Here is a 210,540-nt window from a genome sequence, read left to right on the forward strand (position 1 = left end):
ATCTGATCACGCGGAAGAAAATAGAACGGAAAATACAATTTTGTAAATCCCATTTATTTTCAGCTAAAAGCTGTCTAATAGAGAGATAAATTGTAAATTATTTCATTTTCTCGAAATTTATATATTTGTGTATATTTGCCTGTAAGAAATCTTTCTCTTTCTCTCCCTCCCCCACCCTCCCTCCCCCCTCCTCTCCAGGAATTAAAAATCTTGAAAAATAAAAAATTCACAAAACAAAATGTAGTAGGTACGTCTCCATAAAGAATTGCAATCGTAAGACCACTCATCTAGTACAAAATTAAAACGTTTCTAGTGCGATAAAAGTTCCAAAAACAATGCAATTTTTAAGCGTATTAAAATTTTAATTGTAATCAGACTTCTTAAAAGTAAAACTATCCGTTATTTCTCCATCCTATCGAGAAAGATTCGAGGAAGACTTACCTCGACTCCGGTTACTCCTAAAGCCGTTTTGATATTTGGCGTCATGCGGAACGGCACTTTTTCCGGGACGCGCAAAGTTTTTCCTTTCTCGAAACAGACGTTGTAATCGATGTGCACAACTTCGCCGGTGTTGAGGTCGACGAGAACATTGTCCAAGTGCCTGTCGCCTAAACCTATGATGTAGCCAATAATGGACATTACCGCAACGGAATACGAGTAGTTCTTGGTAGCTTGCCACCAGCTGCCGGCATTGATACTGTTGCACCAGATCTCTCTGCAAAGTACATTGGAAAAGGTGAGAGAGAGAGAGAGAGAGAGAGAGAGAGAGAGAGAGAGAGAGAGAGAGAGAGAGAGAGAGAGAGAGAGAGAGAGAGAGAGAGAGAGAGAGAGAGAGAGAGAGAGAGAGAGAGAGAGAGAGAGAGAGAGAGAGAGAGAGAGAGAGAGAGAGGGGGGGGGGATGGATCTCGGAAGATTCATTAGTCCGATTGAAAAGTACGGTAATGACCGTTTTCGATAATAATTATTTGGCAACTAACTTGGCCAGCAGATCCTTCGGAGTCTCCCTCATTAGTTCCTCCAATACTTTTTTCAGCACGTGGATAGGCCATTCCTTTCGGTTCTCCAAGCCGATCCCGCACTCTTTCAGCAAAGGCGTCAGTTTGTTGTAAAACAACTCCGAGGGTCGCATAATCGCCGAATTGCCGCCACCAGCCTTGCTGTTCACGGAGCACTCGCGCTGCTGCCATCGCTTGTAGAGTATAAACAGTGGCGTCACGCCGTCGACCCACTGAATAAGTCCAGATCTAGGACCCAACGGGATCACCGAGTAATGCCGTGCTCTGTAGACCTTGGTATCGCTGTTCTTCGACATCATGGTGTTACATATGCTTAGGAATTGCATTATCCTCTCGTCCAGATGCAAGTCCTCTAGTCCCTTGAATAGGTACGTGTATACGTGACCGTCGGACCCGTGGAACATAAGCTTCTTAGGTTTCGTCTTCGTCGGCAGAATCTGAACGTTATTGTCCACCGACATGATGGTGACGATCCTGTTATCGATGGCAGCGACGCCCGGCATGGCGATGCAGGTATCCTTCAGATTGGCCAAGATAGGACTAATGTCAGTCATTGACAGAGAATAAGCGGCACGTCGGTGCACGCGTTGCGCCAACTTGGTCTCCAAGTGTTTCAAGGCCAAACTGGCCACTTGGGGCTTGGCCGGATTCTTGGGATTGTTTAGTCGATTTATCACCTCCTCGATCGAAGCACCAAACTTCTCCTGAAAGGTCTTCTCGTGCGGCGTCTCGGCTGGTACGGACGTCATAGATAGCAGATTCTCCAGTATAAACGTGATCGGTTTCAAAATGATCCTGTGCTTCTCCGCGATCAACTTATCTTTCTCTTCGGGCGCGAGCCAGACATTGTCCTGTACCCGTTGAATCTCGATCTCCAGCTGCTCGAATCGTTTGGTAATCTCTGTGTGATGTTGGCACAACGTCGCCAACCACAGTTCGTCCCACAGCAACGTGATTCGTCTCAGCTCCTTGACTAGCACCTTCACTTGAACCACCGAATCCTGGATGCGATTCGAGAGACAATCGACCAACTGCGAGAAATAGGAATCCATGAAGCTCTCATGCTCGTCGTTGTACACGATTGCTTCCGCTGCCGTCTCCTCTTCGTCCTCCTCGTCCTCCCCTCCTTCCTCCTCCTCCGCCTCCTCGTCTTCCTCGTCCTCCTCCTCGTCCTCCTCCTCGTCCTCCTCCTCGTCCTCCTCTTCCTCCTCCTCCTCTTCTTCCTTTCCCCGTTCTTCCGCGGCAGCGCTCAAGCCTATAACGTTCTGCGAGTCGTTATCGTTGTCGGGCTTCTCGTAAACGACCTTGTCGTAAATCTTTTTCTGTCCGGATACCGCGCCCACCACGGCTGGGAACGTGATCAAATGCGGCGAATTCTCCGCCACTCGGCACAACAGCTCGGACACCTGGGTCCTCACATATGCCTCGGGATGGCTGAGCCTCGAGAACAACTGCGGTATAATCTCCTTCCATGGCGCGGTCGGGGTCGTCGAGAGGCCGGCTTCGAGCACGTTCTGCAACTCCAGAGCGTGCTTCACCACGAGTCGCAGCAGTCTCAACGTCGCCGTGATGGTGTCGCACTCGTTGCTGTCGCTGTTCGCCAATTGCAAGTATTTGAAGTATGCGTTCGCCGAAAGCTCGTAATACGAGTAGATCCTCTTCTGCGCCTGTCGCCATATGTCGACCAGCATGCCGAGATGTTCGTTGCTGGCGTGGCTCAGGACCGACACGTTCCTCAGCTGATTCTCTATCATGTCGGATGTGTTTATGTCGTTCGTGTCGATATCGCCCTCGTCCTCGGGTATGGTCTTGTTCTGGCTCAGTATAGAGAAAATGGTGTTGAGATCAGCCTCGGCAATGTCCATCGGCAGTAAGGACTGTATGTTTATCCGGTCGGTATCCGTCAATTGGCCAGAGTTTGAGTTGTCCACGATCTTCCGGCCCCACTTGTAGCACCAAGCGGCGAAGCTGGACCAGGCGCGCGGCAGGTCCGGACACTGATTCACGCCAAGCTGCATCAGTTTACCGATTATCATGTCCGACGTAGGAATCAGATCGATCGTCTCGCCAAACAGCTTGTCCATCAGGCCGTCGTTGTGCACAGCCTCGAATCTGAGCAACTCCTCCAGCTGAGGATTCTCGTTCACGTACGTGTCCTGCTGTATCCATTTACTCAGGGTAAGTAAGAGCTTGGTTCCCATCTCGCGTAAATCGGCGGACTGCTCACCGCTGACGATCGCTCGCGAGATTCCCAACGTGGTCGCGCAGCACATCCTCAAAGCCTCTCTCGTGTCCTCCATGTCGTACAGTAACTTGGACAATTCCCTGAACGCGCGCATACTATTCTTGGTCCATTTCACGTCAACAGGCCCGTTCAGCATGTCGCTCGTAATCTCGGGAAAGGTGCGAGCGCTCGGATCTTTGAGTCGGATCAGGTCTTGCTCCGACTTCAAGTACTTGACCATCTCCCGTTTCGCTAAATTAAAGTTGCCTTCCTTCCTGGCTGTTCTGACGACGTGTAACCGTAGACTGTCGACCTCCATGGAGTCGTTGTCGCACGCTTGATCCAGGTACTCGGACCACCACAAGACCTGCGTTAAAATGTTCGAGTTAACATTATTGACTTTATCAACCTTGTACAATTCGAAAACGTTCTTGTCCTTTTTGCCGCGCGCGAAATTCTTCAGCCCCGTCGCGGAATACTGGAGCAGTATTGCGTCACTGAGATACTCCGATGGCACATTTCGCAATCCGTCCTGCATCATCTTGGCCGCGACTTTCTGGCACCTCTCGACAACACTGTCGCACATCGAGTCGTCGAACGATTCGTCGGATTCGTTGAGGTGAATCCTCAGGGCAACGTTCGTCAAACTGTTGCTGCACGCGACCAGCGTTTTCGCGCAACTCCAATTACTTTTCCTTTCCTCGTCCAGGAGGTTCCAATTCGTCAACTCGTTCAAGGAGATCAATTCACCCTCCTCGAACTTTTTCAGACAATCCGCCTGCTGCGGAACGATATTCTCCGCGAGTTGCCTCCTCAGGACGGCGTAATTGTCTTGCGCCAGTATCTCGGTCTCCCGCGATTTCCATTCCACTAATCCGGACCAGTCGCTGACCGCTTTATAACAGTTGGAAAGTCTTTGCATGCAGAAACCCAGAACTTGATTGTCACTCTCGAGTCTCGCGGCGGCTCTGCCACTTTCGTCGTCGTTCGCTTTAACGCGAGCGTGCTCGTCGATGATGAGCCTGTAGGCATCCGCCGCTGACTCGTAACGTCCGGCGGCTTCCTCCATCGTCGCTTTCAGCCACGGGAATTGCCTGTCCTTGCCCTTGGTGTACACGTAGAGCCCCTGCAACGCTTCCGCTTCGCCGAGCGCGACCATCGCCTGTGCCGTCCACAACGTCGCCCTTTCGAACTCGATGCCCTGCGTGTTATCAGCACTGCTCAAGTCCTCTAGTAACCTCTGGCCGTTGCGCAGCGCACTCGTCGCCAGGCCCGAGTGCAACGAGACCACGCACAAGGCCAATCGTATGCGATTCAGCCATTCCTTGCACGTCGACTTGTTCGTATGAAAGAAGGTTCTGACTGGTTTTGACAGCGGCAAGAGTGCCATCGCGCAACCGTCGGCCGCGTTGTGTATCACCCTCTCCAAATGTTCCAGGAATTCGACGAAGAGCCGCACTCGCGTGTGCTCGTGCAAGATGCGATCTAATCCCTGCCTCTCTCTCCTCATCACCTCTGCGTTGGAGCACGAGATCTCGCGAGCCAGAATCTTCAGGGCACTCTCGATCGACGTAAACGTTTCCTGCGGCTTCCCCAAAGAGGTGCGAAGCTTATTGAGGACGCAGTGTTGCGCTGCTTCAAAACCGCTCCAGAAAAACAGGAACGAACAGTTTGCCAGCGCTAAATCGTACATCCTCGCCGTAGTTCCGTTCTCCGGTCTGCAGACACAGAAATAATTTTATCACCGTACATTATTTCGAGAGAAGAAATGATCTCTGATAAACGGTAAAGATAAAGAGCACTTACACGGCTGGCCAGCACAAAGTAAATATCTCCGACAACCCGGATGCGTCAAGATAATGTTCCTGCAGTAGAAATGCCATGTACGTTTTGAAATGTTGCGCCAGCAATTCCCCATTGTTGTTACCTCGCATGTGCAGTCTTTGAGCGAGTATCAACGATTCTGTCGAATAGGTCACGATCTCCCGTGCCTTCTGTGGTACAACATGGTTGACACGACAGTTGAACATGAAATGAGAGAAAGAAAGAAAAAGAAAGAAAGAAAGAAAGAAAGAGAGAGAGAGAGAGAGAGAGAGAGAGAGAAGAGAGAGAGAGAGAGAGAGAGAGAGAGAGAGAGAGAGAGAGAGAGAGAGAGAGAGAGAGAGAGAGAGAGAGAGAGAGAGAGAGAGAGAGAGAGAGAGAGAGAGAGAGAGAGAGAGAGAGAGAGAGAGAGAGAGAGAGAGAGAGAGAGAGAGAGAGAGAGAGAGAGAGAGAGAGAGAGAGAGAGAGAGAGAGAGAGAGAGAGAGAGAGAGAGAGAGAGAGAGAGAGAGAGAGAGAGAGAGAGAGAGAGAGAGAGAGAGAGAGAGAGAGAGAGAAAGAGATCATCATATTATATCCGTACTCGACAAGTTTCGCGTACAATGCTCCAATCAAGAAAAGATGGCACTTACCTTAGTGTCTGAGAATAAATACTGTTTGTTTAATTTTGGTATAACAATGTTAATGGGCATACACATTAGCAGCGCGCCGTACTTTTCGCGGATCGTTCTGTTGCACGAGGTCAAATGCAACGTCGCTAGATCGACGATACTTGAATAGGTCTCTTGCTTCCACACCACATTCTTCGCGGTCATTAACATTTCGAAGAGATTGCACGCCGCGCTCGCGATATCGTCATTGGTCGTGGCGCCGCAGCTAATTAAACTCGCAATGATACTCTGGCACTCTTGAGTTACGCTCAAGATCCCGATGTATTTCTCAGACTGTACGCAAATCTCTTGCAACCAGGTGGACAAAAGGAGCAAGGTGCACGCGGGCGTATTCTTGTTGTATGTCTTTGCTATCAAATTGAGAATTATAGACAAATGACCGCTGGCTGGTACATCCAAGGTCGCGGGAAACATATCCATCGGGCGGCGAGCGGTGGTGCCCGTTATCAAGCTGGATCTTGGAACAAAGTGATTGTACCTGTCAACACAGTGCACACACATGCACAAAAGTTAAACGTTGAAATTTCACGTTTGTTCGTCACGTCGACACGAACGCTCCAACTCGAAAGAGGATTAAGATTTCATTTTGCTGGATCTTACCTGGAACAGTGCGCATAAAGCAAGTACAGAATATTGTATTGCAAAAACGGGCTCGCCGTAGACAGGGCGGTGTCGTATGGCTTTAACTTGACTGCGAGAAGTTCCAAGATGCTGGGCTTCAAAGCCCACATTCCGATAATCGAATTATTAGCGTTTGCTAAAACGATATAAGAGCGTAAGATTAATCGCGCTTGTTTTCAATCGTAAACTGATTACATCGGCAACGTGTGAAGCTTGCTCTCTCTTACCTATGTCCGAAAGCGCACGTAGGATAAACGTAACTACAATCTCAACGTCGCTCTTGGTGTATCTCAAATCGTTCAACGGATTGTCCACAACCAAGACATCCATGTCGGGTAGTATGAGTCTGTAAGCGATCTCCAAATCCGCTAGTATATAGCGATAAGATTCCTGCAATAACGGGATATTCTTCAGGCTTAGCAAGCTGTGATATATCCCCAGGCTCGCATTTTGAATGGGAATAGAATTTCGGAATCTTAATTTTAGCAGCGTCGAATTCTTGCCGAGTAACGTGTGCACCAATTCCAATGGCAAGTTTGCGGATACCTCCTTAATTATTTTCGATATGACGGTCAACATTGAAATAATAGTATCGTCCCAAAAGATGTTGACTCTCTGTAATTGAAGGTCGACAAATTTATAGAGAAGTTCGTGATTCTTTGCGACACGGCTTTGAAGATAACCGAGGAGCAAGAAGGCGCATTCATTCGCGACTACGATCAACTCTTCCTTTTCTTCCGACAAATTTTCACTCAGTTTGACTTTGGGTTCCATCGACCGCAGGACGCTCATTAACAACTGTCCTTTCTCCCTGGACAGAGCATTCCCTTTGTCAGAAGGCACCTTGGAATTCTTCTTATCATTTTTCTTATTTATAACCAACGACTTCGTCATCTTAATGAGATTTTCCTCGGTAACCTCGTCTTTACTGAAATATTTGGAAAGCGTCTCGACATGTTTCTGCGACGAGCTCATGTTTCTTATATGTTGAATCAAGTTTTCCGTGTTATTGGATATTTCGGGCCAAGTGTCAGTCCCTTCTTCCAATTCGATCGCTTTGACAACGGTCTTGAGCATCTTGGACAGACAATTCGTTAGGAATGACCACTGTACGTTGGGAGATGCGAGATCTGGATTTAAATGCTCGGCTATGCTCTTCGTTACCGTGTTAAATACAGATATTAACGACGTGATTCGCAGAATACATTCCCTCGGTGTCGGGGACCCGTCGTCGCCAGGCGAAGTACGACCAGATTCGGGCGAATTCAATTCCTCGTCGTAGCTCTCCATATCCTCCAAGAATTGGCCTAGTAAGGTCAAAGTAAACTGCAGATCCGCTATCCAGAACGAGTGCAACTTTTGCAAACATCGACTTGCGTAAACGACAACTGACTTTTGTTGCGTGGAGTCGATGTGCCAACCCACAAGTATGTCTACGGTATCGCGGAAGTGGTTCGTGAACGTCTCTGGATAGGAATCTATGATGAGTAGTATAGCGTCCACAGTCGCCACCAGTAAATCTGCTCTATCGACATTTTCTAATATTGATTGTAATTGGGACATCATTGGCTATAATGCGAACACGTTATGATTAATATTCATCGTTACGCTGTGTGACAAAAGCAAAAGTTAAAAGTTATTATTTTTCAAAACTAAATGTTATTATTTACCACGGAGAATTCCTTTAATTTAGATATCTTAGAATCCATCTTGAGCGTCTCGATAAGTGACTTCATTAATAGACATTTTACATCATCTTTATGTTCCAATGAGTATTTGCTGAAGATCCAGTCTATATATCTAGAAACGTATACAAGTTTTGTGATTTTTCGTATCGTTAAATCACAAACACGTGCAAGGATACAGAACATATGTATGTGTAAATATAAACGTGTGTGTGTGTGTGTGTGTGGGGGTGTGTGTACTTCACACTACATTCATATCACTTGACTATGCGTACCTTTTAAAATCTTGGTCTACTACATATCCAATTCGACCCAAACATTTTGCAATCTGTTGCTTTGCCTCTTGACCAGGACCAGAGTGCAAAAAATCCAACAGACTTTCACAGATAGTCTCCAAGTTCCGTCGTATGTATCGTTGATTTTCAGGTGCGACGATACCTTCCTGCACTTGCTTGCAAAGCACCATGAGATGATCGTAATCATCTTCGCGGCACAATCGTCGCAGCAACTTGGAAATTCTCGAGTCCTCTGAAACACAAGTGGGTTTTAGATGAAGAGCAAAATTCACATAGAACAGAAAAAAGATACAAACGTATAAACACCACTCGCAATATACTCGCGATATTATTACCATTTATTCTTTTATCGTCATAGTATTTGCCCTGCGCATTCTCATGATTTTTCAACGATTCTTGAAACTTGGGTCTAGATGTAGGGTGATAGCTAGGCTCTGAATTTGGTTCGCGATCATTGGGAGTCTTTTTAAAAGCCCTCCCACGTGTTCCACCCCTGGCACGATCTGCGGAACTGCCACCGCGCGCCATTCGAAATTCATTTCTCGGAACACCGCTGAGCCTGCCGCGCATATATTTTATCGCAAATTATTATTCTCAATTTACCAGAGATATGTATGATAAAGATAGATCAAGAATATAATCGGGACAAAGAAGAAAATGAAAGATACCTTGGCTTAAATCTAGCAAAGCCGTGATCCGATGAGTAGTTGGAGTTTCGATGGCAAATGACCAGGGTGCTGCGTGGTACATTAAGATCATTTACACTGTAACCACTTATCACGCCACTGCCTTCTTTCTCTATTTCCCCTCCTTGGTTTATAGACTCGTCCTGAGTCTCGGCGCACTTGGAACCACGTAGCCTCGTGCTGGTATTAGAGTTCCCACAGCTATTCATTACATTACTCTGCAAGTGGTCTGCATGACCCACACTTAACGAATGTATAACCTGTGGTTATCTAGGGTTAAAATAAAAATTACAGATTAAAAGATCAGTGCGGAAAAACGGAAAAAAATTGTATAATTTTGCTTTTCCGAAGCACAATTCTTTCAGAGAAATGTTCTCGTTACATACATGTACATGTACGATGAGCGTACATTAAAGAGAATATTTTATGTACTTAAGAGAAAATTAATAAAATATATACACACACACACACACACATATGTGTTTCTTTTTGATCAAGAATCTTTTTCCTATGGCATTTATCAGTATCCCATAAGTATCATAAATATATATACACGTATATATATTTATGGCACGTACGAGACAGTTATATATCAAGTAAACTGCAAAGTTAGGTGAGATCCAAGTATTCTCAACCAAGTATACATATAAAGTCTATTATCTGATGGTTAAGTTATCAAAAAGACAATACTGTTGTCCAAATGTTGTATATTTCTTAGGCTAGAATCTAGATGCCATTACACAGCTTTTACCACAAAATCTAACGAGTATTTTTCAAGAGTTAAAACTATATGAGAGAAGATTGTAGCATGGTGAGCAGCATGTTGTCGTGTCATTAATTTCAATTTCTCACGTAGCGCGATTGAGATTACGCGTGCTCGCGGTATATCGTTATCAGCGCCTAACGTTAAATTTTCTAAAAATCGTGACTCCTATGTCGTGAAACATATCCACGTGGGACACATAGGCATCCGTTACAATCCGTTAGCCGCTAGCCCGAGTCGAGCGATGGAGAACTTAAAAGGGCATTGATCGTTGATTGCGTTCTCGATCTCGACTACACGCATGTTGACGCATCTTTCACGCAAGCAGCATCTGTTGCCGATAACGTTACCCTCCTTCTCCTCGCTCCTCTAAAACTCTTGGCAAAACACTAATTTAGGTTTACGAAAAATCACTTCTCACCGATCTCGGGCAAATCTCGTGTAAATGAACGTTCAGCTGTGCAGAATCCGAGGATGGCTAGCAAACTTATCGCTTCGTATCGTCTCGCCAAGATACAAGGGCGAAAATCCGGATTTAGAGGTTATGAGAGGACACATTCAGTGTTCACTGCTTTGGATTTTTGTCCTTCTAGTCTAGTTCTAGATCGTCGGTGTCGCTGTGCACGCCAACCGCCAACGCCATCATGCATGATCATACATGCACGTTGCATACATACATACATACACACACACACACACACACACACGCTTCTTCTAGAGAGTTTTCGTTTCCATTCGACACTCGACAGCTAAAAAAGTCGAAGATTATACTCTTCCAATCACCGCGATTCACCGCGTTTTCTTGTCTCTTATCATCGATGATATCTCGCCCGATATTTCGTTTCTCGTGTCGCAATTTCAATCACAATGAATTGAACGTATTTCAAGCAGTCGCGTGTATTCCACAAACGAGGAAACGAGCAAGCGCAATTGGACGTTAACTCGGAGAATTATGTAGGAATTTTCTCTTTCTTACTAACGTAAAGATTTATTCAGACGGAATCATTTGCTAGGGAATAACACGTGATTCACCCGATGACCAATCGATATATCTCGCATTCTTTCAGAAACAATAATGGCTAATAATAAAACGAGAGCTGAGTGGCTGCAGAGTGCCGCGTGCTGCGCAGACACGTGCCAATGCCAAGCGTCAAGTTCTTAAACGAATTGCGATTGCGATTTGCGAAGGATGCTTTATCCGTATGAAGAAAATTTAAATTCGATAGGTTTACAGATGTATAATTTTCTAAACTTGACACGTAACTATATGGACTATCGACTTAATATGCTAATTTTACTCTAAACTTAAAGACTCCATCCTTCTTTGGCTTTATTATAAATACATCTATTCTTCTCATGCTAATAATTACTAATTGACCTAATTGTAAGATATGCGCAAGCTGTGGTACAAAAGGATATAACATGTATCTCTCTCTATCTCTCTCTCTGGATGGATGGATTTACTTTGAATACATATGACAGAAACAAAGGACAATATCTTTCTCCGATTCGGGGCACGCAGTCCAGACTCCAAACTCCAGAATCGTACGCTAGAAGTAAATTACGACTACGCTTCGTATTCTGAACGCATTACAAAGTATTAATGATGCGAAGGTCGTCCTTTTTCGTTTTCCGGCTGTACTTCGGGGGTGTGCGGCCAAACCGTTGGTTTATCAGGATTTATAGCATGTTCCGGATAACAATCTCGGAAATCTTCCATGGTCATCTCGGAGAATGGCAAGAGACTCTTTACTCTATCGATTTCCTCGGTGGCAGTGGCGATGCGTCGATTCGATTCTTTGATAAAATCCTCAATTTTAATGAGCTACAACATCGCCTTGATTTAGAAACGAGGTTAAACGTAAGGTTAAACGTGACATTTTATAATTATAACGTAACGATGCCATACTATTTCCTTTTCTTGAGCCTCAACTTCAGAGGTGTATTTATCCGCTGGATATGGCACTTTGAAGGATTCATATTCCTTTTGAAACTTGTCGACCAATCCAGGAATCGGGATACTTTTCTTGTAGTACGCCCAATCGAGTTTTGGGGGGGCTTCTGGATTCGCGTTCATTCTATATGATGACAGAGAAATAGAAAAGCTATAATAAAAGCAATAATCCCTATTTGTATTGCGATACTAACCCTAACGTATATCGTAAATCGTGACACAGGCCGTAACGTAATACACGTTATTTTTACATTCTACTAAAGACGTTACTTACAATTAGGCGCGGACGAAATAATTCCACGAATATTTGATAAAAGAGAAAAGATAACAGAATGAGGTTTATGCAAGACAACCTACGACAGAGCTTATGCATAGCAAGTTTCTGCTATCATTCTCGGCAAATTAAAGCGGATCTTTCATCCGAACGAACTCGTTTTCTTCCGCAGCATCTATTTAATAGCAGAAATATCTAATTTTTTTTATCAAAAGAAAACGAAGAACCGTATATTATATAATGGCCTGAGTGCGAATGTCAAAAGAGAGACGATATTCACTGACCGTCGCAGGTGCTGATCAGATTTAGCTTTGAAAGCGGTGAATGCAGCTCTTTCCGTCTCTGGAATTTTTTCGGCGAGCGCCGACCAATTAATCGCCTTGATCGCCCTACGTGACATTCTCTCCGTGCGTTTACGACTCGCGTTAACCAGTCAACCCAACGACCCAACAGTCTACACTTGCCACTGTCCGCACTGTCGATCGTACAGAGAGTCAGAGACCAGTACACAGACCGTACTCTCTCGTGGCTCTCGTGACTCGCAGTGACTCGTGAGAACTGAGAACAGTGAGAACTGTGAGAAATAAATGCGCGCAGGCAGCAGGGAATGCAGGCCATGCAGGGATACCAAAATGGCAAAATAAAAATATATCGATCGCACGTAATCGCAACAACGATCTATTTGCAAGTCAATTGAAACAATAGTTGTTTGCGAATAGAATGGAATAGTAAATATATACATATACGCTATATATGTACTGCGTATATGTATGTGAATCTTGAGCGTGAGCACTCTCTCTCTCTCTCTCTCTCTTTCTTACCATTTACCATCGCGATCAAAATCAAACGCGATCGCGCTTGAATCGATATATCGAAAGGAGCAGCAATTTGGTATAAGGGGTACGGCACGGCCGATCGGGCCGATACGTCGTCGTCGCGTCGGTCATAAAAGTCGGTGACGGGTGACGGCCAGTGACGGCCAGTGACGGCGAGGCCCGAGGGCGGTCGGCGGTCGGCGGTCGGCGTCGAATCTCGGATACAGTGCAGTGGATACACGGACACACGGATGGCGTATGGCGTGCCGCGTGGCGGGATTGGCGGGGGGAGCGTTGCGCGTTGCATCTCGCCGTCTCGCGAGTCGCGGCTCGCGGCCATCGGATCGATAAAATAGAATGGCCGGCCCGGAAGGAGAAACGGAGAGAGAGAGAGCGGGTACGAGGAAGATGACAGGTTGGCGCGGGGTACGCGGGGTAGGCCGGGTACGGGTAGGACCGTGGGTGGGTGGAGTGGGCGGCAGTGGCGGCGGTGGCGGTGGCGGTGGTGACGGTGACGGTGGTGGCGGTGGCAGGCGGCGGTGAGCATAAAGAGGATAGGATAATATCGGTGCGCGTCCTCCCGCGGAAGTGTCCTTTCGCGGGGCCTCGTATTCGAACTCGTTTCGTATCGATATAGCCTTTCATAGCAGCGATCTAGGACGATGTAGTTATGCCGAAGAGGAGCACGCGGCATGTGAGGGAGTTGGGGAACGCGACGAGTACTCAGCAGCAGCACCAACAGCACCAACAGCGGCAACAGAGGCAACAGAGGCAGCGGCAACGGCAACGGTCGTCGTCGCCGCCCGCGCCGTCGTCCGGTGCGGCGACGGCGACGACCGTCTCGAAAGTGGCGGAAGCAGCGAGACACTTTTGCAGCGTACATATCGGCGTAACCAACAGCGAGCGCTGGCTGTCGTTGAAGAAACGCTTGAGCCTGACGACCGACGAGGATGTCGCGGTGTACTTGCTGGACCTCGCCGAGTCCGCCGTCGCCACTAGGTACGTTTCGTTAGCATTTCGGGAGCATCCCTCTTGTCGCCGTCGCGTCGTCGTCGCGTCGTCGTCGCGACCGTGCCCGACGATGACTTCAATGTCAACGTCAACGGACGCGCAGTGTCGCGTCGCGTCGCGTCGCGTCGCGTTGCATCGCATGATCGCATCTGTCGACGTCGCGCACGGGCCACCCGCGCAGTCACCCAACAAAGCAGCCTAGCTGTCAAGCTGTCACACCGCACGCGTTTGGCGGCTTCGGCAGCTTCGGCGGCTCCGGCGGCTCCGGCGTTCGGTCGCGGCCGTCGGTCGGCGTCCGGTTCTCTCCCTCTCCTCCCTCACCGCCCTCCTACTCTCCTCACTCCTCGAACACGTTTCGTCGAATCGCCATCTTGCGGAGACGACGCGACGCGACGCGACGCGACGCGACGCGACGCGACGCGAAATCGATCGATATCGCCGTTGCGGAAGGCGCACGGTTTGAAAATCGCGGATAAAAACCGGCGTTTGCTTTTTTTCACGCAGAAACGAGTAGCTAGAATTCCCGGAATTAGGTTTTTCCAAATTTTCTTCCCTCAAGTTTCCCTTGGACTATTTCTCGAGTAATGCTTTAGATTTAGAGTTTAGAGAATAAAATTCCGACCTTGGATAAACCTTTGCTCGTCCAATTTTTCATTCCCGTCATTCCCGATTTATTCGTAATATCAGATTGACAGATTTGATGCGACCCCCTGTGTAACGACTCTGACAGCATTTATTATACGAATGAGAATGTGAGAAATATATTCAAAGAGATGCAGACTCTAATATATCTAATTGTAAAACTCTAAATCTTCTTATGCGCGCACATAGGCAACGGGGTAAATGCAATGGGGCAGAGAACTGGAAGGCGAATCAGGACCGCAGCGTTCGAGACGAGGAAGCTATCAGGACTGAAAGTTCGAACAAGGAAGATGACGAGGAGGAGGAGGAGAAGGAGCCCGAGCCCGAACCCGAACCCGTTCGCAAAAGTTCGAGGAAACGAGAGCCCGCGAGACCGGACATTATCGAGATGCGGGATTCCGCCCGTGCGATAAGCGAGAGCGTGCCGGAGGTGATGGACGATGCGATCAAGTTGCACGTGCGACGTAGTTCGAGGTCGAAGCATCACAGGAACAAGACGAAGCATCGAAGCAAGGACAAGCGGAAGAAGCGGCGGCACTCGAAGAACGGTCAAGCCGAAGATAGCGGCTGCATTGGACTAGATAGATTCGAATGTGCCAGCGAGAATGCCCCAGACGCGCGAAACGGTTCGATGGAGAGCAGAGATTTGAGTAATCGCGAGACGACCGTAATCAGTGTTATATTTCGAAACGATGTAAATAGTATGGCGAATAGCGACCCCAGGTGCGAGGTGAAAGCGATCCGTGTACCTGGCGGTTCGACGAGGGATACCTTAGAGGATAATAGAATCACCGAGTTGGATTTTCACGATCCAGCAGCGTCGTCTCTTCCGCAACACGCGCGCAACACCGAGGATTTAAGCAAGGACGTCGAATATCTATTGAATCCCACTCCCAATGTCGACGGCACGGCCCGTCCCGATGCGGAGGCAGAGGCGGAGGCGGAGGCGGAGGCGGAGGCGGAGGCGGAGGCGGCACCTCCGAAGGAAAACGAGGCCAGGTTGACGCGCCGCGCGGAATCGCACGAGTACAAAGACGCAACGTTCTGCGATGCGTCCAAGAACCTTGGCGAATCCACGGCGAAGGACACGGAGAATCGCAAGCTGAAAAGGAGACGGAAACGTCCACGTCGCGATGCGTTTTTCGAGGACAATTCCGCGAGAGATCTCTCCGAGACTAACGCTTTAGACGAGGCTTCGACGGTGTTGAAACATCGGCGAAAGAAGCACAAGCATGCGAGCGAGCACAAAAGCAAAAAACATCACGACGTACGAAAAGCGCCGCAGGACGGCATCGTTGTTCAAGAGGAAGCGCGAAGCGCGTGTCCGCCGGAGGCCGAGCTGCTATCTTCGACGGCAGGATCCGACGAAAGGAGCGCCGAGAGCACCCACGGCGCCCAGGATGGCCCCTGTCCGGATGACCCCGACGACGTCACCGACGACGTCACGTCAGAGCCACAGAGACTCGCGATCAAGATCAAGCTCTGCCAGGAATGCAACAGCCGTCATTTGCAGGACGCGTGTCCTTTGACGACGTCGCAGTACACGATAGCCGACGCCATCTCCTACGACAAGTGGCTGAGCCGGCACAAGGAGCACGCCGAGATAATGAGAGCCATCACGTCGGAAGATCCAATGTCGGAGGGCTACGGCAGATTAGCGTACGACGGCTTCGAGTCGGACGACGAATCGTCCACGTCAACGTCCAGCGAACAGTGCAAGGCCAAGCCGAAGGTGCAGAGGGAGGAGAAGCAGCTGGTGGTTGAGATGGATCGGCCGCTGTACGCGAGGGATTCTCTCCCGGATTGTCTTGAATTGAAGATCACAAACACCGATCACGGTCTCGGCATCTACGCCACGAACCCGATTCCGATATACGCCAAGTTTGGCCCGCTTGTCGGCATACCGGTTAGAGAAATGGACATTCCCGATGATTTCTCCATGCGCCACATCTGGGAGGTACTATCGTCATTTTGGTTCATTGCCATTCTGTATGATAATCTTACCCGTTACCCCTTACTTGCTTATACTTGCTTACGCATCGACACACATTCGTATTGCGGAAGCAATTTTTATCGAGGGAATTAATTTTTATCTTTTTCTTTCCAGATAGATAATAATGGGAAGAGTACTACGTATATCAGTACTACAGATCCACTGAAGAGCAATTGGATTCGATACATCAGACCAGCGGAGACCAAGGAGAAGAGAAGCATCGCGGTGATCGCTAAGCACGGCCAACTTTATTTTGTCACGACTCAGAATATCGTATCGGGGATGGAGCTCACTTATTGGGTAGAGTCGCAATCTTCCACGTGGACGAGAAAAAATAAAATCAATAAAACGAGTACGTGTGTACAATTTCTGTCAAACTATAATAATTTACTAATAATTATCTCTCTAACGGAATGTTTGCACCATCATTTGCATCGCATTTGCTTCCAGATTGTGGGGGATGCAACCTTATTTTCACACACTCGATATATTATCGATTGCATTGCTGCATCTTTCACGACATGAATTATAGTTTAACGATAAGAAAATATCATTGCAAGGTATTTTATATTCTTGACTACTGTCGTATTATACAATATTTAAATGAAGAATTGACTGCTCTTTGACTTGAATGAATTATCTCGTTTCTTAGGTTTGCGGCGCCACAGTGCTCGGCAAGGATAATATCATGAAACACGCAGCGGAGTTGCACGAGGGGCGCGGCGCGTATCAGTGTCAATATTGTAAAAAGTTTTTCTTAAGGCTAAATTACTTAGAAATGCATCGAACCTATGGATGCTCACAGAATCCGCATCGGGCCCGACCGTTGTGCGATTTTTGTGGCCGCAAATTCTGTCAGCCGCAAAAACTGAAAGTACACATCAAAAGGATGCACAGCGGTAATAGCGCACAGTGTCGATTCGTATGCGTCCATCTTTCTTTTTATTATTATATTTACATGCAATATGTGTTTGTGTGCAGATATGGCCGAGGTGCTTAGGGAATTTCAATGTAAATTATGTTTGAAACTCTTGGGTTCTCGCGCGGCTCTACAGCGACATATGAAGGAGGTTCATCACAAGGACGTTATTGCCGCGGCTACGTGCGATCGATGTGGGAAAATGTTTCAGAACAAAAGCAATTTGAAGATACATATGCTGACTCATAGTGGGGTGAAACCATTTAGGTAAGGTTTCTTATTCATATCACTGATATGTTATTTTTCTTGTAATGAGTATACATATAGTTCTCTCTTTTGTTCACCAGGTGCAAAGAGCACGGCTGTAAGGCAGCTTTCACCACGAAACAGTGTCTACAGTTTCATTACAAGAAGGTGCACGGCCTTACAGAGGAGATGATGCCCAAGATCGAGAGGTCCGTTGCATACACCTTCGACGCGTACAGCGGTGGCCGCCTCATTGAGGATGTGCCTTGTGGAAGGATTATTCACTCCGGCAGAAGAAATTCACAGGTGAGCTATCGTTAATATATAAGCTTATTAACATATAACATTAAGTAAAATTTCTCTTCTCATCACTTGTACAGCAGGACAATAGCAACAGTTTACCATCTCTGGACGACTGTAGCTCGGAGAGCAGCTTGAAAGCAGTCGAAGCATCGACCCCAGTATCGGTACCAGTACCGGTACCGGCACCGGCACCGGCACCGGCACCGATACCAGCGTCGACTTCGGCATCGGTATCAACGTCAACACTGACACTGACACCGACATCGACTTCGACATCTACATCTACATCTACATCTACATCTACATCGATATCGGAGTCAGCAACGGCATCGGCACCAATAGCGATATCGATATCGGTATCGGTATTAGCATCGGCGCCAACGGCAGCAGCGACGGCAAATTCTGCTCACAATGTCATCGTGGAATCGTTGCAAAGTGAGGCAAGTTCTACGGTGAAATATAAGGAACAACAAGAGCCTCACATTCCGACTCCGTCTACGCAAACCACGTCCTTGTCTGGTGGGCTTGACGCGACGACGATAGAAAATGGGCAGACGGAAGTCGATCTATATGACACATCGAGGACGTTGAGCAAGGGCAGCAAAAAGTGGCTGACCGAATTTAATCCGCCACCTACGTCCGACATCGCTGTTCATTTACCGGCGGTCTCGGTACCGTCCTCCGATATTTATGATTTTGAAGATGGCAGAAAGGATGATGGTAGCGAGAAAATGGTCTCGCGTAATAACGCGACGACGCCGAATCTGATAGAGAGCGATAAATTGCGATTGAACGTATATCGGAGTAGGACGGAGAGCGCGAACGCGAGTTTGCTGGTTGAGGCGGCTCTGGATGCCGCTGAGAGGGATATAGGAACAGTGTCCAGCCCGATTTTGGAGGACAACGATCGCGAGGCCAATCTCTACTCCATCTCGAGCCAGCTGCAGTCACCGATACCGCAGTCGCGGTCACCGAATCATCTGGACTCGTACATCGTACATCAAGAAGAGGAATTGATTTCGCCCGCACCGACTCCGGACGACAGGCATACTCCACCTAGCCACTTACACATGGATTATCATCTGCATCGACCGGTCGATTACATCAATACCTCGCGGACGCACAATATCGAACAGTATCTGCATCACGAGGAGCTGCCGCGCGTCTCTTCACCGAATTACATACACATGCAACAAGAAGACTTAGTGTCGCCATCAGCAACGCCGAATCACCGCTACCAGGATATGCATCATCATCAGGTGCCGACGGATAATTTGTCGAGCGACGAGGGTGACTCGGTGGCGCAGAATCTTAGCCTGTCCGTGAAGGAGAAGACGTTGCAACTAGATCTGTCGACGTCCTACAAGTACGACTCGCTCGAGCAGGATTTCACCCGGGAGAGATCCAACTTTGAGCCATTGGTGCTCAACAGTGGCGAACTTCAGGGTTTAGACATGTCGGCTCGGAGTTTTCACCACAGTTTTGGCGCCCAGATGCAAAACACTCGCTATCATCATCATCATCTGTACGACATTGGCGAGCGACAAAGCGTGGATCTCAGCAGAACGGGCAATTACTCTATGTCGCCACCCCCGCCGCCACCACCTTATCCGCACAACGAGGTTGTGCGAGTGGTCAGCTTGGACCTCACCCCTGGCAGACACAGTGTCGATTTAAGTCTTTCCAGATCGCACCATCTGCACGGATCTGGTACTCGTGTCATCACCAGCCCGCAATCAGTCGGCTCGACTACGACGCACGTGGTACCTGACGCTAGTGAAGGTCGAATGCTGTCTCCACCTCCGCCTCCCTTATCTGGATACAATCCCAGTTATCCCGTCAGTCCGGCTCCGTATCATCCTCCGAGATCTGGTTACCATCATTATCCCGGTTATTATTGATCGTCATTGGCTAATGTCATAGCGTTTTGTAGTCAACATCTTCTTGGCGACTTTTATTTTAGATATCTTCGAATCCCGATCCTTTTATTTTTAGTAACTTTTATCTCTAGACGAATGGTTTTTTTTTTTAGTTTTTCGTTATTTATTTAAATATGTATTGTTTTTTGCATCGCGATACGCTCGCATCGCAAGCGGAAACTGCCATTTTCATACGTTACAAATTCTTTATTCTCGCGACAAAGTTAGCGACAAAAAAAAAAGAACAAAGCTTTTAGACTTGAGTAGACAATGGAGAAATCAATGATATCTTAGACAGAGACGGTCGTAACGCCGTCTTTTAACGCGATAAATGCACAAACATGTACACGGTACATCCACGACGTTCAGAACAGATGTTATTTTTTTAAAAAAATCAAGTAGCACGAGATTTTATGAAGAAAGATATATTCCAGAATGATCGGGGGTAAGTGTCGATAGAGGAAAATTTATTTATCCGTAATTATATAGCTGTTAAATTATTTATCGTTTGTCCTTTTTCGATAAGCTATATATGCAGAACGTGTATGATGCGTGATTAGTATGTAGAAGAGTACATGAGTTTATAGAATGATCGTTGAAGAGGGGAGGGAGGAAAGCAGAATTACGTCGTGATCCAGTGCCACGTCCGTGATAATTAAGATTATTAAGAAGTTGTTACTTACCTCTTAGCTTACATATATTCTTCTATTTCGGACCTATACTCCACCGAGAAATACTCCATTTAACGTATGGCTTTGGTGATAACAGCAGCATCCCAGAGCAGCATAATTCTTGCAAAAATTATGCGTTAAAAACTTGGAAGTTAAATTAAATTAGAAAGATGGCTGTTGGCAATATTTTAACAAATCGCGAAAATTCTATTGTATTTAAACGCGTAAATTCTTTTAATCGCGTTTAACAATAAAATTGTCTCAAAATATGTATCGTTTCTACAAATGGTTTGTAAAGTATGCGTGCTCTGTGTTCTACCTGGGATGCTCTAATATGTATTTGTGAAATTGTCAAGATGCCTAATGCGGTAGCTATAAGTATATCTCTGCATGGTGATAACAGATTGTAACGTTTGTTTTTATTCTAGTCATTATACTATGAATTGGCAAAGGCGATTCTAAGTATAAGTTACAAACATTTCAGCGATCGCGCGAATAGTTTGTCCAAATACATGTATTTTATTGCGAATGCCAATTCAAGAGAATTTGTACGAATTTTGTTTAAAAGAATCTTACGTTTTCTCGCCGATCAATTTCGCGAGGAAGATTAGTGATATCAACGTATTCCATTATCGAAATAAAGCTCTACGTTGCAAGCTTTATTTTATAAAGCTTGACTCAATAATATGTATTACGTTTCATTAAACATTAGACATTATTTACGCTTAAAAAACATGCATGCGCGAGCGACTGTTTCTTTCTCTCCAAAAAAGGGGGATGCGCGTGAGCGTACGTGTACACGCACACGCACACGCACACGCATACGCATACATATCGACGTGTTTCACGCAAATATGCGCATGAACGCAATTTATCAGCTCGCATGTAAGTACGTTAATTTTCGTGTCGCTTCCAGGTTTCTGGATTTACTCTCTCTAGCCATTTATCGAAACCAAAGATCTAAAAATATTGTAACTCTTGTGCCAAATCGAAAGGCGCTCATTGTTATATATTATATTGTATACACACAACTTTTAGCAGAACGTAGCGATTAAAGATGGGGGCAACGTTGTCTCTGTCACTTTTGCCATACTTGGTTGATTATTATTTAACTACGCTTCACTCATACATATGCGCGGAAAGTTTTACGATTATTCTAAGGATATTTTGTTATAATCTCTTTTATGTAGTTTTTTTCCACTATTTCTGCCATTAAAGATAGTTACCATCTTATCTTCGCTTTCATCACGTCGATTTTTATTTAAATATAAATTTATTCGCGCTGCGTTTTTATTTCTTTTTTCCATCGTAGTTTGTACATTGTGCATAATAAGTAAGGGCAACAAACGAGATACATCTATTAAGATATAAATATATATATATATATACATATATATATATATATATATATTTGCGTGTACATGACAAAAAGAAAAATTCAAAAGAAATGTTTACGAGTACAAAATGTGGCACAGACTATATTTGTATCAGGTTTATCGACATTAATATTGTAAGTTATATTAATATATAGAACATGGCAATGATTAATCAGAGAGATGTATTTTCTTTTAATCAAAGTTATCCTTTTTACTGATGAGGAGAGGGGAGGGGCGGGGATTAATTTAACAGGAATAAAAGATGCATTGATGCAATTTCTTTTCTCGACAATTTCGTCTCCGACTGAAATGATTCTCTGTATAAAACAAATCGTTTTATGCTACGATAAATATAATAAATGTAAGTGCGCATGCGTGCGTAAATAACAAGTATATATTTTAGAAAAAAGAATTCTTAATCGTTTTACGAAACTTGATCAAAAATTACTGCGGAATTAGGATACGTAAGTATAGAATAGAGGAGAGAAAATAGACAAATAAAAAATCGTGATGAAATATTATATTTACAATTTACAATATAAAGAATAAACAAGTGTGGACTGTATGGGAGCGAAAGTAGAGGAGATATTGTATGTCGATAACGCATCAGTTTCTTCAATTAAATTAGAGCTTAGAGCTTAACAGATTCATCGGACAGAGGTCAGTTTGGTTTAGTTTCCAGCTCCTTTTCGAGATTCAGGATTCAGCATCAGTAATTGAGCCCAGCCGATTCAGCGTCAATAGCGTGTCATTCTGGTCATTCAGCCTTCAGCCTTCGGTCTTCAGCCTTCAGCCTTGAGCCTTGAGCAGTTCAGCGCAGTTCAGCGTCTTCCGGCGATGATAGGGGCGGAATACGCGGTCGCCGGGAGAGCGGAATAAGCGGAATAAGCGGGATAAGCGGAATAAGCGGGATAAGCGGAATAAGTCAATGGTGCAGCCGCTACGTATGGGGCGGCTATGGCATGATTGATGGCGTGTGCGTTGTAACTCGTGGCGTAGGTTCCGACTGTCAGAGCCGCGGGCACCGCCGCTGGAATCGCCGGAATCGCTGGAACCACTCCGGCGGAGCAGACCGAGCAAACGGCCACGAGAGCGCCAACAAGAACCTTCAACATATGAATTGCGGATATGTTCCGGTTGTATTATATTATATTATACATATAGAAACTAGAAACTAGAAACCTCCTCTATTATTTCATTAACGCCATATTAAATACGGGTATAGGTATACAAGTAATTAATTGCGGAGAAACTTTCAAAGTTACTTTTACTTTATGTAAAAAAATTATGCATCTGGAAGATTTTATATGCATACCTTTAAATTTAAACTGAAAGATGCGTGTATGTGTATATATATATATATATATATATATATATATATATATATATCTGAGATATTTTCTTATATATTCAATATTAGTAAAAGACAAATATAAATATATTCCTTGACAAGTTTATCAAGAACACTTACGTGTTTATTACATCGAAAGATTAATTTCTCTTTTATTTATTGATGTTATTGAATTATTGAGTATTATTTAATAGGGCAACACAAAAAAGATATTACTTTAATTATGTTTATAGCGCGAAAACATATATCAAATTATATATTGAGTAACAAAATAACTTACAAAGATTTTGGTCATCATTTTAACTGCGGTGCGTAAGTGATTGTCTCGCTGCGAAAACTGCGATGCCTATTCTCGATTACTTGGGTCTCTTTTATATACATCGTGCCTTCCCTTACGAGAACAAAGAATCTCCCACCGTGAGCACAATTTGTTGTACAACTCACTTGCGGGGGCACATCCGGAATAATTTACTATGACCGGTCTCCCCGTGAGTCCGTGATCGTGCCGCATTTTCATTATCACTCAAGTCCTCCCTGATACGGATCTTGTCTCATTGTCTGAGATATACATATATATCACATATGACACGCTCTTTAATAATGATGATAATAATAATGATATTTGTATACACATACATAAACTCAAACACGTAAAATCGATAATTAATTATTCTGCTCACAAATGGATGGACGAGTCGACATCACGTACATGTATGAGTCGATAATGCAAGTCTAATCCATCTGTCGTAATTGTGTTACCGTCATTGATCGCTTTCCTTGCGCAAAACCTGAATGCGTAATCTAAATCTCACTTTCAAAAAATTTGCAGAATTTGCAGAATTCTATCGTGTTTTATTTTATAATTTATACTAATTGTAAGTAAGTAAGTAAGTATATTGAACGGAAATGCAAAAGTGCAATCTCGCGGAGTAATGTATATATCTTCTTTACAATTCTTTTGCTTTTAAAATTGTGGAAAACATTATTTATGCTCAATTATTATTTTCTTGACCTAATATTATACCTAATTGTCTCATATTTTTGTTCCCTTCAGAGAAGGGAACAAGAGATGTAACATTTGTTTATGTTTGTCGCATTTCTATTTTATTTCCTATCAGAGATAGAAGAATCATTATACACCCGCGTGCGCGCGCAATGTGTGATTCCGTGATTTAATTGTAAGATTTCAAGAGAGAATATAAGAGAGGTATTATGTATATACAATATTTCATTCTTTTAAAGAGTTAGTTTTACATATAATATGTATATGTATATGTATATACGTCCTTGGCCGGATCTTTTTTCCGATCGGCACGCTTCTTTGTGAAGAGATATCAAAGGGATAGAACGAAAGCCCGGGATCAACGATCGAGCCTTCGTGCCCTCGAACGGATGCTTTACTTTACTTTATGCAAACGATCGCTGGGATTTGTTTTTGCCGTGTCATCGTCCATCGTCGTCGTGACGCGCGATCAGAAGCAGGATATAGGTATCTTCCAAGGTTGCGAGATTGCGATGTGGTTCGGCGAGATTCGAGTTTCCAACTCGTGCAGCCGCCGCGCCGCCGCCGCCGCCGCCGCCGCCGCCGCCGCCGTTCGCTCAAATAATCAGGCTGAAGGCTTTCGATGCACGCATCTCTTTCTTGTCCCGTTCGTACAGGTTGATCGTCGCAGGTTGCAGCTTGCGCAAGAACGCGAGAACCTGGTCCTGGTACTCGAGAATCCGGAGAATCCAACGCGAGGCGAGGCGAGGCGAGGCGAGGCGATTCCTCCTATCTAACGATATTTCTTCGACATTCGATCGTTCGATGACAATCACTTTCGTTTCGGTGTTCGATGTCGACCGCCTCGCGGTCATGTCTTAATTCTGACGCACTTTCCTCGGGTACGTGATCCACTTGCCGAAGAAGCGTTACGTTACGTAAATCGTCAGGTATCTAGAATTCTAGATTATCGGTGTGTGCGACCCAGAATGTCACGCTAAAATCGCGACCAGTATTGCGATGACGATTTTGGGCTTTGGGCGCGAATCGGGAATATTTCGGGATTATAATTAACTCACCCCCGGCCCCCGAAACCCCCGTAATCGAACTAACTAATTTATTAGATTTAAACGCGCGTATTTAAGTTTAATTAAAGATAATGAAATAAAAAATGCTTATTTTCTCCAAGATGTACGAGTACAATATTAGATTGGATGTAAGTAAAAAAATATAAGTTATATAAAGGGGGAGGGAAGGGAACAAACATAATCATTATCATATACATATACGTATTATATAGGACGATATGACGATAACATTGTAATATAGGAGATGTAACGTACCGGCAAATTTCTCAAGATAAAAAATGAATTTGATAATATATCTTCAAGTGAGGTGGCGAAAAGACAAAAAGAGGACCGTCTTTTCTATCCAAATCCGAAAACCATGTATACGCGACAGCCTTGATAGAACGATAGGCTGAATCCCACAAGTCGCTTGTCTCTGTGTCCGAGATATCTACTCAATCGGAATTATGTAAACGAGAATGGCGCGGGTCGCGTTACGTAAATCTCTCCCTGCTGCCTATGTACGTGGTCGAATACAATGTATGGCAAGGTTGCGCGACAGGGAAAATGATTACGTGGAACGCGTCCAGATCGGCTTACGGCTGATGGCTAACGATTAGCGAATAGCTCTATTCGTATAATACGTTAGATGAAATTAGCAGTCGTCGAGCGTACAAGTCCCATAGATCCTTGGATTCGTACATGTTATTCCGTTCTGTCGCGTCGCCGTCGCGTCGATCCGCTTGAATCTTGCGATCTTGCGATCTTGCGATCTTGCCCTCTCGCGTGAGTCCTCGGTCCTCGGCGCGCAAGACCTCGCGTTAGACGTTAGATGGTCAACTCCGAATCCTTGGAGGCCTCGGAGCCTTTCTCAATTCCCGGGTATGATCGAGAGACCGAATATAGTTTCAACTTCAACTCGCGCGTCTTTGGGCGGGTACAAGTAGGGAAAGATGGAACGCTCAAGAGAAAAATGACAGATGTAAAGCTATCGCGATTATCGTGAGTCGCGAGTCGCGAGATGCATGAGGCCCGTAAAAGGAAGAAAGGAAGGAAGGTAAGAAAGATGGAATGAATGACATTGCGTGTTTTTTTTTTTAGAAATTAAGGCATTTGCGGACAATGCTAGTCAATGCTAGTGGATATCACATTGCAATTATCACACTCGTCACTGTTTCGCTGGCTATTAATCCAAGGTCGTTGAATTGTTGCGAATCTGCAGTTGAATTGTTGTGACGAAAACATCGGCGCGCGGCATCGAAAGGAAAGCCACTTGACGATGCTCGTCGTGCTCGTCGAGAGATAGTCGTGCCAAGCAGAGAGAAGAAGAGAAAGAGGCGCGGTTGAGACGCGGTTGAGACACGGTGCTCGTTAACCAGGAGGTGGAGGTACCGATGGCCTTGACGAAGTGCCAGATGGGGGTCGAACAAAGCGCTATAAAGGCTTTTGCTTTTTCACTCGAAAAGCAGAACCCTTTCTTTCCTCGGTTCGAGTAGCACTCTCGATACTAAACCGTTCAACATGTTCAAGCTGGTAAGTTTCTACCAAGGAACTAAACGCTTCTACGCGCCAAGCGCCTTAAAAATTATTTCATTTCTCCGTTCAGTATAATATAGTTTTTAATAAGAATATTATTCATTCTTAATCGTGATCAATTATCATTTATCATCGTTTCACATTCTTTACAAAAGGTAAGGCGCGCACATATATATGTAAAATCTGTTAGAAGCGCGCGACTGTTTTCTGCTTCTTACAAGTACTGTTTTTATTCAAATCGTTTTATTTCTCAAAAAGATTTTATTTATTTATTTATTTATTTTAGTAAAATGTAATTAAAAAGATATATATATATATATATATATATATATATGTATATATGTAAAACAACCATCTCTTTGTACGCGTGCTACTGATAAACGCGTGTAAACATATTAATGCGTTTCTCTCTTTCTTCTTTTCTCTATGAACAATATCGCGTCGTGATATTCGATATTCGCTAATAAACGTTCGATTGAATAATTGATAATGATTCGATTTGTGATTGTTGCATTTTCTAGTGTATTCTCTCCGTTCTTTTGACTATCGTTTGCGCTGCACCCGCACCTACGCCGGGAGCAGTTTTGGCGGCACCGGCGGCAATCGCGGCAGTGCCAGCTCTGTCAGCACTGCCAGCGCCGATCGTGACAGCCAGTAGCAGCCAAGTGGTCGCCAGGAATTACAACACGCTTGCCGCGGCTCCGCTCGCCGCGGCTCCGATCAGTCCGATCGCCTACGCTCACTACGCTGCGACGCCCCTGGCAGCTTACGGCACTCATGCCATTGCACCTGCTGCGTACGCTGCCTATTCCGCACCTGTCCTACTGTAATTGTAAATTGTAATTTGTAATTTGTAATACATTGAAAACCGAACTCGACTTTATTTCGATTCTGCAATTGGATTCGAACTTAATCTCAAGCGATGTCAAGCTTTTGTAATATATCCTGGTTTCAATAAATCCAATTTTTCCATCTCAACTTTTATGGTATATTCTTATCCTCATAATCTGCATCTACTTTGTTGATTTACGATTTACATCTTTCTGAAAAGATTTCCTCTCTTCTCGCTACTCTCGCTACGGTCAGATAAAGCTTTCTTATTTAATCGTAAGAATAAACTTTATTTTTAATTCAGTCGTTGTGATATTTTAACATTATCATTAGCTTTTATCATATATTTAAATATTATTATATAATAATATTTATACAAGCACGTCGGACGTTTTTGGTGAAAACACACACAAACGTGAACGGCGAACGCGTATCTTAATATATATATATCTCTCTCTAGAAATCTGCTTCCTCCGCTTAGTTTTAGAGTCTTGATTTGACTTGAAGTAAAATGAAGGAAAGCGAGCACTCGAATAATATACGTGATACGAGTTTAATTCGCTTAACAGAAGAGAGTGCCCTAGGCGGTTTATGTCAAGCAGGTAATCAAGGAAATAAAAGCAAATGAGAGAGAGAGAGAGAGAGAGAGAGAGAGAGAGAGAGAGAGAGAGAGAGAGAGAGAGAGAGAGAGAGAGAGAGAGAGAGAGAGAGAGAGAGAGAGAGAGAGAGAGAGAGAGAGGAGGGAGGGAGAGCGAAACTCGTTCGCCCGAGATCGTCGCGTGGCCTCTGCTAGTATAATTTTCTCAATACGGTCAGTCCTGTTTTGGTACTTAGTCTCCCTTCTTCTCGCTTAGTCAACCGGATCTCATCAACCAACGGAGAGAACTTCAAGGTGACGCCCGCATATTTTTTCTCAAGTTCAAGTTCGTCGAGTCCCCTGTCGGTCTGTCCGCGCGAGGAACGCCGCGCCGCACGCCGCGCCACACCGCGGCACCGCCTTAATCGGCGCTACGCTTGTCCGCTCGAAATTATATATGGACCGATCTCTCTCTCTCTCTCTCTCTCTCTCTCTCTCTCTCTCTCTCTCTCTCTCTCTCTCTCTCTCTCTCTCTCTCTCTCTCGATACCATCAATAACAATCTGTTAAACAGCGCGCTGTTTTCGGTTAGCCTGATTAGATCCCAATTAAAAATAACATGTCAACAATATGAAGAAACAAATACGATCTTTTCCACCTGGTTGTCGCTTTTAATTGATCCTCATCTCTTTGATTTGAAACCTTTAATGGCAATTGGTTGCTTTATATACAAATTAATCCGACATACGATAGTGCTAATGACAGCATTGTAAAAATATTAATTTTTTATAATAAATTACTCTATACGCGTTATATTTACTTTATTAATACTTTGTGTTAATTTGGATGCAATTACGAGTTCGCTTTTCGCTTTCTTTGGCTTGCTTCTCGGATATTCATCATGGAAAACGAAAAGGTGAACGAAAATATAAACAAAAACGAAAAAGAAACGCGCGAAACATCAGATATGTTTTTTTCTGTATGCATCTCTACGTGCGTTAACGTAATGGAAGGAAGCCGTTTAACTCTCGCTAGAGGAAATCGAAACGTGGAAACAAAAATCTCGTTTTGCTCGTTTTGCTAGGCAACCCCATGCGAGCATAAAACGGGCCGATGAAACTTCTTTAGTCGAAAGTAAATCGACACCTACTCGTGATATTAAAAGACTCACAATGAGGGTAAACGGTCATTTCGATTCTTTTTCCCTCGACTCTCGACTCGCGAGAAATGCGACAGTTCCATTCTTATTTGTGTCATTATGCAAGGATGCAAAGTACATCTGTCAATTGGACAACGCGCCTTCACTTGTAATGTAATCTTGCATTTCACGCATTGACAACGCGTGCTATGATTGACAGCGCACTGGTCGCGGCAAAAATGGCAGGATCGAAGAATAAATAACAGAGCGCAAGTACAGCACATAATTAATCTGTGAGATGTTACAGTTGGTGAAGAGGTGTTACAGGTTACAGAGAGGTGAATGTGCAGTTGTTAATTATATTAGTTTATCCACACCGTGGATAAACTAATATAAAGCGGAAACTATTCCATTATTTTGCCTTCCTATTGTATTATTTTATTTTAGAAATTGTGTGTCATTATCAAACTCGCAATCGACGTCACACATGAGTTGACGTGATCGTTGACGGAAAAAGAAACATCTTTATTTCACCTCTGAAATCTCGACAAGGATGTTTTACTTACCCTAATCCCTAAAATGTGTTGCGTCCTGCGGTCCTGCATCGAGCACGAGAGAGGGGAGAGGGAAAGAAAGGAAGAGACGCGCGGAGACGCAGAGACGTGATTGACTCTCAATAAATTTCAAGTTTATATAGGTAAATGTTCCCCGAATATAATTGCGAATATAATTGCGGGGAATGTTGCCGAAAGTTCAAAAAGCAAGCGAGGCTGCTTCTTTTCTAAACTGATCAAATCGACATGTAGGCGTGAGTGTATAAATACGTCAAATGTCCTCCCGTGACCGTGACCTCTTCTATAATCAAGTAATTCAATCGCAAAATAATTTTCAAAGTCCCTTCCAGGGATACCGATAAACGAATAATTAAATAATGTACTACATATGTGTATGTACCTGCGGCGTTGTACGTGTTAAAGATACTCGGTGCGTAAAGGTAAGGTAACGTAAAGGGGGCTATATCTCTCTTAACGGCTATCTTAATAAAAAATCGTCGAAATGTAAGTCGTAAATGTATGCACTATGCAGATAATATCCTTCGAATTTTTCAGTTAACGCATCATGATAAAAGCTAAATGCAGTTAATTAATATCAGCGTTACTTGAGAAATATTTTTCAAGTATCGATATCTCGACAAGCTTGTTAGATATAAATCATGATCGGTCAATGCTACTGATAATAATAATTAATCATCGATCGTCTGCGATAATCCGTTATTTGCAAATTTTTCGCAACGAGTTATTAAACAAATGTTTATAAACATTTATTGAAATAAATACGTAGAATTAGGCATACATCAAAACAAGGCATTACGTGATGATTTCCCATCGTAAGATTCGAAACTTCTGTACGTGATATTTGTCACAATAGAGTCTTTAAAACTGCTTTACATGAACAATCAGGAAAAATCTTTATTAGTAGATTATTAAACTTTTATTACAAGTAAATTACTAATCCGTAATTCTTGCAATAGAGAGAGAGAGAGAGAGAGAGAGAGAGAGAGAGAGAGAGAGAGAGAGAGAGAGAGAGAGAGAGAGAGAGAGAGAGAGAGAGAGAGAGAGAGAGAGAGAGAATGTAATATTATAAAATTAAAAATTTATTCGCAAAATTGATATTTAGATGAGTTAGATAGCATTTTGCGATATATACATAACAGGTTTATTTTATTTGTCGAGAAGCTCTTGTGGAGTACATACATATATGTACATATACTCCTATTGGCATCCAATCCCAGAGGCAGAAAAGGAGAGTAGTCTGACCATGCCTGGCCGTCATAGGCCGTTATGGGTAACCTTGAAGAATCATCACGCCCGCCTCTACCCCATATTAATGTACGATCGCGCAACAAAGCTCCATTGGTTGGCAGCAACCGCCAACTACTAAAGAAAGAAATGGAAAAAGAGGAAATCGCGCGGCTTAGCGCACGTTCGTTTTCCGCTTGAGACAAGGCGACGCCTTCTTCGAAGGTGCGCTAAGAAAGGCCGGAAAGAAAAGAGAGGCCGGAGCTGGAGCTGGAGCCGGAGCCGGAGTCGGAGCCGAAGCCGGAGAACTGAGAAGGGAGGTAGAGGTAGAAGTAGAGGTAAGGAGATTCACGGTCGAGGGAATGAGGGATTTCTTGCTCCTATATAAGAGGTCGGACGTCGTATTTTGGAGTATTATCGTACTGACTGCTAGCCAGACATATACGAGCTCCAAGATGTTCAAACTGGTAAGTTAATTGAGATTTATCCTTTTATATTTTTCACCGTGTCTATTTCTCTATCGAGGAGATCAAGCTCGGTGACGTCTATTTTTCTCGCATATATGTAATATGTATATCACGTATATATTATATACGTATAATTTAGTTCCGCGCGTACTGTATAATATCGACTCGTATAATATTTCCGCGTTCGTGTCTCGTCATTCGTCATGTCCTTTTCGATCCATCGCTGGATCAAAAAGCGTACGCGAGTCTCTTTACGGGTAATTCTGCATACACTCGCCAGTTTCGCAAAACTATTGCAGATTCATTTCCGTCGCTCATTGTCAGAGAGAGAGAGAGAGAGAGAGAGAGAGAGAGAGAGTTAGAGGAGAGACGCATCGCGCGAAAGGACTCTACGTATCGTTGAGAGATATGCGCCATTCTAAAGCATGTCAGTTATCAGTCATAAATGCCCGATGGAACACCTAATTTATTCCCAAGTTAATAAATTTAAAACAATTCTGAGATAAGATGTATATTAAAAGTTGGATAACAAGGGTAAGGTGTATCTCTCGCCATCTCATCGTTAGATTGCAGTCATTTCCGCTGTAAAACGATATCGAGTTGTTATATACGCGACCGTGTCGCGTAACACACAGAATTTGGCTCTATCACTATATACGACTATAATATTAGATATAAATTATCATTTGCAATATCGTATATATACTATCATCTGCAACAATATAATGATAACAGTATAATATTACTACGTTAAATAAATATCTCATTGACTCATTGTTACAGTTGTGCTTGTTGGCTGTTTTGGCATTTGCCGCGGCTGCGCCCGCCCCAGAGCCCGCACCCGCCCCAGCACCAGGACCAGCACCAGCACCAGCACCCGGCGCGATCATCGGCGCCCCGCTTGTGACATCCTACAGTGCTCCCATCGTTTCCGCGCCGTTAGCTTACAGCGCGTACAGCCTACCGACTTACAGCGCGTATTCAGCAATCCCGGCCTTACCGTACGCGTATAAGAGTTATGCAGCCTACGTGGCCTAATCGTCTAAATATCCACCAGGAGGACCAGGCATCGGAGATTAAGGACCAATTTCCATGGACACACACATGCCATGGATCCACAAATTGACCGATCAACACCCACGAAATCTTTTCCAAAAGATTTTTTCAACCGCGGATTTGTTTCTCCGCGGTTCGTTCTCTTTATCCCCTTAACTCATTCGTTCGAATAACTCTGCCCTCGCATTCCATTAGATCCAGAATCAATAAAGCCGCTTAAAAGCAATTGTGTATGAGTGTTTCTTACTCGATTCCAACGCCACCCCTCACATTCCACTCCTTATTCCCCCTTGTACGATTTACTTATACATGGCATATATACCTTACATACTTAACATATAAGAAAGATCGTTTTGTCACGATAAATCGAAAATCGAAATCTACATTGAACTCGAGGAAAGAATTTTTAAATTTATACATACGCGTGTACACGCCGTTTTATATAGGCTGTCTCAGAAACACCCGAAATTATTTAAAGAATACTTTAAAGGCGAAAAAATATATTTCTTCGATAACGCCTAACAATAAATAAAATAAAATTTTATTTCTAATCTAATTGTAAGACTCGATGAGCGAAATATTATAAAATTACAACGGCCTATTCTTTTGTGTGTTCGATATCATACGCCTGCAGGATATAGAGCACGGAAAGTATGTGGGTTGACGCAATGTTCTTAAATATACACGTACAATGCATACGTATCTCGAAGGTATCATCGATGACGTGCAAACGAACGCGTTGTTCCACGTTAAAGGCACGTACATCAATGTGTATTATTTTAAAAAATCCTTTGATATGGCTCCCACGTAAGATGGAGTTAGACAGATCCGAATAAATCTATCGAGTATTCCGTGTAACTTGTATAAAATTGCATAAATTAAGTCGCGATAAATCAATAAATCAGATTAAAAATTACATTTAATATTTTAAAAGATGCGTAATTAACTAGTAGATACATCAAGAAATGGCAATGCGTTAAAAAGTAAAAACTTTATTCTTTTTGTAATAACTCGTCTAAATATTACATTACCGCCTATAAAATCATGCGATTTATATATGGTACAAGATTTTTTTTACCCGCATATATGTAATATTATATATAATATTATATTTAATGTTACTGTAGATTTTGGAGAATGACGTACTTATATTTTAAGTAAGATTTACGCTTTCTTTCTTGTGTACGTTGTCGCGGGTGACAACTCGAGCACTGCATACGCCATACGCAATGACAATTATATTAAAATTTCGTTACATAAAAGGACACATCTTGTAAATTTGTAATCTCACATGACGTACGTATGCATGAACCGATTTTTTGTCCTTAATCTCGAAATGTGCAAGCAATTCTCGCGTTGAAAATAAAATTTTCCAGAACTTCAGAACCATTTATCGCACCGAAATTTTAAATTGATAATCGTAAGACCAAGAGAAAGTTAAATTAGTTGCTACAAAATGAAGTAATATAAATGAATAATATTACTGGGGATAATTTTCCACCAAAGTAAAGAAAAATCTTGGTATCGTCCGACCTCGAGTAAATTAATCAATATAGAGAAATGATTGCGTTAGTGGTAATCTGTTGCAAAAAGGCTATTATGTGTTATGTTATCACGTTATGAATCTGATTATGTAAGGATCGGGTGTAGGAAGAGGAAGAGAAAGAGAGAGAGAGAGAGAGAGAGAGAGAGAGAGAGAGAGAGAGAGAGAGAGTAGCCACAACTCGAATAATTACTTCATTCATGCTGTTCAATGAACGTTTCTCAAGACTAATTGGCATATGCGGCACACAATGCTAATTGGAGATTGGTTGAAAATTACGCGTCTTATAGACCTACGCCGAATCCTTCAGCCAAATCCTCGGTTTTCTCTGATGTGATAACGAATTTAATGTAAAAAGCGTTACAAAAGTAGTGCTCTCGTAGCTGTCTGGACTGACTCTAAACCAAAAGTGGACAGAATTCGTGAATACTCTTTTAAGATATAAAATGAATAAAATGTAAGTAAAATGTTATGTATATACCTATATAAAACATCACACAAATATGCATGTACGTGTAAAATTTAATTTAGATGTTACGTTGTGATGTGTATTATATACATATAATAAATAAACTTTTAGAAGAATTAAAATAAGCTTAAAAAATTACTAATTTAAGACATTTTTCTCATGAACGTCACGTATGTTAGTTGTTATTTTGTTAATGTAAAAGAAAGAAAACACTCGTTTACGCTAAGTTGAGACCTCCGAGACTTTTGTTACGTGCTAATATATATATATATATATATATATATATATATATATATATATATCTATATATGTATATAATATACACATATATATATATAATATACATATAACAGATAGTAAAACCAATGTCACACGCATCGGCAGGGAGATATACTGAGCGTTACGTAACAAAGCGGCGTGTTTTAATAACTGGCTTTTATAATAAAGCAACGACCCGAGTATCCAATTAACGACAAAGCATTGTTTCGTTATTGCGACTTAGAGCCGTGCAGAAGAGAACTTTGATGGCGGCCGATGAAATCTATTAACGAGACTTTGCATGCAAACATAAAAGTTTTACGTTAAAAGTGCAATATTATGCAATAGGACGGATTTTATGTAAGTCACAAAAATATGTGAATGCTCGGTTAACTTATACATATCATTATATAACAATAAAATTCATGAGAAGTATTAGAACGATAAATACATCATAAACATATTTCTAATAAATTATTAATATATTATTAAATATTATTTAATACACCAATTGTTATGAATTATTTTAAAACAAAACGCATAACTTAAGTATATAATATGTTTATCTCATTCTTATAATTATAAATAGGTAAATTATATAAATACATGGCCGGTTCTATTATGTTTGCGTTTTGTTACGTGTTGTTTTAATTAATCCATATTACGCATAATTGTGCAGGTAACACATGCTATTTCTGAAACATAAACACGTGCCTTTATGTAATTTCACGTCATCGCTATTGAAAGCTCTCGAATCAAGAAGATTTGAGACGTATATAAACAATACGTACATAACGTTATCATACTATTACATCGACATAACGTATAATAGCCACAAGATAAATTTGGCTATTCGTCATTTGTGAAAATCGTGAAATACGTTTTATGCATATCGATGTAATAATTTTCCAATTTTCAAAATAATTGCCGACAATTAGAGCGCTGCAACAACTGTAAATTATTGCATATTTATATTAACAAGTCTTTTGAGATTACTTTTGCTTGAGGCACAGTGAGATAAATGATAAATCATAGTAAGGTAAAGTCATCATAGTAACACCTCACATAAAGGATAAAGATGGCGAGAAATTTTATAGGCGTATAGACGTTTGTTTTTCTATTTATTGTCAGTCATCATACGTAATCATATGTAATATAATTTTTTAAATCACTATAACATTATACCAGTATTTTATGTTTATAATTGTAGTTTTGTTATTTAAAATTAAGTAATAAATTTCTATAAATAAAATTTTAAAATAATTTCTAAATTGTTTCCAAATAATTCTAAAATTGGAAAAAATTTCTGTTAAAAACAATTACCACCGACAAGAAATCAGATCTATTTCAATTGTTGCTTTTTGCGATTTCTCGTAGCTAATTACTGTACGTAAGCTACAATTATCAATATTATAAATATAATTAATAAAAAAAAGTACATTATATATTATATCGTTTTGATTTGCCATCTAGATGGTTAATTAATTAACGGCAGGATAAGGAGAGAATAGCCTTAGAATCAATCGCTATTTTTCGAGAGAGATAAAGCAACGGACCGGCTGAGAAAGAAAGTGACAGTCGAGCTTTATGCCGTAAGCCGTAAAGCCCATTTACACATTCGCAATTGGCATTGTTATACAGCGTTGCGTAATCAGTTGAGTTTTTGTCATTGCGCCCTATGCGCAGTTATGCAAGTTGCCAACAATAATATTGGTTTTTGCTACGTGAATGCCAGCAGACGTCATCGTCAAGCATAATCACATACCTTCTCGTATAACTCGTATACTTATGCGGGATAGTGACAGTGAGAGATGACTTGCGAGAGATACCGGCGGGAGATGAGTAATCGTGATCGTACAATTTACAAAACATGCACGCGCAATCGACAAGACATCGCGTCGTTTTATTATTTCCATCACTTTTTCTGTTCCGTGCCATTGGAACACAAATATTTAAATTATATAGATCGAAATGTGACATGTGAATTTGCGGCAAGCTCCTTTATTAATTTTAATAATATTTAATAATTTATCCTGTAAAATTCTACGACGTATTTTTTCATACAACTATTATTGTGAACGTCATATATTAAACAATTGTAATTCTCGAAATAACATTTGTGGAATAGATTTAAAAGTAATTCATCACGATATATAGCTGTAATATATAGATGTAAACGTATAATATAGAGTATGTGTGAATACACATTTGATTAATGTACGTTATAAACAAATGTCCTTTTCCTCATTTATAAATTTGTATCGAACATTAACAATTGCATTAACTTTTGCATCATGATATAACGAATTTACCAGGGGGGGGGGAGGGGTTTATGGAGAATTAAAATATAAATCTATAAATTTTAGTCACGTTGCATTCGCATGCTATACATATAAACTGCAATATCCAGAGATCATATAATTTTGTGACAATAAATTATTTTAGATTAAATTTGATAAATTTTAAATTTTTTTTCAGAAAATTACTACTATACTTCTTCAATACTTATTGACGTTTTAAATATTTAGATTATCTACTTTATGTTGAAAAATAAAAGAAAAATACCGTATAAAATATCAAATTAAAAAAAGATACACACACACACGCGCGCGCGCTCAGCATACGTAGAGAGAGGGAGGGGGAGGGGGAATTCTTACCGCGATACTTTTTTTATGCTATATTTGCATTATGTATTATATATTTATATGTATATTAGTATATATTTTTATCGTCAAACATTTCCTTTTTACTATTCTAGTAGTGTATTATTAATAGAGCTATACATATAATAGTGGACAAACGTGCTTTGTCGCGTTATCGAATCTATCGTAAAGGCGATGGTAGCGGGAGCGGGAAGAAAGTGTTGATTTGCAATTGGTTTATATATACCGCGCCTCACGTTTCTGTCCACGTGAATTAAATTTGTTCAGTGTCGGAATATCAGTCAGTTGACTAATTGGTAAGCGCAATTTAGCTTATGAGATTCTCGGCAGGGGGGAGGGTAATATTATATCTTGCAGAGTATTATAGCTGTACGTCTTTTCGTCGAGATAACGTTAAAATTATCTGTTTATTCCGATTTCTACGCGTACAATTATAGTAATTTTTGTGATACAAATAGATCAGAATATAATCAAAACTTCTTGTTGATCCATTTAATTATACGCATACATATGCTTAGATACATATATTATACATAGAGAGAACGTATAATCAATGCGGGTGTTTTTGGTTGGGAATCAAATAATCGGCATTGCACGTATTGATTTTCAAAATTACTTCTCTCGCAGGTACATCCACCCCTTGACATCGATCGGTAGGTTCGATGAACGCAGTATAATTAGTTTCCAAAATCTATATTATAGATGGAGAGAGAGAGAGAGAGAGAGAGAGAGAGAGGGGGGGAGGGGAGGAGGGAGGAGGGAGGAGGGAGGAAGAGAGGGAGAGTTGAGCAGGGACAGAATGAGAGGGAGAGAATGCAGCTCTCCCAAAATACTAAATTAAAATTATATTCTTGAATATCGGTTACGGGACCACCGTTATCTGATCGCTACGATTGTATCCGCGTGTATAATCGGAATCATCTAGCGATGAAATATTAAAAACTGCAATGCGCGACCGCATGGCATGAGATGTAATTATAGTAAATAATCGATAATATTACCAGAAGAGAATCGATCGACGACTTACGAGGCACATAGCGAAAAGAGATAGTTTATGTTTAATTAATATAATACAATCAAGATAGAGAATATTAAATATTGCGCTCTCCTTAATTTGTTAAAAAATATATAATATCTAAATAAAAGATATTTTGTTCAGACAAAAATATTTAAATTAATTTAAAAGAAAACGTCACACGCATGTATCTCTCTCGTGTAAATTTGCTAAAATCGAATATGAATATGTCAGATTTATTTGTCAAAATCAAGTTGATTTCCACTGACAATGTATTTTATATATTGACAAGTTTAAATGTAATCGCGAAAGATCGGACATATATATCTCGATCACTACGATGTCACGTGTTAATTATCGCTAATCGCTACCGTCCTTTTTTAAATTGTCGACGCAGAGTCTTCGGTTCGAAGACTAAACCAAGAGTTTTATCGGTGGCGGTGTCTCGTTTCCATTACCGCTGTGCAGCTCGATGCACAGCTTCCTACAACCCCCTCGCGATATCCTCGGACGCACACGTACTTTCACGTGGACGGCGGGGCATGCGCGTGTTCCCGCGTTCAGCTGCGAGGGTATAAAAGATCGCGTGTCGAGCGCATCGGGCTCAGTTTAATCTCGTGAGAGCAAAACGTAAATTGAGAGCAAATCGTCCTGACGAGGAGAAGAAACGATCGAGCGATCGATCGATCGGACGAAAAAGATAAATACAGCGGAGTAATAAATATAGTCTGGGGTTGTCAAAAGACCCAAAAGTATCGAGTAACAGGTGTCCATTTCCGTATATGAAAGTTGGACAGAGACAACTGGGATCCACTTTCGGTCCACGCGCGGCAAGTACGCGCGCGGCGCGGCGCAACGGTAGCACCCGACATAAATCCGCGTGGATATATACATCTAGAATCTACATACATCCACAAAATCCGAAAGGACAAATCTATGCAACGATTCACGTAATAGACACGTAATAGTGTTACCCGGTCGCCACGGTATATCTATATCTTCGTCCTTTCGATATCTCGTTGCGTTACCGTTGTAGAACCGTGTGATTTCAAGTGTCGCACGAGTCAAATGTCAAATGATATGGAGGAGTCCACGCAGCTGACCGTGGATGATTTGAACAATCACCGACAGCATCATCATCGATATCATCATCATCATCATCATCAGCAGCAGCATCACCATCATCATCATCATCGAGGTAGAACGCCGGTGATGGGTGAGATCGGTGACGACGAGTGCAGCACTGACAGTGGCTGCAGCAGCGGTGGCAGTACCGGAAGCGGAGAACATCTGTCGCGGCGTGGTAGCGGTGAACGATTGTGCAGATCCAGCAGGTCTTCGAGAACACATTGCTATCCGGAGCGGCTGCGAGGACGACCGACGCGATCGCAAGAGCGGCTTAGCACTAGCGTGCAAAGATCGTCGGAGCGCACCTGGAGCCCTCCCAAGGACGTCAGGAGTCTACCTCGTGGTGGTGTTTCGCCCTTGTCGTACTCCTCCAGTCCTTCGGATGCGCATAGCAGCAGCGATAGCGACTCTCTCAAGAGGTCCTCCACCGCGGAAACTCTACGACGGGCCTTTCAGAATCTCAAGATCACCTCATCCAAGTGGGATAGCAACAAGGAGAAGAAGCACGCGAAGAAGAGCCCGAAGAGGATCTTGCGTAGCCCGGTGCCCTACATATATGTCCGAGGACCATCCGGTCTACCCACTCAAAGGATTCCCCGAAATTCCGCTTTTCAGCAGCAAATGATACAACCCTCCTCCTGCCAGGATCCGATCGATCTCTATCGATATAGATATCTACACGACACGTCGTAAATGAGCGAATTTGATGGCGGAGTGAGTTTTATCACCAATTTCGATCGCTGCGCAGGACCAAGATACTAGGACTGAAGAAACTAAAAAGTTAAGGATAAAATCGAAAAGGCATGCACGATCGAACGTCGTCCTTTGATCGTCGTGCTCGCGATATAACTATAACGAACATAACTCGTTACGTCCCGTCACGTCGTCGTTGTTGTGACGTTGTCATTGCCAGATAAAAATTACGAATTCCAAAGGAAATCACGCGATATCCGTAATTTCGGGCTCTTCCTGGATTCCTTCCCCCCTTCTCTCACGTTCCTCCGTTGTCTCGTCGTTCATTCGACCGCGATTACATTTCACGTGCGACTTACTCACTACCGTAATATACCGGCGTAACTTCTCGAGTCGAAGCAGGCGAATGCCTACTTCCCTTTCGAGTAGTATAAGTCAAGCGTATAACGCTGACTCAACGCGAGTTAATCGCTCGGCGATGAGCTCAGCGAGACGAGCGATGAGGAAGGAAATGAAAAAACAATTAACATAAAGAGAGATTACGTTAAACTGCCGTATCTCTTGATATACGCCACGATCGTATTGGTTGCATACGATCTTCGATACTGGATAATATGCAAAAATTATTTGCATATTATTGAATTACGGAAGTGAACGACAAAAGGACGTACGGTCGATCTTGTTGATTATTTTCTGAATTATTAATCTTGAATTGAGATATGCAATGTATATCAAGAGAATAAGATAAACTTTCGTGTATTCAGGATCGTCTGCACAATAGTTTCTAATACTTTTGCAACACCTTTTTATTAAAGACTTTGCCGCAGAGTGTTTAAAGCCAAAAAACTCTCTCTCTCTCTCTCTCTCTCTCTCCCTTTCTCTCTCTCCCTCTCGTCACGATATGTGTTGTGTACCTACATGTAGAACTATAATACAGCCACTCAACTCTCAATTAGATATTTTTCTCTGACTATCTGACTAATGTTCTCTGATTAAGCGTACGCGAGATGTTTAGAATGTACGAACGTGCAGACTGATAAATTTAATGTACAATATTAATATGTATTATAATTCATATTGTCACTCATCAGTAAACTTATATGCAAGATTTTATTAAACACATGATTATCTCTATATTGTAATTTCCACTAGCAAGAATTTAATTATTTAATAGAAATTACTCTCTTTAATGAGAGACGAGAAATTACGATGTAATAATAATAATAATAACAATAACAATAATAATGTCGCAAAAAGGTTAAATTAAACTACTCGATACGCTGGAAAATGCAATTTTTGAATGCATTTAAACGACGCATATATGCCTCCAAGGTATCAAAGTAACGTTATAGCGAGGGCTATACGAATACATCTGAGAAAAAAAGTCGAACAAACGATAAATTAATATAATTATTTCTCGTTTATACTTATGCTTCCTTCATTCATCATTGTCGATCATAATGAGAATGATATACTTTTATCATACTTTTCATCGGCACTATAAAGAGTCGCGATTTCTTAATCGCGCGATAAAAGTCAATTACGTATATCTATATCGGCGCGTAAAATTTATAGTATATCTCAAAATTATTTTAGATGCAAAATAAGGATATTGTCCTTAATAATTTGTACTATGATAATTGTACTATTATAATTGTGAATTATTATGTATAAGAAAAGCAAATCACTCGTGTAAGAATATTGTTTATACCAGCGAACCATCTCAGTTGCGCGAAAGAAAAAGTCTTTTATTTGTATATATAGTATTAAAAATCAAGTATTCAGAAATCAGTATTATTTAAGTACAAGATATGTAGATACATTATAAGAATTGGGATCGACGGATATTGTTGAAAAATGATAAGCGATACATATCACTATTGATGTTTTCCAAACACTCGTAGCTTTTAAGATATTAATGAGCAAGATTGACTTGAGTCAAAATAAAAAAGAACAAAGTGCGCGTTTAGGTTTTTTGAGAAGATCCGAAATATTATTAAATCTATTAAAAAATTCTTATCGCTTATCTCTTAAATAATTATATCCATTTTTTTTATATTTTTGTATAATATTACCATACTTTATTCACATAAGTTTACAATTTATTATTTAGATTACTTTAATCTCAGGTCTAACTAAAGTTATATGACCCTAGATCTATTTGCTTTTAAATCTATCAAAAACTTATATCAAAGTTACAATTTAAAACAAGTGACTGATTAATACCAGTTACGATTGTTTCTTTCCGCGTTGATCGTTACGTAAACGGCGAAAAGCTTAATCAGGTTAATTGGCAGTACGTAATCGCACGACATGTAATTATTATTGTTTATGGAAGAAAAAACGTACAACAAGTGTACGTTGAGGGAATCCTTCACAACTGACAAAGACTGATTAATCACAAAAAGTCGAAAAATGTAATATAAAATATGGGGGAAAGAAACGAACTGAAATGTGATTAGCAAAAATGTATGACTCATGAAATACAAAAGCGATTGGGACAAAAACACACACACACACACATACACGCACACACACACACACACGCACACACATATCTGTAGAAACCTTCCGCAAACTCATCTATAAAGAATGTTTGTGCGATTCATCTCTAGTGCCTTGTAGGTACTCCCAAGCGTGTCTGCACGATTAGATGTTATCAATAAGCGAAAATGCGAGAGAACAAAATCATATGCGCCACGGTCGCGGGTCATCGTTAAATATACATGCGTAAATATGATGATGTAATCGCGCGGAATAATCGTCGTGTTGCAACAAGAAAGATGCCATGGGATAAAGATCCGTTACACTCAGGACTGAATGTTTTGTATTGTTTTGTCTATATCGACCTTTACGTTTCAAATAAACGTTTTTCATTCTAAAATCTTTTTTCCCTTTCTTCTACCCTCTACCAAATCGTAACGTAACGTAACCATAAAAAATGTACAAACAATTATATCATTAGAAATAAATTGGCAGAATAGTAGTAGCAAAAATAATAATTCAAATGACAAATTTCGCAAGCCAAACGGTACAGTTTTTATACTTGGAGAAACGATGCTTGGAATCATACATTTTGTTCACGTTATTTATACTATATTTTATAATAGCATAAAGCTTCGTAGAATCCAAGAAAATCTAAATACATGAACATTATTTCTCGCACGATTTCGATATCATTTTGACAGATCAGAATAATTCGCGACCGGTTCTTTATTCGTATCCTAGACAGAGGATTGTCTTAAGAACACGTGGTGCACGTTAAAAGCAGAAGTCAACCGAAGCTTGCCAAGCACGCCTGGTCAATTTCTGAAAGTTGCGGTATAAGTAAAGCCGAATTCAGACTAACAATAAGCAAACGAGCGCGAACAAATACTCGTTTCAACGAGTACGAACGGCGAGACGCCGCGCCGCGCCGCGTCGCGCGTCGCGCGTCGCGTCGCGTCGCGTCGCGAATATACATATGTAGGTATATTGTATTATAGCTTATACTGCTTATACATACATATATAAGTATATAGCAACGTATTTATTCGTATCTGTTGGCGCGCTCGTTCCTTTAGTCTCTGTATCCAACGCGTATCTTAACGCGCTACACACACATTGGGCAACGAAATATCTTTCGCGGAGGAGAGAAAGAGGATAGGTAGGTAGGTAGGTAGGTAGGTATAGGTACGTACGCGCATTGCAGTCGCGGTAAGTATGTGTTTTTATCCATGGCCATGACAGAACTAAAGCCTGACCTAGTTGCAGGAGCTTGCACTCCTGTGTGACGTCAGGATGCGCAGGAGCCCCATTCACGAGTCTTGGACAAAGTAGATCGGTAGGTATCCACCTCCGTGAAATGTCATAGTTCATTCAATGATCCGCTAGCTTATTCTCTTCCTCTCGTTCATTTCTCTCTCTCTCTCTCTCTCTCTCTCTCTCTCTCTCTCTCTCTCTCTCTCTCTCTCTCTCTCTCTCTCTCTCTCTCTCTCTCTCTCTTTTCTCTTTGCCATTTATAAAAATAGCTCTTTTCTTTAACGTTAAACATCCTTCCATCAATTTTGAATTATTCCGATTATCATTTATTCCAAAAAGGATTAATCCCTCACGTTTAGTTAAATAGCCACTTTCCGCTCTCTGCAATGCCTCGATATCTTTACTGCTTTCATATATATTATAAAATGTTTACCGTTGACATCTTATAACGTCGACATAAATTTCTTTTTAAAAGATCGATTTTTAAATAAAATAAATTTCACTTTAGAGAGGATTATAATAATCCGCTCCCTTTTTTCTACCGTCTCATGAAGATTATAGGACTGATAGATTTAATTTGAAATCGATTAAACGTGTTATTACCGTTATTATTCTACAATTCTACAAATGCGCTGAGAAAATGCTGAGCGAAAAAATTCAACTCCAATAGTAAATTATGCCACGGTATACTACGAAAATTTAAAATTCTCTCAAAAGTATCTCAAACTATATATGGAGAATTGAGATATTCCAAATTCGTGGAAACCTTCTACCACCCCTTCGAAGCTGACGAGTACTTATTGTTAGTTGGTCTCTCGCGGAGGATGGTGAAACGGTCACACGAAACGAAACGCAAATAAGTAGTTTTATCTCGAGATAGACGCAGCTTCCAACGTGGACTCTACGCTCTATGTTGGACTGTCCGTGATCCTTCGCTTTCTCTACCCCATCCCCCTACGCTCTACGCTCTACGCCCTACGCCCTGCGTCCTATGCCCTACGCAATGTCTTTGGCCCAGTTTTCTCATCGACGCGCGGCGCGGCGCGGCGCGGCGCGGCGCGGCGTAGTGACGTCATTCACGTCATTGAGAAGGCCACTGACAATACGTCCCAGTTTCCAGTTTCCAGTTCCTGCCGCCGCGCAATGCGGAACAAACTCGGTCGGGGCTTAATCCTGTAGCCTTCGATTCTTTGTCGCGGTCAATTTTGGATCTCACTCCTCGTACGTATGTACATATACGTACGTACGTACGCGTGTACCACACTAGGCGTCACGCGATGACCTGTTCTCGTCGCGTTCTCCATTCCGCGTGAATATCGCGATCGCGACGCGCATCATCACGCGCCTCGAGGCTCGAGGCTCAAACAACAGTTACAGTTGACCACTTTCGAATTAACGAGTTATGAAATGTAGTCTAGAAAAGTTTATATAAAATATACAGATATTGGCTAAAAAAGGCAATTATTAAGGGAATGTCGGACATCGGATAATTTTGACTTGGCAAAGTTGAAATCAAGATGGTCAAGCTGAAATAAACTTAAAATTATCGGATATTATAGGATTATTTATATAACCATAGATTATTATGCGTGATGCCTTTCTCTCCCTTTCTCTTCTCATTTTCCTATATTTATATAATTCTAGATTATATAAAAATATGTAAGATTTAATTCATATGCATTAAGAAAAATAAAACTCAGCTTAATATATTTTAAAAATGGTATATGATTATACATATTACTTTTGTAACTGGAAACGTAGATTATTTTCAAAATTATAAATTTTTCCAAATTTTTTCAAACTAATTTTCTTGAAAACGGGATCTCGGATATAAAACTGGCAACAAAAGAAAGATTAGTTCTAAAACAAATTATTTTATAGACTTATTGTCTCGACGGTGATTACGGCCGCTATTTACCTGCAATTACGCCCAATTATCCGACGTGAAAATTTCAGTCGTGTCTAGTAAATGGTACGTTAAACGAGATTTACGGTACCATTACGGTCGCTAATGCATACGGGTTGATGCATACGGCAAGGACATCGAGCTCAATACAAGTCGAATCGATGGTATCGAAAACAATGGGGGGGGGGGGGGAGGGAGTCGCGTCTCGCGTCCCCCATTCACTTGATTCACCCGATTCACCCCGTCTCGTCCGTGCCTCTGCCTAGCGCCCAGCCTGCAGGGGCTACAGGCCAGTACAGGCTGCAAGCTGCAGCGCCTGCAGCCATCTAGCCAGCCAACCAGTCGCGTACGTCTCGCGTCTGGTCGCTCGTGGTCGGAACGAACGCTGCGTGGTTGAAGCTGGGAGCTGGGAGTTCATTGACCTTCCGTTCCATCCCGATGTCCCGATGTCCCGATGTCCCGATGTCCCGATGTCCCGATGTCCCGCGATGATGACGCGATCGTTACGTCACGTCGTCATAACGACGAGCCAGTCCTCTCTCGACCACGCACGCCCGACGGGAAACTGGAACTTTGACCTGCAATCGGGTCGACAAACGGATTACCCTGTGGATGACCCTATGGCACCCCTTCTCTTCCGCTCTTCTCCTTCCGCCTCGCGCCTCGGAAAAACGTAAAATTACCTCACCCTTTTTCGTGCGCTCTATCGTATTATATTTTGAATGCAGGGAAAATTTCTTAATGTTCGGATTCGTATATCAATCTCTCTGATCCCCAGATTCTACGTATCGATGCACTATACATCGAAGTACATATGTATGGTAGCGTGTCAATCTGCTCTCTCGTGTTAATTTTCCGATGAAATGTCATGCGTGACGTGTCCTTCCACCCCTTAAGCGTTCTCTACATAATTAAGATAGACAAATTTCTTATGAAAATCCAAATAGATATATAGATTTCAAACACAATTTTTGAGAAACATTTTTTTCAACAACGTCTTGTAACAATCAATGGTAAGTATGCATTTTTGCAATAAATTTGACAATGAACAATTTTAATATGCCATTGAATAATACATTTACGAGGCAAACGGCTTGTAGATATGCATGTATATCTACTGATACGTAACGTTATAACTTATAACATTTTACGATTCTCGAGAAATTATCTTCAATTTAATATTTTTAATAATGCTATTAAAACTTAGCTTGCATTTCTGCACAGGATTTAAAGGTAAAAAGTTATGAAATATTATTGCATAATAAAGATTCCAAGCAGGAAAGTGTGGTTTCGTATACATGTATAGTATATACATATAAGTATGTGCGATACTAGACAATTTTCGAAAAATATCTTTAATTTATCAACGTTATACGTTTGCTAATGGATGATACATGTTTTTGAAAGGGATTCAACGATAAAAAATTATGGCAATAAAATGTTATTGCATAACGCAAGTCGACAAGACTCTGCAGTAAGCGAAACTCCGCTTACTGAAGCCATTGGACGTACATATGTCGAGAAATATTTTTCTGCTAAGAATATTATGTATCTATTAATATATGTATATGTATATATTATTTCGTAGTTTCAGTCATTAATTTAATAAACAATACATATTAGTATTAAATTATTATTAAGTAATAGTGAGAAATGCATTATGCATTCGTTGACACGCTTGAAAGATCATAAAAATTATGAAAAGAATTTTAAGTTGTGAGAAAAGCGAGAATCTCGAGTTTGGAGTCGTCTGTAATTCCTGAGAAATCGCTCCTGTTACGCGGGAAGCATGATGAGCAAGGAGGTTGCAGTAGGTATTCTCCAGCAGAGAGCGGCACGCCTACCCCTACTTATTACCCATCGTCATCGAAACGGCGCGCGGTTGGCGCGGTGCGGATGCCCAGCCGACCACAACGGCCAATCAGAGCGCTGGCGGGTATGCACAGAAGGGGCAGTAGGCTCCCGCGCTCTGACCAATAGCAGCGTGACTAAGCGGAGGCAATGTGGGGAGGCAACACCCTCGTTTAGAATACCTCCGTCGACCTCCTTGCCCAACATGCTAACCTGATACTTTTGCTGATTTAAAACGGAGTTTTCGACACCGAGAATCGCCATTTTCGCCTAGCATATCTCATCCTAATACGTACTTTCAACCATTTTTATGATCCGTTGTGCATCTCCACGATACGTGATCAAATTCTTCTAATTGTTTAATTTTAACCTAATACTAAAATATAAAATTTCGTTTATTATTATTATATTTTTAAATTATATTTGTTTAATTGTTAAATTACAATTAAGGAGGGTGCAGGTTGCTCAAATCAATTTGATAAGAATAAGTTCAAATTTATGGAAGATATTCGTCTATGGGAATCTGTCGTCCATGATGCCAAAGTTGAAGATAATTGTCTGCATGGTTGTCGAGTAATTAATTATTGAAGTTATATTCTTGTCTCTCTCTTATACACGGGCGACACAGCAAAAATGTTACCTAACCTGTAATGTAACTCTCGAAAGCATATATTAAAAATGATAAGAATTTAATGAAAATAGGTGCAAATAATTCTTTACATATTTAGGAAGAACTTTCTCAAAGACTGAAATGATTCGTCTTTATAGTTATCAAGAAATTGTAAAAATAAAACAGGACCACATTTATTATTTCCACATTTCAACGTGGATAATAACGTATTTGGGTTTCAATTGTAGAAACAACTCTTTTTAAACCTTAAGAAACAGCAATTGAATGCATTCCACTACATATTTATTTGCTAAAATTCGTTTATTTCACGCGACGAAAATCTAATCTACATGCTTTCCCCCTGCCGCGCCGCTTGCCCAACAGCGGGACGCAATAACCAACCTCCTTAATTGACGCATATGCGACACGCAAAACGCTTCAACTCATTTCCCACGTTGATCATGACACCGGCACCGTAGGAACAGCAAGATGTAACTTACTTTACTTTGCTAAAAAATTTCTAATTATTTAATAGAGATTAATAAACTCGTGAAACAATTAGCGTTGTGTCAACGTATATTTTCTGAGACTCGTTTAGAGCTGCGTATACAGGGCGACGGCATTCGTACCTCCTTTCTCTCGTTGTCTAGCTTTATGCAACAATATTCTGAAACTTTTTATCGTTCAATCTTGTTCGAGAGAGCATGCCTCACATTAAAGAACACATAACAATGATAAGATGAACGTATTTCTTGAGATTAGTCGTGTCGGTTGTCATATTTTGGACCGTCTGTCTCTACCTATAATTCCCGCCGAGCGCGAGCGACGGCATCCGTAGCTTTTTTTTTTTCGTTGGCTAGCATTATGCAAAGGCATTTTATAACTCTTTATCGTTTATTCTTGTTCGAGAGAGCATGCCTCACATTAAAGGACAGATAATAATGATAAAATTAACGTATTTCTCGAAAATCCGCCTTTGTCGTTTGTCATACATATATATCATAGAGCTTCTATCTTCCCGAGCGCTGCCCGACGGCACTCTCCGCTATCTTTTTCTCGTTGCCTAGCATTATGCAACAATATTCTGAAACTTTTTATCGTTTAATGTTGTTCGAGAAAGCATACTTCGCATTAAAGGACACATAATAATGATAAGATAAATGTATTTCTCGAGATTTCTTTAGTGTCGTTTGTCGCATTTTCGACACACCGACTTTCTCGTTGAGCGAACTACAAGCTCCTTTCTCTCGTTGGCTAGCATTATGCAACAACATTCTAAAACCTTTTATCGTTTAATCTTGTTCCAGAAAGCATGCCTTAACAATATGTTAACAAAACCTCATTTTTTAAGAATTCGTTAAAATTCGTATGCTGATGGTGCTTTCCATTTACTGACAAGTCGACACAAGTGTTGTGTCCTTTAATGCGAAGTATGTTCTCTCGAACAACGATTAAACGATAAAAAGTTTCAGAATATTGTTGCATAATGCTAGCCAACGAGAAAAAGGAGCTACGAATGCCGTTGCTGTTCGCTCGGCGAGAAAATTGGAGCGTCGAAATGTGACAAATGACACCTAAACAAATACTCGATAAATACATTCACCTTATATCATTGCTATGTATCCTTTAATGCGAAGTATGCTCTCTCGAACAAGATCGAACGATAAAGAGTTATAAAATGCCTTTGCATAATGCTAGGCAACGAAAAAAGGAAACTATGTCTCGTCGCTCGTGCTCGGCAGGAAGACGGTCCGAAATGTGATGACAAAAGACATCTAAACAAATCTCGATAAATACATTCATCTTATCAATGCTATGTATCCTTTAACGCAAAGTATGCTCTCTCGAACAACATTAAACGATAAAAAGATTCAGAATATCGTTGCATAATGTTATAGGCAACGAGAGAAAGGAGCTATACGAATGCCCGATACACTAAACGAGTCTCTTATCATTGTTATGTGTCCTTTAATGTGAGGCATGCTCTCTCGAACAAGATTGAACGATAAAATGTTATAAAATGCCTCTGCATAATGCTAGACAACGAAAAAAAGGAAGATACGATTCGAATGCCGTCGCTCGCGCTCGGCGCGGGCGGGAAGACGCCGCGGTCCGAAATGCGACGGACGACACGAAACTAAATCCCAAGAAATACGTTCATCTTATCATTGTTATGTGTCCTTTGATGTGAGGCATGGTCCCTCGAACAAGATTAAACGATAAAAAGTTTCAGAATATTGTTGCATAAAGCTAGACAACGAGAGAAAGGAGGTACGAATGCCGTCGCCCTGTATACAGCTCTAAACGAGTCTTAGAAAATATACGTTGACACAACGCTAATTGTTTCGCAAGCTTGTTAATCTCTATTAAATAATTGGGAATTTCTTAGCAAAGTAATGTAAGTTATATCTTGCTGTTCCGAGAAAAACACATGCCTTACGGGTTTTCTCAATTTACTGCGGTGCCGGTGTCATGATCAACGTGGGAAATGAGTTGAAGCGTTTTGCGGGCCGCATAAGGGTCAATTAATTGTAATTTAAACAAATATAATTAATAAATATACTAATAATAAGATTGGTTGCCGAGATATAAGCGTTTAATGAAAATAAAAATTCGCTTGGCGCTCGATTTCTACGGCACGCGCGCGCTTTATCATGTTAAATAAACAGAAGGACGTAATTGTTAGTAACAAAATCGAGATATTCCAATAGCGCAGAGCATAAACTAAACTACAGTTCTTTTTGAATCATCTCTATATCTTCGGTGGTTGCCCAGATATTTGCGATAAACGATAGAGAAGACTTTCTCGCGCCAAGCCAGCGACACATGGCCTTGACCTACTTGAGCGGCGGGCGGCGCGGGCGGGACACTTGTCACGAGTTTGACATTGACCTACTTTCTAAATTGACCTTGACTTATTGATCGCCGAGTCCGGGAATGCCGGCGCGCACCGCGGCGTGCACGGAAACGTCTATCGTAAATATTTTGATGTTTTCGCTAACTGATTTTTAAAGATTTATTTTAAGTATAATAGCGAGTGATCTGCTTCCAAAGCAGGCGTCGTTTACGCTGTCACAGCTTCCTCCCTAATGTGAGATGTAGATATTATTAATGATATTGCAATCACATTAGCGCTAATTACAATATTTTATGTCGTTTTTGAATGATGTTTATATCTGCGGTGGTTGCTGAGATATATAAGAATTTATTAATCGTCAACTATATACATAATGCAAAAGCATTTTATAACTTTCTATCGTTCAATCTTGTTCGAGAGAGCATGCCTCACATTAAAGGACACATAACAATGATAAGATGAACGTATTTCTTGAGATTAGTCCCGACTCCCGTGTCGTACGTCGCATTTCGGACTCAATAAATCAGCCTACGAATTTTAACAAATTCTTTAAAAATGAGGTTATATTAACATTGTTATGTGCCTTTTAATGTAAGGCATGCTATCTCGAACAGAATTGAACGATAAAAAGTTTTAGAATATTGTTGCATAATGCTAAGCAACGAGAAAAATGAGCTACGAATGCCGTCGCTCGTGCTCGGCAGGAAGCAGGAAGACGGTCCGAAATGCGACGAACGACACGGGACTAATCTCAAGAAATACGTTCATCTTATCATTGTTATGTGTCCTTTAATGTGAGGCATGCTCTCTCGAACAAGATTGAACGATAGAAAGTTATAAAATGCTTTTGCATTATGTATATAGTTAACGATTAATAAATTCTTATATATCTCAGCAACCACCGCAGATATAAATAACATCATTCAAAAACGACATAAAATATTGTAATTAACGCTAATGTGATTGCAATATCATTAAATAATATCTACATCTCACATTAGGGAGGAAGCTGTGGCAGCGTAAATGACGCTGCTTTGGAAGCAGGTCACTCGCTATTATACTTAAAATAAATCTTTAAAAATCAGTTAGCGAAAACATCAAAATATTTACGATAGACGTTGCCGTGCACGCCGCGGCGCGCGCCGGCATTCCCGGACTCGGCGATCAATAAGTCAAGGTCAATTTAGAAAGTAGGTCAATGTATAGCTCGTGACAAGTGTCCCGCCCGCGCGCCCGCCGCTCAAGTAGGTCAAGGCCATGTGTTGCTGGCTTGGCACGGTCTTTCCTATAGTTTATCGCAAATATCTGGGCAACCACCGAAGATATAGAGATGATTCAAAAAGAACTATTTAGTTTATACCCTGCGCTATTGGAATATCTCGATTTTGTTACTGACAATTACGTCCTTCTGTTTATTTAACATGATAAAGCGCGCGGGTGCCGTAGAAATCGAGCGCCAAGCGAATTTTTATTTCCATTAAACGCTTATATCTCGGCAACCGTAAATGATAGAAAGATGATTAAAAAAAGACTTTGTACTTCGTACTTTGCCCTATTGGTATTACTCAATTGTATTACTCGCAATTATGTACTTTCGTTTATTAAAGCAATAAAGTGCGAGCTGGCCAAAAGAATCGCGCGCCTCGCCGCATTCAACATTTTCATTAACTCTACTCTATTAGAATTGCTCACTTTTATTATTGGTTATTGGCAATTATTTATTGCCGTTTATTAAGGCGGGAAAACGTGCAAAATTTTAAGGATTCGGGCGCCAAGCGATGTTTTATTTTCATTAAACGCTTATACATATATTTCTCGAGATGATTCTTGTCGTTCATCACATTTCAGAGCCTCTACCCTTCCGCTGAACGGCGCCCGCGGCCCGAAGCCCGATGGCACTCGTCGCTTCTGTCTTCTCGTTGACTAGCAGCGTAATAATATATGTATATAATTATAATACATTGAGATCATATTTTTGTCTTTTGTGTAAAAGCGATATGTACGTTAATTTATCTTATTAGTTAATTAGTTAAATTAGTTGAAGGGAATAAAATATATGTTCCATATACATTTCAGCTTGAGATCTCTCGAATTTCTAACCGTCTGTGCCAATATATGTGTGCTATTCCTTTCTCGTTGTTCTAAATTATAGCATTATTCTAATATTGTTTGTTGCCGACTAGTTTGTTAAAATGCATAAGAATTAATATCACGTAATAAAGAGTCACTAAAAGATTATCGATCACTATAGATATTGCTAAAATGTTGCGACTTTTTAAGTTAATAGAATTTACTTTTTTGTGTAGTATGTAATAATATTCCAGCGTTGTCGAATGTTTTGTGAAAATGCACAAAATAATAAGACATTTTTTTCGCCAAGTTGCAGCTTGCTCGGTCAAAAATTTTGTTTTTGTTGCTTATTATTTCATATTATTCTAATATAGTTTAATTATTGTCAGATTTCATGTAATAGAGGCATTAATAAATGCAAAATAATTTACTTACAATTAGATCGGCGAGTTGTACCGTCGCGTCGGCGTCATCTGTTTAATACGATTTATTATCGCGACTTTTGAAGCGATCGTATCATTCGTATCGATTCGATTTCAATATATAGCGAGGCGAAAACGTGACCGATTGCTGCGCGTGATGAAAAACGCCACGTGTTATATATTTTGCTGCGTTATATCGCAAACTTGACACCTCGGCGATCAAAGGAGAAGAGTAAATTTGAAAGAAAAATTCATAAATATATAACTGTATACATACCTATAACAAGCACGTGTCAGCGGCAATGCGATATGCGATTTTCTAAAGAAAATCTAAAATTTACGTATAACCGATGTTCGATATAGCTTTAATAGAATAGCCAAGAGTAATATGTATGTGTATATATATATAGTTAATAAAATATAAATAATAAGATATAAAACTACCGATTTCAAGCAAATATTCGATATAAAACAACGCCTCTGTCGAATCGTTATAAAGGCATTTCAGTTGTTTCAAGGTATTTCAAAGCATTCTCACAAAACACGAAGCACGTAATATTAATTTTATTCTGACCGTAGCATCCAAAGTCGATTATTGAAAGAGTTATTTTAATCCTGCTTGAACTGAGTTTCAAAGGAGTCGAGTAAAACAAATGGAAAAGGATTGAATAGAGAGATGTAACGTTATAGAATCACAATATATTACTTTCTGTAACATTAAATTATACAATTATCGTCTTATCGTCATCCATTGTAATTTATTAATAGTAACATTATATATATATATATATATATATATATATATAATTATAATTGTATTATTATTATTATTATTATAAATCGGCAATGCATAATAATCAACATCGTCATAATTTCTTTACATCATGTTAAACCAGATCCGGATCGAGTGGACGAGCACGAACAAACATGAATGAGCAACGTATACTTTGACGGAGATAAACAGTGCGGCGCAGCGATATTGACCATTCGCTCACCTCATATTAAAGTCGCTCATTTGTGTTTGTCCATTCACGATCCTCGCTTCCTCGGTTCGTCTAAAATTCTAAATCCAGCTTTATACACATGAACAGATGGATACGATCGATGTTGGATTGAAAATCAGAAGCTTTTGCGGAACAAATGGAAATATCGTCCATAAATAGATTTTCTATTGTGTTTCTGAAAAGAGTGTATAACATTATTATTATTATGATTATACAACAACATCATTATAGGCACAATCGTTGTCGCTAATATATATTTCAGCGTCAACGCTTTATAATTATTTCGTTATTTGAGTAATTACGATAACGCGCGCGACTCATGGTTTTTGGGTGGTAAACAAACGATAGGGAAAAGGATAGGAAAAGAGATGTGCGTATTGCCGAGCGCGAACGAGGAAGAAGTTTATCCATCGTTACATATAATTATCTTAACGATTTAATTGCTTTGCAATGTGTCATGTCATTGTACTTTCAATTATGCACGCGCAACTGCGCGATGCTTCTAAACAATACGATTATTCGTGCAAAAATTGACAATTGGTGTCATTTTATCAAGTTTAAACGCTCTAGTAATTATCAGTTGATTGTAGCCGGTGAGTGGTGACTGTAAATCTCTAATCGTCTAATCTATGGCTGACAAATCCACAGGGAGAAAAAGAAAGGCGAGCCTTGATAGAGAGGGACATACGTGATTTATACGTGAGACTACACTTGAAATATGTGTGTGCGTATAATTATTTCTTTCTAATTTTACTATGTTCTTGATATAGTAAAGTAATTGAAATTTCTCCCATTTATGGTGACGAATATTGAAGATATATATTATATACCTATATAAAAATACTTGTTCTTTATCAATTATTTTATCTGTCTCTTTCTCTCTCGTATTGTGGCATATTAAATTAATAAAATAAAAATGTCATGTGTTAAATAATTATGTGTTATATTAGATATATCTTCAATATTAATTCTCCGAAAAATATTTTAATAAATGTAGATGTGTATAGAGTTACTTAACTCTCTGTACCTCTCCCATTCTAAACTCAAAAAGTTGAACTCGCCCGTGGATACAACTCGCGCGTGAAACGGGGTGTCTCGTCATCATAAATCTGCTTACAGTATATTTCACAGCCTGTATATGTATATACAGGAAAAATTGAATTCGAATTCGATTCGATTTATATAATATGATTATTTTATGCGTATTTTTCGATGTATGTACCTATATATTGTATGCGTATGCGTATTGGAGATCAACAAATTAACGATCGACGCGATATGATCGCATTTGTATAATTACTGCTTTCTATTTAGCACCATTCAGATTACACAGAACATTGTCAGTGAAATTGCGACGCTGCGTGTACATTGTTTAGAATGTAAATACAAAAATACAATAAGGGAAATAATTCATGTGTGCTTTCATCGTTAAACTTTTTGCCAAAAATTAGTTTCTAACAATAAGATCACATTTCTATGTGTAAATACATCGCTATATAATATATGTATATCGATATATCGTTAAAGTGCTTAAGCTTCACGTTGATTTAATTCTGTTTGCATTTTGATTGCATTTTGTACTCCGACGATGTTCGTTATAGAGAGATATATAAATCTAAGCATATAACTCATCATAGTAATTTAATGTTTTTCTGATGCGTCTTACGTAATTTTTTTCTCTTAATTTGTATATAAGTAATAGAAAATTGTTGAGACTCTAAAGATTTATATAATATGGATTTACCATATATTTTTCGCGTCCAATTACCCAGGTTTCCTCACATTTCGCAATTATATTAATAATTTTAAAAAATGCACTAAAATGGAAAGAATTTGAATATTATTTACAATAGATTGCAAATAATGTGTTATTAATAATCGAGTATATCTTGATATATTCATAACATATTTTAAAAAAGTTGGATAGCTTTATCTTTTCTTATATGAATAAATGTGTAAGAAATATATATCGTTGTTATACCGTAAGCTGGTGTCGGATATATTTCTTGGAAAGAAAAATTTCTAACACCACTCGTTAAATTACACCATAGACGCTTACTTATGTATTCAAATATGTACTTGGATCGGCAATGTATTCGCATTTATCTACGTATGTACATTCGATAGAATTTTTATTAAGATGACTTGATTTTCATCGTCGCGTGAACGCGGTAATCCAAAATAAGACAGCCTCGTCGTTTTCTGATAATGCGTAAATCGCGTAAACACGCGTTTTTGCATTAAGGCAAAATTATACAGATACGGATGAAAAATGTTTGTGCTAAATATAAGTGAAAGTTAAACAAATGTGGAAGAGTTAACACCTGAGTAATAACCTGATGCATTTTTGCCATTTTTCGCTATACCGTTTCCGCTACCGTTTTTACGACTAATATTATTCTCATAGTTATTACTATCATAAGGATTGTTATCGTGATTATTTTTTTACTGTTTATCATTAATATCGTTATTTTATTAATTATTTTACGCAGTCATTGGTAAATTTTACACGCCACATACCGCCGCATGACGCGCATCCTGCAAACAATAGAGTTTCAATTCATCCATTGTTTGCAGAATACACTTCCATATATGCACAAATGTATACACATTTCCGTTGTAAATCGCATGATTTTTACACTTGTTGCTCTTATATAATTTCACATACTCTTTTAGTATATCTTATCCAAGTATTTATACTGTACTTTATCGCGTTTTTGGCTATTTTAATAACATCTTTTCCCGGACGAAATTAGATGCTGCTCAATGATCAATGATGAAGTGCGAGCTTACGTCACTATCATTGTTGGGACAAGGCAGCAAAGAAAAAGATTATATATATATATATATATATATATATATATATAGAGAGAGAGAGAGAGAGAGAGAGAGAGAGGGGGGGGGGAGAAAGAGAGAGAGATGACGGAGGTGTTTCGTAAGTTCAAAATCTGATTTCGAGATCGGCTTCATTACTATTACGTATAGAAGACGTGTCGATCAATGCAAAAGATCACTGAATTAAAGCACAGTAAAAATGGTAATTAATTCTGCAAAATTTGACTCTTTTACTCTAAAGATATAAGAGAATTTTAATTTTGCAGAATAAATACTTATCTTCTCTTAACGTTTGTAATTTACTTACTTTTTACAAGATAATAATTTGTAGGACATGTCCTAATTAAATTAAGTTCAATTCAAACTTTCTTTGCATTAAGATCTAATTCCGTTCGTGTGAATGTAAACGTTCCATCTTTTTGTATAAAACAACTGATGTATTTGCAGAATATTGACGTTGCAGAATATACGTAGCTTAAATTATCTCCTCGTCTCGGAAATGGAAGAACTAAAATGTGAAAGGCATGAAACTTTTAGAAATGGATTACAATCATCGTTGTCTTATTTTGTCTATGTTAAAAAATAAGTCGCATGTCCAAAATGTAATCGCGCGTGTAACACACGTGTCCGCGAACACAGTTATCGCGAACACAGAAGCATAGAAGGCTTTCGTTCGAGTGGCGGAATCTTGACGCACATCCTAAAAATCATAAATATTAATGGGTAAGATTGCCCTTCGAATTCTGAATCAGATAAGGAAAGTAGACATAATTAATTATACTAATATATACGTATATACTACATATATACAATGCATTCATCGTGCTTCATCGACAATAACGTCTTCAAAAAGGTACTTTTCAATTAATCTCGGTAATATGCGACTAGAATATGCAAATCGAAAAACCCGGCTAAAGGATAGGAACAAGCAGAGAATTATGGATTTTCACAAGCAGATTATTGAACACGTGAGATGTATCGGTCAATCTATTGGGGGCAGGCACTTCCTCATGCGCGATACTATTAGCAAAAATGCACTCATTTCTAAACTCTGAGAGTCTTACCTATCCTATTCGCTCAGTACTGGCAGTAAGGACCTTACGCGAGAAAAGTTGTATTAGGGCATGTTTCGTAAGATTAAATAATAAATATGACCATGTTCGTAATAACGAGCTTGAAAATCTTTTGATATTTTAATTGAAAATATAATGAGACTCTACAGTTTTCATTAGAACTTGGGAATATTTAGCTTAATATTTAAATTTTAAATCGATATTGTTAAGGTATTGTTTAGGATACTCACAACTCGATGCTTTGGATAGTGGATGTGGGGCACGTCGTGTCGACTTTCACATGACAATGTTTGTGACACTTCATCTGACAGTCTCTGCATTCGTAGCCTTGCTTACCGAGCCTTCGTGCGAGGGTTCTTTTACACACCTCGCAAACTGTTCCTCTAAAAACAAAGTAAATCGGGCAATTGTATTTCGTATTCGTATATCGATCATTATCGATATTATATTACTCTGTCGGAAAATATTTAAACGCACTATTGTAAAGTTTATTATTGATCAATGATAACCACATTGCCAATGATCATATTGATAATATTGTCTTATCGGCAAGATAATAATGTATATACATATAAAACTCACCCCGCCATGTGTTTGGCGATAAACGTATGATCGTTAAATATGTGCAACTTTGTCCCCTTTTTCCTCCATTTACTTTTCTGCGCGAGGGAAAGTGGTACGAGGTAGTGTCTAAAATTATAGCAAGAGGAACGACATAACATAAAATGGTGTGTAAAGATATCACGTCTCCTTCTAAAAATACAAAAAGAAAGAGAAGAGGGAGTGACTTACTTCTTAATACCGTTCTCCAGAGTCTCAAGAACGAGCGTGGAAGCTTCGTTGACGTACGTTCTCGTGGATGTTCCGCTTATACCCGAGGCTTCGCTCAAACTCGATCGTCTCGATTGTTCTGGTACCGATAAATGAGCTAAAAGGAGAAACAATTCGTATTAAATATATGCTAACGTTTTCTAACGTAGATAATAGAACGAAAAAGTAACTTGAAGCGCAAGAATGAATAAATTATATACTAATAAAAAATATATTCGACTCTACTACTAACAATAAGTTAAGCACAACTGATACAAAAAAAAAACCTATATTACCGTATCGTAAGTACATATACATATATTTTATCGTAGTTAAGTACAAAACGTCTGTAACGAATTGTGACGAATTGTAACGATCAATTGTTGAGAAGATAAATAATCGGATTTTTTCGAGTTTAAATTATTATAATTAATTTTACTGAATCCGTAAATTGAGATCTAGAAATAACGCAATTTTCTTTCAAATTTATTAACGCTCATCGTTTATATTATCGACTTTGCCTATTTAAAAACAAAGTTTCCGCACTACGTTCTTTCTTGCTAACAATAAGATACTTACCAAAGTCGAGTACCGTGAAAGTTACACACATGTGAGCAAGACAGAGTGTGCATATAAATGAGTACATACAATACAATACGATACAATCGAGAAATGACTAAAATCTTAAAGTTAGTGTGATAAACTAGTAATCTGATCAATAGATCTCTTGTATACGGATTTATGTCAATTGCAATCAAGCAAATTGCATTTCTTAAGTACACATGCAATAGATATGAAACACGCGATCATTAAAAACTATATGTCGCTACAGACGTGACACAATTAATTTAATTTACGAAATAGAACGCTGAAGAGTACTGAAATGGTACTGAAACCTTACCAGAGCCAGGATCGCGAGCTCTGTCGGCGGATATGGATCTCGAATGAGCATCTTCATGATTGATCTCTCCTTCAGGACCCACTGATCTACTTCTCGTCTTGGATCGACTCAGTCGCTTCTTTATGGTACCAAAGAAATCGCGTCGTTTTCTTCGTGTTCTTCCTCTCTCTGTGTAAAATAAATGTTGTTTATTACATTTCATAAATTATAGCAAGAATAAATGATGAATATACGTGATATGGATACAATATTATAAGCGGAGATGAAATTGTCTAATTTTAAAATTATAATTTATAATTTTAGTTTAATTTTTCTGGGTTGGGATTTCAACGCTACAAAAGTCTTACCTTCTGAATTGGAGGAATTAGGCGTGCTTTCTGGTCCCGAAATAGCATTGACATCTTTTGCTCCGTGCTGCAAAGAGATCGTATTAAAAAATTATACAAGGTGCAAGATTGATTTCTTGTTGTACCCTCTCCCCCCCCCCTCCCCGCCTCCCCCATCATGAAATTTCGTTTATCAAGACGAGAACGGTATTACAAATTCACTTGCCTCCGGGGATATCTCTTGCCAGTTTCCATTCTCCATCAGAGTGACCTGTTACACATTAGTAAATACACAGCACTCAACCACGTTAATACTTTCATGAAACAGAAAAAATATACTTGATGTTAAAATAAATTGAAATGCAATTCTGAATAACAACACTTTGAACGAATGACAAACGCTTCAAATTTGCTCCTCAATCTTTGCTTCAGCGTACCAGATGTCTGTCTTAAGTTGCATCACGTTGAAAGAACTATCCCTGAGGTTTATTTATTTTTTCGTATTATGGGCGAAAAACGATTATTCCGATCACACAAAATGCAAACAATCAACATGTGCTTCTTACCTTTACAATCTGTCGCTCCGGTTGCTGCAAGAAAAATCAAATAAAAATCATGCTTTAGTATAAATCACAATAATCGTAAAGATTATATTTGTCAGGGATGAACAGTAATTTTATTAAAGCAAATAATTTTTGAAAAATTAAAAAATTTTTTATTTTATGTACATATATATATATATGCAAATTATTCTGCGGAATCTCAGTCAGAAACTTTAAACTTCTACTCGTTTTCATACAAATTCACCTCTAACTTTTTTAGTTATTCGTAACTTTATTTCACGCAAGTGTTACATTAATATTCGTGCAATAAAAAGTACTTTTAATTGTTTCACAAGCTTACCCTTTGCTGACTGTGTACGATCAACGTCCCCTTGTTACCATTTGTTTGCCCGCTTTTATATGGTGAATCCACAACGTTGCCATTCGTTAAGTAGTCTGCAAAAATATTTTTCTAATCAAATTTCGTGAAAAACGTAATCTATTTGATAAAATTTACGACTCCCTCTCTCTCTCTCTCTCTCTCCCTATAAAAGCGTTGATCATTTTAAATGCCAAAACATTATTATCTATTTATCTAACTTATACAGAATGTTCCATATTCCAGATTCCTATCTGGAGAAATTTGAGGGAATGTTTGGGTTTTTATTAACTTTTCTCAATAAAAATGACATATCATTAGTCGTGGAAATATAAACGACTTAAAGCTTAGAAAATAATAGAGGCAGACTAAAACATGTATAGTATGTATATAAAACTTTGGACACTCTGTATATTTAATCTGTATATTTAATTAATTCTTGCTCAAATAAATAATTTTTGGTTGCATTCGGGTGACGCTTGAGGGCTTTATCCACGATACTGTGAATGAGAAATGAGAATTTAATTGTTCTCATGCCAACTATATCCGGAGCGAATCGGAGAAACGGTTTCGACGTGCGATGAACGATGCATAATTTAAACAAATGCGTTACATACTAAGGGGTTCAAACCGGTTCTAATGATGAGAAACAGAGGTTGCCTTTATACAAAAGGACAGGTCAAGAAGTCACTAATATACTAATGAAAGAAAAAGTCAATCGGATGTAGACACACTTCAACGCCTGATAAGTAATCGGTAATTACCCCCTTCCGACTGTGCGGCAGAGTCGTACAAGATAAGTGTACTGTTACCGTTGTTGTAGTTCAGACTATTGCTGCTGATGACATTTGTTTGGCTGTAGGAACGGGTCGGCGAGACTGGCTTTATCGTCTCCTTGACTTTATAAGGCTTGGTCCCAATTTGTGGCACCTCCGCACCCTCGATGAACAGAAACTGAAACATATAAACGACTTAACAGCACGAAACTAACAAATCAACACATACTATAGACAATAAACTATTATATATTAAAAGTATAATTTATTTGTTAAGACATTTCGAATATCTGAAGTAATTCGTGAAAATTTGATAGATGTATTAAACATTTAATAGAAGAAAAATGATCTTTTCAGTTTTCACATTTATTGAAAAATATCTCAATTGTTTCCTTGAAAATATTTTATTAGAGAAATATTTTATTCAGGGAATACCGTGTTTGAGATATCAAGTAGATAAAAAATTAATAAGAACGAGATTACCTCCACCGTGAGAGTGCCTGTAATGTCATCTTCCTCGTATGGTCGTGCCTGAAGAGGTATGATCTGCCGCTGGCTCGGATTCGCGAGGAGTTCCTCGACACCTACGATTCCTAGCCCCAAGAATCGTTGACTTTTGTTGACACGATCAAACACCTCTAATAACACCTCGCTCGTATTGTGGCTTATGTCGCTGCAAATATATATTGAAGCTTATATATAGCCGCTTCTAAAATCTTCCGTAAAAATAAAATAATTAAGTACATAACAATAGTTAATAATAATAATGATAATAAAACGATACGAGATGAATCGCGCAACCACATAAATTTTCCATTTGGACAATTACAATAAAAACGCTTCATCCCATAGCGGATTTTTGGTATCTCTCTTTATAGAGGTTTGATTCTTTTGCGGGGGTTCATCCAACTCCACGACGCAGTAAGGCTGCACGGCTCCTTGCTGACCGCCGAGGTCGATAGCCCTCACAACCTTCACGAGCAAACGTCTCTCGCCAGGCATATATTGTATTGGTGCTGACGAGGGTGCGGTATGTCCTTGAAGGCGTTGATGCGGTGGTTGCGGAACCATCGAATTCGAGGCGTTCTGCGAGCAAAGTCGTCATAGTGAGAGCGCGCGTGTGATGATAATAGCACGTGATAATTTTCAAATGAAGCGTTATACTCTCAACAATAATCCTATTTCTGAGAAAGGTAAATTATATATTTTCAAAACTCTACTATAAATCTTGTAGCGCAATATAAATCTTGTTGAAGAAAGTAGCGAGAAAATTTTACACACACATTGCACACACTTACAAATAAATAAATACTTGCAATTAGTTATTTAATCTCATCGACAATATCAATCGCTTTAATATGTCAATAACTTACTACACCGTCGTAATATATAGGATATGAGAAGCCTGGCTGAGGAGGCGGCTCTCTCCATAATCGAGGACACGTGGGATATTGAGAAAGATTGAGGTGAACGTTGGTGCCTCGCAAGGCACCCACCACAATTTCCGACACCACTTCTTGCAACTGGCTTTCATCCAAGTCTTTCTTTATTGTGCCCACCGCTGCCAGAGAGATCTTCACCTATGATACGGGGAGAATAGTAGATAATATTGTTTCATTAAATGTGTTTCAATTTCTCTACCCCCATCATCTGATTTTCCCCTATCGCAACTATTTACTTTTCGTCAGATAAAATGCTACAAAATTGATAAAAAATATTTGTCGTTCTTCTTCTCTATGTCTATTGGTCTATCGCGAAATATATCTACAAGACGACGAAAACTTGGACTATATACGCGACGTATATGTATATAAATACGATGTATTGTCGTGATCCAGAACGAGTAGCAAATAGCTGTGATTGCACAATGACAGGACCGGGACGGAAGTTTCCGCGTGTTGCATCACAGCATCACAGCACCACAGGAAATCCGCCGCGATAACAATGTTGCAATTGTTGCACGCACAGCACGCACCTCTGGCCAGCCGTCGCATTTCAAATCGATCAGCAGCTTCTCGGTGATGCAGACGACGTTGAGGCGAGCGCGGAAACGATTGACATTGACCCGATAGTGATTAACCTCCACCTTATCCCCTCGTTGCCGAAATGCTTTCACTTGCAAAGCTGGAGTAGCCTCGCAGTCGCATGTGATAGTCTAAACATACGTGATACGAGAGAAGAAGTTATTTCTTAACCTTTAGGGCCGGTTGTTCCAACCTATTATCCTTCCACCATGTGTCTATCCTTCTTTAATTTGAAAGAAAAACAAAGACACATAACCGGCCCTTAGTGATTAATCGCTAATTACCTATAATCTAAAATATCTAAATATTTAATAATTGATCTAAAACACTGATGAAGCTTCAGAAAACAAAAATAGTTGTATACGACATATAAGATTCTTTATATTATGGCTTTTGTTCAATAAAAACGTTGATCCTGTCAAACTTAAAAGTTGAGAGAGAGAGAGAGAGAGAGAGAGAGAGAGAGAGAGAGAGAGAGAGAGAGAGAGAGAGAGAGAGAGAGAGAAAGTGATAAAATTAAAAGAAAATTGGTATCTGGACGAAATTCCAAGTACGAAAGGCTAGTGAGAGATTAGAACGGGACGTCTACGTACCACATCGTCCTTCGAATCGCATTCGCAGAAAATATTTGACAAGGTTGGCGGATAAGTCTCTGGAAGTACGCGAACAAATTCGACGCCGACTCCGTGCTGAAACATATAAATGTCTAATTGCGACGTACCATACACTGCCATACAGTGCCATACGCACCGGAAAAACATCTGCGTCACGCTCTTTATAATTATCTCGTTGCCGTCTTATTTGGTCTTTTTTATCCGCGGGACGACCGGGACGCAATCGTAATCGTACGTCGTACGATATATCACTTAATTGTTTGCATATTCAGAATAAGAACTAGGAATAATATCCGTCCGTTGGCGTTGTATTAATTGTTAAATTTATACATACATAACGCTATATACTATATTATACCCGTTTATTCTGGATCAAATAAGCTATCTTTTAGACATATAATCGTACGTCGTACGTAATATTAATCAATTATAATTATTACACATCATATTTAGTTATTAATTAAATTGCATATATTTCACCCATTTCACCCTCGTTGACTCCAGAAGATTCATCCAGGAAGATTAATTCAATTAATTCAATTTCACCATAATAACGTCATCATAATATATCGATCGTCTCTCTCGTCTTTGTCAAAATTATATTATCCGTTACCCTAGCTTTTGTCATTCAACTATTTTAATTCTTTCTTCTTAAATGATATAATTTCTTTTATCAAAATCTATCGATTATTACGTACATTGTGTGCATTATGTTATATATCTTAAAAAATTCCAAGTTATGTCGTTATGTATGTACGTACGATGAACGTTAATTAAGCCAAGCTGGAACTGGTTTTGACGCTCAAAGAAATTAAAGTTATTCCAGCGAAGTGATATGCCATCGCCGTGGCGCCGCGCCGCGCCGCGCCGCGGCCGCCAGCTCATCAGGCTACAATCACGCTACACGTGGCAAGTGGCAAGTGGCAACTGGCAACTGGCAAGGACAGCGCCGAACCGTAACGCTTTTTTATATACTATATTACTTACTACTGACCTTTGACGTAACATGTAACGTGTACCTTGATCCATGTAAATGACAACGCGAGCCATTCGGTATCGCGACTATCGCGACTATCGCGTCTCCGTAAGAAAGGGAAAGAATCACGCGCGACCGGTTACTGGTTATCTAACGCAAGATACGAGTATATTAATTATGATACTTTGCCGTAATTTATAGAGACCAATTATGCCAAGATCAATTGTTAGAACATGGAATTTTAGCATTTGGCACTCGTGTAATGGTATACTTAACGACAGCTTTTAACTACTTTTAGTTTATTTATATACATTTAATTCGTTAATTTACTTATCGATAGTAAGCGTTAATGTCGAAAAAACGACTGATCTTGAAGTAAAGATAACGGAAGTTCATAATGTTCATAATGTTTAATCGTAATTATTCGCAAAGCGAATAGATGCGAATAGGTAATAGCTGTGACTCAATTAATGTGAATGAAATAATTGAGAATACGCCAAATTTTTGCGATTCAATAACGCTTACAATTTCTTATCGAATATCTTGAGATAGTAGCAAAATCTAGAAAAGCACCCGGCCCATACCTAATTTAACAGAGCAGAAAGCACATATATTAGATAGTCTAATTCTAATTGATTGATCGATTGTCAAACGCGGAAGAATTGAATACGATCAATTTTGTCAAGATGTCGCATGTCGCATGTCGCACGTCGCATGTACTATTATAATTGAAAGGAGAATGAAAACGGTAAAACTTTCAACTTTGTTGCAACTTGGCGTCATATACATATGTATACCTAATAATAAGATGAGACATCAGACATATCTTGTGCTCCGCATATATGCACTGATATGCACGCAGACACCAGTTTGCGTATATCGACACTCGACAGTCGAATCCCCTTTTCTCTTTTCGTGTATTTCGCCTTATCGCGAGAATGACGAATCGTGCAAAGTTCCATGTTCCATGTGAATTTCATGGAACACGTCGCGTCGCGGTCGTGTGTAAATGTTTGCATTATGAAAGTTGAATATATTCTATAGAATTGGAAACGAGCATAATCGTCGCAATTATTAATTAAAAAAAATTACCAGCTTCCGCTCTTTGTGATTCAAGATTTAACATCTTAAAACTCGTTAGTTTTGGAATTAAATTTTAGAAAATTTGTGCCGTATTACACTTTATGGCGGCGCGGCGGTGTGACGAATGAAAGAGTTTAAATCGCTTAAAACGATGAGAATCTGCAACGTTCTCCGCGCGTCCTCCCTTTCTCTTTCTCACCTCGTCGGTGGAGCCAGCGGTGAAATCGTTGAGAGAAACCACCCAAGTGGCCAAGAGCTCGTTGAGGATGACGAGGTCGTGATGAAGCCACACGATCAGTTCGTTGACCCAACGCACGGCCTCGGCATTCGCGCCAGTCGCGGTTGGGAGATGCAGAGCTCGGGAACTTCGAGACGGGCTGATGAGGGCACCGGAGGTCTTCCGGGTCAGACGTTTCCTGATCGGCGGCGTAGGCGGCACGTAGCCTCCCGGTGATGGTGATCTCGCACCAGCTACCATACCGGCACTGGGACCGGCACCACCACCACCACCACCACCACCACCACCACCACCACCACCACTAGTAGCGCTAACGGCACCGCCGCCGCCGCCGCCGCCACCACCACCACCGACACTAACGGTGCCACCGCCGCCACCTGCACCACCGGTACCAGCCCTCGCGAGCGATGACGAGGACGGTGACACCGATTTCGACTTGTCGAACAGTTTTCCAACGATGGTACCAGCGGCACCCGTCGTCACGACACTCTCGTCGTAACGGGCATGACCATCCTTGCCAAGCTGCAGCGGCGACGACGACGACGACGATGACGACAATGATGATGAGGCGACGGCGGCAGCGGCGGCGGCGGCGGCAGCAGTGGTGGCAGTGAGCTCGTTTAGCACAAAACGATTGTACACGTATTTGCCAACGCACAACACCACCAGACCGAACAACATCCAGCCGAATATCAGCATCGACAGGGTATCCATGGTCGTTTCACCAGTCGAGTCGAAACTGCATATCAGATCGTCCACCCGCTCGGCCAAGTCGGCCATATTGCCCCATCGTTCTGCCAACCAAGTCCAATTGGATTCCAAAAACATTCTTTTCTATTTTCACCCGCGAGCAACCGCGGCCCCACCACTGCTCTATACTTGGCTATTAATACGCCGTACATATACCCTGGGTTCTCCCAGCTACGCTACACGGCACTGGCAGCCGTAAACCGTAAGCCGTAAGCCGTAATGTTCCTCCACGTCGCCGTCGTCGCCGGTCGGTCGTCGTCTACTCGTCTACTCGTCTACTCGTCTACTCGCGTGTCTACCTAGCGTGCGCTGCGTCCGTCCGTCTCCGCTTCCAAGATCCGCAACCTTCTATCCAATTCTATCAGGCCTACTCGGCCATCGGTCTCGAGGTCACGCGCTTTCTTCATCACCTCTTTCCATTGCAACGTTTGGCTGGTCCAGCCATTTGCACCATAAGCATTGGGGTTGTCGGCCTCGCGGAGTTGGCCTCGGAGTCCGAGGAAACCTCCAACTATTCGATCGAGATCAAAGTTGAGAGCTTTCGAGCGACACTTCGAGCGCTCTTTTCAAGGTCTCTCGCCATCGAGAGAGCTTGGTAACAATTTCTTTATTGACATACCACTAATAAAGTCGTAGTATTTCCTACGTATGCTAGTTGCTACCTGTCTGTGTCTATAAAGAGTATAAAGCAGTCTCTCGTTCCGAGAGATCAGAAGCTAGGCGCATACCCTAGTTAGGATGCGTCTAGCTTCTGATCTCTGGCGCGATGCACCATGTCTTTGAGATAGCGGAGGAGATTTCAAGTTAAATCTTTATTGCACTGAGACAATGAGACAATGAGACAATGAGATTAATTAAAATAATACGTTTTGTGTGTAATAAGAGTAATAAGAGTTACGTACATTTTTTTTTCTTTTATTCTTTGTCGAGATATAAGATTAAGCTGCAAGAAGAACATTCGATAGATTAAATCTCGCAATCAGTGACAGGTGCCATGACTCATGACAGGATACGGTAGCTGCAAAATAGAAAACTCGATTCAACATCGACTGATAACATGTCTATGGATAATGTCTAATGTCACGCAAGTTATCGCATTGGCGAATTCGCACAAGTTTCATCTGTGCATGGAGGCGCGGAGAGCTTTGCTTCTGAAATCGAGTAATTGAGTAATCGAGTAATCGAGTTTGCTTTCACAGATTGAAGATTATTCTTCATTCCTTACCTATATATTATTAATATTTTAATTCTCTCTCATTTTTTTCTTATCTTTATCTATATATCTTATTAATATTTAATCCTATGAATATTTTAATTATCTGGTTCTGAAAAAGAGAATGAATGGATCGTTGTTTGGTCTTTCTAAATCTAATGCTTGAGTGAAAAGTTGAAAAGAACAAAAACAAAAGTCTCGTTACAATTGTATTATGTTCCACAGCGTGATTCATGACAAACATTTTTAGCCGGCTATCGGGCTACCGTTGTATCGTTCGTTGGTGATTAAGCGATAACAGGTAATGGACAAATGGACGCAACAACGAGAATTGTTCGCCAGCAACCTTGGCGATGTCTTATCACTTGACTGTCATAATTTTCCCTCACTCGAGAAATAGATTGGGGATATATAAGGAATGCGCGCATCGCGTAAACAGCAAAAGATTATCGATCATACATACGAGAAGAAGGAATCCTCGCTGTTGCTCGTCGCTGGAGAGAGAAAGATTTAAATTCAGTCTCGAGCCGTCGATCAATAGATTCAATAGTCGAGATCGACGGGATCAATGGGACACGGGTCAGCCATGAAGAGGGCAATGACTAATGAGAGTTCAATCGGAGCCGCCAAAAGCGAACAAGTAAAAAACAAAATGACGAAAAGATTTAGAGAAACGAAAATCTTTCGTAAAACCGTCTTTATATTTTATACGTCGTTCCGTATAAATATAAATATAAATGTATCAAAAAGCTAAATAAAGGAGATAAGACAAGACAAGATATAAAAAATAAGAGAAGGAACTATTTTAGTATTTATCTTCATATATAAGACACATAAAAGCAGGGCATATAGGTATTTAAGATTTATTATTGTAAGATCAAAGTTATTTAATTTGGAAATGGATATTGAAAGCGATTGACAGTCCTTCAGCCGGTCAGCCCCCCTATCTCCACCTCTTCTAATCCTTATCGTTAGATTTCTTAGTGTCTAATGCATAGTGCTGTTTAGTGACGTTTAAAAGACGATTTTGTTAATTCTTTCTTACTAACAATAAGTCGAATGACGACTTACGAATGACGTGACCCATCACATTCACTGTTCGATAAACGACCTTAAAAGCGGCGCGATCGCTTGAAACTTGAAACCTGATGAATGTATGCCTTACTCCAAGTGCCGTTAGCCGTTACACTTTCGCTTAACCGCGCCTACCGGGCTCCGGGCTTACAGCTGCAGCATGTAGAAAGTGTGCGCGTTCGATTTCTGTCGCGGTCATCGCGCGACGCGCACTCATTTCGTCAGGTTTCGGCAATCGGCATTCGCTCTATTTTGACTATTTTCTTATCTACGTTACTTTGGATTCGTCAGCTTGGTAATATCAACTTTACATTACTATATCTGCATGCGGTAACTCATTTTACGATACGTTGAGGAATCTTAATAACAAATTTGTCGCACGCGTGACGCGTGACGCGTGACGCGTGACGCGTGACGCGTGACGCGTGACGCGTGAGTCGATCAAGATATCTCGATCATCTCGATCAGAGAAAATGTCAACGCTCCGAAAAGTGACGTATGTACATATACGAATACATACGTATATACATGACTCGTATTACTTTTTATGCATGATGAAAGAAGACGCGGATTAACGTATATATACGTTACATGCCCACACATAGTCCACGTTAACTCAAAATGATTTTCACTGGAAATAAGCAAAATTTAAAATTAATATAAATAAAATAAAAAATTTATCATAGTAAATTTTATAATATCTAAATGAAAACTGTTGCATCGTAGTCATCAAGTTCGTTTACTTTCTAAAAATCCTGGAAGAATAAATCACAATCAGAGAGAGAGAGAGAGAGAGAGAGAGATTTATTTCCTAATTTTTATTTATAAAATATCCAGCTTTCCGAAATTAATTATTATATTTTAATTTATTTACTTTTATTATCGTGGAAAAAAACTATCTTCGTTATTTTGGTAAATCTAGATTTTCGAAAGGAGGTTTATTGATTTAATCGCGCGACCCGATTACGCGACGATTGATCAATTTCAAGAACAAGTCTAAAGATTTGGGCACCAAAACGATTTCCACGTTTATTTAATAATTAATTGGTAACCGCAACCGCAAGCAATTAGCAATCGCAAGTGGTTCGAGTCGTATATGCAATGCGTATAGTATCCTCGCGTCGCGTCGCGTCGCGTCGCGTCGCGCACATTTCCACATTTTTCATAACAACTCCAAATATGATACTAGCAATGGGTATTGATTAATCTGATTGTGAGCATAGACGACTTTGGTTACGCGAACCAACGGAGATTGGGATTCCTTCGATTCCTTGTGCGTTCCTCTGATGACGTTATGTTAATTATCGTCAATTGCTTTAGACGATAATTGAATAATTGGATCGTGGAAAGATTAATTGACGCGAAAGCGTCAAAGCATGCAGCATCGCTCTTGAAATGCGTTTGAACCCGTAGCCGCAGCAGTGTCACGCTGCTGTCACGCTGTCACGCTGTCACGCTGTCACGCTGTCACGGCGCATTGCGTCTTGTGGATTTTGCAACGGTCTAAAGTCTAAATAAATTAGATCCTCGAACAGCAAGCAATTTGGAAAACGAAAGAGAAGTTAACGCGGTACAACCATTTTATTTTATTTGGTATGATAATGTCTCTCACTGTACCTTAATCAAATCTATCGCGGTGTCAGATAATTTCAAGACTCACTCACTCACTCGCTTATTAATCGAATTCAAGGTAGATCAATATAATCGTGTAATTATATTAACAATCAATTACGCACTATCGATCGCACAGATTCGCGACGTACGCTCGAACGCGGCGTGTCTTATTCACATTTCGCACTTTATTCCGCACTCGAGAACGATAACGACAACAATGACGAGTGTGATAACAACGATGACGCCTACGGCCTACCTCCTCGCGGAAAATGGACGCTTCGCGCTTCGCTCAACGCCGGCGTCGCATAGCGGCCCGGCTCGACGCGACGGCTCGTCTCGACGGTCCGCGGCAGTCTGACTACTTTGCTTTGACTGTCGGAGTACTCGGAGTGTCGGACTTTCGATTAATCGGCCGGCACCGACACACCGACCGACCGACCGACCGACCGACCGACCGACCGACCCGCTCGACCCGCTCGGTCGACTCGGAGGGGCAATCCCCCGCCAGAATCCGACGGCGACGTCTACCACGTCTACGTTGGGTTTCGAGCATCCCTACGACCTACGACCCCACCGAGTCCATCACCACCAGCGGACCAGCCACCTCTCGCGCTTTTCCTCCCCTTTCCGCATTTCCCATACCCTGCCGGACAAGATTAGGGGCTCTTGGCGGGCTCTTGGGGGTGAAAAAAATATCATTTACTAGCTGCACTCTATATCTTCAAGTATAAGGTATATTATATCAATATTACGTCGTAACACCTATAGGTATTCTTTACTTTTACTCAACTATATTCTTTAACTTTCAAACTCGACTCTCGAATCGACCATTTTTCTTAACGAAACAGTCTTTTGAATATGTTTTAGAAATCTTTCAGATTTCCACCTTTTTTCCGCCGCGAGTCAAGTTTCGCATTAAAAATGGGTCGACTTGTTTATGGACATAGAGTATATTTAGAATTGTTATCATACACTTACAATTAGTGGAATATATATGAGCTTTAAATACAAACTGAAAATTTTCGTTCCAATTGTGGATTGAAATTTTATCTTGTGTACTCAGAAGTACTTAGATGTTCGCACAAACGACGCCGACGCCGACGCCGACGCGACGTGCATCCTCATGGCAAATGGCAAGCCTTGATTTTGTATAAGATAATTCAAAATTCAATATACAAATCAAATGTCTCTCAGAATTAGAAATCTGAACCGATCATAAGCCTAATCGCTTAATGCATCTTTGGAAATGTAAATCCAATTATGGTTTATTTCTTTTTTCATCCTGAAAGTGTTCCTGACACACTCCTGACAGTTTTCTACATCTTTAGTCTAAAAAATCCAAAGTGTCCAAGTTTCTGATTCGCCCTATATGTCGAGCGGCGAGCCAGTTGTGGTCCCCCGTCCCATATCGATCCGCTGCGCAGCGCGCACCACCTCACCCGGCCTCACCGTCCTCACCACTTCACCACCGACATCGACACCACCTCACCAGCCTCACCTCGCCACTCTGCACTCGCCACTTCATCACCGCCTCACCCAGCGACCTCGCGACGAGTCATCCGCCGCTACCTTGACAATTAACATATATGTAGAATAAGATCCATTCTTTTAATTTAAGCTACATCGTTTCGTTATATTATTACACGCGTTTAGCGTTTCAAACAAAATAATAAAGATATCCTCGGACTAGATGTTTTTTATACTTATAGTTAGAGGCAAAAGAAGGAAAAAGAATTGAAATATTTTCTGCAAAAGAATGTAGAGATTACAGAGAGAAAGAAATAGTTTCACTTAGAAGCGTGTAATGCCAAAATATATTTAAAAAATTGAAATTTTTAAGACATTACCTTCGTTGTTTATTAAATTTTATTAATTTTGTTCTTTGTTTGTAGATTTAGGTCTTGAGATGGTTGTGTGTGAATACTGAATTAGAATCTGATCATAAGTTGCATGCATGGTCTTTAAATATTGACTATCACATATATATGTCACGATATAAATTACGATAAATTACATCAATGTAAATAATCATGTAATCGAAAAAGATATGTATATGTATGTACGTGGACTACGTGCCGAAGATTGAGTCAGCACGTGCCGATGATGCAATAAAGGATCCATCATCGTCGTAAATAGTTGCGATGCTACAATCATATATCGTACGTAAGATATTGAACTTGGATTTGGTAACCTCGGATGACACAAGCGAGCCCCAATAATTGTGATTATATATATATAGTGAAAAGAAAATCGATCGTTGAATAAAGCAAAAGCACCGTGCCGGGACAATTTGATCGAATTGAGCCGGATAATTGACGTGTGCATTGTGCATTGTCTTGCAATATGCCGTAAGCTTTTGTACCATCTTTTTCACCAGACTCAAATATGATTTTTTTAAATTTTATGATTAAAACTTGTACCAACTATGTTTTATCTCTGTCTCTTTCGTTTATATATTCCCGTTTTATTACACATTATATAATATTATTCTTTTACCGAATCACATCGAATACTTACTCAAGTACTTACGGTTATCGTACTTTTATTTGAAATTTTCAATTGAAATTTGATATTAGAAGTATCCTTCTTAATATCCAATCAATAATTTTCTTCAGATCGTATGAGAAACAACGTGGCGATCGCTTTCGTTTCAGCTGTAGATAGCGCATAAACGCGATGACGCTCATCTAAAAATAGCTTCGAGAAATATTTCATTCGCGCGATATACCTACGTATATTGCGTGCGTAAAAACACGCAAATTTGAAATCTATCAACTTTTGATTTTAAAAAGAGAAAAAGTTATACTTATATTCCCGCGAGTTGTTGCAACATTTTATTTCTGCTATAGTGTAAAGAGGTGCTATTTGAGTCAATCAAAGAAAAAATTGGATAACAAATTTTCGAGAGAGAGAGAGAGAGAGAGAGAGAGATATATATATATATATATATATATATATATATAAGCTTTTTAATGTTCAGCTTTTGAAAATTTCAAGTCTTGAACATTTTTTATGCGATTTTTTCTTTAACTGACTCAAATAGCCTTTCCTTACTCTAATCTCTCTCACACACACACACACACACACACACACACACACACACACACACACACACACACACACACACACACACACACACACACACACACACACACACACACACACACACGATGACTCATCGTTACATGATAAAAATTTAATTACATTACGTAAAAAGGACAGGTTTGTACAGCGTATACTCTTTTTATTGTTTTGTCATTCATTTACATACAAATATTTTCAAGATACGTCTTACGAAACGAAGTAGTAGCCATATTCGGTGCTCGCTGTAGTTTGCGCTTTCGCTACAATTAAAAGAACGTATCTTTCGATACAAAGTAGTTTTGTCGCTCTTTATCTCATTCACTTAAAATATTATTACATTAACTTCGCGGCATCCTTGAGCTCGTCTCGTTCACTTTCAGAAAAGTAAACCGTTCGCGACTCCTTCGGTGCTTACGCGTCATCACAGCTCATGATTTAGCATTTAGCTCTTGTGTTTGTGCGAAAAATGAATTATTTGCAAAAAAGGATTAGGAAAGGGTAAAAGAATTAACGAGTGTTTAGGTCTAATCTCGGAGAAATGATCAAAGTAAATGTGCGTTATAAAATTGAAAGAGTACTACCGTCATATTCCTCAGCACCGAATAAGATCGAGATGTGGTCGTCATATTTAATGATGATCAACAACGGTTAACAAGTACAAGTCGTACTTGTACAAGTACTTGTAGATTCTCCCCACCTCGCATGAAAAGAATTTAAAAAAGTCAATTGTTTGTGAAAAAGGCGCTAATTACAGGATTACACGATATACTGGTAAACGACAAGCTGCTCTTTGTCTCTCTCTCTGTCTCTCTCTCTCTCTCTCTCTCTCTCTCTCTTTCTCTCTTTCTCGCCTGTAAGCTCCGAACGCTAAAACGCACGCTGCGAGGAATCTATGAGAGAAATCTCGAGGGTTTGGCAGTCGATGGCTGTTGACGGACGCTGTTTGATTCACACGCGATCATTCAGCACAACATATCACAATTCGAGGTAAAGTTCGGCATGCCAACAACGAATGCGACTTATGATTCGCATCGCATGTATCCTCGCACGCGCTCCTTTCGGCTCCTTTCGGCAACAACAATTTCATCGAGTTCAACGTGTGTTCGATGCTGCAAAAATGTACTTTACGTACTCATATACAGATCGTTCTTTCCATGCCAAGGACAACATGGAGATGCCTTTTCACACGCGATCCTATCTCTATCATCCAGAAATCCAAACTTAATTATATATCGATTTCAAACAGTTCCCTTCTCTCTTACTCGTAAAAGCTAAACAGTTTCGACGCCTTCATTCGCGCCTCGTGATTACGCTTTGTGCATTATCGGGTAATTATCGGCGTATTTTATCTTACATGACAAAAGTCACTTTTCCTCGCTTTTCGCCTTGCGCGAATTTTATACGTAATTGAAATATCGACGATTCAGAAATTTTATCTGAATATGCATTTGATCGTTAAACTAGAAAACCACATGTTATACGGTATCGTATCGCGTGCAGGTCGCTCGTCCCAATTCGTGGTCTCTAATGTTACGCGATAAATACGCGATTCTTTCACATATCACTTATATCGTTATATCGAAGGCAGGACGAAGCGACAAGTTTAAAAGTGAAGGATACCATGGAAGGTACGAGTCTTCGTGGTATCGTGATGCTTACGACACAACTTAATATTAATTAATGTTTACACATGTCAACCCGCAGTCATTCCGCACACACGTTTCTAAGCATAGCTTAAACACCAACATTTTCACTCGCACGAGTGAAGCCGGCAACGGTTGATTAATTAATTAATTAATTAATTAATTGTTGTTAATAATAAATTAATGAATGTTGCACAAATATATATCATGGAAAATACGTGCAGATTTTTTTTTGTAAAATTACATTGTCACTTGTCATTACATTGCCAATTGTGAATACATTAGGCTTGTATTATAATGAAATTAATTAATTCTCATTGCACGTTAAACTTCAAAAGTGCCCGAGATCGTGTTTACTCGTCAATTTTCTATAACTTGTACATTTATCGCTTAGAAAGTAATAAATAATAATTCTTAATAGAAACGTAAGAAAACACACAACACACACACACACACACACACACAGCGCGAAATCTGAAACACTGTATTCATGCGATGAAATATATATACATATACATATATATTATAGAATTTTAGAATCGCTTGTTGAAAATTGGGAAGAAATGGATGAGAGGACGCGAATTAAATCATTAAAGATCTTCGTCGCTGATTTCACTCGTTTTAAATATGTCGAATTTAGAGTCGTTTATGCATTCGATCGTTGACATTTTAACTTGGCGATACACAGTGCTTATTAACGGCCTTGATCGCGACAATTCTTTTTATCACCGTTCTCCTCATTATTAGCCAAGCCTTTTCGGCTCGCTCTCCTTAAATAACTTTTTTAATCTTAACACAAAAACACTCTTAATACTCGCGTTAAGACTATGATATGAAAATTATAGTTCCACTATAATATAAGCATATACTTAATATACTGTATCTAAGTGCAAAAAAAAGTATGCGCGGCTAATATGCATATCGCAACTTTGATAATGCGTAGTCTAAACATCATCTATAGACTCTAATGACGCGATAGAAATGAGAAATGCGTTGCTTTAACGAGAACGGCAGACAGCCGCGTGTAAAGAAAGAAAAGAAGCAAATATTACCTATTAACGCGCAGTTATACGTGCGTAATATACACGTAAATATACACGATGCTTTACAACGATTGTGCTTAATTTTAACAACAGATTCTATGAGCAAAATTTGGAGTAGATTCTTCCTCAATTAAAACTATCGATATGCCAATATGCTTCTCGAGTTATGAACGATTAAGTAATAAAAAACTTTTTTCTTCTGAATTTTAAGCTTTAGAGAGAAACGTATAATAAATATAACATAAATATAATAGTATATATATATATATATATATATATATATATATATACTATTAGTATTCTGTATATATATGTATATATATACATATATATACATACACACACATACATACATACACACACATATATATCTTTATAAAATATTCCTCTATTATATATGTATATAGTTTATTTTTAATTATTATATAATACATATTTCTCTCTTTCTCTCTCTTTCGTCTTTCTCTTTAATTTTAGATTTAATTTATGTAAATAAAATTAACTCGAGACTTTTTAATTATCATAATATTTAACATTAAATATTAAAAAAGTGACAAACAATGATCTTTTTTCTTTGAAATTGAGAAAGAATCGTTTCGAAATTCGGCAGATTCTGTCATTATGATACAGGGCGAATTACGTAAAACATTCTTTATATCGGGAGGAAGAAAGGGAAGAAGGAAGACAGGAAAGTAGGAAAGTAAAAGGACAGAGATGAAAGGAAAAGCGCAGGACATAAGCGACGATAATAAGAGAACGAGTCGTCTGAAGTCGTGGCTAGAGGGACATTCGAAAAAGATCTTGCCCTTCGAGAGACTTTTTGTCAATATTTTCGCATTTTCTCCCTCTCTCATGCACTGACAGCTCAATTTAAGAAAAAAAATGAAAGAAAGAACAAGAAAGAGAAAAGATGAATAAAATAAATACACATTATAATGGAAGATCCACGCGTAGATAAATTTATATGTACAAAGGTAATGGAGTATAAAATATGTAGTAAAAAGAAGCGGAAAGGAATGCCTCGAGAAATGAAAAAGGTGAAAGGAAAGAAGTGTGTATACTATATAAAAAGATAATTGCGCGCACTCGTGCATTTGTGTCTCTCAATTATCAAAACGATCAAAACGATCAAAACATTCGATGCATCCCGGGGATGATAGATGCGCCTTGGAAGGCAAAAATCATTATCTCGCGCAGGGGTACGGGAAGGAAATAAATGTTAAACGCGCGTATCGAATACACTAGGTAAAATTATAACCAATATTTAAGTGAAAGATAAAAAAAAGATAATCGATAAGTGATAAATGCGATATTTTGGTGATTTAAAAATATAAGCTTTATCGACGCTTGCTGTCAAAATTTTATATCTTTCCTTGCGACATTATATCTCTCACTCCGATGATTCGACTAGAAATTGTCTTTCATCTAATTCCTTCGGAATGATTATCAAGAGTTCTTATGATTACGCTTATCGTAAGCTAGCGTGTCAATGTAATAAAACCGTACGTAATAAAGTGCAGTAAAGCATTGCGTAATAAAAAAAACCGTGTAAAATTCAGCCTTCGAAGTTACGAGAATTGGTAGCGACTACCAAGGCAAAATTCACGTACAAAATGGGTTTTATCCATTTGGAAGATAAAAAATGGGTAGATATACATGCTATTCCACCATATTATTCGTGGTCAACGTTTTATCGGACATTAATGAAACACACTTGTACAAAAATTGACCGATTGGTGTCAGATAAAAAGGCAATTTATATGTAATGCGATCTTTCGCACATAATATGTAACTTGACTCATTGTCAATGATAAATGTCGGATTATGTTACAAAAGATTGTTCTTTTCTTCTATCTAACAATGAATATTAATTTGTATAAGAGACAAATATCTGTTATTAAATAATATTTCATATATATACATATATGTATATCTAATTATATTTAAAAAAAATTTTTAAATTACCGATTAAATTATTTTTCATTAGGAGCGTGATTTTCCATAGATGTTTGCCAGTGGTATACCTAGAGACCCCCTATAATCAGAGACTGGCCATCGGGCGATTTCTTTAAAATCCTGCGAAAGAGAGAGATATAAGAGAGAAAGAGAAAGCGATATACATTCATATTGCTTTCTCTTTCTCTCTTATAATATCCTCTTTCTCTTTCTTTCTCTTGTTTTTGAAGAAAAATGGCAGACCAATCAAAAGTAGCCCCCTTATGGCCAGTCTCTGATTAGAGGGTCTCTATAATTATACCTTATGCCGTTGTTTTGACGTAGAAAATTTCGCCATAATAATGAATGAATCAAGCATAATTATTGTATATCGCATTTTGACTAATAAATTAATAAAAGTCGGAATTTTTCGCGTAAAACTTTGGTTACGATGACATTCGGATGTATTGAGAATATAAAATAAAGTAAATAGAGCCTCGAGAAGGATAATATAAAAAGTAAATTATTTATCGTACGGATGTTCAGCAACTCATTCGTGCGCGCGAATGTGCAAACCAAATCTAAATAAAAGTGCTAAATTCCGTGTCTAAATAAAAGTGCTCGTTGAAAGCAAGTTAGGTAAAAGTTGTTACTAATCATAGAAAAAGCTATAAAGTTATAATTATAAATGCCGGATTTCAAGAAAATTTTCAATCAACCGGAAAGTATCTTTAATGTGTAGCAGTATCTTCAATGTACGACAGTAGTTTTCCTGAAGAACAACTCGTCATATTAAACGTATGAAAAATGTGAATCGCAATTTAGATATTCGATATCTAAGAATGAACTAACACGGAGATTTCTTAACTATAGATATATATCATTTAAGCGCAATGTTCTCGAGAATTTCACAATCAACGATCGTGGCATCCGTCTATCGTCTTTATTGCTATATACAACGTTCAACATGTCTAATACGGGGTCTACAATGCGAGTCATAAGTCATAAGTCGTAAGAAATTGACCAATTACAGTCGAATTTGAGAAGAATAATCAAATGTGATTGGTCAGTTTTTTACGACTTATGACTTACGACTCGCATTGTAGACCCCGCATAAGAGATTAGCGCATCGGGGAACGAGGTGTGTTTCTTGGAATGTATTCATCTGTTGTATTTTCAAAATTCATTCAAATCATCATGACAAAAATCGATAACGCAACGGGCTTTGCATAAATTAAGATGGTAGCGTACGACATCGCCTCGATAAAATAAAAAACAAAAATAAAAATGCGAAGAAAACACATGCCACGTCATTGGTGAAAGAATTCTACATAGAATGTTCTATGATGAGATCGTCCTTATGTAAAAGAATGTTTCAACATACGAGAAACTCTGTCTAATCATATGCAATAAAAAATATACGATGCGTAACTTAAACGTTGAAATAATTGAGTTTTTTTCTGGAAATTTTGATGATAAAATTTCTCATTTGATCGGCCTTGACTATAAACTTGTCGAGAAAAAAAGCAGGAGAAGAGATGGGGAAAAACAGAAGAGGGGAAAGGAGGGGGAGGGAGGGAGATAGGGGGGGGGGAGAAAGAGAGAGAGAGAAATGAAAATATTATAATAGATATTTATGTATAGAAATCGATATATCTCTCTCATTTATGTTATAAATAATACACCATTTTTTGGTCTTTATCGATATCCTTTTATACTACGAAGCGATATAATAGTATTTCATTGTGCATGTACTTATTTTATATTTTCATTGAAGTATTTCTCTCGCTCAGAATCTGTAAAGATTTCTCGTAACTCTTTATGCATGTAAACAAATCAATTAGTTTGTAAACTGAATAAATTGAAACTCAATTGATTCAACGTTTTGTTACAATATTTATGTAGTAAATAACGAAAAAATTACGGTCACTTAAGACACTAAGATTAATTTACTTACACATAAATGTTCGATATACATGAATGTAATCACATTACATTCTCGTAAATATGTTGTAAAAACCTGTATGTGGTTCTCAATGACACCACTTTGATATCGAGCAATCTAGTCGTATAACTCTCCTTAACTTTTTTCTGTTTCGTCTCCTTCCTTCACTTTCGAGAGCTTGATTTTATATCTTTTATTTCCTCTTTATCATCTTCTTTATCTCTTATTCAGTTCTGTTCTTACAGCTGGAAATATAAAATATTTCACATAAAGCAAACATTTTTGTATTTACATCCAGTAAGTCATTAAATTTATTTAATTTTGCACAGTTGTAGCAATATACATATATGTCCATACCATCGATTATTTCTTGCTTCATTTTCTGGAATTCTTTCCGCACTTCTTTAATTATCTCCACCTTGAAGGCCTCCATCTCTTGCGCGGTGAGCGAAGTTCCATCGTTAACACCGTTTACTTTGAGGAGAGTGTCCTCCGAAGCCGAACCGAACCTCTTGCGTACCGATTTCGGCGACTCGGCGCCATTGGGGAACTTATTATTCGACGCATTGTTCTTATCCCAAGACTTCTTATCTGGTGAACTTTCCGGTTCCTGTAAAAGAAATTGTTCGATTAGTGCTTTCTTCTCCCTCCCCCCCTCTCTCTCTCTCTCTCTCTCTCTCTCTCTCTCTCTCTCCTCCTCCCTTCTCTCCTTTTCTTGCCGATCTTTCAACTCCAATGCTTTTGTCATCCAAGTTACTCCGAATATCCAAGTTACATGATAAATGTTTACGTACCGGTGGTTGCTCGGGTTGTTTCTTCTCGGCGGCAGCCCGTCGGCGTGCTAGAGTCTTAGCCATTTCGTCCATCATGGAAGCCATCCCGCCACCTCCACCTCTCCCTAAGGTGCCATAATTGCCGCCTCCTCCACCGCTTCCACTACCGCTACTACTAGTGCTCGAGCCACTGTTCTCCACTGGTTGTGACTGTTGCTATTGATACAAAAAAAGGTTCGTTATTATTCTATTTATGTGTTTTCTATTTTCTATTTTAATATATATATAAAACATGTTAATATAACATAACATCAAATCTCGTTTCTGCAAACAAGTGATAATTCTGTCTAATTAAAAGATTAAAATAAAAAAAAAGAACCTGTTTTTTCTTAAGACGTGCTTGAAGGGCAGCGGCTAATGAGTTGGTGTCAGGCGGAGGATCATTCGAGGAACTGACGGATGAACCGGAACCGACAGCGGCGGTGGAATTGTTAGCGTTAGGAACCGGCGGCGGTGGCGGCGGAGGTGGTGCCGCAGGCCCAGCCAGCGATACCATCGGAGGCGGTGGCGGACCGCCACTAGCAATAGGAGCATAAGCGTTAGCGCTGACTGTATGGTGTCCGCTGGTAGCATATTGATTCACCGAATTTGATGGTGTCCCATATGGATTCGTGGTACCCGCTGTGGCAGCCGCTTGTACCTGACCGGTACCACCATACTGTGCTTGCGCCTGGGACACGATATTGGAGCCGTACGATTGACCAGGTTGCGCGACCGCGTATTGACTTATCGGACCAGGTGGCGGACCGGTAGCATACTGATTTATCGAACTATTACTTCCAAACTGATTACTACCGCTGCTACCATATTGCGCGGCTTGACTACCAATCGACTGACTATATTGGCCTGTATTAACCGGTCCACCAGTAGTGTAATTGCTCGTCTGACTGTTAGTACCGTAGAAATTGTTCTGACTGCCGGACGGCGGAAATTGGTTCGGGCTTTGGCCCACGACAGAGGCCGTACCGCTTCCGGTACTGCTGCTACTGCTAGGAACAGTGGCACTCGCGTATTGATTGCTCGCAGGCGCGGCACCATACTGATTTGCTTGATTAGTAACGTAAATAGACTGGCATTGGGACTGTTGATTCGCAAGGTTTGACTGAGACGACGGCGATTGTGCGTACTGATTCATCATCATCGGTGGCGCCGGCGCCGCAGACGAGCTAAAGTTCATCATCGTTGGCGGACATGGTGGAGCGGGGGGTGCAATCGGCGGCTGAGGCGGTGGTATCGGGGGACCGACTCCCGGTCCAGCTGACATTTGCGGAACGGCTGGAACCATATTGGCGACACCCTGTAAGGCTGGTTGTTGCTGTTGAGGCGGTTGTGGTGCCGGCGGCGCCGACGAAGTTCGATGATGACCGGATTGTTGTTGTTGTTGTTGTTGTTGCTGCTGCTGCTGCTGTTGCGGCTGTTGCTGTGCAGCAGATGGACAGCTCGGTGATATGGGATTGGGACTTCCAGTTGCTACAAAGAAATTGACTGAATATATATATACACATACACACACATCATGTAGATATTTGTAAATTATATACAATTTTGACACCTCTTCTAGGATAACATCTTTGCAATTCAAATACCTTTGCAATCTCCACACGTGCATGTGTGTCCGTTATAAAATTATATCTTATGTAGGGGGAGTCCGGAAGACTTAACCATAGAGGAGAGTTAAACCACTTCAAATATCTCGTTCAAATTTTGAACAAAGAGCTCAATCCGAGCACGTGACAACATGACGCTTGGTAGTGCGTTTCGACTGTGAGTGAGACAAACGTGTTTTAACGTGCTCGGATTGAGCTCTTTGTTCAAAATTTGAACGAGATATTTGAAGTGGTTCAACTCTCCTCTATGGTCAAGTCTCCCGGACTCCCCCTATAATATTCGCTATACATATATGCGTGTATGTATGTGTGTGTATAATATTTATTGTGTTATGCTAAAAACATAAATACAATACCTTGACTTTGCTGAGACATTCTGCGTTCCTGAATTATTGCCACGTCCTCTCTAGTCATGGTTCTGCACAGATATAGAAATTGAAGTTAGTTACAAAATGCACATGTTCTCATTAATGCACAATGCATTATTAATGTAAAGCGTAATAGGGCCAGCCAACTAATATAATGGACATAATAGATCACTTATACATAATCCTATACATAGATTGTACTAAAAATTCACTTTAACTGGCTTGATAAATATTTTCCAACACTGACACAAAGAGAAAAAATTATATAAACGCACGGGTAAATTTAATTGTGTCGCACGTTAACATGCTAAATAATACTGCTCTACAAAGATTATTTCCTATTTCGCTATAAATATATTTCAGCGATAATAGAATACTCTTACTCTACGTCATAGGCTATTGTTAATAGGCGTTTAAAACATTGATATCAATTTATACGAACCAAGGAAGTAAAGTGGATAATAATCCGTTATATTTTCATCATGTGGCGCAAGGTATTTTCCATGTAGAGCAAGCTAACATAGCTGCGCATCGCTTGTTTTCTTATTCCTGGCAAGTTTGTATATTTAGGCCGATCCTTATCTGACAATCGTTTTGAATATCGAATTTATCGAGTATCCTGAATTTTGTGAGAAGCATCCGCGAAAAGCCGAAGAAAAAATGTCGAGCTCGGTCGCGCAATGTATTCGAGTTATTTTGAGAGGCGCGGAGTGCAACAGACGGAGCGAATTCTCCCGCTTAGTCTCCGCGGATTTTATTTTCGACATCGCGTAAATATCTTTTCGCCGATCCTCGTTTTCACAGTAAGTCTTTCACTGGAGTCTCGCGTGTAAATTTACTGTATGGAAGAGAGAAGAAAAAAAAAGAGGAGAACGAAGTCGGAAGTTGATTAAAACCGCTAAATTGCAACAACGTTCTTCGGGAACGTTCGCTACGTGAAAGGGGAAGGGAAAAGATGCAAGGAGAAAACGTGGATAGAAAACGGTTCTTCTAACGTGGGTAATGCCCGCGATCTTTACTACAGGGAATCAGGAGTCCTAGATAGATCTGCATGACCTTTAACCCATATTAACCTAATGCTATTGTGTCACATGACACAACAATACTAAATCAATAACTTTCCGGCATGTTTTAGAAAAATCTTTATAAAACGTATTTTTCAATATATTTGTAGACATTGCTTCCCGGTAGACATTCATACAGATACACACTTTTCTATATTATATGATGTGCATTACATGTTGAGTAAAAGAGATTTTGATAGCAGTTAATTAAGAAATTCAGGTTATTACGGGTTAAAAGGACGGGAAGATCACCTCGAGTGTCCATCGCCCGGTGAGCCACGCGCACAGCCCATTTGAATAACGGTGCCAACAGCACCACTAACGGTCACGTGGTGCTCGGGGGTTGTGGTGGCGGAGCCCACGGGCAGGGCCGTCTGGCCTCCTGTAGGCAGATGGCTCAGGGACAAGGAGATCCGCGCGTTACGACCTTGACTGCAACCAGTCAGGACAGATGTGTGATTCGCTTCAGGTAAACGATGGGGAAATTGAAATGGGCCTATGTCCGTAAAGTAAGTTGTCACCCTATGAACTTTTCGCGCTTTTACAATATATAAACGACCACATCATGTATACCAAAACTATCTCGTGAATCTCGTGATGATGTCTCCACACTGATTTGTTGTATTTAAAGAAAACATTTCAAATAGAGAGAAACAAGGTTGCCTGCATTTCGAAAACGTGACGTGAATCGATTGGACGTTGTGTGACATATGATATCTCTTGACAGATAATAATTGCTGTAATAAGGTAACAGTCACGCTGCAAATCGTTTGAAAGCGAGAAAGAAAATGAACGAGACGTACCTATATCCCATGTCCTCCTCATATTGAGCGGTTGCTTGGCTCTGCTGTTGCTGCTGTTGCTGCTGCTGTTGCTGCTGCTGCTGCTGCTGTTGTTGATAGGCGGTTTGCTGTTGAGTAGTCGTGGTGGTTGCCGGAGCGAGACTTCTTGATATGTTGCTACCATTGCTCAGCACCTACGCAACATCGCAACGAGACGCGATGTGCAATTAGAAGCTAATTAACAATGATATATCCAATTACGACAACGCCTAGCCAAATTGGCAATTATAATTGCCGTAACTGAAATCGATATCCCACGATAACGAGTGAACGTTCGTTTTTTATCCTTAAGTTTGTTTTTTTGTTTCTGGTTAATCCGTTTAGTGTTTGTCAGAAAGTTTTGCTTCTCCTAATGGAAGTTATCACCCCCGCCCCCCCCCCCACACACACACACACACACACACACACACGAGTTACGATCTTAAACCGCCATAATAACTTAAAACAATATGTTAAAAATGCCAAAACTACAAATAAAATCCAAAATTGGATAGTAAAACCCGTAGTAAGCCGGGATTAATTCTAATAAAACTGTAAGATAAAAAAAATGTTATGAATTACATCGAGTGCCTGGAGCATCGCCCGAGCAAAAGCATCAGCGTCGTCCTTACTGGAGAAGTTTAGCCCGTAGACTTGCTTGTTATCCCGCCACTGGTGAAACGTGACCGTGGCTTGATTGTACTTGAGTCCCTTGAGAATCGCGCAGTTGATAACAATCTCGTGGTCCTGCAGCTTCCTGCCGACCACGCGGAACGTATTGTTCACCTGATGGTGATAGAGCTGGACCTTGGACAGGCCGGACGAGCTGCCACTCGGTATCCATTTCTTGTTCACGTCGTCATACACCATCACCGACGCGCGGGCGGATGATATGCTCACTTCGCTGTAATGTAAATGACAAAACATTGATTTTCTTTTTGCGTTTTAGTCAATTAATTCCTTCGGTCATTCGCATATATTCTCTTTTGTGTACTTTGTTACGTTATCTCGAGTGATCTCGAGTGATCTCGAGGGCGAGACGGGACGAGAATCGTTCCATGCATGCAATTAAAAAGTGGCAAGTTATCGGTGATTTTTCAATCAATTTAATTATTGATGTTAGAGTAAAAGAAATTAAAAATTAGATTATATATACGTAAAGTAAAGAGAATAGATTTGCATGAATCAAAGTAGTTTCTTTCTTATTTAAAGAGCTAACGAAATAAAGTAAGTAAGATAACGGGGACATGTGGGAATGTTGCACCGTGCACCGGGCTGAATCGTGGGCGGTACATGCGGCACACGTATCGCACCGTTATCACTTTTTGCTTTTGCTCATGCGAGAAAGTCGCATAATGGTAATCCGAGTAGGCCGAGTGACAACGCGAACGGCAAATGGACGAAACATAGATTGTACAGTTTGTTCGATTTATTATCGATATTTACCATTTACAATTTCTCTGCATTTCTGACAATCGCTTCATAATCATTCTAACGAATGCAAAGCTTTCTCTGCGAGGGGGGGGGGAGGGGGGTGGGAGGGGACATGAAATCGGATAACATAAATAAAATAAACGTATAGAATATCGACGAATATCTGAAAAATGTTATCTCCAGATATCCTTTAGAGTTTAGATTGTCGCGTCGCGGTCGTTTATGAAGAAACAAACTTGTTTGTCTTTGTGAATATCGCGATAGCGTAAGAAGGCGAAGGACGAAGGAGAAAATTGACGTGCGCGTCGTGTACCACGAACGGCTATCCTGTTGCCAAGAAGATCGTTGCTGGCGATAGCTCGTACGCTGTTGCACATTCACACGCTGCTGCGACGCAGGCTCTTGTTGCATCGTTACGGAAGGACTCATCCTGGCGAACGTGTCTTGACTCTGTGCCTGATTCTCGGACGAATAAGCCTCGTAGGACCATCTCGTCCTGCCGATTTTGGAGAAGAAATTTTCGCGGGAGTCCCACATAATCGCCAAGAGCTTCTTCTCGCTAATAAGTCATCATTTTTACCGCACCGATCATCGCACCACTATTATCAGGGACCGCGTACCTATTATCAGGAATCGGTACGACGACGCCGACGCGACGGACCAAAAACGGAGTAAGATAAACGGACAGCTTGCGCACGGGTTAATTAAAAATCTGCGATCCGCGATCCGCGATCCGCGATCCGCGATATCCGCGGGGCCCGCGGAGGAGTTCGCGCGCTCGCTCGCTGTCGCTTTCACTGGACCGAGTCGCCGACGCGCGACGCCGCGACGCCGAGAGGCAGTCTGCACTCCCTCCGTTGGCAAAACGGGAACAGGACGAGGTAGGATGTGGCGAGATACCGCCACTTCCTCGACTATCCCCTGCCGTCGTCTCTCGCCGCTGCTGCTATATACTGCTGCTATACTGCTGCTACTATGCTGCTATTGCTGCGTGTGTATGTGTATACACGGTCAAGCAAAGTATGATAACAGTCGGCCCGCAACATCCGTCGCGATCCACGTTTCGAGGACGTTTGCGTTAATTGCGTTGCACGATGAACAAATAATGTGTGGATAAACAGATAAAAAAACGCTACCCGTCATTTTCGCGAATCAATGACGAGATGATCGCGGATAGATTGATCGGATTGTGGAAAAGCCTTGTGTTATGGAAGAAAAGATATATATATATATATATATATATATATATATATACGTAAAACATCTCGCGATCAATTTCTCTCGAAATAATTTCAGTGTCGCAAACTTCCTTATTAACATCGAATCAAAGGCTGCAATTTTTTCGTCGATGGATATCAAGAGGCATTCGGCGATCTTGCCAATCAGCTCCGCGCGCGGCATGTACTAACAATAAGTACTTGTACTTATGTGGGTCAGAGACCGGCCTTGCATACGACAATTACCGGTCTAAGCGCGCGCGTGATGCAGTCCGAGTTAAATATCGTTGTGATACGCGTGATTAGAGCGAATGTCGATTCGCAAATCGCAAATAGAATACGAATCGAGCTTCATTTCGGCAACGCTAGCGAGCGCAAACAACCGCGATCCTTTCACGGAGCAAGTTTCATTTTTAGCTGCAATCTTTGGAATATTATTGATGACAATCTGAAAATATACGTCCACTATTTTCCTTCTATTTATGTGGTATCATCGTTTTATTTTTTACATACTTTTTATACTTTTCTCAGAGTTTTTCGAGAGATGCAAAGTGTTGGCTTATGAACGATGCGTAATAATGCACTTTCTTATACATTTCTTCCGGAGTTGCGGATTCGTCACGTTTCCTGATCGCGTGCGGATTTATTATGTTCTGCGCGGATGTCGAACTTTTAGAGCATAAAGCACGAACGGCATTGTATCAGCGGTCGGAAGTAATGTCGAGATTCTCTCTCTCTCTCTCTCTCTCTCTCTCTCTCTCTCTCTCTCTCTCTCTCTCTCTCTCTCTCTCTCTCTCTCTCTCTCTCTCTCTCTCTCTCTCTCTCTCTCTCTCTCGTCTGTCAGCCGCGGTAGGAGCCATCAGACTGTTTGAGAGCGCCATGTACCTACTACGTAAAAGTGGAACAAATGCGTTTCGGAGGGCATTGCCTTAGCTGCTTTTCGCATGGCGTAAAGTGTAAAACAACCGTAAATCTCAATCGCGACTACGTAGCCTACAGCAAACAAAGCTTATCGCACGCGAAATTGCATGCGCTTTATTTCCAGTAATGCTCAGGGAAGCGTTAATATACCTTTCACCAAACACCGAATGAAATAATCGCCACTGTTCCGTATATAATTGTATCTCGTTGTCGACCATCCCCGGAAAATATCGCGATTGGACTCTCGACGAACGGTGACAGACTCCCAAGTCCCAAAGAACGAAATGCATTACATCACAACATCGCGCGAATGTACCTAGCGAATAGCGATATAAAATACCTACCTTACAATAAGAAAGTCCAACAATAAGAAAAAGAAATACGTAACGCTGCGGATCATCTCTCCAGAATCGTCCAGAGTCGAAACTTTCATCTTGATAAAAATCTTAAATCTTGTTTAAATTTTTGACTTGATAAATCTGAACAAATAAAATTTATAAGAAAAACAAATCTCATTTTTATTCACATCTTATTCAAATCGTAAATAATAATTCATATATGCTTGTAAATTACAATTTAAATAGACTGTGTCGTCTGGAGAGAAATGTCGTTTGCATACGTATTTAATAGTAATTCTGGTTGTCGCGGTTTTCGTTGCGTTTTTATTATCTCGTTGCATTGTATCGCGGCAAGGAGAGAACAAAAGTATTCTGCGCGAGAGGAAGCAGTGACGAATCAAGTGACGATACTGACGATACACGCGACACGCGCGACATTGGATATCGAATTTATTCTACGCCGCGCCGCGCCGCGCCGCAGAAGCAAGCACGTGCATTACATTTCTCTTTCATACAGCTGGTTGGTTTATACGTTTATAGGTTTATACCATCGACATAGTCTCATCGACAGTGACGAGTCCAATCGTGACGACTCTATTAATTCTCGGCTCGGCGGACTTCCGCGATCGATGTGCTATCTCTTATCGAAAGAAAACGTTTAGACGGAACTCGTTGAGCACTGACGCGTTTTCAGCGACATGTGGTTTATCAGAACAATTTGGCGACGACACGTCAGACCGATAACGGGGAAATTGATATAGGCTCCTATCTTACAATTACTGTTTACTGCAAATTATTTTACGCCTTCAAATTTCTTTCGTTGCTGCAGCGAAATATCACTTGCAATAATCACTTACAATTAATCATAAAATATATGCCGTGTATTTCATCTCTGCGAAATATTTCGGGCTTAAAAATGATTCGATCCCTCTCAAGTATTTCGACCTCTGTCCTCCGAGAGGACTATCATTCTACGCACTGTACTACACATTTACTACACGGTAAGAGTTTATTTCAGTTTATTTAAAGTCACTTGGAAATTTATTGTAATTTTTTGGAATAAAGCGATACTTTCAATGCCCAAAGAAACGTATGGCTTCATGGTTTCACCTTGATGAAACGAATACGATTACCGAAAGTAGCATATGGCAAGTAGGTAGCCATACCATGCGTCAACATTAATTGGATAGGTAAGTCAAGCCTCGCGACACTCGAGTAGTCTTTTCTCACTCTCGTAACACGAGCTCTAAATCTTAAGGACCCTGACTTCCGAGCCGTCTCGTACAATCCGGAATGCAATTCTTTTCGATTTTAACAATGGAATGACTAATACACAGAGCTTTGTCTGACAGATTCTAAATTTTATATATTATAGAATTTTCCACGACTCGACGCCGACGCGACGTCCCGACGATGCGCGATGCTACCGATGTATTTTATTTAAGAACAAATTCTCCGACAATGCGCAAACGATCATGCAAACGATTTTGAGGTCAGCGAGTAACGAAGTCGTTGGTCAGCGTATGTGTGAAGCTGGCGTAACATTTCCTATTTCCTTAATCATTTTGTGGAAACTCATTAAGTATTGAGAGGTCTGGCTTCATTTTTAATAAAGTTCTATAGTTTTCTATAGGTTAGACCTGTTAGACAAATAGTTTTCTAGTCATTAAAGCACAAAAAATGTGCCTCAGGACAGACTGACTGAGACGTCAAGTTCACGCAGCGTCTCACTTTGTCCCACGGGCGTTCTCTTGATATTGATTACTAGATTTCAAAAGATTTATAGTTGTGCATAAGTTCTAGAAAGAGTTTTAGCAATAAACATTGTCTTTTTAATTTCTAAATAATTTTTATCCCCCGATAAAGGAGCCTTTATCAGAGTAAATAGGTGAATAGACGCTGCGGGTCGATTTTTGACAGTTCTGTTGATTGTAAAACAATTCTCCTTTCCACAAAATGATGAACACCAGCTTCACACACACACACACACACACACACACACACCGCTGGTCAGCAACTTTACTGAATAAAGTAAAGACGGAATAATGTTCATCAAATCAATCAAAGACGAGTGGAAGTATCTATGAATCAAGAATAAAGTTGAATGTACGATGAAAAATACAGGCAACAGAAATAGGGAATAACACAGGCAACAATAACACAGATTTTTAACCTATCGGAAGCCGTGCATTAATGTTACACACCAGCTTTATTCCTGATTTCTTATTTCTAATTGCTAATATCTGTTCCTTGTCCCTTATATTTTTCATTGTGCGGGGGTCTTAAGTATTTTTATGTTACATTTCAAGAATAAAACCGAAATTGAATCGAATTGGTCATATTTTTTCCGTTTGCATAGTAATATCGCACGCGTAAAGAGAACGCACTCGTATGTAAAGAAGCGCGTTTCTCTGTGCAAGAGTGCGTTAAGAAAGTGGACATGGAAAAATCTTTCCCGACCGGCGCGGCGCAAGGTGCAATATGGGCATAATGAGCGCAACAATGGAAATTTAACAAAAGAGCGTGCAACCTTCGGGTTATATGTACCTGTTAGGACGCTAGGTATCAAGTCACCATGTTGCATATCCTGTGTATAAGTGTATACTAATGGATATTCACTTGGGGAATAAGCAAAACTTGAAATATATATTATTTTGCCTTATTATTAATTAACGTCTATTTTGCTTTTATTAATTTATCGTGTATTGAAATTGATTGTTCTATTGAACTTTCGAATAATATCTTGCATCTACGCATTATTGCGATTTTTGCAATATATGCGATAAAATAGGTCAAAGCTCCCTTTGCGAATCCAAGCGATGATTAAGCGAGGGTAAAAGTAGGTTACTCGAGCAATCTGCACCATATCGCAGCATTAAAATTAATTAAGCTCGGTTATTGAAGGTGAAATTGAAAGCCATTACGCAGCTTTACCCACGGTTTAGCAAATGACAGTGGGATACGATACGACGGTTTGTTCTCTCCTCGGTAGGAGATAAGGAGAGATATACCCTAGTGTGTGTACGGGGCCGAGGGGTTGTCGCGTGTATACTGTATACGCGTACGTATCGCGCATCACACACGTCGAAAACGTAATCCGCCCATGCCGGATCATCGTACTCGCTAATGCACAAAACGTAACATTTCCGGCAGGTATATAGGGTGTTCCATCGCTAACCGATCTGAGCCATATATCTAACAATAAGTTATAATGACCTAGCGATCGAGCTCGCCTTAGCAAAAATTTTATGAAAGCCCCTCCAGTGTTAATTTTTAATTCCCAACATTAAACATCCTGACATAACAGTCTTAATAATAGGTAACAGTACTAAAGTTCCGACTGGTGTTAATTGTAAGGAAAAATAAAGGTGAAATTGATGAATAAAATATTGATTGGACAAAAACGTTAACAGTTAACACCTATAATAGAATGTCGTTGCTATTTGTAAATAAATAAATAATTTCGCGGAAGAATTTTTTTTATTAGTGCGAAAATTATCACGACGCTTTTGCGCGATTCGGGAAGGTTGACCTAGTCATGAGTCGCGACTGTCGCGAGTCGCAAAGTCGTTAGGAGGCTGGATACTCGCACGTCCACATACACGACGTGAATATAGGATACGTTATTCGGACAAACGTTCGCGTACGTGGGTCGTTCCCCAGATGTGGTCATTAACTCTGCTCGACTCGGTGGAAAAATCGCCTGAAATCATCATGAGAGACCTATGCGTATATACGTATCTATCGGCCGCCTATCGGGAGGATCGAAACGCGGACGATATACATATAAAGATGACGAGAAAAGAAGATTCGGCTACGCCTCCATCGCCTCCACCGCCTCCGCGTAAGCAAGACGGAATGACGCGGAATTGAGCGGAAGTCGTTCGCGGCCTTCGCCACGCTGACTTTTCGTCTCACACGCTCGATACCCAGTGACTAAAAAGAAACTCTGAGATTATGATCTCGACGAGTTGTTTGTTTGTTTTTTTTTTTTCTTTAGACGGGACGCCTAAAAGTAATACGTATTTTTACTTGGAAACGTTGGTCACTTTGGAAATGCGACATTTGGGGAGAAGAGGATACGATACCTTCACTTGTATATCAAAATTGAATCGTTAATTGAAAATTTATCTGAGAAAATTTCGATCATCCTAATTAAATTATCTTTAGTTTAATTAACGATTGCAAAATTCGATGCACAATAAACTGACGCAGAAAACTCAATCAAAACTTTCTCAGAAAACTAGAAAGAATTAAATCCAAATTTTCTTCTTAACAATTAAAAATCAATTTTATACTTAATTTTACTTTTTTTCTTTAGCAAATAGCAGAATTGAGTAGGAGAAGCCTAATTATTAAGTACTATAATACAGAGAATGAAAAAGTGATTATAGATAGTAAGATTTTATCTCTCGTTTGATTTCAAGACAATAAGAGATTGTATCGTCAATTGTCAATTCTCAATTGTCAAGACATTTAAAATCGAGGACACATCGCAAGTAATAATTTCCTTAGAAATTTTTTATACAAGATGTATGTACTACAAATTCCTCGGAAAGATTCGAAAATAATCAATGGGACAACCCGGGTATCGGAAGAAAAGAATTATCGGGAATGAAGTCACATCGCATCGTGCGTTTTCGCCGAAAAGCGTTCGATTCGTATCTTCCCTTGATATGGGGCGCATTGCACGACAAAATTAGAATTCTGAATCAGAATTCCATCCGTTTCGCTGATATTGTTGTTAACATTGTTTAACGCGCGCTCTCTTATTTTCATACACGATTATGTAATGTTATTACTATTACTAGACAAATACTGACATGAGATTATTAGACCAATTTTATAATCACACGCGATTTTTTATCGTGTTTATCGTGCTATTTTTCAAAGACAAGATACAAGAATTTTTTCGCTGACGAGTTGAGCTATGATATATATAATACTGGCTGAACATGGTGTAATTATGAATTCACGCTAGTCATGGCGTACAATAGGCGAGGTTACAAAATCTACGCAATGTCGGTTTGTTCGTTATTAAATATTAATATTGATCGTATGTTATTCGAAGCATTAATTGTTGAACGCAATGAAACTTTTTGTTTTTGTCTACTGTTGTCATACATTTATTTAAATGTTTAAACTGTTTGAAACGCGCGAATAGGGGCGCACATGGAAAATACGCACGTATCTTATTTTGTAATACATATATTCATAACACGTGCAAAAGTAATTAAGATCTATAAGGGGACAATTCCGGCTGTTTCCTCGTTAACTTTAATAAGCGGTCCGCTTATTTATCCGAGGTACACGGTACACGGCCGATTAAAACCAATATTTGTAAATTTGTGCTGCTGGATTATGAACGTTATCTGAAATATATAAAAAGTATAGATACAAAAGGGCAAATGTTGGCTTCCCGGACACTTTCGCATTTTAGATATTTCTGCGGAAATCGAAATCGCAATTCAGTTGCACGCTACTTAGAAGCCGTTGCGCTATATCTTCAACCTTGGCATTTTTGAAGCGTCACGCCGCGCGCCGCGAGTACCGCGAGTGCCGCGATCGCTTCGCGACAGCGGTACACATCGATGCAATCTGATACGAACGAGCGGAATTGAAGCGAAACGTTGAGATTGCCTAGCTTCAAACGTAGCTTTTCAGCTTTTCAAATTTTGTTTCTACAAAGAGGTAGAAAGTAGCAAAGAGTAGTAGAGAATCGAACAAAGCTCAGGTGAAAAAATTTTCCGACGAGCTTGTCAAATACTCGGCAAATTTTGCGAAACGAAACGTCTGAAACGTTTACAGCAGAGAAACAAAAGTATCGCGAGTCAGCGGCTTTGAAAGAGATTCGGAACGAACATTATCGCAATCGCAGTTTCTTCGCCCCACGGAACATAAAACTGTAACGTTTACCGTAATCCCTCGTTACTGCGAAAAGTAAGCGATTGTCGTGGGAATGGTAAGAATTTAAGTGGTAAGAAAACGAGCTGAGAAAAGACGCGTCGCGAGATAGAGCCTTGGGTCCTCGGGGACCCCTTCAGGGTTGAAAGACGCCCGGCTCGGCCCGGCCCGGCCCGGCCCGGCCCGGCCCGGCCCGGCCGGCAGATGCACGTACATAAGAATCATAAGATGCGTCGCGTCGGGCTGTCGTGGAAAGTCGGAGTCGGGTCGAGACAGACGTGGCTGGTAGCCGGTGGCCGGTGGCCGCACACAGACGCAAGCAAGGGAAGGCAGAGGAAAGAAGGGAGACGATGGCGAGGGCGAGGGCGAGGGCGAGGGCGAGGGAACAGGGAACATAACGCAGGACTTGTCGCTCTTTTCGAGAAAGGCTCGTCGCAGGGCTCTGCGAAGCGCAGGGCTCGTGAAAGCCGTTGACGCATACGATGAGCGACACGAGTACAGAGCGTTTCTTTCCCGGAGCGGACTGAGCGGAAGGAAGCGTTCTCGCCGTTCTCAGCGTTCTCGGCGTTCTCGGCATGAGCCGTGTCTCGCCCCCATAGCCTCGTTCGACCTCGACCTCGACGAGTCGACGCGACGCGACACGACGCGACGCGACGCCGCTACCGAAATCCGCGCTGTCAAAAATCATTACGGTCCTTGCCCTCTGTCGAGCGTCGAGCGTCGAGCGTCGAGCGTCGAGCGTCGATCGTCGAGGGCAAGGGAAGGCCGGACTGGCCGGGAGGCAGGCAGGCAGGCTGTACCCTTTCGAATCGGAAGTCGGGATTTAAAGAACATAACAGTCGAATTAAAGGAACGCTCCGCGCCCGCCCTACGACCCGCGACCCGCGACCCGCGACGCATGATCGATATCACAAGTCGCAGGTCGCGATCCTTTTCGTCCAAACGTATACATGTACAGTCGGACGATGAAATAGCTGTGAAGTGCTGTAGTCCGGAGACGTTGGAGGTCGGAGGACGATATTCAATATTGACCGTCGCGCGGCCGTCGTTGGCGCGTCTAGCCCAGGAGGCGCGACCGAACCGCGAGGAAATTCAAACGTCGAAAGCGAAAAAAGCGAAAAGCAAAGAGAGACAAGTGGCCGGAGGAAGCTCCTTCTCTCGTTCGCGTTGATGGTTGATGGTTGATGGTTGATGGTTGATGGTTGATGGTTGATGTACGGTATATGGGTATGCGTTCAGCGTTACTCACTTCATGTTTGCTTGGCCGGTGAGCGTATGCTATGCCTTCATGCAAGCCGTATTCCTGCTTCTGCACAGTATATCACCGAGCCCATGAAAACACGCGAGATTCGGACAAGACTTGCGGTAGTTCGACATATAAATAACGAGAGAACGAGTCTGGCGCGCGGCACTAACACCACCGTGACACCCTGCCGCTGCACATCTGGCCGGCCATATTGCCGACTCCGAATTCCTACTCCCCTTCCCTACCCTACCCTACCCTACCCTACCACCCACCAACAGGACCTACTACACAAGCACACCCTACACTACAGTCACTACACAGTCTACAGTGTCTACACCCCGACACCGCCTCGCGCGACGTACATGCACGTATGCACGTATGTATGTACATACATACATACACTACCGGGAGCACCTTAGGAGCACCTGGCGCCTGGCGGCGTTGCACGCCAATCGCCATTGCACGCCATTGCACGCGCTGCACACTGCACAGTGCACAGCGCTGTAACGCGAACGAGCCAACGAACCAAGTTGCGCCCAGTTGCGCCCAGCCGTGTACGATCATGCACGATGCAGTGGAGTTCCGCCGCTCGCCGCTCGCCGCTCGCCGCTCGCCGCTCCTCGGCGACTGTCGGCGACGTCCACTCCGTAGTGGTCGTTTCCCATCTTTTCTTCTTTACTTTAACAACGACAAATGACTATCGTGAGATCAAGGAACTTAAAGAACAAAAATACCTAGATCGAGCAGGATGCATTTGCAGGGCTGCGTTCCAAAATTCTCTAATTAACTAAAATGCTACAGTGTATGTGACGTAAACTATAGATTTTGTTACCCACGCATCCAGAGTGAATTTTGGAACGCAGCCCAGCAGAGGACCTATAAAAAATGCGAATTTACATTTCGACCAATGAAATCGTAGATACTCTAGTTTTCACTTCGTTTAATGCGAAAAATGGTTTCCAAAAACTAAACAACAAATTTTCTAATTAATCCAACAATTATTTTGAACAAAAAAAAGTTTATAGCTCCCACACAACTACTTCTCTCTTTCTATATCCCTTAACACGAAAGATGAAAGAAATCTTTTGCCGCAGCTCCGTCCTATAAATATACATAATACATATATACTTATAATTATGTCGATGATTCATCCTACTCTAGACCGGAGACCCTAGACTCTAGACTGTAGAGTGTAGAGTCTAGTTTCCGCATTACCGACGCGACGCGACGCGACGGCGACGGCGACGTTCGCGGTTCACACGGTTCGCACTAGCGTCGCGTGCCCTGGCGACCTGGCGTCCCTGTGGCGACCGAGCGGATCGAGCCGCGGCCGCGAGCCTCGAGCCGCGGCCCGCGCGGCCCGCGAGCAGCACTAGCAGTGGCACTTGGCAGTGGCAGCAGTGTCGCGAAAGGCGAAGGCAATGCGCGGATCTTGACGCGTGTCGCGCTCGAGCCTCACGCGAGTTTACCCTGACGTGAAAGTGCCGGGGGGATTGTAAATCTCTGCGATAATCGCGGCAACGCGCAGCCGGGGCGATCGCCTCACGTGTCGACGCGATACAACGCGCGAGCGACGCGCCTTCCCTCGCTCGATCCCGACTTGACGTGCTGGGCACACCGTCGGCAGTCGGCATCGCGCACCACCGCGCACCACCGCGCACGGAGCTGGAACGGTGGGACGTCCGACGTCGCCGAGAAACGCCATTTTGTGGTCGCGCTGTCGGGACGTAAACATCGGACTTTCCAATTGTACTTGACGCGACGGGAAGGTCGCCTGCCGACGGGTCTCCGCCCGAGCGGCTCCTCCGTGGCCCTGTGGCCCGACGGCCTCGGTTCCCGCGTCCAGGGCGACCGTCGCGTCCAGGGCGGCACAACAGCGTCCCGTCTCGTGCCTGACGCGCTGACGTTTCGCGCCAAATCCCAAGTCGTCTACGCACACCTGGCGCACACGCCACACGGTGTGACGGTGCGCGTACGGCGCACCCCGCGCCACGAGAAACAGCTGTCGTTGCGGCGCCGATCGTGCGACGAGATATCGGCGAGATCCACCGACCAGGACCAGGTAACCGGCGCGTGGCGCGGCGCGGCGCGACGCGGCGTCGAGGCCAACGATTCGATTGCGAGCGGCCTACCGACCGCAACCGCAACCCGCGACTCATTGTCAGTACTCAGTTCCTGAGACAGTGCAATGTTCCGAATATTCCGATTTCACGCGTTACGTGTTACGTATCTCTTGTTTACGTGTGATGCGTCATTACAGATGGCCACCAAGTCTCGAGACGCTGGAGTCTACGAGTCCTGACTGTCTGGAGTAACGACGATTAAATCGCACTTGTCATTTGTCGGGGCTTTGAACTTGAACGTTTTTCGTTTTGTTTCTGCGCGCTTCAGATCAGACTATAATCTGATTATAATTCGAGACGTTCGGAGATGTACCTACTTGTCGTAAAGTTTGAGAGACGCTCAATCGGCGACGTTTGTTTTCATAGGGATTAACTACCCTTTATTCCACGATAATTATTCCACTTATTCTGACAATTAATTTTTTTTACCGCAGTCCTAGCGCATCCGTCGTGTCTTTTAAATATAATATAAATAATATAAATCTTTGACACACACGTTGACGTCAACTAACGATAATATCCTGTTCTTTTCAGAATCACGCCGTTAGCGCGAGAACTTTACGCGCTGAGCATAGAACTTGGGTGGGAATAACGAAAATGACCGTGACAATTATTTGCAAGTGAATATTTTATCGACTAAGATTTGAAGATATGCTTTTTGTTCGTGCAAAGAGGCTTGATGAGTGCGCAAAAGTATAAGGAATGGTATTCTATTGGATTCAGCTGGATGTCAGATAAGCTGAAAAATGTCTGGTGATGCAGGATGGAACGCCGTTATTCACCATCCTTCCGACTTAGAATTGCAGAATTGGAATTGGGAAGAAAACGATGGGGAGCAAGAGAAAGAGCTCCCTTCAACCGTTGACATGGATGCCATAAAAGGTGGCGGTAGTTGGGATCCTGCTACTGAACCTAATGGTATCTTCAAAATTCATATAGCCAGGTATAAATTTCATAACTTAAACTGCTGTTGGATTAATTTTTTTTTTGTTTCCTTTAAATTACAGGAACAGATTCGATCGATTCCGAAGAAGACTCTGATTCCGACGACGAAAGCTCTGGTGGAAGCGAAGGCAGTTGCTCTTATTCGGATTCTAATTCTGAGTCAGACGACGAAAGTAGCGGCGAGGAAGAGGATAGCGGATCTAATTCGGACTGTTCGTCCGAACATAGCGAACAAACATTTTCCATTCAAGAAACTAATTTTGAACAAGTGCGTTAAAAGTCAATGTTACATATTTTTAAAATTGTTATTTATCGCTTTATTCCTGCGACTTGTGTAAAAAGATATTTTGTCGTGCGTTGCAGGGAGCATTAAAATTGAAAATCACCATGAAAGGTCCAAAGAAAGAAGAAAACTCCGAGAAAATTAAATGTGAGAAAAGTAAGAGAACTGTCACGAAAAAGGTCAAGACCAATCATGGGGCTAAGGTGATTGTAATAAATAATGTTTTTAATTTATGAGAATATATGTGAGTTATATACGTTGTGTCTTGATTTTTATTCTAATTCGACTCCGTTTTTTTTTTTTTTTTTTATCAAAATACAATATACAATATATATTATTTATGTAACGTCACATATGAATTGATGCAGTCCTCAGAATGTAGCGAAGACTCAGACTCATCTGTGGGCCACGCGGCGTCGCAACAAGCACAGCAACAACAGTCGCAACAACAACATCAGCATCACCATCACGCGCCACTACAAGAAATCAATCAGGAAGATTTAGCGACCATCTTGCCTCCGCAAGAGCAAGAAGACGCGCCATTCGACGGATTTGAGGATTCGGAGAGCGGTCGGCTGGTGTCAAAGGCGATCGAGCGCATGTCGCTCGGCGCGGACTCGGACACGAGTGAAAACGGCGATCAGAATCCCGTGCCTGTGTACAGCTCCACTTTGTTGCAGCAATTTGTCGAAAAGACTGCCATGCTGTCGGAGCCACGGAAGAGGCGCAGCAAATGCGGCAAAAAATTGAACAACGATAACGAATACCCATGCGTATCGAACGTGTCGCCCGACTCTGGTATTCAGTCGGTGGACAATAGTCCGTTACACCTGGCGATCAGTCCGGTCAGTCCTCCAGCGCCGACTCAATCCCCGATCCAATCGTCGATCGCCACTAAACCGGCAGTGAACGTCGATCGGGTTCTTTATCCTCCGAAAAGGAAACCTGGTAGACCAGCAAAAACAGTGTCTACGCAACCACGCGGACCCGGCAGGCCGCGTTTAAAGCCGGAAATCGTCGAAAAGATCCAAAAGATCGAGAAAGCGGAGAAAGAAAGAAACGAGTCTTTAAAAAATCTAAAGAATCCCGAACCTCGATTAACGGAAAAGAAGGAAGCTGCAAAAGAATCGAATACTGGAAAGAGCACGAAAGAAGACGCATCTTCGGTTAGGAAGCGGGGTAACGCAAAGTCCGTTGCATCGAGGGAAATGAAAGAGGATCCATCTCCTGCGAGTAAAAGAATAAAGGGCAAAACGACGTATCAAAAGAAACGTTACGGTAACTCGGTGAAAAGCTCTTCGCGGGAGAAGACGATGGTGAAGAAGACCCCAGGAACGAGTTCCCCGATGAGAGTAAAGTGCCTAAGCAGATCCACCGCGAGCAAGCTCGTGCCACAGTGCGATGGTAGGACCTGCCGAAAGGTAAGGCAGGATAGAACATGCGTGTCTAATAAGACTACGGTTCCGTTGACACGACAGAAGCACACGTCTTGCGAGCATCACGTTACGAACGATCAAAAGATGTTGAGCATCAATAAGAGAACTGGTTCAAAGGAGAATAGGAATAACGTGGTCGCCGTCGTATCCAGAAAACTAGCGAAGAGAGTCGCGCCTCCAACCACTAGACGTGTTCTGAAAGAGAACAAATGCAACAAGAAAACTACCGTAGCGGGCTTTGAGACCAATGGCGTGGGTGTGCAGACGTTAATATCGTTGCCAGTCGGCGACGTATTAAAGGCAGAAAATATGGAGCGAGCTTCCAACAAGTGTAACAAGCCGATGCAGCCAATACAACACAATCATTGTCACAAACATCATCATCATCATCATCATCATCACAAACATCGTCGGAGACTGCTCGCGCCACCGAAGAATCCCATTCGCATCGATCCATATATCTTCCAGGAACTGGAGAAATTGATCGAAGAATTTGCAAAGTTGTGTAGTTTGGGCAAGAACAACACCAGCGTCAATCATTCCGAGTTACCACAAATCTTCCGCGTAAAGAAACTCACGAAAAAGAGAAAAGGCGGCGATGTCAATGCGAATGACGATCAGAAATTGAAGCGGCGCTTGAAAAAGGAAAAGATACTAACGGGTACTGACTCCAAGAGCAGCGCCAACACCAGCACGAGTTCGAATCCGAACGAGCAGCGGTTACCATTGAAGAAACGCCACTATCATGTGTCGAGTCCGCACAGTTCGCAAAGCTCGAACGCGAGCTGCACAGATGCGAATGCGAACGAGTCCAATTCCACGGAGACCCATATAGAGGAAGCGATTGAAGCTACTATTACGAGATATGGTGGCGGTAGCTCGACATCCTCCGTTCACGACGAGGAGGCCATGCCGGTGACGCCGAAGAAAAGACCAAGAGATACCGAGAGCGCGGCATCTGAGAAACAGGGTAGCGATGAAGATAAATCCCCCAGTCAGGTAGAGGTTCAACCACGCCGGAAGAAAAAGATTGTCAAGGATCTTCGTGTCACCGTCACGAAATTGTCATCCGAAAGTCACAGCTTTCTCGACAAGAATGACAAAGAGAAGTCCGCGGATAAGAGTTCCAAGATTGCCACGGAGAAATCTGGTAAATCGGAAAAGACAGTCATGTCGGAGAAGTCGTCTAAGACCGATAAAACGCAGTCAAACGACAAAATGGATATTGAACACGTTCGTACAGAAAAGAGTATAAAGGTCGACTCAGAGACGCACGTGTCCGAGATGTTCGATGACGATGAAACTGTGATCGAGAGCAAGGTATCTCAGATCGGTAATTTGAACGTGCCAAATCTCATGAATAATACCGCGACGATGACACTCACGAAGAAGAAGATACGAAGACGTAAAGCCATTAATCGCACGGGCTTTCCTACTCTGAAGAAAAAGAAGAAGAAGCTCGTAGATTCTCCCAGAGTGGTCAAGTCAACGGTATTGGTCAGCGCTAACGGGATATGTAAAGATCAGGAGGACATAGTCGAAGATATAGAGGATAATAAGGCGTCTTTGATGGCAAGCAAAGCTCAGAACGTTATGGAGAACAGCGATAGTACAGGACATGATAAAAGTGATGTGAAGAATTTGAATAATTCTAATACGGTGCAAGAGACATCCAGTCGAAGTGGTTCGGATGAGGTAATCGAGTCTTGTCCCGGTCAGCTGCGAGTTCGTAAGGATCTCGTGGAATCCGACAGCAGCGTGCTGTCCGAGAAGCTATATCCGAGCCCGGTAAAGTACGAGAAAATACCGGACTGTCGAATCTATGACGAGAATGCATCGTTGGAGGAATCCCTCGAACGTTACAATCAGAATCAACGTATTGCGGAGCTAAATGAGGAGAATTTGAGGAAATTGGAACGCGCGAATGCTCAGGTGACGAATGTCAAGATGGAATTATCTGGTTGTTTTAACAATAATCACAAAAGAAGAAGAGGCTCGACCAGTCCTTCCAATCTATATTCCAATCTCGGGAGAAGCACAAAGAGATTAAGAAGCGCGGGCTATGATACGGAAAGCGAGGCACCGCCCAGCAGCGACGTGGCCAGCGAGGATCAAGAGGTCGGCAGGAAACCACCCGCAGGTCCCATTCATAACCGGAAGAAACAGTCGAGGTGGAAGAAGCGATATTTACAGGCCAGCAGCATATTCTCCGAGTACAAGAAGGACCTCGAGTCTAAAAAACTCGCCGGTGTCGATGCCAAACGAAAAATTATCGTTTGCGCCAATTCAGACGAACATTATGCTGCGGAGCAATTACCAAACATTATACCGACTGGAAAACTCTTGCGACAGAGGAAAACGCCATTTCAACTGCAGTACGATTTATTGTGGCTGCACGCTCAATCGAGATTACCCGGTCGAGATTTGGTGCCATCGTGGAATTACAAGTAAGTAAAATGTTCTCTTTATTTAATTCCAGATATGTCTCAACTATGAAGCAATTTTATATGTTACATATCTCAAGCGTGTATATAATATTGTGAATAATATCATTTTTAAATTTTTTATACAGATAAAAGAAATTGAATTTTTAGAAATGTGCAATGATGTTGCGTGTATTTTTTTGCAGAAAAATTCGAACGAACATTTATTATGATGTTAAACCAACTACTCTCTACGAGGCGCAAGCCTGTGAATGTAAACCAGAAAGCGGCTGCGGAGACGATTGTATTAATCGCATGGTATTCAGCGAATGTTCGCCACAACTGTGCCCTTGCAGTGACAAATGCGAGAATCAAAAGATTCAGAAGCACGAGTGGTCGCCAGGGCTACAGAGATTCATGACGGAGGACAAAGGGTGGGGAGTAAAGACGCAACAAGCTATCAAATCCGGGGACTTTATCCTCGAATACGTGGGTGAAGTCGTGTCAGAGAGGGAGTTTAAGTCGAGGATGGCGACCAGGTATGATTCTTTTCACTACACCAAGTATCAAATCAATTTCTTTCATTCTTATTCTTTTTCCACTCTCTCTCTTAAAATTAAAAAAAGATAAAAATAAAAATAAAAATAAAAATAAAAAGTATATGAAAATGTGTAAAACGATAGATACGCCAACGATACGCATCACTATTGTTTGCATCTGGACGGTGGCCTAGTGATCGATGGTCATCGCATGGGAGGTGACGGAAGATTCGTGAATCATTCGTGCGAGCCGAATTGTGAGATGCAAAAATGGAGTGTTCTCGGGCTGCCACGTATGGCGCTATTCGCATCGAGAGATATTAAACCAGGAGAAGAATTAACGTACGATTACAATTTCGCGCTTTTCAATCCATCGGAAGGACAGCAGTGTAGATGCGGTAGTAATGCCTGTAGAGGTGTTATAGGTAAAAATTTATGAGATGGGAGATGAATTATCTTCGCGGTTAAGTGTCAGATATTTCAGTTATAAATTCTATACGGCAGGTGGAAAGAGTCAAAGGGTAGCTCGAAGCATTCCCTCTCTACCGTCGCAAATGGAGACTATCGAAAGAAGATCGGTGGGCAGACCACGGAAAAACATTCGTAAATCGAACGCGGTGCAATCGGCCAACTCCAAGAACATCTGCAAGTCTCGTAAAGTAGGAGATCCGACCTTGACGCACAACACGCCGCAATTGAAACCGATGTCTTATCAGCAACGATGCTTCGCGCGTGAACATCACTGTTTCTTGTTGAGGAATCTGGAGAAAGTGCGACGACTCAAATCGGCGTCGGTACAGCAAGTTCAAGTACAGAACGGGAAAGCGAAATCCGGTAACACGAGCGTGGCGAAGGAAAAGAGTTCGGGAGACTCTAAAGCGCAATCCGATGCATTTTTCTCTCAATTAACTGCGCTGACGAACACCAACGCGCGTACTGTACGAACGCGTAGACTCGCACAGGCACAGGATGATCCGGAGGTACATAAGACTGCAAAGCTAGCCAAGGTCAGTAGATGGTTTATTTATCGGAAATAATAATAGAAAAAATGGCATCAACAAAGAGTTGTAATGAGAATGTAATGACATTACATTCCATTATTATATTGTAGACTAAAAAACAAGTGTCGTTGTAATATGTTATTTTTTACAGGTATTAAAAGATTTATACACAATTGTTACAACAGCGAATGATGAAAACGGTCAGCTGTTGTGCATTCCTTTTATGACTTTACCTCCTAAAAGAAAATTATCCGATTACTATGAGAAGATCGTAGAACCCATCGATCTGATTACGATAGATCAGTGCATTGGTACTGGTCATTACAAAACTGCGGAACAGTTTGATCAGGATATGATAAGACTTTTCGACAACAATGTGAGATTCTTTGGTAGAACATCTGAGATAGGAATCGCTGCGGCGAGATTACGGAAATTATACTTGGGAAGTAAACCTGATTTTGTGGACGCTATAACGGAGGCGACAGGTTCTCCGCCGTCTCAAGGCTTTTTACCACCTCGTGGATCTACGGCTGGAGAGGAGGATGTAATCAGATGCATTTGCGGACTACACAGGTAAATTAATCACATTGCATTCAACTGTATTCAAAAGTAGAATGAGATTAGACAGACAGACACACACACACACACACACACACACACACACATCTACGCGCGCGCGCGCGCGTTATATTTCCCTATAGAAATATGTATCTTTACTTTAAAAAAGTAATTTCTTTTTCTTTTGTTGTACACGTGCATACATCATTATCTTTTCTTTAAATATATCTATATTGATAATTTTTTACAGAGATGAAGGTTTGATGATCCAGTGCGAACGATGTCTTGTTTGGCAACATTGCGACTGTGTTAAAGCAGACACGAGCGTCGAATCTTATCTATGTGAAAGATGTCAACCTCGTGAGGTTGATTTAGAAATTCCATTAGAAGGCGAGGAAGAAGAGGAAGGCAAGAAGCATTACGTGACGCTGATGCGAGGCGATCTGCAACTCCGACAAGGCGACACGGTATACGTTTTAAGGGACACGCCTGACAAACACACGTACAAAACTATACAGAAGCCCGATTACGAGCAGATGGACATTTTCAGAATCGAACGTCTATGGAAGAATCGCGAGTAAGTGGTCGTTTTATATTATATATAACAATTAGGTCAAAGCGTATCCATTGAAAACTTGTACTATAGATTTTAAAATTTAATCATTTATTTAATAGAGGCGAGAGGTTTGTCTTTGGACATCATTATCTCAGACCTCATGAAACATATCACGAGCCAACGCGAAAGTTTTATGTAAACGAAGTTGTGTGCGCTCCATTATACGAAGCTGTTCCTTGCGATCTCGTGGCTGAGCGATGTTGGGTATTGGATCCTCATACTTTTTGTAAAGGTACATATATATATATATATATATTAGCGTTTTATTCAAGCCTATCATTGTATATGCCATTACTCGTTATTTTGTAATGGAAACTAACTTTTTTATTACACGTGCTTTTGAATTAAGGACGTCCTGTCGGCTCTACTCCTGAGCATACTTATGTATGCGAATATCGCGTTGATCGCGCAGCACGACTTTTTACAAAAGTGGCTAGAGCCAGGCATACAGTATGCACGAAACCTTACGCATTTGAAACCTTCCCACAACGTATAAAACATTATCGCACCTACTTGGTAAGAGCGATCATCAGTCTGTCAAAATCATTTTTACATTAGTACTTATCGTATTAAGTATGTTAAGTAATATTTAATTTTATTTCCAGCCTCATAGTCTCGATGGAATCAAGATGTTTAAAGATAAGAAGAAGAATAGCAATCAGGAAGTAGATGGGAATCAAAAGTTGGAATCCAACGATAACGTAAAGACGCACAAAGAACACAAATGTGGTAACAGGACTAGGCGGAAGTCGGGCGAGATCTTGACGGTCGCACCACCTGCGACGTTGTACGCTCAAGTAATTATTGCGAAGGATCACTATTTGTTGTACGATTATGTACGATATTGGTGTTTGACATGTTACCATTTGCAGCGGGAGGAGCAGAGGAAAAAATTGAACATTATTCTACTAAATCTACTACAGAGAATGCCGAATAAGAAAGATCCGTTGGATCTGTCGTTTCTTCTAGAAAGGAACAGGCGAAATCGGAAGAGACCCGGCGGACTTAATCCGTGACAGTGGGTAATATCACAACGATAATATCGTATTGTATATATAGGCTAATCTAGAGTTACTACTAATTTCGATCTTAGTCAGATTAATAGGCTGGTTGATTCCAATCGTTCTAAACTTGGTTCTGCTACAGCTACGTGAATCAAGATCATTGTACATCTATCTTTTCCCCTTCCCTCCCCTCCTCTCCCTTCCCTTCTCTTCCCTTCTCCTCGCCCTCTTAACGAGGAAAGCGTGAGAGAAATTTTTCCTCTTCGTACAACCCGTCCATTGGTGTAATTTATATCTATATCTATATAGGTATATATATATATATATAAAATAGCCGAAATAATATTTAACATAGACAAAATTGTCGATTGATATTTTTTTACATTTTTTTTTCTTTTTTATAGATGTCTTGTCATAGACGACTAGATCTTAACCTGTATTTTTTTGTTAATTCTCATAGCCAGTCTACAATGAGTCGTTGATCGCTAGTCAGATGTCGGAAGAGAGTCGGAAGAAATAGTCATAAGCGTATCGTAAGGCAATCGGAAGTCTGTAATCGATGATCGTTAAGAGATGGGCATTTGGCCAATCGCTTACGATCGCCTTATGATACGCTTATGATTTTTTCCGACTCTCTTCCGACATCTGACTAACGACTAACGACTCATCGTAGACTGGCCATCAACCTTTTAATTACCGGCGATAAAATAGGTATATCTGTTGATTTATGTAACGACAAGAATCATATTGTAAACAATTAATAGGTACTTTAAACTGAGTAGACTATGCCCATTTTATCATAATTAGAATATTTAAGAGAAGAAAAGTAATCGAAGTTAAAACTTAAGTGTAATCGATTCTCCTGCGAATTGATTTATTATATTAATATAATTGTAAATCGCGGACTTGTATAGAAAATGTTTTGTACATTTTTTTTCATAGTTAATATAGCTAAATGTACAAACTATACATTTTGTGGGTTTAAAAGAGTAAACGTTATGTCAGTGCGAGCGATAAGAATCTAAAGAATCAATCATATGGGAATATGGATACAAGCGTGTGTGTATTTACGTATATAATGCTTTATTGCACAGAAGTAATATTATATTTTTCATAATCCCTCGATATTATATTTGAATCACGTGTAACATACTTTCTTCACTTTATGAAAGAACCTTTACTAATGTATTTAATTTATTGATATAATGAATAGTCGAACGCGATCGGAGATGGGTCGCAGTGATTCCAAAATTGTACATATGTGTACTCAGGACTTCATATTTATTATTGCATTACACAGTATGGTAGATACATATGACGATTAATATGTTTGATACATATGAATCTTACTCTTTTCTTTTTCTCGTACTAAACTATATTATCCATATATTATATTTACTTTTATAGAAACTTGCAGCATTACGTTTGTTTCAACGTAAGACGAAAGTATTAAAAGTAATATTATTAATACATTATATTTTATATAATGGCCATGAAATTAATACGAGATGTATTTATTTCGTCGGAGAATGAAAACATTTTTCTTTTATAACTATACCTATATTCGGAGTATTGTCAACAAGTACTGAAATATTTATTATATTGTGTAATTCAAAAATAAAATAAAAAAGAAAAGATTCGAAGCTGGCCTTCTATGTAAAGCTAGTGTATCGTAAAAGGGATACACGATATGTGAGCAGTTTTTGAAAAAAAAAATTAAAATAATGCTGATCCAATTATGCGTTGATTTTAGTGAATTATAAGAACATCGAACACAGAATGTCATCGCCGTGCATTTTCCATGACATACAGTTGCATTATTTTGTTCTATTATTTTTACGAGATCTTTATTCGTTAAGAACGCGTAAAATGCAACTTATATCTGTATCATATTGATATCGAAAACAATGTTGGCGTAAAAAAGAATAGAGTATCACAATTTATTTTAATATATGTAATTACGATCTTATATATGGCTTTTGTTACCATACAGCCATATACGAATGTATGCTTCGTGAGATATTTTTAGCGATGCGGAATTGCTTTACTAATTAATAATTATATATTTCTGTTTGTTTTTATCTCCGCGTGCTTTCAGATAGCGTATACATATATTGTTTTAAGAGTAACATTTCATCTATGTTTGTAGATGGACAAATCTCTTTTCAATCTTTTCATCAGCTATAATGACATTAACAATTATGCGGCATGTGTAACAACGATCTTCTTAATCAAATATTTTTATTGAAATCGTGTTATATATTAGAATGCATAAATTATGTTATTAAATATTTCGTACAATATGGTAATATATGAAGAGATATTATATAGTTTATAATTGTATGAACAAAAAGTTTTTCGATTATATATAATTTTATTCATTTATATTATATTATTAGCAAGGTTTAGCGAGGTCGACAGAAATATAACGACATGTCGCAATAAAAGAATCATTATAATTTCATACATAAAGATCGGCAAAATCATTTTTCTTTTCAGGTCTAAAATAACTTTCGTCTTACGTTTATTGAATTTTTTTAATCGCGAAGAAGCGCGATTTTTTATATTTTATATTAAGTGATTTTGTTTTCTGCACATCATGATTAATCGTCGTTTGAATTGTCATATATGCATATATTAATGCGATACATTAGCGACATTTTTCAGCTCATCATTCGTAACAGTAGCTGTGTAATAACTTGTCTCCTGAGTTTGCTTATACATATAATTAACACTATTATAATACATTTAGATATAATCAAAAGAAATCTTGGAAAAAAAATACGTCTGTTGCGACGACAGCTTTCAAACATGTAGTGCATGTACAGACTATTGTATTCTGACGAACAAAAATATACATAAAAAGTTTCCTTACACGAATTTGCCATACGTATTTTTGCTCATTTCAATTGTGCTCTGTTCTTCTTAAAATACCATTCTTGCGAATTTTAATACAAATTTACGCTACACAAGATTATCGCTACAAAAGAGCCTAGCATAAAGTTGCACATTATCTATAGATATAAAAATGCAGATAAAACCCAAAATAAATAGAAGAACCTTTTTATTTTTATGAATATGTTTGTACATTTTTGTGTCAACAATTAAGTTTACAGGTTATGCATTAATTTTACTTTGCATCATATAGAAAAGAAATTACTATGCGTGATTATCGTCGTTACATAATGCAGCCCATTGCGGCTGTTTTTTTTTTCTTTCTTTTTTTCATTCTTCGCTTATGGTAACACAGAGGTACTAGCATATGCTACGCGTGTAGGTGTAGGTTAAATAGAGCTCCTGATTATTTCTTAAAAAATAGCTCACCATCTCCCTTTTTCTCTCGTCTCTCCTAATATCTCTTAATTATATCTAGCTTTGCGTATCGCTACACTTAATCATTACTTAAATTATTTTCGATTTCACACAGAAGTACTTTAGCTCGGAACATCACACACTGTACAATATGTACGGAGAAAAAAAACGAGCTAATGAGACAATCATTCTCTGAACATAAAAAAAGGATCTTTTCTGTGAATGAATAAGATCGTGAGAAGAAATGGATCATTCATCTTGTTCGTGAGACTTTTTTCAAACATTCGCTCTTTCAAACGATATTAAATCATTAAAAGATGATTTGCAAATGTCTGATGCAAGTTACACTTATCATCACTAAATCGTATAATTTTTAATTCATTAATCATGAATCTGTATGTAAACACTGATTTGCATTATTATATTCTCAGAATCGATGCTTTACATATGTCATATAGGTATAGGTATAGGTATAGGTATGTGTACATATACATATACCATGTATATATAAAAATATATCATTGAGATAAGGTGCGCAGCTGAAATAGACACAAATAGACATCGTGAGGCGTTCGTTCTTTATTTCCTCGAGCGAGGATGTAATAGAAAGAAATCAAATTATTCTAGCAGAGGAAGTACGTAGGGTAACAAATGCATTACGAATTGAATACCGCATAGAACAGATGAGACCAATGTGCAAAATTAAATGTTAAATAGAAAATGCCGTTCCTTCTCATGCAGTACATTCAAAAAGTATACAATTAGCAAAATTATATTTATGCAGGTGAATAATAACCATATCAGAGAAAAGTATTCCGTGTAACTAGAAGATACAGTAACAGCAAGTACAAATATTTCCAACTGTTTAATAAACCAAGTTAATTATCGTAGCAAGACTTTGTTCGTGTCGTGTTGTGCAATGAAAAATCTGCATGTATAAAACGTGTGTCCAAGAATAATTTATTTGCGCCACAATATTTTGCTTTTTATACATTGTCGGTGGTGTAGAAAGATAAGAATAGGGATAAACGATATACAATATATATTTTTTTCTTGCATACTTTTTTGTCTTTCTAAAAGGGCACTGCTAAAAATTTCATTATTAGCGAATTCACTAGTGCGCGAATTCTCTGGTGCAGATTAAAGCCTGTCGCCCGCTAATCTGTCAAGACTGAAAAACATATGCGCGATTGATGAGAAAAATGGCCAACAAATAATACCTACGCCAAATAGATTAGATAACTTACGCTGGACTTTAGAAACCCTATCTGGAGTTCAACTACTTACGCATACATTATTAATGTCAATTATATGTCAAATTATACGTCAATTTGCATACAACAGTTTTTAACGTGCACCGATGCATTCAAGCAAATTCGCTAAATCTGTTCAATGTATAAATAGATATTTTTCTGCGTAATTTTTTTACTTTAGATCTGTACATATTTACATGAATTTTTGAGAGTGATTGCTATCTTTTCTTTTCGTCTTTTAATACTACTTGCATGGTTTGTACCCATACGTAGTACTCTTCCTCTTTCTCTTACCTTTTCTCCTTACAGTTTTTAAAGATGCAATAAAAAGTTATATTCTTTCTCGCGAATGTTACATTGTCGTTAATGCACTTATATTATTAGACCTGTGTTACCGGTAAGAATCGAAATTCATCAGCATCAATTATATTTCAAAATTAATTTTCTCACATGCATTTGTTGCAATGCAAGGGAATTTTTTGTTTTATAATGCTTGTAATGTCTTTGCACATGGAGATGAAAAAATCGTGCAAATCTTTGTCGAAGCTAAGAAAGCGTAATGCTGTCTGTATCCGCTGTTATGCCGATGTAATATTCTATGTATAACATCGCAAAAACTCAAACATATATATATATATATATATATATATATATATAACGTGTGTGGTATAAATTCTTTTCTCTACTTATGTGAGTGAGATTGTTACGTGGTGGTTGCTGTCGCAGTACTTAGAACGGGTATGCTTGTCCTCGCGCAAAGGTCTGTTATCCTTGCGAGTAATTATATCCTGCTCCCGTATTGGTAGAAGTCGTTGCCACCATTTCGTTTGTAATCTCCTGCGAACGTATGGGTATGTAAAATTCATATGCAATTACACGAATAAACGATTTTGACGACAGATCGATTGAATTGAAAATTGAAACTTTCGGTTTACAAAAACAGCGTTCTATATGTTTATACCTTACATTTATTTTCCGTTCTCGTAACATTTACGGTGGTTGATTTATTGTTTGCTTACAGCTTGGCCGCCAGCTGCAGTAGTCTGCCCACTCTGTTGTTGTTGTTGACCCCAATACTGGTTGTTGTAATACTGTTGATTCCAGCTACTCCAATTGCCGTTGCCATATCCATGTTGATTGTATCCTGTCTGAGCGTAGGTGCCTTGGCCATAACCCTTCCAACCACCTCCCCACTGTTGTTGTCCCCAGCCGCCACTTTGTTGATTCCAATTTCCTTGGGCCTGGCTATTTGACCAATTGTCCTGTTGACCCCAACTGGACTGTTGTTGCGATCCTTGATAATTCCCACTAAAGCGAACACAGGTATGGTTTTTAAAAATCACTTACTGAGTCACTCACCCGATTACCAAGAAAATCTGGATCTTAAAAGCGGCTAACAGCCGCTATTACCTCATATGCCCCCAACCACCTTGTCTGGGCACAACAGATCGGTTTCTATCGTTTCCTGGTCTCCTATCAACTCCAGTTATTCGTCTGTCTGTTCCACGTGCTATTGCAGGTCCACCTCGTCCTCGTAGTCTCCACGGGACAGGAGGGGGTCCGTAGCCACCAGTATGCCTCATGTAACCACCCCTTTGCTGTCTCTCTCCTCTCCAACCCCCCATATTAGCGCCGCGCCAAAGATTGCGACCTCTATCTTGATCTTACCCATAAACACATGCGATATGGTATTGCGTAGTTTATGATAAATAATGGTGAATAATAATAAAAGTAATACTCACAATTGTTTCTTCGATCTCGAATGTCTCGGCTGTTTCGCGAATCACGCGTTTCTTTGTTACTCTCAGTCTTGTCAAGACGCGATCGTTTCGCCGTTGATTGTTGACTGAATCCAGCATCTTTACCTTCTTTGTTGTATTTCTCAATAAGCTTCTTAGCTTCTTCCACATCAAGACCGATCCACTCCACTGCATCGAAAAATTCTCCCACCGAAGGTGCAGTGAAATTTGCTATTCGAATTGACATCGATTTGCACACATCGTTACTTGCATAATCTATTTTATTATAAATTAAATAGTCTCATGTTTTACAAATACAATAAATACCCTTCATTTCTGTAAGATTAGACTCTGAAGCATTTCCTTCGATTGCATTGTGTGTGGACCAACGTTGATTGTACTCCTCGTCCGTTGGTATAACAACGACCGCTTTCCGCTGATACCCGCAAAACTTCCGCATTTTGCGCCTTTGCACGGATGAATATACGTTGCTCTTCTGCATATATATATATATAGAGAGAGATATTAGATAAGATTGTTTCAAAAACAATGTTTAGATATTTCACGATTTAATTATTCAAACATCTATATTCCTTCACATACGCACGCATACACGCATACCTGATCTAATATGTAGTTACGTCTTCTACCACTTGCCACGTCAATCAGTTGGTCGAGTGCGCGGTTGCACCTATCAATAATAATTTCTCGCTGACAGGTGTTTTGCTCTTGATCTGACAGAGCAATATCCTAGAAAGGAAACGTTGCATTAACAATAATAAACATTACGTAACTATATATCAAGTTTTATAAGTTTACAATTTTATGGATATACATACCCCAGTTTTCTCAATTAAGTTATGGAGCGCTAAAATATTGTACAATTTATCTGGATGGTCGGCCGCGTGCTTCCTTGCCCAGGTACTTTTTCCTGCCGCGGGCAAACCGCACATCATTATCACCTCGCAATCCGCCTTCCCAGCTGGCCTACGCGGACCTGCGATTTTGTCTTTCGATTCGATGTTACCGACTAAAATATAATCTGGGATTTGTTCGCGCCATGCCTCCTCTTGACCAAAATTGCAGACAAACGTGCAGTTTTTACTTAAAATGTGCGGAAACAACGGTCTATCACCAAGTTCCTCTTTGGAGATATTAAACGCAGATCCAACATTCTTGCCGTTTACTGTGTAAAATAATTCTACGGTATTCTCGGGCGTCATGTCAAGATAACATCCTACAACATCGTCCTTGCCAAATGGGGAACCGTAGTCTGTGAACTTCCTGTCAGTACCCTGCTGTCCAGCGCTCGTATATGCGTAACTTAATTTTTCCTCGCCAAGTTGCATAGACGTAGAGGGTACTGACCAACCAATTCGAAGCATATGCGAGTGTTTCTCGTCTTTTGTGATAGTTGGATAGTGCTGTGTAATTCTGACTTCGTAATAGACTTTTCCATTTAAGACACCATGAGATGCTCTTGCACCAGCCCACATATCACAGAGATCCCCATCATACATAGGTGTAGCAGAGAAAAATCCATTTTTATTAATAACTAAATTCAAATCTGAATCATCTAAAAATAAAAAAAAAAAATATATATATATATATGCAATATTGTATACATGTATATATTATGTATTTTCATTTAACATATATAGAATTGCCAATCTAAAAAAATAACAACACATGATTTAATCGAAAAAACTTACACCATGATAAAATTACAGCTGATTCGTCAAGATCTGGTTCATCCTCTGCTTTCTGTGACACAGGAGATACCTGACGGACTTCTGCTGGGCTAGGAGATCTTTTTCTTTTCCTGTCATTGCATTCCATTTGATTTGATTCTTCTGCATCTAAGGCAACTGTTTGCTTTAAGAAATAGTCTTCGGCTAGTTCCTTTTCCATGGAAATAAAAATAAGTCAATGCGTGATTAAAAATATATTAAAATTATAAGAGGCAAATGCATTCTTACGCATTATTATACATTATGATTATTTTATATGTATATGAAGAAACATATATATTATATACCTGTTTATCTCGTGAAATTTCATTATTATCAACTTTTTCATCTAAATTTTCTATGTTCGCTGAAATGTCCATTTTGTTGTCTTGCACCGTATAATCATCATGGATAATCTTTTCCTCCTGCTTTAATTCAGGATCACTTGTTTTATCTACGTGATCAGGTATCACATGTGTTGGTTGTTCAACTTCCGGAATGTTTATATTATCCTTAATGTTACATCTACCCTCTATATGTTCATTTTCTTTCTCAATTGAAATTTCATCTTGACTGCTTTTCTCAAAAGCATGTTGTATTTTATCAATATCTTCATCTTTAATCTCTGTTTTCTCTTCCAGTTTTGTAGTATCTTCTGTTTCTGCAGTTAGCTGTTGAGTTTTGCCATCTTCATCTATACTAGATATCTTTGCTTCATGACCTTCCCGAGTTATAGAAAATTGATCTACACATGCAATTGTACTAGGTTTTTCAGACGGTTCTGTCACAGGTACTTGGAAAATATTTGCTCGATACTTATTACCTTCTAAAATATTCACACGTTTTGTCTCTTCTCCCTCATATTTTTCAGATACCGATGAATAAACTTTCGGAAGAATGTTTGGCTCATCATCTTTTTGCTCTTCTCTATACTTTTCAGGAGACATTTTCGACATTTCCTCTTGTTGTTGTGTTACAGGTTCTTCAGAGATAGATTCTGATATTGTCATCAACGTCTCGTACGCTCTCTCGCCGTACTGAGATTTGCTCGGAGTAGATTGTTTCGAAGAATTTGGAGTTGTAGACGCTCTCGATGCGTTTCTCGTGGAAATTTTTGTCGGAGTAGTCATCGAGGAGCTCCTAGATGCTCTGCTAGGTGTTCTCGGTGGTTGCGACGATCGTGTAGCTTCTGCGACTCTCTCTTGTGTTTCTTTCAAAGCTGTATCACCAATATTTTCTGTTTGCAAATCTGAATCATCTGCAAAAAATGTAATAAAATATAGCATAGCTTTGTATGCTGCAGATTATCGGGTAGGATATCAGGCAAAAATAAAGTTAAAACTAGAAAATTAAATTTTACAAATTAACATGGGAAATAAAAAAATATGACAGCATGTTAGATCACGTCTAAATATGTTTATGTAAAATGAAGGAGCACAATGTTGAGAATGTTAGCCAACCTCGTTGTCAGATCAGATACATCTTATAATGTTATGAGTTATGACCAATGACGTGCCCATGTAGCAGGGTGACGGTGATGGTGCATCGTCAGGAAGGTATCTCGCCGTGCGATGCACATTGCACGGTAACGGAGCATCAGTAGAGTAATCGAAATAGAAGCGAGTACGAGAGAGGCATTTAATGGTGCATAACAGAACAGAAACAGAAACAGAAACAGAAACAGAAACAGGGACGGGGACAGGGGCAGATACGACTTACACTCCTGTGTTTCCTCCTCCAGAGCCTTGCGTAGCCGCTCGACGAGCACTGGCTTGTTGCCCTTGGTGTCGAGGCCGCGGTCGCTTAGCGCGGCTCGCAACTCCACCACTTTCAACTTAGACGGATCCATCATGCGCGCGCGATATGCCCCGTTAATCGGACAGGCAAATTCATGCACACCTTACGTTTCACGCGAGAGAGAGAAAATGCTGACGATTCTCACGAAAGACCCATATACACGCGCCACTGACCCGCGCTGCATACACAATATGGCGGCCATGGCGGGACGGTCGCAAAACAGTTGGTTACGTAGCGCGCGCTCTTGCTATTGGCTGGCCGCGCCAGCCGTTCCGAACCGACGCCAGCTGCACGGCCAACCGCGAACGCTGTTTCATTAGCGAGCAAGAGCGGCGCGCTCGGCGATTGGGTCACTCCAAGGCGGGACGCGCGACCATTGGTTCACGTTGGCCCACTGATTGGCCTAAACGCACGCCGCTCCTGCCAATTTAAAAAGGGCGTACGTGACACACGTATTGTATACGTACGTATGTACACTACGTACATACATTTGTCTTCATACACATGTCTTCGTTTTACCATACTCTTACCTTTAATGGAAATCTCAGGAAACGATTAAACTGCCATAAGAGAGTGTCGCGCGTCATTTACTATAATATATTTCTTGTAATAATTACGATAACGATATACTTTGATAACTGCTGCGGTCCACTTGACGCTACAAATGCTTTGAAGCGTTCTTCTTCTTCTTCTTCTTCTCCTACTTCTGTCTCCATTGAAAGAAGAGAAATGTTTTGAAGCATTTGTAGCGTTATTAAGTGGACTGCAGCTAACGTTACTTGCCTGAACAATCTAAATTGCATATTCTGCTGTCAGCCAATGAGAAGTGCTCTTTTGACGCTCAATATTCAACGTAGGTTTCTAATTGGCTGTTGGATCTAGTATCGTTTTCATGAAAGATCGATGCTCGATGCTGTGTGTACGCGGTCGATAATACGTATGTATGTACACATACATAATACATACATACATGCAACACATACGGACCATACGGATCAGTATGGATGTTTATCATATGATTGATTGATTGGCTAAATTTTTCAACTATCGCAATGCAAAGTAATTATATATCTATACCAAGTTTGTACGGATTCGTGCATTTTGTTACATTGCGTTCGAATGCGTCTTGGCGGTCTTGGCGTACTTGATCGCTTTTTATTCCATAGTGAGACCGAAGAAGCATGAATGCAATTAATATGAACTGGTTGTCTTCAGCAGAAGGAGAATCTTTGGTCCATCACTTCTACGTGAATTCTTCTAAAAAGAGAAGATTCTATGGTGCTATCTATTTGTACTAATTATACAATACAAAATGCACATCGATTTTCTTTCCAGTTTACTGTTTTTATATGTTTCAGGCATTCTGGAGAGACCGTCGTTGCCTTCTTCTATCGAGGAGGTCACTTACAAGATCTTCGTGATAGGCAGGTCTGGCGTGGGAAAGACTTCAGTGGTAACGAGACTCGCAGGAATCCTCGACTCCAACGGTTACACGGAAACCAGTGGGATAAGAAAAACAAACGTTTTTTGGCCTGTAAAAGTCTGGGATAAAGTCGTTTTGTTTAAACTGCAATTCTGGGACACCTCGGAGAGTAGTATAAAAAAATACAATCATATTTTGCCAGTATGTGTGAGAAGCATATCTACAAGTTCTTCTTTAATATAATTACATTTAATTAAAAAGATATGTAAACGATACGATACATTTTCCACAGGTATGCAAAGATAAAGTTGATGCGATTTGTTCAGTGTTTTCCTTTGACGATGCGTCAAGCTTCAATGACATTCCATACTTGATGAACACAATGACCAATATAAAAGGAAAACCAGCAAACATAGTGATTGGCACAAAGTAGTGTCGTTACTCGATGAAATTGTATCGTAAAATGGAAAAGATTCGAATAATAATCCAAACATTTTTGCAGGTTCAAACCTTGGTCAAGCTCCGCGATAGATGAAGTACAAATTAAAGAATTCGAAGACAAGTGGAAAGTTAAGGTGATCAAGATTGATGCCAGCAAATTGTCAGTAAGATCCGAAATATTTGATTGCTCGTATCAATTGAATGCTATTTGTAACATCTTATGGAATAGAGATAAAGAGTTCATATCTAAACTGATGGGACAAGTTTAATAACTACAAACAGATGTGTATTTTTCTACGTTTTATACAAAATAAAAGCACATAAAACAAACAGAGAGATATCAATCATATAAATTGTTATTTAAACCTTAGATTTTGTTGGCTGTATCCTCAATTACGTACAGTTGCAAATTTAAACAATCGGTTTTAATATCTTTCAGTGGTAATAGATTTTTATCAATCATCTCTGCTGCATCATCTTTAATAATCCATGGAAAATCTTCACATTTTGGATTTTCGCTTAGAATAATATGTGCAGTTTCATATGTTTGAATTTCGATAGAAAAGGTTGAATTGTCTGGGATGGGTCTTAAGTATGTATCACACATTGATAATTTTAAACAGACTGTCTTCAGTGCTTCTTCTGTTTTCAAATAATATGGATCTCTCCTTAAAATAGAAAAGAATTAATAAATTTATTAAAATCGGATAATAGATATATATATTTATTATCGATCAACGTACTCTGTAAGCTGTGCCTGCAGTTTAACCATATCAAAGACATATTTTTCTATTGGCAACTTGTTCCTGTTGTAGAAGGTAAGATTGATGGCTTTAACGCTGTTTTCATCTTCCTTTACCAATTCCTTGATTGCATTCAGAACATTTGATAAATATTCATTCAATTCTGGATGTTCCGATACATATATCGTAATTCCATACATCTTTTTCTTAACAAAAATTTCCTTAGGATAGATTTTGCGGAAAAATAATATGTGATTAAACGCTACTTCTAAAAATTCCAAGAGAATGTCGACTCCAACTGCAAGTAAATTTTATTTATCTCTCGATGAAGCTGCACATATTACTATTATAGGTATGTTATTTGATATTAAAATAGGTTCGACTGATCGTAAAACTATACCTATCTTGTCTTGAGACATTTTATGATGACATTAAAGATATTGATTGCGATGTCATGCTGCGTTTTTAAAAAATTATCATATCTAATGTACATAAAAAGTAAATATATTTCCCACTTTTATACTTGAACTCACATGGCACATGGCTCATGCTCATTATGTATTAAAAAAAGCGCAGTAACCGCCATTAATTATATGCTACTCGAATAGCGTCATCTATGTCCACAAATATATACTATATACATCACAAAATTTGCTATGCTGATAAAATCAAAATACATGCAATATCAATACCACCAGCATTAAAAAATATATATTTTTACAAAATAAATGCATTTCAATCAAAATGTATATTTTATTTTGTTATGTCAATATCAGTATAAATTTTCAAGATATACATCATAATATTATATTTACAATCAGATGCGTCAAATTCGATGAGGTTAGAGGTAGACTCATTGTCAGTAGACTGTATCGTGATTGTGAACTAGAAAGATTAAGAATTTCATATCTGTACCGTATTGAAGACTGGTTAAAGAATGTTAATGTGAAACCTCTAAAGCTATCTAGACCTTCCTAAGAGAAATTGACATAACAATATATTAAAGACGGTTAAAAAATAATATACATATAAGATAATTGGTTGGTAACAATCGGGAAAAGAATCGCACGAGAATCATACACGATGTCGTTAGTACCGGAGAAAAAGAACAAAGAATTAAATGTGTCAAAAAAACCGAAAAACGAATACACGGTTGACGGCACGTTAAATACTCTCATAAAGAAAAGTATCAGCCGAATTTATAGTTGGCATAAACCTCGCGGAACATGTCTCGACAATTGATTTTAGCTCCAAGTTTTGCACATAGCAAAAATATTCCGGATAACTTTCTATGCAAGCTATATATCTCCTCGGGTGGTGGGCATAATCTATGATTTATTATAGTTGGCACTAAGAATTGGATCCTGCAACACGAAATTAGTATATATTATACGATGGATGCAGAGAAATAGGTCGAACATACCGTTTGGTCACATCTTGGCCGCCAAAATCGTAATACTCATGATTATTGTCAAACACTTGGCCAAGAATCATGACTGCATCCACATGAGCATTCTCCATAATCTGACAATGTAAATTATCGTTCAATTAGAATTGTACATGCAGGAATAGTAATGTTTTAAGATATTAGAGATTATTTAATAGAGATAAGATACCTTGGACTCGTATCCAGTAAGGAACTTCATTTCTTGAGATAACTGTAGGACCTTGTTGCGATTTCCCTTGCTTGCGGCATTAATGACTTCTATATATTTATCCATAAACGTTTTCTCATAAGTCCTGCATGCTCCGAAATCCAATAAAATTAACTGCAAAGATGTATCTATTAGCACTCTCGTGATTAAGTTAGTAACAAATAGATAATTTTTTTTTACTATGCGGAAAACCTGTTTTGTATCGAGATTATAAAAGAAGTTGGACCAATTTGGATCAGTCTGCATATATCGAAATTCGAATAATTCCTTTAGGGTCAGACGCATGATCAGTTCACTTATACGTTGTCTAATTTTAACATCCATATCTGTACATTTGTCAACGGGTATACCTTCTATCATCTCTGTTGTAAATACTTGCTTCGTAGAGAGATCATCTAGAAATTGAATTAGTAGATATTTAAAATATTAAAAAAAAATTGATTCAATACAAAAACCTTTTTATTTATTTACCTATTACTGCAGGCACATAATAATCTGGATACGGCATTATTAATTCCCTATATTTTTTCGTACACTCTGCTTCCCTTATATAATCCACTTCCCATGCCAGTTCCCGTTTCGCAACTTCCACCACATTGTCTATAAACATTCCTTCTGGAAACACATTCCATACCTGCGATAAACACATACGATATTTATATAATATAAAGTTTGTCAGTAAAGTTCACGATATACAATGTTGATTCAAAATATTACCACCTTCATTATGCCTACTAAATTTTCAATATCGCTCTGAATACCCACAGCCACACCGGGATACTGAATCTTTATCGCTACATCTTGTTTATTCAATAATGTACCACGATGCACTTGTCCTAAGATATATAATTAAATCATCTCTAAATCACAGTATTATATTATTATGAATAATATAAAAAGCATCAATATATACCAATGGATGCTGCGGCGAATGGTTTTTCCTCAAAATACGCCAATTTATTTCTCCAATTGTGTCCAAGTTCGTTAGCTAACACTTTCTAGAAGGAATTGCAGATATTAAGAAATTCCCTTTTAATCTGTACATTTGCATCATTTACCTCTACTTGCCACGTTGGCATAAAATCAGCGCTTTGTCTGACTCTTTCAAAGACCTTTTGCAATTCGGGACTTATAATAGTATTATCTTGGATGCTTAATATTTGACCGATCTTTAAACCTGCACCTATATTATGAGGTAAATTGATATAATTCTCATATATGCATAGATACGTATGTATAATGCAGTTATATGTATTGTATACCTTACCTCTCACTTTGCACAATGTTGAAACTATTCTTTCTGCATTAGCTTTAGTAAGAAACATACTGTCAACCGTATCCCCAATACTCTGCTCCTTTAATCCTAATGTCCTTCGTGTATATTCTGCAGCAGTACCAAGCCCAAGGCTAATACCTAAGGTACCGAAACTTACCATTCTTTGCAATCTTGTAGAAGGAACTTTTCTTTCTCTGGCAGTAGGTGATAGCTGTAACATAAATAAAATAATAATACACAGATACACATACCAATTTAATAAGAATATATATAAAAAGATATAATAAATAAAAGTTTATTTTTCGATACTTACACATTGCTTTGGTCTAACTAATAATTTAGTTTTTGGCTTTTCTATAGAATTCATTTGCGTATCTACATCTTCCTTTTCATGTACTTTAATTATAGAGGAATGAGCAGAACTTGCTTCAATACTGTCTTTAGTATTCTTCTCATATTCCAATTCCAATTTCCTCAAGATTTCTTTATCTTTCTCAGAGAATTCTATGTCAGGTATCTCTAGTTTGGTAATGGTCTTGATCTTTTCCTTTACACTCATATACTTTTTCGTTGCGTTATTTTGTATGCCTGTTAAAGGCTCTTGAGTTATAGACTTGTTAGTATCGTATTTTGGTAATGTGTGTGTGACATCTTCGTCAATAGGCAATTCTTTTGGATCTTTCGCAGTATCGTAGACATATAGCTTTGTTTCCTTCTTAGGGATATAACCATTATTTTTTATATCCAAAGTTTGACTAGCTGTTATCTTAATATATTGTTTAATACCTTCCTCAACCACGCTTATACGTTCGGTTACTTCTTTCAAGTCTCTCATTATCTGTCCCTGTAGAAAAAACAATCTTTGTAAGAGGCAACATATGTAAGATGACACATCACTTAGGTATCAATCGCAAGACTTACAGGAACCTTACTTGGCTCTATATTATTAAATTTTTCCCCTGCAGTTTGCAGACACTTCTCAGGTAAATCTTTTAAACTGGAGTGTTTGATCCTATATCCGATTGTATGCTCTTGATGTTTTATCAGAGCATTTGTAACACTTTGTACTCCCTTAAATACACCAAGTAGATCGGAAACTTTGGATCGAGGCATTTCTGAACAAAAAAAAGTGAATAATAATGAATTTTTTGCTATTATAATATAAAATAGCTTTTTTGATTTGATAGCTTTTAACAATAATAATAATCATATACAATATGAATCCTGTATGTCTTCGTTCGTGGAACCGGGCATTAAGGTTATATTATATCGTAATGACATGAAAAACACAAATTTAGTATTTTGATATAGAGACAAATGTAACTTATCGATGTAGAATATGTAGATTATGAAAAATAATTTATCTATAAATAAAACAATTAGAAATAACATTTTTTGTGCATTATTGTACCAACGTGTCTCGGTGCCTGTGATCACTGATCGTATCATATCATAGGATTGCATCATACATGAAATATAATTCAGCAGCACTATAAAAGATATATATATATATATATCTTACAATTTACGTTTCCATACAGAAATAAATGTATTTTATCTTTTTTTATTATTATCTTATTAGAATAACACAATCTTTTTAGTTGAAATAACATGAATAAACAACAAACTTTAAAAATTGTTTTATTTGCTTTACATACATCTTTATTTCATCGGCGCTCTTCGTATAGAACTCTTTCTTTCTCTATTTAAGAAAATTTAGAGAAATTTCACAATTCCGCTAATGTGTGTTTCCACCTTATATGTATATCAATAATAATTATATGTACGAATTTAACGCGATGTTTTACGCAGATATCACACCGGATGTATTCGACCGTATTAAACATCACAGGAAAATTATTCTCACACAATATAATATTATTGCTATATATATGTAATATATATATATGAATTCTTTAAGAAAATTATCAAGTGCCTATTATTATCTCCTTAAATATAGCTTTATACAATACAAGCACTACACGAAACCTATATTTTTTATTTTTAGATATATGTATATATACATGATTATTTATCTCTCGTTGTACCTTTATATCTTAATACTCTACAAACATAAAAAATTTGTTTATACATTTTATTCTAATAGCTTTGGGATGGCAATTCTAACGATCTTCTTCCGAAGGAAAGTTAGCATTAATATCTATAGATCTTACGTGACTGTTATTTTATTTCGTGAATTGCGAGTCTCTCAACAAATTAAACTGATACACATATATAATCTTTACATGTCAAATTGGATTTCCACGATAATTGTCATCAATCTTAAGCGTATGTTGATTATTAACACATATGTGAACATTTATATATATATTAGAGATATATTCAGATACAAAAATCCTTGGGTATCGTAAAATTGATCAGACTTTCATAGGAATACATGTATTGAATGAATCATGAGTTTAAGCACTTCTGACTCTACAAACTGTTAAATATTTTCAAAGTCCGGTAACACCGTGACAAAGTCACCCTTTCCAGTCTTTATATTATAATTATAGAGCTTTAAAATAATTATAGGCTTTAAAAAAAGCCATTTTATAACGGAATATCCGGGATTAAATGACATTTGGCTGATCTGGAATAAGCGAAGCAAAAAACGAACTGAAGAAGGTCCACGTAAAAGCGAGAGCGCCTGGTCGTTGTTCCTCGTTCTCCTCATTGGCGTTTGTTCGTGCTTCCGGTTGCACGGTTGGCACTTGAGCATTTTGCTGTTGCGGCACAGCCTGAGGACCCACTACTTCATTCTGCAACACTTGATTATTGTTGTCTGCGCGTCCATTGTTATTCTCAGCCAATAAGATTGGTTGTACCCTGAAGAAACCGCCTTGATATCTATAACGGATATCATCGTGTTACATCTAACAATTTTCAGACAAGTTCAGAGAAAAACATATTCATAAAAAAAACATATATATATATATATATATATATGTATATATATGATTAATTGTGGATATGACAAAGAATATTAGGGAACTGACTCACAGATATATCGCAAATCCCAAAAACGTGACGATGAGGAGCCTGAGAGGGGACGAATAGAAATACACTATACCAAATAGAACGACGATCCTAGACAACATGTAAAAGAAATCCAACCAGTCGCGATTAAACGCGGCATCATCGCCCGCACCGTTATTTCCCGCATTGATCTCGGCTGCGTCTTGAGCCGCTGGTTGGGGTTGTTCGTCGCCAACATTGTTGTTATTGTTGGTTGTGTACGTATGTTGAGCTGTATCGTTTGTATTAATATTCATTTGCTGCAGGTATGGAATACTGGCTTGTAACTGTATTCCTTGCGCTGCCATTCTGCAAAAGAATATTGCAACATTTATGCATCTTTCATATCTCTTACAAAAAGTTCCAAGAGGCAGCTACACTTACAGTTGCATATACTGTGTAAAATAATGCGTGTACGCCTGTTGCATCCAGGCTAATTGTTGACTATTTCGAGGATCGAGGTACTGCTGCTGTAAATATTGTTGATGCTGAGACGCAGTAACATTAGCATTCTCGTGACTTTGATTTTGAACATTGTTACTTCTGATGTGAGTGTGTCTTGTTGCAGACGCAGTATCCACATTGTTATCAGTCGATTGATTCTGATCCATAGCTTTCGCAGCACACATTTTTTGTGGGGTACAGACTAGATGAACGGTATACGCTTGATCCTCCGAACCATCGCACTGTCTCAATATATCTTTCAATTGTGCAGAATCATTTAACAATTGACCGGAATAAATTAATTTCTGATGTGAGCTTTCCTACAAATGACAACAAAAACTTAGATCAATTGCATATCTTTAAAAACTTTTGTAATACACCGTAATACAATAATAGCAAATAATTATAGCATTAATAATAAAATACAAAAATTTTGAACTAACAACAAGGTTTAGAGATTTTTAAATTATTTGGGAAATTAAAGGCACTTTTGTAAAATGTATATAGTCATTGGTATTGCGATATATATCTAGTGCAGCTCAATGGGCACCTACTGAGTTGTATCGGTAAAGATGAATAATATTTTAACAAAGATATCATATCTTTTTATACAATCAACGAGCTCATAAATACTTCCATCTAAACACATGATATATTGTCTTTCCTTCAAACAGCACAGTTCTTAGAAAGAGAGTTATGATTACAGCTAGATTACTGATAATTTTGTAAAAAGAATATTAATCTGAATATAAAAGTAAGCCAAGTCTCTTTTCTATTAATTTTAATGTAATTAACTGAGAATTATTCTGTAGGATTCTTGCATCTATGTAGGAAGCATTTAAACGTTTCGATTATCATTGTTTAAATTTAAATATGATATCACGGTCACCTTTAATGGGCGTAAAGAGAAACAAGGGAGAAAAGAAAAAAAAAGAAAGAAAGACAAAAAGCAAAGAGAAACGCACGCTGCTTTCACTGGGCGGAAACGATTACTTTCACGCGACTTACTGGCTTGCTGGGATAAACCTCGGACAGGTATTCCTTCAAACGGCCAATGGTCCAGCCGAGATCGCATTTGACCACCTGGTCCTTGATCTGCTGATTCGGTGCTTTTATTATGAGATTAACGGCGGCGTCTGCCATCCTTTCAACGTGTCACAGCCAGTCCGAGACTCCGAGGTCAGCTGTTGGCGTAGTACGGAACAGCGATTGTCAAAATTCTTGCCGTCTCGTCGTCGTTTACGTTCTCGTCGCCGGAGAGACGGAGAGACGGAGAGACGGAGATGGAGATGGAGATGGAGATGGAGTCGGAGTCGGACTAGTCGAAGTCGACGATGTCGATCGCTCCCTTTCCTGTCGATATTGATAGAGAGTAGAGAGCTCACGCTAATCTTTAATTTGCAAGGCAACGTTCTGTCGACCGATCGTGCACAACCACCGTCAAATGTCATCTGATATCACTGAAACGCAACCGTGTTCGTATGCATGAATGCATTACACACACCTTCGCATGGAATCGTTGGAATTGCGATTTGGCGATCGCCCATTGGTCCGAGATTACGCGCGTTCGCTCGTGCATGGCTTATGCAAGAATTATGCCGAGTTTCCACGAGAGCTGCGTTCCGAAAGTATGTAAAAACATCTCATATACAAACATGTAATACATAAAGCGTTTGCGCAATGTTGAAGCGAAAATTGAAACTGATTGAAGGAAAATAGAAAATTTTAATGAACGTAGCAAAAAATCAATTATTTCTAACCATTTCTAATCATTATTACTTAATTCAAATTCGCAAAATGTAACTGTTGGAAATTTGATTTAACTTGTCTTAATTCGAATGTGTTTAGGAAACAAACATGGAGGTGCATGGAGATCGGACTGATTGGAGGTTAATAGGTTATGGTTATAGAATCAAATCGTAATCAAATTTAACCGCTTCTCTCCTCTAGTGTTTGTGCGAACAAAATGTAGGTATTAAAACTATTCTCTTTTATTTTGTGCGTGAAATTAAGATGTGAGATTAAGATCCTGTAACATGAGGCATTTTTACAAGAAAGGAATAATGTTTTTATTCGTTTTTATTCACAGGATTCCATCTAAATCTAAGAGAAGCGAATCTAGACGTTCATCGGTAAGTTTATACAATCACATGATTTTATAGCTTCTAGCTCATTTTTCAGATCAGAAAGCTACCTATTTTAATAATATTAATGTATCTTTATTGATGATAAAAATTAATGATTTTTTCTTTATGTTGATTCTTAAGATTCTTAAGCCACGTAAACCACGGCAACCGTTGCAAAATGTTAATTTTGATTCTTCGTCCAATGAGAACAGTCCAGCTGCATCAAAAGTTAAGAGACGTGTTAGTTTTGCGGAGAAAAAACATGTCAAGTAAGTACCTAGTCTTGTAATATTTAGCTACAACTCTCTCTTCTTGCTCTAATACTTTATTCTCTGCAGAGAGTTTTGTCATTCTACTGAACAAGGAACTGTATGGGATAATACGTATGAAGAGCATGAAGAGCATGATTTTAGTTTAAAAGGATCTTTTGTAGTTGATCAAAATGCTCAAGTGGAATTGAAAGAAAACGTATCGTTATGTGCTTCTAATAATGACTGTATACATATTCATTCTGAAAATAATTCATGTTCAAATAACACCTATCTAGTAAATAATCAATTTGCACAAGAATCTGTCGCACCAACTAATGAAGAAGATGACGATACAAGCTGTGAGTTAGATTTCGCTAATCCAGTCAAATCCACAGAATTATCTAATATATCTCAAATTGGAAATGCTGCATTGGCAAATAAGTCTCATGTATTTAAAGATCAAGCGGTATCAAGCGGTATTGTTGCGTATAGCGACACAGATGAAGAATCGCCTGATAAAGAATCTCAAGCTTGGCAAACTGTAATGACAAATAAATCTCAAACATCTAAAAATGTAAAATCAAGCAGTATTACTATATATAGAGATGAAGAAGATTATGCGGATAATGTTGCCAATAAATGTTATTCCAAATCGTGTTCTAACAATGTTAACTCTGAATTGGACGAGGCACATGTCCAGGATTTGTCTATGGAGTTAACTGCACCGATACCTGCATTTTTATCATCGTCATACGCAGAAGAACAAAAGCGTAATAATATAAATAATTCAGATACAAATTATACTACTAATTGCAATAATGTATCAATGGAAATTACCGAGGCTATACCAATATCTGCAAAGTCTATTGCTTCTGATTTAGGAATTGCCGAACAAGTTCCGACAATATTACAAAATTGTGAAAATACCAAATGGGATGCTGCCAACACTCACAACACAACAGCTATGAACCGTGCCAATGATTCAATGGTATTAACGTCTGTAATACAGCCATTTACAGATGCTACAGGCATTGACATATGTCGCACAAGTAATACAGCTTTCGATACTTCAATGGGAATTAGCAGTGCATCATTTGAAATGTATGAAGAAAATGTCTGTGACGAAAATAGTAAAAGAAAGGATCAAACTGATAAAACAGAGATTTTTAATGATGTATTAATGGACATGACGAAGCCAGTAAGTACCATCTTGTTTTCAAGTGTTTATAATAAGGAGAATTCTAGAATGGACGAACCAATATCCAGAGATGATAGAACTATGTTCTTCCATAATGTATCCATGGAAATGACTAAGACAGTATCCACAAAAAACAAACAAGAAGCTGCTTATACAAACACTGGTAAATCATTATCTGAAGAGAATGCACATGGTGGAGAGGATGCAAATACGTCGATCTGCTTTAACGAAGGAACTAAAATATTGTACAAGTCTATGGAGCTTACTGAAGCTGTTCCAGCTCCTTTGCATTATGAAAGAATGTTTCGTGCTACGCACGTTGCGCGATCTTTAAATAAAAGTACATGTGAGGAGTATAAGAATGATGCATCAATGGAAATAACGAAATCAGTAAATATGTTACCTTTAAACATTGGCAAAGAGAATTTAAAAATTGGTGAATCGAGATCGAAGGATGATAAAACTATGCTCTTCAATAATGTATCCATGGAAATGACTGCAGCAGTGTCATCAAGAAACCAAAACGAAATTACTCAGCCAATCATTTGTAAATCAATATCTAAAGAGAATAATGGAGAAAAAGATACGAACGATTCAACCTGCTTTGATGAAGGAACCAGATTGTTGTGTAAATCTATGGAATTTACCCAAGTTGTCCCGATTTCTTTGCACGATGAGAGAACATTTAATACTACCCACACTACACGATCTACATTTTCCCAAACATTACCAAAAACAACTTCATTGCCTGCTGAAAATTCTGCGGGAGTAGCATTCCAAACTGACACGGCTGCAAATAAAACAATTCAAGATATATCAATAGAATTTACTGCTGCAGTGCCATCAACATTACAACTTATGCAAGACGTGAAAGTAAATCAAACAGAAAATTTAATTATTTCTAAAAATGATGAATTCCAACATCTAATGGCAAATAATAATCGAACAAAATCTAACAAAGGTGCAACAAAAGTAAATTTTACAATTTCAAGGGAAATTGTGGAAGCAGAGAATATTAGACCCAATGAATTATCTGACGATGTCGTTACTCAGTCTCCACTGGTTAATTTAGATCACTCTTTAAATGCGAACTTTGAAAATGCCAGCGGGAAAAAAAGAATGTCTGACGCAAGTGAAAGATCGTATCGAAAAAGAGTTCGCAGTTCTTTTATGGAAGTTCAATCTTCTCAGGAGAATGATATACATTCACTTCCGAGTGCTAACCCTAACTATGTAAATGATATCGAACGTAATGAGTGTTTTGTAAAGGATATAGCGGATCACACGCAGGTATCTGACTCAAATTTCAGGGATAGTCTAAACAAGATTAACGAACATAGTTTTTTAAAGAAAAATTTGTCGAACAACAGTCTCACAGAGCTACAATCGATTACACCGCCATCAACGCTCTATTTGGACAACGAGGAAGAAAATTCTTCCAAATTCCACGAAATTCAGCACGAACTTCAATCGTCGATCATCACTGATATACCAGTCAATAATACTTCTGACCGATTAATAATAAGTAACGTAATAGAATCCAAGGGTCTAGAAGAGGAGCTAATAAATATTGAAAATAATCAATCGGAAGATTGCCATAGAAGCACTGCAGTAGATAAAACTGATGACAACCAGAAAACTAATTACCAAACGATGACAAAGGCAATTATTAATGACAATCAACCTAATAAATCAAATTATTATACGACAAAGAATATTAATGAAGAAAGCACATTGTCAATGAATTCTAAGAATGGAAAGGCTCTAACAGTACAAGATATTAACCATTGTAGAGAAATTGAAGTAACAGATGAAGCTCAAGTAGATGAAAGAGAACATACCCAAAAGAGAATAAACAAAGAGGCAAAGCTGCAGAATAATATTAAAAAGAGAGAACAATATTCGGATAATAAAAGGCAGGAGAAGTGCAGTGATCATCTTGAAGGTACAGGAGCAGTAATTGAGGATTCTGAAGAAGATTCTGAAGAAGGCAGAAAAAATTTAAATGATGAAGTGAAACAACAATGTATGGAACAAAAAAACGAATGTGCAATTAAAAAGCTCGTAACGGCACAATATAATACGATTGAGGATGTTGAAAATGGATCTTTGACCGAACAAAATCCGTTTTTAACACTATCGCAAAAATTAGAAACGCATGCCGTAAGGTACATATATATTTTTATTATATCTTCTTCTATCGAAAAAGATTAAAGGGACCTAATGTTATTTCGTTATAGGGAAGATTGCATTTGGAATGTATATTATAAGAATATCGATAGGAAAATGATCGTTTTTGGTTTCATGTCAAATTCATTATTGATAGCGACATTCTTGTCATATGATTTTAATGACTCCGAAGAAAATTTAATTAAAGAAATCAAGATTATTTCTCGCGTTTCAGGTAATTATACAAATATTAATTAAAAGATAAAAAATTACAATAATTTTAATCTTATGTCTTTTTGTGATAGATGACTCAGGAATATTAATAAGGATAGTTCACAAATTAATTCTAGAGAAAATAAACGCGGAAATACTTACAAAATTGTATAAAACTCATCAGGACATTCTTCCGATGTTAAATTTCATTTCACAAGATGTGAAATTAGCGATGGATTTCATGTTCGATTTGAGGCGTTTGGATGACCTGAACTTAATGGAGATTACTTATGACGAGTAATAATTTACAAATTTACATCAAATCGTGTCATATTACGTTACACTATACACGACATAATTATTTAAAATATTATAATCAACATACATATATACATCGACTTGACAAAATTGTAACAATTTGTTTATTTTAGAATTTCGTTCGTCTCTCGAAGCAAACGGATGGACATTATATTGAGAGTTACGATCAAAGTTAAACAGTTTGATAAACTCACTTCGAATGATATCAGTCTTCATTGTCTACTGGGTGGAATAAAGTAAGTTCACAAAGAGATAGCTTGAATATAATAATTTAAAAATTCGATGAAATTGTTTTTTTTTTTTACAGAGAAACAGACATTAAAAATTTAATTAAAAATGTAAAAAGAGACCATAAGTTCCTACGGAGGTATATGAACGATGTCAAGGATTATATTGATATAATAGAAGAGACTCAAATAATCTAATCTAATAATAATCTAATGACCGAGAATGAAAAGGCTGCTGATTGAGATTTTGATGAAGATATCGTTGTTTTCTTGCAATATTCAAGTTCAAGTTAGAAATAAAATAAATTTTTTAATGATTAATATTGTAAATAATCGTGCAATCATTCATATTCGATGCCATAATAACGTTTTTCTTATTTTTATATTACTATGTAAGTTGTATAACAAAAACACAGTATGCAAAATTGTTTAATACAATGCATAAAAAGTTTACAATATAAATAGAATGTATAATATATATAATCGTATAAAAATGTTTTCTATATATAACTAGTATGATTTTTCTTATACTTTTTTGTGAACCAATTAAGAAATTAATCATGGTAATATTATAGTTTCCCATGCTTTTGTTTACAAATTCCTTAATTAAATTTTTTTGTCAAAAACTCTAATGAGGCGTAATGCATCCTCGACATACTTTTCGTATTATACTATAACGTAACTGTATTGTGAGCAGACATAAAATTGCGAAGCAGAGAGGTCAATCAACTAGTTCCAATACAGCCGGTTCAGAGAATACAGCTTTTTGTGCAAGCACACAATCCTTGGACAGTATATCGTGCGAACGATCGTCTTTCGCGGAATCTTATGACTTTCCGTGGCGATCTTGAAAAACACTCGCCGTTCACAACCAAGCATTAGTAATGAACTTTGATCGTGGGATCGAATAATCTGAAGCTGCAAAACAATTTTATTATAGTTATTATTTTTATTTAACCCCAACCTTTCGTATTGATTAATATTCTCTAAAATTTACTGCATTCATATTTTTATTATTTTTCCAAGTCAAATAAATCTTGTTTTTTGAGAGTACAATATTAAAAATATCGTACTCTAAGCAATACTAATTTAATAATGATAGTATAGAATGTGCTTTAACTTTTGGATATTATTAATTTCTTAAAATATCTAAGATTAAATAACAGATTCATTAATTCGACTTGATGACGACAAATATAAATCATCGTCCTGACAATTCGACCATGGATTTTGGTATATATATATATTTTTTTTTTTTCAAAATCATCAATTTTAGAAGGACCTAAACCTATGATCGAAATGTCTTGGCGATTAATCTAACCAAAACCAAATGGTTGAATTGTCAGGACGATGATTTATATTCGTCGCCAGTTAAGTCGACTTAATGAATCTGTAGTTAATCATCTTAGTTAATCATCACTGGCACTAGCAATATACTATCTATCTTTGTTATCTAAGATGAAATTCCTTATATACAAGCACCGTTTTCTTTCCTGATTTGCATACAATAAAACTTTAAATTCGGACTATCAATCGTGCTGTTACTTTATTTTTTCGTTACGATATAAGGAACTTTTGCCATTTTCGTTAGAAAGTCAATTAAGACAATTCTAATTGTAAAATTACAAGAATTAATTTTGTAATATTAAAGTATCACGATTTTGTGGGATATCGAATTTTTATGCTGATTTTTAGACAATGTTCAATTTCTGGCGTGTTATAAACATCTCGAGCTTGTTAAAGAAGTTGGACTTTCTTTCACTGCGACTATGCCAGTCTCTTGCTACAGCGTGGGCGTAGAGGCCCGGTTTTACGTGATTTCGTAATGACGATGGCAAACAGATTTCCAGTATCAAAAGGCATTTCGTGAGGATCCTGAAGACCTTCGGGGCCCCCTACCATTCTACCTATCTACCTACCTACTCTCTCTTTCCTTCTCTTTCTCGTCCGCTTCTGCTTGATCTTCTTTCAGATTCTCATGCATACGAAAACAGCACATGCGAGGATCATTTGGTACTACTTTTCATACTTTTCGCGGATACATTAATAATTAGATGGAAAGACGTGTCATTTCATGTAAGTGGAAAATACAAGGATTTTTATTTTACAAAAGTATTTTCTTATTAGCCGAATTGAAAAGTTAAGAACCTCTTAATTATCTCCTCTGATTAATCAAGTTCGTTGACGTTTTTAGAATATTTGTCAGAGTTTTTGATATGCCAAAATTCAAGATTTTGAAAATGTGTTAGAAAAAACGTCGCTTTTAAGGGGTTTCTCTTTTTCCAGTGGTTCATACGACGACGACGACATCATCGTTGTCATTCTCGTTGTTGTTCTCATTGTCGCTGTTGTCAATCGTGACGATACCTGCTCCAGCTCCGGTGGAGAGCCGGTACGGAGAGCGCGACTATGGCAAGTGGGCGTAAGGGCCGGGAGAGAGAACGTCGTCCCGTGTTCCATACATGGCTATGCTATGTGGAAACCAAGAGACACAGAGAGGCGGACGGACCGACATGGACCGGGGGAGTCCCCACCGTGTGGACGGTGGAGGCGACGTTTTCTCGTCTCTCGAAGCGGTTGCCGAGCATGCTCTTGACGCACATTGCTTCGCAGCACGCATGTCGTACAATCATTCGTACGATCATCCTAGTATTATTGTTCGAGCATTCGTGTCACCGCACGCTTCCTTCGAAGATGCGATGCCCGTTGATCCACGTGATTCGATGAGAGTTCACGTCCGATGAATTACGTGTATATATATATATGTGACAGTGTATATCCTGGTGAACGGATTTCAACGATCATCATTGGATGTTGAGATCGCCAATTTGTGCTATTAACGGAGATTACTAGCGGAAAGAACTCGCGACAATTATGCGACAATATCGCGAGGGATAAAGTACTGAAGAGTAATCAGGGTCGAGCTTTTAATCATCGCAATATCATCAAAGGTGACAGGACATAAGAAAGATCTTGCAGAATTTCGAAGAAGGGATATGATACCAGGAAACGTCCGAATTCTCGAGGATTGATTCTCTTCATTGATATAGTAGAGATTACACGATGCACTCGCAAACACTTGACCGGCGTGGGTGCTACTGGGTTCCTCCTTCGCTTTGAGACCGAGGTCAGGTGTGGGAGGGTGCAAGGGTTGGCAACACGCTCGAGACTGGCACATTATACATTAGAGGTACGTATTTTCTCTTCAGCGTTCTCCAATCATAATGTAGTCATTCATGAATATCTGTCTTTCCTACACAAGAATATTTAAATTAACATTTAAATAAAACATTTCCATTTTTTCTGTAACAGATGCTCTCATAAAATAGATATACATTTTATACTTATGGGCTACATTGCGATGAAACAAATGTTTATAATATGAATATATTTTTATATTGAGCGAAACTTTTACGATACGTACATTTATATCCGACAAACAAACTCGTCATCTTTTTGCGTTCAATCGCAAGCATCCTTCTTACAAAACTTTGGTTTTTCTTCTGGCAAATAGAGTGAGTTTTTCAAATTTATCGAGACTCTCCACCATTTCCGTCGTAGGATATTGATACGTCAATATCTCATTCATAATTTCTATCGGACTTAACGGATTGAATTTAAGAGTAATTCTTCGACGCAACGATAACACCTTCTCTACGGCTTGCCGGATAAAATTCAGAGGAATCCCGACAGACATCTTGGCCAAACAGGAGACATCGATATCGCGATCGACGCCGTGATATTTCATTAGTAGATTCTTATAGTACATATAAAGTGTGTTGTAATCGGTGGTAGGCACCATTATAAATTTATCATGGAACTTAATGAAAGCGGCTGTCGCCTTCTGCGGTTCTTCGGACAGCGAAAGAAATAGTATCTGTTGGATAAATTCGTCATATTAATAATAATTATCGTAATGAAAATCAGATTTCATTTATGTGCTCGATATTCTCTCAGTACCAGATATTCTAATAAATCTAGTAATTTATGTTTTAATTCTTATACAAATTTAAATTAAAGTTGTAATAAAACGATAAATGTATTAATTTTTCAAGTAAATATTGATCTGCTCAATCTCTACAGCATTGCGCCAGTAAGTAACAGTATATCTGTTCGGAATCTTCAACACTCTAAATCCTACGTTAACTTGCCGCCACCTACGTCCTCATACGGCGGCCATATATACAGGTAGGAGGTGTTTCATTGATGAGCAACCTCGAGCGATCGAGATGAGAGATCTGAACGACGCAAGAGAAAGAGAAAGAGAGAGTCCCGTGTATGTGACTCGTCGAGGTGGCGGCTATTCATTCATATTAAAGAAAGAACTCAAACGGGAATAACAAGAATTTTACTAAGTGGGCGTTGCTCGATTGCGTATGCTTTGATACAGTCCTCCAATTTAGGAGTGCTACTCCGGAGTTCTCACGATATATATTTCTAATGGCTAAGGATCTTTTTATACGTATTATAGTACGAAGTGTTGAGAATGATATAGATAGAACAATCGCAATATTAATAAAAAATAAATCACATGAGAGAAAAAGAACAATTAAGAGAGTAAAAAAGGATTGTTTTCCAATCTCCCTCTCCCTCCCCCCCCTCTCTCTCTCTCTCTCTCTCTCTCTCTACAGCTTTACCTGGTCGCCCGACTTAATGTCTTTCATTAGTTTAACAAAATAGTTCGCGAATCGCTTGTGTTGAAGGTACTTTTCCTCTGGTGGAACTTTTTTCAACCAAGGTTTCTCGCCAGCATCGAGAAATATTATAGAAGGCGCGTAAACGCGGGCCACTTTAGAGATTATGTCGATGAGCCTCTGTTGCTTTTCCTTGCCCATATATTTATCAGTCAAGACAGGTGCTGATACATCGAAAAGTAACGCGCCAATCTTCGAAAGAAATAAATCAGGAATACATTCTATTTTAATTTATGATATTATTACCATAAATTATTACAAAGAATTAAAAAAAAATTTTATATCTCGTAGTAACATATTTTCAATATCTTTAACATAATAGGTACATGGGAAGATATATACGAGAGAGAGAGAGAGAGAGAGAGAGAGAGAGAGAGGGGGGGGGGAGAAGTCACCTCTGAGCAAATGACATTGGCAAGCGAAGTCTTTCCAGCTCCCGGTAATCCATAGATACACACAGAACGCACGAGCGGTGCAACTTGATGTGTCCCTTTGGAAATTAAAGGCAATATGCAATACTCCAAGACGAGCTGCTTTACCTCTCCGAGCCGATGCTTGAAATCCCGGAACTCGCGACGTGCCTCGTAATTTTGATAGGAGAGATCGCCAAACCAATCATGTAAGAAAATAGTTGGGTAGTTTCTAATGATTTTAGCTCGTAGAAGCTCGCTGAAGAGATCCTCGACGGCCACATCCTCCAAAATGTCCTTCTTCCTCTTCGTCAATATCTGTCCGGTTTTGTCAATATCTGTCATAACAATTAATCAAAATTTCGAATTTTTATTTAAACATATTAGATAATGAGTGCAAAATTCTTAATTAATTAAGTTCTTATCGATTACTTTTGTCCATTGTTGGAATCGTGAATTTCTCTTTATCATGTGCGTGATCCTTCAGTAATGCTTTGTTTAGTAATTCTAGCTCGGCCCTCATCAATTCGTCTACTATCTCCCTCATTTCGAGCTGCAACTCATAACAGAGTTTCTCGGTGATCAAATCCAGATATTCTCGCTCCGAAGCTTTTTCGCTGCGAAAACTCCAGTTTCGAATGAAATCGATGTTTGCTTCTTCCAAGCAGGAGAGAGCATCTGTTTGCGGCATTTTCCGACCAGAAACTTCGCTCTTGATAGGTTCAGCTTTGGGAATTGGTGCCATTTTCTCAGCTCTTCTGCCCTTTGCCTTGGCTTGTTTCTCTTTTTCTAATTTTTCCATTAGATATTCTTGCGGCGTCGAGGTCTGCCCGGTCACTATCAGCACGCTGCCACCAAAATCCGCCGCCGGAAACACATCGTAATGTCCTAACGCGTTGTACCAAACGACGAACCACTCATGAATCTCATCAGTGATGTCCTCCATTAATCCGGGGCCTCTGACTTTCAGGAGCTTTTGAAAATTAGTTGCTTTTTAAATCTTACTCTAATTATTTCTTTATTTGTTTTTTTTTTGTAATTTTATTTTTATCTTTTCCTTCTATTCGTCTTTTTTTCATGTTAATGCAATAAATCAGAAATTCTGTTTGGAAAATTTACCCTTGTACGTTCATCGCTGATCGCCTTCTTCGTGTGTGCGTCGAACACGGGCATCAGAGCACGTCGCCGTTGAAAGTTATCATCATCCTTCGTGATTGTTTTGCGGCATCGCCAGCTTGGTATCGTCATACCCAAAGCTTCCTCGAGACGCGCGATTCGTTTTCTCATAGCTTTTCGAGAGGCATAACGTCGCCACGCGCGTTGTATCGTCACCGCTGACTTGATGTATCTGATGCGATCGATTTTTTTCGGTATTATCTCTCCGAACCTCACTTTTTTATTGTAATCGTATATACGTTTCACTACGAAATTAGCATCAATAATTAATAGGCAATCGTAAAAAAGTTAATAGATATCTGAATAACATTTCTTTTTTTTTTATACGAGAATGCCACTTCAGGGATTTTATTATAATGAAACTATATATATATTTTTGCGAATACCATCTGCACCGTAGCAGCGTCCCTTTCTGGCTCTCTCATGACTCTGTATCAATAATATCGCGCTACGCATAATTCTTTCAGCAGCAAGCTTCGCTTCTCGGGCAGCTTTTTCCTCGGGCGATTCGCGGATTAACTCTACCTTCGAGGGTTGCACAAATTGCACGATGCGCATTCTTCTTCGAGCGGCGCGCGTCTTCAATGTCTGATCTTCCATCTCGGACATACTCTCAATATGTATCTGTGAAAGGCTGCGTTCTCTCGTCTGTGGTACTAGACGATGAAATTTAAAAAATTTATTTAAACTTTTCAATTGAATTTATATAGATTATATTAAAAAATTCAATTAATTCTATTAATACACTAATAGATTTCTTTCAACATCACAAAATTTTGTTAGCGATAAGAAACGATAAACTAGCTACGAACCTTTGTGAGCACTCTCTATCAACTCTTGAATAAACTTTCTGCGTTCCTCTAGACGTTCTCGGCCAGACACCGATGCAAACAGCTCGATGTCGTCCGGCGTGAATTTCATTTGATTCAAAATATCGTCAGGCCATCTGTGCAGATAGTATTTCTTTATAAATTGATGCTAATTGAATGAGCAACGAAAAACGTACTGATAATCCATATAATCGAGCTTCACAATTTCCTTTTTATATTCTAGCATTCGCCCGATGGCACAATCTAACATCTTCTTAATTAACTCTCGTTTCTGTGTCTGGACCATTTGATCGTAACACATGATGAGTCTTCTTACAATATTGCGATATCTATAATACGTTAATTCAAATGATCAATCAATGATTTCAATGAAAGAGATTAATAGCGTTGTATTATTAATTCATATTATATTTAAAATTTTTATTATATATGTGTATATATATACACACACGCGCAAGTGTTCTCACAACACATACCTCAGATATATAAATAACGCCGAATTTAAAGCAGCTCCTTTTTTTAACGGTGTGCTTTCTTGCAGTCTTCGTTCGAGTTCTAACAGCTTTTCCAAGTCACTTCTCGTGATAAGCCATAATTCGTTGTAATAAACGTGAGACATCGAATTTAAATATGCTTTTCACGGATATATATTGTAGAATTTTGTAATTTACACTCGCAATTTGGCAACTTGACATTTCTAAATTGTGATTATCAGTGAGCGGTGTTTAAAAATGAATTTGCGTGCGTCAACTAAAAACAAAATCGAAATTTTATTTTGCAGTATTACTTGTCAGATCGTATGATGAAAAAATATTTTCTGCATGACAGATGATGATAAATGTAATATGCCCAAATATCTCTTTCCAGAATGCCGAAATTATTTCGGGACCTACTCGTCTTAACATTGATAATGACAGCGTCATGTCTCGACGCGACAGAGGACAATGTCACAACAACGACAATGGAAATCTCTACATTGATAGCAGCATCGACGTACATTGATAGTACATCCATGAAAACGACGATCCCCAAGGAAAACGCATTGTCGCCGTTGGCGACTATGACAACACAAGACGATGGCATCTCGAAAAATCTGTCCCACGCATTACCGTCGCCATCGCCGTCGCCATCGCCGTCGCCGTCGCCGTCGCCGTCGCCGTCTTCCTCCAACACTGTATGGGAATGTCCGAATATCACAAAAGCGGGCGTGGAGTGTTCTTGCGATTTTCCACATACGCTCAGATGTACCGGCGATAGAACAGCACTGGAGGTAACTGAAACAACGGCAAAGGCGATTGCCATCATATGTCAATACATGTGACAAATACTATTTATCATATAATAGGCGTGGCAAAATTATTTTTATTTCATAAAGTTTCCTCGGAAAAAATTTAAAAAATACAGGAAGATGAGCTGCAAGTTCAATCTTTATGATATGTTACGCTTCGCAGCACAATCGAGGTCGTTACTTTTTAAGCAACGGTCAAGAAGAGCGTGGGTGGTATAGACTGCCAATGAAATACAAGTCGTATACATATATTATTCAAGAGTCCATTGTGCCCGCTTCTCTTTTCATCCCTTCTCTCTTCTCGATTGCTTGATCTCTTATTTCATATATGTTGCTCGATAGCATCTGTTGTTTTATATTGAATATCCTGTTATCAATTGGGTTTGTTAATATTACACTCATAATGATCTTTTTTTTTATAAATCTATTGAAAGAATATAAAATCAAAAGACGTGGATGTAACTTATAAATTTGAGATAAATGCGGGCACAACAGAAAGAATGAAGAAATTATTTCTATTGTTCCTCTTAGATCATCAGTGACCATTTGAAACATAGTCAGCCGGATACAATATCATTGCTGGATGTGACTGTGACGGGAATCTCTGTGTTGCCGGCACATTTCCTCGAGGATGTCGCACTTCACGGATTAGTCGTCTCCACTGGCGAGCTGCGGCACGTTCATGAGAATGCGTTTACCGCGCTGGCGCGACCGTTACAAGCGCTAGGACTGCCCAGCAATCTCCTAGATTCGGTTCCCACGATCGCACTGTCATACCTGGTCGGTCTAGACCGATTGGACCTGTCTCACAACAAATTAAAGACATTAGAAGCGGACTCGTTTAAGGTACGATTAACTGCGAGAAATTTGCGAAATAAAGTATTTTATAATTTTTACATGAATAGTTCTTTATAAAAAAAGAGACGACTATTCATAAAGAATATAAGTTCATAAAGTTTCGAGAAGATTGATTAAAGAATAACAAAAACATTCTGTTTCAGGGACTATCAAATCTGACTTATCTAGACTTGTGTGACAATCTGCTATCACAATTGTCGCCGCAGGTTTTCCTGACATTACCGGCATTGCGCTCGCTAAGAATGCGTGGAAATCGTCTGAGCGTTTCCGCCTTGTCTGCATTGAGAGGTTTGAAGCGCTTGGAAGAGCTAGATCTGTCAAACAATCTACTGCTGGGTCCAATGGGCCCCAATTTATTGCCACAAATGCCCAAACTACATTTCCTCACAGTCTCAGAAAACGGTCTCGTCAACGTTCAGCAGGGAGCTCTCATGGGTCTCGGAAATCTCACTTATCTGAGTTTGAGTCACAATCAAGTGAGTGTTTGTTTAAAAGTTACAGTTAAGTTGAAGAGAAATTTCAAAAAAAATTATAATTATTTTAAAATTATTTTATTTAAGTTATTAAATGTTGATTCGCAGATTGACGTGTTAGAGGATCATTCGTTTAAGTACCTGTCGACTTTGACGCGACTGGATCTGGCGAACAACCGCATCGTCGCCGTGTCCGGTGCTTCCTTAGCTCATTTAGAGAAATTGATTACTTTAGATCTAACGCACAACTTTCTGCGAGCGTTGACGGCCGATCTGGTGGTGCCATTGAAGAATTTACAGGACCTACGGTTGGATGACAATGACATCACAATCGTAGCAAACGATGTGCTAACGTCAAAGCTGCACCTCAAGAGACTCTCTCTCGCTGACAATCCGTTAAATTGCGACTGCACCTTGCTGGAGTTTGCTAATTGGCTGGCAAACTCCAGCCTGACAGAGGAGGACAAGTCATCGGCAGTGTGCGCGACACCGCCTGTTCTGGAGAACGGCATTCTAACGCAAGTACCGCCAGGCAGTCTGCTTTGCGGCGAGCCCACCCCGCCCATGATGACCCGGGTTGACGCGAGTGCGCCTGTAGCAGGTGCACAACTAAGTCTCAAAGAGTTTCGCTACGACGAGTCGACCGGTATCAATTTGTTATGGCACGTGGAACAGTGCGCTGAACGTTACACTTGCGACTCGCTCATCGTCTATGAAACAATCGGCGACAGCGAGATTCTAACGGAATCTAGCCCGCTGCACTGTGACTCTCGAATGATGCGAGATCCCTGCATCCTGCCAGTCACCATACCAGCTTCCCTCCATCTACAATTGAGTCACAAATACCGTTATTGTGTAGTTTTATTGGTATCTACTGTCTACGACGATGTGTCCCTTGGCCTCGGTTGTAGCGACGTCATCGTTTTAGAGAAGACCCAGCAGCGAGCAGGGACAGAAGATCAGTACGCGGGAGAGGGGAATCCTCGTTCTCCGACGTCCACGCAGATATCTCTTGACTCATATTCGCGGATCACCGGTGTTCACGTAAACGTATCTGATAAGAGCTACTTGCACATCGGTGTAGTTCTCTCCAGAACGACAAAAGACACGAAGACTTTGTCGTCGACCTGCCAACTGTCCGTCATCGTATTTGACGAGGTTTCCACGGTGCATCAACAGAGGCTCAATTGTAGCGCCACATCCGTCATCGACGTGCAAGTATCGTTGCCAGGTTATTACAGGGTGTGCGCCAGTCTGGATGACCTCACCAACGTTATCGTTATGTCCAGCAGCAACTTGGTGGATGATGACGAGAGGTTCCGTTGCGTTGAATTAGTCGAGCAGAGTTACAGCAGGCGGAACGTCGAGGTATTCATCATTATGGCCGTGATTGCTGCAACCGGTGTTCTCCTCGTTATCCTCGCTGTACTCGGGAGAAATCTCGCAAGGCGTCTGCGACACCCGAGGATACAGGCGCAATGCTTCCTGCCGGCTCAGGAGTTTGAAATTACCCATAAAGCTCATTACATCAAACTCCTGGCAACGACAAAAGTTTAATAAGAACGATATTGATGACGGTATTGAATTTAATATTGTTTTCAGAATTAAAAAATGGAGATATAGAAGCAAAACTCACACATTTTTTCTCCTTCTCCGACGAAATATTGAGTTAAGATACGAGTATCATTAATTTATTCTTTATGTTTTACACCCTGCGTTGTTTTCAGACAAAAGTATGTAGCAAAAACTAACTTTAGTTATACATATTTAGTTATTTAAATGTTTATTTTACATTTTTAATTATATGTATATATGATAGAGTTACTTATGTGAATTCTAATTCTCTAAAATGAGGAAAGATATTCTTCCAATTCATTCTGATCTGTACACATATCTGTTGAGATGTTCTTTTCTTTAACTTTGCCAATAATCTTGAAAAATAGAAAAGGATGTAAGTTTTGCTTTTATACGCCTCGAATGTATTTTAAAATTAAAATTAAAGATCATGATCTAGATAAAATATGTATAATATGCAATGTGAGCCAATATAAGCAACTTTATCTACTTTAGCAACTTTATGAGCCTTTATCTACGAGAATAATGCAAAAAGTAATGCAATTGAAGATTTTCTCGACATTTAATGTTTTTATATATTTAATAATTTAGTATAATATAGATTCGACACATGCGCACAGATACAAATGTTTAACTTTGAGGGAAGGTATCTTCTCATTTTGTAACATATACACGCATATATGTTGCATGTGTACTAAAATTCTCTATTGATACATGTTACTGTAAATATGTTATTTTTTATCGTTTTTAATACCCACAAACACGTCGCGCGTACTATTGTACAGTAATAAATATATATATATAATTACTATTATATTATATCTAGCAGTTATTTCGTTTTGTTTACTAAATATCGAGAGGTGCACAAGTGTGCTTCTCGTAGACAAATGAGAGTATGAATAAACATTTGTTTAATATATATATATCTTTGTGCCGCGGTCCTTTTTTCTTTTTTTCCTTTCGATATAAATGTAGGATAAAATATATCATCTGAAATATTACCTCAAGCTCAAGCGGGAGCTAATGTACATTACAATCGCTATTATCATTATGATCAATTATGATTATGAAATCGTTATCGTTCGCGTTATATATCTTTGCACGAAAACACACGAAAATTTTTAAAATAAACACAATATGTAGCGTCATCTTCAAGAGAATCGACCAAATGTCTAAAGTCTAAAAAGTAATCATTTTTGGTAGTTTACTTTATCGACGATCGATTGGAATGTCTGCTAGTCTGATAGACGTGATAAAGATAAGTGATGGGGTCGAAGGGGCCAGGGGGTTGAGGAGGTCTGTTTTATATTGCTTTATGTACATACTTGTGTACATATATACACTCTCTGTACTTAAAGTGAGATAGGTGAGATATGTTTGGCAATTTGACAAAAGCGAGAAGCGAGAAGGGAAGTTGTCTGTTGTAGGTTATAGTGGTTGCAGTGCAGTTCAGTGCGCAGCGTTAAAAAACAGACCCAAGATCCAGATAAGATGACGGCAACCTGTATGTATCCCTGGCATCCCTGCCCCTGCCTGGAATCTGGATTATCTGGAATGCCTGGATGCCACATGCCACGTACCACTGGATGCGGGCGATGTAGGCATATGCAGGTTACTCGAAATTCGAAATTGAAACATTTCCAAATAATCTGTTTTTTTCATCACAAGTGATTCGTCAGTATCACAATTTTTATTTGCCATCGTTAAAAGTGCCTTATTAAAATAATTAAATGATCTAAGAAATAAGGTCGAAATATCATATATATGATAGACCTTTATTAATGAACTCTAAATTTAATAGAAAATCAATATCACATTGTCAATTTTAATTGTATCGACACATTCCATTTTATTACCATTACTTGAAGTTATTAAGGATACAATTATTACAATGGATAAGAATGATAAATTGCAAATACTGAAAAACGCTATAAAGAGTTATCCCGATTTTCCTGAACCTGGGATTATTTTCCGGTAAGTGAATATAACAAAGCGAATGCGATGAGCTCAAAAACGATAGAAGATGACAAATTAATCTGATTTTATACTACTCACTTTATATTTATCTTATTATGTAAATAATTCATTTTCAGAGATATATTTGGTGTGTTTCACGATATTGTTGCATTACGAGCGATGAAAGATTTAATTGTGGAGCATATTTTATTTCTCGAAGTCGATTTAATTGTAGGATTGGATTCGCGTGGCTTCCTCTTTGGTCCTATGATTTGTATGGAATTGGGCAAGCCTTTCTTGCCTGTTAGAAAAAAGGGTAAACTTCCAGGCAAGGTCACCCAGCAGAAGTATGCGTTAGAATATGGAGAGGTATGTCCAGAATATGTATATATAATATATTTACAAATTTTTTACAAATTACTTTCCATATATAAATAGACTTTTCTCCATCTTTACAGGCTACATTTGAATTGCAAACGGAATTCATTAATGAAGGGACCAGAGTGCTAGTTGTTGATGATTTACTGGCAACTGGAGGTGAAATAAAATTATATTACAATAAATATATTATTTAGAATATACATATAAATAAGGATAATATCAAGTAAACAAAATTGTTGTTTAAAGGTTCCATGGCTGCAGCGGTGCAATTACTAAAATCGGTAGGCGCTGATGTAATTGAATGCTTGGTAATAATGGAGTTGACTCTGTTGAAAGGTCGGGATAAGCTTAGCGTACCTGTCCACTCCTTCGTACAATATGATCATTAGCAGATAATTTTTAATAATTGCAAGTACAAATATTCGGTCTATAGATAACCAAATGTAAAATCTTACGCTTTTAACAATGCAATAAGATGCATTGTATTGTACCTTCTTGCCACATTGAAATAAAATAGATATTTTTCTATATGTATACATACACACGTATATAACATACAATATATATACATATATCCGTACGATGTGAAATTATATACAAAAATTTTTTATATTTTGTATATTATAATGTAAAAAGATGTAAAGATAGTGATTTATAAAAATATACAGATAATTTTCGAGGAAAAGAAATATATACAACAAATTAAAATATATTTCTATTGTGTGATAATTGCATTAAAATATTATTTTATTTTGCCTAAACTTTCGCATTGCAAAAAAGTACGTTCTAACTAATCTCCATCTCTGATTTATGAAATTTTAGTGAATTCAAAAAACTTTGTACTTCATACTCGAGCATTGTTACATCTCGCTGCAACTTTTTATAATTTTTTGAATTAGCATCTTCAAGATTAGAAATTATATCTTCCACAACCTTGCATTTGTTACATTCCTGTTTTCTTTCAGATAGCGAATCAAGATCTTTGTACAAGTGATAACAAAATTTTTCCTTTTCCGCATTTGGTAGCAATTTCCACTTTAAATTACTAATGTGTTCTTGAAAGCATTTTTGTACCTCTGAAATGAAAGCCATCGATCAATTTTTCTTTGTAATATTTATAATTTGACTAAATTATAATCTAAATTGAAAATACTGAGATTGGACTGAGAAAACATGAGGAATTGAAAGAAAAAAATATATAGGAATTTAATATATTTTACCATTTAGTCTTGTTTCATGAATTTGTTTTGCAAAAGCCTCAGTCTCCGCATGTAATTTTCTTTTTTCAAAATCTGCAATCCTACGATTATATTCTTGCAAATTTTGTTCCTGCATTTTTAATTTTTCCAAATCTGCAATGCTAAGGTTTTCGGTAAGAAATTTTGGATATTCTTGCGATATAAATGAGGGATAAGGTCCACTATGATTTAATTGCGATAGTTTATCCCTGAAATAATAATTTTAAATACTAATATTCCAACATGTCATTAGCTTTTATGATATTACGATGTCTTCTATATTACCTCAGATAACGATTAGGATGCACTCGTTTCGATATCTTCTGGTCTATTTTTCTTGCAATCTTTAACAAATCTTTGGCTCTAATATGACTTTGAGTGCTGTAAAATGCTTTGACATCTCCAGATGACTTTATTAAAGAAATTACATTGTCTCTCAAACAGATATTATACGCAATGACACACATCAATAGCAGGGATGGTTTTTGATAAGATATTAGATGATCCCACAAAAACAACCACTCGTCTCCCGATAATACCTCGCTCATCGCAGTTTGAAGTAATGGCCACGCATATTCCCTACTTGTGATTCCACGTTCGCAAAAGATATTCAATAGTATAGGGTCAGTCTCTAGGAGAATATTCTCACAAATCCCCAATATATTCAATGGTGGCAAAGGATGGTATTCGAACCACTTTTGGCAATAGTTTAGTAGTATACTTAAAATCAACTCAAAGGCAAGTAAGGGATCTTTCTGAAACAAATAAACATATTTCAGCATGCTTTTTAAATTAAACAAAATATATCTGATATGGTTTGAAACGAAATAAGAAGGTACCTGGAATACCATAAGAAATGGAAAAATGAAGTTGGGAAGAAACAGACTCTGTATTAGCAGAGGACACCATTGCAACAAGCAATCTAGCGTCATGGCCAACAATGACGCTTTGCTTTTATCTGCCAAGGGAAGACTTTTTAAAGTATTCAATGCAAATCTCCCTCGTGTCACCTTACTTGCCAAGGCAACATATGCGCTTTTATTAGCTGGTAATTTTAAAATAGTGGACCAAATTATTGTACGATACTTCTCCGGATATTCTCCAAATTCTTTCAAAATAGGCATTAATCGTTTCATATTTAATTCTTGCTTCATGCTTTGTCTAACGCATTCCAAATGATCATTTATTTTGTGCGCATGCACTCTATATGGCTTCAATAACCCGTTGTCAGGTTGAGGGCATTTTTTCGAAATTATTTTATCTGTGTACATTACGTTTAAACATCCTTCCTGATCTATATACGCTATATATCTACCAGTAGATGAAATTACAAATTTTTTAATCCTACCAATAGGGATAGGTATCTCAAGAAAAGTTAATGCACTTATATCACAAAGTTGAAGAGTACATTTCGAGGATAAAAATGCAAGGATTTTATTTGCTCCACCCTCTAATGGGCATGGAATGACTGATAATTGTTTTGCTTCAACAAAATTATTAGGCAAACATAGTTTCTTTAATAAACTCCAATCGTATGTATTAAGAATGCTTATGTTTCTTATACCACCCATTATCATAGCTCTTCCATCTTTCGTGAAGATAAAATCTTTGATATAATGTATTCCAAATATCTTTGTATCAATTTTGGTATCCTTATGCAACTGTCTTAATGTCCAGACCTGCATGGTGTCGTTGTGATAGAGCACGACGATATGACCCACGTTTGAGAAGGCAGCTTTCTTGATAGTGTTCTGTACCCTAACTTTTAATTGATGAGCTTTGATATAAGATTTCAGATCCCATATTATTACTTCGTTTCGGGAGCTTGTTAGACAATGATGCTTGTAAAAGGAAACGTGTGTCGGTGGTAGTTTGTGGCCGGACAACAAACAAAACTCCTTCATGTCCGTATGAAGCTTCCAAACCTTTATGTCACCGGTATCGAATCCAATCAGTATTTCCTCCGTGCACATAGGATTAAATGCCAGAAAGGTAGGTCGCCCGATTTTACCCAGTATTTTGCAACACGGAACATCTCCAGGCAATTCGATGTAATATAAGTATCCTTTGGTGTCGACTACAATCAGGGATTCTTCGTCATGATCGAAAGACATTTGTACAAAACTGAGCTTAGCTGTGCAACGTTCCTTTTCGACATTGGCTCTAGGCTGACATTTGTAACTGTCCTTACTTTTAATTAACTTATTCCAGCCACTATTGTACATAATAGACATAATAGACGCATGTAATAATGTTATAAACGTGAGCAAAAGTTAAATATAATTATTGTGTGATAATTTCTTTAAACAATTGTTTGGATTTGTTTCTTCTGTGTCTTCAATCGTGCAAAATAACAACCGTCTCGAATTACATGTGATGTGATACACAACACATTTTCTATGCAATACTTGACAATTAATATTACATCCAGTTGATCCAGTTGTGTCAATACTGTCAATAGTGTCAAATAATGGCTCTTACACACTGTTACACACAGAATGCGGTAACCGCGGTAACTAACAGCATTCTGTGTGTAGTTGTGTAGGAGCCATATTACAATGTGTGTTCCGAAACTCGTCGAAAAATAGTATGTACCGTATGTATGTAATGGTAAGAGGGTAAGAGGCATAAAACGATGTTCGCGAGTGCCTTCTCATCGAGCGCGATATTCTACGGCTTTTTATGACGACTGACGACAGACGATGGTGGTCTCGTACGTCTCGTATCAATTTAGTCGCCTAAAAATCTTTTTTTTATGTGAATAATCACGAATCTTGCAGCCAACAGATCATCTATTTATAATGGTGAGAAATGATTCTTTAACTGTGTAAATTGTTACTTAATTTTTTTATTGATCACACGTATATTCTACTATATTATACCTCGGATTTTGTAAGCGTGTGCGAGGAATGTTTATGTCGAGAAATACATATTTTGCAAAGTCTCAAATGTTCAGTCAGTGTTGCTAACTTTACTTTGCTAAGCTTTATCTTTCCCACGGTGTACCTAAATGTAACGTAATATTATCGAACTTTACTCTTACATGAGTTTCGTATGAAACTCTCTTTGTAGTCTGTTGCTGAATTTCTAAAGGGCCTTCCGTCACACGATGAAAACAATTTTGCAAATTTTCATACCGATAACGGAAATCGGACATGTGTCAAAAGACCATCAGTCTATCTTCCTACTAAAGATTACCCTTCCGAACAAAGTAAGTATTATAGTAATAGTAATATATCGATTGTAGTAATATATCGATGAGATATATATTCTTCAATACATACATTAGCTAATTTCTTTCTGTTTACAGTTATAGTTACTGAAAAGACAACCATTTTATTGAGGTATCTTCACCATCAATGGGATAAGAAGGTAAAAAGCAATTAGAACACATATATGTATACTGCTGCAAAATGATAAGACGCTATGAGAATTACTGGGATACAAGTTTGCGTGTATATTAAACGGCATAACGTAATGAATAGAAAGATAATTATTAAAATATATATGTAAAATAAACTGTTGATTCGACAACTAATTTTTAATTTGAAGAAAATGAAGAATTTTGAGTTGGACAAAATTAATAAGATTCTTTGAAGAGCAAGAGAACATTGTAATTAAATAAAACTAGTATACTTTTCATATTAGTAACGAATAGATCCGTCTATATTCTAAACTACCTTGATCATTTTATTAGGTAAACTCATATATTTTGCTTGCTACACGATCTTAATCCTTGGGTCTTCTTGATCTCAGAAACTCAGGATATATAAAATTATAACTTTCAATTCGCCAACATTAGTAATGCTTTTCATTTTGAATGTAGCTCTGTCAAGTTTTTCACATATTTTCTGTAAAATTTATGTGTCAATCTTGCAGTATAATTTTAAAACGTATAATTTTCTTCATTACAGTTTTGAGTTAGTTTTATAATTAATTTGAAATAATTATTACTTCTTATGTAATTACTGTTAAATTTGGCAGTAATCAGTACCTACTTATTTTAGATCTTTTATCATATGGACAACTCAAAATCCTTTCTTCTTTTCAGAGATTGTGAAAACAATATTTCCAATCGTCCAGAATTGGACCGTTCAAATTTATATTATTTTTATTAATGAATATTATGTACCTCCATATTTTCTTATTTTTTTCCAACGAAGATAACAGAGTAAATATTTCGCTATTTTGTGACTAATTCTTTTCAAATATTTTACTTGTATCACTCTTTTTAACAAATTTATTTAAACTATATTTCATTGCAATTTATGTAGAACTAAATCCTTCTCTCAAAGCGGTTTTTACTTCATTTTAAATTATACAGGTACAAAGGGATTGATGATAGGGAGTAGTGCTTTATCATTTTATCCAACACTATAGTTATAATATTATTTAGTAATTAAGTATATCGCTATAAATATTTTTATTAAATAATTGTTTACCGCGATATTTTTAATCACAAATATGAAACTTTATAGAATGCAGATAGAAAAAGAGAGTTCTTGTCTACCAATGGGGATTCCCAGGATGACGCATCTACAGTACGCAGTAAAAGGCCACGTCTCGACCTGAATAACAGTCTTTAAAATATGTTACATTTTTCATACAAACGTTTCTTGGATAATTGATTGATTGATCGGATACGCGATACAAAGTTATTCACAGACGGACATATTTATGGTACATGGCTACATCATTGCTTAAATTTATGGAAGTAAAATGTACCACTTTTGACAATATCTTTTAGTAAATGCATTATTGGTTCTGACTTTATTTAAGAATTTAAGTATACAAAATACGATAAAATGATGTGCTCTGTACATATCGTGATATATTTTTAATCGCATCCACTCTTTGCCATCTCGATTGTTATCGGTTATGTTAAATACTTGAGTTAATGTACCAATTGTAATTGAAAGAATAATTGTATTGGTTCGTACTTCTCATCCTCCCCTTCATAGACATTTATTTATTACAGAGAAAAATGAATCTTAGTTAATAGAGATAGCATATATGTTTGCGAAATAAGTCATTATTTCCAGTTTGTAAAGCATTTATCTTGTAATAAGACAAATTGTAAATTTTTTACACAGTATTTATTATATATTATAATCGGTATATAATGAGAATAACAACTAAATTATGATAACTGTATGTATTTTATCATAATGATAATTATGATAATTGTATTAATGGTATTAACATTTCAAATAAATTTGTTTTATATAGTTATATATTATTTTTATTTCGTTGCAATATATTTATGTGCAAAATCACATTATTTTGCTCGTTGCAATATATACATAATTTCTGAAAAATAAATTATTACATCAATGTTTCGTCTTTTTTTTTTACGCGTTGACACAGATTGAAGTAAGTATGTAAATTACTTTTTTTTGACAAATAAAAGTTTTGCTTGTGATTTTCTTTCTAAATAACAAGTAAAAAATTATTTATTTTAAAAATTTGCGGTCAAAGTTTCGTGTAATTTTCACTTGGCGGTGCCACATGTATGTATACATACCATACCATTACAAAAACGATTTGGAGATGCATCTAGTCAATCTAGTGTCTTCGCGCATTCTGTGCATGATGTAATGTGAACATAACCAAAAAAGAAAAAAAATTTACGGAAAATATTTATTGTTTATGGAGGGATGTGAGGACACACGTCGTTTAAATTGCATCAAGCTAATTCGATGGTTCGTGTTTTGAGATGGGAGATCACGCTGCATGTCAAGTAATCGCAAAATTATTGGCCCATTTACAGAAGCCCATGATTCCATTACTAAATATAGGATTTATTTTTAGGTTGGAGCTAGTCGTAGTTTGAATCGGGAATCTGCTCCAAAATCAGATTTCTAGGAGGTTTGTAATCCGTATCAGCGTAAACGCTGGCTATTTTTAGGTGACACGTTGTCCTCAATAATTATATCTTGTGTTGGGAGAGTTTTTTTTTTTACAAATACTTTAAGCAAACGTCCATTATCAACTATCAATTTTCTAAAACATCAGAATTTCGTGCAACGATAGTGTTTTCCAATTTTTCACAGCCATGTGTACAAGTTAACAACTTAATTATATGCAGTTCGAATTAAAATTAATGTTTTCTAAATCTCACTTGCCATTACATTACAATTGTTAGGAATAAAAATGGCGAATGATGTAATAATGAGAGGCAAAGACAGATTACAAGAGATCAGTATGAAATTGGAACAGAGTCACTTGGTGTATCTGCAAACGGACGATAGTCCTTTAAAGCTACAACAACGACATAAATTGGAAGGTATTGTATATGTTATCAAATCATCTCTAATGTGTAATATCAACTTCTCTTATATAATAATATTTTAGATATTATTACATATATTTCAGGCTTTATAAAGGAATACCTTTGTCTGGTACCCAACGAGAATAAATACGTATTTCAAGAAACAGCAGACATTTTGCACAGATCAGCAGCAACAGTGACAGATTTCAGCGGATATAGAGCAGCGACAGCTTGGAGTGCAATTTCCTTGTACGCAGCTAATCTATTGGCTCAGCCTTGGCGAAAAGAATATAGGATAGTGAGGGTAATTGCCTGAAAAATATTTTGTCATTAGTCTATGTCTATGATTATATAAATATTGTTTTTAACATATTCAAATTCCTTGAATTGTTTTAGACATACAGCGGTTATTACAAACACGAAGTAGAGGCCAATTTAATAGGTGCCGAGTTAATGTTTGAGCAGATGGGCTACAAGCATACTGGTTTGGGTGTATTGACTTTGGAAGGGCCAATCGATCCTGATAAGGTTTCAAATGTCAGTAGAGATGCTATTGTAGCTTTTGTGGAATGCCAGGTAATGGAAAACAAATATAGTCAATGCAATTAATCGATCGATTAAATAAATAATACAATTGTCCAATATGTAAATTGGTTGTAGGTGTGATTTTAAGTTGCTTCTAAATTGCAGATCTTAAAGCAGATATGGGAAAGCGTGTCACAGAAATACACCATCTCTTGGCTGGAGGTGTTGGAATTTCGTGAGAATCACGTTGGTACGCCAGAGCAGGCCATTCGAGCGCTAAATTATCGTTTCCTCGAGAAGATGCATCAGAATCGCGCAAAAGCCGATAGCTATAAGGATTACTATTCACAGCAAACGGGCATAGACGTTGTGCCGTTGCATCCACCTTATCATCACGTTGTGCATGCTAATTACAACGCAACAATGCCGTCAACCTGTCAGACAGATTATCGGCACATCGAAGATATGACGAACATGGCGATACCGGCTAATTATCGATACTATCAACCGATCAATCACGGTTTCATCAATTGTTGCACCAGTTATGGTTGTTTGCCCTCTCATGGGAACAAGTTTTACGGTAATAATGTACAAGCGAATCCGTATTGCGCCACATTACCAGCGTATGCGGCCCGAGTGCCGACCGGGAGACTGATAGAACTCGACGTACCGGCGTCCGTGGCGAATTATGATAAGACGCACGCTCTTCGCAAACCCGTGTCCCACCGGATATCGGACTTAGACGAGGTAGACTTTTATAGACGACAGTCGAGCGACGGAGATCATTACGAACATGGTAAAACCGATAGAAAAACTGCTAGCAGATCGAATTCCAGCATCGGAAGGGATGGTTATGATACATGGGACTTTGTGTACAGAAATCTCGAGAGCTTAGGTTACTACAAGGATCTTGATGATCGAGACGACGTATTGCAACATAAGAAGGAACTGGATTCTATTCGCGCCAAACACAAAACTATTAGGCAAGCGGAGAACGAAGATAAGTATAACGCGCACAGATTGGAGAAGAAGAGAAGCGGTGGCAAGATCGAAACAAACGAAATTGATTCATCCGAAACAAATGGTAAAAGTCATCAGGATATTCTGCCTTTCAAAAAGAAATCCTCGTCCTTCGACCTGTCGGATTCGAATAGATATAATACCGATGCATATAATAGAGAAAAAGATAAAAAGCATAACAGTCAGACTTTGCCGATTCCACGCACGCACAAATCCTCGGATCAGATAGCAAAGATTGCGGATTCCTTAAAAAATCTCGATATCACGCAAATGAATAAGCAGAAGAAGGAAGAGGAGAAGGGTGAAAAAAGATGGAATTGTGCCACGTGTACATATTTGAATATGCCCGGCCGAGACATCTGCGAGATGTGCGCCAAATCGAGGAGCAAAGGGAACGAGGACAAGCCGCTCGCCAGCGGCGGCAGAGAATGTCCAAAATGTACGCTGGTAAACGAGAAAAACCTTTCTAACTGTGATGCTTGTCATACCAGTCTGAAGGATTCTCCGACCTACATATAGACAGACTGAAACGACTGAAACTTTTCGTGAAAGAAAAGGTTCTCGCACATTTGCCACAATTTGCGGTTTGCGCAAAGGTATCATATTGCGTGTAAGATATAAAATTATTAACCGAATGAACAATACGTACAACGTGAGTCTTTTTTCAACGACCTAAAATGAAACGTGAATACAGAAAAGAGATAATACGTTAATAACACATATGAGTCTTGATCTATATAGAGAAGGTACAAAGATATTTATTTAAAATTATCTCACGCAGAATAAGGAAAATCTTGTAATATAATGACTTTCTTTTTAACATTGTATTAGTATTATTATGTTATGGCCTATGGAGAATGAGTATTAAGTATCGGAATCATGTGTATCATAACTAGCGTTATCGTAACATTCGACAGTCTGTCAAAAACCATTAAAGAATGAAATTTAATCAAATATCAGGCCAAAGCTTATAAAATTAATATTATCAAGATTAATTGAAAATTGCGCAAGACGCTAGGATGTTACTTATTCAAAAAGTATTTAATATTATACGCTTGTCGTTATATACATACATGTATAATTGTATAATTGTGCAATTTATTTTCTAACTTAAATTATTGCTCGGGACTTGAGAAAAATTGTATTCTTTGCAAAACAGATTGATTAAATTTAGTTTCTAAAAAGAGAATATTGCAATTAATTTAAAAATTAAGTATTGTTGTCATAATGGATAAATTTTATATAGTGCCACTACACAATTGACGGAAATTATTTTACAAATGATGACTAATAGAAAAAGACAGAACTTCTTCGGTTTGCAAATGGTAGTCTATGCAATGTTACAAACGGAAGGATTGTTTTTGAACGAGTTCTGTAAGAGGAAATTAGGCATTTGATGTAAAAATACAAGAATGTTAAAGCTTTATTAGAATGTATTATACATATATAAAACTATTGCACTATTGGTTGCGGATTATTGTTATAACTATTATAATAATAAACACATTGTGTGCTATATAACCAGAAAAAAACGTTATAAACACAACAAGGATTTAATATAAATGAGTGCATTCTACTATAGTTTGATGAAATTTTATCAATACGACAGAGCATCTATATTATAACATACCTATATCGAAATTGTATAGAAATAGCTATTCTATTTATTTAAAAGTAATAATCACTATACTTATTTATTCATACATTCCTTGCTCATCAAACCATTAAAGCTCGAAATGCGATCTGCTTATTAATTACTCTTTTGTTAGCATATCTCTACAACAACTTTGTTTCATCTTGTTTAACATTGTTTTGGATTGTTAAATGTGTATATAATTTTATATGTACGTAAGATATGCACAGAATATTGTGTTTTCATACGTTTGTCGACATTGCACAAAATGATACGTAACTGCGTATTAGCTTGTTAGTGTGAAGTATTTTAAGAAATAATGGAGAATTTTGCTCAATAGAAAAAGATCTATAACAATGCTTGAGCTAACGTACTTTAATTTATGTTTAACTCCATATCCAGCTTTTTTTTATTAATTAATAGCATAGTGTAGATGAGAGGTTTTTTTTATTAACTGTACTACTTACAATTAGCCTAATTTAATGCATCAGAATAATAGCAAAGATGATTCATGACGATGATATTAAAGCTTATATTGAGATATTAATAAAATAAGATAATTGGCACTTGAAAAATGAAAATTTAGTACAGTAATAGTCCTCGTGTTTTTCTTAAATAAGAGTAATCTCGTGCGCAATATAGCACAAATAATTTTTAAAACTATTTATAAAAGGCTGATATAACACAACCATAGTAGAACTGATATTTTTTCATCAACAAAATATATGAAAGTATGATAAATAAAGTAAACAATGAAAAGCATGCACAAACGGTTAAATCTCAACATCTTAGAGTTTATGTAAATTAAATAACGATCTGTTGTAATACAAGTAACAAATTTAATGTAATATGCATAGTATATTTCTGTAAAATTTTTATTAGAAATACAGTATCAGAAAAATCACTTTTGTACAAAAACCAGATAATTATTTTTAATAGAATGCATGTATATTTAAATTATTAACACAAATAAACGTATATACCTGGGAAAATTAATCTTATTTAATTTGTCAAAGAAAGAAACGATATGAGAACATTAGTTACTAGCTATTATCATGGCTCTTTCTAAACATTTGGAAGCAGCTTGATGAATTTTTTTATCCATTTTGTCTGCAGCATAAAAAAATTTATTTGGTTAACAACCGAATATTAATTATATGTATATAACGAAAATTGATTGATACTTTTGATTACTTACAAATTTTATATTTTCCTTTTATGGGAAATTGTATCGGTAACATGTAAGGATTCTCACATATAAAGACATATGGACTATCACTTTCTCCTTCTGGATATAATTCTCTATATTCTTTTTGAGATAGAACATCATTCACCGTCACACAACCTAACAAGCAACTCGTGGGATAAACTTCGGGGAACTGAATATTTTCTAGAATTATCAAGATGAATTAAGGATAATTAAAGATAAGATAAATATTTCAAGATCAATATTATTTACCAACCATTTTTTAATTTGCGGTAGGCGTGCTTTATATTAGATATTTCTTCAGAGGAAGGTACCTTTGCAGCCGATGCTATCCATAATCTTCCTCTATGTGAAGAATACCAACTTCTACCCTCGTCACTAATAACGTCAAAATCATGTTAATCATTGATTTTTTCTGATTATATGTGTGTGTGTGTGTGTGTGTGTGTGTGTGTGTATTATTTTGAAATACATCACTCACGTTTTTATTCCTGCCACCAGCAAGGATGCATAAGGCTGATGCATGCTTAAACATAGGCCTTGGTCAAACATTTCTAGATATTCTTTATCCTGTATTCTGCCTTCCGTATTCCATATGTGATTTTCAGTTCTTTTGCTTGTTCCGAATATTCCCATCTCAACAAACTTAATATAATAATGAAAAATTACACATAATCATGAGAAAAAACATATATAATAAGAAATATGTAGTATGATTATTTAGGATTAGCAATACAAGTAAATTAATATAATTTATTATTGTTAATTATAAAAGATTTGCAATCTTACTGTTGGTCGATCAAATTCTATCGTTGGACAAATGTTTGGATTTTCAAAATTGTCATATGACATTACTTCGCCAAGATCTTCCGATTGCAAGTTAATGGATTGATCTTCATCAACTGCTACTCTTCCCATAAAATCTATAGTGACTTTTTTATCTAAACGTGACGCATGTTTGCACGCTAGTGCTTCCTCTTCTTGCTTCTGTAACTTCTTGCGCTCGTCATGGGAAAGCCAAATGCTATTTGACTGATAATAATCCGATTCATCATCGATCACTTTAGTGCGACGGGCACTGCAAATCAATTTTATGACAATTATTGTAAAGAAAATCTTGACAGATGTAACAAATGCATACCTATTGCGATCAAAATCGAGAAGTATGTCTCTCTGTTTAAGAGAGTCCTCAAGACTTTTATTTGGTTTTTGATCCATTAATTTATTATACAAATTATCAGCCTGTTTAGTATTGCTCCGAAGTAATACTTGTTCCTCTGGAGAACAAACAAGTTCACTACAAAAGAAACATGGTCCTGAGCCTTCTTGTACACAGACTATTCTTCCACAATTAAAACAATTGTTAATTAATGCATGTCTGTTTGCTTCGCAGTCACATTTATGTCTTCCTAAAAAAATATATATATATATATATATATACATATACAAAGCATTGCCAGATACATGTATATTATTTGTACAAATTTATTATATAAACACCTTTCAAGAGAATATTTCCATGAGACAATAAACTAACAAATTTAGTCTTTTTCTTTTCCACCTTCTCAGACTTTGTCTCAGGCTTTATAGTCTCTTGCACCTGTAAAAAATGGTACATAAAATGCTCAATAATTTTCTAATAGTCGTTTAATGATGTACTCATTATATAATCCTCTTGAAAAATATAGACTGTATACTTGAACATTTTTTTTCCCTTTTCCTTTTCCCTTTTTCTTATCGTTTTGTTTCTTGGAGATACTGTCATCATCGTCGTTTGTTTTCTTGTATTTAGTTTGATTATTATACAAGGCTGGAACAATAAGAGTACAATAATTTAATAATAATCTGTCAAAGTTTTGTAAAATTTATCTGGTTACTCACCGCGTCTCTTTTTCAATTCTGTTACAAATTGTCTGTGATTTAGTCTTTCATTATTCAATAACGTTGTAAGATAGTTATCTAAATCTTTCTCATTTTCTATCTGCAAAATATACCTGAAAAATTGATAACATAACGTTATGCAAGCAAAGATAGAGAAAGAAATTTTCATTAACCACCACACTTACTGAACCAAGTCATCTGGGACCAGAAAACATAACAATTCGGACAATTTCTCTTGCACCCATTTCTCCATGATTCCTAAACAATGACAAATGAATAATGATAATTTGTAATACACGTAACCCGACGTATAACGACGTCGAAACTACTACACGTGAGATTTCAATAAAAATGTGTCTGCATTAAATGTAAGTAATGTTGTGCAATATACATATCGTACAGTCTCTATCAATCTTATCAGTGGCGTTGCTGTCGGTTGTCGGTTGTCGCTTGTCGCTACTATGTCAGTGCACTGCATTATCATCAATATGTAATAGATATAAATAGATATTGTAGATAATTCAGAGACCTATATTACATATTATTGATAATGCATTGCTTTAGTTACAAATTTCGCAAAATTTACCAAAGGTGTCAGGATGTCACGCGTCATTCAACATTCAACGTGTCATTTCGATCTTCGATGAAGCGGATGAAGTAGGTTCGGATCGGCGGATCGGCGGATCGGCCATGTGCTTGAGATACCCTTGGATATATTTTATTATATTTCACTATAATTACTATTCTCAATAATTATCAAATTATTCACAGTGATGGGTAAGCAGAAAAGGCAGCGGCGAAAGCCTCACAAGGAAAATCCCACTGGATTACCGTCCGTTCAGGAGTTCGAGCTAAAGGAGGAACTTACGGAGGGAGACAGGGAAAAGATCTTGCAGGATGTTTATGATGATGTGAGCAGCGATAAGGTTTAATCTTAATCGATGCAACATTTGTATTGTTATTTAATAAAATTAAGTTAATAAAATTGATAAGAAAATTAAGAAATTATAGAGATAGAGTGAGGGTTTGCCTCTTCTTAATAGTTCTTTCTTTCTTTCTTTCTTTCTTTCTTTCTTTCTAGATACAATCGTGTAACCTCGAAGAAAAGTTATCTGCCCTGCAAATATTGGCGTCAATGTCTTGCGACTCTTCTATGGCCACACAAATCGCTAAGGATGGGATAGCGAAAATAATTGGCCCACTATTGATGGATCATAATGCCGCTATACGAACGAACACTGCACATACTTTGCGAGAAATTGCTGAAAATGGTAGGGAGCAAGCGTGCAATGATTTGATTAAAGATGATATTATAACTCCACTCACCGCATTACTCAGACAGGTAGGTATCTTAAGATGAGTTAAAATCAATTGTAATACGTTGCAACAATACCTTAAAGTTAAATAAATTCTTTATTTATAGTACTATTCGGACTGGAAGCCAAAAGAAGCTGGGGATGAAAAAGTGACTTTTGTCGAAGCAGTTAGCTTGCTGTGGACATTATGCGCAAATAATGAAAGCGCGATCAAGCGAGCTAATGAGGAAGATTTGGCATCACTCTTGATAAAGTTTTTAGATATTGATATTTATGGAACAGAGATTGTCACGGTCGTTACACGATCCATGATATGCTTGTCGGACGAGAATGTTGCTGCCATTAATACAATTAAACAAAGCGAATCAGTTTTGTTTAATCTGCTAGATTTTAAAGCCGATGATGATAAGACTGCTTCCAAAATATTGGTCTTGAAAACTTGTGTAGCTGACGTACTGATCAATATCAGTAATTACACAGACAATAACCGGACAGATGTATTTCGTAAAGTATTATTGGTCCTGTCTGATGTACTTGCAATCGATCATAGACAAATACTGTCTTGCTTAACGTCTATTTTACCACATGAATGCAATGCTTCTTCGAGCGATAAAAGGAAAAAGGTACAAGAAAATAGAAAGATGTTGGAAATGCAGGAACAAGCTTTACAGATCTTTGCAAATTTATGTTTTGAATACGAAGACAATGCAATTGATTCTGACACTGATGACTTTGAACCAATGGAGATCGAGTCTGAATGCTTGGGTGATGACTCGATGAATGAAGATTTGAAAATGATGTCAACGTTTCCAGTGGAACTAGTTGAAGTTATGAACGATTGTAACTTGATTGATAAAATTTGGGACAAGACTAAATTCGTAGTGAAAAATAGCCAGGAAATACTGGATCAAACTGAAGAGGGAAAAGCTACGTTGAAGCAATTTTATGACATTCAGGGTGCAGCTTATTTATGTATAAATAATTTATTGCCTAACATAGAAGTTGATGCTTTCGGAGGCGTTGACATTTTATACAGGTAGATTATTTCTACATTTTTTTAACAATAATAGGAACATGCTGTTTCTTTTCTAATACTTATTATGGAATTTTTATTAGCTTTTGTTAATTTTGGATATTCTGCATCTAGGAAATGGATGGAAATTATAGAAGAGTTTGAAGACATCACTAGAGAGGACGTGTTTAAACGTGTAGAACTTGCGGAAGCGGGTACTGCTGCCATGAGAGCTATTCTTCAACGTTTAGTCCAAGTACAAGTGAATGAATTTGAATTAAATCATTTACCTTCTTCTTGTAACGCAATCCAGACGATGTTAAATGGCTTGCAGTCATGTATCAGTACGAATGTCCGCGTTAATTTGATAAGGATACTCTGTCATTTAGTACAGCTGTTGAATAACAAAGATCCGAAAAATTACGAAATGATCAAGGTAATCATTTTCGAGTTTCTTTGAATTTTCTCCCTAAATAAATTTTTTTTTATGATAACTATTTTTGACAGCTTGTTTCCACGTTTTTATTGGACAGCTCTAAAACTGAAACTCGAGTATGGGTTTTAGCAGAATCTATAGACGCAATAATGGATATATATACAGAGGATGAGATTGACCATATAGCGGTAGATATCAAATTAGTCCCTAAATTGCTATCTATAATGCCACATTTCAAAAACAAGGTAAATATTACTTCTTATTTCTTATATCAAGTATCGTATATTGAGTTTCATATAATTATTGATTGCAATGTTATATATTGATTTTTATATTATTTCATAGATGCGTGAGCAGAAGAAACATTTACAAGATGGCACGCTCGTAGTATCGACTGTAAATGCAAACCTAATGAGGTTTATAAAATATAAACAGAAGCGATTAGGAATTGTTAAACAAAAATGAACATTGTTAAACACTTGTTTTTATTCGATTTCTTCGAATTACAGAGATCATGAACGAAGATATTTTTACAATAAATAACTTAAATATTTTTGAAAAACAAGACAAGTATGCTCTTGTCACTTCCTCTATTTTCTCTCTCTGCACTTTTATAATTTGTATTTATTTTAAGCTATTTTACTTGAGTTTTTAATAGATTTGGAGTAGGATTATGTACTTTATCACAAGTCATTTCTTAGACAGTTTATGCTTTATTTCATATCAATAAATAATGAAAATAATAGCTAAGTATTACAGTAAAACATCAGAAATGAAGACAAGATATAATTATCACTGTATAATTATGTAACATATATTAGAAATGCTAGAATTTTTTCTGTAGCAAATTTTTTTCTTGAAAAAAATTTATACATGTGTGTGTGTATATATATATATATATATATATATATATATATATACCTATATATATATATGACGCGTTAGTACGAAATCAATTGTAATCTAATAAGAAAAGAAAGAAACATATAGAATGTACTTACAGTCTTTGAATAATAGTTCATTTAATACATAGATTCTTGAAATTACAGCTAAATACGATTATACTTTCAATGCATGTAGAAATCACGGAAACAATAGAATTTCATTGGAAAGTCTAAAGATGTGGACGAAGGTTTAAGATTTCAGAAGGACTTTCCTCTCTTATCATCGTCTTTTAAGTTCTTACTTTCGTCCTTTAATCTAGATTCAGATGTGTCTCTTAAACTAAGCGCACTGTGTCTCCTGGGTTTCGGTATGGGATTTACCTCATCCAAGAGCTCGGGTTTATGCCTGATCGGTTCAGAAATGTGTAATTCGATCACTTTCACCGGGTCACGAGACGCCGCGACCGGTATTGGCGGATCCGTTAATCTAACCACATGAATATCCTTCTGTTCACGTGGCAGTTTCTTGAATTCCAACTTAATTGGACCAGATGGCCCATCCACCATATTTTCGAAAAAGTGTCGGCGATTCGCCTGGATAGATAATCTGGTGCTTGTTATCGAATCATCTTGATACGTATCATCGATATTTTCTTGTTCTTTAGACGCGTTTTTACTTTCCAATTCCTTGATTTGCTTCTCAATTTTTTCAATTTCCTCCTTGACGGAAAAACTGTCACTTCGCGATAACGTACTGGACGAACCTTTTTTTCTCAGACAAACCTCACCAGATTCTTCATCGATGTCCTTAATGATTTCGATCTTTTCCTGAGATGCTCTTGTATATTCTATATCCACGGGATCTTTTTCGATCACGGAATCTTTAACAACGATATTTGATTGCTCCTTATTTAATTTTTTATTTACTTTTGTTTCGGATTCGGTTTTCTCTGATGTTTCATCAGACTTAAGTGCTGTTTTTTCTTCTGAAGGATCTTTTTTTTCTTTTCCCTCAGACTTGTAGTCTTTAGAATTGTCACACGTTTTATTCTTCTCGGTATTCTTCGTAATGTTGTCAGACGACATGTCTTCGATAATTTTCGGATATAAATCGGTCTGCTCTTCTTTCCGCGGGGATACCTCGTTCAATTCTTTGCAAGTCTTTTTCATCTCGACGATATTTTCTGTAACCCTGGCGATATCGATCGGCTCGGTTATTTGGAGTTCAACTTTACTCGTTTCTGGTATAGGTTCCGTTTTATTCGCCTCCACTGTAGATAGATAATTGCCTTCCTGCGAAAACATTATCAGTTGTATTTATTACGCTCGTTTATCAAATATCATCATCATTATCATCATCATCATCCACACAATGTACATGTCGTACCAGAGGAGTATCCAATTGTTCCTTCTGTTTCGGTGGTTGTGGTGCTCTCCGTTTTTTGCGTCCATATGTACTTGTTGTACTGGTAACAGATGTACAGCTATTGATGGACAAATTCGATCTTCTCACAGCGTCCTGGTTGAATCTCTTGAAAACGTAATCCTCGGGCACATTTTCGTTCTCGTCCCTCAGGCTAACATTACCGGATCGATTGATCGAATCTTCCTCCATATCCGACGTGGTTCCATTCAATCTTTGCGATGATCTATTGCCAAATCTTCGCCTGGAAAAAAAATTGGACATCGTAAGCAAAATTTTCAACCTTGAGCAGAAGTACATTTGTTGCATTTTGATATTTTATGACAATTTAAGGAATTAATTTATATTATCGGGAAGGATTTCATTTTAGCGCTTAATATTTATAGCGATTAAAGTTTCGAATTATCGCGACGGTCGACTGTCAGAAATATATGTACGAAAAACAAGAAGCAGAGGATCTTACATTGGTGGAATCGGGATCTTTTCCGTTTTATCGTGACAATTAATACTACCATTTTGCTTGGATTGCTTATCTTCGAAATCCAAAGATGGTATTTTGTCCGTCGGTCTTGGGCTCACTTGCCCAAATCTGGAAAAAAAACCATTGAAAATTTAATTTTAATTGTAAAAGAAACATTTCTTTTTAAGCCAGGCATCTTTTAGATTCAGAAATTATAAAATTATTTTACTATTCTATTCAAATATATATGAATCATAAAAATTTTAAATATAAATACTCTTATAATAATTTTAATTCTGCGAAGTTTACCTTCTAGCTGGCGGTTTCGGAGTGAGATCGACGTTCATGATAGACGTTGTGGTATTTTGAGGATTATCATCGGAGATCATAGCAGGATCCCCGTTTACTGTTAAATTCGGGCTATACCTCGAGGTATTGTTATCGAAAGTATATTTCCTTCTCCTTGTCAAAGTGCCCAAGGCTTCATCAAATTCCTGTTGATCCTTAGACAGTCGTGGAGGTGCTGTTGGTCTGTCGTAAGGCTCTCTTTTGTACGTAGTCGAGACTGCAGTTACATGCAGTAAGTTGCATCTTATTTTACGTTACAGTTTATAAAATATATCATCGATTACATTATATATTTCCAGATCTTAAATTTAAAATATAAACATATAATTACATTAAATATAATTATGAAATATATTTTTAAATCGTCCCTTTAAAAAACGTGGGTATAAAATAAATTCGCATAATTTGAAAAAGAAATTCTTCACTTATTACTGGAATCGTATTCTCGTTCTAATGCATTAATTATTTTCAACATTCATATCTTATAGTTTAATGTGTTTAGTATGTTTTACGGGAGTCGAGAGTGCAATTAACTTGGATAGAGACAAACCTGTTGTAATCGTCGACCTCTTTTCCATCGATTCTGGAGTTTCTTTGCGCTTTCCAAACAATCCATTCCTAAACACAAAAATCGATATTGAATGTCACATAACGATATTTTTACTTTATTGGATTGTAACAGAAAGGTGTGTGGTATTTAGTTTAGTATACAATTAAAATTGCACACACTGAGATTACATTACATATTAAAATTGTAATCACGCTAATAATAAAATTAAAATAACATTATATTATTTATTTAGGAACGCTCTGATTCCGTAGGCGACAGTAATAATGATGTTGCGCTTTTTGCGTTGCCTTAACCGCTTAACGGATCCACGCGGCATTTACGCATACGCGAAGATGACGAGAGATGAGATTGCGCGGTTCATCGTTTGACATATTTGGGACATATTGGGACTATGGGAAAAATTCATAACGTGCTGCACCATTAAATTTTCCTGTAAATTTTCGCCAACTATGTCGATTCCTTAATCCTGGATCCTTATCCAAGGAATTAAATTACGTACGGCGTTACTTTGTGAATTTAAAAATAGTTATAAAAGTTTTCAAGGAACGTCTTGTTCCTTGTCATGTTTACATATCCGATATCTTTCTCAAAAACGCATTCTTACTTTACTCATTACAGGCACGCTCGAATCGAGTGTCGAGAATATCGAGATATAAATTGATTTATTGCGCAAGAACTAAAAAAAAAAAAGGAGAAGATGCGAATCTTCTAAAACGTCACGCGCGTGAACAGCAAAGCCTATGCACATTTGCAGTTAAAAGCGTCGATTATATTCATCCTCATTCCGCTTAATATCACTTCCACTTTGCCGACGATCACGGTCGATAATTTCAAGCGCACTCACATTCGCTATTGTACGTACTCGCAACGCGTGTTAATTCAACTTTCGATTCGATGACGATGCTCGCGGCGCGGATTCTTCGATTTCTTTGCGCAGCTCTGATTAGTTCGGTTAGTCCGATTGTTAATCAGACCAGAACTCAATTTAATTTTGAAAGTATTTTTTTAATCACGTGAATAACGTGAGAGTGAACCTCTAGCATCCAGAGAAATGATTTTCTGTGTGTGTGTGTGTGTGTGTGTGTGTGTGTGAGAAAAAATGTAGCATGACTTTCGTATAGTGTAATAGTGTAACTGTGTGTGTGTGGTAGTTAATGTAGCTGGTAGTTAATTGTTTCGTTTCTCTGAAAGAATTGTAGGAAAAACATACAAAATGGAAAAATAGATAGGTTTTTGAAGGTTTATATCTCATTACTGTTATATCTCATAATATCAAGGCACTTTTATGCATTATTTCTTCGTATTTCCTTTGTAAAAGTTACAAACAAGTTAGAAAAGTTTCACACACAATTGCCTACATGTATTTTATTAATCACACAAATCAGGTCACAAATTGCACGGCTAAAAATACTTATTTAAAAATACTCACCAAGTCGATTTGATCGAGAAGCTGTTGGATCTTTTCTTTCGGGTTCTGCCAAACGTCCATAACTTGTGTTTGGATTCTTTCGACGATTTACTCTCGTGATGCACTTGTGGCTGAGAATTTGTCATCGTGTCATCGTTGAACGGATTCAAATGTTCTGGATAATCGTAGATCGATACGCTAGGTCGTCTGGGCCTCGAGGACGACATGATTCATCCGTCAAATTTTGATCGTCGTATCAAAAAAGATATTAAGCGAAATGTCACATAGGAACGTTCACGTACAGGTCATCGATTTCTTGTCATAGCTCCTGCCTTGTCCTGCCACAATCCTGCAAACTAATTTTGTGAAAATAATTTATATTAAAAATTTGCGCAAGAATCTTCATATATCGGCGTGTAAAACAGAAAAGAGACAAACACACGTCCATGTATAGTATTTGGTATTTAAAACAAAACGTAATTGTAAGGACCTCCGCACAATGAAAAATATAAGGAACAAGGAACAGATATTAGTGATTAGAAATAAGAAATCAGGAATAAAGCTGGTGTAACATTAATACATGGTTTCCCCGATAGGTTAAAAATCTATTGTCTGTGTTATTCTCTATTTCCGTTGCCTGAATTTTTCATATATCGTGCATCCAACTTTATTATTGATTCTTTAGTCCTAATCGCTAATATCTGTTCCTTGTTCCTTATATTTTCCATTGTGCGGAGGCCTTAATAAAACTGTAATTAAAAAGAATTAGATAAATATATAATTAAGATAAAGGTATGATAAAATGTTTTTGCTCAGATCACGCGAGAAGGATAAAGTTTGTCAGACGTTCGCAATTAATTACTACGTTGATGAGCTATCATCAGTTCGATCAGTGTTAGATGATGTATGAGAGGAAAGCAATTTGGAGCGATATAATTGTTGGATGTGCGTGCGTTTATCGTTACGACAATTGCTCGGTTCAAATAGAATGACCCGATGAAGTAGAACCGATGAACGGCCGATACAGCCGCAAGTTGACGACGGATTAATTTGCTGACCCGATGACAGTTCACAGTAAGAAGCTGTAAACACTCTCGCGTCACGCTAACCCGGTTATAAGTAACAAGACATCTTCTAATCGTCTGCTGGATTACAATGTGCAACTGTATGTCGTTTACATAATGTCGCTGTACACAAACTGCGCCTTTCTCTTTCCCCCCCCCCCCCTCTCGCTCTAAAACTTTTTTAAATTTTAACATGTAGGCACCACCATTATTATGAGATTTGTCAAGATTTTCATAGTTACGAGTTTTCAGTTTTATTGAGCATTTAAAGATATTTTAACCGGGATAAAAAAGTTAACGCTTCGGAGAGCTTTGTGATGCGAAGAAGACGAACGAATATGTTCGCACTGAAATGCATCGTATGAATCGGCACGTACAAATAGTGTCTAACAAATGCAATTAGCTCAATTAGTTGACCGCGCTCGCGCTCCGTTTTGTTCAATTCGTGCATCGCCTCGCGATTCGAAATCATTCGATCGCGCGTAAGTTTTGAATACGATTCGTACATATATTCTATTCTGTGACAAATGATGAGCAACGCACGACAAAATGCAAAATATGCTTCAAGGTTTTATGCTAATACTGGTCGTAGTAATACGCACGCACGATCACTCAAATGCAAGTCTTTGGTAATGTACAGAAAGAGAGTATAAATAAATAAAAAAAAGTGTATATTTTGCGAGATAAAGAAGAAGAAAAGATCAATCTTACGCGTATTACGCTTTTTTAACATGAAATTAATATTGTTCACATTCTTTTTCGTAGAAAACTTAACATTGACGAGTGACAAATCGCGTTGTAAAAAGTACTCGATTAAACGCACGAATCTTGCGGTTGTTTTAGAATATATTAACCTAAGTGAACTTTATTATAAGGCACGCGATTATTCAATAGCGATCGGATGATAGTCTGGCGCGAGTCAGCTTTACAGGATGTCCCAGACCTTTCACCTTTGGATTCTTTGACTAATTTGGAATTTGGAATTGACGTTTCCCTAGCAACAATATCGAGGAAGGTCGTCGTATATATACGTCGTAAAATTTACGTTATAAAATGTAATATCTTTATAATTGATCCATACATTTTACAAGTTCTGTTAAGGTAGAAACCGTTAAAAATTTAATAAAGAATAAAGTTTCGCTATTTGTTTACAGTGTTTACACTTTTAAAACTTACAATTAGTGAATTTAAAAAAAACTCTTCATTTTCGATTGCTTTTAAAAAGGTTGATTTTTCAATTCTCCAAATTTTCATTATGGTAAAATCAAGGTAAGTCTGGGATACCTTCATGCATTTGCGCGTCCATTATTGGACGTCAAGCACAATCGATTAATCGCTGATTATGATGTAACTGTATGGTGCACGAGTTTCGCAATTCATCGTAGCACGTGAGCGTTGAAAAAAGATCTCCTTGTATATCGAGTTAACACGCGTCGTTTTCCCGTTGCTTATGTAGGTACTTGCCGTTCTACAGTGCAACATAGTACATATCTGTGAGAAACGACTGGAGCATGTCGCTAACATAATAACGTACATAATAGGAAGGTACTAAATACTTAGGCGTAAGGAAACCAACTTCTTTCGCGAAAAATATGCGACATTTTTCTTCATGTGTTATTTGTCGAAGCCGAATATACGTTTTTCGATAGAAATTGCGTTCCGGTCCGTTCCGTCCAATTTATCTGATGTCCACTTTTTGAATCTTCAGAATGTCGGCGTCGAGAACGCGCGAGCAAAGTTATTTCAAAAATCTGTCACACGGCAAATTTTATTGCGCAAAGAGGATTTAATCTAATCTATCGCTGTTGACGAGAAGCATATATTTCGCTAGTACAAGCAAGTGCCCTCGCACTCGATTTACCCGAAGCATGCGATGACGTGGAATCGATCGCTGATTTCGATAAAACTGCAAAAAGAAGTATGTCGAATCTCTACCCGTCTCTCGTATACCTCAAAACCGGATAGCTAAAATAAATAGATAGCACAAAATGTGCTGATAGGTATATTGGCAAACTCGAGATAATTTTTTTACGTGCTGATAATTTTGTGTTAAGTTTACGTGGCAGTAAATCGTCGCGTCGCGTCGCGTCGTTTAGGCTGCAATAACGAATCGATGATTACGATCGACGCGACGCCGACGTTCCGTTTAATTACCAGCTGTGTATAATTGATACGCGATGTCTAAGTTTGGCCGATGACTCATCGCACCGTGCAACTGAACTCGCGTGGACGACAATGCAACTTATCTTATTTTCATCGGTGTACCAGAGGTACTACCTACCGTCGTCGACGTGTTAGGATTAAAAGTCACGTAGATTCGGCGTTAAATAAATATCCGTAATGAATTTATCTCTTTGAGTCTTACCGAGCATCTTTCTGATTTTTTTCCCATATTCAGAAAAATGAAGTAATATATTACAATATCGCTGCTCGCTTGAGAAAAGTTTTATATTTATGGAAAAAAAGATGCAAGATGATTAAATTCAATGCTGACAATGAGCACACGAGTATGCATCGGTCGCGACTCGCGAGTGCACGAAACAAAGTCCAAAGGACTAAGGAAAGTCGAAAGGATTAAGAAAACGTATTTGGAAAGTCTTTTGTTAAAAGTGGGAAAAGTGATAATCGCGCCTCGGGTGAAAACGGAGCGATTTTCTGGCTTCGACCCAGAATCGCGGCCGCTCTATTTCACCGACGATATTTTTGGATCTTGGGAAATTTAACGGGGAATTATATCACACAAACCCCACGATCGCTCTTCTCCAGAACATTATACGGTTCTCGTCTCTTTCCGGAGAGCTTTTTCTTTCATTACAGTACAGAAAAAGTAACAGCCATTAAACTACGTTCAGCAGTTGTATCTCGCTCGTAATAACTCGCGGAACGAGTTTGCAAAGTCGACGATAAAGGTAAAGGCACGATCGAAATACTTTCTCGAGGAAAATTCGATTTAGCTGTAGTTTCCACGAAACTGCCGTACTGCGAAATCGACGTGCTTCTGTTTTTTTTTATATATCTTAAACATTGATATCACAGTTTTAAAATACACCTTTTTACTCGCGCGTCACTCGTAAAAAAATAGATAAGGTAATCTCCTGAACGACAATAATACTCAATTTTATTTTCTTCTCTCTTTCTCTCTCTCTCTCTCTCTCTCTCTCTCTCTCTCTCTCTCTCTCTCTCTCTCTCATCCTGAATAAAATCTTCTATACGTTGCATTAGAATCCAAATATGTAATGGCATGCAGATAGAAGATATTAATATTTCTTTATCGCGAATCTATCGTATACAACGCTGTAACATTGATATGCATTTCGTGCCAAGCCATCATCAATACAGACAAGTAAGACAATTAAGTATATCGATTGGTGTGACTGTGTGACTCTCGAGTCTCGCCACAGATTTCGAAAAGCCGTAAAATTCGCTGCCGCATCGTTGATGCGACTTTCTATCTAATTGTAAGTAGCGCACAATTGCCGGTTCTTAAACTTCAGGGAGTCTTCATTAACGACAATAACGACCATTCGAATCCGAGAGCCGGCCGAAAATAGAATGTCGTTGCAACCCGCAATCACGGGCTACGGGCCACGGGCCACGGGCCACGGGTCGTGGCGACCGGGAACGGGGAAAGTATTCGGAAATTTCGTTCTCGATAGATTCCATCGCGTGAGCAGGGATATGGATCATTAATAACTTTATTACGAGCAGGACGGGCCAAGGATTCGTGGCGCGTCTTGCGCGTTTGACGAGAATACGATATCGCCATCGGACATGGTCTCGTGATGTAGGGTGTACTGGTGTAGCTTACGGAACGAAAAGGAGACATGTGATTCGCTTATATCGAGCTTACATCCAACACCGTATTATCTCATCGGCAATTTTTAGGTATGACGATAACATAGGAGTGACTTGCAACGATTATATTATACGTCGTCGGTCGTCGATTGCAGTACGCACTGGTACGCACTTCCATCTTCCATCGCGAGTTGCACGGGCGATTTTACGTGTTATCGCAAACGTTAAATTATATATTAATATTAAGCCCGCAATCGTGGATATATTCGAGTCTCGTGTCTCGTTCTCCTTGTCTACCTCTCCAAGGTAACTTCAAAGATCATCAGTATTTTCATGGATTTTATCCATTCTAACGAAAGCTTGTTGGAATTTGTTGGACTTTCGTAAGCGCGCGCAAATTATATTATACATCTTGCGTGACAATTATCTATAAGCTGTAACGATTGGTCGAACGAAAGTCGTAAAAAGTGAAAATATGCATTTCAATATATGCGATAAGAACTCCTGCGACGCGACCCGCGATATACGTGCAAGAGAGAGACCTGTCCAAGTCATTGTACGTATACTTACGTAAGTGTGCGGGTGTGATGATAGGCGACGACCGCGACGTGTCAAACTATTCGGACTCTTGCGAGACGCGCTTTAACGAAGCACGGTACACTTTCACGTAACTGATCACGATTAGGAGACACACGAGGATGTAAATCAAAGTTCAACGTGCGGAACTGCGAGCGAACGAACGACGTAAACAACCCCCCTGCCGCTACGAGCCACGCCGGCCAACTGTGGCCAACTGCGCCAAGCGCCAACTGCGGCGTGCGGCGAGCGGCAGCGCCGGCAGCGGGCCAGTGCGGCCGCCGCGCCGCCCGCGCCGCCGCGGCCGGTCGCGTTTCGCGTTCACGTTCGGCCACTATCGCCATCCTTCGATCATTTTCGCCTACACGTGAATTTCGCGCCGCGTTCAACGGTGAGACCAGATTGGCCATCAGGGCCGAGTGTACTCGGCGCGTAAGATTCAAACCAAAAATTCTCAAGTAATTGCACACATAACTGTATTTAGACTCATACCTCTGTAACACTGTAGATAGTGTGAATTAGGGTCATTAAACGTTTATGTTAATTTTATTGCTACTGAACGCGAAACTGGCGTTTCATCGTGCTATCTTTATGCGATTTTTATCAAAATAAATAGAATAAACTTTTAAAAATTATTAATTGGTACAAAATTGTAAAGAAATTTAAAAAACATTACGTCAAGTGATGTAAAATTAAGTGATGGTCAAGTGAAATTATTTTATTTATAAATTTTGGATAAATTTTAGAATTCTGAGAGAAATGTTTGACAAAAATAAAAGAGGGTCAATTCTAGTCACACTAAAATTTGTAACGTGCTTTCTATCAAATGTTCGCTTAATAAACCACAATGTACCGACGCTGACTAATGCTGACTGAATGCAAGCTCGCGCATTTCTAGAGACTCAAGATGCATGTTTATCGCGTAGGTAGGCGTTAGTGGAATTGGCTTGGAAAGTTGCACAAGAAAAGACACAGTTTGTAAGTAAAAGTACACGCGACCATATTTTATATCGAGAGACTTAAAAGTATTCACAAATTAAATCTAAACTTCTAGCCCGGTTAAATATTGTCGAAATTTCTTTAAATTAATTTCTTAATCATATATATATATAATCTTTAAACATAATTTCGAAATTTTATTAAAGTCTTTTCGTCAAGTAAATATACAGCGTCCAATAAAAAAGTCTGCGCGATAACGCCAACTTGTGGTCGCAATGCTATTTTATCCGTATGATGTAATGCGCACTCGTATGTCGAATCAATCGCATAGAAACGCGGAATTGCAGACGCTACATCTAGAATTTAATCGTTTTTTCTTGATATTCTCTCCATGTCACGGTTATCGCATGGCATTGCAAAATAAGGCAGTGATCTCAATAAATGCGCGATATCTGCATATCCACCGAGTGTATTTCGATCGATGACAACGTCGCGATACCGAAGACCAAACGCTATATAAGTAGCGCGTGATATGTTTTTACACGGCGGGAACGCATCACTGTATAATCACTTTGCAAATTTGCAATTGACAACACATATGTTTAGAAAGAAACAAAGTCTCTCTGGAGTTACCTTTAATTTCGTGACACTCAATTCATTCCACAGATGCGAGAAAGTCAGATGCAAACGATTTATCCCGTACTATATCTCGATTCAATTCTGTACTGATTACATCGCCAAACTGATAAGATAGCACCCTTATCGTGCAACTTTATTCAGTTCGTTCGTAATATTCGCGCAACGGTGTCTACCTGTCGTAATTGATAAAACCTGAAAAAAAAAAAAAACATGTGAGAAAATTACGAGTCTTTTTATGTACGATATTGATGAGTTTCAAAAAATTCACAACATAAATTAGTAAATAACGTTGCATATCAGCGCCTCGAGATAGATCTGTGAATCTTTTGAAATCATTAGACTTTATTATCCTATAATTCGAGCATTGTATGCGAGCATAATGGAGCTGGCTTTCAAGAGCAACGGCGCAATGAAACTCGCTATTGAAAATAATTATGAGATGATCCCGATGATACGAAAAGTTTACCGCAAAGGATCTTTTATCTTTTCATCTTTCATCGGATCTTTCGTCTCACCTTTGATGATTGACCTAGTAAGCTGGCCTTGATGTCAATGAAAGGAAAAAGATTAATTATATTTAAATAAATATAATACACTAATTTTTGTTACAATAAAGCGTTTTCCCAAACGAAACTAATATATATATCAATCAGTAAAGTAATTATTCATTCTTTTGTATCAAGGATGCTTTATAAATCTTTTAGTAATCTTCTTTTTGTTATCGAGAAGTACTTGATAGAAATAAAAATGATTTCTTTATCACGCGTGCTTTTCTCAGTCGAATTCCAAAGTAATTCGCGATACTTTAATAGAGCACTCTAGATGTGTGTGTGTGTGTGTGTGTATGACCCATTTTCCTCGATTCAAGTGTTCAATAAATCAACAATGTTAGAAATGAGTCGCGATCGGTGATGATACGCGACGCGTTATAAAAAGTACGACAATGGAATTGTTAATATTGAAAGTGGTTTGATTGGCGGCATTTATCTAAATGAAGAACATTTGTCGTATTTGTGAAGAGACAGAGCAGACCGTTGCATAAAAATGCATAAACCCAAGGAGTACATGTAACATGTGTACATAAATTATAAAGACTGCGCGAAAACGCATTGCACTAATTCTTATATAACAACGGTATAGAAATCGAGAAACCCTGCTCGATGCGCGAATACGTGGTTCCGTCTCAACGTGTATATATATGTATATATACTGCACGCGGTAAATGGCTCGGTAACTATGCAAATTTAAGTGCAGGAAGATCCATCCGTTTGTTAAACGCGACGAAGGCCTCGCCGCGTTAACCCACGCGGTTTTTTTGATTTTAGTGTCGTGTGAGACCGTAAGAAAATCATCTCGATTAAGGCTGAAGATGAACTATATGGACCGCGCAAAACTTCACCTTTTTGAAGACCTGAAGTGAGAACGAAATCAAATGTCAGGATTATTTTCAAAGTTTTCAAACGGTTTTCATTTCAAGTCATTTTAATCAGACGTTTATACGTACGTTATATGAAATAGTACGAGAACTTATAATTCCAAATCTCATCCTAAAATCTTTGTACTTGAGAATTGTAAGAGAAATTGTTACAGAAGTATTATTAAAAATGCAAGAAATAAAGGATAATACATTTTTGGAGAAGCAACAAGAAGACATAATACGTAAGCAGCAGGAAGAAGATCAGGTGAAAGAAAAATCAATAGAAGACAACATACAAGTGATTAAGGACATGAAAAAAACTAGGAAAGATGAGGAAATCGCGATATTTTTGCACGAGAAAGATTTGAGTGAAAATCTTGTCGAGACATTGATTAATACCAGTCTTACGGATGAACACGTCAGGTTAGCTGGAATCAGACAATCAGAGATCGATAATTAATTTTAAGTATTCCTCGTATCAATCAGAATTGTAGTTTATAACATCAAAATGTTGTAAAACAAATTTCATCGTCACATGCTATATCAATAAAGAATAAAAAATATTAAAAAGAATTATGTATAAAATATTAAATATAATAAGCGGCTTATTTTTCTACCCCTAATTCTTTCATTTTCTTTGCTTTCTCAGACTTTTAAAAACTCTAAATTTAAGTGACGATGACATAGACAACTTGCAAGATTTATGGCAGACAAAGATCGAAGTAGATAAAAGCAGCGATTCTATTAATTCTACGTCCAACAATTCATCGTCTAATTGTCACGCCCAATTGTTACCGAATAACATCTACCTAAAAAAAGTCTTGAGCAAACCTTTGATCCAAGCTTTGTGTGAAATTGTAGCGAAAAAACTGACCGATCCTGTGGAGTATCTAGGCCATTGGCTACTTCATTATAAAGTCAGTTAATTTTCGTAGGCAAAAATCTGTTTTTTTTTTGTTACAATTAAGATACAAAAAAGATATAAGATCACATGGAATTTATTTATAAATAGATAAGAATATTTTAATTCACAGAATATTTTTTATAATGAGAGAAATAAATATGTGAATAGATTTATGAGGAACGAGCGGTGCAGCAAAAAGAACGCAAGTTAGAGCTTTCAATCAATATGAAAAAATTGAAACTGCAAGTATGGGCAATATCTCATGCGCGTTTTATCGATATTATTAAATTATATTTAATTGTCATCTAAAAAATATTTGCTTTGTATTACGTACAGAAAGTTGAAGATCAAGATCTTTTTATCGAACGAAAGGACGAAGAGGAACATGGCGAGGATCGAAATTATATCGATTATTGATTATAAAATTATGACTAATTACTACAATTATTTATATAAGTAGCTCAATTAACAAAATATAAAAAAAAAAACTGAAATTAACAATATTTGTTTTAATGTTCTCCTCGGATGAGGAGGGTTAGGTACCTTCAACTTGCTTCAACTTACTCACAATGTTTATAGCACAGGGCCTCTATTAACAATATGATTATTTTTTTAGTATTTTGCTCCTCTTTGGTTAGGAACGCCTTCATCCTTGCCTTTGGCTCATATAGTGTAAATTAACAATATAAAATTTAAGTTAGGTTAGGTTAGGTTATTTACAATTAGATTTGTTTAACAACAATTTCTTTAATAATCACGTCACGTCATCTTGCGGAAAATTGTTGTATTAAGAAGTGACGGGCAAACTCCGAAGTCCGAATTGATGATGATAATAGCTCTAATAGAGACCTCGCGCGGTGATAATACGAAACTCCGATTTCAGGGTTACCAACGCTGAGAAATAAGGTTATGTAGAGGTATGCGTATGTATGTATGTAACATACATATAAAACACATGCAAGGACATATGTTATAGGGTCCGTTCCGTTTCACGCATATGCGTGCATTTATCTATAGCATACGTAACGTTTACTATAGACAATGCGCGCATCATGCGTGAAACGGAACGGACCCATAGATGCTTCATATCTGAAGTTGGTCGCTAAGTCGCTTTTGTGTCGAGTGGTTCATATTTAAATGCCTCGTGTGCATTGTAACCCGAAAATTCCCAACTTCAGACACGAATGCATATGTGACGTCGCGGCGTCGTGACGCCAAATGTAATGCAAGTTTATTAACCTTAAATCGAGGGGCGAGTTTGACGTTTGACGTTGCAGTGTTGACGTTCGACATCGAACAGCGTCGAACGCATGACATCATAATCGTATGACCAAGTCGGATATATATTCTTTTATATTTTCTTATACACACAAGTGAAGGGAGAGAGAGAGAGAGAGAGAAAGAGTGTGTGTTGGTGAATGATATCATTCCGAAAGCTTACTCCAACTTTTTGCGTAAGTGTATTTTATATCCAATCGATCGTCAATTTAACTCCATTTACTCCGAATGCAACGCCTCTTTATATACAGTTACTACGTGTGTCGTGTTGTTGATAAGCATTGCAACTTGCAACATGTAAATTTTTCATATATCCGAAGAACGATCTTTTTACGTTTTAAATTTATTATACCTATGTTCTATGTAACGTTGAAATTTTTTATCCAGCAATTTTAAGATGATTGCATCGGAAGTTGGCTCCACAAACACAGAACCTGTCCACATCAGGATCACAAGTGAGAAAGCTCCTTTGATCAACGGCAGGAGTGTGCTTCAACGACTAAGTAATATTTTTAAGATTAGAAGGACGGCACACTCGGAGGGAGATGGCTATGTCGAGTTTGGTACTCTTGGTGTGGACAACGCCCGTACATTGGGAACTTTTGCTGGTGTATTCAGCCCAGTTACACTGTCTATGTTCAGTGCCTTAGTTTTTATACGAATGGGTAAGTCCATAATTCATAAAAGTTTTATATATATTTAAAGTATAAGTATCTGTTAGTTATATCAACTATTCGTTTTCTCCAGGATACATTGTGGGCAATGCAGGGTTATTTGTGACTTTAGTTCAGTTCATTATAGCATATGGTATTTTATTATTCACAGTCGCGTCTGTCTGCGCTATATCGACCAACGGCGCTGTAGAGGGTGGTGGCGCTTACTGTATCCTTTTGTTCCTGTTTTGAGCTACTTCCATGCTACTTCCATCAAGTAAATTCTATTTATTCTCCATCTTTATCTTTATTTATCTGACAGAGATAGATCAACTATGCCAGCTCATCATTTCAAGATAGCTTATCAGCAGATTGGCTTACTTCGTCGCGCTTATATTTGATAATGATTATAATAGGCTGCTATGATAGTCAAAACTTATTTCTCGGTTTATTATAAAATATTGCTAATTTTAACAATCAGAACATTAAGTTTAAAAGACATGAAAAATATTTTCCTATTAATCTATATGCAGTTATGATCAGTCGTACATTAGGACCTGAATTTGGTGGCTCTATTGGCACTCTCTTTTTTATGGCCAATGTAGTATCCAGTGCGCTTTGTATCTCTGGATGTGCTGAGGGTTTGGTTGAAAATTTTGGCCCTTCCGGTTATTTGAGCGGTAAAACTGGACTTATACCAGATGGCCGATGGTGGCGATTTTTATATTGTTCCATACTAAATACTGCCAATCTTGTGGTTTGTCTTATCGGAGCCGCAATGTTCGCGAAAACCAGTGTTGCGATCTTGGCGGTTGTCTGTATCTGTCTATGTAGCGTTTTTATTAGTTTTTTGACTCAGGGTGCAATAGAGGTAAATAATTTTCTGATTTGAATGTAAGAAAATATTACTGTATATTCAATATTAATTTGGCTGACTGACTTTTGATAAATAATTATTTATTATACCTTTAGATACCAATACCAGATGCAAATACATTGGTACAAAATATAACAGAGCACGTAAATGGAAGTTACACGGGCCTTTTGTCTTCTACGCTTTCCAGCAATCTCTATTCGAATTACAGTGCCGATTACTCAAGCGGAGGAACTATGACGGATTTTGCGAGCGTCTTTGGTGTACTGTTCAGTGGTGTAACTGGGATAATGGCCGGTGCAAATATGAGCGGTAAATAAAACTATTTGTTTATATTTGATATAATGTACAATACTGACCATATGACAATTATAATAGGCGAGCTGAAAAATCCCGGCCGAAATATTCCACGTGGGACATTATCTGCGGTATCATTTACGTTCATATGCTACATTTTGTTGTCTGTCTTAACGGCTGCTACTACTAGCCGTTTTTTACTGCAAAACAACTTTATTTACATGATGCCGATTAATATTTGGCCGCCATTTGTCGCCGTTGGCATTCTCACTGCTACATTTAGCGCTGGTTTAAGCAATTTGATAGGTTCTAGCAGAGTATTGGAAGCGTTGGCCAAAGACAACGTATTTGGTAAGTAATTACAATGACAATAAGCATTTAATTCAATTTAATTGTGTAATTAAATATCTTTGCTTTATTCCTTGTCTAGGTTCGGGATTAAATTTCATCATACAAGGCACATGGCGCGGCAATCCAATAGCAGCGGTATTAACTTCGTGGATTTTGGTTCAGACAATCTTGCTTATCGGCTCGTTGAATACCATTGCTCAAATTAATTCGGTATTGTTTCTTTTAAGTTATCTCGCTACCAATCTCGCGTGTCTTGGATTGGAACTTGCTAGTGCACCAAACTTTAGGTATATACTATTTTCAGTACATGCACTAAATTACGTTAGTTACGATTAATATATAACTTGTCCCTCACAAGTATCTAAATCTTTCCTCTCTTCAGGCCAACATTCAATTACTTCACGTGGCACACCGCGACTATAGGTCTTCTTGGAACATTGATAATGATGTTCATAATCAACAGCATTTATGCTTCCAGTAGCATAATTTTATGCTTAATATTGATCATTGTGCTACATTTATTCTCGCCGAGTAAAAACGCGCCGTGGGGCAGTATATCTCAAGCACTGATATTCCATCAAGTCAGAAAATACTTGTTGATGTTGGATTCGCGCAAGGATCACGTTAAATTTTGGCGTCCACAAATGTTACTGATGGTTGCATCTCCGCGCTCCGCCTGTCCTCTTATCGATTTCGTGAATGACTTGAAGAAAGGAGGACTCTATGTTATCGGACACGTGAAGGTTGGTGAATTTACTGGTCAGAGTAGCGATCCTACGATGGAGGAATATCCGCACTGGTTGAGTTTAGTTGACCATATGAGAGTTAAAGCCTTCATCGAATTGACCGTGACGAAAACGGTGCGCGAAGGCATGCAACATTTAATAAGACTGTCTGGCATGGGTGCGATGAAACCGAATACGATCGTTCTTGGTTTTTATGATGAAGAAACGCCAAGGAACTTTTTCTTGGATTCTCAATACGCGACGACGATGTTCGAAAATAGTACAACACTTCCGAATAACACTGTGTTCCCTCTAAGACAAGCAACAGGCGAAAAGAATCTAGATCCGGTTCAATATGTCGGCATGTGCTCGGATGTTCTGAGGATGAAGAAGAACTTATGTCTATGCAGAAACTTTCATCTGTTAAATAAAGCGCAATTAACGAAGTAAGTAGAAATTCATCATCGCGAAAATATTTGAAATAACATTTCTATTATTACATACAGTAATGTGTATTTGAAACTTTTAGAAACTCAAATTTGAAATATATCGATGTATGGCCGGTCAACTTTTTCCAACCAACCGATCAAGATCCATTCGATACAACGTCGTTATTCATGCTTCAACTCGCATGTATTATCAACATGGTACCCAGTTGGAAAAACTTACATCTCAGAGTGTTCCATTGCGAAACTGCGAATGGCAGTGAAAGCCTAAGTATCTCAGATTCTCCTAATTCGATGAGCGAATACCCGAGAATCTCGAACGAGCACAGAATTCGGAAATCATTAAATCTACTAAGAATCTCTGCATCGATTAAAAAAATTCCGGAATGGGGAGAGCAAATCCGAGGGTTAAAGGGTAGGCCTCTGCTTGAGCCAAAAAATCAATATGAATCAAGTACAGAGTCCAATAATGCTTTGAGTAACGTGTCCCGGGCTTATATATTGGGGTAAGCATTTAACTGATTCTTTGACTACAACTTTTTACAAAGAAAAAGATGTTTTTTTAATTAATTAATTTTACTTCTCAGCGTTAATCAACTGATAAGGCAATATTCTTCTCAAACTGCGACAACATTTATATATTTGCCCGGACCGCCAGCCTCGAACACTTGGGATGAGGATGATATGTATCGACAGTATCTACAATCGTTGACAGAATTAACTGTCGACTTACCACCGACAGTTTTAGTACATGGTGTTAGTGCTGTTACGTCGACCACCTTATAACAAAGTGTATAAATAGATATGGAAATGTTTAATACATTCTCCATTGGTAAGAAGAGAAGATAAATTCAGAGAAGATAAACTTAAATTATATATGATTATATTTAAACTATGATTTCTTATAATACTACTATTAATAATTTAAAAAACAAATTATATTACATGCATAAAGCTCGGATAAAACTATAATTTATTATATCTTTCGTTAATAATTAAAACATGGTAATTATTTTACAAAATATAATGATAGTATAGTATCGCAAAGCAATAAGCATTGCTTTAAGATTGGTTTAAGATAACAGAAAATTTTTTGTCACGTCCAAAAGAAAGTTTAATATTGTAAGTACTAAAATTTATTACTGTGATAACAAAAGTATTGTATAAGAAATTCGTGGGACAGGAATATTTAAAAAAAATGACTACTAGACAGACTAAAACTGTAAATATATTAACGGATCATAACTATAATGATATATATCTTAATATACTTCATATATAAAATACTATTACTGCATCACTTTTATATCGCATTTCATATTATCATAAATATTATTTAGTAATAATTATGAATATCCTAAATAAATAAAAATTTATTCCCAATAAAAGGATCAATCATGTATTTTTTGCTTTGTTTTATAATTTAGAATAATATGCTGTTATTTTATAATATGTGCGTTCCAAAACTCATGAAATAAGATATATTTTTATCTTTCTGCTATCGAGTATCGAGAGGACAATCACCAATTGCTTCAATTCAAGATATAACCTATACGGCAAATTTTGCTCCAAAATTGTCTCAACGAATGTCAACGAACGTCAAAAGTCGTGGCTCGATATAGGTTTACTATGTTTGCAAGCAAATTAACTTTGTCGATCTCACGATCAGTTAAAAGTAATTTGACAAATATTCGGCAAATGAGTGCTGCAATTAATACCGACCGCGTAAAATCTCTATTGTACAAAGAATACGGCGAACCTGTTGAGGTTCTTCAAGTAACGACGCAAACGATAGAACAACCAGCGGGCGATCAAGTAATTGTTATTGCAATTAAAGTTCATCTGCTTTCATCCATGAATTTTTAGTTCTACAATAGTATAATTAATTAAATCAATCTTTATAATGCAGGTAACTGTAAAATGGTTACTATCCCCGGTGAATCCAGCCGATATAAATACGATACAAGGAAAGTATCCTAGCAGGCCTCCTCTACCAGCGGTACCGGGAAATGAAGGAGTTGGAGAAATAGTTGCGGTTGGCTCTAATGTTCAAGATTTGCATGTTGGAGACAGGGTGGTGCCAAATGGTCCTAATTTTGGAATCTGGAGAACGCAAGCCAATTACAATTTTAAGGATGTTATGAAAGTACATATATGTATATTATTATTATTATTACATCATCTTGGAATAATGCATTTGTTGCACTTGTTATCCCTTGGTCTCGTTTTATAGATACCGAACGATGTTGATCTAGTCATAGCCAGTATGATGAACGTGAATCCATGTACAGCTTATAGAATGTTGAAGGATTTTGTTCCGTTGAAGCCTGGAGACACTGTGATACAAAATGGTGGCAATTCCGCGGTTGGTCAGCTGGTCATTCAGTTATGCAAAATATGGAGTTATAAGTCTGTCAGTGTTATTAGAGATAGGCCAAACATACAGGAATTAAAGGTATAATATTAATTGTTTTATTATTTTTATCATATTATAAATATTATAATATGTATATGTAATATTATGAATTATTTAGAATCAATTGGCAACCTTAGGAGCGGATGAAGTACTAACCGAAGAGGAGGTCCGAAATACACAATTGTTCAAAAATAAGAAATTACTTGCACCGAAATTAGCTCTTAACTGCATCGGTGGGCAGAATGCGCACGAAGTAATGAGACATCTTGCTCATGGTGGTACAATGGTGACTTACGGCGGCATGTCCAGAGAACCACTAACTGTACCAATATCCGCACTTATTTTTAAGGTAATTCCGAATTATATTTATAATTGAAAATTGCAAAAAATATTTGTCAAATCTAATTTGTGCAATATATTTCCAGGATATATCGTTAAAAGGATTTTGGATGACAGCTTGGACGAAAACAAATATGGAATCTCAGGAGAGAGTGGATATGTTTAAAAATTTAGCAGGTTTCTTTAGGGATAAGAAATTGCAACCGCCGCCATATAAACTGGTGCCTTTCTGCGAATATCAAGAAGCTATTGCTAAGGCGCTCAGTTTCAACGGCCGGACGGGCGTCAAGTATATTTTAGATTTAACGAAATCTTAAAACAGTTTTTATATATTTTTGCGTGCAGAGAATCTATTTTCTACTTTTTCGTAATTCCAGTCAGTGCATTTGTGTAACAGCCTGTAAAGTTACCATCTTAGGATTTTGCAATATATACGTACTGTTTTTCTTATGCTTCGGATAAGACTGAAGCAAACTGAAATATGTTTTGTAAAATAGGAGAATAGCGTTTTTCATATGGGAACGTATTTATTTCTAATAGAAATATTGGTGTATAAATAGGCAAGGAAATATAAGAAAAATAATTGCATCGCGTTATGTTTTATCGGTTAAAATCCTAAATTATTCGATCTCGTCGAGAAGATCGAGCAAATCCATGCTGCGTTTCAAACCTTCGTGCTCGTCCTCGAAAAAATCCGCATATACAGTATCAAGTTTGGCTTTATAGTCCTCGTTCAATTTCGGCTTTTCGTTGTCCGCGTTGCTTCGTTTAGCGTTATTTCCCTCAGTATCAATTTCCCTATTCGCATTATTCACATTCTCCTCGTCCATGTTTGATAGTAAATTAAGCGTGAACGGTCTCTCGTAATTGGTTTCCTCAGTCCCCAGTTGAACGGCCAGCATACCTAATTCTGCTTTTGCACCGCAATCTCTTAATAACTGTTGGCTGTCTCGCCTTGCACTTTCCGTTATGCCATATGTTGGCAAATATCTATATAACAAAATAAGTAATTATTTTCCATACTGTGATCTCGGCATTGCGTATTTTTTGTCTTACATATTTTTGCCCAATAATGTTTTTCTGTCACCAAAGGTATCGAAGGATCCTCCACAGCACGTTTCAGGGCTCACGTCTTTAATCCTCATGGTGGCTAGAGTATTTCTATGATCTCCGTATTTCTCATCGTATTTCTGAGGTGTTACATTGAAGCTGGCGTCATCGTTTTGCAGACCGCGTCGCAGAAGAATCGAGACTCGCACATTGTACGGCTCTAATTCCTTCAGGCAACTCTGCCGTGCATTCCAGACATCGTCAAAGGTCAGGCAGCCATAAAACTGCATTTTGGAAAGTGGACAAAAATCCTCCTTGGTTGAATTAAATATTGCTAAATAGATTAAACTGACAATGAGTTGTACTCACGTTAACGATCATCTGATGCACCATGCTGACACACTTTTGCGCACTTACATCGCTGACCATGTCGCGCATCGCGTCTATGTGATTCAGAATGATAAGAATGACTTCTCGTGGCCCAGTAGCTGCCTTCAATTGATATTTCACCATCATGATCATCAGATCGAACAGTTTGTCCATACTGCTCTTGTCCAGCTTCATGATGGATGAAAGAGCGACGCTCTCCAAAGTAGCGCGTAATTGTGGTACCCCGATCATCGGCGATTCTTCGAAAATCGGCGACAGTATCTTAGGATTGAGCAAAGCTGCTGTTACGTCGTCCAATACTGTAATTAAACTATTGTATTAACTAGTCTTGCCACATTATTAACGCGCTTTCAAATATCTAAAAAAAATTCTTTTATTTTTTTTAGTGCTGCTATACATCTTACTTTGAGAGTATAAAAAAATTAATCAATTTTCATCAATCTTAAAGGTCTTTCCAGCAAATAATATGATATACAATATTTTATCGTAATTAATATAATAACTGACAATCGGATTGAATCCGATAGAACTTGTGTTTGAGATATTTAAAAATTGTCAGAATATAATACTATAATTGTGCTATAAAATCGTTATAAAAGATCATCAGTGGAATTATAAATTATATTATATTTGTAGAAAAATATTAGCAAAATATTTATAAAATATTTTCGAGGTACTCGAAATTTCGAGTGTACGTACTCTCACCTTGTATTGTCTTGTCGACGTCGATTTTTTGCGCCTTCAGCCTCTGTCGCAAAACATACAACATTTCGCCGCCCATATTCAAATATAGGATGGGTGTCGAATGTAAAGCCATATTTGCAGACGCAATCTTTCGTTCGACGATTATTGTCAGCGATACATGTATCGAACAAGTATGTACACGTATGTAAGTCTTACTACAGCGAGGGAGTCGATACGTCGTCTTGACGACGTAAGTGTACATAACGCTCCTGATTATTGCGATCGGTACCGACGGTACCGAGACTGCGCGAAGAAATTTACGTGAAGATACGCGGAGGATACGTTCCTTTTTGTGTGTTAGTAGAGATATTAAAAATATTAAGATTCCTGAAACTTGAGGAATGTACTTGATGCCATGCAATGAAACAAAAAAATCACTGTTTAATCTAAAAGAAATTTTATCTTGCTATTATTTTGCTATTACAACACTTCGCAATTATTTCATAACAAATTAATACAATTTATATTATATTACATCTGTTATGTTAATTATACATTACCTTTTACTTAAATCAAAATTTCCGCGTTATATAGGCATTTAAATGTCACCAAATTATCGCTAGTTACTTAAAATAATTACTATGTCATTGTTTCTTACCAGAAAGAAGCCTGAGAGAGGCCATCCCGGTCTTTTTCATGGGATCGTCGAAAGCCCCTGTTAGCGCCAGTATATCCTGCATTTTCGACGTACTACGTAGTCACGTTTATTTTCCGACACTGCCGACATAAAACATCATTTTGGTGCTACATCTGTAAATTGCGCGGTTTTATCTGATAATGCACAATTTATAATTTTATTTAATCTGGTACTAGTATCAAGGAAAAGGTATATATGTATGTATATAACAGGGGGGTGACCGTGCGAATTAACAAGCTCAAACGTGTGTATGCGAATACAATTCCGTTTTTCGTTCAAAAGCAGTTGTTGAAATGTTTCAAATTTATTTGTATGTGCTCCTAATCTAACTTTGTAGAAAATTAACATTAAATTGTATCGTTTGTAAAAATTTCGTCGCGATCCGTTCTTGCAGCGCGGTGATCGCGCATACCATAAAAGACGATAAACCGTCGTCGTCGAGATACTTAAAAATTCTCTATGAAACATTTCTCTATTGTTTGTTCCCCAAATATTATAAAAATTTTCCATAAAGGCCTATTGTCTCGTATTCGGTTTTTTAAATTGATAGAAGATACATATCTTTTATTTGAAATAACCCAGACAGCACGTATGTACAAAAGCGAACATAAGACGTCTAAAAGATATCTTTTAGACTTTTTTTTAGATGTCTTACGAAAAAATGACTAAAAGACGTCTTATATCCCGATTTTGGACATTGTGCTGTCTGGGAAGTGTGAAAGTGAAAAAAAAGAAAAAGTGAGAGAGAGGGAGAGAAGGCTATTAGATATTTAACATACAATATATAAATACCGGTATATATAAAATAAGTTAATATTTATCGATACATGTAATAAGATATAAATATTAAACTCCTCAACCAATTACAATCGAGAATATTTATATCTTACATGTATCGCGATAAATATTAACTTATTTTATATATTAATATATTTATATTTTATATATATAAATATCTAATAGCCCTCTCTCCCTCTCTCACTTTTTCTCTTTTCGACAATGCCGATAAAACATTATTTTGGTGCGTGTCCGTGCTATGATGTTTTATCGATAGATATCGGAAAATGAACGTGGCTACGTAGTACCAATTACGAAAATGGATATACTGGCGAGTGGCGGTAGTGTACAGGGGGCTTTCGACAGTTTCGACAGTTTCGACAGTTTCGACAATCGACAATCGACAGTCGACAGTCTCATGAAAAAGGCCGGGGCCCGGGATCAGGGATGGCCTCTCTCAGGCTTCTCTCTGTTTGTAACTAAATTTTGGCTGGCGTCCAAGAATGTGTCCAAGCAGTCCAAGAACTCCAAGAATATCCCAGGAGGCCAGAATATCCTAGGATCCTAGCCGAAATCCGGATCTACATGGCAGCAGTTCGGGATACAGAGCATACAGAGAAAGAAGTGGTTTTTTTTCGTTCTATCGGCAATTCAGCCGGGTAAGTTTCCCTATTCTCTTCGATAAACGTGGATAAACTCGTGGATCGGACTACGATCGTAAAATAAAGATCGTTGTAGGAACGAAATTGTTTTCGGAGTCACATTTCACATTCAACAAGTTGAATCATTTATCGTCTAGCCGCCTAGCGTCTAGCTATTCTGTTGATCATAGACTATACTTTTGTTTATGAATATTGAATACCGATGAACTGTAATAAAACAAAGAAAATGTTGCAAATTTCATTTCGAGATAGTGTGTATATACTATAATACATACATGTAATATAATAGATAATATTGTGTGGATACCTTAGAAGTACGTTTAATAAAGAATGTAAATGTCTATGATGCAAATATCGCATTCGATATCAAATTATCTTTGATCCAAATATTTTGGAAACAGTAATAATAAAATTGAATATATATTATACTTAATACTGTTTTACAATGTTGATTATCAGATTGTCAGAAAATGGATGGTCTCTTTTTCTAGATCCTGTCCTACGTGCATGCATACATAAAAATATTAGAATAATATAGTGTCAGTGAAATATTTCCAAGAAAACGAAATGGATAAGATACAGAATACGTTAAATGCCAGATTGATTGTAGCAGGCAAGCATCTCGAGCTGACGGATCGATATAAGAAACTAAAGACTGATCAGGAACGTGTAGTATTTACTCTGAATCTAATGCAAGAATATGATATAGTTCCTACTACAACTGGTATGCCAAAAAATGCCAAAGAATCGGAAAAATTGCGGGAACAAGGCAATAAAGTTTTTGTCAAAGGTATCTTCAATAATACGACGTGCATCGATGCGCTGAAATTATATACAAAGAGTATAGCCTTTGCGCCTTATCCGTCTGAGCAACTTGCTCTTGGTTATGCCAATAGATCAGCAGTGTTGTTTCAATTAGGCTTGTATTTGGAATGCATTCAGGACATCGACAGAGCCCTAGCCCTAAGTTATCCTGATAATTTAAAAGCAAAGCTTTATTTGCGTAAGACAGAATGCTTAATAATTTTGAGAAATTATTCTGTAGAAGGTATACTTAAAGAGGCGCAGTATTGGCTAGATAAGATGTCTTCTAATGATACAAGTCGAGAAAAATTAAAAGCAAAGCTTGACAATTTACGCGATAAGACTGTACAGACAGAGCTACGTACTATGAATACAGACGCAAAGATATCGGAACCTCCTCCTCTCCCTACTACTCAATCTCACAATAATGGAGTTCCTTGTGCGTCAGATGCAGTAGCCATAAAATATAATAATCGCTACGGCAGACACATTGTTGCTACTCGTGATATTGATCCAGGGGAAGTGATTGCTGTAGAAAAACCTTACTCATTAATATTAATGCAAGAAAATATGCAGACGCATTGCTCAAATTGTTTAAGAGTATGTTGGGCGAACGTACCTTGTAACTATTGCACTTACGCGATGTATTGTTCGGAAGAATGCAGAATTATCGAATGGAAGAAATGTCATGATATAGAATGTACTGTCTTCCCTGCTTTGATCGAATATACCTGCTATAATCTTGATTTGTTTAGTATAAGGCTTGCCGTGCTCGCTCTAAGAGAAGCTGGTGGTATTACGGAATTGAGGACAATGCTAAAAGAAGTTGACGAACATGATGGTATTTAATATTTATACTTTTGTTTTGTCTTAAATAATAGAGTAATCTACAATATACAATATACCATTGTTTTTCAGATCCACGGACGAAAGGTTTTTCTCCAGATGGGAAATTACATAGCGACAGATACATTAGCGTGTATAGTCTTGTAACGAATACTGACAAAAGATCCGTCTCTGATCTCTTCAAGAGGTCTTTCGATACTTGCTTTATTTTATACTTTTTAGCGACGCGCACTGTGATATTTGGTGCTAAATTTCCAGAGGATTTAAGCGCATTGGCGAAAAACAACGACGTTACATTTTTTGGCGGTCTTATTTTAAGACATCAACAAATAATCCCCAGCAATATGCACACGGTATGATATCGGCTGTGTATGCTAGTATATTTTATCGATATTTTTATATGTGCAATTCAATTTATTTTTACATCTTTTTCAGATGTGTCAATGATCTTTTATTATTCGTTTCTTTTACAATTTTATTTTATCAATTTGTCAATTAAATTTTATATTTGCAGTTTGGTGAAACGCAAGGTTTAGAGTGTGTAGAACGCGGCATAGCCGCTATGCCATTTTTTAGCTTATTTAATCATAGCTGCGATCCAAATATATTAAGGCACTCGAGACCTAAGCACATAGTGATATATGTCATGTATCCCATTCGAAAGGGCGAGCAGGTATTAAACTATTAATTTTTATTGTATGTAAACTATATTGTATATAAAATCAAGTTATTATTCGCAATATATATTATCTTATTACAGTTATTAGACAATTATGGCAAACACTATGCTATTACGTCAAGAACAACGAGACAACAGAAGCTGCTCAAACAGTATTATTTCACCTGTGATTGCGTACCTTGCCAGGAAGATTGGCCTTTATATCACGAATTACAGTCATGCAATGTATAGTAAAAAATAAATTCAATTAATAACGATCAAACAATTGTACGTTTTAATGATAATATAATATTTGATTTGTTTTGTTTTGGGTACAGACTTTAGTGAAGAAACCAGAGGATAAGGTTAAAATAAAAAAGGCATTAAGGAAATTTAATATATATGTTGATTTAGCGACAAAGGGCGAGGTGCATGATAAGTCTTACATAATTGAAGACTTACTGAAAATGGTACGAGTACTGCACGATTGCGCGCCGATGCCTTGCGAGGAAATGAGTAACGTTATCGAGACTTTAAAACGGGTATATGACTTGTACGGGAATATATACGAAATACCACAAGTACGGACACATAGGAAGTAAAGGGGCTATATTTTTCGACTGATGAAACAACGTTATTGTTACCATCCCTATTCGTGTACGATTAATAGCATTAAGAAGCACATATTACAAAAACTTCTCTTAAGAGAAAAAATCAATACTTTTTACATATGACGTACATAAGAATTTTTTTCACAAAAAATATTTTTTAAAAAGATATATTAAAAAGGTTTACATACATAATGTTATATTTATTAAGTGTAACTTTTTGATATGTTTAATATTTTTAAAAGATTAAAATTATGGTGGACAATACTGTGTGTCAAATTCGTATCAGCAATTTTTCCTGTTGTCCTATATATCTTTTTTTTTTTTATATGTTTTTACTCACTGTTACGCGCGCGCTAATGAAGAAGGATATAAAAACTGTGTAAATTGTAGATAATATTGAGGTAGTGTAAAATGGTAAAATATACAGCTATCAAAGAATTCAATATGCGTAATTCGCTTATTATTTAGAATTATTTAAGTATTTTAAGTCTTTAAGTAGATAGTGTTCTCATTATGTCAATGCCAACCAAGTAATGATTGATAGCAGAATTGTCATTCCAACGGATTGATGCGTTGTCCCAAGATTACTAAAATTTTCATTGTTTTCGCTATCTTTGTACAAGATTCGCCATTCCACGCCTGGGTGCACCGGACTATGTTTTTTAAAATACTGTTCTAATACCTCTGATGTAGTGACACCTGTTAAAATTCAACGATTATATTGAAAAAATATTCAATGAATGATGAAAGAAAGTGAAAGCTTAAAGATACCGTGTGGAATGGATGTTGTAATAATAATATAAACATACTGAGGGGAGTTGTTTTAAGAGCTTCCAGCATGTGAAAACCATCCCCGCCTTTTGCGAGGAAATTATTCACGAGGACATTGTAGGTAACATTCTTCTGGAGTTGACTGTATGCCGGTACTCGGCAAGCTGCGCATTGAACTTGAACCGAAACTACCCTTGAGTTCGGTGGTTGACTCACGTCATAGACCACCTGTAAATTATGCAAATTTATCTCTAAGGAAATAATGCGCAAACCGTGAAAACCATCAATGTTTAAAAGATTGGACTTAATTTTCTTTTGGGCTAGATAGATTTAGCTTTAAACAAATTGCCTGCAATCCCGAATATTGTAGATAAGCGCCGAATAAATTCCCGGTAGAAGTTAAGTTGTCGATATTATGAACGCTCCACTCCAGCATCGAGAGAAGCTGTTGTCCTGTCATGGAAGCTTTGACGATGACGTTTCCGAAGGGCAAAACACTTAGAATGTCTCCTCGAGTGACCTGTAAACAATTTTACTAATATTATATAAGGTTTGCCAGTGCAAATTAACAAGAATTAAAATTGTAGAGCGCATATTAATTAAACCTGGTCGTCTCTGGCTCTGGTGATGGACGACCTGATGCTGCCGCTATTCTGCACCGCGATGGCAGCGTCCGTCCATCCATCCTTATTCAGATATTCCCCGGCGTACTACGAGCAAAAGAAAAGCACATCAATCATCTTTCTCAAGATTATTTCGCAACATATTTCGATAACGAGAAAGTGTTCATTACATCGATTGAAGATGTCTTACATAATCGAGTAAAGCATCGCAGATCAAGTTGCCCATGTTGCATTCTCGTCGTCTACAGTTCTTGCTATCTCCGTCCAGGAGCACTCGCGTTTTTCCGATAACTTGTTGTTGTAATTCGTCGATAGGTCCTCTTTTCTCGTTTATCATTTTTAGAACATCTTCCGCCTGCGGTAAGAAGCGATAATGAATATTATAATAAATAAATACCTTGAGCTCTCATATATTTTGGAAAATATGTATTAAGTGTTTTCGCCTATTTCTACATATATATGTACATACTTATGTATGTACATAAATGTTATGCAGTTTCTGTTCTCTTCTAAGTGATATGTATAACGTGGATTATATATTTTTGTCATTCGCAAGTAACTCTTTGGCACTTTTTCGCAAATTTACCTCCTCCACGTTGGCGTCCACAAGAATCGGGTTTCCTTCTATATGCGTTACCTCTCCTCTAATATCGAAACTCACGGAGAAATTACCCAGGTATTTAGTATATGCGTATGCCTGTACGACATAAACTTTTCTGCCGCTCTTCTGCGCTACTTCCGTAGGATAAAACCCCTCTGGTACCTCAACGTCCGGCGGTAGACCGCGATAGAGAAAGGTGTTCGTATGACCCCCGATCACCAGATCGATGTCCTCGACCTCCCGTGCTATCTTCTTATCGACCTCGAAGCCCGAGTGACCCAGAGCGATGAGAATGTCGACACCCTTCTCCTTTAACTTCTTAACTTCTTCCCTGATAGACTCCACCTCATCTTTGAAAATTACTTTTTCGGTAGTCGACAAGATTTTCGTTTCCGGCGTCAGATAACCGATCACACCGATCTTTTTGCCGCTCACTTCGAGAATCGTGCTATTCTTTAGATTCGTGGCGGCCAGGTCCGGCTGCTCGCTAAGATCCAGATTTGTCGTCAAGATGGGATATGAGGCATTTTGTATAAAAGGTATCAAACCTTCGACACCGTCATCGAACTCGTGGTTGCCCAAACTCTGTCAGAATTCATTTAATGCAATGACGAATGGAGCTCTAGCTCTTATTTTATTTAAATATATTGCTGTGATTTTCTTGACAAATTATTTATATTTATTTATAATTATTTCATAAAATAAATTGCAATATTTAAAGCAAATATTTAATGCAGAAACTCTATTTAAAATTTAATAACTTATAATTAGCAAAAAATTTTTAGTTATTTAAATATTTTTCTAGTTTCGGTGTCTTGCTTAGAAATATAATAGAAGATAATATTTACTATAGCGTCTGGCGCCAAAAGGTTCATGAACCAAGTAACCGCCTTCCACTTATACACGTTGTACCATGCAGTTCCTTGATAAGTGTCGCCAGCATTTAGGAAGATCGTCGAAGGCGACTCCGATTTCGCTTGACGGACTAAAGTGGCGATTCTGGCGAAACCTCCGTAACATTTCCCAGCTTTGGAGTCCGCTGGTGTACACGTTGTCGATAATTGCGACGTCTCTTCGAATCTAAAAATTATATTACATAACGAAACTCTCAAGGTGATATCCCAGAACTAGATGATTTAATCACATAAATTATAACGTCAGAGAAACAAGGAAATTGTCTCGACAAATAGCACCACGCGTGCAATGCAATGCCTAATTGACACATGGGTGTGGAAGGTAATTAACTGTCTTAACATTTCTGATTAGCTCGATGGCGATAATTATCGTTAGCGTGAATATATTGAATTAAACTGTAATATACGAACTGTACAAAGAGCAAACATAATTTAAATAATGCAATTATATATATTTACAAAGAACAATTAACTTTCTTGTTTTGTAGAGAAAACCCCAATCAAATTTGTACAATTGTTTTGTTTTACAATGAAAATAAGAAATATTTTTAACTTCTTTTCATTTCAACAATGAAAAATAAGATCACCTCGCGTGCATGTCATTCGTGTGAACGATTCGAACAGTGAATTCTTCATCCTTTCGTAACGTGGGATTTGCGAAGCTCTCGTTTGCGATTATCAGTAACACGGTAATGCAGCAATTTACAAGCCAAATGATTGACATCTTGTATTGATTCCACACGTTACGATTCGGTTAGGCTTTTCAGTTAGGCAATTTCTTCTTTGTCGTTCTTATCTCTTTTTTGTATTTAACATGTCGATAGTACGTTCTCGTTTCAGCCACTCGCACTATTGCATTGTTTCGATTTTTTTCACGATTGAATTATCACGTTGCGTTTCCCAATCTGTATGGCATCTGGAGAAACACAAAATGTTTTAAAGTGTATTTTCCATATACATATATTTCATGTTACAATTCGATTTACTCTTTATGGGATAAAATTTATTTTACAATAATGGGATTCTTTTGCTTTTATTCTTTTGATAATTGCGTTTGTGAACAGGGAAGTTATACTAAAAATCTAAAGTTTTATTTTCACTTTTTGCGTGTTGCATTTATAAAATACGAGAATCTAAGTTCATTGACTATATTACGATCTATTGCAAAACACATTGGGACCTGCCAAGAATTGCAACGGCTCGTAAAGTTGTCGTAAAAGTCTAATTGTAAGACCGTTGGGACAATAATGAATTCGATTTAATAGTTGGCGTCGTGCCCGACTAATTTACGGAAAGAGATGACGAAATTGGACGAAATGGAATTTTTTTCTTTGACTTTTACGATATATTTTTTTATGAGATATAAAAAAGTATTAATATTAATTATCTGCGAAATCACAAACCTTCCATTTTTAAGAGACGAAAAAGTATAACAGGCATAATTTATCTGCATTAACGAATATATTAATATAATAATTATGAGATATTATTGTATATATTACATTGTATATATGACAATATTTTTTTGTCTATAATATAGGATGCTTATAAAATAAGAAGCTGTAAAAGTTTATCTACTTATTTCACAGATTAAAGAATATATTGTGTATCGTCCGAAAGTGCTTCAGTACCGAAAAGATGTTCGAACTGAGATCTTAAGCAGTAAATATAATTCTAATTTGTTTTTGAACATCGATGGTTAATTTTAACATTACGACATGTCATTATTCTAAAATGGCACAGATGTTTTATATACAAATAATAAATGTTTTATATATGTATAAATGATAAATAGGAATAACAGAGCATAGTGGCTTTGTTCGGGCAAAAGATGTTCAGGAAAATATCTACAGAAAACCATTTCGATTATTTTTTTTAAATGCAAAGTTACGAACGGTACTCGTAATAATCTGATCGTATCCAAACGTATTTAAAATATAAGGTCGAACTATGAATACCTGAAAGATTGTAACTCGGTACTGAAGCATTTGCGAACATATGTTTATATAATATTATTTGCTAAGGAAGGTTAAACGGCCAAAATTCGAGCAAAGAAATTTTAGGTGTTAGTTTAAAATTAAAATTTAATAAACATGTGTATATATAACATTTACGTTTCGACCTACTTGGTCTTCTTCAGAACGTTCTAATCGATAAGATTACACTAATAAATTACGCAAAATAGATATAAAAGATATAATATCATTTGATTAACACAATGTAAGTAGAGTACGCTCCCGAAATATATGATCATTTATTTTAGAAACATTTTAGAATACCTTGTAGAATATCCTTAATACGATTTATTATAAATGATGATCGGCGAGAGGTTGAACAACACCGTATGTTGATCGTGAACGATGACATGCAGTGCACTACTGTGCACTAAGTAATATTCTGTACACGTGTACCACGTGCAACGTAGCGCAACTTTAGAGAAAGCGGTGTAACGTAAAATCGAGTTTTCCGAAACGATTGCATCAGTATCGATCTATCAAAATAATTGATTAGAATCTCTTTAAATTTTGTAGAACAATAATCGACACAAAGGATGAAGAAGGAACAACGTAGTCGAGTTATCACGATAGTGCCACAACTGCCACTTTAATGATATGAAAGGCGCTGTTAAATACCGTTGTATAGCGGAAGAGCTGAGAATATATACGGGTATTTATCACTCTTTCACATTATCGCGGCGGTCTCTTCTGAGCGATGAGAGACGCGAGCCGATTTTCTCGAGCGACCAGCGTCGACTGAATATCCACAATCCACGTCGTCGTGCGGGCCCCTTCCCGATCTCTGCTGGAATTCCTGTTTAAACTTTGCAGCATTTATTGTGGACTTATTTAGCTTTTTTAAAAGGTTTTCAGTCTTCCAGACTGAAGGTAAGATTGAAAGCTTATGCTTTTGCAGATATCATTAGAGAATCATTATTTAAAAAATTTTAATTTATTGCTTTCGTATGTTATTAAGATTTTTATTTTATTAATGTTGCACACAAAGTAATCTCTATGTAAAAGTAATATAAACTGAGAAAAATATTTGAGCCAAAAAAAAAACAATCTTACAATTAGTACGATGAAAGCGTTATTTTCAATAAACGGTAAATCGATGCTTTTATCTATTTAGTATCCTTAGTAGTGTCAAAGATTTATCGATGTTTCGTCGCGCGTAAATTATTTACGACCGTTTTATCGCGCAAGAGCAACGATTTCTTTCTTGTTTATTTGACCTAAAACGGTAACTACTAATAGATTTCTGAAAAAGCAAGCCAAGTGCAGAAAAAATAAAACATTTAGGAGTATTCGAAAATTATATAATTTATTTGTGCGAAATGTTAATTTGTTGATTGATATCTTATCGTAATTGTGTTGTTTAAACTTTAATTTAAACAACTTGTATCCTCAATATTAATAGTGACGTCAGTACATTTATGAATGAGCTAATTATTGCTTTAAGATTGAAATCTAGAAATACGTTTATCATTTGTTTGTGACAGAAATTTTTATGAAATGTTGCAGATTAATGCAGATACCGACAAGAAACCAACGTAATAAGTATATTTTGTGTAAAATATCTTGCATATCTTAAAACATTTTCCCTCCTATTATCATCTACTTATCTTATTAAACTTTTTATCATCTTTTTATCACTTGATTGTTGATTTAATTTAAGATTTTCGCTTTGATTAACGATAAGAAGTGCGAATCAATTTGTAAACTTGAGTGGTTGATAAATTTTACGCGATTAAATAATGCTTTTTAATGAGATAGTAAATTCCCAAATGTGAGTTTTATTTTTATCTGCGATTATTATCTGCTTGAACTTCCTTTAAGTACCCATTTTAATCTTTATAAATTTCCGGGCAGCTTATGTAACACGAATGAGCAACAGTTAATTTTATTTTAAATAGTATGTGTGTTTATGTAAATATGACATTTAAATTGATGCATATTCGATTGGGTTATTAAATTATTTTTAGGCTTAACCTTTTTAGATTTAAATTGTCGATTCTCTCGTATCTCTATCAGAGTTACAGAGTTAATATTACATTATTGATAATGAGTATAATGGGTTTGAGAATCTCTTTCTGAATAAAATAGACCTCTCGCTTAGGTCCACAAAAGTTTACTATTGTATCCTCGAGAATCTTAGAATGGTGAAATCTACATATACGCTTTTTTCGATCGCACGATTGGTATCAATTATATGCCGTTTATTAAAACGCTATCGCGGCCAAAATATGTAGAACGGAACTATCTTTCTGACAGAGAACCAGAATGCTGGCTAAATTATTCAAGAGTCTCCTTGGCATCGTGTCTTTTCTCATCTGTTACGCTCGCCATTCGTTCTCCCATTCGTCTATATTACCGGTTACGTGTTCTGTTTGTCAGAAATAAATAATCGCGCGCATCATAAATTGACATGACGCGAAGCAAATTATTTACTGGCAGACCTCAAACTGTTTTCGTCACGCGTTATGATCACGTTTGCGTAATACGAGTGATTCTAATTTTGTTTAAGTCAGAACGTATCACGTGAGAATGCAGAGAGATAGACATGATATCTTCGTCACGATATGCTACCATATAATGTTATCAATATCGTTATCAATATCGATACAGGATAACAAAGCCGCGTACTAATTCGAGCTAATTAATGCTTTGTATTTTTTCTTTTTCTTTTTTTTATGAAATTTAACCTTGCGGAAACTTTTATATCATTGCCAGTGCATTTTCCAATGGAGCATAAATTTGTATACATAAGTAGATTAATGACAAGACGTATTGGTTTTCTATACCAGTTTATCGAATAGAATTGTTAGATATTCTGTTTTAATTATTCATACCAGTTCGAATGCAAGTGTTAGATATATTTTAATTATATGCATCTCTTTATGCAAAATAATGATAATAGAAACTTTTTTTAAATTAGTAATTCTTTCAATTTATATTCTATATCTTCTGAATTCTTTTTAGTCATTAGAAATCATAATCAACGTTATATAAAACTCCATCTTAAGTATTTACAAAAAAATTAAATTATTTATCGATATTAAAGAATTTTATTAGAGGTTCCAAGAAAGTTAATTATCCGGAGTGGATGTTCTTGAAACATATGTATGCTTATATTTAAATAATTAATTTCTTTCCTCTATTTAATTTAGACTTTATTTTCTTAACAATTACATTATTTTTGTTGAAAGTCAATGCATTAAAGTTACAGTTTAATATACTAAAATTACAGTTTGATTGTCATAATTTGAACTAATAACATATAGAATTACGCACGTGATAATCACGAGCATGTGCTATCGTAACGCGTGCTGAACAAAAGACAGAATATATCTAAAAATCGACATCATATGCATATAGTACTTGAAAGAACTGACGATAACGATAAGCATTTTACGCAACACTTATTTCTGTAAGATGTTGCAATGTGTCAACTAGTTAAAAATATGCATATGTAAATAACATCTTACTTGAATCAATAAAAAAAATGTTAAAAAACGAGTACAGTATATTTTTGCAATTTTGCAATTTACGTATTTATTTTGAAACAAAAGATGTAAATAAAAAAATATATTTAAACATATTATGAAGATTAATCTATATATATTTTTATGATTGCGTGAAACGTATAGATTATATAATTTTATATGTTATTTTTAAGAAAATTTTAAATTTAAATCTAAGATATCGCATGTAATTAGCACGAAATGATTTCGTTATATAAAAGTATACTCACAAAGGAAATCAAATATCTCATTATCTGGATATATCGAGATTCGAAAATGTGTTTTGGATATCACAACACGAGCTGCCGAGATTCCCTGATATGTATTTTATAATCACTCGTGAGGTAGGGGATTTGTGATAATCAACAGTCGGAAGAAGCGAAGACATTGTGGTGAACACGAGCAACACAGTTCTTAACGAATATTCGACACGCGAGTTACTGGTTTACTAGGAGACAATAAGGTATTTTACACTCATTAGTAAACAAAGTGCGTTATAATTCGGCCACGTGTACTTACGTATCGTTATCCGTCGTTTCGTAACTTTTAGTTATCTGCTGTAAATTGTATGCTCATTTACCTAAAGATAACTATCCTTGATAAAAAAATTATTTGGTAAGCGATTAAAGCGATTATGTATGTATATCGCGATTGTTAATTATGTCAGACTATTTGCGTTTTATTAATTGACGTTTTATTCTCAATGTTTGCATTATAGTTGACTTTGCATTTTTCACGCAGTACAATTATTTCATCTTTGTCGACTTACGAACCCGTAATACCTGTTTTATATACCTGTTCGCGTTATAATTAGTGGGAATGGAAAAGCAAGAAGTTGATTGCGTTTTTATATCGCATATTAATGGTCGCTCAAACTGTACGAGCGAGCGACTTAAAAGCATTTTGATATCTGATAAGACTCGCTTCGCGAACTTCTTTTTCTCGCGAAATCGTTTCATGATGAGGCACCATAAGAAGAAACTTGAGTAAATTGGAATAGATATATCAAATAGGGATCACACACACACGTATACATATAAAATTACAGCGGAATTTAATAAAAAAGTTAGTTGAATAGACATTAATATTATTATATATATAGAAATGTGTTGGGGGGGGGGGGGGAGATAAAAATTAAAAGACTAACTTTAAAGCTATCGAATATACATGTAAAAATAATTACATGTAGCTTGCTGTAATTTAACGAATAAATTGTATAATTTGATATATTTCTTAACTTACTGAATTAAAATAAAAATTACACATTTAAAGATAAAAATATCGAAATAATATTTGAAAGAATAATATTTGAAAGTAATTATCGAAGGTAATTATTTGCTAATTTAAAGATCATTATGTCGCTCATCAATATGTATCAATGTATCGATGGCGATCGCTTAAATTCAAGGCTATTCCGTCTTCGACTTTTGCAAGTTGCATAATTCCCCGCATTATCTATCTTCGCAATCATCTTTCAAACAGTAGAACGGCACGTTGTAAAAAAGTGTAATTATCATTTCCGTGTTGACAAAGATTTCAACGTACATTCGTAACGTGCCGCTAAGAAAGACATTTTAGTAAGTATAAGTATAGTGTTTTTTTTTTCGTTGCGTCCATCTCATTTTGAAAGTAGGCTTGTTCATTTTAGCTGAACTTCTCGCACGGCTCATCTTTTCTCTTTTTCTCTCCAACGTGAAAAGAAAAAGAGGAAAGATGAATTGTGCAAGAAGTTCAGCTAAAACGAACAAGCCTAGTGTGACATTCTTAATTATCAGATTTAAATATTTTTTATAAGTAGATATAAAAGATTACGATATACACAGTTCTGTACTTTGTTTCAATCTCATTGCATTTAATTACATATGAAACAGAAAAAATAGGCAATTATTTACAAATTACTTAATAATATCTTTTTCGACAGGTGCGACATGTACGCGCTACTGTTGGTTTCATTGTTATTCCAAGTTTGTTTGGGATTCACCGGGCGAGGACTCTTTTATCCCGGTAGATCAGACCTGTTCGAGTTATCGATAATTCATTTAAATGACTTTCATGCCAGGTGAGCAACTGTATTTAATTCTATCTAATTGTCGCATCCAATCCGTATAGCTTGGAATATCTTTTTATTAAGGACTAAATAAAGACTTTTATATAAATTTATTGTCAAAGGTTTGTAAAAAAATTACTAATCGGTGTTAAGAAACATTAATTCTTAGCAACCGTTAAAAGATCTTAACATCGTGCGCTCAATCAATGTCGAAATTGATTGTAATTCTGGACCCAGAGAGAATTTGCGAGGTCAAGGATAAAGTTATTATAATATTTCCGATGTGGCCTTAGCCTCTTTTTCTTGCCCTTCGTTTAACTTTTGCATGCCTTTTTTGATCGCATTGTTCGTTGGAGCGTCAAAGCGTGACTTTTGGAAAATAGAAATTACGTTGGAACAGATTCGAACAGACGAGCTCCTCTTCTGGGTCCTGCCAAGAAGGTCACGAAAAGGACTGCGTGGGAGGTATTGCTAGAGTCTACACTGCAGTTAATCAGCTTGTGAAGGAACGACCGAATGCGATTTTCCTGAATGCTGGTGATCATTTTCAGGGGACACTCTGGTATAATATCCATCGTTGGAACGTCACTGCCTTATTCTTGAATATGTTGCCACACGATGCTATGGTAATTATACGTATATGTGCAATGAATTACGCGTGATATTTTTGTTATATATACATATAAAATAATAATAATTAACAAAAATATAAATCAAATCTAAAATGTTAAAAATGTATGTAGGATTAAATTTAATGAATTGAAGTTATATTAGGAATTTTTATTTGCGCACCACGTACCGCGCGCGCGCGCGCGTCTGAGTCGTATTTGCCGTAATTACTCTTTAAATTTAATGAGTAACTTGCTTTTCTTTACAAATTTTAGTTTTTCATATTTATGATATAATATCTTATAATATTTTTATAGACGATCGGCAACCATGAATTCGACAATAAAATTGAAGGCGTTGTTCCCTTTCTTAAAAATGTCAATGCACCAGTTGTAGTAACAAATATCGATGACAGCGAGGAGCCAACTATACAGGTTCATAATATTTATTGATTTATTTACTTATTTATAAGAGTTTGAATTAATATTAAATATTCATATTCTATAGGGTTTATATAAGAATAGTACAATTATTGAAAGAAATGGTACCAAGATCGGTGTCATTGGTGTCATTTTATCGACTACGAACGTGAGTAATTCGTTACATTCGTCTCATAAACAGTTAGAAGCATATTTCATTTAATTTTATAAATTACGATTTTTTTATCGATCTAATTCATACATTCACAAAACACACTTATTTTCTCTCACAAGATATTGCAAACACGACTTTATAAAAGTATTTGATTTTTCCAGTTACTCTCGAATACGGAGAAATTAAAGTTTTTGGATGAGGTAGAGACGGTCAATGACGAAGCTAAGCGACTGAAGGAAAAGGAAGTAGACATTATTATAGTTCTAAGCCATTGTGGATTAAATGTGGACAGGATTATGGCTGCGAATTGCCCCTTGATCGATGTAATCGTCGGTGGTCACTCACATACATTTCTTTATAGTGGTCTGAAAGCAAAATCTTTTGTATTGATTTAAATATGAATTAAATTTATAGGAAATTTTTTTATTAAGGATAAATGCATATAAGCTATTAAATTTATTATTGGATAACATATATTTCTATTAATGTAACATAATTAAATATAGCGTTGGTTCTTTTTATTATATATATGTATATATATTGCAGGACCTCCGCCTTCTATCGATGCACCAGCGGATGAATATCCCGTGGTCGTGACGCAAAATGAAACAGATAGAACGGTCCTTATTGTTCAGGCAGCTGCTTTTACAAAGTACGCTATTCAGCTGGCATGATGATATAGTAAGAGAATCGTTAAGAAAGGTCAATTGCTATCTGATGTCACGAGGTCGGGTCTGATTAATTTGTTTTTATTGCAATGATTTAACGGATAAATTTACTTCAAATTCCTCGAAAGAATTTATGTTTAGAGTCCGTATTATCCGTATTATCATATACACGTGTACGTGCGATAAAACTTCATTTAGTTTTTTTTATTTGTTTTTCAAAAGATATTTAGGTAATCTAACAGTATGGTTCGACGACCAAGGCGAGGTCGTCGATTGGGACGGAAATCCACTTCTTCTGGACCAATCCGTCGAAGAAGGTAAAATTTTTGACATTTTAAGAATTAAATTTGTATTATCATTTATGAGTTTTATGATCATTATCATTTATGAGAAACATAAATGCAATACAGTACTAAAAATAGCTTTAAAACAATACGTAAAATAACTTTATATAAAATATATATTTAGATCCGGAAATCTTGGAAGCTTTGAAGCCATGGAAAGAGGAAGTGGATGGGACGGCGTTAAAAAAAATTGGCAAGACGAGAGTTTTACTTGACCGCAATTGTCGTTATAAAGAATGCAATATGGGAAATCTTATAACTGACGCCATGGTGGATGCGGTGCGAAAGACACTCTTTGCTTTGTTAATATTCTAATATCTTTAATCGAAATATAAAAATAATTAAATTAGAAATTGTCTTAATTTTAGGTTGTTGATGATGCCAAAAATAAAACTCACTGGACGTATGCCGCAGTGGCCTGCTCGAATTCAGGAGGAATTCGTACTTCCATTGAGGAATCTGAGATTACCTACGGTGATCTGATAATGGTTCACCCTTTTGAAAACACTTGGGACACTGTTGAACTAACTGGAGAATCCATTAAAAAAGTTGGTTAAATTTCTTGCTATAATTTTCCGATGCTTTATAAGAGAAATGAAAGTTTTACAGCTTTAATGATACATACTAGATTTTAAATTCTTTGTCCTAACTTAAAATAAATTGTATGACACAATCATGCATCATGAAATGGCATTATGCAAAACGTAAATATGTCAAGTGGCTTTTCTTCAAGAATACAGAAATAATGAATGGAACAATGAAATCAATTTTACTTTTCTTTGTAGATTCTAGAAATGAAAGAAATTCTAGTCTGGTCCGGACTAAAAGTTACTTACAAAAAAGTTAATAAAACACGAACTGTGGTCGATGTTAAAATTAGGTAAGATCTTTTATTATTAGAATTTTAATTTGTTTTGCTCGTACAGTTGAAGTACGAAATACATTCAATATCATTGTTCTATGCCATGCCAATTCTGAAATTAATAATTGGAAAATTAATTTTAATTTCTCTTAACGTATCTACAGATGCCAGGCTTGCGAGTATCCGGTATTCGAAGATTTGGTGCACGATCAATGGTATAGAATAGTGGTACCAAGTTTCTTAATAAACGGCGGAGATGGCTATCACATTTTTAAAGATAAGAGTCGTAATCACAAAATTGGGACGCTCGATATAGATCACTTTATGAAATACGTAACAAAGATGAGTCCTATATTTATTGGAACCGAAAGACGAATCACTTTTGTAAAGTAGAATCGTTTTCTAATGTAGATTAATTTTTATAATAATAAAATTATACATGAAAAACTTACATGAACAATTGCATTTAAAGTAAAATTATTTAATCTTAATTAATTAGAGAAATAATTTTAAACTTGAAAAGAAAATATTATATATACGTATAAGCATTAAAAATAATTATATATTTACTAAAATGCATAAATATATCTGGCAAAACAATAATTAATAAAAATCAAATATACAGATACATGATGTAACATGTTTGATTTACATGGATATACATATGTATTACTTTGTTGTATCATTTTGTGGTTTAGAAGCATGATTCATGTTCGTACGCGATGTTTTTAAATAACAATTGTTTCGTTGCGTTCCATTGTATTATTTTCTTGCACTTTTCCTGGATATTATTCTCGATCTCCTCGATTCCCTCAATCTCCTCGATATCTTCGATATTCCTATATAATAATTGAAAAATTCAATAAATCAAAACCGTGAGATGGATTTACAGACTTTAAAAAAGATTTGTGAAGATCTCGCGTGAGAGCCGTAAGAAAGCAGGAAACGCCGGTCGCTTATCTTGCGGTATCTCGAGATCGAGGCAGATGAAGCATTTAAATAATGTATCGAACAGGTGAAATAGCAGCTGTTCGTCCGTGTTCCTGCCCTCAACCAGAATGCGCAAACCGCTTTGTGAACACCGGCAAGGAACGCTCGTTTTTAGCAACGAAAGAGAGAAAAGATGCTCTGCAATTTTTAAGTAAACACCGTACTGTTCCATTATTGTATCTATATCTATATTATTTGGTATATTTATATTTCTCTAAAACTCATAATTTTTACGACATACGTTATGTACGTATATTCCTCTCTTTTTATAAAATATCATAACCATTATGTTATAATTATGATGCACTTTATATTACAATATTTAATATTTATCAATAATAAAGTAATTGTTAATTCATTAAAATTTTTACACGAGATAGAACGTTAACGCTTATTTCGACAAAGATATATCAGGATTGGGCGACACTTTTTAGACAGGTGCAAATTCAAATTCGGAGCGTCGTATCAGCGCACTAAGCATTAAATGACGAGGATCAAGCGCAACGCTTTCGAGCAATTAACATTCATTACGTCGCGCGGAGCAATGTAATAATGCTCGTGACGATCTGCATATCTCTGACGATTTACATAACACGAGACGCGAGACGTGCCATACGCGTAAATATGCGTTATCGGATTTTAATGCCGTCGTAGAACGGTAGAAGAGACGACAAGGATGTTCGGTGCGTTGTCGTATTAAGGCATTGACAACTCTAACAATGCCTTAATAAAATTTATTATGATCCAAAATCAAATTAATAATTATTATCTTATATCATATTACCTTTATATGTATGCGTAATATTCTTTATTGTAAGAGAATTTAAATCGAGAATATAAATATCTAGCTGTATGAAAGCAAGTTAACGAAATAATTTTCTTTCCGAGCGATTTAGAAAAGTGAAGAAGCTAGGTAATCAGATTAAAAAGAAAATGTTTAAAATTAAAGATGGTTGAAACATTAAGTCTGCTCGTTATAGTTTTACATTTTTGCCCTTTTTCTCCGTTTATATGTAAAATATGCATCTGAAAAAACATGAAGTAAAGAAACGAAATTGAGAGAAAGCATAAAACAAACAATCCTGTTTCTCGCTGGTTCATGAGTAGAATTTTCATTAGTAAAAACAAATCTCTCCCTCTCAGAGATAAATTGCGAGAATCTCGATGAATTGCGAAGACGCGTTTCTGTCGTATGATTGCATGCGTACGACTTGCTGGATGTTTCGCGAGCGTCGCGACGACAATGAGGAGGCTGCGAGAAAGCGATGGCGCGGCGCAACGTCCGGCAAGGAAGTCTGCATGAAGAACGACCAGGAACCGGGAGCCGGAAGCCGGAAGCCGGGAGCCGAGAGGCAGCTCAGACCCTCAGACAGCTGTGCCGCCAAGTCGGCTGCCAAGATCTCGCAAAATCCGATAAGATATGTATAGTGGCGGAACTCGTGTAGGACAAAGTGAGACGCTGCGTGAACCTAGCGTCTCAGTTTGTACTGACGCGTTTTTTGGCTTTAATGGCCAGAACTATTTGTTTAAACTTAAACTATTAGGAACTCTAGAACTATTGAAAAGGAAGCCAGAACCCTCAATCGTTTGTGAGTTTCCGAAAAATGAGACGCTAGCTTCACATACACTAACAATTCCATTATTCAAATCTTCTGTCAGAAATATCATATTTTCGACTTTAATATATTATTAACACGATTTTAACTTTAATATAGAAGATTTTGGAAAAGGAAGAATGCAAGTTTTATTTAAATATCTCTCGAGACACGATCGTGATATGAATAAATAATTTTTTTATCAATAAATAAAGACTCGTCCAAGAAAATCCAAGTTGCACAGGGCAGCGAAGTATCTTTGCAACTTTTCGACACGCGAGAACCAGCACTACCAGCAGATCGTCGTTTCGATCCCGGCGACGATGGAGTCCTGTACCTGTTGATTCCCCGTCGGAGATAGAGAGAGAGAGATAGAGAGAGATCCTCTCCACCGCCCCATGTATGGCCCGGGGCGTGCGAGACGGAGGAGGCTGTGTGAAGTTGGCCCCACAGTCCACAGCCCACTACTGAAAATCCGTTTGGTGGTGTTTGATAGTCCATTCCCGATGATTGGTAGTCAAAACTGTAATTAACAATACGAGAAAAAAAGACATACGCGCGTGAAGTTAGCCCCCTGATCTCTTATAAAATTCGGCTACATAAAGAAATCGTATATACATATATAGATTCGCGGAAATTGCCGTATTTCTTTTCTATTTGCCGTTGCGTTCGTCGCCAGGGGGGAGGGAGCTTTTCTCGGAATTCAAACGCTCGAGGATCACCTCATTATTTTGGCCAATCGCGTGTTTTCGTTATTTCGGCAAGTACGCCGCGCGAAGGAATGTAAGGGGTGGGGGGGTGGGGGTGGTGGAGGACAGTTCCCATCAGGACATCGCGCGATATAGCCGCGACCGCGACGCGACGCGACGCGACGTGGATCCTTCGATCAGCTTCGATCGTAAATCGTAATCATATTCGGCCGCGCGAGCAAGCGTGATGTGTGATGTGTGATGTGTGATGTGTGATGTGTGATGTGCGGGCCGGTGTTGGCGAGTATTGGTACGTTGGACGATCTCTCGCAATCAGAATAACCGACATGACCGTTTATCGCGAAAAATGCGGGTTAATCGTCGTTCAGCGTCCAGCATGGTGTACGCGACGCTTGCGGAGCTGCGTCTTCTCGTCGCCAAATCTCGCGCATATTGAACTGACGGTGGAATCCCAGGAATCCCTGGAATCGTCGGAATCGACCCACGATCGAGGCCGGCGGCCGGCGTTCGAGACAATTTTACATCTAAGCGCACATCGGAGGCATCGGAGTACCGTGCCTCGCCTCGCCTCGCCTCGCCTCGCCTCTCCTGTAACCTGTAAGTACGCAACGCTTCATATTCGTTTCACGCGAGTAATCGCGCTCGCGAAAGCGATTGCCATGTCGTCATTGTCGTCTCCGCGTCCCGTCGAGAAGA

General features: G+C 38.1%; 29 protein-coding genes and 1 long non-coding RNA gene across 80 annotated transcripts in view; 17 read left to right on the top strand and 13 right to left on the bottom strand.

Moving 5' to 3' along the window:
• The window catches only part of LOC139782824 (histamine H2 receptor-like), a 2,600-nt gene extending 2,466 nt beyond the window's left edge, over nucleotides 1-134 (top strand). For all 3 annotated transcript variants that reach the window (XM_071721923.1, XM_071721909.1, XM_071721916.1), the window contains one exon: nucleotides 1-134. This exon is cut by the window's left edge and continues 365 nt beyond it. In XM_071721923.1, coding sequence (XP_071578024.1) covers nucleotides 1-46 — 46 coding nt within the window. In that variant the 3' untranslated portion in view covers nucleotides 47-134.
• Nucleotides 1-10,934, bottom strand: part of Nonc (serine/threonine-protein kinase Smg1) — a 19,651-nt gene extending 8,717 nt beyond the window's left edge. Inside the window, exons 1-11 of one of the 2 annotated variants that reach the window (XM_071721787.1) lie at nucleotides 10,203-10,934; nucleotides 9,001-9,288; nucleotides 8,668-8,891; nucleotides 8,312-8,564; nucleotides 8,022-8,151; nucleotides 6,579-7,920; nucleotides 6,331-6,487; nucleotides 5,692-6,208; nucleotides 5,047-5,231; nucleotides 978-4,958; nucleotides 442-715 (exon numbers count right to left, since the gene is read on the bottom strand). In XM_071721787.1, the coding sequence (XP_071577888.1) occupies nucleotides 442-715; nucleotides 978-4,958; nucleotides 5,047-5,231; nucleotides 5,692-6,208; nucleotides 6,331-6,487; nucleotides 6,579-7,920; nucleotides 8,022-8,151; nucleotides 8,312-8,564; nucleotides 8,668-8,891; nucleotides 9,001-9,227 (7,290 nt within the window). In that variant the 5' untranslated portion in view covers nucleotides 9,228-9,288; nucleotides 10,203-10,934. Of the gene's footprint in view, nucleotides 1-441; nucleotides 716-977; nucleotides 4,959-5,046; nucleotides 5,235-5,691; nucleotides 6,209-6,330; nucleotides 6,488-6,578; nucleotides 7,921-8,021; nucleotides 8,152-8,311; nucleotides 8,565-8,667; nucleotides 8,892-9,000; nucleotides 9,289-10,202 lie in introns of both variants that reach the window. The other variant, XM_071721781.1, reaches the window with a different exon arrangement.
• Nucleotides 10,935-11,220: 286 nt separating this feature from the next.
• Nucleotides 11,221-12,606, bottom strand: LOC139782877 (ATP synthase subunit d, mitochondrial). The gene is made up of 3 exons (XM_071721960.1): nucleotides 12,294-12,606; nucleotides 11,691-11,859; nucleotides 11,221-11,606 (listed from the first exon to the last, which is right to left on the bottom strand). Exons 1-3 carry the CDS (start codon nucleotides 12,407-12,409, stop codon nucleotides 11,382-11,384), a joined length of 510 nt encoding a protein of 169 aa, XP_071578061.1. The 5' UTR covers nucleotides 12,410-12,606; the 3' UTR covers nucleotides 11,221-11,381.
• Nucleotides 12,607-12,928: 322 nt separating this feature from the next.
• Nucleotides 12,929-22,559, top strand: LOC139782752 (uncharacterized). Its single transcript, XM_071721794.1, has 8 exons — nucleotides 12,929-13,823; nucleotides 14,667-16,434; nucleotides 16,585-16,822; nucleotides 16,921-17,030; nucleotides 17,123-17,369; nucleotides 17,452-17,656; nucleotides 17,737-17,941; nucleotides 18,016-22,559. Exons 1-8 carry the CDS (start codon nucleotides 13,495-13,497, stop codon nucleotides 19,837-19,839), a joined length of 4,926 nt encoding a protein of 1,641 aa, XP_071577895.1. The 5' UTR covers nucleotides 12,929-13,494; the 3' UTR covers nucleotides 19,840-22,559.
• Nucleotides 22,560-31,334: 8,775 nt separating this feature from the next.
• LOC139782517 (uncharacterized) lies at nucleotides 31,335-32,933 on the top strand. The gene is made up of 2 exons (XM_071721549.1): nucleotides 31,335-31,651; nucleotides 32,435-32,933. Exons 1-2 carry the CDS (start codon nucleotides 31,547-31,549, stop codon nucleotides 32,687-32,689), a joined length of 360 nt encoding a protein of 119 aa, XP_071577650.1. The 5' UTR covers nucleotides 31,335-31,546; the 3' UTR covers nucleotides 32,690-32,933.
• Nucleotides 32,934-37,629: 4,696 nt separating this feature from the next.
• Nucleotides 37,630-43,360, top strand: LOC139782896 (uncharacterized). The gene has a single exon (XM_071721977.1). It carries the CDS (start codon nucleotides 39,724-39,726, stop codon nucleotides 40,474-40,476), a length of 753 nt encoding a protein of 250 aa, XP_071578078.1. The 5' UTR covers nucleotides 37,630-39,723; the 3' UTR covers nucleotides 40,477-43,360.
• Nucleotides 43,361-54,612: 11,252 nt separating this feature from the next.
• On the bottom strand, nucleotides 54,613-72,593 carry LOC139782904 (uncharacterized). 13 transcript variants are annotated; one of them, XM_071722020.1, is made up of 18 exons: nucleotides 72,169-72,593; nucleotides 67,476-68,775; nucleotides 65,197-65,292; nucleotides 64,555-64,734; nucleotides 63,953-64,159; nucleotides 63,409-63,665; nucleotides 63,063-63,252; nucleotides 62,568-62,757; nucleotides 61,786-61,880; nucleotides 61,449-61,472; nucleotides 61,109-61,153; nucleotides 60,904-60,970; nucleotides 60,557-60,724; nucleotides 59,638-59,773; nucleotides 59,428-59,535; nucleotides 59,076-59,228; nucleotides 58,837-58,869; nucleotides 54,613-58,472 (listed from the first exon to the last, which is right to left on the bottom strand). In XM_071722020.1, the coding sequence occupies exons 2-17, from the start codon at nucleotides 68,340-68,342 to the stop codon at nucleotides 58,842-58,844; spliced, it is 2,811 nt and encodes a 936-aa protein (XP_071578121.1). In that variant the 5' UTR covers nucleotides 68,343-68,775; nucleotides 72,169-72,593; the 3' UTR covers nucleotides 54,613-58,472; nucleotides 58,837-58,841. The 13 variants fall into 13 exon arrangements, with proteins under 13 accessions (XP_071578121.1, XP_071578093.1, XP_071578135.1 ...); XM_071721992.1 differs by lacking the exon at nucleotides 58,837-58,869 and adding an exon at nucleotides 69,167-69,282 and having other exon boundaries at nucleotides 72,169-72,591; XM_071722034.1 differs by lacking the exon at nucleotides 58,837-58,869 and having other exon boundaries at nucleotides 67,476-68,308; nucleotides 72,422-72,591.
• A 2,795-nt stretch (nucleotides 72,594-75,388) lies between these two features.
• Nucleotides 75,389-98,202, bottom strand: Ena (ENAH actin regulator enabled). 4 transcript variants are annotated; one of them, XM_071722076.1, is made up of 9 exons: nucleotides 97,572-98,202; nucleotides 87,091-87,412; nucleotides 86,491-86,663; nucleotides 85,940-86,119; nucleotides 84,612-84,673; nucleotides 82,968-84,118; nucleotides 82,610-82,804; nucleotides 82,173-82,425; nucleotides 75,389-82,060 (listed from the first exon to the last, which is right to left on the bottom strand). In XM_071722076.1, the coding sequence occupies exons 1-9, from the start codon at nucleotides 97,574-97,576 to the stop codon at nucleotides 82,032-82,034; spliced, it is 2,370 nt and encodes a 789-aa protein (XP_071578177.1). In that variant the 5' UTR covers nucleotides 97,577-98,202; the 3' UTR covers nucleotides 75,389-82,031. The 4 variants fall into 4 exon arrangements, with proteins under 4 accessions (XP_071578177.1, XP_071578161.1, XP_071578174.1 ...); XM_071722060.1 differs by lacking the exon at nucleotides 97,572-98,202 and adding an exon at nucleotides 88,256-88,807; XM_071722073.1 differs by lacking the exon at nucleotides 97,572-98,202 and adding an exon at nucleotides 87,955-88,212.
• A 742-nt stretch (nucleotides 98,203-98,944) lies between these two features.
• Ash1 (uncharacterized) lies at nucleotides 98,945-111,376 on the top strand. 3 transcript variants are annotated; one of them, XM_071722082.1, is made up of 15 exons: nucleotides 98,945-99,630; nucleotides 100,226-100,311; nucleotides 100,386-100,609; nucleotides 100,699-100,904; nucleotides 101,000-101,122; nucleotides 101,288-104,802; nucleotides 104,985-105,317; nucleotides 105,462-105,742; nucleotides 105,822-106,324; nucleotides 106,470-106,891; nucleotides 107,127-107,453; nucleotides 107,552-107,724; nucleotides 107,842-108,008; nucleotides 108,098-108,289; nucleotides 108,365-111,376. In XM_071722082.1, the coding sequence occupies exons 3-15, from the start codon at nucleotides 100,438-100,440 to the stop codon at nucleotides 108,506-108,508; spliced, it is 6,558 nt and encodes a 2,185-aa protein (XP_071578183.1). In that variant the 5' UTR covers nucleotides 98,945-99,630; nucleotides 100,226-100,311; nucleotides 100,386-100,437; the 3' UTR covers nucleotides 108,509-111,376. The 3 variants fall into 3 exon arrangements, with proteins under 3 accessions (XP_071578183.1, XP_071578192.1, XP_071578199.1); XM_071722091.1 differs by having other exon boundaries at nucleotides 100,415-100,609; XM_071722098.1 differs by having other exon boundaries at nucleotides 100,226-100,307; nucleotides 100,415-100,609.
• A 167-nt stretch (nucleotides 111,377-111,543) lies between these two features.
• LOC139782994 (uncharacterized) lies at nucleotides 111,544-118,525 on the bottom strand. 4 transcript variants are annotated; one of them, XM_071722130.1, is made up of 11 exons: nucleotides 118,250-118,525; nucleotides 117,354-117,788; nucleotides 116,839-117,275; nucleotides 116,513-116,702; nucleotides 115,640-116,376; nucleotides 115,422-115,550; nucleotides 115,128-115,296; nucleotides 114,804-115,031; nucleotides 114,472-114,724; nucleotides 114,081-114,369; nucleotides 111,544-113,898 (listed from the first exon to the last, which is right to left on the bottom strand). In XM_071722130.1, the coding sequence occupies exons 1-11, from the start codon at nucleotides 118,380-118,382 to the stop codon at nucleotides 113,827-113,829; spliced, it is 3,072 nt and encodes a 1,023-aa protein (XP_071578231.1). In that variant the 5' UTR covers nucleotides 118,383-118,525; the 3' UTR covers nucleotides 111,544-113,826. The 4 variants fall into 4 exon arrangements, with proteins under 4 accessions (XP_071578231.1, XP_071578212.1, XP_071578218.1 ...); XM_071722111.1 differs by having other exon boundaries at nucleotides 116,839-117,788; XM_071722117.1 differs by having other exon boundaries at nucleotides 114,028-114,369; nucleotides 116,839-117,788.
• A 709-nt stretch (nucleotides 118,526-119,234) lies between these two features.
• LOC139783059 (ciliogenesis and planar polarity effector 2) lies at nucleotides 119,235-120,521 on the top strand. 3 transcript variants are annotated; one of them, XM_071722183.1, is made up of 5 exons: nucleotides 119,235-119,386; nucleotides 119,494-119,605; nucleotides 119,686-119,951; nucleotides 120,043-120,179; nucleotides 120,253-120,521. In XM_071722183.1, exons 2-5 carry the CDS (start codon nucleotides 119,509-119,511, stop codon nucleotides 120,458-120,460), a joined length of 708 nt encoding a protein of 235 aa, XP_071578284.1. In that variant the 5' UTR covers nucleotides 119,235-119,386; nucleotides 119,494-119,508; the 3' UTR covers nucleotides 120,461-120,521. The 3 variants fall into 3 exon arrangements, with proteins under 3 accessions (XP_071578284.1, XP_071578288.1, XP_071578292.1); XM_071722187.1 differs by having other exon boundaries at nucleotides 119,253-119,386; nucleotides 119,543-119,605; XM_071722191.1 differs by having other exon boundaries at nucleotides 119,260-119,386; nucleotides 119,546-119,605.
• Polz2 (DNA polymerase zeta subunit 2) lies at nucleotides 120,477-121,535 on the bottom strand. The gene is made up of 3 exons (XM_071722198.1): nucleotides 121,335-121,535; nucleotides 120,935-121,232; nucleotides 120,477-120,859 (listed from the first exon to the last, which is right to left on the bottom strand). The coding sequence occupies exons 1-3, from the start codon at nucleotides 121,351-121,353 to the stop codon at nucleotides 120,559-120,561; spliced, it is 618 nt and encodes a 205-aa protein (XP_071578299.1). The 5' UTR covers nucleotides 121,354-121,535; the 3' UTR covers nucleotides 120,477-120,558.
• Nucleotides 121,536-121,667: 132 nt separating this feature from the next.
• On the bottom strand, nucleotides 121,668-125,344 carry Coq8 (ubiquinone biosynthesis protein COQ8, mitochondrial). 6 transcript variants are annotated; one of them, XM_071722147.1, is made up of 12 exons: nucleotides 125,281-125,344; nucleotides 124,787-124,980; nucleotides 124,179-124,709; nucleotides 123,857-124,076; nucleotides 123,648-123,772; nucleotides 123,503-123,587; nucleotides 123,310-123,425; nucleotides 123,061-123,223; nucleotides 122,782-122,984; nucleotides 122,551-122,703; nucleotides 122,358-122,458; nucleotides 121,668-122,298 (listed from the first exon to the last, which is right to left on the bottom strand). In XM_071722147.1, the coding sequence occupies exons 1-12, from the start codon at nucleotides 125,330-125,332 to the stop codon at nucleotides 122,124-122,126; spliced, it is 2,118 nt and encodes a 705-aa protein (XP_071578248.1). In that variant the 5' UTR covers nucleotides 125,333-125,344; the 3' UTR covers nucleotides 121,668-122,123. The 6 variants fall into 6 exon arrangements, with proteins under 6 accessions (XP_071578248.1, XP_071578241.1, XP_071578260.1 ...); XM_071722140.1 differs by having other exon boundaries at nucleotides 122,770-122,984; XM_071722159.1 differs by having other exon boundaries at nucleotides 122,770-122,984; nucleotides 125,277-125,341.
• Nucleotides 125,345-125,490: 146 nt separating this feature from the next.
• Nucleotides 125,491-128,840, bottom strand: Herp (Homocysteine-induced endoplasmic reticulum protein). Its single transcript, XM_071722178.1, has 4 exons — nucleotides 128,336-128,840; nucleotides 127,268-127,647; nucleotides 126,869-127,192; nucleotides 125,491-126,715 (listed from the first exon to the last, which is right to left on the bottom strand). The coding sequence occupies exons 1-4, from the start codon at nucleotides 128,468-128,470 to the stop codon at nucleotides 126,439-126,441; spliced, it is 1,116 nt and encodes a 371-aa protein (XP_071578279.1). The 5' UTR covers nucleotides 128,471-128,840; the 3' UTR covers nucleotides 125,491-126,438.
• Nucleotides 128,841-129,164: 324 nt separating this feature from the next.
• On the top strand, nucleotides 129,165-134,342 carry LOC139783096 (uncharacterized). The gene is made up of 8 exons (XM_071722222.1): nucleotides 129,165-129,295; nucleotides 129,417-129,459; nucleotides 129,595-129,722; nucleotides 129,792-133,070; nucleotides 133,143-133,306; nucleotides 133,377-133,581; nucleotides 133,716-133,838; nucleotides 133,910-134,342. Coding segments are annotated over exons 1-8 (4,062 nt in total). The 5' UTR covers nucleotides 129,165-129,293; the 3' UTR covers nucleotides 134,028-134,342.
• A 595-nt stretch (nucleotides 134,343-134,937) lies between these two features.
• Lrt (Leucine-rich tendon-specific protein) lies at nucleotides 134,938-146,056 on the top strand. 2 transcript variants are annotated; one of them, XM_071722281.1, is made up of 6 exons: nucleotides 134,938-135,905; nucleotides 136,116-137,019; nucleotides 141,807-142,209; nucleotides 142,759-143,073; nucleotides 143,229-143,561; nucleotides 143,667-146,056. In XM_071722281.1, exons 3-6 carry the CDS (start codon nucleotides 141,808-141,810, stop codon nucleotides 145,113-145,115), a joined length of 2,499 nt encoding a protein of 832 aa, XP_071578382.1. In that variant the 5' UTR covers nucleotides 134,938-135,905; nucleotides 136,116-137,019; nucleotide 141,807; the 3' UTR covers nucleotides 145,116-146,056. The 2 variants fall into 2 exon arrangements, with proteins under 2 accessions (XP_071578382.1, XP_071578377.1); XM_071722276.1 differs by lacking the exons at nucleotides 134,938-135,905; nucleotides 136,116-137,019 and adding an exon at nucleotides 138,998-139,142.
• A 313-nt stretch (nucleotides 146,057-146,369) lies between these two features.
• Nucleotides 146,370-148,010, top strand: Aprt (adenine phosphoribosyltransferase). 3 transcript variants are annotated; one of them, XM_071722490.1, is made up of 6 exons: nucleotides 146,370-146,499; nucleotides 146,561-146,744; nucleotides 146,935-147,107; nucleotides 147,227-147,458; nucleotides 147,548-147,626; nucleotides 147,717-148,010. In XM_071722490.1, exons 2-6 carry the CDS (start codon nucleotides 146,625-146,627, stop codon nucleotides 147,857-147,859), a joined length of 747 nt encoding a protein of 248 aa, XP_071578591.1. In that variant the 5' UTR covers nucleotides 146,370-146,499; nucleotides 146,561-146,624; the 3' UTR covers nucleotides 147,860-148,010. The 3 variants fall into 3 exon arrangements, with proteins under 3 accessions (XP_071578591.1, XP_071578596.1, XP_071578603.1); XM_071722495.1 differs by having other exon boundaries at nucleotides 146,385-146,807; XM_071722502.1 differs by having other exon boundaries at nucleotides 146,385-146,730.
• Nucleotides 147,464-151,410, bottom strand: LOC139783146 (TBC1 domain family member 31). Of its 4 annotated transcripts, none has more exons than XM_071722291.1 (5): nucleotides 151,134-151,409; nucleotides 149,548-150,785; nucleotides 148,994-149,463; nucleotides 148,691-148,917; nucleotides 147,464-148,546 (listed from the first exon to the last, which is right to left on the bottom strand). In XM_071722291.1, exons 2-5 carry the CDS (start codon nucleotides 150,679-150,681, stop codon nucleotides 148,257-148,259), a joined length of 2,121 nt encoding a protein of 706 aa, XP_071578392.1. In that variant the 5' UTR covers nucleotides 150,682-150,785; nucleotides 151,134-151,409; the 3' UTR covers nucleotides 147,464-148,256. The 4 variants fall into 4 exon arrangements, with proteins under 4 accessions (XP_071578392.1, XP_071578389.1, XP_071578384.1 ...); XM_071722288.1 differs by having other exon boundaries at nucleotides 149,548-150,922; XM_071722283.1 differs by having other exon boundaries at nucleotides 149,548-151,410.
• Nucleotides 151,411-151,786: 376 nt separating this feature from the next.
• LOC139783348 (uncharacterized) lies at nucleotides 151,787-153,241 on the top strand. The gene is made up of 3 exons (XR_011721231.1): nucleotides 151,787-151,919; nucleotides 151,998-152,080; nucleotides 153,187-153,241. It is a non-coding gene; the product is annotated as an uncharacterized lncRNA (long non-coding RNA).
• Nucleotides 153,242-154,207: 966 nt separating this feature from the next.
• Nucleotides 154,208-159,061, top strand: Tamo (PUB and ZnF_RBZ domain-containing protein tamozhennic). 2 transcript variants are annotated; one of them, XM_071722404.1, is made up of 6 exons: nucleotides 154,208-154,410; nucleotides 154,520-154,576; nucleotides 154,854-154,994; nucleotides 155,084-155,283; nucleotides 155,376-155,555; nucleotides 155,670-159,061. In XM_071722404.1, the coding sequence occupies exons 3-6, from the start codon at nucleotides 154,862-154,864 to the stop codon at nucleotides 157,041-157,043; spliced, it is 1,887 nt and encodes a 628-aa protein (XP_071578505.1). In that variant the 5' UTR covers nucleotides 154,208-154,410; nucleotides 154,520-154,576; nucleotides 154,854-154,861; the 3' UTR covers nucleotides 157,044-159,061. The 2 variants fall into 2 exon arrangements, with proteins under 2 accessions (XP_071578505.1, XP_071578500.1); XM_071722399.1 differs by having other exon boundaries at nucleotides 154,209-154,448.
• LOC139783290 (activating signal cointegrator 1) lies at nucleotides 159,017-161,647 on the bottom strand. The gene is made up of 10 exons (XM_071722447.1): nucleotides 161,431-161,647; nucleotides 161,246-161,358; nucleotides 161,062-161,174; nucleotides 160,865-160,964; nucleotides 160,506-160,773; nucleotides 160,154-160,442; nucleotides 159,846-160,009; nucleotides 159,621-159,742; nucleotides 159,356-159,547; nucleotides 159,017-159,267 (listed from the first exon to the last, which is right to left on the bottom strand). The coding sequence occupies exons 1-10, from the start codon at nucleotides 161,496-161,498 to the stop codon at nucleotides 159,194-159,196; spliced, it is 1,503 nt and encodes a 500-aa protein (XP_071578548.1). The 5' UTR covers nucleotides 161,499-161,647; the 3' UTR covers nucleotides 159,017-159,193.
• Nucleotides 161,648-161,881: 234 nt separating this feature from the next.
• Nucleotides 161,882-164,579, top strand: LOC139783215 (HEAT repeat-containing protein 3). Of its 3 annotated transcripts, none has more exons than XM_071722373.1 (7): nucleotides 161,882-161,902; nucleotides 162,017-162,171; nucleotides 162,327-162,587; nucleotides 162,669-163,597; nucleotides 163,709-164,009; nucleotides 164,081-164,254; nucleotides 164,355-164,579. In XM_071722373.1, coding segments are annotated over exons 1-7 (1,941 nt in total). In that variant the 5' UTR covers nucleotides 161,882-161,901; the 3' UTR covers nucleotides 164,475-164,579. The 3 variants fall into 3 exon arrangements, with proteins under 3 accessions (XP_071578474.1, XP_071578490.1, XP_071578483.1); XM_071722389.1 differs by having other exon boundaries at nucleotides 161,884-161,902; nucleotides 162,017-162,156; XM_071722382.1 differs by lacking the exon at nucleotides 161,882-161,902 and having other exon boundaries at nucleotides 161,914-162,171.
• Nucleotides 164,474-179,721, bottom strand: LOC139783196 (uncharacterized). Of its 4 annotated transcripts, XM_071722351.1 has the most exons (8): nucleotides 179,677-179,721; nucleotides 176,111-176,308; nucleotides 169,125-169,459; nucleotides 167,675-167,742; nucleotides 167,086-167,341; nucleotides 166,780-166,905; nucleotides 166,281-166,560; nucleotides 164,474-166,186 (listed from the first exon to the last, which is right to left on the bottom strand). In XM_071722351.1, exons 3-8 carry the CDS (start codon nucleotides 169,328-169,330, stop codon nucleotides 165,152-165,154), a joined length of 1,971 nt encoding a protein of 656 aa, XP_071578452.1. In that variant the 5' UTR covers nucleotides 169,331-169,459; nucleotides 176,111-176,308; nucleotides 179,677-179,721; the 3' UTR covers nucleotides 164,474-165,151. The 4 variants fall into 4 exon arrangements, with proteins under 4 accessions (XP_071578452.1, XP_071578461.1, XP_071578443.1 ...); XM_071722360.1 differs by lacking the exons at nucleotides 176,111-176,308; nucleotides 179,677-179,721 and adding an exon at nucleotides 174,533-174,820 and having other exon boundaries at nucleotides 169,125-169,452; XM_071722342.1 differs by lacking the exons at nucleotides 176,111-176,308; nucleotides 179,677-179,721 and adding an exon at nucleotides 174,533-174,819.
• On the top strand, nucleotides 174,159-184,350 carry LOC139783103 (solute carrier family 12 member 9). Of its 7 annotated transcripts, none has more exons than XM_071722242.1 (10): nucleotides 174,159-174,268; nucleotides 180,103-180,380; nucleotides 180,463-180,597; nucleotides 180,902-181,239; nucleotides 181,341-181,554; nucleotides 181,621-181,890; nucleotides 181,970-182,177; nucleotides 182,273-183,061; nucleotides 183,145-183,567; nucleotides 183,649-184,350. In XM_071722242.1, exons 2-10 carry the CDS (start codon nucleotides 180,113-180,115, stop codon nucleotides 183,845-183,847), a joined length of 2,844 nt encoding a protein of 947 aa, XP_071578343.1. In that variant the 5' UTR covers nucleotides 174,159-174,268; nucleotides 180,103-180,112; the 3' UTR covers nucleotides 183,848-184,350. The 7 variants fall into 7 exon arrangements, with proteins under 7 accessions (XP_071578343.1, XP_071578349.1, XP_071578329.1 ...); XM_071722248.1 differs by lacking the exon at nucleotides 174,159-174,268 and adding an exon at nucleotides 174,978-174,996; XM_071722228.1 differs by lacking the exon at nucleotides 174,159-174,268 and adding an exon at nucleotides 179,518-179,891.
• Nucleotides 177,532-179,206, top strand: LOC139782649 (uncharacterized; the record flags this gene model as incomplete). The annotated part of the gene is made up of 4 exons (XM_071721663.1): nucleotides 177,532-177,956; nucleotides 178,183-178,450; nucleotides 178,606-178,683; nucleotides 178,774-179,206. Coding segments are annotated over 4 exons (852 nt in total), but the record flags the coding sequence as incomplete, so codon positions are not given.
• Nucleotides 184,351-184,548: 198 nt separating the features above from the next.
• Nucleotides 184,549-186,404, top strand: LOC139783310 (enoyl-[acyl-carrier-protein] reductase, mitochondrial). Its single transcript, XM_071722460.1, has 5 exons — nucleotides 184,549-184,876; nucleotides 184,971-185,207; nucleotides 185,295-185,516; nucleotides 185,596-185,826; nucleotides 185,903-186,404. The coding sequence occupies exons 1-5, from the start codon at nucleotides 184,691-184,693 to the stop codon at nucleotides 186,131-186,133; spliced, it is 1,107 nt and encodes a 368-aa protein (XP_071578561.1). The 5' UTR covers nucleotides 184,549-184,690; the 3' UTR covers nucleotides 186,134-186,404.
• Nucleotides 186,324-188,204, bottom strand: Oscp1 (Organic solute carrier partner 1). The gene is made up of 4 exons (XM_071722451.1): nucleotides 187,962-188,204; nucleotides 187,236-187,555; nucleotides 186,873-187,150; nucleotides 186,324-186,806 (listed from the first exon to the last, which is right to left on the bottom strand). The coding sequence occupies exons 1-4, from the start codon at nucleotides 188,200-188,202 to the stop codon at nucleotides 186,437-186,439; spliced, it is 1,209 nt and encodes a 402-aa protein (XP_071578552.1). The 5' UTR covers nucleotides 188,203-188,204; the 3' UTR covers nucleotides 186,324-186,436.
• A 1,546-nt stretch (nucleotides 188,205-189,750) lies between these two features.
• Nucleotides 189,751-193,438, top strand: LOC139783235 (SET and MYND domain-containing protein 4). The gene is made up of 6 exons (XM_071722393.1): nucleotides 189,751-190,073; nucleotides 190,568-191,721; nucleotides 191,799-192,079; nucleotides 192,241-192,399; nucleotides 192,487-192,630; nucleotides 192,723-193,438. Exons 2-6 carry the CDS (start codon nucleotides 190,644-190,646, stop codon nucleotides 192,984-192,986), a joined length of 1,926 nt encoding a protein of 641 aa, XP_071578494.1. The 5' UTR covers nucleotides 189,751-190,073; nucleotides 190,568-190,643; the 3' UTR covers nucleotides 192,987-193,438.
• LOC139783260 (protein 5NUC) lies at nucleotides 193,147-198,676 on the bottom strand. 2 transcript variants are annotated; one of them, XM_071722413.1, is made up of 10 exons: nucleotides 198,538-198,676; nucleotides 198,184-198,395; nucleotides 196,492-196,820; nucleotides 195,839-196,070; nucleotides 194,976-195,575; nucleotides 194,580-194,744; nucleotides 194,372-194,476; nucleotides 194,116-194,286; nucleotides 193,805-193,994; nucleotides 193,147-193,694 (listed from the first exon to the last, which is right to left on the bottom strand). In XM_071722413.1, exons 3-10 carry the CDS (start codon nucleotides 196,626-196,628, stop codon nucleotides 193,507-193,509), a joined length of 1,788 nt encoding a protein of 595 aa, XP_071578514.1. In that variant the 5' UTR covers nucleotides 196,629-196,820; nucleotides 198,184-198,395; nucleotides 198,538-198,676; the 3' UTR covers nucleotides 193,147-193,506. The 2 variants fall into 2 exon arrangements, with proteins under 2 accessions (XP_071578514.1, XP_071578521.1); XM_071722420.1 differs by lacking the exon at nucleotides 198,184-198,395 and having other exon boundaries at nucleotides 198,538-198,659.
• Nucleotides 198,652-207,000, top strand: LOC139783277 (apyrase). 2 transcript variants are annotated; one of them, XM_071722433.1, is made up of 13 exons: nucleotides 198,652-198,789; nucleotides 199,426-201,888; nucleotides 203,347-203,484; nucleotides 203,873-204,098; nucleotides 204,399-204,515; nucleotides 204,589-204,669; nucleotides 204,837-205,038; nucleotides 205,222-205,327; nucleotides 205,566-205,660; nucleotides 205,812-205,966; nucleotides 206,056-206,235; nucleotides 206,473-206,567; nucleotides 206,714-207,000. In XM_071722433.1, the coding sequence occupies exons 3-13, from the start codon at nucleotides 203,354-203,356 to the stop codon at nucleotides 206,940-206,942; spliced, it is 1,617 nt and encodes a 538-aa protein (XP_071578534.1). In that variant the 5' UTR covers nucleotides 198,652-198,789; nucleotides 199,426-201,888; nucleotides 203,347-203,353; the 3' UTR covers nucleotides 206,943-207,000. The 2 variants fall into 2 exon arrangements, with proteins under 2 accessions (XP_071578534.1, XP_071578542.1); XM_071722441.1 differs by lacking the exons at nucleotides 198,652-198,789; nucleotides 199,426-201,888 and adding an exon at nucleotides 202,577-203,002.
• Nucleotides 207,001-210,540: the final 3,540 nt, after the last annotated feature.

This window comes from Temnothorax nylanderi, unplaced genomic scaffold (genome assembly GCF_030848795.1).
Source record: "Temnothorax nylanderi isolate EJ_2023f unplaced genomic scaffold, tnyl_v1.0 TNYL_tig0008_pilon, whole genome shotgun sequence".
Lineage (NCBI taxonomy): Eukaryota > Metazoa > Arthropoda > Insecta > Hymenoptera > Formicidae > Temnothorax > Temnothorax nylanderi.

Bases quoted from the DNA above. Each gene is read 5' to 3' on its own strand.
- LOC139783260 (XM_071722413.1), bottom strand. From the start codon at position 196,628: ATGTCAATCATTTGGCTTGTAAATTGCTGCATTACCGTGTTACTGATA. The intron at 194,745-194,975 runs GTAAATTTGCGA...TTCTTACCGCAG, and splicing joins TGGACGCCAACGTGGAGGAG to GCGGAAGATGTTCTAAAAAT. The intron at 194,287-194,371 runs GTTTAATTAATA...AATTGTTTACAG, and splicing joins CCAGAGCCAGAGACGACCAG to GTCACTCGAGGAGACATTCT.
- LOC139783215 (XM_071722373.1), top strand. The intron at 162,588-162,668 runs GTAGGTATCTTA...CTTTATTTATAG, and splicing joins TCACCGCATTACTCAGACAG to TACTATTCGGACTGGAAGCC. The intron at 164,010-164,080 runs GTAATCATTTTC...TATTTTTGACAG, and splicing joins AAAATTACGAAATGATCAAG to CTTGTTTCCACGTTTTTATT.
- LOC139783310 (XM_071722460.1), top strand. From the start codon at position 184,691: ATGTTTGCAAGCAAATTAACTTTGTCGATCTCACGATCAGTTAAAAGT. The intron at 184,877-184,970 runs GTAATTGTTATT...TTTATAATGCAG, and splicing joins AACAACCAGCGGGCGATCAA to GTAACTGTAAAATGGTTACT. The intron at 185,827-185,902 runs GTAATTCCGAAT...ATATATTTCCAG, and splicing joins TATCCGCACTTATTTTTAAG to GATATATCGTTAAAAGGATT.
- Ash1 (XM_071722082.1), top strand. From the start codon at position 100,438: ATGTCTGGTGATGCAGGATGGAACGCCGTTATTCACCATCCTTCCGAC. The intron at 104,803-104,984 runs GTAAGTAAAATG...ATTTTTTTGCAG, and splicing joins GTGCCATCGTGGAATTACAA to AAAAATTCGAACGAACATTT. The intron at 105,743-105,821 runs GTAAAAATTTAT...TCTATACGGCAG, and splicing joins TGCCTGTAGAGGTGTTATAG to GTGGAAAGAGTCAAAGGGTA.
- LOC139783277 (XM_071722433.1), top strand. From the start codon at position 203,354: ATGTACGCGCTACTGTTGGTTTCATTGTTATTCCAAGTTTGTTTGGGA. The intron at 205,661-205,811 runs GTAAAATTTTTG...ATATATATTTAG, and splicing joins GGACCAATCCGTCGAAGAAG to ATCCGGAAATCTTGGAAGCT. The intron at 206,568-206,713 runs GTAAGATCTTTT...ACGTATCTACAG, and splicing joins GTGGTCGATGTTAAAATTAG to ATGCCAGGCTTGCGAGTATC.
- LOC139783059 (XM_071722183.1), top strand. From the start codon at position 119,509: ATGAATGCAATTAATATGAACTGGTTGTCTTCAGCAGAAGGAGAATCT. The intron at 119,606-119,685 runs GTGCTATCTATT...TATATGTTTCAG, and splicing joins TAAAAAGAGAAGATTCTATG to GCATTCTGGAGAGACCGTCG. The intron at 120,180-120,252 runs GTAGTGTCGTTA...ACATTTTTGCAG, and splicing joins AACATAGTGATTGGCACAAA to GTTCAAACCTTGGTCAAGCT.
- LOC139783290 (XM_071722447.1), bottom strand. From the start codon at position 161,498: ATGGAGAAATGGGTGCAAGAGAAATTGTCCGAATTGTTATGTTTTCTG. The intron at 160,774-160,864 runs GTGTTTATATAA...ATATTTTTTTAG, and splicing joins TGGAAATATTCTCTTGAAAG to GAAGACATAAATGTGACTGC. The intron at 160,443-160,505 runs GTATGCATTTGT...ATTGATTTGCAG, and splicing joins CTCGATTTTGATCGCAATAG to TGCCCGTCGCACTAAAGTGA.
- Polz2 (XM_071722198.1), bottom strand. The intron at 120,860-120,934 runs GTACGTTGATCG...TTCTATTTTAAG, and splicing joins CTGCAGGCACAGCTTACAGA to GAGAGATCCATATTATTTGA.
- LOC139782994 (XM_071722111.1), bottom strand. From the start codon at position 118,382: ATGATGGATCCGTCTAAGTTGAAAGTGGTGGAGTTGCGAGCCGCGCTA. The intron at 115,297-115,421 runs GTATGCGTGTAT...ATATATATGCAG, and splicing joins GTAACTACATATTAGATCAG to AAGAGCAACGTATATTCATC. The intron at 113,899-114,080 runs GTAAGCAAACAA...ATACGTTCGCAG, and splicing joins CTGCAGCTGGCGGCCAAGCT to GAGATTACAAACGAAATGGT.
- Lrt (XM_071722276.1), top strand. From the start codon at position 139,075: ATGCTTGAAATCCCGGAACTCGCGACGTGCCTCGTAATTTTGATAGGA. The intron at 142,210-142,758 runs GTAACTGAAACA...TGTTCCTCTTAG, and splicing joins GCGATAGAACAGCACTGGAG to ATCATCAGTGACCATTTGAA. The intron at 143,562-143,666 runs GTGAGTGTTTGT...GTTGATTCGCAG, and splicing joins TGAGTTTGAGTCACAATCAA to ATTGACGTGTTAGAGGATCA.
- LOC139783235 (XM_071722393.1), top strand. From the start codon at position 190,644: ATGGATAAGATACAGAATACGTTAAATGCCAGATTGATTGTAGCAGGC. The intron at 191,722-191,798 runs GTATTTAATATT...ATTGTTTTTCAG, and splicing joins AGAAGTTGACGAACATGATG to ATCCACGGACGAAAGGTTTT. The intron at 192,080-192,240 runs GTATGATATCGG...TTATATTTGCAG, and splicing joins TCCCCAGCAATATGCACACG to TTTGGTGAAACGCAAGGTTT.
- Oscp1 (XM_071722451.1), bottom strand. From the start codon at position 188,202: ATGTACACTTACGTCGTCAAGACGACGTATCGACTCCCTCGCTGTAGT. The intron at 187,556-187,961 runs GTGAGAGTACGT...GTTTAATTACAG, and splicing joins CGTCGACAAGACAATACAAG to TATTGGACGACGTAACAGCA. The intron at 187,151-187,235 runs GTGAGTACAACT...TCCAAAATGCAG, and splicing joins TGCATCAGATGATCGTTAAC to TTTTATGGCTGCCTGACCTT.
- Coq8 (XM_071722140.1), bottom strand. From the start codon at position 125,332: ATGATGCAATCCTATGATATGATACGATCAGTGATCACAGGCACCGAG. The intron at 123,224-123,309 runs GTGGTAATATTT...TGTTTATCGCAG, and splicing joins ATTTAGTAGGCATAATGAAG to GTATGGAATGTGTTTCCAGA. The intron at 122,985-123,060 runs GTAAATAAATAA...TTCAATTTCTAG, and splicing joins TTATGTGCCTGCAGTAATAG to ATGATCTCTCTACGAAGCAA.
- LOC139782877 (XM_071721960.1), bottom strand. From the start codon at position 12,409: ATGTCACGTAGGGCGATCAAGGCGATTAATTGGTCGGCGCTCGCCGAA. The intron at 11,860-12,293 runs GTCAGTGAATAT...GTCATCATATAG, and splicing joins TCTGATCAGCACCTGCGACG to AATGAACGCGAATCCAGAAG. The intron at 11,607-11,690 runs GTATGGCATCGT...GCGATGTTGTAG, and splicing joins AGGCTCAAGAAAAGGAAATA to CTCATTAAAATTGAGGATTT.
- LOC139782904 (XM_071722010.1), bottom strand. From the start codon at position 68,342: ATGTTTTTGGAATCCAATTGGACTTGGTTGGCAGAACGATGGGGCAAT. The intron at 61,473-61,785 runs GTAAGCTTGTGA...TTTTTCTTGCAG, and splicing joins TCGTACACAGTCAGCAAAGG to CAACCGGAGCGACAGATTGT. The intron at 59,536-59,637 runs GTAAGTCACTCC...CTATAATTTTAG, and splicing joins CTGGAGAACGGTATTAAGAA to ACACTACCTCGTACCACTTT.
- LOC139782517 (XM_071721549.1), top strand. From the start codon at position 31,547: ATGAGGGATTTCTTGCTCCTATATAAGAGGTCGGACGTCGTATTTTGG. The intron at 31,652-32,434 runs GTAAGTTAATTG...TCATTGTTACAG, and splicing joins GCTCCAAGATGTTCAAACTG to TTGTGCTTGTTGGCTGTTTT.
- LOC139783103 (XM_071722242.1), top strand. From the start codon at position 180,113: ATGATTGCATCGGAAGTTGGCTCCACAAACACAGAACCTGTCCACATC. The intron at 180,381-180,462 runs GTAAGTCCATAA...CGTTTTCTCCAG, and splicing joins CTTAGTTTTTATACGAATGG to GATACATTGTGGGCAATGCA. The intron at 183,062-183,144 runs GTAAGTAGAAAT...TGAAACTTTTAG, and splicing joins AATAAAGCGCAATTAACGAA to AAACTCAAATTTGAAATATA.
- Herp (XM_071722178.1), bottom strand. From the start codon at position 128,470: ATGGCAGACGCCGCCGTTAATCTCATAATAAAAGCACCGAATCAGCAG. The intron at 127,648-128,335 runs GTAAGTCGCGTG...TGTCATTTGTAG, and splicing joins AGGTTTATCCCAGCAAGCCA to GAAAGCTCACATCAGAAATT. The intron at 127,193-127,267 runs GTAAGTGTAGCT...ATTCTTTTGCAG, and splicing joins TTTACACAGTATATGCAACT to AATGGCAGCGCAAGGAATAC.
- Ena (XM_071722060.1), bottom strand. From the start codon at position 88,479: ATGTGGGACTCCCGCGAAAATTTCTTCTCCAAAATCGGCAGGACGAGA. The intron at 84,119-84,611 runs GTATTGTATTTA...ATTTCTTTGTAG, and splicing joins AATGTCTCAGCAAAGTCAAG to CAACTGGAAGTCCCAATCCC. The intron at 82,805-82,967 runs GTTCTTTTTTTT...TTGTATCAATAG, and splicing joins CACGTCTTAAGAAAAAACAG to CAACAGTCACAACCAGTGGA.
- LOC139783146 (XM_071722283.1), bottom strand. From the start codon at position 150,942: ATGTCTATTATGTACAATAGTGGCTGGAATAAGTTAATTAAAAGTAAG. The intron at 148,918-148,993 runs GTAATATAGAAG...TTATTATTTCAG, and splicing joins CATCCTAATCGTTATCTGAG to GGATAAACTATCGCAATTAA. The intron at 148,547-148,690 runs GTAAAATATATT...CTTTCATTTCAG, and splicing joins TCATGAAACAAGACTAAATG to AGGTACAAAAATGCTTTCAA.
- Tamo (XM_071722404.1), top strand. From the start codon at position 154,862: ATGGCGAATGATGTAATAATGAGAGGCAAAGACAGATTACAAGAGATC. The intron at 154,995-155,083 runs GTATTGTATATG...CATATATTTCAG, and splicing joins ACAACGACATAAATTGGAAG to GCTTTATAAAGGAATACCTT. The intron at 155,284-155,375 runs GTAATTGCCTGA...GAATTGTTTTAG, and splicing joins AAGAATATAGGATAGTGAGG to ACATACAGCGGTTATTACAA.
- LOC139783096 (XM_071722222.1), top strand. The intron at 129,460-129,594 runs GTAAGTTTATAC...TTGATTCTTAAG, and splicing joins GCGAATCTAGACGTTCATCG to ATTCTTAAGCCACGTAAACC. The intron at 133,582-133,715 runs GTAATAATTTAC...TGTTTATTTTAG, and splicing joins ATGGAGATTACTTATGACGA to AATTTCGTTCGTCTCTCGAA.
- LOC139782896 (XM_071721977.1), top strand. From the start codon at position 39,724: ATGTCAAATGATATGGAGGAGTCCACGCAGCTGACCGTGGATGATTTG.
- LOC139782752 (XM_071721794.1), top strand. From the start codon at position 13,495: ATGCCGAAGAGGAGCACGCGGCATGTGAGGGAGTTGGGGAACGCGACG. The intron at 16,435-16,584 runs GTACTATCGTCA...TTTTCTTTCCAG, and splicing joins CCATGCGCCACATCTGGGAG to ATAGATAATAATGGGAAGAG. The intron at 17,942-18,015 runs GTGAGCTATCGT...TCACTTGTACAG, and splicing joins CCGGCAGAAGAAATTCACAG to CAGGACAATAGCAACAGTTT.
- LOC139783196 (XM_071722351.1), bottom strand. From the start codon at position 169,330: ATGTCGTCCTCGAGGCCCAGACGACCTAGCGTATCGATCTACGATTAT. The intron at 167,743-169,124 runs GTGAGTATTTTT...TTTTGTGTTTAG, and splicing joins TTCTCGATCAAATCGACTTG to GAATGGATTGTTTGGAAAGC. The intron at 166,561-166,779 runs GTAAGATCCTCT...TTTTTTTTCCAG, and splicing joins AAGATCCCGATTCCACCAAT to GCGAAGATTTGGCAATAGAT.
- Aprt (XM_071722490.1), top strand. From the start codon at position 146,625: ATGACGGCAACCTGTATGTATCCCTGGCATCCCTGCCCCTGCCTGGAA. The intron at 146,745-146,934 runs GTTACTCGAAAT...TAAATTTAATAG, and splicing joins GGCGATGTAGGCATATGCAG to AAAATCAATATCACATTGTC. The intron at 147,108-147,226 runs GTAAGTGAATAT...ATTCATTTTCAG, and splicing joins GAACCTGGGATTATTTTCCG to AGATATATTTGGTGTGTTTC.